Here is a 288,358-nt window from a genome sequence, read left to right as displayed (position 1 = left end):
CTCTGCTATGACATGCAGACTGATTCTCTGCTGACATGAAGCCAGATTGTCTGTTACGGGACCTCTCTGCTCTGCCTGTGTGCTAGGCCTAAATATATGCCAATGGACTGTTGCAGTGGTGGGTGACGTGAAGCCTCATTCTCTGCTATGACATGCAGACTGATTCTCTGCTGACATGAAGACAGATTCTCTGTTACGGGACCTCCCTCCTCTGCCTGGGTGCTGGGCCTAAATATATGCCAATGGACTGTTGCAGTGGTGGCTGACATGAAGCCTGATTCTCTGCTATGACATGCAGACTAATTCTCTGCTGACATGAAGCCAGATTGTCTGTTACGGGACCTCTCTCCTCTGCCTGGGTGCTGGGCCTAAATTTATGACAATGGACTGTTGCAGTGGTGGCTGACGTGAAGCCTGATTCTCTGCTATGACATGCAGACTGATTCTCTGCTGACATGAAGCCAGATTGTCTGTTACGGGACCTCTCTGCTCTGCCTGTGTGCTAGGCCTAAATATATGCCAATGGACTGTTGCAGTGGTGGCTGACGTGAAGCCTCATTCTCTGCTATGACATGCAGACTGATTCTCTGCTGACATGAAGCCAGATTGTCTGTTACGGGACCTCTCTGCTCTGCCTGTGTGCTAGGCCTAAATATATGCCAATGGACTGTTGCAGTGGTGGCTGACGTGAAGCCTCATTCTCTGCTATGACATGCAGACTGATTCTCTGCTGACATGAAGCCAGATTCTCTGTTACGGGACCTCTCTCCTCTGCCTGTGTGTGTGCTGGGCCTAAATATATGCCAATGGACTGTTGCAGTGGTGGCTGACGTGAAGCCTGATTCTCTGCTATGACATGCAGACTGATTCTCTGCTGACATGAAGCCAGATTGTCTGTTACGGGACCTCTCTCCTCTGCCTGTGTGTGTGCTGGGCCTAAATATATGCCAATGGACTGTTGCAGTGGTGGCTGACGTGAAGCCTCATTCTCTGCTATGACATGCAGACTAATTCTCTGCTGACATGAAGACAGATTCTCTGTTACGGGACCTCTCTCCTCTGCCTGGGTGCCGGGGCCTAAATATCTGAGAATGGACTGTTCCAGTGGTGGGTGACGGGAAGTCAGATTCTCTGCTATGGAACCTCTCTCCAATTGATTTTGGTTAATTTTTATTTATTTAATTTTTATTTTAATTCATTTCCCTATCCACATTTGTTTGCAGGGGATTTACCTACATGTTGCTGCCTTTTGCAGCCCTCTAGCTCTTTCCTGGGCTGTTTTACAGCCTTTTTAGTGCCGAAAAGTTCGGGTCCCCATTGACTTCAATGGGGTTCGGGTTCGGGACGAAGTTCGGATCGGGTTCGGATCCCGAACCCGAACATTTCCGGGATGTTCGGCCGAACTTCTCGAACCCGAACATCCAGGTGTTCGCTCAACTCTAATTAGAACATAACATATAACTGCACCACACAACAGCAAATAAGACCGATAAATATTTCCTTGCAAAAAAAACATGTTAATGGCTGTATCAAACAGCACTTGCACCCCAATAACAAGAAATGTTTGCTAGAATTACAGAGCTATATAACGGCAATTTGGGTCCACAGTCAGTGCAGCAAGGTGTAATAGGATTGTTCCTATTACCCAGGCTGTAACATCCCCTACTGAACCCTGTTCAACATAAATGCTGTGTGAATATGTGGAAATTTTATTTTTGCTATTTTTTCCATTGAAAAGCATTCTTTCAACAGAAAAAAAGGTGTATTTTCTTGATTAGAATATTTTTATTTATTTAATAACTTTATTTTAAACTTTTTTTAACCCCCACAAGGACACTGTAACAGGCGATCTTTTTATCACTTCTAAAACAACATTGCACTATTCCTTTAGTGGATGTCAATGATGGACGAACATCGGCCGGGACGATTTGCGAATGCGAACAAGCGTTCCTGATCAAATGTTTGTGAACCGCGCATTCGCAGCGGGCCCCATTTACTTTAATGGCAGGCGAACCTGAAAAACCTTCAGGCTATATTTGCAGCCAGCAAACTTACTAGAAGTACACAAATAGTCTCACAGCATGGACAGTGATATACCAGAGGGGGATCATTGTCAAAAAATACCACTAAAAATATTTATTTTAATTAGGGGTCATTTTTATGTGTCTTACAGGGAAACTCTCAAAAATGTGCCCTGCTGGAGCCTAGAATGTATATCAGGTGATCACAGGATATTTCTATCTTCTGGAAAGAGCCCCAAAGCAGCTGCTTCCCCTGCTTCCCCTATAGCTACGCCCCTGGTAAGGAGCTAGATACCAGCCAGTTTAACTCTCACTAACATAACTGAACTTTAACCCCTTCAACCCCGGGCCTGTTTTCACCTTCCTGCCCAGGCTATTTTTGGAAAATCTGATACTGTATGTGGTAATAACTTTAAAACACTTTTACTTATACAGGCCATTCTGAGAATGTTTTCTCTTCACATATCGTACTTCATGACAGTAAAAAAAATGGAGTAAAAAAATAATAATTTTTATTCATAAAAAATACCCAATTTACCAAAAATTTGGAAAAATTAGCAAATTTCCAAATTTCAATTTCTCTACTTATAGATATAAACTTATAATAGTTAGTAATACCTCAAAAAATAGTAATTACTTTACATTTCCCATATGTTTACTTCACGTTTGGATAATTTTGAAAATTACATTTTATTTTTTGGGGACGTTAGAAGGCTTAGAAGTTTAGAAGCAAATCTTAATATTTTTAACAAAATTTCAAAAATCCAAATTTTTCAGGACCAGGTCAGTTATGAAGTCACTTTCTGGGGCTTACATATTTGAAACCACCCATAAATCACCCCATTTTAGAAACTACACCCCTCAATGTATTCCAAACTGATTTTACAAACTTTGTTAACCCTTTAGGTTCCACATGAGAATTAAAGGAAAATGGGAATTAATTCACTTTTTGTAGCAGATTCTAAATTTGTATCTATTTTTTCTTCAACAAATTTAGGGTTAACAGCCAAACAAAACTCAAAATCTATTACCCTGAATTTGGGGTTTACAGAAACACCAAATGTGTGCTCAAAAACTGATGTATGGGCGCACAGCAGGCTTCAGAGTGGAAGGAGCACTATATGGCTTTTGGAGAGCGGATTTGGTTGTAATGGTAATTGGGAGCTATGTCGCATGTAAAGACACCCTGAGGTAACCCTAGAGTGGAAACCCCCAAAAAGCGACCCCATTCTGGAAATAACACCCCTTCAAGGAATATTCCAAGGTGTATAGTGAGCCCTTTGACCCATTAAAGGGCTTCTGTCACCCCACTAAACTCATATTTTTTGGGGGGATACTTATAATCCCTATCATGCGATATAGCTATACATTATGTTATTAATCATTTTCGTTCTATAGATATGTCAAAAAAACGTACTTTTATAATATGCTAATTACCTGTCTACCAGCAAGTAGGGCGTCTACTTGCTGGTAGCAGCCGCAAAAAAAGCCCCCTCCTCCTGTTGATTGACAGGGCCAGCTGCAATCTCCTCCTCCGGCTGGCCCTGTCACCATTTCAAAAATTGCGCGCCTGTGTTGATTCGGTGCATGCGCTCTGAGATAAGGAGGCTTGTCTCCTCAGCACTCCCTCAGTGCGCCTGCGCCGATGACGTCTTCTCTTTCGGTGCTCATAAAATGGTGTAGGGGCGCATGGCAGTGCTCTAGATACTAACATCTAGATATGGATTTTGCTGACCTGAATTGGCAGACATGGATTTTAGCTGCCATGTCGCATTAAAATTTTTTCCAGAGGTCCCCAGAAATGAAAAAAAGAAGTGACCCCCATTTCGGAAGGAGCACCCCTGTATGAAAATTTTAAGTGGTGAAAAGGTACTTTTCACCAAAAGGGTGTCTCACAGAAAGCAGAAATACTAGAGAGAGGATTTCAAAGCACACATTGGTAAAAATGAAAAATTACTAGCAGACCCCAATTTTTTTCACTTTCACAAGGGGTTAAAGGAAAAAATGCACCCCAGTATATGTTCCCCATTTTCTCCCCATTTTGCAAACACACCATATGTGCTCATAGCCTGCTGTATTGGCACACAGCAGGCTGCTACAGGCAAAGTGCAAAATATGGTTTTTGCAGGCCTGAATTGGCAGACATGGATTTTAGCTGCCATGTTGCATTAAAAAAAAGCAACATTTTAAGTGGTGGAAAGGGTACTTTTTCCAAACAAGTGTCTCACAGAAAAGATTTTGTATTGGTTGTTGGAAAGTGGGTATGCAAGTGAGGTGGACTAAATCAGAGACATGGAAATATTACAGGGCGCATAAAGGAGGAAATTAAAAATCCATGGATGAGTGGTAGGTTCAGAAGCATTCTTTCATGCAGAGGCCTGGTTTATCAGGGCAGGTGTCACACTGATAAATGGTGTCCTTTCGTATTCCCCTTTTGTAACAAACCCAACATCTTTTTTATGTCTTTCCCCTTTTTGCTGTTTGTGGCACTTCACCAGGGAAATGTTGTCCTGGTACAACACGGCACCATGACCTCCTGAAGTACTCGGGCCCTCCCCTTCCTGACTTTGGAAAATGAGGGCCTTGATAACCGCCTCTTGGAACTGAAGAAAGTTCCAGTGTGGCCTGCAGTTCGATGTAAAATGTACGCATTGCACATTGTAATCTGTACAATGTATACGGCAAGCTTTTTGTACCACACCTTATTTTTACGCATTTCACTGTAGAGCTTCAGAACTTGATCGGACAGATCAACCCCTCCCACGTGCCTGTCGTAATCAAGGATGCAGTCTGGCTTGTTGATAGGGGTAGTGGTACCTCACACTTGGGCAGGAGAACTGGTGTTTGTGTGAAATTGTGGTTAGTACAAGGACATCCCTCTTTTCCTTGTACTTAACTGCCAGCATTTTCTCATGTCGGAGAGTCTTACTGTTGCCTTTTCGGAGTAGTTGCCCTACCAGGGATCTAGGGTGCCCTCTCTGATTTTTTCACACTGTGCCGCAAGCCACAGTACCTCTGGAGTTTAGGGACATAAATAGGGGGATGCTGGTATAATCGTTATCTACATAGAGGTGATAACCATTATCCAGCAGTGGGTGCAGTAAGTCCCACACAATCTTGCCAGTAACTCCTAGGACAGGGGGCATTCAGGGGGTTGTATCTGGGAATTTTTCCACTCATAAACCCAGAACCTGTTGGTGTACCAGGAGGTACTTTCGCACAGCGTGTACATTTTTATTCTGTACTGGGCATGTACTGGTGAAATTGAACCCTTCCTTTAAAATGTACAAGGGACTCGTCTATGCTAATTTCATTTTTTGGGGTGAACACCTCTGTAAATTTTGAGTTGAGGTGCCCCAGGAGGGGTCTTATTTTGAATAGACAGTCAAAATTTTGTTCATTTTTTTTTTTTTTTTGGGGGGGGGGGGGGGGGGGCACTGTGCGTAACCATTATAATGTAGGAATTTCAAAATGGATTCAAATCTTGAGCAGGACATGGCCATATTGTAAATTGGAGTGTGGTACAAGACATCTGAACTCCAATATTGTTGCTTTTTTTTTTTTTTTTTTTTTACCAGGCCATATGCAGCAACAGCCCCCAAAACGTTATAATGTCTGTTGCATTTACAGGGGTCCAACCTAGGGGGTCTAGCATATGAGGATGTCTAGCAAATTTGTTTGGGTCACCATCAAATTTGTGAGATTGTCAGAGAAATAGATTTAGAAAAAATCTATTTGAGTGAAGCCCATGCAGTCAATCTGGATTCCAGAGTTTCCCACAAACTCTGGAATTTGGGGCTCATAATCCTCAGGCGGTGTGGACCATAGGGGATAACTGGGGGGGGGGGACCTTCATCTCTTCTGGGGCGTCTCCTTGAGGGTCCCTCATCACCGGATGACGATGATGATGAAGGAGTAGTGGAGTAGAGGAATGTGGCATCCTCTTCTCCCTCACTTGCAGACTCCGTTTCAGAGGCAAGGATGGCATATGCCTCTTCAGCGGAGTACATTCTTTGGGATGAACTGGACATTTTTATTTTTATTGGTGTATGTAAAGTGAAAAGTGTCAGGGGGTGTATGTAGTGATTTAACACATGAGGGGCCTTGTAATGAATTAATTAAAATTAAATTTATGATAAATAAAAAAAGAAAGAAAAGAGAAAAAGATAAGTGAAAGAATAAATAAAAAAAAATAAAAAAAATAAGGCACTAAACCTGAGCAGATGCAGACAGTAATTGCTCAGCAGGTGCAGGACCCATGCAGGCAGACAACACGTGTGTGGGTTCAAAAATCTAAACTAGTACTAACTAAAATTGACTTATATATACATCTATATGTGTGTTATATGTGTGTAAATATATATACATACTGTATATATATATATATATATATATATATATATATAAAACTAGCTAGCATTAACTGAATTCTTAAAAAAAAAAAAAAAGGCACTAAACCTGAGCAAATGCAGTCAGTAATTCACAGTATTGACCAGAGCTCAGCAGGTGCGGGACCCACGCACGCAGACGTGTGTGGGTTCAAAAATATTTTTTTTTGCCAAAGATCACTACAGCTGTTCCAGATGTTGTTCTTTTTTTTTTTTCTTCTTCTTCTTCTTCTGAAAAGCTATGAATGAAAAGCAGTGATTTATGTGGTAGTACCACAAGTCCCAGCCGACAACGAACAGCACAGAGGGGCACAGGTCCTCTCTGCAAGCAGTCACCGAGCTAGAATGGCTTCCCTGCAAAGAGGCACCAATGGTTCTTTCTGCTGCATAGCGCTGCCATTGGCTGGAGCATTGTTCCAGCCAATCACAGCGCTGGGAGGAGACATCAGTGTCTGATGTCCCCTCCCTGACCTAGGAGGTGACATGGGCTGATGTAATAAGCCCCAATTGCCTCCATCCCAGCCACCAGCAGCACCAGAGATAGGGCAATAGAAGTATAGCGCTGCCACAGGCTGGAGGGTTGCTCCAGCCAATCGCAGCGCTGGGAAGGGACACCTGTGTCTGGTGTCCCCTCCCTGACCTAGGAGGAGACATGGGCTAATGTCATCAGCTCCCTTCCACCTCTAGACGAGCAACCCTGCAGGTCCATACATTTCCGGCGCTGCGATGGGCTATTCTTTGCTAGCCAGCCAATCGCAGCGATCGGGGCTGCAGGGGGGACGGAAAAACTTCTTGTCTCCCTCAGCCAAGATGGCTGACTGCCGATTAGTGCAAATGGATAACAGAAGATATCACAGCAGCATATCCAGTGTGATTTTTATTGGGGACCAGAGTGCACACACAATTATGACATTTTGGCTACACAGTAGCCTTTCTCAAGTATACTTGAGAAAGGCTGCTGTGTAGCCGAAACATCGTACTTGTGTGTGCACTCTGGTCCCCAATAAAAATCACACTGGATATGCTGCTGTGATATCTTCTGTTATCCATTTATGCTTATGGGACGGCGTTGGATTGGCTGCTCCACCATGGCTGGTGCATTCCAGACAGGTCAGAAGGTCCATTTTGTGCTGCTCTACAACTACATCTTATTGCCGATTAGTGCAGTCAGCTTACTCTGGTCACCGCACGATTCGGCGAAGTGATCGGAGTTATCCATGACATACTATTAAGTCAAGATGCGGTAAGTCATCAACTTTCATGACATAGTAGTACGTCATGTGTCGGGAAGGGGTTAATCTGAAGTTTTTATCTACAAAAAGCCTGGGATTACAAGTCATTAACTCTGCATACAAGAGAGACTGTTATCTGTGAATGGCATTGCTACTGAGAACCAGCAAAACAGTAAAAGTTGTGAGTTGGATTCAACTGCTGTCTTACTCCATAATTCAACTACTACTCTCACCATTGTTGTACCACAACGGTACTTGCGTCACGAATAACGGGACCTAGCCATAAGCACATAAAGCCAAGTTACTACCAAGGGCACCTCAGCCACCATCTGGCCTGTGCCCCGGAGAATTCCTGTGCTGTTCTCCCATTCACTGCACTGCTGGCCCAGGGAGGCATCTGCTAACCGTGAGTATCCGATGAACTGTTGTACCCTTTCGGCCCATCGTGAACCTCACGTGCGATCCCCTGCGAACCGGCATGTTGCACCAGTTCCGACAACAGCAGAATGCAGTATCTCTCGCAACAAGGCCTGGAAATGCTGCATTCTGACAGCTCTCTGTGATGCTTGTAACATGTCTGCAATTTTGTATTTGTCCCGGGGGTCTGAGTAAGTTGCCACCCAGTACAGGTCCTTGACCTCTACACTTTTTATACGGGGGTCCCTCTTAAAACACTGGAGCATGATAGGCCCCCATTTGAACTAAATCAGAAGCGGTGGAGCACCCTGGCTCCTGCTCATTGCCCAGGAGAATGTCGTCTTTGGTCTCCAACCACGGACAACAACAGGGATCCCCGAAAAGTTTAAAGCCTGATCTTCTTGCCCCTCCTCTTTCTTTCAGCCACCATGCTACTCTGACTCCTCTTCAGACTCCAGCTGATTTGTCTCATATGGAGTAGCCCCCCCTGGGAATTCATTCAGCATTTCGACTTCCTCATCTTCCAGCTCCTGCTCCTCGATGACTTGATCAATGACACGATGCAATGCACAGCTCCAGAAAGAAGGAGTAAGGTATGATGTCACTGATTGCACCCTGGCTGCGACTGACCAGTTTGGTGATCTCATGAAATGGCTGCAGAAGTGTGCATGCATAGTGCATGAGCAGCCACTGGAGCGGTGAAAATAAACCAAGTTCCCCAGAACCTGTCCTGCTGCAGAGTTTGTACAGGTAGTCGTTAACGGCATGTATCTGCTGGAGCAGCCTATCAAGCATATACAAGGTGGAGTTCCAGCGAATAGGGCAGTCACAAATCAGACATCTGACTGGCAAGTGGTGTCGCCTCTGAAAGTCAGTAAGGCAAGCCATGGCCTCTAAGATCTTTTAAAATGGCCAGAGGTTTTCCTAGCCTCCCGCAAGACGTCCTGGACCCTGGGGTATTTGGCAACAAATCACTGCACGACTAAGTGCAGGATGTGTGTAATTTTGCCCTGTTTCAGCGTGCTCAGCAGATTGGCACCGTTGTCGCACACCTCTTTACCAACTGTCAAATTGAGCTAGGTTAGCCACTGATCAGTCTGTGACCGCAGAGCTCAAAGCAATGCAGGACCATTGTGGCTCTTGGCTTTCAGGCACAACAGCTGAAACACAGCTTGGCAGCGTCTCACTATGGCACGTCAAATAGGTTCTGGGGAGCTTGGGGGTCCAGCGAAAGAGACAGTAGCAGTGGAAAAGGAGGAGTAAGCCGAGGAAGAGAAGGAGGATGGAGTAGGAGGGGGAGAAGAAGAGGCCAACCTGCATGCAATCCATGGCAGTAACACCAAATCCACACGAGTGCCACGGGTTACATGCTTGATGGCCATCAGAAGGTTTACCCAGTGGGCAGTAAAAGTTATGTACCTACCCTGCCCGTGTTTGCTAGACCACGTGTCTGTGGTCAGATGTATCTTGGCACCGACACTGTGTGCCAGAAATATATTAACTTGTCGCTGAACGTAGCTATTTAGTTTAGGGATGCCCATGTCGGAGAAATATGTCCTTCCGTGGACCTTCCATTGTGGTGTGCTAATGGCCACATATTTTCTAAAGGCCTCCGAGTCCACCAATTTATATGGCAGTAGCTGGTGGGCTAGCAGTTCCGACAAGCCAGCGGTCAGGTGTTGGGCAAGAGGATTATCCGGCGTCATCATTTTTTTACGCTCAAACATTTGGGCCACGGAAGCCTGCCTTGTGCCAGATGAATGAAGGCACGGTGGAAGGTGGAGTAGAGGACAAGTGGGAAGAGAGAAGAGAAGGAGAAGAGGCAGGCTGTGGACTGTGACTTTGTGGGTTCTGACTGGCGTTTCTCCCACTGGGCTCGGTAATGGGAGGCCAGGTGCCTTCTTAATGCGGTCGTCCCTAAGTGAATTTTGGACTTACCGCAGCTTATGCATTGACAGCACAGGCTGCTGATGACAACACTATTGTCAGCAGCTGAACAGTTAAAAAAAAGTCCACACTGCAGAGCCCTGTGACGGCGCCCTGGGAGCGCAAGATGTGACCGTGCATGGTGGATGGCTCGCTCCAGATACATTTGCAGTCTGCTTTTTGCCTCCTGTGCACTGCGAGTTCTGCCTGCTTCACATCCTTCTCCTGCCTATATGCTATACCTTCTCTCCCTTTGAACTCCCCTCCTCTTCCTCTCTTGTGGGCACCCACGTGACATCCATCGACACGTCATCATCGTCACCTTCACCAACACTGACATTAGAGATCTTGGAGTAGGCAGCAACAGCGGGGTCCACCCTCCTTGTGCTTATCTGGGTACTGTCGTCAGACCGCGGCCATTGCTACCTCCTCTTCCTCATCTGATGCCAAGAATGGCTGCGCATCGGTAAGGTCTGGGAAAAATAATTCCTATAGTGGTGATGTCCTTGGGGGTGCACATAGCAGAGAGTGAGGAGGGTGCAGATACAGAGGATGAGGAGGCTGCAGAAGTGGAAGGCTGAGTAAGCCACTCAACCAACTCTGTTGCGCACTTTGACATAATCGCACACCTTCTCCAACTTCCCACTTAGGCTCCGACCTGGTGCACCTGACTGACCCCTACCACCCCTGCAGAATGGCCTGCCTCTTCCTCTGCCAGTTATTTTCAAAATGACCCTGTGCCAAAGTCCCTAGAGAAGAGCAGTATTTGTGGAAGCTGATATATGGCAGGCCTCAATCAGTTGTTAGTTGAAGCAGGTATATCAAAACCCGCAATCTGTATTTTGTGGACGTAGGTATATGGAAAACCTCTATCACTATTTTGTGGAAGCTTATATATGGCAGGCCTCAATAGTTAGTTGAAGCTGGTTTATCAAAACCCGCAAGTCCGGACCTATCAATGAGGCAAGAGACTTGGAGGGCGGGCAAAGGCAGAGGCTGGGGAGGAGTAAAGTGAAAAGAAGGGAGAGCAGCCTGGGCACTTACACACTGAAATCCTCCCCTGGTAACTTGCGAGTGCTCATTTGCAGATAAATTATACTTAGTTTTTCCTGCTGGTGCAAGTCTAAAGCCAAAGGTACCATTACAATCCTATATAGGTGTGCTACAGAGCCATGTAAGCACTGTATATGGCCATATGGAGGTGACAGACTCCCTTTAATTGGAGTGAGGTATCATCCAACTGGAGTCCAATCAATGAGATGCGATTGAAGGTGTTTGTTACAGCTGCCCTGCCCTATAAAAAACACACACCAGTTAAGAATTGTTGACTTTAAATAAAGCTCAGAAGGGTTATAAAAGTATATCCAAAAGCACACCAACATCAAAACCTCATTCCAACTGTGAAGTATGGTGGTGGGGGCATCATGGTTTGGGGCTGCTTTGCTGCATCAGGACCTGAAGGATTACTATCATAGAAGGAAAAATGGATTCCCAAGTTTATCAAGACATTTTGCAAGAGAACTTAAGGCCATTTGTCCACCAGCTGAAGCTCAATAGAAGATGGGTGTTGCAACAGGACAACGACCCAAAGCATGGAAGTAAATCAACAAACAGAATGGCTTAAACAGAAGTAAATATGCCTTCTGGAGTGACCCAGTCAGAGTCCTGACCTCAACCCGATTGAGATGCTGTGGCATGACCTCAAGAAAGCGATTTACACCAGACATCCCAAGAATATTGCTGAACTGAAACAGTTCTGTAAAGAGGAATGGTCAAGAATTACTCCTTGAACGTTGTTCACATCTGATCTGCAACTACAGGAAACATTTGGTTGAAGTTATTGCTGCCAAAGGAGGTTCAACCAGTTATTAAATCCGAACTTGACCTCGAACCCCATTGAAGTCAATTGGGACCCGAACTTTTGTACACTAAAATGGCTGTAAATATGTTGTGGAAAGGGCTAGAGGGCTGCAAATGCCAGCAAAATGTGGTTAAGAGCATGGCAAGTGCTCTGCCAACAAAAGTGGATAGGGAAATGAATTTAAATAACATAAAATACGTAAAAATAAAAAATAATAATTGTGATCTAGGAGGACGAGGTCCATATGGAGTAGGAGGTTGAGGAGGCGGTGGATGTGGCGGTGAAGGTGGAAGCGGCAGAGGAGGAGGTAGCCTACACTGTTTTTTGGTTTTAAATATTATTATTATTTTTTTAAATTAGGGTACACCCCAAAACATTGGGAAACATAACCTGTGATAACACCCTCCAGTTGTGCTAAACACACGTTCAGACAATACACTGGCTGTAGGGTAGGCCAGCACCTCCAAGGGGTAAAGGGCAAGCTCAGGACATGTGCCCAATTTGGAAACCCAGTCAGTTCATGTAGGCGTGTGCTCACATACTGTCCCACCATGTTGAATGTCCCTGTGATGTTCACGATCCAATAGGATATCTGCTCTATCAACTTTCGATGTTCTTTTCTGCACCTACCATGTTGATCACGGTTAGGGATCCGGAGAGGGAGCGTGAGAAAGAGAGACCACATCTAAGGGAGATCAATGGATGAAATTTAATTGTGATTGAGCAGAATTTTGGGAGAAGCCATTAAAACGGAAACATTTTCAGGAAAGTAGGGGGCGCGCGGCAATTACCCACTCCCGACTCGGGAAGGTAGTGACGATAAATAACAATACAGGACTCTTAAGATGCCCTGTTATTGGAGTGATTAAAAAAAATTATAGGGAATGTCACTGTGGTATTTTGGATTTGAAAACGTTAGCCAGGAGAGGCCCTGCTGATGCTTTGTTGACTCTAGATAACTTCTGCCTGATCGCATGTCCCTGTGACGTCCACCATCCATTAGGATATCTTTTCTATCAATTTTCCATGTTCTTTTCTGAGCCTACCATGTTGATCACGGTTATCGGTGAATCAGGGTTCCATGCCGGAGAGGGAGCGTGAGAAAGAGAGACCACATCCAAGGGAGATGAATGGATTACAATTTTTTGGGATCGAGCGGAAATATAGGAAAAGTTATTGAGGCAAAAATGTGACAAATTATTGAAGGGCAAATGTGGACACATTATTAAAGTGCAAATGTGTGACAAATTATTGAAGCACAAATGTGGGACAACTTGTTAAAGTTTAAGCATTGAATAAAAGGGGGTGGCGCACATCAATTAAAGAAGAATTTCTTAAATTTTATTTGCAGAGAATTTCTTAAATTTTTTATGCAGAGCAGGGGTTTATATCTGCCAAAATTTGAAAAATGTAACCTGACAATGTAACAGACGATTTTTTTAAATTTATGTTCCTGTCATCTATGCAGAGGTGTCCCAGTGACATCCACCATCCATTTGGATATCTTCTCTATCAACTTTCGATGTTCTTTTCTGAGCCTACCATGTTGATCACGGTTATCCGCGAATCAGGGTTCCACGCCGGAGAGGGAGCCTCGAGAAAGAGAGGCCACATCCAAGGTAGATGAATGGATTAATTTTTTGGGGATCGAGCGGAAATATGGGAAAAGTTATTGAGGCAAAAATGTGAGACAAATTATTGAAGCGCAAATGTGTGACAAATTATTGAAGCGCAAATGTGGGACAACTTGTTAAAGTTTAAGCATTGAATGAAAGGAGGTGGCGTGCATCAATTAAAGAAGAATTTCTGAAATTGTATTCCTTGTCACCTATACAGAGCAGGGTTTTATTCACGTCCAAAATTGTAAAATGTCAACCCAAGAATGTAACAGAAAAAAATTGTGAAATGTATTAACCTGTCTACTTGGTAGAGCAGGGGTCTTTGACAAAAAAAAATAAAAATTGGTGCATGTCACCCAAAAATGTAAAATAAAAATTTGTAAAATTTATTAAGCTGTCAACTAGGTAGAGGAGGAGTATATTACACCCAAAAATTGGTGAATTTCACCTGAAAACGTAACAGACAAATTTGTGATTTTTTTTAACCTGTCTACTAGGTATAGCAGTGGTACATCACACCCAAAAAATGGTGAATTTCACCTGAAAATGTAACAGACAAATGTGTGCATTGTTTAAACCTGTCTACTAGGTATAGCAGTAGTACGTCACACCCAAAAATTTGTGAATTTCACCCAAAAATGTAACAGATAAATTGTGAATTTTTTTAACCTGTCTACTAGGTATAGCAGTGGTACATCACACCCAAAAAATGGTGAATTTCACCTGAAAATGTAACAGACAAATGTGTGCATTGTTTAAACCTGTCTACTAGGTATAGCAGTAGTACGTCACACCCAAAAATGTGTGAATTTCACCCAAAAATGTAACAGATAAATTGTGAATTTTTTTAACCTGTCTACTAGGTATAGCAGTGGTACATCACACCCAAAAATTGGTGAATTTCACCCAAAAACGTAACAGATACATTTGTGAATTTTTTAACCTGTCTATTAGGTATAGCAGTGGTACATCACACCCAAAAAATGGTGAATTTCACCTGAAAATGTAACAGACAAATGTGTGCATTGTTTAAACCTGTCTACTAGGTATAGCAGTGGTACATCATGCCCAAAAATTGGTGAATTTCACCCAAAAATGTAACAGACAAATTAGTAATTTTTTTTTAACCTGTCTGCTAAGTATAGCAGTGGTAAATCACACCCAAAAATTGGTGAATTTCCCCCAAAAATGTCACAGACACATTTGTATTTTTTTTTAAATCTGTATACTAGGTATAGCAGTGGTACATCACACCCAAAAATTGGTGAATTTCACCCAAAAAGTAGTGAAATGACCTAAAGTAGTGAAATGACCTAAATTAAAATAAAATACGTACAAATAAAAAAAATATATATATTTTGGTTTTAATTTCAATTTTTTTTTTTTTTATTGTGTACACTGCAAAAGATTGTGAAATATCCAAAATACAAGAATGAGCAATTGCGCTGCAGTTTAACAATGGCTGGTTAAGGCCGGTATACATATCTATTCTGCACAAGGTACGGACAAGTCCTGTGGGATCCATGCCTGGTTCATTTCAATGAACGTGAGCTTGTCCACTTTGGCTGTGGTTCAGATAATACATTGGCTGCAGGGCAAGCCAGCACCTCCAAGGCGTAAAGGGCAAGCTCAGGCCATGTGCCCAGTCTGGCCAGCATGTGCAAGGTGGAGTTCCACCTTGTGGGCATGTCGCATATGAGGCGGTAAGCGGGAAGGCCGAAGTTACGCTGCATCGCTGACAAGCGAGCAGCAGCAGGGTGAAAACACCGAAAGTGCGCACAGACGACCCACATTTTAAGCAGCAGCTCTGACATATCAGGTTAATGTTTAAGGAATCTTGGCACCACCAAATTCAGCACATGCGCCAGGCAAGGGATGTGCGTCAAACCGGCTAGTTCCAGAGCTGCTACAAAATTTCGCCTGATATCACACACCACCAGGCCGGGCTTGAGGCTCACTGGCACCAACCACTCATCGGTCTGTTGTTCAAGGCCCGTCCACAGCTCCTGTGCGGTGTGGGGTTTGTTCCCCAAACAGATAAGTTTTAAAACTGCCTGCTGTCGTTTAGCCCTGGCTGTGCTGAAGTTGGTGGTAAAGGTGTTACGCTGACCGGATAAGGAGCCGGTAGAGGATGATGAAGCGGAGTAGGAAGAGGAAGCAACAGGAGGCAAACTGAAGCGCCCTGCAATCCTTGGTGGTGGAAGGACATGCGCCAAAATGCTATCCGCCTCAGGCCCAGTCGCCACTGCATTTACCTAAAAAATCAGGTATGCTGTTATGAAGATATAATGTCCCTGACCGTGCTTACTGGTTCACGTATCCGTAGTGAGGTGCACATTGCCACAGATGGTGTTGCGCAGTGCACACCTGATTTTTTCCCCCCACTTGGTTGTGCAGGGAAGGGATGGCTCTCCTGGAAAAGTAGTGGCGGCTGGGCACGACATACTGTGGGACAGCCACCGCCATAAGGCCTTTTAAGCTATCCGTTTACACCATAAGGAATTACAACATTTCAAAGGCGTAGTAATTTAGAAATGATGGCATTCAGGGCTATGGATAGAACCGCAGTATCTATAAGGTGTATCTCACAATGACATATGCAGCAAAGGCTGCACAATGAATTTTTTGGCCCAAAATGGGTGTTATTTTAATAACAGAATATGACAGCAGTATATAACAATTGAATTGCACACGTTTGGATGCAGTAAGGGCTGTAAAATTGTATATTTTGCCCAAAAAGGGTGTTTTATTAATAGAAGAAAATTACCACAGTATCTAAAGGGTATATCTCACTTGTACAGATGTAGACTAGGCCACAATTAAAGATTTTTGCCCAAAATGGGTGTTTTTCAAATAACTGAATATAACCACAGTATCTAAAGGGTGTATCTCAATCGCCCTGATCCAGACTAAGCCGCAATAAAAAAAATTTGGTCTAAAATAGCTGTTTTTCAAATTATTGAATAGAACCACAGTATCTAAAGAGTGTATCTCACACGTATCGATCCAGACTAGGCCGGAATGTAAGTTTTTTGTAAAAAATTGCTGTTTTGCAAATATCTGTATAGAACCAAAGTATCTAAAGGGTGTATCTCACAATGACATATGCAGCAAAGGCTGCAAATTGAAGTTTTTGGCCCAAAATGGGTGTTTGTTTAATAACAGAATATGACAGCAGTTTATAAACCTTGAATTTCACACGTTCGGATGCAGCAAGGGCTGCAAAATTTTGTTTTTTGCCCCAAATTTTTGTTTGATTAATAGAAGAATATAACCACAGTATCTAAAGGGTGTATCTCACAATGACACATGCAGCAAAGGCTGCAAAATTAACTTTTTTGCCCAAAACGGGTTTTTACTTAATAACTGAATATGACAGCAGTATATAACCCTTGAATTTCACACGTGCTGATACTGCAAGGGCGGTAAAATTGTGTATTTTGCCCGAAAAGGGTGTTTTATTAATAGAAGAATATAACCAAAGTAGCTAAAGGGTGTATGTCACACATACAGATGCAGACTAGGCCACAATTAAAGATTTTTGCCCAAAATATAGTTTTTATTTTAAAAAAACTGATTATAACCACAGTATCTAAAGGGTGTATCTCACACGCCCTGATCCAGACTAGGCCACAATTCAAGTTTTTGGCCAAAAATTGCTGTTTTTCTAATTATTGAATAGAACCACAGTATCTAAAGGGTGTATCTCACAAGACCTGATCCAGACTAGGCCGCAATTAAGGTTTTTGGCCAAAAATGGCTGTTTTTCAAATTATTGAATAGAACCACAGTATCTAAAGGGTGTATCTCACATGTACTGATCCAGAATAGACCTGAAATTAAATTTTGTGCACAAAATGGCAGTTTTTCTAATAACTGAATATAACCACATTATCTAAAGTGTGTATCTCATAATGGCATATGCACCAAAGGCTGCAAAATTAAATTATGGCTGTATTTCTAGCTGAAATTGCACACTGAATAATCATGCAAAGGCACCAGATGTTGGATATTGCCAACAATTAGTGTTTTTTCAAAGCTAAAATATTATTTACATTTTTTAAACTTGTTTTTAACAATCACAGATACAGCAAGGGCTGGAATATTAAGTATTTAGCAAAAAAGTTTTGTTTTATTTCATAACAGAATATGAAAGCTGTATATATAACGATTGAATTTCACACCTGCAGATGCAGCTAGGGCTGTAAAATAGTGTATTTTGTACAAAAAGGGTGTTTTTAAAAACCCAGCAAATTATGGCTGTATTTCTAGCTTAAATTACACACTGACTAATCCAGCAAATGCACCAGATGTTGTATATTGCCCAAAAAAAGGGTGTTTAAAAAAAAAAGAGATTATTAGTGCAGTATTTAAAGCTTGGAGTTGAATGTCACAAAAGTTGAGGCAGGGTAAAAAAGATTGTGCACTGCACCCACACAACTAAATGTATGTAGATCGCTGAGTTATATTGGAGTTCTGATCACAGATTTAGTCCTATTCTCTCCCTGAAATCACCAGCAGCATCCTCTCCCTACACTAGTAACAGCAGAGTTGACGTGCAGCGCTACGTGACTCCAGCTTCTATAGAGGCTGGGTCACATGCTGCACTGGCCAATCACAGCCATGCCATTAGTAGGCATGGCTGTGATGGCTTCTAAGGGCACAGAGTTAAACGCTTGTTAATTGGCTGCTCTACAGCCTTTCAAAAAGCGCCAAGAAATCGCCAAACCCGAACTTTTACTGAAATGTTCGGGTTCGGGTCCGGGGTCCAAAAATCCTAAAGTTTGGTACGAACCCGAACTTTACAGTTCGGGTTCGCTCAACCCTAGTCTGGAACAGTTCCATTTTGTATACGGTAGTTTGTGTAAGAATTCTGGAGCATTTGCAATAGTAATCTATACCATTATCTTATATGTCATATAGCTGAAAATGATAAATAATAAAATATATGATTGTCTCTGATGGAAGAAATAAAATGACAATAAGCCATCATTGTATTTATTCACCATACTAATAGTATATTGAAGGAAACATACACAGTTATGCATAAAAGTGGTTTGTTTAGTTTCATATCTTTATATAATAACAAGTCAACCTTTGGTGGGGCTAAATGCTTTTCTGCCTGAGTTGTGGCCATTCTATTAAACTTGTGCATCCAGCCTGAGGATGATCTCAGATAAGAAAACGGCACCTTTGTGAAAGGATTATAGAGAGCTTTTGTTCTGATGCTTATCTATTTGCATATATAGAGAGAATGCTGACTTCTTTCACTTTCATGGCTCTTTCCTTTCTTCATCTCCTCAGGCCCCTGTTTCACCTTTTCTGTAAAACTGATTTTATTTGGATTTTTCTCAGATACTATATGGAAAATAACACACTGAATATTTATATTACCCAATGATTCAAATAAATCAAAAGCTGTCATCAGTCTCAGAATGTCAGCATGCATTATCAAATGTTTACTTGGTCAAAATTTGCCATAAAAATGTGGTGGTATAAAAGTGAATTCTCACTATTATTCTCATATCAATGTTACTAATTATATTAGAAGCAAATAAACAACAAATGTAAAATAAAACTCTAAATTTATTTGATTCTTTATGAAAAATATATATATTGAAATGCTATACTAAAGAAACATTTACATCTTAAAGAGGACCTTTCATGGGTCAGACATTATAAACTAAGTATCAGGATACGTAGGGCATAGTGCAGGGATCTAACTGCACTTAATATTTTTTCTGGGCGCCGCTCAGTTCGCCCGCTGTGGCCCCCGTTGTATTCTCCTGCCTGGTATGCTAATTTTAGCATTGGCGCAATGGGGAGGAGATTAAGTCTTCTTCCATGGGCGTCTCCTTCTCCCTGTCTGTAGCGCTGTCCAATACCAGTGGAGAGCATCACAGCCAGGGAGAAGGAGACGCCCATGGAGAAAGACTCAGTCTCCTCCTCATTGCTCCAAAGCTAAAATTAGCATACCAGGCATTAGAATACATAGAATACAATGGGGCCCACAGTTGGCGAATGGAGAGGTGCCCAGAAAAAAGTTAGATCCCTGCACTATGCCCTACGTATTCTGATACTTAGTTTATAATATTTGGACCAATGAAAGTTCCTGTCACAGGTTAAGGGGAAGGGAAAACACCAAATTCACACCACAACGAATAGACAACATTCTATGTCTCAAATGCTAAGGAAGAGGGGATGACGACCTCCTACTAATATCTAGACCATTCTCTAACTCCTGTCAGTATGAGCAGATCCTGATGGTAGAAATACTCATACACCGGATACTTAAAGCCCTGTTAAAACTGACAAGCCCTAGGATAGGTACCTAGAATAGATAGTGGATGAGACAGCTGGTTCCTTGCAGAATGAAGGAACCTGTGTCTCCCTGAGGCCTAGAAACAACACACACCAGATAATAAGAAACAGTGAAGGCAATAAGTACTTAGCTTGATGTATGGAGAAGCAGGAGATCCAAGACAAACCAGCACTAGCAACTCCAAGCAGAAACTATCAACCACATGGTCAGCAGTGTGAGGCAGATCTAAATAGAGCCTCATCATTGATAACAAGCTGCACCTGAGGAAAGATGTGATCCTGTCCAAACAACAACATACATAGAGGAAAACAATGAGAACAGTCAGATAGCCTCACATGCAGCAAGTCTATCCGATCTTCTCACTTCTCTCACAGGAGGGACCTTGACAGTACCCTCTCTCTACTAGTGGCCTCTGGACACCCAGGACCGACGTTATCAGGATGCGCTCTGTGAAAGGCCCTCACAAGGCAACTGGTGGTCGCAGGAACCCACATTCTATCCTCTGGACCGTAAACCCTTCCAGTGCACAGGGTACTGAAGAGATCCACGAAGAATACGTGAGTTCACTATCCTGGCAATCTGAAACTCAAGATTACCATCCACCATGACAGGAGGTGGTAGTAGGGAGGACAGTTCAGCAGGTTCAACATATTTTTTCAGCAATGACTTGTGAAACACATTATGAATCTTCAAAGCCTGCGAAGGCTCGAGAAGAAAAGAAACCGGATTAATAATGGCAGAGATCTTGTATTGGCCCATAAACCAACTTCCAGGAGGTTACCTTCAACTTAATGTTTCTTGTGTACAGCCACACAGAATCACCCACTCACACGTCTCTTGTCATCCATACGTTTATACTTTTGCCCTCTTTATTTAAATTGTTTTGAATCTTCCACCAAATAGATGACAACGAAGAGGAGAATTTTTCCTCTTCAGGTATACCAGACGTCTCAGTACCAGAAAATGTGCCAAACTGCGGATGGAACCCTTATGCACCAAAAACGGAGACTTATCAGTGGACTCCTGTCTACGGTTATTTATGGCAAACTCGGCCAACAACAAAAATGAAGACCACTCTTCTTGATTCTCAGAGACAAAACTCTGCCCGTACGACTGAGGATGAAAGGCCAAAGAGAAGGACAATTGGACCCCCAGACGAGTACAGAACGCCTTCCAGAATCTGGAAACAAAACTTCCCTGGAGGACAAGAATGGGGTGTCTCTCACTGGGCCTCCAACACCTCTGCCTCAAGTTCAGGATAAAGGGCGGATACAACCACCCCATCAGACAATATCGGAGAATGATCCTCCGATTCCCCCTCATCCCGGGAAAGCTACGCTACAAGGCATCAGACTTGATGTTTTTAATCCCAGGACAATAAGTGACAATGAAATTGAATCTAGTAAAGAAAAAACGACCATCTGGCCTGCCTTGGGTTCAAATGTTTAGCCGACTGCATGTAGGCCAGATTTTTGTGATCAGTAAGTACCATAACGGGATGAATCGCTCCTTCCAACCAATGACGCCACTCTTCAAAAGCCAATGTAATGGCCAACAACTCTCTATTACCTACATAATTTATTTTGGCAAAGGAGAGTTTTTTTAGAGAAAAAAGTACAAGGGCGCCATTTGCTAGGAAAAGAACCATGCAACAAGACTGCTCCAACCCTACCTCTGATGCGTCAACTTCCACAATAAATGGTTGTGAAAAAGCATGCAATGCTTCTTCAGACCAGACTGAGAAATCTGTGCCTTTCTTAGTCATATCAGCTAATGGTTTAACAGCAGTTGAGTAATTCAAGATAAATTTACGGTAGTAGTTGGTGAACCCCAAAAATCGCATGAGTGCTTTCAGATCTTCGGGTCGATACCCAGTCCAACACAGCACGGACTTTTTCCGGATCCATACGAAAACCCGAAGATGAGAGTAGGTACCCCAGGAATTGCACTTCAGAGACCACAAATACACACTTCTCCATTTTGGCATACAATTTATTATTTTTTAGGCTCTGTAAGACCTGTCTCATGTGATCCTTATGCGTCTCCATATCAGGGGAATAAATTAAAATATCATCCAGATAAACCACCACAAACCTGCCTACCAGATGATGAAAGATATCATTGATGAAGTGTTGAAAAGCTGAAGGAGCATTGGACAAACCAAAAGGCATTACCAGATTCTCAAAATGATCCTCAGGAGTATTAAAGGCCGTTTTCCTTTGTCCCCTTCCTTGACTCTTATCAGATTATATGCCCCTCAAATGGTCCCTATTTTGCATCATAATTGGCTTATGATTTGGTAGCCAAAATCAGGAGTGTACAAAACACAGAAGACATGCAAATATTCCATTCATGTGTCATCTCTGTTTTGGATCTACTCCTGTTTATTTTTATTTTTTTTAGCAATACTGATGGATTACTAACCAAATGCTGACCGAGTGAAGGTGGATGCTTAACAAACAGGATCCGTTTTTTGGGGGTTATTGTTCTGATGGATCAGAGGAAGGGCAAAATAATCAGTGACGTCAACACAAACTAACTGCTTACACCCTCTCCACTCTGCCATGGGGGCTCTACTTATATAAGTGTTTAATTGAAGAGGTTCTGTAGAAATCTATGTGGAATCAGCTGATGACGGTGTAAAAGGAGTTCGCTCTTTTACGCTATAGTAGGATCTTGGGCCTCTACACGGTTCTTTATAGCTGGTGCTAACAATGACCTGTAAGGCTGAAATCACACAAGTTATTTGGTCAGTTTTGACCCCATAACTGCCCAAATGCAGTTGCAAAAAGAAGTATGCGAACCCTTTGGAACGATATGGATTTCTGCACAAATTGGTCATAAAATGTGATCTGATCTTCATCTAAGTCACAGCAAACGACAATCACAGTCTGCTTAAACTAATAACACACAAAGAATTTAATGTTACCATGTTTTTATTGAACACACCATGTAAATATTCACAGTGCAGGTGGAAAAAGTATGTGAACCCTTGGATTTAATAACTGGTTGAACCTCCTTTGGCAGCAATAACTTCAACCAAACGTTTCCTGCAGTTGCAGATCAGACGTGCACAACGGTCAGGAGTAATCCTTGAACATTCCTCTTTACAGAACTGTTTCAGTTCAGCAATATTCTTGGGATGTCTGGTGTGAATTGCTTTCTTGAGGTCATGCCACAGCATCTCAATCGGGTTGAGGTCCAAAGGGTTCACATACTTTTTCTTGTAACTGTAAGTGAAGTGTGCAGTGATTCTAAGAGCGATGCCTGTCATCTGAATGTCATACTGACTCACAGTATTGTTTCACTACCAAAGCAGACTCCCTATGCGTGTTCTGCAAGGCACAGTGTTCTACACCACTATACAGTTCTCTGCAACCACAAAATAACAGTTTTTTTACGCAATTCGCCACAAATAAATTTGGATCGAATCAAATCTTTTTGGAAAATTTGGGGACCCGACTAAATAAAATTTTTGAGAAATTTGCTAATTTCCACTCTTGAGTGTTGTGACCTCCGCTGGTTCTGCAATTTATTTTTTGCATGTCATGCCATGTCTTGCTTTGATTCATTTTGAGTCTATTTGTGCACTCTGTTTGGAGTTTATATATCAAGTTTGTGTCTGAATCCTTCTGTTTATGCCAGTGTCTGCATTCTGACCTACAAGTAGTATTCTAAGCCATTTTATGTGCTTTTCAAAAGTCTGTATGGAGCTTTCCGTCTGTATATGCCTGCTTTTTTTCTTATTCTTATAACCACTGTGTTTGAACTGTGCTCTAGTGTTTGATACAGGTTCTTTCTTGTTAAGGCTTTACTCTTGTTTCCGCTTTGCTTGAACAGTGTCCAAGTTCCTGAAGTCCATCTTGCCTAGGTACTGCACATATATTTAGTTTGTAGTGGTTCCTGTAGTCCATTCGTGAAGGCCATATGTCCAAGTTCCTATTGTCTATATTTTTAGCTTTTGTAGTCAGTCTGTATGATGGATTCTTGATCTGTTCGTCTGCCCGTACTTTGTGCTTTCTCTCATGCCTGTAATATGTGTTTACCTTTGATTCACCTCTATTCTGTTTGGTTTTGAATTGTACCATGCCTTTGTCTCTGGTGTTCTCATCAGTGTCTGTGACCTCACTAGGTCAGTTGCCAAGTACAGGGAGCACCCCCGGAGGTAGCAGTCTGGTCTCTGATCCACAGCAAAGTCCACATCCCTGTACAATGGTTAAAGGGTGAATAACAGGGAGATGACATAATAACGCCCTTAGGAAAAATTGTTGTTGTTTGGCTTCTGGAATGTGAGCCCCTGTAGGAATCAGTTCATTCAATAGAGAAAAAAAAAAAAAAACACAAGAAGTATACAAACCAAAAGTCACTGTTAACCACTTGAGGATGACTTGCACACAGGCTTAGCCTGTACATGCTTAGGTAAGCCCATTATTTTAATATTACACTTGTCCTCCATATCCATCACCTTAGCTGCCAGATTTGTTTTATAGAAGCATTTCTTATCCTGCTTTCTGCAGCGTCTAGCCTCTCCCTAAATTTTGTCATATCAACTTTAATTAATGATATAAAATCTTAACTTCTGAAATCTGGGACAACAGTGTGCCAAGAGCCACACTGAATGTATTTACTGCCGCTAGATTCTCATTAACAATTGAATTACATACTTATGCATTTTTTATCTCATCAAATGAGGGTGGACTTCCACCAGCACACGATCAAGATGATAGCAGAAACTGCTACTAAGTTGTAAATATTTTCTAATCTTAGACTGATCTACTGCTTAAACAACATTTTTAAGTGGAAAGTCAGCCTTTGGAATTGCAGTTGACCTCTTTATTGCGCCTACAGGCTCCTCCTCAGTGGCACCGTCCATACTTACAGTGCTTGAAAAAGTATTCATAACGCTTGAACTTTTCCAAATTTTTTCACATGACACCAAACTTAAATGTATTTTAGCGGGATTTTATGTGATAGACCAACAAAAAGTTGTAAGTATTTTTCAAATGAAAAGAAAGTGATACGTGGTTTTCTAAATTTTTAATAAATAAAAAACTGAAAAATGTGGCATAAATTAGCATTTAGCACCCTTTAAGCCTCATTCACATGTCCGTGCTCAAATCCGTGGGCATATGGTCAGTGATGCATCCATGAAGCTGTCTGTGAAGGATCCGTGTGTTCGCTTTTTGCTGTCCGTGTTGTGTCCGTGTTTCACTTATACTTAACAGCTGAAAAATAATTTTCTCTTCTTAATGATCCGTGAAACATGGATGCAACACAGATGGCATCCGTGATTTTCACGGACCCCTAGACTATAATGGGTGTGATGGATCCGTGAACATGGACAAAATAAAGCATGCATTTGTGCTAAAAACACAAATCCACGGACCATGCTAAAACACTGATGTGTGAATACACACATTAAAATGAATGGGGACGAGTGCTGTTCGTGGAGAACACGTACAGCACATGTCCATGAAACACTGACGTGTGAATGAAGCTTTACTCTGTTACCCCTAAATAAAAGCCAGTGTGACCACTAGCCTTCAGAAGTCAGCTAATTAGTAAATAGAGTCCACCTGTGTGTACTTTGTTCTCAGTATAACAACAGCTGTTCTTTGAAGGCCTCAGAGGTTTGTTAACCCCTTAAGGACATAGGGCGTACCGGTATGCCCTATTTCCCAAGTCCTTAAAGACTCAGGGCGTACCGGTACGTCCTAACTTAAAATCGCAATTCCGGCGCCACGGGGGTTAATCGGAACGGGATGCCGGCTGAAATCATTCAGCCGGCATCCTGTAACAACGCCAGGGGGGTATCCCCGTATCGGCGATCGAATTGACCTGCGGTTTTCTGCGTTTCCGGTCCATTCGGGTCTCCGGTGACTCGATGAACCTGAAAAAGACTGTGATCGGTGGCTTGATTACACACCACCAATCACAGTCCGTGCATTTGGAGAGGCAGTGCTGGCCCTGGTGCTGAATGCCGCTGTCCAGGGTGCTGATTGGTGCAGGGGAGAGAGGTGCGAGATTCAAACTTCCTGCGCTCCTTTCCCCCCCCTCTTCCTGTTCTGCACGAGCACCCTGCAGCACCGTTCAGCACCAGCTCCTGAGTCCCCCCTAATCGGCATCCAGCACCCTCCTGCACCCATCGCCATCCAGGTAGGTTAGGGTCAGTGAGAGAGAGGCACCATTAGGCAGGGATAGAAGGGAAAAGTTAGTTAGGAAAAAAAACAAAAAAAACTTTTATCTAAACTTTCTTTTTTCCATCTTTCAGACCCCAGCCCCCCCCTCCAGTTCTATGAGGCAGTCCTCAAGGCCCTGATCTTTTCGGACCGGGAAAGAGCAGGCCGGAGTACCTCGGGAACTGGAGGCGCCCGGATCGTCCCTGGCTAACACTTTGCAGGTGTGATCCCCATACTGGAAAGAAGGGACGAACCCCAAAAAAGTGCAGAGTGTGTCGATTATCCGGGCCTCTGCGTTATCGATTGCTTCAGGGAGTATCACACTTTAATGGAGTACTACATTTTTATAATCACCAACAGTCCCCTAGAGAACATAAAAAACTATGGCTCTCAGACTTTGGAGACACGGAATCAATTTTTTTTCCCCCAAAAAAATATTAGTTTTAGTGCAGGCATCCTCAAACTGCGGCCCTCCAGATGCTGTAAAACTATAACTCCCAGCATGCCCAGACAACCTACAGCCATCAGCAGGGCATGGTGGGAATTGTAGTTTTAAGATGCCTGCTTAGTGTCTCCAAAGTCTGAGAGCCATAGATATTGGGCATCGTCGCGTGCGTAAAATTCGTCGCTATAAAACTTTTGACCAAACCCCTCGGATGAACAGCGTTAAAAATATAAAATAAAAATGGTGCCAAAACACCAATTTTTGGTCAAAATTTTCATTTGAATCCTTTTTTTGCGGTAATAAAGCAAGGGTTAACAGACAAACATAACTAAATATTTATTGCCCTGATTCTGTAGTTTGCAGAAACAACCCATATGTGGTCGTAAATGGCTATATAGCCACACGGCAGGGCATAGAACGAAGGGAACTTCATATGGTTTCTGGAAGGTAGATTTTGATGGACTGTTTTTTTTTTTTACACCATGTCCCATTAGAAGCCCCCCCTGATGTAGCCTAGACTAGAAACTCCAAAAAGTGACCCAATCTAAGAAACTACACCCCTTAAGGTATTCAAAAGTTACTTTACAAACTATGGTAACCCTTTAGGTGTTCCACAAAACTAAATAGCGAATGTAGAAACAATTTTAGAATTTACATTTTTTGTTACCTTGCCTCAAAAAATAGTCCCAAAACAACAACCACCTTATCCCGTAGTTTACTAGATGGGGTCACTTTTATGGAGTTTCTACTCTAGGGGTGCATCAGGGGGCTTGAAAGGTTACATGGTGTAAATAAACCAGTCCAGCAAAATCTGCCTTCCAAAAACCATATGACGTTTCCCTTCTTCTATGTCCTGCCGTTTAGCCAAATAGTAGTTTACGACCACATATGGGGTGTTTCTGCAAACTACAGAATCAGGGCAACCCATTTTGAGTTTTGTTTGGCTGTTAATCCATTTTTTCCAGTAATAAAGTAAGGGTTAAAATTGAAAACTTTCCAAAAAATAGAAATTTCTAAATTTTTTCTCCATCTGCCATTAACTCTTGTGGAACACCTAAAGGGTTAACAAAGTTTGTAAACCCAGTTTTGAATACCTTGAGGGGAGTACTTTCTTAGATGGAGTCACTTTTTTGAAATTTCTATTCTAGGGGTGCAACGGGGGCTTCAAATGAGCATGGTATAAACAAAACCAGTCCTGCAAAATCTGCCTTGCAAAACCCATATGGTGTTCCCCTCCTTCTATGTCCTCCCGTTTGGCCAAACAGTAGTTTACGACCACATATAGGGTGTTTCTGCAAACTACAGAATCAGGGCAACCCATTTGAGTTTTGTTTGGCAGTTAACCCTTGTTTTTTTCCAGGAAAAAAATTATTATATTGGAAAAAAATTTAAAAAATCTAAATTCTTAAAATTTATGTCCATTTGCCATGAAGTCTTGTGGAAGACCTAAAGGGTTAACAAAGTTTGTAAAAACAGTTTTGAAAACCCTGAGGGGTGTAGTTTCTAAAATGGGGTTCTAGTGGTTTCTATTATGTAAGCCTCACCAAGTGACTTCAAACCTGAACTGGTCCATAAAAAGTGGGATTTTGAAGATTTCAGATAAATTGCAAAATTTGCTTCTAAACTTCTAAGCCTTGTAACATCCCCAAAAAATAAAATATCATTCCCAAAATGCTACAAACATGAAGTAGACATGTGGGAAATGTAAAGTCATCACAATTGGGGGTATTACTATGTATTACAGAAGTAGAGAAACTGAAACTTTGAAATTTGCTAATTTTTCCAAATTTTTGGTAAATATGGTATTTTATTATGTAAAAAAAGTTACTTTTTTGACCCAATTTTAGCAGTGTCATAAAGTATAATATGTGATGAAAAAATAATCTCAGAACGGCCTGGGTAAGTCAAATCGTTTTAAAGTTATCAGCACTTAAAGTGACACTGGTCAGATTTGCAAAAAATGGCCAAGTCCTTAAGGTGAAATAGGGTTGAGTCCTTAAGCGGTTAAAGAACATTAGAGATCAAACAGTATCATGAAAATCAAGGAAAACACCAGACAGGTCAGGGATAAAGTTCTGGAGAAGTGTTAAGGAGGGTTCAGTTATAAAAATATATATATATATATATATATATATATATATATATTTATGTATATATATATATAATATATATATAATATATATTACAGGCCTTAAACATCTCGTGGAGAACTGTTAAAATCTTCATCCAAAAATGGAAGGAATATATCACAACTGTGAACCTACCAAAACATGGCCGTTCACCTAAACTGACAGCCCAAGCACATTTCACAAAATATTGATTAAAGGGATTGATATACCTGCTTCCACCAAAAGTTAATTGAAGCCTGCCAGATACCTGCTTCCAAAAAATACTGAGTAAGGGGTTTCATATACCTTATTTCACAAAATATTGATTGAGGTCTGCGAGATACCTGCTTCCACAAAATACTGAATAAGTGGATTGATATACCTGCTTCCACCAAAAGTTGATTGAAGCCTGCGAGATACCCGCTTCCAAAAAATACTGATTAAGGAGTTTGATATACCTGCTTCCACAAAATACTGATTGAGGTCTGCAATATTCCTGCTTCCACAAAATACTGATTAAGGGGATTGATATACCTGCTCCACAAAATATTGATTGAGGCTTGCAAGATACCTGCTTCCCAAAAATTCTAAATAAGGGTATTGATATACCTGCTTCCACAAAATACTGATTGAGGTCTGTAATATTCCTGCTTCTACAAAATACTGATTAAGGGGATTGATATACATGCTTCCACAAAATATTGATTAAGCCCTGCGAGATACCTGCTTCCATAAAATACTGATTAAGGGGTTTGATATACAAGCTTCCACAAAATATTGATTGAGGCCTGCGATATGCCTGCTTCCACAAAATACTGATTATGGGGTTTGATATACCTGCTTCCACAAAATATTGATTGAGGCCTGTGATATACCTGTTTCCACAAAATACTGATTAAGGGGATTGATATACCTGTAGCTACAAAATACACATTAAGGTCTGCAATATACTTGCTTCCACAAAATACTGATTAAGGGGATTAATATACTTGCTTCCACAAAATACTGATTATGGGGTTTGATATACCTGTTTCCACCAGATATTGATTAAGGCCTACGAGATACCGGCTTCCACAAAATATTGATTGAGGCCTGCAATATACCTGCTTCCACAGAATACTGCTTATCTCTAGGGACTTAGGCACAGGGTCATTTTGAAAATGACAGACAGAGGAAGAGGCAGGCAGTTCCGCAGGGGTGGTAGGGGTCGGGCAGGTGCACCAGGCCGGAGCCTAAGTGGGAAGTTGGAGGTGTGTGCCATTACTTCAAAGGATGCACCAGAGTTGGTTGAGCGGCTCATTCAGCCTTCCTGCTTCTGTACCCTTCTCATCCTCTGTATCTGCACAGTCTTCACTCTCTACTGTGTGCACCCTCAAAGACACCACCACCACCACCATAGCCCCTCCAATCAAGTCAGAGGAATTATTTTCCCATCCATTCCCAGACCTTTCTGATTTGCAGCCATTCTTGACATCAGATGAGGAAGAGGAGGGAGGTAGCAGCGGTCGTCACCCAGCGGTCGTCACCCAGCGGTACCCAGATCAGCCCAAGGAGGGAGGTCCACGCTGTTGCTTCCTACTTCGAGATCTCAAATATCAGTGGTGGTGAAGGCTATGATGATGATGTGTCGATGGACGTCACATGGGTGCACACAAGAGAGGAAGAGGAGGTGAGTTCAGAGGAAGAGATGAAGCAGCAGAGAGGGAGGAGAAGAAGGAGAAGCAGGCATAGCTCACAGAGCACAGGAGGTAAAAAGCAGACTGCAAATTTATCTGGAGCGAGCCATCCACCATGCACAGTCACTTGTGGCACTCCCAGGACGCCGGCACATGGCTCCGCAGTGTGGGCTTTTATCTTAACATGTCAACTGATGACAATAGTTTTGCCATCTGCAGCATTTGCAGTCAACGCATAAGTCGCGGTAAGCCCAACACTCGCCTAGGGACGAACGCCTTTAGAAGGCACCTGGCCTCACATCACCGAGCCCAGTAGGAGCAACGCCGACAGAACCCACAAAGCCACACTCACGGCACTCCACGTCCTGCCTCTTCTCCATCTCCTCTCTCCTCCGATTTGTCCTCCACTCTACCTTCCTCTGTGCTGTCGTCGCCTTTATCTGGCAGAAGGCAGGCTTCCATGGCCCAAATGTTCGAGCGTAAAAAGTTGATGACGCCAGCTAACCCTCTTGAGCAACGGCTGACCGCTGGCTTGTCGGAACTGCAAGCCCACCAACTTCTGCCATATAAACTTGTGGACTCGGAGTCCTTTAGAAAATTTGAGCCATTGGCACACCACAATAGAAGGTCCCTGGAAGGAAATATATTTCCCAGAAGGGCATCCCAGAGCTATATGGCCATGTTCAGTGGCAAGTGAATGTATCTCTGGCACACAGTGTCGGTGCCAAGATACATCTGAACACAGACACGTGGTCTAGCAAACACGGGCAGGGAAGGTACATATCTTTTACTGCCCACTGGGTGAACCTTCTGATGGCTGTCTAGCATGTAACCCGTGGCTCCTGTGTGGATTTGGTGTTACCGCCACGGATTGCATGCAGGTCTGCCTCTTCTTTCTCCTCCTCCATCCTCCATCTCCTCCTCGGCTGACTCTCCCATTTCCACTGCTACTGCCTCTTCCGCTGCGCCTCTCAATCTCCCCAGAACTGCCGTGCTGTGCTGTGGCTGTTGTGCCTGGAAGCAAAGAGCCACACCGGTCCTGCACTGGTTTCAGCTCTGCGTTCATAGGCCGATCAGTGGCTAACCACGCTCAATTTAACAGTTGTTTAAAGTGATGTGCGACAACGGTGCCAATCGGCTGAGCATGCTAAAACAGGTGAAAATGACACACGTGCCCTGCATGGCACACATCCTGAACTTAGTGATGCAGAGATTCGTAGCCAAATTCCCCGGGGTCCTGGACGTCTTGCTGCAGCCCATGAAAAACTATGGCCATTTTAGAAGATCTTAAACGGACATGGCTCGCCTTGACGTTCAGCGGCTCAACTGCCACCCACCAGACGTCTAATTTGTGACAGCCCGACGTGCTGGAACTCCATCTTGTGTATGCTTGATATTCTGCTCCAGCAGCAATGTGCCGTTAATGACTACCTGTACAAACTCTGGAGCAGGACAGGTTCTGGGGAGCTTGGATTCTTTACACCACGCCAGTGGCTGCTCATGCGCAACGCATGCAGACTTCTGTGGTCATTTGATGAGATCACCAAACTGGTCAGCCGCAGCCAGGGCACCATCAGTGACATTGTACCTTACGCCTTCTTTCTGGAGCGTGCATTTCAGCGTGTCATTGATCAAGTCGTCGAGGAGCGGGAGGAAGTTGCAATGCTGAATGAATTCACAGGTGGGGCTACTCCATCTGAGATAGGTCAGCAGGAGTCTGAAGAGCAGTCAGAGGTGGATGGTGGCTGGGGGGAGGAGGAGGAGCAAGAAGAGCAGGCTATGAGGGGGACTTTAAACTTTTTGGGATCCCTGTTTTTGTCCATGGATGGGGGGAGGAGACCGAGGACGACATTCTCCTGAGCGATGAGTATGAGCCAGGGTGCTCCATCACTTCCAATTTAGTGCACTTGGGGGCCTTTATGCTCCAGTGTTTGAAGAGGGACCTCCGTAAAAAAGCATAAAGGGCAAGGACCAATACTGGGTGGCAACGTACTTAGACCCCCCGGTACAAATACAAAATGGCAGACATGTTACCAGCATCACAGAGGGCTAACAGAATGCAGCATTTCCAGGCCTTGCTGTGAGAGATGCTGCATTCTTCTTGTACAGGCGCTGGGAGAGGAATTTTCACCCACAGCAAAACAGATGCGGATACCAATCCTACCACAACTGCAAGAAGAGGGCGGTTTGAAGATGTGTTGATCACTTCAGATATGAGATCATTCTTACAGCCAACCCATCTACAGCTGCCCTCCGGATCCAGACTTAGGGAACACCTAGACCGACGTGTGTCCGACTACATCGGGTTAACGGCTGATGTTGACGCTCTGAGAAGCGAGGAACCTCAGGACTACTGGGTGTGCAGGCTTTACCTGTGGCCATAGCTGGCCCAATTTGCCATGGAACTCTTGGCTTGACCGTCGTCGAGTGTCCTGTCCGAAAGGACGTTCTGCACAGGTGACGGATAAGCGCACTCACCTAACTCATGACAGTGTGGTCCTCACATTTCTAAAAATGAATGAGGCATGGATCTCTGAGGAATTCAACACCTGTGATGACCACGTGTAATTGAATTTCCTCATGCCAGCCCACACATATCCGCCAGAACAAAGAATGGTTCTTGTCTTATGTATATATAGCGGTATAAAATACCTTTTCTATCAGGTCAATGCCTAATTTTTGGGGCCTATACTGGCCGGCAGTAAAATTTGTATCCAGTGACTGCCTAATGTACCTCCAGCTACATCATCACAAGTTATTTTCTGTCAGATGAATGTCCTAATTTTTAGGGCCTGTACTTGCTGACAGTAAAATCTGTATCCAGTGACCGCCTAATGTACCTCCAGCCACATCATCGCAAGTTCTTTTCTGTCAGGTGCCATTTTTGGGGGCCTCTACTCCTGTGGCCTAAAATAAAAGTTTTCTAGGCTCCAGCAGGGCACATTTTTGAGAATTTCTCTTTAAGACGCATAAAAATGGCTCCTGATTAAAATACATATTTTTGTGGGAATTTTTGTCATTGATTACCTTCTGTACTGGCCTACAGTAAAAGTTGTATCCAGTGACCACCTAATATACAGTCCTGATCAAAAGTTTAAGACCACTTGAAAAATGGCAAACATCATATTAACAAGGTTCCAAGTAGAGCTTCAACATGCAACAAGAAGAAATGGGAGCGAGACAAAACATTTTTTGAGCATTCAATTTAATGAAAACAACAAATAAACTGAAGCAGGCTGTTTTCAGCTTATCATAAGTTTAGGACCACACCTCCAAAAAAAAACTAAACCCCCCCAAAACAGAAATCCAACTTCCAAACATGAACTCAGTAATGAGTAGCTCCGCCGTTATTGTTGATCACTTCAAAACTTTGTTTCGGCATGCTTGATGCAAGTGTTTCCATGAGGTGACTGGGAACATTTCTCCAAGTGGCGAAGACGGCTGCATGAAGGCCATTTACTGTCTGGAACTGTTGTCCATTTTTGTAAACTTCCCTTGCCATCCATCCCCAAAGGTTCTCAATTGGATTTAGATCAGGGGAACACGAGGGATGGGCCAAAAGAGTGTGTTATTCTCCTGGAAGAAGTCCCTTGTCCTGTGGGCATTGTGTACTGTAGAGTTGTCCTGTTGAAAAACCCAGCTGTTACCACACAGACGAGGGCCCTCGTCAAGAGGGATGCTCTCTGCAACATCTGGATAGCCAGCGGCCGTTTGACGCCCCTGCACTTCCTGAAGCTCCATTGTTCTACTGAAGGAAAAAGCACCCCAGACCATTATGGCGCCCCCTCCACTGTGGCACGTAGAAAACATCTCAGGTGGGATCTGCTTGTCATGCCAGTAACGTTGGAAACCATCAGGACCATCAAGATTCCATTTTTTCTCATCAGAGAATAAATCTTTCTTCCACCTTGGAATGTCCCATGTTTGGTACTCTCTTGCAAAGTCCAAACGAGCAGTTCTGTGACGTTCAAGGAGACGAAGTCTTTGAAGACGTATTTTGTTTTTGAAGCCCTTCAGTTTCAGATGCCAACTGATGGTTATGGGGTTGCAGTCAGCACCAGTAAGGGCCTTACTCAGCACCAGTAAGGGCCTGGGTCACGGATTGTTCAGTGTCTTGACGGACAGCCAATTGGATCCTCCGGCTCAGTGCTGGTGACATTTTTTGGGGTCTTCCGCTTGACTTTTTCGTTCCATAACCCTCAGGATCATTTAAGAAATTCCAAATTACTGTCTGACTGCGTCTCACCTCAGCAGCGATGGCGCCCTGTGAGAGACCCTGCTTATGCAGTTCAACAACCCAACAACGTTCAAAAAGGGAGAGTTTTTTTGCCTTTGCCATCACAACTAGTGTTGAGCGCGAATATTCGAATATCGAATTTTTTTCGCGAATATCGGCACTTCGCTAATTCGCGAATATTTCGAATATAGTGATATAAATTCGATATTTCGAATATTCGTTTTTTTTTTTTTTTTTTTTAGTGTTATATTTTTTTCTTTCCCACTTCCCTAAAGTTGTTCTTACCTGTCCTTTGGATTCCTGGCTTCCTGGCTGCTCCAGTCAGTGCCCGTTGCCGCTTCTGCCGACTTCCATGCTCATGGAGCGTCCCCATCACCATGGGAACATCTCCATATACTAGAATGTACTGTCGGATTTGAGAATTACGTTGAAATCGCAATTCGATTTTTTCAAGTTATAATAATCGAATTTCGATTTTCACTTAGCACTGCTATATGCCATATTAGTTAGCCTAATATGGCATATAGCAGTGCTAAGTTAAAATCGAAATTCGATTATTATAACTTGAAAAAATCGAATTGCGATTTCAACGTAATTCTCAAATCCGACAGTACATTCTAGTATATGGAGTCGTTCCCATGGTGATGGGGACGCTCCATAACTAAGCATGGAATATGGCTTCAATGGCTTGGTAGAATTAGCGAATTGACGAATATATTCGTTATATTCCACAAAACGAATATAACGAATGTATTCGTCATATTCCACAAAACGAAGATAACGAATGTATTCGTCATATATCACAAAACGAAGATAACGAAGTATTCTGCATCTTCATTTTAGCTACCTATTCATCAATTTCGCTAATTCTAGCAATGATATAGGAAAGTTGACTATAGAGACAGCTAAGTTTAATTCGCTATGCGATTATATGACTGCTTTTTTTTATAAATAGTATAATTATAATAATTATCAGGTATTATAATTATTCTATTTATTTAAAAAAAAAGCAGTAATATAATCGCATAGCGAATTAAACTTAGCTGTCTCTATAGTCAACTTTCCTATATCATTGCTAGAATTAGCGAAGTTGATGAATAGGTAGCTAAAACGAAGATGCAGAATACTTCGTTATCTTCGTTTTGTGGAATATGACGAATACATTCGTTATATTCGTTTTGTGGAATATAACGAATATATTCGTCAATTCGCTAATTCTACCAAGCCATTGAAGCCAACCATATAGTAAACCAGGTCCAAGTTGGAATCGCAATTCGATTATGTCAAGTTATAATAATCGAATTTCGATTTTAACTTAGCACTGCTATATGCCATATTAGGCTAACTAATATGGCATATAGCAGTGCTAAGTTAAAAATCGAAATTCGATTATTATAACTTGAAAAAATCGAATTGCGATTTCAACGTAATTCTCAAATCCGACAGTACATTCTAGTATATGGAGATGTTCCCATGGCGATGGGGACGCTCCATGAGCATGGAAGTCGGCAGAAGCGGCAACGGGCACTGACTGGACAGCTAAGTTTAATTCGCTATGCGATTATATTACTGCTTTTTTTTTAAATAAATAGAATAATTATAATACCTGATAATTATTATAATTATACTATTTATAAAAAAAGCAGTAATATAATCGCATAGCGAATTATACTTAGCTGTCTCTATAGTCAACTTTCCTATATCATTGCTAGAATTAGCGAAATTGATGAATAGGTAGCTAAAATGAAGATGCAGAATACTTCGTTATCTTCGTTTTGTGATATATGACGAATACATTCGTTATCTTCGTTTTGTGGAATATGACGAATACATTCGTTATATTCGTTTTGTGGAATATAACGAATATATTCGTCAATTCGCTAATTCTACCAAGCCATTGAAGCCATATTCCATGCTTATGGAGCGTCCCCATCACCATGGGAACGACTCCATATACTAGAATGTACTGGCGGATTTGAGAATTACGTTGAAATCGCAATTCGATTTTTTCAAGTTATAATAATCGAATTTCGATTTTAACTTAGCACTGCTATATGCCATATTAGTTAGCCTAATATGGCATATAGCAGTGCTAAGTTAAAATCGAAATTCGATTATTATAACTTGAAAAAATCGAATTGCAATTTCAATAGGAGAGTAGCCTTTAAGTTAAAATCGAAATTCGATTATTTAAATCGCATATTAATCGCGATAACAAGAATAATGACGAATTTTCGATTTCGACGAATATAAAACGAATATTCTATCGAATATTCGCGAATTTCGTCGAAATCGAATATGGCACCTGCCGCTCATCACTAATCACAACGTGTGACTACCTGACAGAAAATGACAATGAATCCACATCTTTATAAAAAATGGATTGAGAAGGGCACTCCCTATATGGGAATACACAGAAATGTAAGAAAAATCCAATTTGGATAATAGAATAATGAATACAGGATTAAACTCAATGGTAAAATTGTAATGACACAGCTGTAAAACCAATTGTAATGGCACAAAACACAATGCTAAAATAAACTGCCTAACATAGTCAACCTGCTGACTAGAATTAATTAAAATCTATAGGTCCACACTTAAAGGGGTTGTCCCACTTCATAAAATAGGTTTTATCTAATCTATTTACCCCCACACAACATATCTTCCTATCCATGTTATTATCCAAAAGCTACCTTTCATTCAAAAAATCATGTAAAGCGATTCCTTTGTTGTTTTCTGTATCCCATGGATACGGCCTCTTTCGTCCGGCCGCATCGCTGTGCCGCGCCTGCGCACAACAGCTGAACCAGTACTCGGGCCGCCTCTCCATTCCTACAAGTACGCGCACGCCCGCGCATGCGCAAATACAGCAGGCGGGTGCCGGAATCAAATAGCCGGCACCCGACCTCTATGACAGGGAGCGGGACCTTAGGGGTTAACTGCCGCTGATCGCAGCCCCCTATCATAGAGGTCGGGTGCCGGCTATTTCACTCCGGCACCCACCTCCTGCATTTGTATTAACATTGGTGGCGCAGTGCGCCCCCCCCCCCCAGTATAATATACATTCAGTGCGGCCACCCCCCCCCAGTATAATATACATTCAGTGCGCCCCCCCCCCCAGTATAATATACATTCAGTGCGGCCACCCCCCCCCCCAGTATAATATACATTCAGTGCGGCCACCCCCCCCCCCCCCAGTATAATATACATTCAGTGCGCCCCCCCCCCCCAGTATAATATACATTGGTGGCGCAGTGGGAAGTGCCAATGAGGGTTAAAAAAATAAATAAGAAATTAACTCACCTCCACCAATTGATCGCACAGCTGCCGGTCTCCTGTTCTATCTTCAGGACCTGTGGTGACGTCACTGAGCTAATCACATGGTCCATTACCATGGTGATGGATCATATGATGTACCATGTGATGACCACAGTGATGTCACCAAAGGTCCTTTCACAGGTCCTAAAGATAGAACAGGAGACCGGCAGCTGCGCAATCAATTGGAGGAGGTGAGTTAATTTTTTATTTATTTTTTTAACCCTCATTGGCACTTCCCACTGCGCCACCAATGTTTATTATACTGGGGGGGTCCGCACTAAATGTATATTATACTGGGGGGGGTGGCCGCACTGAATGTATATTATACTGGGGGGGGGGTGGCCGCACTGAATGTATATTATACTGGGGGGGGGGGGGGGGTGGCCGCACTGAATGTATATTATACTGGGGGGGGGTGGCCGCACTGAATGTATATTATACTGGGGGGGGGGGGTGGCCGCACTGAATGTATATTATACTGGGGGGGCGCACTAAATGTATATTATACTGGGGGGGGCCGCACTCAATGTTTATTATACTGGGGGGGGGGCGGGACCTCACATACGGCTCCATGTGGATGACTCATACACATGAACGAGCACGCAGGGTGAGTCATGAGGAGGCGTGGCCTTCACTCAACTGCCTGAGAACCAGGAAGTTATCAGGACATCTACTGCTGATAAGATTAAAAAAGCAAAGTGGGACAACCCCTTTAATATGCAGAATAAATCGCCAATATGTCCACACTTGTAGGGTACCGGTGGTGGGGTATCCCTCACAATTCACACAAGCCTGCTGTATCCCACAGGCTCCAGGTTTTTGTGGGCAGACAACACAGATGGTTAATAGCAGGATTAGTATAGTGGGTTATGGATAAACTTCAATACACAATGTTAATTATATATAGTCAGTAAGTCCACACTTGTAGAATATCAGATGGTGAGGGATCCCTCATGAATTACTCATGCCTGCTGTGTCCCCAAGGCTCTAGGTTATTGTAAGCGGACAACACAAATAGTTTATAGCAGGATTAGTATGGTAAGTTGCGGATAACTTTCGCTCAATACACAATGTTATTTGTACTGAGTTTGTACATTACCGCTCCTGGGATCTTCGGCTGTGTCCTATGAGGGTTTCCTCTATCTGCCCGACACGGCGTTCGATGTGGCTATTACTAACGCGGCATCCTGCGTGGTTCCCAAGTCAAACGTAGCATCCCACGTGACTCTACAGCCGCTTCCTGGAGAGTGTCTCCGGTCTCCTGGGTCCTGCTTTCCCTCCGCTGCTACTCACATTAGCTTAAAGAGATGCAGGTATCTTTGGAAATGTGGCATCAAATTTCCAGTAATATTTTCATTAGTAAAAGTCCAGTATGGCACCAAATGCATTTCAGGGTATACACCCCTTCATCTGTGGCTATCCTGATAGAAGCTTTTGACTCAGGAACCACGTGGGACTCCGCGTTAGGTAATAGCCACATCGAATGCCGTGCTGGGCAGATAGAGGAAACCCTCATAGGACACAGCCGAAGAACCCAGGAGCGGTAATGTACAAACTCAGTACAAATAACATTGTGTATTGAGCGAAAGTTATCCGCAACTTACCATACTAATCCTGCTATAAACTATTTGTGTTGTCCGCTTACAATAACCTAGAGCCTTGGGGACACAGCAGGCATGAGTAATTCATGAGGGATCCCTCACCATCTGATATTCTACAAGTGTGGACTTACTGACTATATATAATTAACATTGTGTATTGAAGTTTATCCATAACCCACTATACTAATCCTGCTATTAACCATCTGTGTTGTCTGCCCACAAAAACCTGGAGCCTGTGGGATACAGCAGGCTTGTGTGAATTGTGAGGGATACCTCACCACCGGTACCCTACAAGTGTGGACATATTGGCGATTTATTCTGCATATTAAGTGTGGACCTATAGATTTTATATAATTCTAGTCAGCAGGTTGGCTATATTAGGCAGTTTATTTTAGCTGAGTTTTGTGCCATTACGATTGGTTTTACAGCTGTGTCATTACAATTTTACCATTGAGTTTATTCCTTTATTCATTATTCTATTATCCAAATTGGAGTTTTATAAAATTTCTGTGTGTTCCCATATAGTGAGTGCTCTTCTCCAATCCATTTTCTATTTAGCTCTTTTTTGGGACGGGCGAGTCCATTGAAGTGTGCACCCATTTTATTGTGTCCAACTGGTGAACCACCAAATACATATTATTTACCACATCTTTGCACAGATTTGGCCTTTTAAAGGCATGTGGTCCTAAACTTTTGATTAGCTGAAAAACAGCCTGTTTCAGTTTACTTGTTGTTTTCATTAAATTGAATAATAAAAAAATGCTTTGTCTCACTCTCATTTCTTCTTGTTGCATCTTTCAAGTGGTCTTAAACTTTTGATCAGGACTGTACCTCCAGCCACATCATCACAAGTTATTTTCTGTCAGGTGAATGCCAAATATTTGGGGCCTGTACTGGACTACAGTAAAATTTGTATCCAGTGACCGACTAACATACCTCCAGCCACATAATCACAAGTTCTTTTCTGTCAGGTTAATGCCTAATTTTTGGGGCCTGTTCTGGCCTACAGTAAAATTTTTATCCAGTGACCGACTATTATACCTCCAGCCACACCATCATAAGTTCTTTTCTGTCAGGTTAATGCCTAATTTTTGGGGCCTATACTGGCCAAAAGTAAAATTTGCATCCAGTGAACGCCTAATGTACCTCTGGCCACATAATTACAAGTTATTTTCTGTTAGGTGAATGCCTAATTTTTGGGGCCTATACTGGCCTACATAAAAATTTGTGTCCAGTGACTGTCTAATGTACCTCTATTCACATCATGACAAGTTCTTTCTGTCAGGTGAATGCCTAATTTTTTGGGCCTGTAATCCCGTGGCCTACAGTAAAATTTGTATTCTGTGACCACCTAATGTACCTCCAGCCACATCATCACAAGTTCTTTTCTGTCAGATGAATGCCAAATTTTTTTGGACCTGTACTCCCGTGGCCTAAAGTAAAATTTGTATCCAGTGACCGCCTAATGTACCTCCAGCCACATCATCACAAGTTCTTTTCTGTCAGATGAATGCCAAATTTTTTTGGACCTGTACTCCCGTGGCCTAAAGTAAAATTTGTATCCAGTGACCGCCTAATGTACCTCCAGCCACATCATCACAAGTTCTTTTCTGTCAGGCGAATGCCAAATTTTTTGGACCTGTACTTCCGTGGCCTACAGTAAAATTTGCATCCAGTGACTGACTAATGTACCTCCAGCCACATCATTACAAGTTCTTTTCTGTCAGGTGAACGCTTAATTTTTGGGGCCTGTACTCCAGTGGCCTACAGCAAAATTTTTATCCAATGACTGCCTAATGTACCTCCAGCCACATCATCATATGTTCTTTTCTGTAAGGTGAATGCCAAATTTTTGGGGCCTCTACTCCCGTTGCCTAAAATAAAAATTGTCTAGGCTTCAACAGGGCACATTTTTGAGAATTTCTCTTTAAAGGGAAAATGTCACCGGGATTTTGTGTATAGAGCTGAGGACATGGGTTGCTAGATGGCCGCTAGCACATCCGCAATACCCAGTCCCCATAGCTTTGTGTGCTTTTATTGTGCAAAAAAAAAACGATTTGATACATATGCAAATGAACCTGAGATGAGTTCTGTCCCTTAGATGAGTCAGGGACAAGACTCATCACAGGTTAATTTGCATATTTATTAAATTGTTTTTTATACACAATAAAAGCACACAGAGCTATGGGGACTGAGTATTGTGGATGTGCTAGCGGCCATCTAGCAACTCATGTCCTCAGCTCTATACACAAAATCCCGGTGACAGGTTCCCTTTAAGATGCATAAAAATGGCCCCTGATTAAAATACATATTTTTGTAGGAATTTCTGTCATTGATTCCCTTCTGGTATGTCACTGTCCATGTTGTGGGACTATATGTGCGCTTCTAGTAAGTTTGTCCATCACTACCAGGCAAGGAGAGCACTAATTAGAGAAGCAGGCTAGAGGCCAATGGTCACTCTGGAGGAGATCCACAGCTCAGGTGTGAGAATCTACAAATGGCCTTTATGGAAGAAATCTATACTTGAAAGTAAGCTATTAAAAGTCCCATTAGCAGTTTGCCATATGCCATGCAGGGGGCACAACATATACGTGGAAGAAGTTGCTCTGGTCAAATGAGACCAAAGTTGAACTTTTGTGCTAAATGCAAAATGCTATGTGCGGCAGAAAGCTAACACTGCACATCACCCTGAACACACCATACCCACCATGAAACATGGTGGTGGCAGCATAATGCTGTGAGGGTGCTTTTCTTCAGAAGGGACAGGGAAGCTTTTTAGAATTGATGGGAAGATGGATGGAGCTAAATACAGGGCAGTTCTGGAGGAAAACCTTTTAGAGGCTGGAAAAGACAAGACCTGGTAAAGGTTCACCGACCCTAAACATACAGCCATAGCTACATTGGAATTGTTTTGATCAAACATATACATGTGTGAGACTGTCCCAGTGAAAATCCAGACCTAATTCTTGAAAATTGCTGTTTACACACACTCCTTCCAATCTGACTGAGCTGGAGCTACAAAAGATATAATAAAATATTTAATTTCACTTTTGTGAGATACTGTATATACAGTACAGTATGTTGGTGAAAAAAAACAATCAAAGCCTTCTTGCAGTTCTATCCAGATCGTAACTGAAATATCACTGCTGTATTTGACCTAGACAGCAGTTGAACACAGCCCACATGAGCATGTTCAGTAAGACAGTTAGGCACAGTTCACACAAGGTTTTTCAATTAGTCGACAACAGATAGAAAACACTCAAAAGAACTGGCAGCAGTGTCAAGGCTATAACTAAGAACAGATGACACAAATTGAATCAGTTCCCCTCCATCCACTATGTTGGAGCATGAACACAGGGCTGGCTCCCAGATAATATATGGAAAAAATAAGTTTGTTTAGCACTCAAATAAAATCCATCATATTTTATTTGAGTCTTAAAACATATAGAAATATTTTAAATCAATTTCTCTCACAAATTTCTGGTGGATAACCACCCTTAGCCTTGACTATAGGCTATCACTGAGCAAACTATGCTCAAGTGAAGGCTTGGAGGTATACCATGACATAGACATTGAGTGGGTCATGGAAGATGTTATTAACAAGTTCCTGGAAGATAGCAGGAGCATTGCATAGGTCAAAGGGCATAACACAATATTTAATTGCCATCACAGGAAGGTGATTGATTATGGGGATTCCAGCTGCAATTTCAAGAAGGTGGATCCCTAATAAATGAGGATAATGACTGGTCAGCGTCTCTGTTTAGAAGTAATCTCAGCCATTGGAAATAATTTGTCTTTGTCCAGGGCCATCTCTTCAATTGACTCCAGGCACTGACGCCTGACTGCCTTGACGGGACAGGTTCACACATATGGGGTAATTTTTTAAGACTAGCGTTTTAGACACTGGTCTTAATACCCCTTGATGTGTCAAAGTTATGTAGAGGATCCAACACCTAACAGCCCAAAAACTTCCGTAAAAAATGATAAATGAGACGGTCCTGCGACCCGCCTTCTTCCCTGCTCACATCACACCCCCTTTTTAGAACTGCTGTACATGGCATGGAAGAGGAAAAAGTCACATATTCAGCTACAAGTCACCTTTGCAACCAATTCCCATTCATTTATATGGGATCACTGCTACTCATCGATGCTGGCTGTGACAGGTGTCAAGTGACCAATGTCATCATGTAGTCCTTGACTTTGTCTTTATTTAGTGTCTTTATTTAAATCTATGGAGAAAACATTGTAATTGTCAAACAGGGCATATGACCCTTGTTCTCCCAATGAGTGAGGGTCCTAGATGTGGTATCTACACCTATAAATATACCATAAATGCTTAAGATAGGGATAGCCCTTCAATGATTTGTCCATGCAGCATTTTCAACTATAATGTTGGGCATTATAAGCAGAAACAATCCCAATTATTGCCCTGTTGTGCTGCTGGGAATTCAGATTTCTACCATCCAGCCAAAATACCAAGGCCATTTATATTAGTACTTATTCTGTCAATGGTGTCTTCAGCGCAACTGCAGTTTTATTCTTATGACCAGCTACTAGGGATGAGCGAACTCGAACTGTATAGTTCGGGTTCGTACCGAATTTTGGGGTGTCCGTGACACGGACCCGAACCCGGACATTTTCGTAAAAGTCCGGGTTCAGGTTCGGTGTTCGTCGCTTTCTTGGCGCTTTTGTGACGCTTTCTTGGCGCTTTTTGAAAGGCTGCAAAGCAGCCAATCAACAAGCGTCATACTACTTGCCCCAAGAGGCCGTCACAGCCATGCTTACTATTGGCATGGCTGTGATTGGCCAGAGCACCATGTGACCCAGCCTCTATTTAAGCTGGAGTCACATAGCGCCGCCCGTCACTCTGCTCTGATCAGCATAGGGAGAGGTTGCGGCTGCGACAGTAGGGCGAGATTAGGCAGATTAACTCCTCCAAAGGACTTGATTAATTGATCGATCTGCAGCTGTGGATCATTGAGCTGCTGATACTCAATTGCTCACTGTTTTTAGGCTGCCCAGACCGTTTGTCAGTCACTTTTTTCTGGGGTGATCGGCGGCCATTTTGTGTCCTGTGGTGCGCCAGCACAAGCTGCGACCAAGTGCATTTAACCCTCAATGGTGTGGTTGTTTTTTGGCTAAAGCCTACATCAGGGTGAAGCTGTCACACCAAGTGCATTTAACCAGCAATAGTCTGTTCATTTTTTGGCCATATCCTACATCAGGGGCAAGCTGTGCCTGTCACCAAGTGCATTTAACCCTCAATGGTGTGGTTGTTTTTTGGCTAAAGCCTACATCAGGGTGAAGCTGTTACACCAAGTGCATTTAACCAGCAATAGTCTGTTTATTTTTTGGCCATATACTACATCAGGGGCAAGCTGCGCCCATCACCAAGTGCATTTAACCCTCAATGGTGTGGTTGTTTTTTGGCTAAAGCCTACATCAGGGTGAAGCTGTCACACCAAGTGCATTTAACCAGCAATAGTCTGTTTATTTTTTGGCCATATACTACATCAGGGGCAAGCTGCGGCCGTCACCAAGTGCATTTAACCCTCAGTAGTGTGGTTGGTCAAGCTATCACACCAAGTGCATTTAACCAGCAATAGTCTGTTCATTTTTTGGCCATATACTAAATCAGGGGCAAGCTGCGCCCGTCACCAAGTGCATTTAAGCAGCAATAGTCTGTTCATTTTTTGGCCATATACTACATCAGGGGCAAGCTGCGCCCGTCACCAAGTGCATTTAACCCTCAGTAGTGTGATTGGTCAAGCTGTCACACCAAGTGCATTTAACCAGCAATAGTCTGCTCATTTTTTGGCCATATACTACATCAGGGGCAAGCTGCGCCTGTCACCAAGTGCATTTAACCCTGAATGGTGTGGTTGTTTTTGGCTAAAGCCTACATCAGGGTGAAGCTGTCACACCAAGTGCATTTAACCAGCAATAGTCTGTTTATTTTTTGGCCATATACTAAATCAGGGTCAAGCTGCGCCCGTCACCAAGTGCATTTAACCAGCAATAGTCTGTTCATTTTTTGGCCATATACTACATCAGGGGCAAGCTGCGCCCGTCACCAAGTGCATTTAACCCTCAGTAGTGTGGTTGGTCAAGCTGTCACACCAAGTGCATTTAACCAGCAATAGTCTGTTCATTTTTTGGCCATATACTACATCAGGGGCAAGCTGTGCCTGTCACCAAGTGCATTTAACTCTCAATGGTGTGGTTGTTTTTTGGCTAAAGCCTACATCAGGGTGAAGCTGTCACACCAAGTGCATTTAACCAGCAATAGTCTGTTTATTTTTTGGCCATATACTACATCAGGGGCAAGCTGCGACCGTCACCAAGTGCATTTAACCCTCAGTAGTGTGGTTGGTCAAGCTTTCACACCAAGTGCATTTAACCAGCAATAGTCTGTTCATTTTTTGGCCATATACTAAATCAGGGGCAAGCTGCGCCCGTCACCAAGTGCATTTAAGCAGCAATAGTCTGTTCATTTTTTGGCCATATACTACATCAGGGGCAAGCTGCGCCCGTCACCAAGTGCATTTAACCCTCAGTAGTGTGGTTGGTCAAGCTGTCACACCAAGTGCATTTAACCAGCAATAGTCTGCTCATTTTTTGGCCATATACTACATCAGGGGCAAGCTGCGCCTGTCACCAAGTGCATTTAACCCTGAATGGTGTGGTTGTTTTTTGGCTAAAGCCTACATCAGGGTGAAGCTGTCACACCAAGTGCATTTAACCAGCAATAGTCTGTTCATTTTTTGGCCATATACTAAATCAGGGTCAAGCTGCGCCCGTCACCAAGTGCATTTAACCAGCAATAGTCTGTTCATTTTTTGGCCATATACTACATCAGGGGCAAGCTGCGCCCGTCACCAAGTGCATTTAACCCTCAGTAGTGTGGTTGGTCAAGCTGTGACACCAAGTGCATTTAACCAGCAATAGTCTGTTCATTTTTTGGCCATATACTACATCAGGGGCAAGCTGCGCCCGTCACCAAGTGCATTTAACCCTCAGTAGTGTGGTTGGTCAAGCCGTCACACCAAGTGCATTTAACCAGCAATAGTCTGTTCATTTTTTGGCCATATACTACATCAGGGGCAAGCTGCGCCTGTCACCAAGTGCATTTAACTCTCAATGGTGTGGTTGTTTTTTGGCTAAAGCCTACATCAGGGTGAAGCTGTCACACCAAGTGCATTTAACCAGCAATAGTCTGTTCATTTTTTGGCCATATACTAAATCAGGGGCAAGCTGCGCCCGTCACCAAGTGCATTTAACCAGCAATAGTCTGTTCATTTTTTGGCCATATACTACATCAGGGCAAGCTGCGCCTGTCACCAAGTGCATTTAACCCTCAATGGTGTGGTTGTTTTTTGGCTAAAGCCTACATCAGGGTGAAGCTGTCACACCAAGTGCTTTTGACCAGCAATAGTCTGTTCATTTTTTGGCCATATACTAAATCAGGGGCAAGCTGCGCCCGTCACCAAGTGCATTTAACCAGCAATAGTCTGTTCATTTTTTGGCCATATACTACATCAGGGGCAAGCTGCGCCTGTCACCAAGTGCATTTAACCCTCAATGGTGTGGTTGTTTTTTGGCTAAAGCCTACATCAGGGTGAAGCTGTCACACCAAGTGCATTTAACCAGCAATAGTCTGTTAATTTTTTGGCCATATATATATATACTACATCAGGGGCAAGCTGCGCCCGTCACCAAGTGCATTTAACCCTCAGTAGTGTGGTTGGTCAAGCTGTCACACCAAGTGCATTTAACCAGCAATAGTGTGGTTATTTTTTGGCCATATCCCAGTCTAATTCTGTCACTAAATCCATACCGGTCACCCAGCGCCTAAATACTAGGCCTCAAATTTATATCCCGCTAAATCTGTCGTTACCGCTGTACTGTTGTGGCTGGGCAAGTTATTTAGTGTCCGTCAAAGCACATTTTTTGTTCAGGGTTGAAATACAATTCCCAATTTAGCAATTTCATAATTTAGTGGTTTCTGCTATATCAGAGCTATTTGAAATCTATCCCTAAAAGGGTATATAATATTCAAGGTGCACATAGGGTCATTCAGAATAACTTCACACACACGCTACTGTGCATTTCCAAGTCTAATTCTGTTAGTAAATCCATACCGGTCACCCAGCGCCTAAATACTAGGCCTCAAATTTATATCCCGCTAAATCTCTCGTTACCGCTGTCCTGTTGTGGATGGGAAAGTTATTTAGTGTCCGTCAAAGCACATTTTTTGTTCTGGGTTGAAATACAATTCCCAATTTAGCAATTTCATAATTTAGTGGTTTCTGCTATATCAGAGCTATTTGAAATCTATCCCTAAAAGGGTATATAATATTCAAGGTGCACATAGGGTCATTCAGAATAACTTCACACACACGCTACTGTGCATTTCCAAGTCTAATTCTGTCACTAAATCCATACCGGTCACCCAGCGCCTAAATACTAGGCCTCAAATTTATATCCCGCTAAATCTCTCGTTACCGCTGTCCTGTTGTGGATGGGCAAGTTATTTAGTGTCCGTCAAAGCACATTTTTTGTTCTGGGTTGAAATACAATTCCCAATTTAGCAATTTCATAATTTAGTGGTTTCTGCTATATCAGAGCTATTTGAAATCTATCCCTAAAAGGGTATATAATATTCAAGGTGCACATAGGGTCATTCAGAATAACTTCACACACACGCTACTGTGCATTTCCAAGTCTAATTCTGTTAGTAAATCCATACCGGTCACCCAGCGCCTAAATACTAGGCCTCAAATTTATATCCCGCTAAATCTCTCGTTACCGCTGTACTGTTGTGGCTGGGAAAGTTATTTAGTGTCCGTCAAAGCACATTTTTTGTTCTGGGTTGAAATACAATCCCAATTTAGCAATTTCATAATTTAGTGGTTTCTGCTATATCAGAGCTATTTGAAATCTATCCCTAAAAGGGTATATAATATTCAAGGTGCACATAGGGTCATTCAGAATAACTTCACACACACGCTACTGTGCATTTCCAAGTCTAATTCTGTCACTAAATCCATACCGGTCACCCAGCGCCTAAATACTAGGCCTCAAATTTATATCCCGCTGAATTTGAATACAATACATTGGGCCAAATAATATTTTTGTTGTGGTGGTGAACCATAACAATGAGGAAAACATCTAGTAAGGGACGCGGACGTGGACATGGTCGTGGTGGTGTTAGTGGACCCTCTGGTGCTGGGAGAGGACGTGGCCGTTCTGCCACATCCACACGTCCTAGTGTACCAACTACCTCAGGTCCCAGTAGCCGCCAGAATTTACAGCGATATATGGTGGGGCCCAATGCCGTTCTAAGGATGGTAAGGCCTGAGCAGGTACAGGCATTAGTCAATTGGGTGGCCGACAGTGGATCCAGCACGTTCACATTATCTCCCACCCAGTCTTCTGCAGAAAGCGCACAGATGGCGCCTGAAAACCAACCCCATCAGTCTGTCACATCACCCCCATGCATACCAGGGAAACTGTCTCAGCCTCAAGTTATGCAGCAGTCTCTAATGCTGTTTGAAGACTCCGCTGGCAGGGTTTCCCAAGGGCATCCACCTAGCCGTTCCCCAGCGGTGAAAGACCCGCCGCCAAGAGACTCCGCTGCTACTGGACCGCCGCCATCTGGGACCGAGCACCCCAAAAGCAGCTTGCAAGGAGTTCCCTGGCATGCACTTCTTCAAACATGTGGCGACGACAAGACCCGAGTGGTTTGCACGCTGTGCCATCAGAGCCTGAAGCGAGGCATAACGTCTGAACCTGAGCACAAGCCTGCATGACCAGGCACCTGCATGAAAGCATGAACTGCAGTGGAGTAAACACCTTAAAACCAAGGAAGTCACTCAGGCTCCCCCTGCTACCTCTTCTGCTGCCTGCCGCCTCGGCCTCTTCCTCTGCCTCTGGAGGAACGATTGGCACCTGCCGCCCAGCAAACAGGGGATGTACCACCAACAGCCATCCCCAACACCACCTCCGTCACCAAGCGAACCTCCATCAACATGTCACACGGCAGCGTTCAGCCCTCTCCATCTCACAAACATTTGAGAGAAAGCGTAAATTCCCACCTAGCCACCCTCGATCCCTGGCCCTGAATGCCAGCATTTCTAAACTACTGGCCTATGAAATGCTGTCATTTAGGCTGGTGGACACAGACAGCTTCAAACAGCTCATGTCGCTTGCTGTCCCACAGTATGTTGTTCCCAGCCGCCACTACTTCTCCAAGAGAGCCGTGCCTTCCCTGCACAACCAAGTATCCGATAAAATCAAGTGTGCACTGCGCAACGCCATCTGTAGCAAGGTCCACCTAACCACAGATACGTGGACCAGTAAGCACGGCCAGGGACGCTATATCTCCCTAACTGCACACTGGGTAAATGTAGTGGCAGCTGGGCCCCAGGCGGAGAGCTGTTTGGCGCACGTCCTTCCGCCGCCAAGGATCGCAGGGCAACATTCTTTGCCTCCTGTTGCCACCTCCTCCTTCTCGGCTTCCTCCTCCTCTTCTTCCACCTGCTCATCCAGTCAGCCACACACCTTCACCACCAACTTCAGCACAGCCCGGGGTAAACGTCAGCAGGCCATTCTGAAACTCATATGTTTGGGGGACAGGCCCCACACCGCACAGGAGTTGTGGCGGGGTATAGAACAACAGACCGACGAGTGGTTGCTGCCGGTGAGCCTCAAGCCCGGCCTGGTGGTGTGCGATAATGGGCGAAATCTCGTTGCAGCTCTGGGACTAGCCAATTTGACGCACATCCCTTGCTTGGCGCATGTGCTGAATTTGGTGGTGCAGAAGTTCATTCACAACTACCCCGACATGTCAGAGCTGCTGCATAAAGTGCGGGCCGTCTGTTCGCGCTTCCGGCGTTCACATCCTGCTGCTGCTCGCCTGTCTGCTCTACAGCGTAACTTCGGCCTTCCCGCTCACCGCCTCATATGCGACGTGCCCACCAGGTGGAACTCCACCTTGCACATGCTGGACAGACTGTGCGAGCAGCAGCAGGCCATAGTGGAGTTTCAGCTGCAGCACGCACGGGTCAGTCGCACTACAGAACAGCACCACTTCACCACCAATGACTGGGCCTCCATGCGAGACCTGTGTGCCCTGTTGCGCTGTTTCGAGTACTCCACCAACATGGCCAGTGGCGATGACGCCGTTATCAGCGTTACAATACCACTTCTATGTCTCCTTGAGAAAACACTTAGGGCGATGATGGAAGAGGAGGTGGCCCAGGAGGAGGAGGAGGAGGAGGAGGAAGAGGGGTCATTTTTAGCACTTTCAGGCCAGTCTCTTCGAAGTGACTCAGAGGGAGGTTTTTGGCAACAGCAGAGGCCAGGTACAAATGTGGCCAGCCAGGGCCCACTACTGGAGGACGAGGAGGACGAGGATGAGGAGGAGGTGGAGGAGGATGAGGATGAAGCATGGTCACAGCGGGGTGGCACCCAACGCAGCTCGGGTCCATCACTGGTGCGTGGCTGGGGGGAAAGGCAGGACGATGACGATACGCCTCCCACAGAGGACAGCTTGTCCTTACCCCTGGGCAGCCTGGCACACATGAGCGACTACATTGCTGCAGTGCCTGCGCAACGACAGCAGAGTTGCCCACATTTTAACCTGTGCGGACTACTGGGTTGCCACCCTGCTGGATCCACGCTACAAAGACAATGTGCCCACCTTACTTCCTGCACTGGAGAGTGATAGGAAGATGCGCGAGTACAAGCGCACGTTGGTAGACGCGCTACTGAGAGCATTCCTAAATGTCACAGGGGAACAAGTGGAAGCCCAAGGCCAAGGCAGAGGAGGAGCAAGAGGTCGCCAAGGCAGCTGTGTCACGGCCAGCTCCTCTGAGGGCAGGGTTAGCATGGCAGAGATGTGGAAAACTTTTGTCAACACGCCACAGCTAACTGCACCACCACCTGATACGCAACGTGTTAGCAGGAGGCAACATTTCACTAACATGGTGGAACAGTACGTGTGCACACCCCTCCACGTACTGACTGATGGTTCGGCCCCATTCAACTTCTGGGTCTCTAAATTGTCCACGTGGCCAGAGCTAGCCTTTTATGCCTTGGAGGTGCTGGCCTGCCCGGCGGCCAGCGTTTTGTCTGAACGTGTATTCAGCACGGCAGGGGGCGTCATTACAGACAAACGCAGCCGCCTGTCTACAGCCAATGTGGACAAGCTGACGTTCATAAAAATGAACCAGGCATGGATCCCACAGGATCTGTCCGTCCCTTGTCCAGATTAGACATTAACTACCTCCCCTTAACCATATATTATTGGACTCCAGGGCACTTCCTTATTCAATCCTATTTTTATTTTCATTTTACCATTATATTGCGAGGCTACCCAAAGTTGAATGAACCTCTCCTCTGTCTGGGTGCCGGGGCCTAAATATATGCCAATGGACTGTTCCAATGTTGGGTGACGTGAAGCCTGATTCTCTGCTATGACATGCAGACTAATTCTCTGCTGACATGAAGACAAATTCTCTGTTACGGGACCTCTCTCCTCTGCCTGGGTGCTGGGCCTAAATATCTGACAATGGACTGTTGCAGTGGTGGCTGACGTGAAGCCTCATTCTCTGCTATGACATGCAGACTAATTCTCTGCTGACATGAAGCCAGATTGTCTGTTACGGGACTTCTCTCCTCTGCCTGGGTGCTGGGCTTAAATTTATGAAAATGGACTCTTACAGTGGTGGGTGACGTGAAGCCTGATTCTCTGCTATGACATGCAGACTGATTCTCTGCTGACATGAAGCCAGATTGTCTGTTACGGGACCTCTCTCCTCTGCCTGGGTGCTGGGCCTAACTATCTGACAATGGACTGTTGCAGTGGTGGCTGACGTGAAGCCTCATTCTCTGCTATGACATGCAGACTAATTCTCTGCTGACATGAAGCCAGATTGTCTGTTACGGGACCTCTCTCCTCTGCCTGGGTGCTGGGCCTAAATTTATGAAAATGGACTCTTACAGTGGTGGGTGACGTGAAGCCTGATTCTCTGCTATGACATGCAGACTGATTCTCTGCTGACATGAAGCCAGATTGTCTGTTACGGGACCTCTCTCCTCTGCCTGGGTGCTGGGCCTAAATATATGCCAATGGACTGTTGCAGTGGTGGCTGACGTGAAGCCTCATTCTCTGCTATGACATGCAGACTAATTCTCTGCTGACATGAAGCCAGATTGTCTGTTACGGGACCTCTCTCCTCTGCCTGGGTGCTGGGCCTAAATTTATGACAATGGTCTGTTGCAGTGGTGGGTGACGTGAAGCCTGATTCTCTGCTATGACATGCAGACTGATTCTCTGCTGACATGAAGCCAGATCCTCTGTTACGGGACCTCTCTCCTCTGCCTGGGTGCTGGGCCTAAATTTATGAAAATGGACTCTTACAGTGGTGGGTGACGTGAAGCCTTATTCTCTGCTATGACATGAAGACTGATTCTCTGCTGACATGAAGCCAGATTGTCTGTTACGGGACCTCTCTCCTCTGCCTGGGTGCTGGGCCTAAATATATGCCAATGGACTGTTGCAGTGGTGGCTGACGTGAAGCCTCATTCTCTGCTATGACATGCAGACTAATTCTCTGCTGACATGAAACCAGATTGTCTGTTACGGGACCTCTCTCCTCTGCCTGGGTGCTGGGCCTAAATTTATGACAATGGACTGTTGCAGTGGTGGGTGACGTGTAGCCTGATTCTCTGCTATGACATGCAGACTGATTCTCTGCTGACATGAAGCCAGATTCTCTGTTATGGGACCTCTCTCCTCTGCCTGGGTGCTGGGCCTAAATTTATGACAATGGACTGTTGCAGTGGTGACTGACGTGAAGCCTCATTCTCTGCTATGACATGCAGACTAATTCTCTGCTGACATGAAGCCAGATTGTCTGTTACGGGACCTCTCTCCTCTGCCTGGGTGCTGGGCCTAAATTTATGACAATGGACTGTTGCAGTGGTGGGTGACGTGAAGCCTGATTCTCTGCTATGACATGCAGACTGATTCTCTGCTGACATGAAGCCAGATTCTCTGTTATGGGACCTCTCTCCTCTGCCTGGGTGCTGGGCCTAAATTTATGACAATGGACTGTTGCAGTGGTGGCTGACGTGAAGCCTCATTCTCTGCTATGACATGCAGACTAATTCTCTGCTGACATGGAGCCAGATTGTCTGTTACGGGACCTCTCTCCTCTGCCTGGGTGCTGGGCCTAAATTTATGACAATGGACTGTTGCAGTGGTGGGTGACGTGAAGCCTGATTCTCTGCTATGACATGCAGACTGATTCTCTGCTGACATGAAGCCAGATCCTCTGTTACGGGACCTCTCTCCTCTGCCTGGGTGCTGGGCCTAAATTTATGAAAATGGACTCTTACAGTGGTGGGTGACGTGAAGCCTGATTCTCTGCTATGACATGAAGACTGATTCTCTGCTGACATGAAACCAGATTTTCTGTTACGGGACCTCTCTCCTCTGCCTGGGTGCTGGGCCTAAATATATGCCAATGGACTGTTGCAGTGGTGGCTGACGTGAAGCCTGATTCTCTGCTATGACATGCAGACTAATTCTCTGCTGACATTAAGCCAGATTCTCTTTTACGGGACCTCTCTCCTCTGCCTGGGTGCTGGGCCTAAATTTATGAAAATGGACTGTTGCAGTGGTGGGTGACGTGAAGCCTGATTCTCTGCTATGACATGCAGACTGATTCTCTGCTGACATGAAGCCAGATCCTCTTTTACGGGACCTCTCTCCTCTGCCTGGGTGCTGGGCCTAAATTTATGAAAATGGACTCTTACAGTGGTGGGTGACGTGAAGCCTGATTCTCTGCTATGACATGAAGACTGATTCTCTGCTGACATGAAGCCAGATTGTCTGTTACGGGACCTCTCTCCTCTGCCTGGGTGCTGGGCCTAAATATATGCCAATGGACTGTTGCAGTGGTGGCTGACGTGAAGCCTCATTCTCTGCTATGACATGCAGACTAATTCTCTGCTGACATGAAGCCAGATTGTCTGTTACGGGACCTCTCTCCTCTGCCTGGGTGCTGGGCCTAAATTTATGACAATGGACTGTTGCAGTGGTGGGTGACGTGAAGCCTGATTCTCTGCTATGACATGAAGACTGATTCTCTGCTGACATGAAGCTAGATTGTCTGTTACGGGACCTCTCTCCTCTGCCTGGGTGCTGGGCCTAAATATATGCCAATGGACTGTTCCAGTGGTGGCTGACGTGAAGCCTGATTCTCTGCTATGACATGCAGACTGATTCTCTGCTGACATGAAGCCAGATTCTCTGTTATGGGACCTCTCTCCTCTGCCTGGGTGCTGGGCCTAAATTTATGACAATGGACTGTTGCAGTGGTGGCTGACCTGAAGCCTCATTCTCTGCTATGACATGCAGACTAATTCTCTGCTGACATGAAGCCAGATTGTCTGTTACGGGACCTCTCTCCTCTGCCTGGGTGCTGGGCCTAAATTTATGACAATGGACTGTAGCAGTGGTGGCTGACGTGAAGCCTGATTCTCTGCTATGACATGCAGACTGATTCTCTGCTGACATGAAGCCAGATCCTCTGTTACGGGACCTCTCTCCTCTGCCTGGTGCTGGGCCTAAATTTATGAAAATGGACTCTTACAGTGGTGGGTGACGTGAAGCCTGATTCTCTGCTATGATATGAAGACTGATTCTCTGCTGACATGAAGCCAGATTCTCTGTTACGGGACCTCTCTCCTCTGCCTGGGTGCCGGGGCCTAAATATCTGAGAATGGACTGTTCCAGTGGTGGGTGACGGGAAGCCAGATTCTCTGCTATGGGACCTCTCTCCAATTGATTTTGGTTAATTTTTATTTATTTAATTTTTATTTTAATTCATTTCCCTATCCACATTTGTTTGCAGGGGATTTACCTACATGTTGCTGCCTTTTGCAGCCCTCTAGCCCTTTCTTGGGCTGTTTTACAGCCGTTTTAGTACCGAAAAGTTCGGGTCCCCATTGACTTCAATGGGGTTCGGGTTCGGGACGAAGTTCGGATCGGGTTCGGATCCCGAACCCGAACATTTCCGGGAAGTTCGGCCGAACTTCTCGAACCCGAACATCCAGGTGTTCGCTCAACTCTACCAGCTACATGTTTTTTATTCTCTGCAGTACATGGTTATTATCTTTAAATGTTTCAGCTGGTAACAGGACAACATAGTACCGATAGAAGCATTGCCCTTTATTTTATGTTATCTACTTATTGGTTGTGCCCTACTTTGTAATAAAACTCTGTTAAAGGGTTTTCCGGGCTCCTGATATTGATGATCTGATCGGCAGGATAGGTCATTAATATCCAAACAGTGATGGTCTGACACCCTCCTCCCCTCTGCACAGCCTTATCTTACTGTCATATGTCACTACTCTCCACATCTTCTTGTGTAAGGCTACTTTTACACTAGCAGCAGGACGGCTCAGACAGGCTGTTCACCCTGTCGGATCCGTCCTGACGCTATTTCGCAAAGCCTGGCAATGCATGGGAAAAGGCCGCTGGACTAAAAGTACTGCATGTCCGACTTTTTAGTCCAGTGGCCTCTCACAGCGAACTGCCGTGCTGTGCCGGAGCTCCGCCCCATCCCCATTATAGTCAATGGGGACGGAGCGGCGGTCTGGCGGCATGGCAAAATAGCGGCAGGACGGTTCCGACAGGGTGAACAGCCTGTCAGATCCGTCCTGCCGCTAGTGTGAAAGTACCCTTGCTCCTTTTTTTTCAGGGCATCAGGAGTAAATAATATGTAACAGTAAAAAAAAAAAAAATGCAAAAATAAAATACATGGGACTGCATAGTAACTGTATACAGGGAAATAGTAGAATACAGTTGCAAGAAAAAGTATGTGAACCCGTTGGAATGATATGGATTTCTGCACACATTGATCATAAAATGTCTGCTTAAACTAATAACACACAAAGAATTAAATGTTACTATGTTTTTATTGAACACACCATGCAAACATTCACAGTGCAGGTGGAAAAAGTATGTGAACCCCTAGACTAATGACATCTCCAAGAGCTAATTGGAGTGAGGTGTCAGTCAGTTGGAGTCCAATCAATGAGATGAGATTGGAGGTGTTCATTACAGCTGCCCTGCCCTATAAAAAACACACACTAGTTTTGGGTTTGCTTTTCACAAGAAGCATTGCCTGATGTAAATGATGCCTTGCACAAAATAGCTCTCAGAAGACCTACGATTAAGAATTGTTGACTTGCATAAAGCTGGAAAAGGTTATAAAAGTATCTCCAAAAGCCTTGCTGTTCATCAGTCCATGCTAAGACACATTTCTATAGATGGAGAAAGTTCAGCACTGCTGCTACTCTCCCTAGGAGTGGCCATCCTGTAAAGATGACTGCAGGAGTACAGCGTGTACTGCTCAATGAGGTGAAGAAGAATCCTAGAGTGTCAGCTAAAGACTTACAAAAGTCTCTGACATATGCTAGCATCCTTGTTAGCGAATCTACGATACATAAAATGCTAAACAAGAGGAATACAGATACCACAGAGGAAGCCACTGCTGTCCAAAAAAACATTGCTGCACATTTACAGTTTTCACAAGAGCACCTGGATGTTCCACAGCAGTACTGGCAAAATATTCTGTGGACAGATTAAACCAAAGTTGAGTTGTTTGGAAGAAACACACAATACTATGTGTGGAGAAAAAGAGGCACAACGCACCAGCATCAAAACCTCATCCCAACTGTGAAGTATGGTGGTGGGGCATCATAGTTTGGGGCTGCTTTGCTGCGTCAGGGCTTGGACGAATTGCTATCATCAAAGAAAATACAAATTCCCAAGATTATCAATTCATTTTGCAGGAGATCTTAAGGCCATCTGTCCACCAGCTGAAGCTAAACAGAAGATGGGTGTTGCAACAGGACAACGACCCAAAGCATAGAAGTAAATCAACAACAGAATGGCTTAAACAGAAGAAAATACGCCTTCTGGAGTGGCCCAGTCAGAGTCCTGAACTCAACCCAATTGAGATGCTGTGGCATGACCTCAAGAAAGCGATTCACACCAGACATCCCAAGAATATTGCTGAACTGAAACAGTTTTGTTAAGAGGAATGGTCAAGACTGTTGTGCACGTCTGACTGCAACCACAGAAAACGTTTGGTTGAAGTTATAGCTACAAAGAAGGTTCAACCAGTTATTAAATCCAAGGGTTCACATACTTTTTCCACCTGCACTGTGAGTGCTTACATGGTTTGTTCAATAAAAACATGGTAACATTTAATTATTTGTGTGTTATTAGTTTAAGCAGACTGTGATTGTCTATTGTTGTGACTTAGATGAAGATCAGATCACATTTTATTACCAATTTGTGCAGAACTCCATATCATTCCAAAGGGTTCATATACTTTTTCTTGCAACTGGTATGTATCATAAAGACCATGATGGGTCACTGAACTTAATAAAATCTATGTCACTTTTCCAATCAATAATGGATATATACATGAACACATACATAGAATAATAAACAAATCAATTTCGAATCTCTGAATCCTAATTTTTGGTGATTCGACCATAAAAAACAAACAAAAAAAAAACATAAAAACTCCAAAATTGCAGTTTGTTTTAAAAAGGCTGTTTTTAACCACCAGCAGCCAAAAAATTACTCATAGTATTATATGTCGCTGTCACTTTAAGATTACTAATGTTCATTCCCCAGTTGCGAGAATTAGGGCAAATGGGTTGCTATCTGGATATTTTCCTCTACATAGAGGTACTCAGCTGTCACTCTTGCTATTCACAATAGCCATTGAACCCCTTGCTTGTTTGTTGCGTACATCGACACACTGGTAGGGTTTTCAGTTGGATCATAGGGAAGAGAGAGTCTCCCTGTATGCAGACAATCTGTTTCTATATGTGGGAGCCCTGCAGAATTCCATAGACTCCATAATGCGGGAAATTGTTGGATTTGGGACTTATTCCGGACTCATCATTAACTGGGATAAGTCCACGATCCTTCCACTTGATCCACTTCCAGCCTCATTAGATATTAGAAATCTACCCTTACAAGTGGCTGACAGATTTAAATACCTAGAGGTGATGGTGACCTCATCTCCGACCGACTACATTAAGTTGTACATAGAACCATTGATTGTCAAATTTGTCACTAAATCTAATATTTGGTGCAAACTACCTTTATCAGTTATTGGTCGCAGTAATCTCATAAAAATGGTACTTATGCCTCAGTTGCTGAATCTTCTCCATAATTCTCCAGTCTGAATTGCACAAAGGCTGTTTTTTAAAATACAGGGGGTTTTTAGGTCCCTAATTAAGAGGAAAAAGCAGCCAAGGATAAGTATTACAACTCTTCAAAAAAGTAAAGAGAGGGGTGGCCTATCTTTATCAAATCCATGGTTTTATTTCATAGCTGCACAGCTGCAACATTTTAAAGGGTGGCTCCAGACTGACGAGTTGGATTCTTCGGCTGCTATTATCTCATCTATAACAAAACAAAGGTCTCCGTTTGCCATGGTAGAATTAGGTTCCCCCCACTCGATCACACTCCCTACTTTGTCCCTAGCGACCAAAGTAAGGTCTAAATTTAAAAGTATGATAGTTATTAATGGCTTTTGTGATGTTACCCCTCTGTGGCGTAACCCTCAGGTGCCTGAGATATTTAGTCTGGAAGGTTTTTCTCCATGGGAGAAGAGGGCTCTATTGTTCCTGGGACAACTTCAATCAGATAGTTTTTAAATCCTTTACACAGTTGCAGGAGGAGTTTAGTTTACCCAACAAGTTTTTTTTTAACCAATATTTACAATTTAGGCATGTGTTTCAGAAGCAATTTCCCAAGGGAGTGCAAATTTTATACTCTCCCCCTGTGGTTAAACATTTATTAAAGGGCTCCTCCACTAAAGGCCTTATATCTTTGCTATATAGACATATTACTGATACTCCCCCCTCTTCTACTACCATTAAGGCAAAGGGCCAATGGGAAAGGGATCTTGGAGCGTTGTCCCAGGAACAATGGACAGATATTCTAGCCCTTACTCCTTCTTTGACGGTTAGCGAATCCCATCGACTATCACAACTATACCTTATACATCGAGTATATAGAACCCCACAATTTATCTTCCGGATTGGTGTGCGTTCAGATTCAAAATGCCCTAGATGTGGGGAAGAGGATGAAACATTGCTCCATATGATTTGGAACTGCCCAAGATTGCGATCTTATTGGGAGGATGTCTGAAGTATTATAATGATGGCAACTCAGATACGTTTACCTGATGACCCTAGAGTTTGTATACTGGGGATACTGGATTCTCCGGGACAGGGAGACAAGAACTCCCTATGTATTCATAGACTCCTGTTCCAGGCTAGGGTACTGATAACTAAACACTGGATACAAGAGTCTCCCCCCACAAGACAAGAGTTTGTTAATAGGATGAATGTAATTCTGAGACTAGAAAAGGGAGTGTATGCTAAACAAAATTGTCCAAATAAGTTCCCATCGTTATGGCAGGGGTGGATTAAGTCAGCGCAACTAGCTTCTCAGGCATTAGTTCAAGATTGCATACGGGGACAAATGTCCTTCTAACACTCCCTCTCCAGGGGAACCACATAGTTAAAGTGTAATGTGTGAACAGCTGAGATATTATAGATAGATAGCAGAACTGTCTTGGTGCCCAAACGTATGAATACCCTTAAATGTACAGATATTGAGGTCTCTCTGCTCAAGTTGGGATTGGGTGGGGGGAGAGTGTTATAGTGTTATTGAATACAATGTTATAATACTTCAATCATTTCAATGCTGTATTGTTCATATAAACCTTGATTTACCATAATTGCCTTAGGTGTCTGCGTACACCAATATCGTTGTATACAGAAAACTATGAACTCCTTTCTGATGTTCATGTGATTATGTTTATTTCAATAAAAATAAATAAACTGAAAAAAGATTATTAATGTTGGCTTGCTGTCATATTGCTGTATATGAGTTTAATGACACTCCTTGGAGACCCCAGAATATTATTCACAACCTTTGGCCTCTTTCACACGGGCGAGATTTCCGCGCGGGTGCAATGCGTGAGGTGAACGTATTGCACCCGCATTAAATCCGGACCCATTAATTTGTATGGGGCTGTGCACATGAGAGGTGATTTTCACTAGGGATCGACCGATTATCGGATTTACCGATATTATCGGCCGATATTCAGGATTTTGAACGCTATCGGTATCGGCATTTATTTTGCCGATATTCCGATAGCGTATGGGGAACACAGATCGCGCTGCTGACAGCGCTCTCCGTGTTCCCTCAGCAGCAGCACAGGGGAGAAGGAGCAGTGTCTCCTCCCCCTGTGCTGCTGCCACCAATGAAAGGACAGGGGACAAGAGGAGGGGAGGAGCTATGGCCACTGCGCCACCAATGAAGCTTAATCTCTCATTTATTCATATACAGGAGGCGGGAGCTGGCTGCACAGTATCACATAGCCGGCTCCCGGCCTCTATGAGCTGTAGCTGCGATCTGCGGTAGTTAACTCCTCAGGTGCCGCGGATCGCAGTTACTGCTCATAGAGGTCGGGAGCCGGCTATGTGATCCTGCAGCCAGCTCCCGCCTCCTGTATATGAATAAATTAGAGATTACGCTTCATTGGTGGTGCAGTGTGCCCCCCCAAGCCCCCCAGTATTAGACATTGGTGGCGCAGTGCGCCCCCCCTCCCCCCAGTATTAAGCATTGGTGGCACAGTGCACCTCCCCCCGAAGCCCCCCCAGTATTAAGCATTGGTGGCGCACTGCGCCCCCCCTCCCCCCCAGTATTAAGCATTGGTGGCGCAGTGCGCCCCCCCTCCCCCCAGTATTAAGCAGTGGTGGCGCATAGGGCCCCCCCACCCCAGTATTAAAAACATTGGTGGCACAGTGTGCCCCTCCACAGGATCCCCTCTCCCCTGCTTCTCCGATCGGAGCCCCAGCAGTGTAATGCTGGGGCTCCGATCGGTTACCATGGCAGCCAGGATGCTATTGAAGCCCTGGATGCCATGGTAAGCTCCATGCTGCTGTGTAGACAAAGCACACAGCAGCAGGGACAGTGAATAGGACAAGGGTTCTAGTCCCTAAGGGGGCTAAAAGTTAGTAAAAAAAAAAAAAAGTTGTAAAAATAAAAACACCAAAATATTAAGTATAAATAAAAAAGAAAGATTTACAAAAAAAAATATACACATTAACAATAAACATTAATTTTCAGCAGATTTGTGGGAATTTTTTTTTTTTTTTCAAAAATGAAAATTCCCAGAATATCGGTATAAATTATTGGCTATCGGCCTGAAAGTTCACAAATTATCGGTATCGGCCCTAAAAAATCAATATCGGTCGATCCCTAATTTTCACACATGACATGTGCGTTATGTGAAAATTGCAGCATGCTCTATTTTGTGCGCTTTTCACACAACACAGGCCCCATAGAAGTGAATGGGGCTGCGTGAAAATCGCAAGCATCCGCAAGCAAGTGTGGATGCGGTGCGATTTTCACGCACAGTTGCTAGGAGACGATCGGGATGGGGACCCGATCATTATTATTTTCCCTATAACATGGTTATAAGGGAAATTAATAGCATTCTTAATAGATTAGGGTTAGAGGGGTTAAAAATAATAAAAAATAATTTAACTCACCTTAATCCACTTGTTCGTGCAGCCCGGCTTCTCTTCTGTCTTCATCTGTTAGGAAAAGGACAATTGTGATGGATCATGTGATGGCCCATGTGATGAGCGTAGTGACGTCACCACAGGTCCTTTTCCTCACAGATGAAGACAGAAGAGAAGCCGGGCTGCAGGAACAAGTGGATTAAGGTGAGTTAAATTATTATTATTTTTTTAACCCCTCCAGCCCTATTTTACTAATCATTCTGTTTTAAGAATGCTACTATTTTCCCTTATAACCATATTATAAGGGAAAATAATACAATCTACACTACACCTATCTCAAACCTGAACTTCAGTGAAGAAGTTCGGGTCTGGGTACCACATTCAGTTTTTTATCACGCGTGTGCAAAACACATTGCACCCGTGTGATAAAAACTGAACAACGGATTGCAATTGCAGTCAAAACTTACTGAAATTGCGTACCTACACGCGCGGGTTTGCCAAAATGCACCCGGGGCGTATCCTGAGCCAAAATGAGAGGCCTGTGTGAAAGAGGCCTTTTAGGGCAATTGGAGCATTTTCGATTTGGGTCAAATTTACATGGAAAAAAATCACAGAAAATAATGCACTAACACAATAGATGCAAATATTATATATGGACTAAGGCCTCACTCTGATATGATAAAATTTGAGACTCACAGACAATATATTTTGATCAAAACACATCTGTGCCCACCTATCTGCTCCAATATAGTCTCAGTCAGGCAGGTCCTACCGTAAACCTACCTACTGTATGCCATTGAGCATCTATTTTCAGCAGAGCAGACCCTGCACATATAGTGTGCTGCTTCTATTTACCTAGTAACCTCTCCTAGTTACCAACATTTAAAAGGCAAAAATCACAGAAAATAATGCACTAAGATAATAGATGCAAACTTTATATATGGACTAAGCCCTCATTCTGGTATGATAAAAATCTGAGACTCAATCATATCGTGCAGAATGTTTTGCATCTTATACTGTGATTTTTTTCAAATTTTCATGAACCCTGAACCAAATGGTCCATATTGAATTTTAAGAAATTTGCGCATCTCTATTAATGATGGGAAAAAAAATACAGATTCATTAAATCAATGATAATGATGATAAAAATTAATATTAGCATAAACCAGTATTGTCTAACTTGTGCTATTAAGAATTTTGTCAAAGTGTTAATAACATTTCTGTGTGCTTTATTTCCAGGTGTAAATTAGAGCAGAGTTCTGAAGACATTGTCCCTCGAAATTAAAATATGAACATTAATACAGTATTTTTAATTACTGGGAAAAACCTTTCTGACTATAGTACATTTAATCGCCAATTAATTTAATTTAAACAATAATTTATGTACTGCTGTTTTACCATTAATAACTAACAGTGATTTATGTTACAGTAATACTAGCAAAAATGTTATAGTATAAGTATAAAACTACAATAATGCTGTTTCAGAATATTTGCTCTTGTCTAAATCTTCCATGTCCAATAGCCCTCTAATAATGTACAGAGTCTTAATTCTCTGGGATATGATCAAATGCTGTATATATATATATATATATATATATATATATATATAGTTTTAGTTTTTTTAGTTTTTAATTGGTAAAAAGTTGCATTTATAAAAATAGCACAAAATGCCAAATCTCCCAGAAAACTTGCAGACTTCTTTCTTTGTAGTAATACAGTACTTTTTAAAGGAAACCTGCCACCATGTAATGCAGTACATTCTGCAAGCAGCAAGTTATATGGCAAGAGTTGCTCAACAGATTGATATATCATTTGATGGTAAATGATTCTGTAAAACTTGTAATTTATTTATTAACATTTCTGCTCTTTTTTAATTCAAAATTGAGATGAGCGAATGGAAGCTGACAAAGTCGAATTCGTTCAGAATTTTTTAATTTTTTTTTATTCTGAACAAATGGAAATTTCCTCTAGCTTCATGGTAACGAATCACAATTTTTCCTAACATGACGGCTAGCCGCCTACAATTGCGGCTAAAATGGCGGCTACACGTATGAGGACATGGTGCAAGGAATTCTGGGAAGGCGGGATGACCCATAATGCCATGCATGCAGCCAATAAGCAGCCAGCCCAGTGATGTCACAGCCCTATAAATACGGCGGCCATTTTACAGTCTGCCATTCACTATCATACTTTGTTCAGGGACAGACGTGTATGCAGGCACTAGGGAGAGTGAAAGAAAAACTAATTGTTAAAAAAAAAGGAAAGAAGTGATTTACTAGTGCAGGGAATTATTTCACAGGCAGGGAGATGCTACGGAGAGTCATAGGAAAATCGTCATTGTGACAGGGAAACATTACTTGGGGATACAGATAGTCTCATAATACAGCTCTGTCATTCCAGCAATTAGTTATTGGGGTGCAAGTGCTTTGTTTAAAAGCCTTTAGTGGCTTTTATCTGTGGAAAAAGATAAATATATACGCAGGTGGCTTTTGCTGTTAACTGTGCTGATCTCATTTAGTGGCCAATTTCAATACAATACAAGAAATATTTACGCAGATCACTTTTATTATTATTTGCCATATTTCTAGAGAAAAATAGACTAGGTTCATATTTGGTATTATTTGCGCTAAAAGCGTTTATTGTCATATTTCACTACAATAGGAGAAAAATAGACGCAGTTCACATTTGGTGTTATTCGCGCTAAAAGCGTTTATTGCCATATTTATAGAGAAAAAGAGAAAAATAGACTTAGTTCATATTTGGTGTTATTTGCGCTAAAAGTGTTTCTTTTCATATTTCACTACAATATGAGAAAAATAGATGCAGTTCACTTGTGGTGTTATTTACGCTAAAAGCGTTTATTGCCATATTTCTAGAGAAAAATAGACTTAGCTCTGTGGTGTCTCACAGGGTGAAGTAGTTGAGGGTGTATATGTATGTCCCAGGTTCCTAACATACGCTGAGGAGTGCTATTTAGGAAGGGGTTAAAAACCTAAGCCTAGGTCCAGATGAGCTCCACATGGCGAGTTTCTAGATAACTAGGCTGGCAGGACACTTGCTCATAACTTTCCTGGGAGTGAGAGAAGACACATCTCATTGAGAAACCCTGAAGGTCCAGAGCAAGGATAACTGCAAGTATCACAAGTTTCTGTTCAGACTGTGTGTCTATTTTCGGTGGACTGAGGTTAGCTCAGCCCCGTCCTAGTGAGGGACCTACTGTTTAGTTAGAGCCTGGACAAGGCTAGGTGTTTTGTTTATGTTTTGGTTTATGCAACGTGTGGAAATAAAACTGGCAGGATGCCAGTTTAAATACACTTCTGTCTCCTGAGTTCTTCTTGTGCGTAAAAGCCTGACAATTCCCCCCTACCTTTCACCCCTGGCAAGGTGATCTTGCAAGACAGACTGTCACAATTGGTGGAGGACATGGGCCGTCACAGCCAGTCGCTAGCGGCAATGTCAAGCAAAAGTGTGCGGTGAATTAAAGGGCCAGTAGCCCAGCAAAGGTGGACTTGTTGCAGAACAATTTTCTTGCTGCCCAGAGAGACTCCAGGCATGGAGGATATGTTAAAAGCTTTGCTGCAAACTACTGCAGCCCAGCAACATGCAAACAAAGCAAGAAACTAATCAGCAGACGGAGGATCTGGCGCGGTTTATGGAAATGTAACTTGCCGCTCTAACCGAGATGCAAAACAAAGATCATGCTGTTTTGACTGAGGTGGTGCATTGCTTTGCAGATTGGACTCCTGGGTCGACTGAAAGTGGCCCAATGGGGTAAAAGGACATACCTACAAAATATGGCCGCCGTGGATGATGTGGAAGTTTATTTGATTACCTTTGAGCGCACAGCTGAGCGTGAAAAATGGCCACCAGACTAGTGGGCAGGGTTGATAGCCCCCTTTCTGAGTGGAGAGGCTCAGAAGTCTTATTATGATTTGGATCCTACAGATGCTCAGGATTACCGTAAGCTGAAAGCGGAGATTTCGGCCCGGTTGGGAATCACTTCGGTTCAGGCCCAAAGAGTGCACCATTGGGTTCTTCAGGTGGACAAACCACCTGGCTCCCAAATGTATGACCTGATACATTTAACCAAGAAGTGGTTACAGCCAAATGTTCTGTCGGCTCCAGAGGTCGTCGAGCATGTGGTAGTGGACAGATATCTTAGAGCCCTTCCACCCTAACTATGCAAGTGGGTTATTCATGGTGACTCTAACAATGCAGATGCATTGAAAAGATATGCAGCAGCAGAGGACCTGATACAGAAGTCCCACCAAGCACAAGAAAATGCCCAGCAGTAGGGTACTCCTGCTAGGAGGGGGACCCCTAAAAGGGAAGCAAGGTTCCAGTCTGAACTCAGACAGGAACGGTGGCCTTCTCCTAATGCTGCTGCCGCCACCTACAGACTCATTGTGCCACTCGGTGGCCTCCTCATAAAAGAAGTGCATTTCTTCTTGATGCTAACATCTACCTGTAAGGCTGAGTTGATACTTGAGTTATTTGGTCAGTTTTGGCCCCGTGACTGCCCAAATAATTGAAGTATACAGTGATTCTAAGAACGACACTTGTCATGTTGACTCACAGTATTGTATCACTACCATAGCAGACTCCCTATGCGTGTTACTTCAAGGCACAGTGTTCTACACCCCTATAAAGGCTCTCTGCAGCCCGGAAATAGCAATTTTTTTAATGCAATTCGCCGCAAATAAATTTGGATCGAAGCAAATTTTTTCTGAAAGAACCGGCCGAATCACATTTTTGAAAAATGTGCTCATCTCTACTCCCTAGTTTTCACCCTTTTACTTCTATATAGGGATTTGGTCTTGCAGGGAATGCACAAAGCAGTAAACTCCTTTTGAACAATACTGTGGGATAGTGCTCAAGTCCTTCTAATAAACATACATTAAACTTGGAGGAAATAGGACCCTTAAAATATAACTTTTAATATTTATCAAGCTAAAAAATGTGCCCCAAGCACAAAGCAGCTCCCTCTTGGAGTTGTCTACATGTTTTTTTTTTTTTGTTTTTTTTGCTGACCCACAGGGGGTCAAAAGACACCGGTGCATAGCAACGAAGGGACAGACAAACTCATCGTTAGTAACAGGCCAAGGTCAGGGCAGGCAGGCTCCAGAGGTCGTCGAGCATGTGGTAGTGGACAGATATCTTAGAGCCCTTCCACCCGAACAATGCAAGTGGATATCCAATATTTGCAGATGCGTTGGTCTCTCTGGTGGAAAGATATGCAGCAGCAGAGGACCTGATACAGACGTCCCACCTAGCACAAGAAAGTGCCCAGCAGTGGGGTACTCCTGCTAGGAGGGGGACCCCTAAAATGGAAGCAAGGTCCCAGTCTGAACTCAGACAGGAATGGTGGCCTTCTCCTAATGCTGCTGCTGCCACCTACAGACTCTATCATTGTACCACTCCGTGGCATCCTCATACTGCTTTCACCTTCAGACCCTGTCATTGTGCCACTCAGTGGCCTACTCATGCTGCTGCCACCTCCAGACTCGTTATTGTGCCACTCGGTGGCCTCCTCATTGTGCTTCCACCTCCAGACCCTGTCATTGGTCCACTCTGTGGACTTCTCATGCTATTTCCACCCTTCCCCACTTCATGACTGGTCCACTACTTTGGCTTTTGGCCTGGCTGACATCATAATTTATTTAACAAGTATCTCGATCGACACTCTTTCATTGTGACACCCTGTGGCCTACTCATGCTGTTGCCACCTCCAGACTCGTTCATTGTGCCGCTCTGTGACCTACTCATGCTGCTGTCTCCTCCTGACTCGGTCATTGTGCCCCTTTGTGGCTTCCTCCTGATGCTGTTGCTGCCACCTCCAGACTCTGTCATTGTACCTTTTGTGGCCTACTCATGCTGCTGTCACCTCCAGACTCGGTCATTGTGCCACTCTGTGGCCTCCTCCTTATGCTGTCACCTCTAGACTCTGTCATTGTGCCATAATGTGGCCTACTCATGCTTCTGCCACCTCCACACTTGGTCATTGTGCCACTCTGTGCCCTACTCATGCTGTTGCCACCTCCAGACTCGGTCATTGTGCCACTCTGTGGCCTCCTCCTGATGCTGCTGCCACCTCCAGACTGTCATTGTGCCACTCTGAGGCCTACTGATGCTGCTGCCACCTCCAGACTCTGTCATTGTGCCACTCTGTGGCCTACTCATGCTGCTGCCACCTCCAGACTCTGTCATTGTGCCACTCTGTGGCCTACTCATGCTACTGCCACCTCCAGACTCTGTCATTTTGCCACTCTGTGGCCTCCTCCTGATGCTGCTGTTGCCGCCTCCAGACTCTGTCATTGTGCCACTCGGTGGCCTCCTCTTAATGCTGCTTCCACCTCCAGACCCTGTCATTGGGCCACTCTTTGGTCTCCTCATGCTGCTTCCACCTCACCACTATGTGTCATGGAACCATGAACCAGACGTACAACAAGAGATAAGTGGAAATAAGAAGGCTTTATTATAAATCAAGCTGTGAGGCAAAAGTCCAAACGGATGGCTAAACCGAAGCAGGGTCTTGCGAAGCCAGAGGTCAGGAACCAGAAGGGTAGTCAGACGAAGCCTGGATCAGGAACCAGCAGGGTAGTCAGACGAAGCCTGGATCAGGAACCAGCAGGGTAGTCAGACGAAGCCAGGATCAGGAACCAGAAGCAGCAGCAGTCTTAGAAGCATGTGAACACAGGAGGACCAAGCAAGGAACTGAAGCCACAGACCTCCTATATATATGAGCTAGGCATCCAGCTCCTCCCAGTGGGAAGGAGAAGCCGCAGGGTGGGAGGCTACAAGAAACCCAGAAACCAAGATGGCCGCCAGCACATGTCAAACGAAGGAGAACAGCAAGAAGGTAAGACCATGACAGTACCTCCCCCTCAAGGGCCCCTCCTCCGCGGAGTAAAGAACGGTTTCTGAGGGAAGCGTGCGTGGAAGGCTCGGAGCAAGGCAGGAGCATGGACATCTGCGGAGGGAACCCAGGAACGCTCCTCTGGACCATAACCACGCCAATGGACCAAAAACTGCACCCGACCGCGGACCAGGCGTGAGTCCAGGATATTGCTCACCTCATACTCCTCACGATTGCCCACTTGGACCGGACGAGGCCGAGGAACCGAGGAAGTGAAACGATTACACACCAGTGGCTTCAACAGGGAGACATGAAACACGTTGGAGATCCGCATGCCAGGAGGAAGCGCAAGGGCATAGGCTACCGGGTTTACCCTGCGAAGCACTCGGAAGGGACCAACAAAGCGAGGCGCCAGCTTGGGAGTGGGCACTCGAAGGTTGAGGTTGCGGGTGGACAACCATACGCGGTCTCCGACCTGGTAGGAAGGAGCGGGCGCTCGTCTGCGATCAGCCTGGAGTCTCTGGCGCTGCGCAGAGACCTCAAGGGACCTCTGGATCTGTACCCAAGAAGCACGTAGGACGGAAAGGTGATCCTCCACAGCCGGAATATCCTGGGGAGAGAATACCTCCGGTAACACGGCAGGTTGGAACCCATAATTGGCCATGAAGGGAGACGTCCCAGAGGAAGAGTTCACCGCCGTGTTCCTGGCAAACTCAGCCCAAGGCAGGAGGTCAACCCAATTGTCTTGGTGATCGGAGACATAGCAACGAAGGAATTGCTCCAAGGCCTGATTGGATCGTTCTGCGGCCCCATTGGACTGAGGGTGGTAGGCCGAGGAGAAAGAGAGATGAATCCCCAACTGGGAGCAAAAGGAGCGCCAGAACCTGGACACAAACTGACTCCCCCGATCCGACACAATCTCCTTGGGCAAACCGTGCAACCGGAAGACCTCCCTGGCAAAAATCGTGGCCAACTCTCGTGCAGAGGGTAACTTCTTGAGAGGAACACAGTGGCACATTTTGGAAAACCGATCCACAATCATGAGAATGACCGTATGGCCTCGGGATGCAGGGAGGTCCACAATGAAATCCATCCCCAGGTGTGACCATGGACGCTCCCCGGTGGCTATGGGTTGCAAAAGGCCCAACGGACGGTGCCGAGGGGATTTACTCTGGGCACAAACGGAGCATGCCGCTACATATGCGGCGATGTCGGAACGTAGAGAAGGCCACCAGAACAGACGTGAAACAGCCCATGACAGCTGATTCTTTCCAGGATGCCCCGCGGCCTTGGAGTTATGGTAGGTTCGCAACAACCGAGTGCGCAACTCCTCAGGCACAAAACATCTGCCGTTGGGTCTCCCAGAGGGAGCACCAGATTGAGCCGCCAAAATCTGCTCACCCAGGGGAGAGGTCAGGCTGGTGCGAATGGCGGCCAGGATCTGATTCGGAGGTATGACCGAAGTCGGAATCGACTCCTCCCCGGACAGCTCGGAGTACTGCCGTGATAAGGCATCCGCTCTGATGTTCTTGGAACCGGGTAGGTAGGAGACCACGTAATTAAAACGTGACAAGAACAGAGCCCATCTGGCCTGACGTGGTGTCAATCTCTTGGCCTCAGAGAGGTAGGTCAGATTCTTGTGGTCCGTCAGGATGAGAACCGGAACCACCGAGCCCTCGAGCAAGTGCCTCCATTCTTTAAGGGCCTGCACGATGGCCAATAACTCCCTGTCACCAATCTGATAGTTGCACTCCGCGGAAGACAGTTTCCGGGAGTAAAACCCACAAGGAAGCAGAGGACCCTCTGGTGTTCTACGCTGAGACAGAAGGGCGCCTACTCCCGTCTCAGACGCGTCCACCTCGAGGACAAAAGGCAACCCAGGGTTGGGATGCGACAGAATCGGAGCCGACACAAAGGCGGACTTTAGAGCCTCAAAAGCTCGGATGGCCTCGAGCGGCCAGACCTGGGGATTACTGCCCTTCCTGGTCAGATCCGTGAGAGGCTTGGCTAGCATGGAAAAGTCCCTGATGAACTTCCGATAATAATTGGCGAAGCCCAAAAAGCGCTGCAGGGCACGAAGACCACTGGGCTGGGGCCACTGTAAGACAGCCGAAACCTTCTCAGGATCCATGGAGAACCCCTCAGCGGAAATGATGTAACCTAAGAAGGTTACCTGGGATCGGTGAAATTCGCATTTCTCAAGCTTACCGAACAGCTTGTTCTCTCGTAACCGTTGCAACACTCGTCTGACATCCAGAATGTGGGCCTCCATGGATTCAGAATATACCAAGATGTCATCCAAATAGACCACCACACACTGCTGCAACAGGTCACGGAAAACATCGTTGATGAATTCCTGGAAGACTGCGGGCGCATTGCACAACCCAAAGGGCATAACCAAGGATTCATAATGACCGGTCCTGGTGTTAAACGCGGTCTTCCACTCATCGCCCGCCTTGATCCTTACCAGGTTATATGCCGCCCTCAGGTCGAGTTTGGTAAAGACCGTGGCCCCTTTGAGGCGATCGAACAGCTCGGAAATCAAGGGTATCGGGTAAGCGTTCTTGATCGTGATGCGATTGAGACCCCTGTAATCGATGCAAGGCCTCAACTCACCGCCCTTCTTTTTCACAAAGAAAAATCCAGCCCCTGCCGGGGACGAGGATTTGCGAATGTGTCCGCGTGAAAGCGCCTCCCTCACGTACTCCTCCATGGCCTCATTCTCCGCTACCGACAGTGGATAGACTTTGCCACGAGGAGGAACGGCACCAGATTGTAACTCTATGGCACAATCGTATGGGCGGTGCGGAGGTAGGGCAACCGCACGCACCTTATCGAATACATCCCGGTACTCCTCGTATTCAGGAGGCAACAGAGAGTCCGAGGAAGTACACAGCAACTTGACAGACCCATGGATGCAACTAGCCCCACACTGCGGTGACCACGAGAGGATCTCGGCCGATCTCCAATCGAAAGTCGGATTATGCTTCTGGAGCCAGGGGTACCCCAAGACCACCGAGTAGTGTGGAGACGAAATAACCTGGAGACAGACCGACTCTCTGTGAACGGCACCAATGGCCATCCCCACTGGAAGGGTCTCATGAGTCACGTGTGGCGGCAGAAGGGGTCTGCCGTCTATCGCCTCAAGAGCCAGTGGGGAACCTCGAGGCTGCAGAGGAATGGAATTGGCGGCAGCGAACACACTATCAATGAACAAACCACCAGCACCAGAGTCCACCAACGCCTGGGTCGTCACCGAGCCCCCGACCCAGGAGAGGACAACAGTAATCAGTGGTTTGTCAACACGGGAAACCGGGGACGAGGAGACTCCACCCAAGATCTGCCCCCGACAGGATCTCAGGTGCGAGCGTTTCCCGGACGGTTCGGGCATGCCAACCGAAAATGCCCACCGAGACCACAGTACATGCATCGGCCCTCGCGTCTCCGGAGTGCCCTCTCCCCCTCGGACAGGCGAGCAAACCCCAGCTGCATGGGTTCACCCCCAGACAAGTCATCCCCAGGAGGCGTGGGAGGAGAGGGAGGCACGGGTGGGACAGCAAACGTAGGCGCCAATCTGTTAGAAGACCTCCGCAGGCTCTCCTTAAAGGAAGGTCTCTCCCTGAGTCTGGTGTCAATCAAAATCAGGAAAGAAATAAGAGACTCGAGCTCCACTGGTAGGTCCTTAGCTGCAACCTCATCCTTCAAGGCATCCGAGAGACCATGAGAGAAAGCAGCGACCAGAGCCTCATTATTCCAGCCCACCTCTGCTGCCAGGGTACGAAACTCAATGGCGTATTCAGCTACGGATCGTGAACCCTGTCTGATGGACATAAGGAGCTTCGCAGCAGAGGCAGCACGAGCCGGCACATCGAATACCTTCCGAAGAGAAGCAACAAAACCGGAAAACTCGGCAACCACCGGATTGTTGTTCTCCCATAAAGGGCTGGCCCAGGCCAAGGCCTTGTCCGAGAGCAGCGAGATCAAGAAGCCCACCTTTGATCTCTCAGTAGGAAAGGCATGTGGCAGCAACTCGAAATAAATGCCCACCTGGTTAAGGAAACCTCGGCACTGAGTTGGCTCTCCCCCAAAGCGCTGTGGAAGGGGGGCAGAACCGGTCATACCCCGAAACACCGCAGGCGCAGCAACAGGTGTCGGGGTAGACTCTGGCGCAACAACCGGAGCGGCAGTAGGAGCGGGCCCAGGAGCGACAACCGACCCATCGGCAACGGAAGCTAAATGAGCCGTGCGTTCAAGCAGGGTTTGCAACGCCACAGCGAACCGACCCAACAGGTGATCCTGCTGATCAAGTCTGGCAACCAGCGTAGGTAGCGAGGATGGCCCTGTACCGTCAGAATTCATGGCTTGGTCCTAATGTCATGGAACCATGAACCAGACGTACAACAAGAGATAAGTGGAAATAAGAAGGCTTTATTGAAAATCAAGCTGTGAGGCAAAAGTCCAAACGGATGGCTAAACCGAAGCAGGGTCTTGCGAAGCCAGAGGTCAGGAACCAGAAGGGTAGTCAGACGAAGCCTGGATCAGGAACCAGCAGGGTAGTCAGACGAAGCCTGGATCAGGAACCAGCAGGGTAGTCAGACGAAGCCAGGATCAGGAACCAGAAGCAGCAGCAGTCTTAGAAGCATGTGAACACAGGAGGACCAAGCAAGGAACTGAAGCCACAGACCTCCTATATATATGAGCTAGGCATCCAGCTCCTCCCAGTGGGAAGGAGAAGCCGCAGGGTGGGAGGCTACAAGAAACCCAGAAACCAAGATGGCCGCCAGCACATGTCAAACGAAGGAGAACAGCAAGAAGGTAAGACCATGACACTATGTCATTGGTCAACTTTGTAGACTTCTCATGCTGTTCCCACCCTTCCCCACTTCATGACTGGTCCACCATTTTGGCTTTCAGCCTGGCTGACGTCATCATTTATTTGACACTTCTTCTAAACTGTCAGAAGAAAGGAAAAATTAAATGCACAACGGATCCTGTCTGTGTAGCATCTTTAAGGCCTGTATGGTCCCATCAGAATTGGTTTATGAATTGGAAGCCAAAAGCAGGAGTGGGTAGAAAACCTAGAAGACATGCAAATATTTGGTTATCATGTCATCTCTGTTTTGGATCCACTCCTGTTTTTTTTGGGCATAGCATTGGGATTACTGACCAAATGCTGACCGAGTGAAGGCAAGTGCTCAACAGACAGGATCAGTTTTTTGAGGGGTTATTGTTATGTCAGATCAGAGGAAGGGCAAAATAATCAGTGACGTCAACACAAACTTACTGCTGATATTCTCTCCACTCTGTCCGGGGGAGCTCTACTTTTTAAGCGTTTAATAGAATAGGTTCTGTAGACATCTATGTGGAATCAGCTGACGATGGTGTAAAAGTTCATTTTTTCTTCATGCTAACATCTACCTGTAAGGCTGAGTTGATACTTGAGTTATTTGGTCAGTTTTGGCCCCGTGACTGCCCAAATAAGTGAAGTATACAGTGATTCTAAGAACGACACTTGTCATGTGCTTGTCATACTGACTCACAGTATTGTTTCACTACCATAGCAGACTCCCTATGCGTGTTACTGTAAGGCACACCCCTATAAAGGCTCTCTGCAGCCTGGAAATAGACGTTTTTTAACGCAATTTGCTGCAAATAAATTCGGATCTAAGCAAATTTTTCTGAAAAATTTGCTCATCTCTACTCCCTAGTTTTCACCCTTTTACTTCTATATAGGGATTTGGTCTTGCAGGGAATGCACAAAGCAGTAAACTCATTTTGAACAATACTGTGGGATAGTGCTCAAGTCCTTCTAATAAACATACATTAAACTTGGAGGTAATAGGACCCTTAAAATATAACTTTTAATATTGATCAAGCTAAAAAATGTGCCCCAAGCACAAAGCAGCTGCCTCTTGGAGTTGTCTCCATGTGGGTTTTTTTTTTTGCTGACCCACAGGTGGTCAAAAGACACCGGTGCATAGTAATGAAGGGACAAACAAACTCATCGTTAGTAACAGGTCAAGGCAGGCAGAGTATATGCAAATCTGAGAAACAGGTCCATGGTCAGGGTAGGCAAAAAAGAGTCAATATGGTAAACAGGCATAGGTTGAGTAAGGCAGTTGTTCTGTCTTCTTACACATTAACACAGTGTGCAGTCTGACATACAGCATAAACCATTCCTGTCTTCCAAATAAGAGGACTGTAATTTGTAGTCTAACTTGCTTATTGGTCAACAGGTTGAACTCTCTGTGCGGTGCGCGTGAGTGAGAGATTGTATATGTGCGATTGGTAAAACTACAAGAATACAAATAGCATGTATAAGTATTAAGCATGGAATAGCATATACTATCACATTACATTAACAGTGAAGGCACATGGTAAAATGGCTGCCTATACATAGGATTACATACCTATCTAACAGTCATAACAACTCCCTTTGTAACAATTACAACTAACTGAACAGCTCTGCATAACATGGTGCCCTTGAAACAAAGGTTGACCTCTCACCAGATATGCATTTACAAGGATGGTAGAGTTTGAGAATGAGTCGTTAATAGGACATCTCTGATGTGTCCTGGAGACTGGTGCTTTCTCTTTTCCACTGATGCCTTGCAATAACCCACAATGCAATGTACTACCCACAATGCAGTAGTCTTGTAACAGGAGAACAAAGTGTAATACAATTTAACACTGCTAGATGGTGCTATAACCACACTAAACACTCTGAAATACCCTGACTGTGATAGAACAGTAGTGAAGGGTCAGAATCCAGGAAATCAGAAGAACTTGGTACACAAATAGACAATCAGTATAGCATGCTTTAGTAGGAACTAGCAGACTAGTGAATCTATTGCTTAGGCAGAGTATGAGAAAAACAGCACAGCATGTATATCAGAATCTGATTAATATGTCATAACCAGCCTAGCGGCTGTACACAGACACAAAGGAGGGTCTATCCTTTGAAGTACTGCAGAATAAGGTGAGTTTCATCATGACAAATGGTCATATAGTTCAAGGGGATCTGGTCACAACAGTCAGTGATTGGTTGCAGAGATGTCAAACCAGATGTTTACCGTGAGGGAGCCCAATAGAGCATTGCAGGCTTGGAGAAAAAGGAGTGGGGAGAAAGTGCTGGGATGCAGATAAGTAAGCTTTCCTTTATAAGTCTGTCTGTGTGCATGTGTGGGTTGGGGAAGAAGGGTGGCCAAACTATCCCCCTCCATTCTTGTGCAGTCCCTTTAAGGAGCATTGGGGGGATACTAGGAAACTTTCAACAGAGAGCAAGAAGGGCGGGTAGAAAGCATCAGCAACCTGATGAGCGAAAGTTCAAACATTTGAAAGCATTCATGAGGACAGAAGCAGCCAGGAGTGAAGGAGAGGAAGCAATGCAGCTTGCAACAATCAGGCTAGATTTGAGTGGGGAATGGTACAAAATATTAAAAAAAAGGAAAACTGCAGATATGCCTAAACATCCACTATGGGACTGGGCCAGAAAGTACAAACTTCCTGCCCAACCATCCCCTGACTGTATGCGTGGTCATACATATGTTTTCAATCTGAGTAACAATTGTTGCCCAATTGAATGCTCAGCTGACAGCTTTTACTGGTATGGTATAACAAAGCATTGACTTACAGCCTAAAATGTGTATTCTAGTCTGTATGTAGACTCTAAGTGGACATAATAAAGCCTAATTTATACAATGGGATGCTGGATTTGTTGCTTCTAAAGTATTTACCAGTTTTGACATTGTACTACACCCTCTGGGCGTCTGGACCTACTGGGGTTGATCTGCATAAAACATTTGGATTATCTTAATTTTTTTTATAAAGCTCAACTAACCTCTAGAGTCATAGTAAGTTAGTACTGTATTTAATTAAAAAGGTTTATGGAATTAGAAAAAAGGGATCTACTTTTTCAAGAAACAGAACCATCATTTTCTAAGGGTTTAACTTTAGTCTAGTACTGAAGCTCAGTCACATTCACTTCTATAAGGAATATTGATCCATTCTTATGGTATCTGTATTGATTTGGACAATCATTACTAAAGGTCAAAGATGCCCAAAGAAAGAGGCATTCTAACTGAAAAATGACAGAGGAAGCAGTATAGGACTCATAGGATGATATTTCTGCTGCTAAATCGAGGTTATATCACATTTGGATTTTAGATCTGAGTAAACAAGCTATTATATGTATCAATTAATTGCACAAATTCTCCAGTGACAGAGATTATTGCCACAGCAACAAAGAGCCACATAGATTCCATTTGCAACTCTAAAGTGTATTAGGTGTCTATGTACAGTATATAGTTATTACATTATATCACTGAAAAGATTTATTTGCATCGGAGCCATTGGGACTAACTCTTGGGCTTTATTGCTACACTAATTTACTCAACGATACATCCTGTCTGACAAAGTTTATCTTCTGAGGTGCTCTTTCATTCCACTGATCAAGAAGCTTACTTAACCATTGCTCCAATGATTTCCCAGTGTGCCTTTGAATTGCTGCGCACTGCAGTCATCACTTTACCTCATCCATCATGAAATTAAGAAGACATTCTTTCACTTCTTCTTAAAACGGGCTATTTCTTTGTGAGAATATGGATGTATTTTAGTTAGTCAGTGTGGAGATTTGAAAATCAATGTACCAAGAGGTTATTTAATTTGTAATCCTAAAGTTATAATTTTAGAACACAGACATAGATTATTACTTTGTTACCGAAATACAGAAAAATATAAGTGATGATAGTTGTTGTGTCACAGATGTGAAATATAGTCTCGGAGTCTTTTTCTATTAATTTCCACAGAATAGGTTGAGAAAACAGCTTGTTCGCGCCTGCAGAATTTATGATATGATTTGTAATTTAATGAAGCAAATCAATGTACTGTAGAATCTTTTTCTTTTTAATTGTGTTTGAGAACTAAAGTCGCTATGAAAAATAAATATCTTGCTTCAAGTGACAAGATCTATAAACTCTGTCCTCCTAACCATAATTATCTGTGCCCTGTTCACTATCCTTGGGGATACCTGAATGGAATATATGTTTGTAAAATATGGTTTTTAGTGCCCGTAATGGTTTCATTGATCTTATTAGCATGGGTAGATTTTCAGGTGCCTTTCCTATAATTAGGTAAGGTTCTTATATTACTTTCAGTGGCAAGTAATTTGTAAAAAGCAGTGTAGCAATAAAATCCATCCTGTTATCACACAGTATGAAATACATCTTGTTCTTGTACTACTTGGTGGAGGGCATGTGTGTTTTTTTTTTTGTTGTTGTTTTTTTTTCATTAATCACAAGTTCAGATGCAACTAAATTGCAAAAGTTTCTAGTCCAAGATAATTTATGTAAATTCTAATTAAAAGGATACTTACATTCATATATTGATATTAAACAAGTATATAATTGTATTAAAGTGGCTTTGGTGATTTACTTATAGTTTATTAATGTCATTTAGAGATGAGCGAATTTAAAAAAAAAAATTGATTCGGCTGGTTTGCTGAATGTTTAAAAAAAATTTGGTTTGATCCTAATTTATTCACGGCAAATCACGTTAAAAACTGCTATTTCCTGGCTGCACCTTTACAGTGGTGTAGAACACTGTGCCTTGCAGTAACACGCATAGGGAGTCTGCTCTGGTAGCGAAATAATACTGTAAGTCAGTATGACATGCAGATGACAGGAGTCGCTCTTAAGGCCCATTCACACGTCCGTAACATATTTTGAGGATCCACGGATCCGCAAAACATGGACAGCGCCAATTTCCTGACAACTGCTATTTCCTGGCTGCACCTTTACAGTGGTATAGAACACTGTGCCTTGCAGTAACACGCATAGGGAGTCTGCTCTGGTAGTGAAATAATACTGTAAGTCAGTATGACAGGAGTCGCTCTTAAAGCCCATTCACACGTCCGTAACATATTTTGAGGATCCACGGATCCGCAAAACATGGACAGCGCCAATGTGCGTTCCCCATTTTGCGGACCGCACATTGCCAGCACTAATAGAATATGCCTATTCTTTTCCACAATTGCGGACAAGAATAGGACTATTTTTTTCAGTCCGCAATTCCGTATCCGGGCAGCAAATTGTACTGCCCCATAGAAATGAATGGGTCCGCAATTCCGTTCCACAAAATGCAGAACAAAATTGCGGACGTGTGACTGGACCCTTAGAATCACTGCACACTTCACTTATTTGGGCAGTCACGAGGCCAAAACTGACCAAATAACTCAAGTATCAACTCACCCTTACAGGTTGATGTTAGCGCCAAAAAGAAGCACACTCCTTTTACACCGTCGTCAGCTGATTCCACATAGATGTCTACAGAACCTGTTCTATCAAATGCTTATACAAGTAGAGCCCCCCTGACAGAGTGGAGAGGGTGTCAGCAGTAATTTTGTGTTGACGTCACTGATTATTTTGCCCTTCCTCTGATCCATCAGAACCCCCAAAATATGGATATTGTCTGTTGAGCACCCGCCTTCACTCAGTCAGCATTTGGTCAGTAATCCATCAGTATTTCTAATGGCAAAAAAAAAAAAAAAAAACAGGAGTGAATCCAAAACAGAGATGACTGACCCAACCATTCTAGAACCGCTGGGTTGCTGGTCAAGACATGACCGCTAGCTGACACTGGGTGCTCAGGCCTCTCGAAGTGACCCCTGCTGCCACGGCCCCTCACTCTGCTCCAACCTCTGCCTACACCAGAAACATTTAGGCCTCTGCCATTCCCCTGTGCAGGGCCTGGCACTTCTCTGTCTGACATACTGTTAGATCAAATAAATAAATAATAAAAAATTAAAAAATTACACAAAAAGTCAGCCCTTCTTTCCCCCCACTAATACAAACAAAAATGGGCTTCGGAACATATAACTGCACCGCTAAACGGCAAATAGGCCCTTATATTTTTACACTTATAAACGCCATAGAAGGCTTTAGAACAGGCATGTCCAAACTGCAGCCCTCCAGCTGTTGCAAAACTACAACTCCCAGCATGCCCTAATAGCTGTAAGCTACCCAGGCATGCTGGGAGTTGTAGTTTTGCAACAGCTGGAGGGCCGCAGTTTGGACATGCCTGCTTTCGAACATACTGTATAACTGCATTGCTGAATGGCAAATAATTATTTTTTGGTCCCTCTAATACACACCAAAAAGGGTTTTACAACAAATAACTTCACAGCTGAACATAAAATATATATTTTTTTGGTGCCACTAATTCACGGCAAAAAGGCCTGTACATTTTCTCACTTCACCACACAAAGGCTAATAAGCCCTTTTTTCCCACTAATACAAACAAAAAAATGCTTTAGAACATATAATTGCACAGCACAAAGGCAAATAAGATGTAGAAATATTTCCTTGTAATAAACCCTGTTAATGCCTTGCACTTGCACCCTAATAAGAACGGTTTGCTGGAATTACAGAGCTGTATAATGACAATTTGGATCCCCAGTCAGTGCAGCAAGGTGTAATAGGACTGTTCCTATTACCCAGGCAGTCACCTCCCCTTCTGAACCCTGTTCAACATAAATGCTGTGGAATGATTCCTCCCTATCCTTTCCCTACACCTTGACTAATCTTTCCTTGGTACTTGTAAATCGTTGTCCTAGCACAATTAAGTTTTTTCTAACACTGTCCCTAGCGTCTGCTGACGTCTCTCCCTGCACTAAGTACACTTGTAAATGACAGAATCCAAGATGGCTGAGGCAATTTATATGGCTGTGACATAACAGGGCTGTCTGGCTGATTGGCTGCATGCACGGCATTATGGGTGATCCCGCCTTCCCAGAGTTCTTTTCTCCATGTCCTCACACATGCAGCAGCCATTTTAGGAAAAAATTCTAATTCGTTACCACGAAGCGTGAGGAAATTCAGCTTCGGTGTGAATCTAATTTTTCCTAAATTCTAATCGAATTCCACTTTATCAGCTTCGATTCGCTCATCTCTAATGTCATTGAATTACAATGCATTGCAGAAGTGAAGCTCAAACTAAATGTTAGACTATATCCATTACAGAATGATAGCTACTCAGTGATAAAACCTCAAATCAATTAAAAGATATATGTAAAACATAAGGCACAATAACCCATCTATTAGATTTCAACCAGAGTATTTATGTAATTTATGTACATGCCATGACATAGGGGTTATTTAAAAAAAATAACAATTTGAGTTTCTCAATATAGTCTCCTATTACACCTATATTGCATAGTTTTCAAGTTTGGATTCACGTTCAGGCTGTGGCTGAATTCTGTTATGGATGCCGTTCACGGAATATAATAGAATTCTATGACTGAATATACCACAGACTGCCTTTAAGCGGCATTCCATTTTGCATTCTGTCATAATAGAAGTCTATAGGCAGCATAACGGATCCGGGCGGTTTCCATTATCCTAGGACAGGATATATTTTACAAACATAATAGATAAATGGAATTCAGCCACAACCTGAACCCGAGCCTGAGCTTGAAAACTTCAAGTTCACTCATCCCTACATGCCAACCCCTATGCACCCAATTGTTTTAGGGATTACATCACTCAATAAAAGGTTGGGGGAGTGTTTAGATTTGTTCCTCCAGCCACTTGAGAAACAAGTTCCTGGCTTCAATCAAATACTAACGAGCTGTTGATGGTTTTGTTTAATAAACCTTGGTGCACCAATTTTACATAGTTTACTTGTGATGTTGTGTCATTATACACATCACTCCATCATGATATGGCACTATTTGCTCTGGAACATACAGTACAGACCAAAAGTTTGGACACACCTTCTCATTCAAAGAGTTTTCTTTATTTTCATGACTATGAAAATTGTAGATTCACACTGAAGCCATCAAAACTATGAATTAACACATGTGGAATTATATACATAACAAAAAAGTGTGAAACAACTGAAAATATGTCATATTCTAGGTTCTTCAAAGTAGCCACCTTTTGCTTTTATTACTGCTTTGCACACTCTTGGCATTCTCTTGATGAGCTTCAAGAGGTAGTCACCTGAAAAGTTCTTCCAACAGTCTTGAAGGAGTAACCAGAGATGCTTAGCACTTGTTGGCCCTTTTGCCTTCACTCTGCGGTCCAGCTCAGCCAAACCATCTTGATTCAGGTCCGGTGACTGTGAAGGCCAGGTCATCTGGCGCAGCACCCCATCACTCTCCCTCATGGTCAAATAGCCCTTACACAGCCTGGAGGTGTGTTTGGGGTCATTTTCCTGTTGAAAAATAAATGATAGTCCAACTAAACGCAAACCGGATGGAATAGCATGCCGCTGCAAGATGCTGTGGTAGCCATGCTGGTTCAGTATGCCTTCAATTTTGAATAAATCCCCAACAGTGTCACCAGCAAAGCACCCCCACACCATCACACCTCCTCCTCCATGTTTCACGGTGGGAACCAGGCATGTAGAGTCCATTCATTCACCTTTTCTGCGTCGCACAAAGAACGGTGGTTGGAACCAAAGATCTCAAATTTGGACTCATCAGACCAAAGCACAGATTTCCACTGGTCTAATGTCCATTCCTTGTGTTCTTTAGCCCAAACATGTCTCTTCTGCTTGTTGCCTGTCCTTAGCAGTGGTTTCCTAGCAGATATTCTACCATGAAGGCCTGATTCACACAGTCTCCTCTTAACAGTTGTTCTAGAGATGTGTCTGCTGCTAGATCTCTGTGTGGCATTGACCTGGTCTCTAATCTGAGCTGCTGTTAACCTGCGATTTCTGAGGCTGGTGACTCAGATGAACTTATCCTCTGCAGCAGAGGTGACTCTTGGTCTTCCTTTCCTGGGGCGGTCCGCATGTGAGCCAGTTTCTTTGTAGCGCTTGATGGTTTTTGTGACTGCACTTGGGGACACTTTCAAAGTTTTCCCAATTTTTCGGACTGACTGACCTTCATTTCTTAAAGTAATGATGGCCACTTGTTTCTTGCTATAATACAAATTCTAACAGTCTATTCAGTAGTACTATCAGCTGTGTATCCACCTCCACAATGCAACTGATGGTCCCAACCCCATTTATAAGGCAAGAAATCCCACTTATTAAACCTGACAGGGCACACCTATGAAGTGAAAACCATTTCAGGTGACTACCTCTTGAAGCTCATCAAGAGAATGCCAAAGAGTGTGCAAAGCAGTAATCAAAGCAAAAGGTGGCTACTTTGAAGAACCTAGAATATGACATATTTTCAGTTGTTTCACATTTTCTTGTTATGTATATAATTCCACATGTGTTAATTCATAGTTTTGATGCCTTCAGTGTGAATCTACAACTTTCATAGTCATGAAAATAAAGAAAACTCTTTGAATGAGAAGGTGTGTCCAAACTTTTGGTCTGTACTGTATATTTATACTATTTATAGTAGCTATTCTTTAGACCTAATAGACTATATTTTGCAGGTTATGTCCTTTTTAATGGCATACAATTATTTTTAGTTTAATAACATCTACTAATTACAGATAAATGGTGTTTCAATTAGGGGGAATTTCTGGAAGACGTATCTATTTACCCCTAATAATCCCTTTGTTGAGTCAATAAATTGTTATGGCAGATATATTGATGGCCTCCTATTTATTTGGGAGGGATCTGTGTCTTCCATGGCATTTTTTGTTGACTACATTAATTGCAATCCGTTTAATTTAAAGTTCACCTATTTTTCTAATCATTCCTCAGTGTGTTTTGGGGATCTGAGACGGAAACCTGTACCAGTTCACATGATGTCTACTACAACTTACCTAAAAGAAACAGTGGGTAACACAATACTGCCTGCCAATAGCCATCATTCCCCCACCCCCACCCCACACACGATTAAAGTTATTCTGGTAGGAGAGATGATTCAAGCAAACAGGAACTGTAGCACTTGTGAGATTGTGGATAAACGCTGCCTGTATAATGTTCATGTTTAATTTGTATTGGAGCTGTCATTTGGCATTCCGGGCACTAGAGGCCACTGTTTTGCAGCACAGGCAGCACACTCTGGGATCTGCATATGTAAAGCAGATGATGACTCATGCTTGCTGTTTCTAAAACCAGGAAGTGCTGATCTGACATGGTGAAAGCACTGTTCTTTGAGAGACTGAATCCGATTCCATCCTGGCTTGCAGAAGTCCGTGAGTGAATGGACACGCAGAGGAAGGAGATTAGCTGTTGTCCCCTTACTGGATCCGGCTCTTTGAAATAAATATTGTTCCAGGAAGACAGTGTACAGTGTGTGGCAGTTTTATTATCAAGCAAGGCCGCACGGTTGCTGAGAGGTTGGTGGCCATCCCGGGTAAGCGGCATCCTCTGGCCCAGAACGGACACAGGTCAGTACACCTGGTAACTGATTGTATTCTACTGTGTGGCACCTGAAGTAACAGAGACTAGCCTAGGCCTTATAGTAGTTAGATAGTTAGGGTTATATGTTTTGCTAGGCCTTACTGTACTGGACTGCAGCGCAGTATTTGACCTGCAGGCTCTGCTGCGTCCGCCACCGGCTAGGTGTGTCCTCTTTAGCGGCACAGCACGACTTGCAGGCTCTGCTGTGTGCGCCATCGGGCTAGGCCTGTCCCTCGGACAGGGATGGTGATTGTGGGCCTAGGGTATAACTTAATCGGTGTATACTTATATTTTTGTGTTTTCACTATTGTTAAAGTAAAGTTTCTGTTCTTGCATATAAAGCTGATGTCAGTGTCGCTTTTCTTGTCTGTGACTTCGCTGCGTCCACCCGGGTTCACGGCTTACACACACTGATAAAGCTTTTATTGTAGAATGTAATATTATATCATATTAAAATAAGCCTATTGGATCTTTAGTTTGGGCACCAAATGTCCTCCCTAATAGATTAAATCTACAGAAAAGTAAAAGTATACTAGAAAACAGGGTGTAAAGAGTCTTAGAAAAGCTCTAACTAAGCACTGAAGACGCTTTTGAGTAACATACAAATGTTTCTTGTCTGCCTTTTGTTACTACCCCAGTTCTTGATTATGTACAGTATATGTGCCCTATCAGTGCCCATCATACTGCGCTCCCTAAAACACTGAATACAGCCTCTCCTTAGCAACACACACTTTGCTAAGAAGCCTCTTTGCACCAAAATAACAGTTACACTTTAAAGAGGACCTTTCACCGGTCCAAATGTTACAATATAAGAACCTATTAGTGTAGGGCATTATTAGTAGATTTAATCTCTGTAATTATTTTTCAGCTTGGCTACTCTGTTGCTCTGCCTTGACCTCCATTCTGGTTTTGTGCCCTGTATTCTAATAGTTTGCATCGTTACAGGGAAAAGGAGATGCCAGCTTTTCTCAGGGAACATCTCCTTTAGCACAGTACTGCAATCTGTACTGTGTATTTCAGTGCAGCTTTTAGAGCTGATAGTGGGGTAACATGAGCAATAGGAAAATAAAAAAGTTGATCTGGACTCCTTATATTAAATCACCTATGGTCTCAATGTAAACGGTACACTCCCGCAGCTTACAAAATAACACAACAAAAAAGGAGTGCATGACACACCAATGTAGAAAAGATGCAAATCAATTTTATTTTATTATAATATCCATAAAAGACATACATGATGCATAATATATATAGGTAAATGAGCAGGGACTACTACAATCCTACATCACCCTAATGTCCGCCCAGCATGATGGATGGAAATGCTGGAATCTCTAAACAAAGTGCAAATGAATGGCCAAATATCCAGATGGATGTAGTGCCATAACAACAAGAGATCTATTAAGATAATGTGCCAGCCTCACGAACTAATAAGCAATATAACCTAAGTCACAGACAACAAGTCAGAAATGCCAGGTAGTGCATAAAGAAGTGGGGCTACATACCAACAATACTGGGACAGACACCAGGGCAATGGCGCTCCTCGACGTGCGTTTCGCGTGTAGTTCGTTTCCTCAGGAGGAGTTCCAGTCTTTTATGGATATTATAATAAAATAAAATTGATTTGCATCTTTTCTACATTGGTGTGTCATGCACTCCTTTTTTGTTGTGTTATTCTGGACTCCTTATATGCAGTACTACATGTGAATTGCTGCATATAATAGTCGAGAATGGTGGTAACAGATTCCCTTTAAAGAGCCTCTGTCAGCATGATCAACCTTATTAAACAAGACATATTGACAGGGCAAGACGAGATAGCCATGTCTTCTCGTGCCTGCCACTGTGCCACCAATATGATTCATAGTATGGTACTGTTATTTGCAATTTATTGCTTATGTTTTATACGGCTTTTCTATTAGTGCTGTATATGATTTTTTTTATTTTATTTATTTATGTGCTATATGGCCCTATAATTTAAGGAACTCACTTGTGTATGTTCAATTTCTGTCATAATTGTCGTACCATCAAAGCACTGCAGTGAGAGCTATAGGGCCCTCTCACCACTTTTTATCTTTGCAGTACCAATGCAACCAGTTACACTGCTTGTGAAGCTTAGCACAGGTTTATACTAATGATAATCTTTATTTATATAGTGCCACCATATTCTGTAGTACGTTACAATTCAAAGGGTACGTGTACAAATCAAAATAGCTATCACAGAAATACAGGCTAATATATACAAACATTAGGGCTGGTGTCACTCACAATTAATGGTGCTAGCAACCACCCTGATAAGGGCAACTCCTGATCTGGCACTGGAACTTAATCCCTGGCTCTCTCTGTCTCTGTCGTCTTCCACCAATGTGTTTCATCCATATAATTTAATAGGCTCATCAGGGAGAACTGAAGCAATGTGGCAGCTGAAAGGCTATTTGCACTGCGACTTTTCCTCACTCATGGCAGGTCTAAAAAGGGGGGGGTGGCTGGGCGGTAAAGGGGACGGACCAGTAGGCCCGTTTCAGTTATCATTTTCTACGCCTGTTTTAGGCATAGAAAATTGTCTAAATTTAAGCCAGCAAGGGAGCTAGCTAACATTTAGATTGGTGGTGGATGCGCCGAAGTTATGCAGCGGCCTGCCCTTTTTCATAATTGTGCAGATCCAACCCCTTGCAAACACTGGGAAATGTCCCCTTTTTTCTAGAAACCAGTTTCTAGTTACAATTTGTAATTGTGCAGCTTAGTGCATTAGAGCCATGTTACTGAACACATACATTGTCGTAAGATAACAGGTAGATACAGCAAATACATTTCACATTAGTGACAATTGAAAACAGTTATTTAATGTAATATTGCATCACAGCATTAAGTTTAAGAGTGTTGAGATGTATCTCATCACTGCAAACTAATTGCATTATCACACCTCAGTTTAATAGAACATGTTTTATTCTTTGAAAAAAGTTTTCAATAACTTTACTACAATAATAATATTGCAATCGTAACGCCATTTTCATAGTCATGTTGCTGAACACATTGTGCATTGCTTCAAGATAACGGGTAGATACAACAGCAAACCCAATTCACATAAGTAATGCAAATTATAACAATTTTAGTGAAGACATTACTGTGTCACAGCATCTAGTTAAAAAAAAAAAATTCTAACTGCAAAAAAATTGCATTGTTATATTCAAGTTTTAGTGAATGCTTCTTATCATTATTATTTTACCACAATAATACCAATACAGCAATCATAAAGCCAGTATCATAGCCCTGTTACTGAATACATTGTATATTGCTGCAAGATAATGGATGGATAGGATACAGCAGCAAACATATCCCAGATCGGTAAAGCCAATTTACTGTGTTACACTTGATGCCGGCTGGACTTTTTTCAGGTCAGTGTAGGAACCAGCTACATAAGTAGTCTGCTCAGAAGTCCAAGGTATTTGGGCGTTGTTCAGTCTAAAAGAGGCGCTACTCTCAATTAATACTACAATAAAATTTAGACTAAAACATTCAGAATCACAGGTGCATATCCATAAAGCAAACATGATTGATAAAAAAGAAAATGGCTGCACACCATTATACATACCAACAATAGAGCTAAGAAATGGGGATTATTCTAAATAAAAGTGGTATCATACCTACTATAAATGAGTCAATGGAAGCTCTTAGCGCACATATTTGATCAAATGTGTGTCGGGCCCATCAAGGATGACAGAAGTGGGAGGTTGGGAGCTAAACGGGAATGGGGTAGACCACCCACTTTGCAGAGGAAAGGAGTGGTGAATGGGTTCACGGAAGCTGCTGCGGTAGCAGTCAGCCAATGAGTAGTGTTGGAGGGAAAATCTGGTACTCGGCGGTGTGGCAGCTTTTTGTGAAGCCGCCAGAGGAGGTCAACATGGTCATATGTAGAATATGTGGGCAAAAGGTGAAGGGTGGGCAGGGTGCCAATGTTAGCACAATGGCCCTGCGTCAAAATATGCAGCATCACCATAAAGTGGCCTGGGAGAACCGTGGCTCTGATGTGATGGTCCAGCCTGCCACAGCTACTGCTACATCACCCAGTTTCAGCCAGTCAAGGCTCCACCACCTCAGCCAAAGGGAGCTGTCTGTCAATCCCATCTTCTGCTGGTCCAGATGCTCCTGTTCGTACTACTTCTCGTCAGTAATTCCGTCAGAAATCAATCACTGAAGCGATTGCCAAGAGAAAACAGTATGCATGCACGCATCCAACGGTGCAGAAGATGACCGTGCTCCTGTCTAAGTTGCTGGTGCTGCAGTACCTCTCTTTCCAAGTGGTGGACTCTGCACCTTTCAGATAATTGATGGCTTGTGCCGAGCCAAGGTGGAGAGTCCCAAGCAGTCATTCATTTGCAAAAAAGTCAGTAGCAGCCCTGCACACACATATAGAACAGAAGGTTGGCCAGTCCTGGAACCTGTCGGTGTCTGCCAAAGTGCACGGCAGCGCCGACGTGTGGAGCTGTAAATACTGTTAGGGACAATACATGTCCTTTACGGCCCACTGGGTGAATGTGGTTCCTGCACAGCCACACCAGCAACTTATCCAAAATTGTGTACATACAGACTATTATCTATATCATATTTTATAAACTACTTTATATAGGTGTGTACACAATTTTATCAACCACCTGTTTTATTAGGAATTAGTTGTTATACTGGGATTGTATTTACTAATAAATTGATTATATTTTAAGAAGTTTTTGGTGTGAATCCAGAGAGAGTGCCAATAATTTTCTGAACTATACTAAACCTTATGTGTGGGTGAACCATACTGATTTGAGCACCTGCATCCTGCTGGTGAACAGGTGAGCCATCCTATTCACCCCTTCATATCATATTGTTATTCACCCAATTGGGTAGTGCTCCCTGCTCACCAAATATGGATATATGGAGTCACATCGAAAATAAACGACTAAGAGTGGAAACATTTAACTTTGATGTAGAGTTCCATGGATAAATACTGGAAGAACAATCATCAGCATAAATATTTAGAGTTTTGGAATCCTTATTAATTAAGCTGTTAAAGCAAAGGTGTGAAATTCGGTCCCTCAAACAATATATAGAATATAGAGAGGCCCCGAAGGGACTCTGCCTAAATAAGATCCTAGTACAAGATTTATGCAATGATGAGTTTAATGGCATGACCTATTACACACACACAGTCATCAGTCAAAAGAAGGTCACAACTTTTGGAACAGGTCACTATTAGAGTTGAGCGAACACCTGGATGTTCGGGTTCGAGAAGTTCGGCCGAACATCCCGGAAATGTTCGGGTTCGGGATCCGAACCCGATCCGAACTTCGTCCCGAACCCGAACCCCATTGAAGTCAATGGGGACCCGAACTTTTCGGCACTAAAAAGGCTGTAAAACAGCCCAGGAAAGAGCTAGAGGGCTGCAAAAGGCAGCAACATGTAGGTAAATCCCCTGCAAACAAATGTGGATAGGGAAATGAATTAAAATAAAAATTAAATAAATAAAAATTAACCAAAATCAATTGGAGAGAGGTTCCATAGCAGAGAATCTGGCTTCCCGTCACCCACCACTGGAACAGTCCATTCTCAGATATTTAGGCCCCGGCACCCAGGCAGAGGAGAGAGGTCCCGTAACAGAGAATCTGTCTTCATGTCAGCAGAGAATTAGTCTGCATGTCATAGCAGAGAATGAGGCTTCACGTCAGCCACCACTGCAACAGTCCATTGGCATATATTTAGGCCCAGCACCCAGGCAGAGGAGGGAGGTCCCGTAACAGAGAATCTGTCTTCATGTCAGCAGAGAATTAGTCTGCATGTCATAGCAGAGAATGAGGCTTCACGTCAGCCACCACTGCAACAGTCCATTGGCATATATTTAGGCCCAGCACACACACAGGCAGAGGAGAGAGGTCCCGTAACAGAGAATCTGGCTTCATGTCAGCAGAGAATCAGTCTGCATGTCATAGCAGAGAATGAGGCTTCACGTCAGCCACCACTGCAACAGTCCATTGGCATATATTTAGGCCCAGCACACACACAGGCAGAGGAGAGAGGTCCCGTAACAGAGAATCTGGCTTCATGTCAGCAGAGAATCAGTCTGCATGTCATAGCAGAGAATGAGGCTTCACGTCAGCCACCACTGCAACAGTCCATTGGCATATATTTAGGCCCAGCACCCAGGCAGAGGAGGGAGGTCCCGTAACAGAGAATCTGTCTTCATGTCAGCAGAGAATTAGTCTGCATGTCATAGCAGAGAATGAGGCTTCACGTCAGCCACCACTGCAACAGTCCATTGGCATATATTTAGGCCCAGCACCCAGGCAGAGGAGGGAGGTCCCGTAACAGAGAATCTGTCTTCATGTCAGCAGAGAATTAGTCTGCATGTCATAGCAGAGAATGAGGCTTCACGTCAGCCACCACTGGAACAGTCCATTCTCAGATATTTAGGCCCCGGCACCCAGGCAGAGGAGAGAGGTCCCGTAACAGAGAATCTGTCTTCATGTCAGCAGAGAATTAGTCTGCATGTCATAGCAGAGAATGAGGCTTCACGTCAGCCACCACTGCAACAGTCCATTGGCATATATTTAGGCCCAGCACCCAGGCAGAGGAGAGAGGTCCCGTAACAGACAATCTGGCTTCATGTCAGCAGAGAATCAGTCTGCATGTCATAGCAGAGAATCAGGCTTCACGTCACCCACCACTGCAACAGTCCATTGTCATAAATTTAGGCCCAGCACTAGTGTTGAGCGGCATGTCCCATATTCGAATTCGCGAAATTTTGTGAATATTCGAAAGAATATTCGTAAAATATTCGCGATTATTCAAATTCGTTATTATTTCGCATATGCGATAATTCGAATTATCGCATAATACATATGCTATGCAAAATTCACATGTGCGCTAATGAAATCGCCTTACGAAGATTCGCAACTCAATTCAATCACTAATGTATGAATGCAATGCCCTTTGCCTCTGTTCTGGGACAAGTGTAGATATTCGCATGTGCGCTAATAAAATCGCCTTACGAAGATTCGCACCTCAATCACTTTCTAGGGAATGTGAGACTTTTGGGAATCAATCGAGATACAGTGGGGGGTGATGACAGTAGTTGACAGAGTACAGATCAATGTAATCTGTAAGGTGGAAAGTAAAATAAAAAATACGAATATTCGTAAATCGACTTTTACGAAGTTCTACGTATTCGCGAATATGGTGCTATACTATATGAATGCACAGGCCTTTGCCTCTCTGTTCTGGGGACAAGTGTAGATATTTGCATTTGCGTTAATAAAATCGCCTTACGAAGATTCGCAGCTCAATTCAATCACTAATGTATGAATGCAAAGCCCTTTGCCTCTGTTCTGGGACAAGTGTAGATATTCGCATGTGCGCTAATAAAATCGCCTTACGAAGATTCGCAACTCAATTCACTAATGTATGAATGCAAAGCCCTTTGCCTCTGTTCTGGGACGTGCCGATATTCGCATGTGCGCTAATAAAATCGCCTTACGAAGATTCGCGCCTCAATCACTTTCTAGGCAATGTGAGTAAGATCTGAGCTGTTGGACCTTTGGGAAACAATCAATTATATGTGTACTGTAATTTTGTGGGGGGGGGGGGGAAACAAAAAACGAATATTCGTTTTTACGAATATATAGCACTATATTCGAAATATTCGCGAAATCGCGAAGTTGCGATATTCGCGAAAAAAATTTGCTTTTCGAATATTCGCGCTCAACACTACCCAGCACCCAGGCAGAGGAGAGAGGTCCCGTAACAGAGAATCTGGCTTCATGTCAGCAGAGAATCAGTCTTCATATCATAGCAGAGAATCAGGCTTCACGTCACCCACCACTGTAAGAGTCAATTTTCATAAATTTAGGCCCAGAACCCAGGCAGAGGAGAAAGGTCCCGTAACAGACAATCTGGCTTCATGTCAGCAGAGAATCAGTCTTCATATCATAGCAGAGAATCAGGCTTCACGTCACCCACCACTGCAACAGTCAATTGTCATAAATTTAGGCCCAGCACCCAGGCAGAGGAGAGAGCTCCCGTAACAGAGGATCTGGCTTCATGTCAGCAGAGAATCAGTCTGCATGTCATAGCAGAGAATGAGGCTTCACGTCACCCACCACTGCAACAGTCCATTGGCATATATTTAGGCCTAGCACACAGGCAGAGCAGAGAGGTCCCGTAACAGACAATCTGGCTTCATGTCAGCAGAGAATCAGTCTGCATGTCATAGCAGAGAATGAGGCTTCACGTCACCCACCACTGCAACAGTCCATTGGCATATATTTAGGCCTAGCACACAGGCAGAGCAGAGAGGTCCCGTAACAGACAATCTGGCTTCATGTCAGCAGAGAATCAGTCTGCATGTCATAGCAGAGAATGAGGCTTCACGTCACCCACCACTGCAACAGTCCATTGGCATATATTTAGGCCTAGCACACAGGCAGAGCAGAGAGGTCCCGTAACAGACAATCTGGCTTCATGTCAGCAGAGAATCAGTCTGCATGTCATAGCAGAGAATGAGGCTTCACGTCACCCACCACTGCAACAGTCCATTGGCATATATTTAGGCCTAGCACACAGGCAGAGCAGAGAGGTCCCGTAACAGACAATCTGGCTTCATGTCAGCAGAGAATCAGTCTGCATGTCATAGCAGAGAATGAGGCTTCACGTCACCCACCACTGCAACAGTCCATTGGCATATATTTAGGCCTAGCACACAGGCAGAGCAGAGAGGTCCCGTAACAGACAATCTGGCTTCATGACAGCAGAGAATCAGTCTGCATGTCATAGCAGAGAATGAGGCTTCACGTCAGCCACCACTGCAACAGTCCATTGGCATATATTTAGGCCTAGCACACAGGCAGAGCAGAGAGGTCCCGTAACAGACAATCTGGCTTCATGTCAGCAGAGAATCAGTCTTCATATCATAGCAGAGAATCAGGCTTCACGTCACCCACCACTGTAAGAGTCAATTTTCATAAATTTAGGCCCAGAACCCAGGCAGAGGAGAAAGGTCCCGTAACAGACAATCTGGCTTCATGTCAGCAGAGAATCAGTCTTCATATCATAGCAGAGAATCAGGCTTCACGTCACCCACCACTGCAACAGTCAATTGTCATAAATTTAGGCCCAGCACCCAGGCAGAGGAGAGAGCTCCCGTAACAGAGGATCTGGCTTCATGTCAGCAGAGAATCAGTCTGCATGTCATAGCAGAGAATGAGGCTTCACGTCACCCACCACTGCAACAGTCCATTGGCATATATTTAGGCCTAGCACACAGGCAGAGCAGAGAGGTCCCGTAACAGACAATCTGGCTTCATGTCAGCAGAGAATCAGTCTGCATGTCATAGCAGAGAATGAGGCTTCACGTCACCCACCACTGCAACAGTCCATTGGCATATATTTAGGCCTAGCACACAGGCAGAGCAGAGAGGTCCCGTAACAGACAATCTGGCTTCATGTCAGCAGAGAATCAGTCTGCATGTCATAGCAGAGAATGAGGCTTCACGTCACCCACCACTGCAACAGTCCATTGGCATATATTTAGGCCTAGCACACAGGCAGAGCAGAGAGGTCCCGTAACAGACAATCTGGCTTCATGTCAGCAGAGAATCAGTCTGCATGTCATAGCAGAGAATGAGGCTTCACGTCACCCACCACTGCAACAGTCCATTGGCATATATTTAGGCCTAGCACACAGGCAGAGCAGAGAGGTCCCGTAACAGACAATCTGGCTTCATGACAGCAGAGAATCAGTCTGCATGTCATAGCAGAGAATGAGGCTTCACGTCAGCCACCACTGCAACAGTCCATTGGCATATATTTAGGCCTAGCACACAGGCAGAGCAGAGAGGTCCCGTAACAGACAATCTGGCTTCATGACAGCAGAGAATCAGTCTGCATGTCATAGCAGAGAATCAGGCTTCACGTCAGCCACCACTGCAACAGTCCATTGTCATAAATTTAGGCCCAGCACCCAGGCAGAGGAGAGAGGTCCCGTAACAGAGAATCTGGCTTCATGTCAGCAGAGAATCAGTCTTCATATCATAGCAGAGAATCAGGCTTCACGTCACCCACCACTGTAAGAGTCAATTTTCATAAATTTAGGCCCAGAACCCAGGCAGAGGAGAAAGGTCCCGTAACAGACAATCTGGCTTCATGTCAGCAGAGAATCAGTCTTCATATCATAGCAGAGAATCAGGCTTCACGTCACCCACCACTGCAACAGTCAATTGTCATAAATTTAGGCCCAGCACCCAGGCAGAGGAGAGAGCTCCCGTAACAGAGGATCTGGCTTCATGTCAGCAGAGAATCAGTCTGCATGTCATAGCAGAGAATGAGGCTTCACGTCACCCACCACTGCAACAGTCCATTGGCATATATTTAGGCCTAGCACACAGGCAGAGCAGAGAGGTCCCGTAACAGACAATCTGGCTTCATGTCAGCAGAGAATCAGTCTGCATGTCATAGCAGAGAATGAGGCTTCACGTCACCCACCACTGCAACAGTCCATTGGCATATATTTAGGCCTAGCACACAGGCAGAGCAGAGAGGTCCCGTAACAGACGATCTGGCTTCATGTCAGCAGAGAATCAGTCTGCATGTCATAGCAGAGAATCAGGCTTCACGTCAGCCACCACTGCAACAGTCCATGGTCATAAATTTAGGCCCAGCACCCAGGCAGAGGAGAGAGGTCCCGTAACAGACAATCTGGCTTCATGTCAGCAGAGAATTAGTCTGCATGTCATAGCAGAGAATCAGGCTTCATGTCAGCCACCACTGCAACAGTCCATTGGCATATATTTAGGCCTAGCACACAGGCAGAGGAGAGGTTTATTCAACTTTGGGTAGCATCGCAATATAATGGTAAAATGAAAATAAAAATAGGATTGAATGAGGAAGTGCCCTGGAGTCCAATAATATATGGTTATGGGGAGGTAGTTAATGTCTAATCTGGACAAGGGACGGACAGGTCCTGTGGGATCCATGCCTGGTTCATTTTTATGAACGTCAGCTTGTCCACATTGGCTGTAGACAGGCGGCTGCGTTTGTCTGTAATGACGCCCCCTGCCGTGCTGAATACACGTTCAGACAAAACGCTGGCTGCCGGGCAGGCCAGCACCTCCAAGGCATAAAAGGCTAGCTCTGGCCACGTGGACAATTTAGAGACCCAGAAGTTGAATGGGGCCGAACCATCAGTCAGTACGTGGAGGGGTGTGCACACGTACTGTTCCACCATGTTAGTGAAATGTTGCCTCCTGCTAACACGTTGCGTATCAGGTGGTGGTGCAGTTAGCTGTGGCGTGTTGACAAAAGTTTTCCACATCTCTGCCATGCTAACCCTGCCCTCAGAGGAGCTGGCCGTGACACAGCTGCCTTGGCGACCTCTTGCTCCTCCTCTGCCTTGGCCTTGGGCTTCCACTTGTTCCCCTGTGACATTTGGGAATGCTCTCAGTAGCGCGTCTACCAACGTGCGCTTGTACTCGCGCATCTTCCTATCACGCTCCAGTGCAGGAAGTAAGGTGGGCACATTGTCTTTGTAGCGTGGATCCAGCAGGGTGGCAACCCAGTAGTCCGCACAGGTTAAAATGTGGGCAACTCTGCTGTCGTTGCGCAGGCACTGCAGCATGTAGTCGCTCATGTGTGCCAGGCTGCCCAGGGGTAAGGACAAGCTGTCCTCTGTGGGAGGCGTATCGTCATCGTCCTGCCTTTCCCCCCAGCCACGCACCAGTGATGGACCCGAGCTGCGTTGGGTGCCACCCCGCTGTGACCATGCTTCATCCTCATCCTCCTCCACCTCCTCCTCATCCTCGTCCTCCTCGTCCTCCAGTAGTGGGCCCTGGCTGGCCACATTTGTACCTGGCCTCTGCTGTTGCAAAAAACCTCCCTCTGAGTCACTTCGAAGAGACTGGCCTGAAAGTGCTAAAAATGACCCCTCTTCCTCATCCTCCTCCTCCTCCTCCTGGGCCACCTCCTGTTCCATCATCGCCCTAAGTGTTTTCTCAAGGAGACATAGAAGTGGTATTGTAACGCTGATAACGGTGTCATCGCCACTGGCCATGTTGGTGGAGTACTCGAAACAGCGCAACAGGGCACACAGGTCTCGCATGGAGGCCCAGTCATTGGTGGTGAAGTGGTGCTGTTCTGTAGTGCGACTGACCCGTGCGTGCTGCAGCTGAAACTCCACTATGGCCTGCTGCTGCTCGCACAGTCTGTCCAGCATGTGCAAGGTGGAGTTCCACCTGGTGGGCACGTCGCATATGAGGCGGTGAGCGGGAAGGCCGAAGTTACGCTGTAGCGCAGACAGGCGAGCAGCGGCAGGATGTGAACGCCGGAAGCGCGAACAGACGGCCCGCACTTTATGCAGCAGCTCTGACATGTCGGGGTAGTTGTGAATGAACTTCTGCACCACCAAATTCAGCACATGCGCCAAGCAAGGGATGTGCGTCAAATTGGCTAGTCCCAGAGCTGCAACGAGATTTCGCCCATTATCACACACCACCAGGCCGGGCTTGAGGCTCACCGGCAGCAACCACTCGTCGGTCTGTTGTTCAATACCCCGCCACAACTCCTGTGCGGTGTGGGGCCTGTCCCCCAAACATATGAGTTTCAGAATGGCCTGCTGACGTTTACCCCGGGCTGTGCTGAAGTTGGTGGTGAAGGTGTGTGGCTGACTGGATGAGCAGGTGGAAGAAGAGGAGGAGGAAGCCGAGAAGGAGGAGGTGGCAACAGGAGGCAAAGAATGTTGCCCTGCGATCCTTGGCGGCGGCAGGACGTGCGCCAAACAGCTCTCCGCCTGGGGCCCAGCTGCCACTACATTTACCCAGTGTGCAGTTAGGGAGATATAGCGTCCCTGGCCGTGCTTACTGGTCCACGTATCTGTGGTTAGGTGGACCTTGCTACAGATGGCGTTGCGCAGTGCACACTTGATTTTATCGGATACTTGGTTGTGCAGGGAAGGCACGGCTCTCTTGGAGAAGTAGTGCCGGCTGGGAACAACATACTGTGGGACAGCAAGCGACATGAGCTGTTTGAAGCTGTCTGTGTCCACCAGCCTAAATGACAGCATTTCATAGGCCAGTAGTTTAGAAATGCTGGCATTCAGGGCCAGGGATCGAGGGTGGCTAGGTGGGAATTTACGCTTTCTATCAAATGTTTGTGAGATGGAGAGCTGAACGCTGGCGTGTGACATGGTTGAGACGCTTGGTGACGGAGGTGGTGGTGGTGGTGTTGGTGGTACATCCCCTGTTTGCTGGGCGGCAGGTGCCAACGTTCCTCCAGAGGCGGAGGAAGAGGCCGAGGCGGCAGCAGCAGAATAGGCCGAGGCGGCAGCAGCAGAAGAGGTAGCAGGGGGAGCCTGAGTGACTTCCTTGGTTTTAAGGTGTTTACTCCACTGCAGTTCATGCTTTGCATGCAGGTGCCTGGTCATGCAGGTTGTGCTCAGGTTCAGAACGTTAATGCCTCGCTTCAGGCTCTGATGGCACAGCGTGCAAACCACTCGGGTCTTGTCGTCAGCACATTGTTTGAAGAAGTGCCATGCCAGGGAACTCCTTGAAGCTGCCTTTGGGGTGCTCGGTCCCAGATGGCGGCGGTCAGTAGCAGGCGGAGTCTCTTGGCGGCGGGTGTTCTGCTTTTGCCCACTGCTCCCTCTTTTGCTACGCTGTTGGCTCGGTCTCACCACTGCCTCTTCCTCCGAACTGTGAAAGTCAGTGGCACGACCTTCATTCCATGTGGGGTCTAGGACCTCATCGTCCCCTGCATCGTCTTCCACCCAGTCTTGATCCCTGACCTCCTGTTCAGTCTGCACACTGCAGAAAGACGCAGCAGTTGGCACCTGTGTTTCGTCATCATCAGAGACATGCTGAGGTGGTATTCCCATGTCCTCATCATCAGGAAACATAAGTGGTTGTGCGTCAGTGCATTCTATGTCTTTCACCGCTGGGGAAGGGCTAGGTGGATGCCCTTGGGAAACCCTGCCAGCGGAGTCTTCAAACAGCATAAGAGACTGCTGCATAACTTGAGGCTGAGACAGTTTCCCTGGTATGCATGGGGGTGATGTGACAGACTGATGGGGTTGGTTTTCAGGCGCCATCTGTGCGCTTTCTGCAGAAGACTGGGTGGGAGATAATGTGAACGTGCTGGATCCACTGTCGGCCACCCAATTGACTAATGCCTGTACCTGCTCAGGCCTTACCATCCTTAGAACGGCATTGGGCCCCACCATATATCGCTGTAAATTCTGGCGGCTACTGGGACCTGAGGTAGTTGGTACACTAGGACGTGTGGATGTGGCAGAACGGCCACGTCCTCTCCCAGCACCAGAGGGTCCACTAACACCACCACGACCATGTCCACGTCCGCGTCCCTTACTAGATGTTTTTCTCATTGTTATGGTTCACCACAACAACAAATATATTATTTGGCCCAATGTATTGTATTCAAATTCAGCGGGATATAAATTTGAGGCCTAGTATTTAGGCGCTGGGTGACCGGTATGGATTTAGTGACAGAATTAGACTTGGAAATGCACAGAAGCGTGTGTGTGAAGTTATTCTGAATGACCCTATGTGCACCTTCAATATTATATACCCTTTTAGGGATAGATTTCAAATAGCTCTGATATAGCAGAAACCACTAAATTATGAAATTGCTAAATTGGGAATTGTACTTCAACCCAGAACAAAAAATGTGCTTTGACGGACACTAAATATCTTGCCCAGCAACAACAGTACAGCGGTGGGTAACGAGAGATTTAGAGGGATTTAAATTTGAGGCCTAGTATTTAGGCGCTGGGTCACCGGTATGGATTTAGTGACAGAATTAGACTTGGAAATGCACAGAAGCGTGTGTGTGAAGTTATTCTGAATGACCCTATGTGCACCTTCAATATTATATACCCTTTTAGGGATAGATTTCAAATAGCTCTGATATAGCAGAAACCACTAAATTATGAAATTGCTAAATTGGGAATTGTACTTCAACCCAGAACAAAAAATGTGCTTTGACGGACACTAAATATCTTGCCCAGCAACAACAGTACAGTGGTGGGTAACGAGAGATTTAGAGGGATTTAAATTTGAGGCCTAGTATTTAGGCGCTGGGTCACCGGTATGGATTTAGTGACAGAATTAGACTTGGAAATGCACAGAAGCGTGTGTGTGAAGTTATTCTGAATGACCCTATGTGCACCTTCAATATTATATACCCTTTTAGGGATAGATTTCAAATAGCTCTGATATAGCAGAAACCACTAAATTATGAAATTGCTAAATTGGGAATTGTACTTCAACCCAGAACAAAAAATGTGCTTTGACGGACACTAAATATCTTGCCCAGCAACAACAGTACACCGGTGGGTAACGAGAGATTTAGAGGGAATTAAATTTGAGGCCTAGTATTTAGGCGCTGGGTCACCGGTATGGATTTAGTGACAGAATTAGACTTGGAAATACACAGTAGCGGGTGTGTGTGAAGTTATTCTGAATGACCCTATGTGCACCTTCAATATTATATACCCTTTTAGGGATAGATTTCAAATAGCTCTGATATAGCAGAAACCACTAAATTATGAAATTGCTAAATTGGGAATTGTACTTCAACCCAGAACAAAAAATGTGCTTTGACGGACACTAAATATCTTGCCCAGCAACAACAGTACAGCGGTGGGTAACGAGAGATTTAGAGGGAATTAAATTTGAGGCCTAGTATTTAGGCGCTGGGTCACCGGTATGGATTTAGTGACAGAATTAGACTTGGAAATGCACAGAAGCGTGTGTGTGAAGTTATTCTGAATGACCCTATGTGCACCTTCAATATTATATACCCTTTTAGGGATAGATTTCAAATAGCTCTGATATAGCAGAAACCACTAAATTATGAAATTGCTAAATTGGGAATTGTACTTCAACCCAGAACAAAAAATGTGCTTTGACGGACACTAAATATCTTGCCCAGCAACAACAGTACAGCGGTGGGTAACGAGAGATTTAGAGGGATTTAAATTTGAGGCCTAGTATTTAGGCGCTGGGTCACCGGTATGGATTTAGTGACAGAATTAGACTTGGAAATGCACAGAAGCGTGTGTGTGAAGTTATTCTGAATGACCCTATGTGCACCTTCAATATTATATACCCTTTTAGGGATAGATTTCAAATAGCTCTGATATAGCAGAAACCACTAAATTATGAAATTGCTAAATTGGGAATTGTACTTCAACCCAGAACAAAAAATGTGCTTTGACGGACACTAAATATCTTGCCCAGCAACAACAGTACAGCGGTGGGTAACGAGAGATTTAGAGGGATTTAAATTTGAGGCCTAGTATTTAGGCGCTGGGTCACCGGTATGGATTTAGTGACAGAATTAGACTTGGAAATACACAGTAGCGGTGTGTGTGAAGTTATTCTGAATGACCCTATGTGCACCTTCAATATTATATACCCTTTTAGGGATAGATTTCAAATAGCTCTGATATAGCAGAACCACTAAATTATGAAATTGCTAAATTGGGAATTGTACTTCAACCCAGAACAAAAAATGTGCTTTGACGGACACTAAATATCTTGCCCAGCAACAACAGTACACCGGTGGGTAACGAGAGATTTAGAGGGAATTAAATTTGAGGCCTAGTATTTAGGCGCTGGGTCACCGGTATGGATTTAGTGACAGAATTAGACTTGGAAATACACAGTAGCGGGTGTGTGTGAAGTTATTCTGAATGACCCTATGTGCACCTTCAATATTATATACCCTTTTAGGGATAGATTTCAAATAGCTCTGATATAGCAGAAACCACTAAATTATGAAATTGCTAAATTGGGAATTGTACTTCAACCCAGAACAAAAAATGTGCTTTGACGGACACTAAATATCTTGCCCAGCAACAACAGTACAGCGGTGGGTAACGAGAGATTTAGAGGGAATTAAATTTGAGGCCTAGTATTTAGGCGCTGGGTCACCGGTATGGATTTAGTGACAGAATTAGACTTGGAAATACACAGTAGCGGGTGTGTGTGAAGTTATTCTGAATGACCCTATGTGCACCTTCAATATTATATACCCTTTTTGGGATAGATTTCAAATAGCTCTGATATAGCAGGAACCACTAAATTATGAAATTGCTAAATTGGGAATTGTACTTCAACCCAGAACAAAAAATGTGCTTTGACGGGCACTAAATAACTTTCCCAGCTACAACAGGACAACGGTAACGAGAGATTTAGAGGGATTTAAATTTGAGGCCTAGTATTTAGGCGCTGGGTGACAGGTATGGGTTTAGTGACAGAATTAGACTTGGAAATACACAGTAGCGGGTGTGTGTGAAGTTATTCTGAATGACCCTATGTGCACCTTCAATATTATATACCCTTTTTGGGATAGATTTCAAATAGCTCTGATATAGCAGAAACCACTAAATTATGAAATTGCTAAATTGGGAATTGTACTTCAACCCAGAACAAAAAATGTGCTTTGACGGACACTAAATATCTTGCCCAGCAACAACAGTACAGCGGTGGGTAACGAGAGATTTAGAGGGAATTAAATTTGAGGCCTAGTATTTAGGCGCTGGGTCACCGGTATGGATTTAGTGACAGAATTAGACTTGGAAATACACAGTAGCGGGTGTGTGTGAAGTTACTCTGAATGACCCTATGTGCACCTTCAATATTATATACCCTTTTTGGGATAGATTTCAAAGAGCTCTGATATAGCAGGAACCACTAAATTATGAAATTGCTAAATTGAGAATTGTATTTCAACCCAGAACAAGAAATGTGCTTGAACGGACACTAAATAACTCGCCCAGCTACAGCACTAGGGACAGATTTAGCTGGATATAAATTTGAGGCCTAGTATTTAGGCGCTGGGTGACCGGTATGGATTTAGTGACAGAATTAGACTGGGATATGGCCAAAAAATGAACAGACTATTGCTGGTTAAATGCACTTGGTGTGACAGCTTCACCCTGATGTAGGCTTTAGCCAAAAAACAACCACACCATTGAGGGTTAAATGCACTTGGTGACAGGCGCAGCTTGCCCCTGATTTTGTATATGGCCAAAAAATGAACAGACTATTGCTGGTTAAATGCACTTGGTGTGACAGCTTCACCCTGATGTAGGCTTTAGCCAAAAAACAACCACACCATTGAGGGTTAAATGCACTTGGTGACAGGCGCAGCTTGCCCCTGATTTTGTATATGGCCAAAAAATGAACAGACTATTGCTGGTTAAATGCACTTGGTGTGACAGCTTCACCCTGATGTAGGCTTTAGCCAAAAAACAACCACACCATTGAGGGTTAAATGCACTTGGTGACAGGCGCAGCTTGCCCCTGATTTTGTATATGGCCAAAAAATGAACAGACTATTGCTGGTTAAATGCACTTGGTGTGACAGCTTCACCCTGATGTAGGCTTTAGCCAAAAAACAACCACACCATTGAGGGTTAAATGCACTTGGTCGCAGCTTGTGCTGGCGCACCACAAGACACAAAATGGCCGCCGATCACCCCAGAAAAATGAGACTGACAAACGGTCTGTGCAGCCTAAAAACAGTGAGCAATTGAGGATCAGCAGCTCAATGATCCACAGCTGCAGATCGATCAGTTAATCAAGTCCTTTGGAGGAGTTAATCTGCCTAATCTCGCCCTACTGTCGCAGCCGCAACCTCTCCCTACGCTAATCAGAGCAGAGTGACGGGCGGCGCTATGTGACTCCAGCTTAAATAGAGGCTGGGTCACATGGTGCTCTGGCCAATCACAGCCATGCCAATAGTAGGCATGGCTGTGATGGCCTCTTGGGGCAAGTAGTATGACGCTTGTTGATTGGCTGCTTTGCAGCCTTTCAAAAAGCGCCAAGAAAGCGTCACAAAAGCGCGAAGAAAGCGACGAACACCGAACCCGAACCCGGACTTTTACGAAAATGTCCGGGTTCGGGTCCGTGTCACGGACACCCCAAAATTCGGTACGAACCCGAACTATACAGTTCGAGTTCGCTCATCCCTAGTCACTATCAAATCAACATAATAAAAGACAAAATTGAGAAAATGCCAATAAATGGGGATGTTGAGATTTGGCAACAAAGGATCTTCAAGAGTTTGGATAAAACGGAACAGGAAATCAAAAAAAAAAAAATATTTTTTAGAATTAATGGTAAAGGAAAAGGGAGCCTAGGAACAGAAGAGGAACTTGATCAAAGCACAAATGAAGATACAAGGGAATATAGAAATCAATATAAAGATGAAGAACAGGGGAACAATACAAGAACGAAATACAAATACACAATACCAACATCTAATAGATTTGAAACTTTGATGAATCAACCTTTTTTAGACAAAGCTCCACCACATCACAGAGCAACGTACCCATCGAAGGACACCCCACTCACCTGGGAGGACACGTCAGATAGAACCACAGACAACTCAACATTACAACCTGAGACACAAGCATGTGTCTCAGGAGAGACATCACAGAACGCATCAGAAACACAAAATATCACATACAATGAAACGTACATATCAAACACCGAACGATCATTCACAGAGACACCAATATGCAGCTCACAGACACGAAAGGGGAATAGAAAGATACGGAGAGGAGGAAGAAATAGGAAGAAATTACAACAGATAGAAAACACGAGTCAGGATAATAATCAAATAGTCAATCTGAGCACAATCACACTCACTTTAGCACAAACAAACCTATTGAATAAGGGTCTGAAATTTTACCCTATGCAAAAATTTAACAAATTTGACACCTATATAGGTGGGGAGAAATTCCTGATCAAAATTTGTCTTAAAAAATATTTCATAAAAAAAAACCCATCACATTAGGGGAACAAATGAAAAAGTGACTATTTCCAACATACTGACCTGGAGAGTAGATCCAAGAAATATCCTAGGCAGGAAATCAGCCAAGAACTGGTGTGGAACATGATATTAGAAAATTGAGGGACACACCGAGATATAGTAGAAACTAGCTGAAATTAAAGCAATTAGAGAACTGCAGGAACAGGGGGGAATCACCATTCGCCCTGCCGACAAATGCGGAGCAGTGGTGATCCTCGATACAGAAAAATACAACACTGAGTGTAGATGACAGTTAATGGATACCATAACTTATGTGAAATTAACTAGTGACCCAACGAAAAAATACTATCTAGAATTAGTTCAATACTGTAAAAGAGGTGTTGATAAGGGGATTTTTTCTAAGGAGGAAAGTGCATTGATGTTAGATACACAACAAAGACTTCCGGTATTTTACTATTTACGAAAATTACACAAAGATCCGTTGAACCCACCAGTCCATCCAATAATATCTGGCATTAGCTCCCTAACCTCAAATTTATCACAGCATATTGATAAACTTTTACAGCCAGCAGTTAAGAAAATGAAATCGTACATCAAAGATACAACACATATAATCAAAATGGTTCAGAATATTCAAGTGGAACCACATTGGTTAATTGGGACAATTGTATATCAAATGCGGACGATTGCGGAAGCGCCAGGATAGATACATGTGCACAAAATAATATGTCTCAATATATCCGTAGCTCCAGTGCACCAGCTGCCCCCACGCACTGAAGCTGCGGATATATTGAGACATATTATTTTGTGCACATGTATCTATCCTGGCGCTTCCGCGATCGTCCGCATTTGATATACATCGCACATCTCCATGGACACCGAACACGCCCCCTGATGATGTGTGACTGCTGCCGTGTCACATGACCTGGCCCTCCTCCCCTCTCTGCCGCTGTGCCTGCAATGCGCTCCATTGGATGACGCTGCTGTCCATGGAGTGTATACGTAGGTGCGCGGCGACGTCGGGGGCGGGGCTAGAGACGTCTGGCCTGGCGCATGCGCACCGCAGACGGAGGGACGCCAACGCTGGCTGGTTCTATGGGTCCATGGGTGGTGAGCTCCATCTTGTTGTTTTTAACTTTAGATATGATGCAGCTGCATCATGAATAGTGGATTTTAACTCTTTATGCACTGAGCACGTATGCACAGCATTCACCTTTTGGAGTTATGTACGGAAGGGACATAAATTCCGTGCAAACTAAATGGAGGTACATATATTAATTGGAATGCACAGTTTATAATAATGATATATTATCACTTTTGTAACTTTTGTACGCTTTTATATTAATTCATCTGTATTGTTTATCACACACAAAAGTCATGTGATGACGTGGTTAGAGATCATGTGACCTGATTGACGACATGTGTAATCACTGATTGTAATTGGCGTGTATTGAATTGTGGGTATATATACCTGGTTATATGCACTGTTATGTAGCTTGATAAAGGCCTCATTGAGCAGGCCGAAACGTTGCTTGGATTAAAGTTTGGGGTCTTCACCCTGTCACCTAAAGCTGGAAGTGCTGCCTCGTCATTTGTTAAATATATATATATATATATATATATATATATATGTGTACATATTGCTCTGCTGTAATATGACAACACAGATGAGCTGATAGGCAGCATGATTCCACTGTATATCTATGAGATATTTAATATATTTTATGGACTGATGACATTGGATTTTAGCCTATTTGTTTATGAATGTCGTCTGAATAGAGGATATATCTGAACTGACTACAGTCCATAGTTCTTAGGCAACTTCGAAACACATGTGACCAAAGGTATTTAAATCCTGCATGGATAATAAGGGGGCTTGACCACTGAAGAAGTGACCAGAGAAAGTCCAGATACACATCTGGTATAGGAGGACACCCAAACTTTTATGTGACTGTAGACCAGGAATGAACAGTACAACGGAGCGCTCCATAATTTCTAAGAAAAATATGTACCTGCTATTAGCACTGCTGCACGGCTTACGAATGACCACGGTACCCAGCTAATGCCATCCCCCAGCCTTCGAGAGCAAACAGAAACTCTGCACTCAGGTAAGATCGCTTCAAGCTTCGTGACACGTGGGACGCCATGGCCGGCTTGCAATTGAGATTCCTCAGCAACTAACTGTGTTAGTGCGCATATAGGGTGAATATAAAGGTAAAATTGCCGTAACATGAGAAGGATTGCATCTTGTTTTAAAAGGTACCTAGGCTAAGTAATCGAAAGTACAAATGATCGTGAACTTTTACTAACGAGTTGTGAATCATCTATATTGTATATATCCATTGCTATACAAACAAGTGGCATTTAAACGGACACGTAAAAAATAGTTATTGCTATGGACCTTCCTAGATTAACAGAGGCTGGACTTCAATGTGGAAGCATTGTTGCATTAATCGCATGGTGCAAAAGATATAAGATTATTATTGCAAATATATTATTTTGAATATACAAGGAATGTTTTACATGCCTATTGTTGCAGATATTTTATTCTGAATATATAACGATTGCTTTGCATGCTTTTTATTCCTTTTTCATTTTAGTACAGATTTATCCAAAATTGTGTACATACAGACTATTATCTACAGTCGTGGCCAAAAGTTTTGAGAATTACATTAATATTGGAAATTGGAAAAGTTGCTGCTTAAGTTTTTATAATAGCAATTTGCATATACTCCAGAATGTTTTGAAGAGTAACCAGATGAATTACATAGTCCTTCTTTGCCATGAAAATTAACTTAATCCCCCAAAAAACTTTCCACTGCATTTCACTGCTGTCATTAAAGGACCTGCTGAGATAATTTCAGTAATTGTCTTGTTAACTCAGGTGAGATTGTTGACGAGCTCAAGGCTGGAGATCATTATGTCAGGCTGATTGGGTTAAAATGGCAGACTTGACCTGTTAAAAGGAGGGTGATGCTTGGGGGGCGGAGCTAGTGCCGGTCTGTGATGGCCGCTTGTTTCTGAGCTCTGCACTGCAAACCGTCTACTGCACAAGCTATCTTAAGCATACCGCTTGAAAAATGGTCAAGATCGGGAACCCGAAAGCCGGGGAGCACCCCAGTACCAACAAAAGTCAAGTGGCAGGAGGAGATATGGATAAATTCCTGAAGAAAGCGGCCGCTTCATATGTGGCCCGCGATTCTAAAATGGCGCCCGCTCAGTCCCAGAAAGTAAGATGGGAGGAAGAGAGCGATGGCGAAGAACCGCAAAGTAAGGGAGCCCTCCCGATTACCAGACATTACCTAAAGAACACGCTGGGTAAAGCCCTCGAACCCCTCCTGAGCGAGTTTGCCGCCATGCGCCAGGATATGCGCCATATAGGGGACAGAGTTGAGGCCCTGGAGAATCAGCAGGCCCAGGTAATGGATCACCAGAGGGCCACCTCAAATTCATTCCAGAAGTGCGGGTCTTACCTTAACCAGATGCAGAGTGCTCTTGAAGACCAAGAGAATAGAGGCCGCAGAAACAACTTGCGCATCAGAGGGATCCCTGAGGCTGTGCTTCCTGGTGACATTCCGGCTGCAGTCATCTCCCTCTGCTCTTCACTCCTGGGCCCTGAGTTCGCTCTGGAGATTGTGCTGGAAAGGGCACACAGGGCACTGCGTCCTAAACCCAAAGCAGAAGATCCCCCAAGAGACGTTATTTGTAAGTTCCTAAACTTTCAAGTGAAATCTGCTGTTCAAGATGCTGCTAGAAACAGACAAGATATACTATTTGAAGGCTCACAAATCTCAATCTATCAGGATCTGGCTCCCTCCACCTTGAGGAAACGCAAATTTCTTAAGCCGCTGACGGAATGGCTAAGGGCGAACAGGATCCTTTATAAATGGAACTTTCCCTTTGGACTTTCCTTTCTTCAAGGAGGTCGTCGCATGAATATTACCACTTTTGCAGACTTAGAGGCGGTTTATGATCACCTACAAATTCCGCCCATGCAGATCGAAAACTGGGACTTATTCCAAGATCTTGGTGCTCTGCCTGAAGTTCCTGCGGTGGAGGCCTTCACCTTACAACACACTCCAAAGAATCACAAAGCGGGGAAGAGAAGTCGGCAGTTAACACCGAAGAGACTGTCTCAAGATTAATCCTATGATCCATCCTGTCACAAGTCTCCTACTCAGAGGCATTACACTTTCTTTTTCTTTTTCCTTTTCTGGACTCACTGAGATCTATCCAGATAATTTGCTTCTTCCTTATATGGGACTTTTGCAATAATATGCATAGTTAACTCTAATTTCTGCTCGTAGATCCAGGAATGAGTCCAGCCCAATAGCATATTGCCTCTGTAACTAATAAGTCATATTTCTTATGCCTGAATCCCTCTCCCCCCCCCCCTTAACCTTTACTTCCCCTTCTTAATTTTCCTGGGAGGTTGGGGCCAGTTCCTCCTGTCTGTTGAATTCCCGATGATAGCTTAGTCTAACATAAGTATAAAATAATGTCGCACTAGAATGAGGTAGGAATCCAAACAGAGGTGCTCCCACTAACAGACAGCACCCAGTCTGAAAATGTAGAAAATAAATAAAATTAAAGTGGGGCACACTCTTTGAAGTAAAGGGATCTTTAATGGTCTATACAATAATATACAGTAGGTTAATAATACAATGATGGATGAAAAAGGAGATAATGACCTTATAAGACTAAAATAAAATCAGATTAAATTACAATATAAGACATAAATCCCATTAAATGTACTATAAGTGTACTTATAGTACATTTAATGGGATTTATGTCTTATATTGTAATTTAATCTGATTTTATTTTAGTCTTATAAGGTCATTATCTCCTTTTTCATCCATCATTGTATTATTAACCTACTGTATATTATTGTATAGACCATTAAAGATCCCTTTACTTCAAAGAGTGTGCCCCACTTTAATTTTATTTAGTCTAACATAAGATCACTTCCAAGCTGCAATTTTATGTGCAGAACGGTTTGTTAACCGGTCTTTGACCAATTATTCCCCCATGCTTTACACTAGTGGGTCACCCCACAGACCTGTTTTTTTTTTCATGGTTTTATGTTTTGTTTTTCCCTTTTCCCCTTTCCCTTTGTTCAGTTCTAGGTACCTGACACACAATTATCTGAATCCCCTGAGGGATAATTAAGATCTGACGGTTCCGGCTTCTCTCCTGGACGGGGTAGCATCACCTAAAATCGTGAGTGTCCTCTCCTGGAGGACTAGCACACCTTGCACCTTCCCGATCACAGCAACCTTTGCCCATGGCTGACATTCATGTAGCTTCTTACAATGTAAAGGGCTTCAATTCACCCTCCAAAAGAAGTCAGATCTTTACTATCCTACGTAAAGAGGGCTCGGATGTGCTGCTTCTCCAGGAGACGCATTTCAGGTTTAATCATTATCCCAATTTGGAATTTTCTCACTATCCACTATGGTTCCATTGCGGGGGGTGTTCTGCTTCGTCTGGGGGAGTGAGTATAGGATTCAAGAGGAAAGTGCCTTTCAAATACATTAACCATATACAGGACCCTGAGGGTAGGTTTATTATGCTTAAAGGGAATATAGGGATCCAAAAGTATACCTTTATAAACTTATACGCCCCTAACACCAAACAAGCTGGTTGGCTGTCATCCATATCCCCAATTATTAAGTCTTTCAAGGAGGGTATTGTGATACTGGGTGGGGATCTCAATATAGCTTTGATGCCCCAAATAGATTCGTCAGCAAGGAAAACCTCCCACTCAAAAAGCTCCTTAAAGCTTATTAAAAACACTCTCTGGGATCTCCACTTATTAGACGTATGGCGCACTCATAACCCTAACACTCTAGACTATACCTTCTATTCCCATGTTCACAATAATTATCACCGCATAGACTACCTTTTTATTTCAAAAGAACACCTTCAGCTATGTCCAATGGCCAAAATTGGGTCCATACATCTGTCTGACCATGCCCCAATTTTTATAAAGGTTTCCTCCCCTACTCGCAAACCGAAGAACTTTAATTGGAGACTAAATGAATTTATCCTTGGGAACCCAGATTCCATAAAGAAAATTGCGTCACTACTGGACGAATACTTTAAACTAAACTCTCTGCCAGAAATCTCGCCCCAAACCATCTGGGATGCTCATAAACCTTTTATCAGACGTGAGTTCATCAGCCTAGGTTCACATCTAAAGATGTGGACGGTCTGATACTGTATATTTAATGTGTTTTGTATAACAATAAAGAAATATAAAAAAAAAAAAAAAAAAAAAAAAAAAAGATAATGTCAGGTTATGAGTAAGGACTAACAAGTCCGAAACATGTCAACCTAGCGGTGGAGGGAGAAGCTGTCTATGTACAGTATGTGAATTGTGACAATTATGAATAAAGAAAACATCTAGGTTTTATCCTTAAAAAAAAAAAAAAAAAATCAGGGAAAGTAATATTAATAATCTCCTCTCCAAGGTTAACAAATTAGAATCTACTCATAAGAGTACCTCCTCTGAATCCCAACTTCAAGAGCTCTCCAAAGAAAGAGCTGAATTAAAAGCTCTGTTAAACAACAATTCAGCTAAATACTACCTCAATTCCCAATACAAGTTTTTTGCTCACAGGGATAAGGCCACTAAATTTCTTATGAATAGAATTAAATCTAGAAGAGCAGACAATTACATTCACCAATTGTCTTCTTCTAAGGGCGACCCAATATTTGATTCCTTCAGGATTGCCAAACAATTTAGGGCCTTCTATGAAGCTCTGTACAACCTCCCTTCCACCGTACTCCCAACATCTCACTCCACATTAGTGGATGCGTATCTTAAGTCAACTACCTGCCCAACACTATCGGTAGACCAAAAGCAATCGCTTGAAGCCCCATTTACCATGGATGAGATTTCTCTTGCTCTGGCCCAAATGCCCCAGGGGAAAAGTCCGGGCCCAGATGGCCTGCCGGCATTCTATTACAAAGCATTCAAAAAAACAGCTCCTGCCGCATCTACATACGGTCTGCAACCAGTCCCTACAGGGTGTCCCCTTATCTAGGGACATGGCATCTGCTCATATAGCCTTGATTCCAAAGGAGGGGAAGGACTCCAAGCAATGTGCAAACTATAGGCCAATATCTCTCCTGAATATTGATCTTAAAATACTCGCGAAATTACTGGCCAATCGCCTTGCAGTCCTTCTCCCTCTGCTGGTACATATGGATCAGGTGGGCTTTGTGCGTAATAGGGAAGGTAGAGATAATACCACTAGAGTCATCAACGCTCTCTGCTATGCCAGACATACTTCTACTCCTCTTTTACTTCTTAGCACTGACGCTGAAAAAGCGTTTGACCGCATAAATTGGAATTATCTACGACATGTTCTAACCTTCTTCGGCCTACCTTATCCATATATCAAGGCTGTATTTGCTATGTATAACCAGGCTACCGCCCGAGTGATGGTCAACGGTGACCTATCATCTCCCTTTCAAATCCAAAACGGAACTCGTCAGGGTTGCCCCCTATCCCCCCTATTATTCATCCTAGCCATGGAGCCCCTTCTATCTAGGCTTAGAATGGATACTGAGATTAAAGGTAGGACCCACAAGATTGCGGCATTTGAAGACGATGTCATGATTATGACATCAAACCCTAAAACCTCCCTCCCCCTAATTCAGGAACATTTAAAGAACTACAGTGTAGTTTCAGATTTTAAGATCAACGAGAGCAAATCCACCATCATTTGCACAGGAATTTCACCACAACTCAAGCTCTCTTTAATGAAAGATTCTCATTTCAATTGGTCCTCTCCAACTATTACCTACCTAGGAGTGAAAATTAGCCCTACCATTTCAGACCTATTCACACTCAATTACGTCCCTTTAAAGGCCGCTTTATTCTTAGCCCTTGAAAAACTCACTAAAACAGCACCAACCCTATCTTGGTTTGGAAGGAAAAACATCCTCTCTGCTCCTATTATCCCCCGTCTCACATACCTCCAACAAGTGCTCCCAATTCCCGTCCCAAAGTCTTACTACTCCGCCCTGAAACAAAGGTTCAGAATGTTCGTATGGAATGGCAGGAGAGCGAGAATATCCTACTCATTCTTATATAGGTCACGTTTATCGGGTGGTATAGGACTCCCAGACCCCGAACTATATGGGAAGGCTATCCTTATGTCCCGAGTCATTGATTGGCTGAGAAACACTGGTAGCAAGTCCTGGGTGGCCATGAAACAGAGCATTATGGGTCTACCAACTCGAGCCCTATGTTTGGGTCATCACATACCTCCCCAAATTAACTTGCAACCCTTCCCAATCATCAAGGCCACAGTGGAAGCATGGAAATGGTGGAATCTTTCTCATTGCTCAATTCCCTTCCCATCCCCTCTGGTTACAATTAGTGATATTCTAGGGCCATCCACGGGCGGGCCTAGAAGTTCCTCCTCTAAATTAATTGGTTCCTCCTCTATGCCATTATCCCTCCTTCTGGAACCCCAGGGCTTAGTCCCAACAAATGATACCATTAAAACTCTTCTCAACCCACAACCATGTGATTTTAACCTCATCCCACTTATCAAATCATTTGTTAATAAAAACAACATGAATGGTGAACTCCTTCGCCCCCTTACATGGTTTGAGGCTTTAATAACTAACCCCAATCCCCCTAAAAAACCTATCTCGCTTATATATAACAAACTAAGATCTCCCCCCCTAATTATTAAGCCAGCTTTCATTCGATCCTGGGAACTGGAAACGGGTGTGGATCTCCCTCTTCAAACTTTACCTACACTATTTGAGACCCCGCATAAGTCTTCTAGATGTGTTAGAGCATGGATACAAAATTCTCTCACAATGGTACATCACCCCGGTTAAATCCTCACATTTCACCAGATCTACGTCTACAGTATGTTGGAGATGCCAAAGGGAGAAAGGTACCTTCTTACATATTTGGTGGTTGTGCTCTGGTATCAACAAATGGTGGGCGGAAATCTTCCAGATCAGTAAGCTAATCTGCTCCTCAAATATAGCTCTGTCCCCTTATGGTGCCTTGCTCTCTTTTTTTAATGACAAAACGTCACCTACCCCCACGTTCCTCTTCAAGCAACTCTTATTGGCAGCCCGTCTCCTGGTTCCTAAACATTGGCTACAAGCTAGCTTACCCTCAATGGAGCAATGGAGACTTAAAGTAGATCAAGTCTACCGTTTTGAGGAAATGGCCTCCTGGGAGTCACGGTCACACCCAATTTTCTTGAAAAAGTGGGCCCCCTGGACAAAATACAGATTTCTTCAGCATTAGTCTACCCAACGCCAACCTATAGCCACCTTTCGACCTTGTTCCATATGTTAGGCGAGTATTGCCAGCAATTTAGATCATGGCCAATCTGCTTAATAATTTACTGGTAGTTGGTGATGCTTGTCATCTCCCGGGTGCACACCGTATATAACACATACAAATTTAGAGTGGGTATGAGGTCACTAAGTTGTGTGTGATCATATTGTGTTTCTCTTCAGCTACATTGACACTTCTTCTGAGCAGCAATACCTGGATACTGTCCCGTATGACCTAACCTACAGTATACAAGTCATATTTATGGAGTACCTCTTTCATATTCTGTAAGGATTTCTATCTTAATTCCGTTATGTACGACATTGTGCTTCTGTGATAATGTGTATGGTACCGATTTACACCAGTGTTGGTGTACTGTTACAATGTATGTTTTCCTGAAAGTAAAATAAAAACTTTTAAAAATGAAAAAATAAAAATAAAAAAAAAGGAGGGTGATGCTTAAAATCATTGTTCTTCCATTGTTAACCATGGTGACCTGCAAAAAATTGCGTGTAGCCATCATTGCGTTGCATCTAAATGGCTTCACAGGCAAGGATATTGTGGCTACTAAGATTGCACTTCAATCAACAATTTATAGGATCATCAAGAACTTCAAGGAAAGAGGTTCAATTCTTGTTAAGTCTTCAGGGCTTCCAAGAAAGTCCAGCAAGCACCAGGATCGTCTCCTAAAGAGGATTCAGCTGCGGGATCGGAGTGCCACCAATGCAGAGCTTGCTCAGGAATGGCAGCAGGCAGGTGTGAGCGCATCTGCACGCACAGAGAGGCGAAGACTTTTGGAAGATGGCCTGGTGTCAAGAAGGGCAGCAAAGAAGCCACTTCTCTCCCAAAAAAATATCAGGGACAGATTGATCTGCAGAAAATATGGTGAATGGACTGCTGAGGACTGGGGCAAAGTCATATTCTCCGATGAAGCCTCTTTCCGATTGTTTGGGGCATCAGGAAAAAGTCTTGTCCGGAGAAGAAAAGGTGAATGCTACCATCAGTCCTGTGTCATACCAACAGTAAAGCATCCTGAGACCATTCATGTGTGGGGTTGCTTCTCATCCAAGGAAGTGGGCTCACTCACAATTTTGCCCAAAAACACAGCCATGGATAAATTATGGTACCAAAACACCCTCCAACAGCAACTTCTTCCAAAAATCCAACAACAGTTTGGTGAAGAACAATGCATTTTTCAGCACAATGGAGCACTGTGCCATAAGGCAAAAGTGATAACTAAGTGGCTCGGGGACCAAAACGTTGACATTTTGGGTCCATGGCGTGAAAACTCCCCAGATCTTAATCCCATTGAGAACTTGTGGTCAATCCTCAAGAGGCAGGTGGACAAACAAAAACCCACTAATTCTGACAAACTCCAAGAAGTGATTATGAAAGAATGGGTTGCTATCAGTCAGGAATTGGCCCAGAAGCTGATTGAGAGCATGTCGAATTGCAGAGGTCCTGAAAAAGAAGGGCCAACACTGCAAATACTGACTCTTTGCATAAATGTCATGTAATTGTCGATAAAAGCCTTTGAAACGTATGAAGTGTGTGTAATTATATTTCACTACATCACAGAAACAACTGAAACAAAGATCTAAAAGCAGTTTAGCAGCAAACTTTGTGAAAACTAATATTTGTGTAATTCTCAAAACTTTTGGCCACGACTGTATATCACAATGACATCTGCATCAAAGGCTGCCAATAAAAATTGTTGTGCCCAAAGAGTGTTTGTTTAACAACTGTATTTTACAGCATTATATAAGCCTGTAATTTCACATATGCTTATGCTGCAAGACCTGAAAATAGTGTTTTTTGTCACAAAAGTGTGTTTTTAAAACCACAGAAAATGATGGGTGTATTTCTAGCTTAAATTGCACACTGACTAATCAAGATATTGTAGATTGCCCAAAAAGTATTTTTTTTTGTTACAGAATATGAAAGCTGTATATACTAAACTTGAATTTAACACTTGAAGATCAGGAAATACATTTTTTTTTTACAAAAAAGTGTGTTTTTCAAACCCCAGAAAATAATGGGTGTATTTGTAGCTTAAATTGCACACTGACTAATCTAGATGTTGTAGATTGCCAAAAAATGGTGATTTGCAATGTCCCAAAAGCTCAGATGCAGTGCTGGTGCACTGAGCTTGCATAAAATGTCCACCGCCACCCACCAAACTAACAGAATTATAAAAGTTAGTTTTTTTTGTTCAATGAGCTTAGGGCAGGGTAAAACGATTGTGCCCTGCACCCATGCAACTATTTCTCTGCAGATCACTGAGTTTGATTCTCTCCTATTCTCTCCCTGAAATCACAAGTCTAGCAGCATCCTCTCCCTACACTTGTAACAGCAGAGTGATGTGCAGCGCTATGTGACTCAAGCTTATATAGAGCCTGGGTCACATGCTGCTCTGGCCAATCACAGCCATGCCATTAGTAGGCATGGCTGTGATGGTTTCTAAGGTCAGACAATTGTTTGCTTGTTGATTGGCTGCTCTGCCACCCTTCAAAAAGCGCCAAGAAAGCGCCGAACACCGAACCTGACCCCAAACTTTTACTGAAATGTTCAGGTTCGGGTCCGGGGTCCAAAAATCCTAAAGTTCAGTACGAACCCGAACTTTGCCGTTCGGGTTCACTCAATCCAAATGGTAACTCTGTAGTATTAAGGACTCCAAATTTCTAGACTCAACTACGCAGGATCATTACAGAGCCAAGTAGGTAAATGTTAATGCTGTAGTATAAGGTCTAAACATAGATAGGACTAACTACGCTGATTAAGGACAGGCAACAGCATCAGCACCTAGTAAAGGTAATAGTGTACTATAAGGTATAAAACATAAATCAACATGATCATGACATGCAGCTGCAGAATTTTGGTAATGCTCGAGTATAATAGTGTTGATCACGAATATTCGAATTTCAATTTTTTATCGCGAATATAGGTACTTCGAAAATTTGCGAATATTTCAAATATAGTGATATATATTTGCAATTTCGAATATTCAATTTATTTATTTTTTGTCAGTACACATGATCCCTCCCTGCTTCTAGCTTGTGGGCCAATGAGAAGGCTGCAGTATATTTAACTTTAGGAGTAGTGTTGTTTGCGAATTTTCGTAATGCAAATTTTTATTGCAAATTTTTCAGCTTACAACTCTTAGATAGAGTTGAGCGGACACCTGGATGTTCGGGTTCGAGAAGTTCGGCCGAACTTCCCGGAAATGTTCGGGTTCGGGATCCGAACCCGATCCGAACTTCGTCCCGAACCCGAATCCCATTGAAGTCAATGGGGACCCGAACTTTTCGGCACTAAAAAGGCTGTAAAACCCAGGAAAGAGCTAGAAGGCTGCAAAAGGCAGCAACATGTAGGTAAATCCCCTGCAAACAAATGTGGATAGGGAAATGAATAAAAATAAAATAAATAAAAATTAACCAATATCAATTGGAGAGAGGTCCCATAGCAGAGAATCAGGCTTCACGTCAGCCACCACTGCAACAGTCCATTGGCATATATTTAGGTCCAGGCACCCAGGCAGAGGAGAGAGGTCCCGTAACAAAGAATCTGGCTTCATGTCAGCAGAGAATCAGTCTGCATGTCATAGCAGAGAATCAGGCTTCACGTCAGCCACCACTGTAACAGTCCATTGTCATATATTTAGGTCCAGCACCCAGGCAGAGGAGAGATGTCCCGTAACAGAGAATCTGGCTTCATGTCAGCAGAGAATCAGTCTGCATGTCATAGCAGAGAATCAGGCTTCACGTCACCCAACATTGGAACAGTCTATTGGCATATATTTAGGCCCAGGCACCCAGGCAGAGGAGAGAGGTCCCGTAACAGAGAATCTGGCTTCATGTCGGCAGATAATCAGTCTGCATGTCATAGCAGAGAATCAGGCTTCACGTCAGCCACCACTGTAACAGTCCATTGGCATATATTTAGGCCCAGGCAGAGGAGAGAGGTCCCGTAACAGAGAATCTGGCTTCATGTCAGCAGAGAATCAGTCTGCATGTCATAGCAGAGAATCAGGCTTCACGTCACCCAACATTGGAACAGTCCATTTGCATATATTTAGGCCCAGGCACCCAGGCAGAGGAGAGCGGTCCCGTAACAGAGAATCTGGCTTCATGTCAGCAGAGAATCAGTCTGCATGTCATAGCAGAGAATCAGGCTTCACGTCAGCCACCACTGTAACAGTCCATTGTCATATATTTAGGCCCAGCACCCAGGCAGAGGAGAGAGGTCCCGTAACAGAGAATCTGGCTTCATGTCAGCAGAGAATCAGTCTGCATGTCATAGCAGAGAATCAGGCTTCACGTCAGCCACCACTTGGAACAGTCCATTTGCATATATTTAGGCCCAGGCACCCAGGCAGAGGAGAGCGGTCCCGTAACAGAGAATCTGGCTTCATGTCAGCAGAGAATCAGTCTGCAAATCAGCTCACGTCACCCACTGTAACAGTCCATTGTCATATATTTAGGCCCAGCACCCAGGTAGAGGAGAGAGGTCCCGTAACAGAGAATCTGGCTTCATGTCAGCAGAGAATCAGTCTGCATGTCATAGCAGAGAATCAGGCGTCACGTCACCTAACATTGGAACAGTCCATTGGCATATATTTAGGCCCAGGCACCCAGGCAGAGGAGAGAGGTCCCGTAACAGAGATTCTGGCTTCATGTCAGCAGAGAATCAGTCTGCATGTCATAGCAGAGAATCAGGCTTCACGTCAGCCACCACTGTAACAGTCCATTGTCATATATTTAGGCCCAGCACCCAGGCAGAGGAGAGAGGTCCCGTAACAGAGAATCTGGCTTCATGTCAGCAGAGAATCAGTCTGCATGTCATAGCAGAGAATCAGGCTTCACGTCAGCCACCACTGTAACAGTCCATTGTCATATATTTAGGCCCAGCACCCAGGCAGAGGAGAGAGGTCCCGTAACAGAGAATCTGGCTTCATGTCAGCAGAGAATCAGTCTGCATGTCATAGCAGAGAATCAGGCTTCACGTCACCCAACATTGGAACAGTCCATTGGCATATATTTAGGCCCCGGCACCCAGACAGAGGAGAGGTTTATTCAACTTTGGGTAGCCTCGCAATATAATGGTAAAATGAAAATAAAAATAGGATTGAATGAGGAAGTGCCCTGGAGTACAATAATATATGGTTAAGGGGAGGTAGTTAATGTCTAATCTGCACAAGGGATGGACAGGTCCTGTGGGATCCATGCCTGGTTCATTTTTATGAACGATAGCTTGTCCACATTGGCTGTAGACAGGCGGCTGCGTTTGTCTGTAATGACGCCCCCTGCCGTGCTGAATACACGTTCAGACAAAACGCTGGCCACCGGGCAGGCCAGCACCTCCAAGGCATAAAAGGCTAGCTCTGGCCACGTGGACAATTTAGAGACCCAGAAGTTGAATGGGGCCGAACCATCAGTCAGTACGTGGAGGGGTGTGCACACGTACTGTTCCACCATGTTAGTGAAATGTTGCCTCCTGCTAACACGTTGCGTATCAGGTGGTGGTGCAGTTAGCTGTGGCGTGTTGACAAAACTTTTCCACATCTCTGCCATGCTAACCCTGCCCTCAGAGGAGCTGGCCGTGACACAGCTGCCTTGGCGACCTCTTGCTCCTCCTCTGCCTTGGCCTTGGGCTTCCACTTGTTCCCCTGTGACATTTGGGAATGCTCTCAGTAGCGCGTCTACCAACGTGTGCTTGTACTCGCGCATCTTCCTATCATGCTCCAGTGCAGGAAGTAAGGTGGGCACATTGTCTTTGTACCGTGGATTCAGCAGGGTGGCAACCCAGTAGTACGCACATGTTAAAATGTGGGCAACTCTGCTGTTGTTGCGCAGGCACTGCAGCATGTAGTCGCTCATGTGTGCCAGGCTGCCCAGGGGTAAGGACAAGCTGTCCTCTGTGGGAGGCGTATCGTCATCGTCCTGCCTTTCCCCCCAGCCACGCACCAGTGATGGGCCCGAGCTGCGTTGGGTGCCACCCCGCTGTGACCATGCTTCATCCTCATCCTCGTCCTCCTCGTCCTCCAGTAGTGGGCCCTGGCTGGCCACATTTGTACCTGGCCTCTGCTGTTGCAAAAAACCTCCCTCTGAGTCACTTTGAAGAGACTGGCCTGAAAGTGCTAAAAATGACCCCTCTTCCTCCTCCTCCTCCTCCTCCTCCTGGGCCACCTCCTCTTCCATCATCGCCCTAAGTGTTTTCTCAAGGAGACATAGAAGTGGTATTGTAACGCTGATAACGGCGTCATCGCCACTGGCCATGTTGGTGGAGTACTCGAAACAGCGCAACAGGGCACACAGGTTTCGCATGGAGGCCCAGTCATTGGTGGTGAAGTGGTGCTGTTCCGTAGTGCGACTGACCCGTGCGTGCTGCAGCTGAAACTCCACTATGGCCTGCTGCTGCTCGCACAGTCTGTCCAGCATGTGCAAGGTGGAGTTCCACCTGGTGGGCACGTCGCATATGAGGCGGTGAGCGGGAAGGCCGAAGTTACGCTGTAGCGCAGACAGGCGAGCAGCGGCAGGATGTGAGCGCCGGAAGCGCGAACAGACGGCCCGCACTTTATGCAGCAGCTCTGACATGTCGGGGTAGTTGTGAATGAACTTCTGCACCACCAAATTCAGCACATGCGCCAAGCAAGGGATGTGCGTCAAACCGGCTAGTCCCAGAGCTGCAACGAGATTTCGCCCATTATCGCACACCACCAGGCCGGGCTTGAGGCTCACCGGCAGCAACCACTCGTCGGTCTGTTGTTCTATACCCCGCCACAACTCCTGTGCAGTGTGGGGCCTGTCCCCCAAACATATGAGTTTCAGAATGGCCTGCTGACGTTTACCCCGGGCTGTGCTGAAGTTGGTGGTGAAGGTGTGTGGCTGACTGGATGAGCAGGTGGAAGAAGAGGAGGAGGAAGCTGAGTAGGAGGAGGTGGCAACAGGAGGCAAAGAATGTTGCCCTGCGATCCTTGGCGGCGGAAGGACGTGCGCCAAACAGCTCTCCGCCTGGGGCCCAGCTGCCACTACATTTACCCAGTGTGCAGTTAGGGAGATATAGCATCCCTGGCCGTGCTTACTGGTCCACGTATCTGTGGGTAGGTGGACCTTGCCACAAATGGCGTTGCGCAGTGCACACTTGATTTTATCGGATACTTGGTTGTGCAGGGAAGGCACGGCTTTCTTGGAGAAGTAGTGCCGGCTAGGAACAACATACTGTGGGACAGCAAGCGACATGAGCTGTTTGAAGTGTCTGTGTCCACCAGCCTAAATGACAGCATTTCATAGGCCAGTAGTTTAGAAATGCTGGCATTCAGGGCCAGGGATCGAGGGTGGCTAGGTGGGAATTTACGCTTTCTCTCAAATGTTTGTGAGATGGAGAGCTGAACACTGCCGTGTGACATGGTTGAGATGCTTGGTGACGGAGGTGGTGGTGTTGGTGGTAAATCCTCTGTTTGCTGGGCGGCAGGTGCCAACGTTCCTCCAGAGGCGGAGGAAGAGGCCGAGGCGGCAGCAGCAGAAGAGGCCGAGGCGGCAGCAGCAGCAGAAGAGGTAGCAGGGGGAGCCTGAGTGATTTCCTTGTTTTTAAGGTGTTTACTCCACTGCAGTTCATGCTTTGCATGCAGGTGCCTGGTCATGCAGGTTGTACTAAGGTTCAGAACGTTAATGCCTCACTTCAGGCCCTGATGCACAGCGTGCAAACCACTCGGGTCTTGTCGTCAGCACATTGTTTGAAGAAGTGCCATGCCTGGGAACTCTTGAAGCGGCCTTTGGGGTGCTCGGTCCCAGATGGCGGCGGTCAGTAGCAGGCGGAGTCTCTTGGTGGCGGGTGTTCTGCTTTTGCCCACTGCTCCCTCTTTTGCTACGCTGTTGGCTCTGTCTCACCACTGCCTCTTCCTCGGAACTGTGAAAGTCAGTGGCACGACCTTCATTCCATGTGGGGTCTAGGACCTCATCGTCCCCTGCATCGTCTTCCACCCAGTCTTGATCCCTGACCTCCTGTTCAGTCTGCACACTGCAGAAAGACGCAGAAGTTGGCACCTGTGTTTCGTCATCATCAGAGACATGCTCAGGTGGTATTCCCATGTCCTCATCATCAGGAAACATAAGTGGTTGTGCGTCAGTGCATTCTATGTCTTCCACCGCTGGGGAAGGGCTAGGTGGATGCTCTTGGGAAACCCTGCCAGCGGAGTCTTCAAACAGCATAAGAGACTGCTGCATAACTTGCGGCTCAGACAGTTTCCCTGGTATGCATGGGGGTGATGTGACAGACTGATGGGCTTGGTTTTCAGGCGCCATCTGTGCGCTTTCTGCAGAAGACTGGGTGGGAGATAATGTGAACGTGCTGGATCCACTGTCGGCCACCCAATTGACTAATGCCTGTACCTGCTCAGGCCTTACCATCCTTAGAACGGCATTGGGCCCCACCAAATATCGCTGTAAATTATGGCGGCTACTGGGACCTGAGGTAGTTGGTACACTAGGACGTGTGGCTGTGGCAGAACGGCCACGTCCTCTCCCAGCACCAGAGGGTCCACTAACACCACCACGACCATGTCCGCATCCGCGTCCCTTACTAGATGTTTTACTCATTGTTACCGTTCACCACAATAAGAAAAATATTATTTGGCCCAATGTATTGAATTCAAATTCAGGCCTTTTTTTAACAGACAACTAACACTATCTGGCTATCGATTTAGGTACTGTATTAGACTAATACAGGCACAGCAGTAACGACAGATTTAGCTGGATATAAATTTGAGGCCTATTATTTAGGCGCTGGGTGACAGGTATAGGTTTACTGACAGAATTAGACTTGGAAATGCACAGTAGCGTGTGTGTGAATCTATTCAGAATGACCCTATGTGCACCTTGAATCTTATATACCCTTTTAGGGATAGATTGAAAATAGCTCTGATACAGCAGAAACCACTAAATTAGGAAATTGCTAAATTGGGAATTGTATTTCAACCCAGAACAAAAAAAGGGCTTTGACGGACACTAAATAACTTGACCAGCCACAGCTGTACAGCAGTAACGACAGATTTAGCTGGATATAAATTTGAGGCCTAGTATTTAGGCGCTGGGTGACAGGTATAGGTTTACTGACAGAGTTAGACTTGGAAATGCACAGTAGCGTGTGTGTGAAGTTATTCAGAATAACCCTATGTGCACCTTGAATCTTATATCCCCTTTTAGGGATAGATTTAAAATAGCTCTGATACAGCAGAAACCACTAAATTAGGAAATTGCTAAATTGGGAATTGTATTTCAACCCAGAACAAAAAAAGGGCTTTGACGGATACTAAATAACGTGACCAGCCACAGCAGTAACGACAGATTTAGCTGGATATAAATTTGAGGCCTATTATTTAGGCGCTGGGTGACAGGTATACGCTTACTGACAGAATTAGACTGGGATATGGCCAAAAAATAACCACACTATTGATGGTTAAATGCACTTGGTGTGACAGCTTGACTAACCACACTATTGAGGGTTAAATGCACTTGGTGACAGGCTCAGCTTGCCCCTGATGTAGTATATGGCCAAAAAAAAAACTGACTATTGACGGTTAAATGCACTTGGTGTGACAGCTTGACCCTGATGTAGGATTTAGTCAAAAAACAACCACACCATTGAGGGTTAAATGCACTTGGTGACAGGCTCAGCTTGCCCCTTATGTAGTATATGGCCAAAAAATAACCACACTATTGCTGGTTAAATGCACTTGGTGTGACAGCTTGACCCTGATGTTGGATTTAGCCAAAAAACAACCATACCATTGAGGGTTAAATGCACTTGGTGACAGGCTCAGCTTGCCCCTTATGTAGTATATGGCCAAAAAATAACCACACTATTGCTGGTTAAATGCACTTGGTGTGACAGCTTGACCCTGATGTAGGATTTAGCCCAAAAACAACCACACCATTGAGGGTTAAATGCATTTGGTGGCAGCTTGTGCTGGCACACCACAAGACTCAAAATGGCTGCCGATCACCCCAGAAAAAAGTGACTGAAAAACGCTCTGGGCAGCCTATAAACAGTGAGCAATTCAATAGCAGCAGTTCAATCATCCACAGCTGCAGATCGATCTCTGAATGAAGTCTTTTGGAGGAGTTAATCACTTCCTAATCTCGCCCTAACGTCGCAGCTGCAACCTCTCCCTATGCTGATCAGAGCAGAGTGACGGGTGGCGCTATGTGACTCCAGCTTAAATAGAGGCTGGGTCACATGGTGCTCTGGCCAATCACAGCCATGCCAATAGTAGGCATGGCTGTGACGGCCTCTTGGGACAAGTAGTATGACGCTTGTTGATTGGCTGCTTTGCAGCCTTTCAAAAAGCGCCAAGAAAGCGACAAACACCGAACCCGGACTTTTACGAAAATGTCCGGGTTCGGGTCCGTGTCACGGACACCCCAAAATTCGGTACGAACCCGAACTATACAGTTTGGGTGTGCTCATCCCTACTCTTAGACAAAGAAGATTATAGCACTATATTAGCTAAATTGCTCTTATTCGTTTTTTTTTTGAATATTCGTAATATTCTAAAACAAGAATATATAGCAATATAGTGAATATTCAAAAAAAAAAAGTATATCGAGCAATTTAGCTAATATAGAGCTATAATCTTCATTGTCTAATAGTTGTAATTTTTTCCTCATCTGAAGTCCAGATTGGAAAAAAATTACAAATATAAAAAAAAAGATTATAGCACTATATTAGCTAAATTGCTCTATATTCGTTTTTTCGAATATTCACTATATTGCTATATATTCTTGTTTTAGAATATAGCGAATATTCAAAAAAAACTAAGTTATAGCAATATAGTGAATATTCGAAAAAAAAGCGAATATAGAGCAATTTAGCTAATATAGTGCTATAATCTTTTTTTTTAATAGTTGTATCTTTTTCCAATCTGAACTTTAGATGAGAAAAAAATTACAACTAATAGACAAAGAAGATTATAGCACTATATTAGTTAAATTGCTCTATATTTGTTTTTTATCGAATATTCGCTATATTGCTATATATTCTTGTTTTAGAATATTACGAATATTCAAAAATACTAAGTTATGGCAATATAGCGAATATTCGAGGAAAAGAATTACGGAAATTAGCATTATGAAAATTTGCATATTACACAATCATTACCTTGCCGATTTTTCGAGTAAAAAAATCGTAGACTATAACGAATATTCGAATTTGCGAATATTCAACGAATATTCTACAAAATATTTGTGTAATATCACAAATTCGAATATGACTCCTGCCGCTCATCACTAGAGTATAAGGCCTACACATGTCACAATGGTGTTGGTAAATGGCCCATAGATAACTCAGCATGATCATGACAGTCATCAGCAGCAACAGCAGGCTTTTGGTAGCGCTCGAGTATAGGGCATACACATGTCTCGGCCCAACTCAGCAGGACAGGCAGCAGCAGGTAATGGTGTGGCAAAAGGTCCATAAACTCAGCATGATCATGACATGCAGCAGCAGCAGGCTTTTGGTAACGTTCAAGTATAAGGCCTACACGTGTCTCGGCCCAACTCAGCAGGACAGGCAGCAGCAGCAGCTTCTAAATTTGCAGCAGTAATCTTTCTCCAGAAATATACCCTCAACAGACCTGGGCAACAACAAAACTAAACAAAAACACCTCCAACCGCAGCAGGTTCTATGTTTGCAGCAGGAATGTGTTCCTAGGAATCGACCCCCCACCAGACCTGGGCAACAACAAAACCAAACGAAGACTCCTCTAACCGCGGCAGATTATACGTTTGCAGTAGGAATGTGTTCCCAGGAATGGAACCCCCACCAAACCTGGGCAACACCAAAATTAGAATAAAATACATGTGACAGTAGTAGGTTGTAAGAACAGTAATGTAATCACATGGATAGTGAATGCAAAATTTTTAGTTTAAATTATTGAAGGTAAATCTGTGAGGAGGCATGTGTACTGCCGGTCGCCTTGGGCTGAAGTCTTATTTAGCAGGATGAACTGCGATAGATGAACCAGGCTACGTACTGGAGGCAGCCGCCGAGGACCCCATCAGTAGCTGGGAACAGTGACAGAGTCATGACCGAGGGGAATAACCCCCGGCATCAGAGCAGGGGACGCTTCCATACCCGGCCCAAGGCAAGCAAGTTCTTCACTGGCTTCTGGGCTCTGACGGGCAGAGGACGGCGGGGTCGTGGCAATGTCCTTACCCAGAGTGTGTGCAGCGCCGTCGTGTATGGGTGGGGCGAGCGTCGGCAAACATGCCTCCTCACAGACAAAAGGAGGAGGACAGAGCGGCTGGTAAACCCCTCCAGTCATACTGCTGTAAGGCTCGGAGAAATCAGCACATGGTGAGGCAGGCTGCATTAACGCAGTGTTCTGCTAGAGACTAGATGTGCCTGATAAAGAAACCGATAGCACACTGGTGCGGGTGGCGTGTGGAGTGCTGTGTGTGTGACAATTGTTATGTCAGAGATCTATTTACAAGTATAGTTAACGCATCGAGCACAGTGTACATCACACTAAAAGGTAGAATGTAATATGGCTAAAATATTGAATCACTTGCTTCTTGTTAGCTCAGCGAATGAACTGAAGATTCGATTCATGAATTAATCTAAATATACATGATTAAATAAAAATTAAATACATATATTACTCATTTTTACACTCCATAAATCAATTAGTAATGAAATACATGATTGAAATAAATTAATAAATATTAAAATATATAACTACATTACAACATATCTAAATATAAAAATTAATCATTAAATAAAAAACTAATAATTACATACATCACTAAAAACACTCAAATTCATAATTAAATAAATATATAAAAAAATAAGTAAATAAATAAATAATTAAAAACATGAATAAATATGATTAAAAAAAACAACAACAGATTTTTGGAGGGAGAGCCAAGGAGAGGGATGGACAAGGGACCCTTCAGCTTCCTGAACTGACAGTGGAGGCCAAGAAGTCACTGCCGATCCAGGACTCATTGATTTTGGTGAATGCCAGTCTGTCCACTGAGTACGTGGACAGACGGGTCCCCTTGTTGGTGACCATCCTACCTGCCACGCTGAAAGTGCACTCAGAAAGTACGCTGGAGGGGGGAAAGACAGTAACTCCAGCGCATACTGAGCGAGCTCACGGCAGGTGTCCAGCCTGGCAACCCAGTACTCCATGGGGTCATCAGTGCACATGATGTCGACAGCACCAATGGACCCCATGTAGTCTGCCACCATGCGGTCCATCCGCTGGTGCTGATTGATGGTGCGGCTGGTACTGGGTCGCACAGACTGGTAGAACAGCCTCATCTCACCCATAAGGTCACCTGCTCGGCTGGTGCTGCTAGGGCCAGCCACCTGCTGGGTGAGATGGGCGGGGAGAACTGGAGCATGAGTCTGAGGGTTTGCCTGCTCCAGCCAGTTGATCAGACAGGCCTGCAGTTGATCCATCCGGGCCTGTCTCCGGCTGGCTGGGATGAACTGCTCCAGTTTCCCCTTGCAACAAGGGTCTAAAAGGGTGGCCAACCAATTATCATCCCTCCCCTTCATTTTCCTGATTCGGGGTCCCTCCTGAGGCATCTCAGCATATGAGCAGCTATGGGGAAGAGGACAGCCTTCTGTGAATCTTCATGGCTGCCCGGGACTATGACCTCTTGTTCCTCCTGCTTCTCTTGCTGCTGCTCCCGGTCGGAGCTGCCCCTCCCCCGGACTAATGGCCCCCAGCACCGGCTCTACCTCCCGACCAGGTCCAGACTCCTGGACATCAACCGTTTCTTCCTCCTCCTCTTCATCCTCATACTGGGCCTGGTCCTGGTGAAGCATTGCTGCCTCTTCTTGCTCCACCAAGGCACTCTCCCCAGCCTTGAGCAGGCGATCTAGTGTCCTGTCCAGCAGGAACACTATGGAGAGCACGTCATTGAGGCCAACATGCTCCCTGCTGACCATCTTGGTCGCCTGCTCAAATGGAGCCAACATGTGGCAGACCTGATGTATCTGCCTCCACGCTGCATTAGTGATGTAGGCGAGTGGGTGTAATGGCCCCGGAGTGCCTAGGTCCAGCAGGAAATCCCTCAACACCCATCGCTGCTCCCAGCATGTGGAGAGTGGAGTTCCACCGCGTCACGCTGTCCACAATCAGCCTGTTAGGGGGAAGGCTGTTGTCCCACTGCAGTTTGGACAGGAACACGGCGATGGGGGGGCGAGCGTCGGAAATGGCTGGCAATCCTCAGTACCCTTTGTACAATTTTACTCAATCTTGGGTATATGCTGAGGAACTTCTGTACCACAAGGTTGAGGACATGTGCCATGCAGGGTACATGGGTAAGACTGCCAGCATGGAGGGCAGCGAGTAGGTTGCTGCCATTATCGCAGACAACCATACCTGCCTCTAATCTGCAGGGTGTCAGCCACTTCTGGACCTGAGCCATAACATCAGGTCCAGTGTGTCTCTGTTCCCCTAAGCTCACAAGCTGGAGAACGGCCTTGCAGCGGACGTGCCCCACACTTGCCTAGCAACGGGGATGCTTGCTGTGGAGTCAGTGGCTTGCGGGAGAGCAGCAGTTCTGATGCCGCTGATCCCTCCCCGGCGCCTCGGAGGGACACCCAATGGGCAGTAAAGCTGATGTATCATCCATGCCCATGTTTGCTGGTCCAAGCATCCATTGTAAGATTCACCCTGTCGCTGACAGCATAATCCAGTGACAGGGATACATTTGCCGATTTGCGCAATCACAAATATACAACTATTTTCTCCAGTCTCAGGAAACTTTTAGCAGCTTGAAAAATGTAGCAACAGTGAGCCACGCCTGTATTGCGTGTCCAATATGCGCATATTAATTTGCTGATTTTCGCAATCAATAAAATCATTTGAGAATTCGCGATTATATGACTAATATTCGGCCAAATATTTGCAAAATATTGTGAATTTGAATATTGGCCCTGCCGCTCATGACTACCAGAAAACACATTGAAGAATAGGGACAATTCGATCTTATAATTGGCGGCAGTCCTTGGAATGAATTATCTGTGGTTAACCCACACGGAAAGGCCTTTATGGGGGCAGTGGACAGCTTTCACTGGACAGTGAAATGCATATATATACACTCACCTAAAGAATTATTAGGAACAGCCCCTTTTGCCTTCAGAACTGCCTTAATTCTACGTGGCATTGATTCAACAAGGTGCTGATAGCATTCTTTAGAAATGTTGGCCCATATTGATAGGATAGCATCTTGCAGTTGATGGAGATTTGAGGGCTGCACATCCAGGGCACGAAGCTCCCGTTCCACCACATCCCAAAGATGCTCTATTGGGTTGAGATCTGGTTACTGTGGGGGCCATTTTAGTACAGTGAACTCATTGTCATGTTCAAGAAACCAATTTTAAATGATTCAAGCTTTGTGACATGGTACATTATCCTGCTGGAAGTAGCCATCAGAGGATGGGTACATGGTGGTCATGAAGGGATGGACATGGTCAGAAACAATGCTCAGGTTGCCGTGGCATTTAAACGATGGCCAATTGGCACTAAGGGGCCTAAAGTGTGCCCAGAAAACATCCCCCACACCATTACACCACCACCACCAGTCTGCACAGTGGTAACAAGGTATGATGGATACATGTTCTCATTCTGTTTACGCCAAATTCAGACTCTACCATTTGAATGTCTCAACAGAAATCGAGACTCATCAGATCAGGCAACATTTTTCCAGTCTTCAACAGTCCAATTTTGGTGAGCTCGTGCAAATTGTAGCCTCTTTTTCCTATTTGTAGTGGAGATGAGTGGTACCCGGTGGGATCTTCTGCTGTTGTAGCCCACCTTTCTTTCCCATTCTGACATTCAGTTTGGAGTTCAGGAGAATGTCTTGACCAGGACCACAACCCTACATGCATTGAAGCAACTGCCATGTGATTGGTTGTCTAGATCAGGGATGTCAAACTCGTGGCCCTCCAGCTGTTGCAAAACTACAACTCCCATCATGCCTGGGCATACTATAGCTATCAGGGAATGATGGGAGTTGTAGTTTTGCAACATCTGGAGGGCCATGAGTTTGACATCCATGGTATAGATAATCACAATAATAAGAAATAGAACAGGTGTTCCTAATAATTCTTTAGGTGAGTGTATATATATACAGTACAGACTATGACTATGATAATTGTAGATTCACACTGAAGGCATCAAAACTATGAATTAGCACATGTGGAATTATATACATAACAAAAAAGTGTTAAAAAACTGAAAATATGTCATATTCTAGGTTCTTCAAAGTAGCCACCTTTTGCTTTGATTACTGCTTTGTACACTCTTGGCATTCTCTTGATGAGCTTCAAGAGGTAGTCACCTGAAATGGTTTTCACTTCACAGGTGTGCCCAGGTGTGTCAGGTTTAATAAGTGGGATTTATTGCCTTATAAATGGGGTTGGGACCATCAGTTGCGTTGTGGAGAAGTTAGGTGGATACACAGCTGATAGTCTTACTGAATAGACTGTTTTTTGCATTGTAGAATTTGTATTATAGCAAGAAAAAAGCAGCCAAGTAAATAAAAACGAGTGTCCATCATTACTTTAAGAAATTAAGGTCAGTCAGTCCGAAAAATTGGGAAAACTTTGAAAGTGTCCCCAAGTGCAGTCACAAAAACCATCAAGCGCTACAAAGAAACTGGCTCACATGCGGACAGCCCCAGGAAAGGAAGACCAAGAGTCACTTCTGCTGCGGAGGATAAGTTCATCCGAGTCACCAGCCTCCGAAATCGCAGGTTAACAGCAGCTCAGATTAGAGACCAGGTCAATGCCACACAGAGTTTTAGCAGCAGACACATCTCTAGAACAACTGTTAAGAGGAGACTGTGTGAATCAGGCCTTCATGGTAGAATATCTGCTAGGAAACCACTGCTAAGGACAGGCAACAAGCAGAAGAGACTTGTCTGGGCTAAAGAACACAAGGAATGGACATTAGACCAGTGGAAATCTGTGCTTTGGTCTGATGAGTCCAAATTTGAGATCTTTGGTTCCAACCACCGTGTCTTTGTGCGACGCAGAAAAGGTGAACGGATGGACTCTACATGCCTGGTTCCCACCGTGAAGCATGGAGGAGCAGGTGTGATGGTGTGATGGTGTGGGGGTGCTTTTCTGGTGACACTGTTGGGGATTTATTCAAAATTGAAGGCATACTGAACCAGCATGGCTATCACAGCATCTTGCAGCGGCATGCTATTCCATCCGGTTTGCGTCTAGTTGGACCATCATTTATTTTTCAACAGCACAATGACCCCAAACACACCTCCAGGCTGTGTAAGGGCTATTTGAGAGTGATGGGGTGCTTCGCCAGATGACCTGGCCTCCACAGTCACCGGACCTGAACCCAATCGAGATGGTTTGGGGTAGGCTGGACCGCAGAGTGAAGGCAAAAGGGACAACAAGTGCTAAGCATCTCCAGGAACTCCTTCAAGACTGTTGGAAGACCATTTCAGGTGACTACCTCTTGAAGCTCATCAAGAGAATGCCAAGAATGTGCAAATCAGTAATCAAAGCAAAAAGTTCAGTTGTTTCACACTTTTTTGTTATGTATATAATTCCACATGTGTTAATTCATAGTTTTGATGCCTTCAGTGTGAATCTACAATTATCATAGTCATGAAAATAAAGAAAACTTTTTGAATGAGGTGTGTCCAAACTTTTGGTCTGTACTGTATATATATATATATATATATTTTATTTTATTTTTTATACTGAAATTGGTCACTAAACACATTCACCACATAAAAATGCACAGGTGAACTGAGAATATATATTTTTTTTGCAAGGAAATAGGCCACTAAACGCTTTTGCGACAAATAACTGCAACAGTGAAGTGCGTATATATTTTTCTATCTGTACTGAAATAGGCCACTAAACGCTTTCAACACATATAACTGCAGAAGTGAGCTGAGAATATATCTTTAATTTTGTACTGAAATAAGCCACTAAACGCTTTTACCACAAATAACTGCAACAATTAAGTGAGTATATATTTTTCTTTTTGCATTGAAATTTGCCAATAAACACTTTCACCACAAATAACTGCAACAGTGAAGTGCGTATATATATTTTTTTCTGTACTGAAATAGGCCACTAAATGCTTTCACCACAAATAACTGCAACAGTGAAATGCATATATATTTTATTTTTTATACTGAAATAGGCCACTAAACACACTCACCACAAATAACTGCAGAAGTGAACTGAGAATATATTTTTAATTTTGAAGTCAAATAGGCCACTAAATGCTTACACCACAAATAACTGCAACAGTGAAGTGAGTTTATATTTTCCTATCTGTACTGAAATAGGCAACTAAACATTTTCAAAACAAATAACTGAAGAAGTGAACTGAGATTTTTTTTCTTTTTGTAATATTTTTTTTTGTACTGAAATAGGCCACTAAATGGTTTTAACACAAATAACTGCAACAGTGAAATGTGTATATTTTTTTCTATTTGTACTGAAATAGGCCACTAAACTCTTTCACCACAAATAACTGCAGAAGTGAATTTAGAACATATTTTTATTTTTGTCTTGAAAAAGGCCAGTAAACGCTTTTGCAACAAATAACTGCAACAGTGAAGTGCATATATATTTTTATATCTGTACTGAAATATGTCACTAAACGCTTTTAACACATACAACAGCAGAAGTGAACTGAGAAGATATTTTTTCTTTTTATACTTAAATAGACCACTAAACGCTTTTGCCACAATTAACTGCAACAGTAAAGTGCGCATATATTTTTCTTTTTATACTGAAATAGGCCACTAAACGCTTTCAACACAAGAAGTAAACTGAGAATATATTTTTATTTATGTACTGAAATAGGCCACTAAACTCATTCACCACAAATAACTGCAAAAGTGAACTGAGAATATATTTTTATTTTTGTACTGAAATAGGCCACTAAGCGCTTTCACCACAAATAACGGCAACAGTGAAGTGCGTATATATTTTTCTATCTCTACTGAAATAAGCCACTAAACGCTTTTAACACATATAACTGCAGAAGTGAACTGAGAATATATTTTTCTATGTGTACTGAAATAGGCCACTAGACGCTTTAACAACAAATAACTGCAAAAGCGAAGTGCGTATATATATTTCATTTTGTACTGAAATAGGCCACTAACGCTTTCTCCACAAATAACTGCAGAAGTGAACTGAGAATATATTTTTGTTAAACAATATCACATATTATTTAACATTTACCAAAGAAGATCTAGTATTTTATTGCATAGGAATCTATTAAAAAAAGATTACATTTATAATATTTCATTCTAAATTTTCAATTTTTTTATTACATTATATTTTTTTATGACATAGAACATAAAACCTAATTACCAACTAACATAAACACATCATTTCAATGTAGAACAAAATATGGCTTGGTGTCAAAGCAAGTTCAAAAGATACAAATTACTGACATTGAGGAGCATGTCTGAGAATGTTGTTCCAAAACACTGCTAGTTTCTTCTGACCTTGGTCAGGGCGCTTAATTTCTCTTTTGTCCTGGACACAAAAATTAGTTTGCAAGCTTCATTGGGTATGGTCACTGTGCCAGAAAAAAAATGTGTGCACTGTGTCCCTGTATATCAGAATACACAATGCTTCATAAAAATGTCAGCAGTATATAAACCTCAAAATGCAACAGCTATAAACATTACCAAATGAAGCACATAAAACTGTTCTTATAAATATATTCAAGTGTCAAACAAGCAAGAAACAAATGTGTACAAGAGTAAGGGAAATAAGGGAAAATAATTTGCCTTTGCCTAAATTTCCACATAAACATGTCCTAAGGCCTGTTTAAGAAAGCCACATATTTCATATAAAATAATCCAATCGTTTTTTTTTCCACCTTATAATTCTCTATTGAAGTTTAGTGATGAGCGGCATAGGCAATATTAGTTTTCACAATATTTGGTGAATTTTTCACATAATACTGGCAATAAATTTGCGAATTCGTGATCTCCAGGCATTATTTTTGCGATTGCACACACCGGCACTAACGATGCGCATATTTTTGCACAATACATGCAACTTCACATTTTATCAGGTCTGAGTAGATATTACTGATTGGTGCACTAAGTATTGTTGTGACATCACAGAACTATGTATGTATGTAGCATGTATGTATGGACAGCAGAGAAACAGTAATTCCTATCACACTACCTAACACCCTGCACTGGAACCTATCAGCTACAATATATCACTATCTAACCTACACTGAATATCTCCTACTAACTATCTGTATTATATATATGAGCTAACGAACTATATAATGTAATTGGATAAGTAATAGGATTCAGATGAAAGCACAGAGCACGGCAATGTCACTTCTCTCTCTCTCTCTCTCACAACTGCAAAAAAACAGCAGTAAATGGCGGAGTTTGGGGAGTTTCTTATATAGTAAAGGGGTAGGGAACTTTCTAATTGGTTGCTAGGGATGTTACTTAAGCTTTGACAAAGATATTGCAGCCTTCTCCTTGGCCCACAAGCATGAAGGGTGGTTACTGATGAAAAAAAAATCTAGAATATATTCATGATTACGAATATATAGCACTATATTCTACATCTTCGCAAATTCTTGAAGTCCTGATATTTGCAATACAAATTTGCGATTAGAATATTCACTATCAACACTATTGAAGCTTACTACTTTGTTCATTGAATTTTTTTATTTTTATTTGTTACTTGTCTATGTGTGAAGTATGTGTACATGTGTGAACATAAAATAAAAACTAAATACTAAATTGTACATTACTGGAAAGATTTGTGTCTCAGAGGTCATTGGCCTTTATGGGAAACTTATTTCTTTTACACAGAAAATGCTTTGAGTTCATTGCGCTTTCTCACGGCTATTGAGTCATGATGAAAGAAGACAATTTGATGACCACCACAAACTATTGTCTGTCTATGTCATAGCTATTCTCAGTAGAGGTCAATGTATACAATTTATAATGCAAGATTATCTGTGATTTTCCTAGGTTTTATGCTACTAAACCATAGAATGCTATTTATTTGCTCTTGAGTATAGCATAATTCAATAAAGGGGTTGGCCACTTTCTGATTACTGTTGACCAATCTGTAAGATGTCTATTTGACATGTTATCAATATATATATAATCAAGGGTAAGCTGCTTGTACTATCCAATACAAAATTTTAATAAAAACAAACAAATTACATATACCGTATTTTTCGCCCTATAAGACGCACCGGCCCATAAGACGCACCTAGGTTTTTGGGGAGGAAAATAAGAAAAAAAATGTTTTTAACCAAAAGGTGTGCTTTTGGTGGGTTTGGAACTAATGGTGGTCTGTGGGTGGCACTATTACTGGGGATCTGTGAAGGACACTGTTATGGGGGGATCTGTGGATGACGGACACTGTTATGGGGGGATCTGTGGATGACGGACACTGTTATGGGGGGATCTGTGGATGACAGACACTGTTATGGGGGGATCTGTGGATGACAGACACTGTTATGGGGGGATCTGTGGATGACGGACACTGTTATGGGGGGGATCTGTGGATGACAGACACTGTTATGGGGGGGATCTGTGGATGACGGACACTGTTATGGGGGGATCTGTGTATGACGGACACTGTTATGGGGGAATCTGTGGATGACGGACACTGTTATGGGGGGGATCTGTGGATGACGGACACTGTTATGGGGGGATCTGTGGATGACGGACACTGTTATGGGGGGATCTGTGAATGACGGACACTGTTATGGGGGGGATCTGTGGATGACGGACACACTGTTACAGGGGGGATCTGTGGATGGCACTGTTACAGGGGGGATCTGTGGATGGCACTGTTACAGGGGGGATCTGTGGATGGCACTGTTATATATGTGCCATCCACAGACACCCCCACCCCATAACAGTGCCATCCACAGCCCCCCAGCCCATAACAGTGGCATCCACAGACCCCCCCCCTTAACTGTGCCATCCACGGATCAGCCCCCGCTGCCGCCGCCCCCCCAGTATACAAATATGAAATGTCTTATTCAATTAAAATGTATTAGATATGCCCCCTCACTCCTAAACTCCTAATAGTACCTTGCATCCTATTCCTAGGTTCTGTACAATTGCGGCAGTCACTCACTGACGTCACTTGCCTGCGCCGCCTGCTTTATTCATAAAATAGGCGGCGCAGGCACGTGACATCAAGGAATTACGCTGCCGCCCGCCCGGCCTGCCGGCATTACAGAACCTAGGAATAGGATGTAAGGTACTATTAGGAATTTAGGAGTGAGGGGGCATATCTAATACATTTTAATTGAATAAGACATTTCATATTAGTATACCGGAGCGGTGGGGCGGGGCTATAGTACACTGACTGCACCGCCCCGCCGCTATTCCCGGCTCCTCCTCCCAGTCCCTCCCCCGGCCCCCGCTCGCTCTACATCGCATCCAGCGATGTTAAATTGTCAGCATTCACCCCATAAGATGCAGGGGCATTTCCCCCCCCATTTTTTGGGGGGGGAAAGTGCGTCTTATGGGGCGAAAAATACGGTAAATCTGGCTATTATTGCATATATACAGTCACAGAAAAGAATGCGCTAGGTGCAAGCATAACATATGGACTAAGCCTTTGCTCTATTGATAAAATCTGAGACACTTGGTCAATAAATTTTGATCAAAACACATCTAAGCCCACCTACCAAGCGGCAAGGTATTCTCAGTTCAGGCGGTCCTACGCTAAACCTGCCTATGCCATTATGCATTTATGTTCAGGAGCTCCTGAACATAAATGCATAACAGCATAGGCAGGTTTAGCATAGGACCCGCCTGAACTGAAAATACCTTGCCGCTTGGTAGGTGGGCTTAGATTAGTCATGGACGAACATCTGATGGGATGGTTCGTGAACGCTATTGCTCAAACTCACTCAAATGTTTGCAAACAGCAGGTTCGCGGCGGGTCCCATTCATTTTAATGGCATGCAAAAATGAGAAACCTCCAGGTCATATTTGCAGCCACAAAAGTAAATGCACACATATAGTCCCACAACATGGACACTGACGTACCAGAAGTATTAAGCGATTTTACGATCGCTTTATATGCATGAAAGGTGTTATAAAAAAAATCGCCAGTGCGACCTTCTGCGATTCTAATTTTTACAAGTGCACCAAACTTCACATTTTATAAGGTCTCACTAGATATTATTGATTTTTGCACTAAGAATTTATTTGACATTACACCCACTATGTATTAGATTACCCTGAAGAGTGGCCGAGCGCACAGCATCATTGGTTGCTAATGCTAACTTGCTATGACGCCGTGCACTTCTTGCCGCCACCACTGTACAGTAATACACTTGTATACATCATACAAGTGTATCACAGTACAGCGGTGGTGGCCTCGAAGTTCACGTTGTCATAGCAACCAATGACGCCGTGCACTTGTCCACTATGCAGGACGGCAGGACGGGTTTGTATGGTCTGTAGTTTTGAAAAAACACGCCCGTGTGCATGCAGCCTTACTGTTATGGTTAGAAGATGGGATTGTATTACGACTGTATGTGGGTGGGGTCTGAGCTATCAGATACTGTCCAGCTAAGCAGAAATGTACCTGTCTAGTGAAGTGACGGTACGGTACGGGGTGTACAGCTGGTTCGTCTAACTGGGATGCACCCTGGGTAACTCTAAATGAACCAGCAAATACTGGCGGTGCAGGCAGCCTAAATCTAATATTTCCACCTCAAAGCATTAAATACTTTCTAGAAGTTTACTTGAGTAAATTATTTTCAATACTATTATTGTTAAAAATTGGGATTATATGCTTGTATTTTTCTCTTGCAGCGGATGTTGGGTCGGTGCTACGACCGCACCTGGTCCCACGCCGAGAAACAGAGGATAGTGCGGGAGTTGGCCTATGAAATGTGGCGCCAAATGGGTCACAAACACCACCGTCTGGCCATTATAAAGAAATGGTCAGACATGAAGTGAAGACAGCCACGTTTCATAAAAAGAATATTGAACGAAAATTTCCCAGGTACATACGAAAATAACTTTTGTATGTTTTGCCAACACTCTGTAATGTATACAGCGCTAAGCAAAAGTATGCACCCCCTTGACTTTGTTCTTTTTTTTGTTGCCTCACCCCCTGAAATTAACATGGGTTGTTTGAGGTTTTCCATCATGTAATTTGTAGAACAGGCCCACAACTTAGACCTTCTTTTAAATTGATTGAGTCAATACTTAGTAGAGCCACCTTTTGCGGCAATCACAGCTCCAAGTCACTTTGGATAAGTCTCTATGAGCAGTTGCCACATCTTACCACAGGCATTTTTGCCCATTCCTCCTTGCAATACTGATTCTGCTCCTTCCAATTTGATGGTTTGCGCTTGTGAACAGTAATCTTTAAGTATGACACAGATTTTCTATTGGATTGAGATCTGGGCTTTGACTAGGCCATTCCAGCACATTTACATGTTTCCCCTTAAACCACTTAAGTGTTGCTGTAACAGTGTGTTTGGGGTCATTGTGCTGCTGGAAGGTGAACCTCCGTCCTAGCCTCAGATCACGCATAGAGTGGTACAGGATTTGCTCAAGAATATCCCTGTCCATCTTTCCCTCAGCTATGACCAGAATTTTTGGTTGAGTTTATAGGACACATCTTTCCTATTCCCCATTAAAGTAGCATTGTGTGAATCCATAAACGCAATAAGGGTTAACTCTGCCCTGAGACTCCCAATATATGTGTTGGTTTATTTTTCCCTTTGTTCTATTGTGTTAGTGATGGTATTAAGAAGTAGCCGACTCTGAGGAGTCAACACTGAGGAGATATTCCCACATGGGTCTCCTCTCGCCCTATTGTTCCATCAAGACACTGTGGAGGGATGTCTTTTTTCATACTGTTAATTTTTTATTGAGTTATGCGTCATAAAGCTGGCAGCCACTGCAATTATATATAGATCCCTCCATATTGGAATTTCTTTATATGTTCTTAAGATTTTGGAGTTGTTTATCTAAAATCTGAACATTCTGTGATCACAGAAGTTCCTATTCCCTCCATTCGGAGAAGGCGATCAGAGGAGGCCGTGGAGGTAGTTGAGGTAGAGGCGGAAGAGGAGGAGGAGGCCGTACCCTCTCAGTCTATTGAGCAACCCCCACCAGATGTGGGAGAAGTGAAGGAAGTGTTAAGTGCTGTACCCTCCAGCACCACCCCATCTCAGGTCTTGGAGGAAGAGGAGGTGATCACCAGCCCCCTGGCAGGAGGGTAAATATGCGCACATAGCAATATGATTATGTATCCATATTTATGTATATATATATTAAAAGGGCCAACAATGAGGCAACAACATACACTATAGTAATGCAAAAAAGAGAACACTGGTCAATAATTCTTTAATCTACATTAACACCATTAACTTAACAAATAAATAATATTGAACTCAATAGAAATATCACTAACTAACAAATAAAAAAAATATATACTGTACTGAAATATCACTAACTAATAAACTATATAAAGATCATAAATATCACTAACTAACGTATTGAGATTTAAATTGTTAATGTGTATAAAGACTTTAAATAAAAAAAAGGTAAACAATACACAAACAAACATACACTCACCTAAAGAATTATTAGGAACACCTGTTCTATTTCTCATTAATGCGATTATCTAGTCAACCAATCACATGGCAGTTGCTTCAATGCATGTAGGGTTGTGGTCCTGGTCAAGACAATCTCCTGAACTCCAAACTGAATGTCAGAATGGGAAAGAAAGGTGGGCTACAACAGCAGAAGATCCCACCGGGTACCACTCACCTCCACTACAAATAGGAAAAAGAGGCTACAATTTGCACAAGCTCACCAAAATTGGACTGTTGAAGACTGGAAAAATGTTGCCTGATCTGATGAGTCTCTATTTCTGTTGAGACATTCAAATGGTAGAGTCCGAATTTGGCGTAAACAGAATGAGAACATGTATCCATCATGCCTTGTTACCACTGTGCAGGCTGGTGCTGGTGGTGTAATGGTGTGGGGGATGTTTTCTGGGCACACTTTAGGTCCCTTAGTGCCAATTGGCCATCATTTAAATGCCACGGGCTACCTGAGCATTGTTTCTGACCATGTCCATCCCTTCATGACCACCATGTACCCATCCTCTGATGGCTACTTCCAGCAGGATAATGTACCATGTCACAAAGCTCGAATCATTTCAAATTGGTTTCTTGAACATGACAATGAGTTCACTGTACTAAAATGGCCCCCAGTCACCAGATCTCAACCCAATATAGCATCTTTGGGATGTGGTGGAACGGGAGCTTCGTGCCCTGGATGTGCATCCCTCAAATCTCCATCAACTGCAAGATGCTATCCTATTAATATGGGCCAACATTTCTAAAGAATGCTATCAGCACCTTGTTAAATCAATGCCACGTAGAATTAAGACAGTTCTGAAGGCAAAATGGGGTCCAACACCATATTAGTATGGTGTCCCTAATAATTCTTTAGGTGAGTATATTTTGTACCGCAGTGTACATATCGACCGTCTCTCTAAAAATATCCGATGATCTAACCCCTCTGGTGAACACTTTAAACATACAAAAATAAACAATTTAAAGAAAATATTAATTTATTCAACCTAACATAACTAAATGTGCAACACTAAGCTATCAAAAAGGCATATGCCCCCCAAAATAGTAATAATCGGTCAGTTCATTCTGCAAAAAAAGAGACCCTACCATTAGACAATAGTCAAATAAAAATAATAATATGACTCTCAAAATATGGAGACAGTAAAACATGAATTGTTTTTGGTTCAACAATGCTTTTATTGTCTACAATAGAAATAACAACAAAATAAGGAAAAATATTCGGTCTGGCCACATCTGTAACAACCAGCTGTGTAAAATTATCATACCAAATAACCCCTCAGGTGGACACTAGAGTTGAGCGAACACCTGGATGTTCGGGTTCGAGAAGTTCGGCCGAACATCCCGGAAATGTTCGGGTTCGGGATCCGAACCCGATCCGAACTTCGTCCCGAACCCGAACCCCATTGAAGTCAATGGGGACCCGAACTTTTCGGCACTAAAAAGGCTGTAAAACAGCCCAGGAAAGAGCTAGAGGGCTGCAAAAGGCAGCAACATGTAGGTAAATCCCCTGCAAACAAATGTGGATAGGGAAATGAATTAAAATAAAAATTAAATAAATAAAAATTAACCAAAATCAATTGGAGAGAGGTTCCATAGCAGAGAATCTGGCTTCCCGTCACCCACCACTGGAACAGTCCATTCTCAGATATTTAGGCCCCGGCACCCAGGCAGAGGAGAGAGGTCCCGTAACAGAGAATCTGTCTTCATGTCAGCAGAGAATTAGTCTGCATGTCATAGCAGAGAATGAGGCTTCACGTCAGCCACCACTGCAACAGTCCATTGGCATATATTTAGGCCCAGCACACACACAGGCAGAGGAGAGAGGTCCCGTAACAGAGAATCTGGCTTCATGTCAGCAGAGAATCAGTCTGCATGTCATAGCAGAGAATCAGGCTTCACGTCAGCCACCACTGCAACAGTCCATTGTCATAAATTTAGGCCCAGCACCCAGGCAGAGGAGAGAGGTCCCGTAACAGAGAATCTGGCTTCATGTCAGCAGAGAATCAGTCTTCATATCATAGCAGAGAATCAGGCTTCACGTCACCCACCACTGTAAGAGTCAATTTTCATAAATTTAGGCCCAGAACCCAGGCAGAGGAGAAAGGTCCCGTAACAGACAATCTGGCTTCATGTCAGCAGAGAATCAGTCTTCATATCATAGCAGAGAATCAGGCTTCACGTCACCCACCACTGTAAGAGTCAATTTTCATAAATTTAGGCCCAGAACCCAGGCAGAGGAGAAAGGTCCCGTAACAGACAATCTGGCTTCATGTCAGCAGAGAATCAGTCTTCATATCATAGCAGAGAATCAGGCTTCACGTCACCCACCACTGTAAGAGTCAATTTTCATAAATTTAGGCCCAGAACCCAGGCAGAGGAGAAAGGTCCCGTAACAGACAATCTGGCTTCATGTCAGCAGAGAATCAGTCTTCATATCATAGCAGAGAATCAGGCTTCACGTCACCCACCACTGTAAGAGTCAATTTTCATAAATTTAGGCCCAGAACCCAGGCAGAGGAGAAAGGTCCCGTAACAGACAATCTGGCTTCATGTCAGCAGAGAATCAGTCTTCATATCATAGCAGAGAATCAGGCTTCACGTCACCCACCACTGTAAGAGTCAATTTTCATAAATTTAGGCCCAGAACCCAGGCAGAGGAGAAAGGTCCCGTAACAGACAATCTGGCTTCATGTCAGCAGAGAATCAGTCTTCATATCATAGCAGAGAATCAGGCTTCACGTCACCCACCACTGTAAGAGTCAATTTTCATAAATTTAGGCCCAGAACCCAGGCAGAGGAGAAAGGTCCCGTAACAGACAATCTGGCTTCATGTCAGCAGAGAATCAGTCTTCATATCATAGCAGAGAATCAGGCTTCACGTCACCCACCACTGTAAGAGTCAATTTTCATAAATTTAGGCCCAGAACCCAGGTAGAGGAGAAAGGTCCCGTAACAGACAATCTGGCTTCATGACAGCAGAGAATCAGTCTGCATGTCATAGCAGAGAATCAGGCTTCACGTCAGCCACCACTGCAACAGTCCATTGTCATAAATTTAGGCCCAGCACCCAGGCAGAGGAGAGAGGTCCCGTAACAGACAATCTGGCTTCATGTCAGCAGAGAATTAGTCTGCATGTCATAGCAGAGAATCAGGCTTCATGTCAGCCACCACTGCAACAGTCCATTGGCATATATTTAGGCCTAGCACACAGGCAGAGGAGAGGTTCATTCAACTTTGGGTAGCATCGCAATATAATGGTAAAATGAAAATAAAAATAGGATTGAATGAGGAAGTGCCCTGGAGTCCAATAATATATGGTTATGGGGAGGTAGTTAATGTCTAATCTGGACAAGGGACGGACAGGTCCTGTGGGATCCATGCCTGGTTCATTTTTATGAACGTCAGCTTGTCCACATTGGCTGTAGACAGGCGGCTGCGTTTGTCTGTAATGACGCCCCCTGCCGTGCTGAATACACGTTCAGACAAAACGCTGGCTGCCGGGCAGGCCAGCACCTCCAAGGCATAAAAGGCTAGCTCTGGCCACGTGGACAATTTAGAGACCCAGAAGTTGAATGGGGCCGAACCATCAGTCAGTACGTGGAGGGGTGTGCACACGTACTGTTCCACCATGTTAGTGAAATGTTGCCTCCTGCTAACACGTTGCGTATCAGGTGGTGGTGCAGTTAGCTGTGGCGTGTTGACAAAAGTTTTCCACATCTCTGCCATGCTAACCCTGCCCTCAGAGGAGCTGGCCGTGACACAGCTGCCTTGGCGACCTCTTGCTCCTCCTCTGCCTTGGCCTTGGGCTTCCACTTGTTCCCCTGTGACATTTGGGAATGCTCTCAGTAGCGCGTCTACCAACGTGCGCTTGTACTCGCGCATCTTCCTATCACGCTCCAGTGCAGGAAGTAAGGTGGGCACATTGTCTTTGTAGCGTGGATCCAGCAGGGTGGCAACCCAGTAGTCCGCACAGGTTAAAATGTGGGCAACTCTGCTGTCGTTGCGCAGGCACTGCAGCATGTAGTCGCTCATGTGTGCCAGGCTGCCCAGGGGTAAGGACAAGCTGTCCTCTGTGGGAGGCGTATCGTCATCGTCCTGCCTTTCCCCCCAGCCACGCACCAGTGATGGACCCGAGCTGCGTTGGGTGCCACCCCGCTGTGACCATGCTTCATCCTCATCCTCCTCCACCTCCTCCTCATCCTCGTCCTCCTCGTCCTCCAGTAGTGGGCCCTGGCTGGCCACATTTGTACCTGGCCTCTGCTGTTGCAAAAAACCTCCCTCTGAGTCACTTCGAAGAGACTGGCCTGAAAGTGCTAAAAATGACCCCTCTTCCTCATCCTCCTCCTCCTCCTCCTGGGCCACCTCCTGTTCCATCATCGCCCTAAGTGTTTTCTCAAGGAGACATAGAAGTGGTATTGTAACGCTGATAACGGTGTCATCGCCACTGGCCATGTTGGTGGAGTACTCGAAACAGCGCAACAGGGCACACAGGTCTCGCATGGAGGCCCAGTCATTGGTGGTGAAGTGGTGCTGTTCTGTAGTGCGACTGACCCGTGCGTGCTGCAGCTGAAACTCCACTATGGCCTGCTGCTGCTCGCACAGTCTGTCCAGCATGTGCAAGGTGGAGTTCCACCTGGTGGGCACGTCGCATATGAGGCGGTGAGCGGGAAGGCCGAAGTTACGCTGTAGCGCAGACAGGCGAGCAGCGGCAGGATGTGAACGCCGGAAGCGCGAACAGACGGCCCGCACTTTATGCAGCAGCTCTGACATGTCGGGGTAGTTGTGAATGAACTTCTGCACCACCAAATTCAGCACATGCGCCAAGCAAGGGATGTGCGTCAAATTGGCTAGTCCCAGAGCTGCAACGAGATTTCGCCCATTATCACACACCACCAGGCCGGGCTTGAGGCTCACCGGCAGCAACCACTCGTCGGTCTGTTGTTCAATACCCCGCCACAACTCCTGTGCGGTGTGGGGCCTGTCCCCCAAACATATGAGTTTCAGAATGGCCTGCTGACGTTTACCCCGGGCTGTGCTGAAGTTGGTGGTGAAGGTGTGTGGCTGACTGGATGAGCAGGTGGAAGAAGAGGAGGAGGAAGCCGAGAAGGAGGAGGTGGCAACAGGAGGCAAAGAATGTTGCCCTGCGATCCTTGGCGGCGGCAGGACGTGCGCCAAACAGCTCTCCGCCTGGGGCCCAGCTGCCACTACATTTACCCAGTGTGCAGTTAGGGAGATATAGCGTCCCTGGCCGTGCTTACTGGTCCACGTATCTGTGGTTAGGTGGACCTTGCTACAGATGGCGTTGCGCAGTGCACACTTGATTTTATCGGATACTTGGTTGTGCAGGGAAGGCACGGCTCTCTTGGAGAAGTAGTGCCGGCTGGGAACAACATACTGTGGGACAGCAAGCGACATGAGCTGTTTGAAGCTGTCTGTGTCCACCAGCCTAAATGACAGCATTTCATAGGCCAGTAGTTTAGAAATGCTGGCATTCAGGGCCAGGGATCGAGGGTGGCTAGGTGGGAATTTACGCTTTCTATCAAATGTTTGTGAGATGGAGAGCTGAACGCTGGCGTGTGACATGGTTGAGACGCTTGGTGACGGAGGTGGTGGTGGTGGTGTTGGTGGTACATCCCCTGTTTGCTGGGCGGCAGGTGCCAACGTTCCTCCAGAGGCGGAGGAAGAGGCCGAGGCGGCAGCAGCAGAATAGGCCGAGGCGGCAGCAGCAGAAGAGGTAGCAGGGGGAGCCTGAGTGACTTCCTTGGTTTTAAGGTGTTTACTCCACTGCAGTTCATGCTTTGCATGCAGGTGCCTGGTCATGCAGGTTGTGCTCAGGTTCAGAACGTTAATGCCTCGCTTCAGGCTCTGATGGCACAGCGTGCAAACCACTCGGGTCTTGTCGTCAGCACATTGTTTGAAGAAGTGCCATGCCAGGGAACTCCTTGAAGCTGCCTTTGGGGTGCTCGGTCCCAGATGGCGGCGGTCAGTAGCAGGCGGAGTCTCTTGGCGGCGGGTGTTCTGCTTTTGCCCACTGCTCCCTCTTTTGCTACGCTGTTGGCTCGGTCTCACCACTGCCTCTTCCTCCGAACTGTGAAAGTCAGTGGCACGACCTTCATTCCATGTGGGGTCTAGGACCTCATCGTCCCCTGCATCGTCTTCCACCCAGTCTTGATCCCTGACCTCCTGTTCAGTCTGCACACTGCAGAAAGACGCAGCAGTTGGCACCTGTGTTTCGTCATCATCAGAGACATGCTGAGGTGGTATTCCCATGTCCTCATCATCAGGAAACATAAGTGGTTGTGCGTCAGTGCATTCTATGTCTTTCACCGCTGGGGAAGGGCTAGGTGGATGCCCTTGGGAAACCCTGCCAGCGGAGTCTTCAAACAGCATAAGAGACTGCTGCATAACTTGAGGCTGAGACAGTTTCCCTGGTATGCATGGGGGTGATGTGACAGACTGATGGGGTTGGTTTTCAGGCGCCATCTGTGCGCTTTCTGCAGAAGACTGGGTGGGAGATAATGTGAACGTGCTGGATCCACTGTCGGCCACCCAATTGACTAATGCCTGTACCTGCTCAGGCCTTACCATCCTTAGAACGGCATTGGGCCCCACCATATATCGCTGTAAATTCTGGCGGCTACTGGGACCTGAGGTAGTTGGTACACTAGGACGTGTGGATGTGGCAGAACGGCCACGTCCTCTCCCAGCACCAGAGGGTCCACTAACACCACCACGACCATGTCCACGTCCACGTCCCTTACTAGATGTTTTTCTCATTGTTATGGTTCACCACAACAACAAATATATTATTTGGCCCAATGTATTGTATTCAAATTCAGCGGGATATAAATTTGAGGCCTAGTATTTAGGCGCTGGGTGACCGGTATGGATTTAGTGACAGAATTAGACTTGGAAATGCACAGAAGCGTGTGTGTGAAGTTATTCTGAATGACCCAATGTGCACCTTGAATATTATATACCCTTTTTGGGATAGATTTCAAATAGCTCTGATATAGCAGGAACCACTAAATTATGAAATTGCTAAATTGGGAATTGTACTTCAACCCAGAACAAAAAATGTGCTTTGACGGGCACTAAATAACTTTCCCAGCTACAACAGGACAGCGGTAACGAGAGATTTAGAGGGATTTAAATTTGAGGCCTAGTATTTAGGCGCTGGGTCACCGGTATGGATTTAGTGACAGAATTAGACTTGGAAATGCACAGAAGCGTGTGTGTGAAGTTATTCTGAATGACCCTATGTGCACCTTCAATATTATATACCCTTTTAGGGATAGATTTCAAATAGCTCTGATATAGCAGAAACCACTAAATTATGAAATTGCTAAATTGGGAATTGTACTTCAACCCAGAACAAAAAATGTGCTTTGACGGACACTAAATATCTTGCCCAGCAACAACAGTACAGCGGTGGGTAACGAGAGATTTAGAGGGATTTAAATTTGAGGCCTAGTATTTAGGCGCTGGGTCACCGGTATGGATTTAGTGACAGAATTAGACTTGGAAATGCACAGAAGCGTGTGTGTGAAGTTATTCTGAATGACCCAATGTGCACCTTCAATATTATATACCCTTTTAGGGATAGATTTCAAATAGCTCTGATATAGCAGAAACCACTAAATTATGAAATTGCTAAATTGGGAATTGTACTTCAACCCAGAACAAAAAATGTGCTTTGACGGACACTAAATATCTTGCCCAGCAACAACAGTACAGCGGTAACGAGAGATTTAGAGGGATTTAAATTTGAGGCCTAGTATTTAGGCGCTGGGTGACAGGTATGGGTTTAGTGACAGAATTAGACTTGGAAATGCACAGAAGCGTGTGTGTGAAGTTATTCTGAATGACCCAATGTGCACCTTCAATATTATATACCCTTTTAGGGATAGATTTCAAATAGCTCTGATATAGCAGAAACCACTAAATTATGAAATTGCTAAATTGGGAATTGTACTTCAACCCAGAACAAAAAATGTGCTTTGACGGACACTAAATATCTTGCCCAGCAACAACAGTACAGCGGTGGGTAACGAGAGATTTAGAGGGATTTAAATTTGAGGCCTAGTATTTAGGCGCTGGGTCACCGGTATGGATTTAGTGACAGAATTAGACTTGGAAATGCACAGAAGCGTGTGTGTGAAGTTATTCTGAATGACCCTATGTGCACCTTCAATATTATATACCCTTTTAGGGATAGATTTCAAATAGCTCTGATATAGCAGAAACCACTAAATTATGAAATTGCTAAATTGGGAATTGTACTTCAACCCAGAACAAAAAATGTGCTTTGACGGACACTAAATATCTTGCCCAGCAACAACAGTACAGCGGTGGGTAACGAGAGATTTAGAGGGATTTAAATTTGAGGCCTAGTATTTAGGCGCTGGGTCACCGGTATGGATTTAGTGACAGAATTAGACTTGGAAATGCACAGAAGCGTGTGTGTGAAGTTATTCTGAATGACCCAATGTGCACCTTCAATATTATATACCCTTTTAGGGATAGATTTCAAATAGCTCTGATATAGCAGAAACCACTAAATTATGAAATTGCTAAATTGGGAATTGTACTTCAACCCAGAACAAAAAATGTGCTTTGACGGACACTAAATATCTTGCCCAGCAACAACAGTACAGCGGTAACGAGAGATTTAGAGGGATTTAAATTTGAGGCCTAGTATTTAGGCGCTGGGTGACAGGTATGGGTTTAGTGACAGAATTAGACTTGGAAATACACAGTAGCGGGTGTGTGTGAAGTTATTCTGAATGACCCAATGTGCACCTTCAATATTATATACCCTTTTAGGGATAGATTCCAAATAGCTCTGATATAGCAGGAACCACTAAATTATGAAATTGCTAAATTGGGAATTGTACTTCAACCCAGAACAAAAAATGTGCTTTGACGGACACTAAATATCTTGCCCAGCAACAACAGTACAGCGGTAACGAGAGATTTAGAGGGATTTAAATTTGAGGCCTAGTATTTAGGCGCTGGGTGACAGGTATGGGTTTAGTGACAGAATTAGACTTGGAAATACACAGTAGCGGGTGTGTGTGAAGTTATTCTGAATGACCCAATGTGCACCTTCAATATTATATACCCTTTTTGGGATAGATTTCAAATAGCTCTGATATAGCAGGAACCACTAAATTATGAAATTGCTAAATTGGGAATTGTATTTCAACCCAGAACAAGAAATGTGCTTGAACGGACACTAAATAACTCGCCCAGCTACAGCACTAGGGACAGATTTAGCTGGATATAAATTTGAGGCCTAGTATTTAGGCGCTGGGTGACCGGTATGGATTTAGTGACAGAATTAGACTGGGATATGGCCAAAAAATGAACAGACTATTGCTGGTTAAATGCACTTGGTGTGACAGCTTCACCCTGATGTAGGCTTTAGCCAAAAAACAACCACACCATTGAGGGTTAAATGCACTTGGTGACAGGCGCAGCTTGCCCCTGATTTTGTATATGGCCAAAAAATGAACAGACTATTGCTGGTTAAATGCACTTGGTGTCACAGCTTCACCCTGATGTAGGCTTTAGCCAAAAAACAACCACACCATTGAGGGTTAAATGCACTTGGTGACAGGCGCAGCTTGCCCCTGATTTTGTATATGGCCAAAAAATGAACAGACTATTGCTGGTTAAATGCACTTGGTGTGACAGCTTCACCCTGATGTAGGCTTTAGCCAAAAAACAACCACACCATTGAGGGTTAAATGCACTTGGTCGCAGCTTGTGCTGGCGCACCACAAGACACAAAATGGCCGCCGATCACCCCAGAAAAATGAGACTGACAAACGGTCTGTGCAGCCTAAAAACAGTGAGCAATTGAGGATCAGCAGCTCAATGATCCACAGCTGCAGATCGATCAGTTAATCAAGTCCTTTGGAGGAGTTAATCTGCCTAATCTCGCCCTACTGTCGCAGCCGCAACCTCTCCCTACGCTAATCAGAGCAGAGTGACGGGCGGCGCTATGTGACTCCAGCTTAAATAGAGGCTGGGTCACATGGTGCTCTGGCCAATCACAGCCATGCCAATAGTAGGCATGGCTGTGATGGCCTCTTGGGGCAAGTAGTATGACGCTTGTTGATTGGCTGCTTTGCAGCCTTTCAAAAAGCGCCAAGAAAGCGTCACAAAAGCGCCAAGAAAGCGACGAACACCGAACCCGAACCCGGACTTTTACGAAAATGTCCGGGTTCGGGTCCGTGTCACGGACACCCCAAAATTCGGTACGAACCCGAACTATACAGTTCGAGTTCGCTCATCCCTAGTGGACACCTTTTTAAACTAAAATGTAAAACTCAAAAGTCAATTTTTTGGACAACTTTTATCACAAAAAGGTGTAATAGCAAGCATTCATAAAGTCAGATGCACCACAATATAAATGTTTAAAGGTTTAATAAGAGTTGCAAATAATGTTCATATATATATTTTTTCAAACAGGAGTGAAGACATTGAAGGCCAAATTGGCCAAAATGCAAAAGAAGCAGCGCAATGATATGTGGGCCATTCAAGAGTGCTTGAAGGCCATGGAGGAGAGGCAACCCCACGCCATGAAGGGAGATGATCATCCTTTTGGAAAAGTTGCCACAATTATTATAATTTTTTTCTAATAAGTTATATAAATCATTTATACAGTTATAATGTCTATTTTTTTTTGTAATATTGCTCGGTTTTAGTGTAATAGATCAGCCTAAATGAGCTAGAACTGACAGCAGTCGGTAAATACATGTCAAATACATATAGGGTCCATTCACACGTCTGTAAAATGTGTCTCCACATCTGTTACAGAATTCAGAGGAACGTTTACACACCCATTCATTTTTAATTCCAGTCTGAAAAATTAGGCATTCACAGGATACTGAAGTAAGTGTGGGCCTTTACAGGCCCCAAAAATTAGCCGACAGGCGTTCACCTGTCAGCAAAATACAGTTGTATTCTGTGGCTGGTGGAACATTAGGCATTCACCGGATACTGAAGTAAGTGTCGGCCTTTTCAGGCCCCAATAAATTGTTATAGATGGTGGCGGATATGGGCTGTCATGAGGAATTTGAATCAAACATGGTCTACTGGTCACATGTGTTGAATTCCTTCGCGATCCATGCCTCATTAATTTTTAGAAATGTCAGGTAGTCAACACTGTCGTGAGCTAGGTGAGTGTGCTTATCAGTCACGATCCCCCCTGCTGCACTGAACGTCCTTTCGAACAGAACACTTGACGAGGGGCAAGCCAACAGTTCCATTGCAAATTGTGCAAGCTCTGGCCAGAGGTCAAGCCTTCCCACCCAGTAGTCTAGGGGTTCATCACTTCTCAGAGCGTCCAAATCGGCCGGTAACCCGATGTAGGCGGACACCTATTGGTCCAGACATTCCCTGAGGCTGGATCCGGAGGACAGCTGTCGATGGGTCAGCTGAAAGAATGTTCTCATATCAGAAGTGACCAACACATCTTCAAACTGCCCTCTTCCTGCAGGCGCAGTTGGATTGGTAGCAGCAACTGTTTCTCTGTGGGTGGAAATTCCTCTGCCAGCACCCAAAAAAGCTTAATGCAGCATTTTTCTAAGCAAGGCCTGGAAGTGCTGCATTCTGACAGCCCTCTGTGATGGTGGTAACATTTCTGCCATTTTTTGTTTGTACCGGGGGTCTAAGTACATTGCCACCCAGTACTGGTCCTTGCCCTTGATGCTTTTTATACGGGGGTCCCTCTTAAAACACTGGAGCATTTGCACTAAACTGGAAGTGGTGTAGTGGCCTGGATCCTGCTCATCATCCAGGATAATGTTGTACTCGTTTTCCTCCCCCCATCCACGGACAACACCAGGGATCCCAGAAAGGTTTAAAGCATGCTCTTCTTGCTCCTCCTCCCCGGCACCATCCTCCTCTGACTTCTTTTCAGACTTCTGTTGTTGAGACTTGTCTTAGATGGAGTAGCCCCCCCGGGAAATCATCCAGCATTGCGACTTCCTCATCTTCCTGCTCCTGCTCCTCAACGGCTTGATCAATGACACGACGCAATGCACGCTCCAGAAAGAAGGTAAAATGTACGATGTCACTGATGGTGCCCTGGCTGCGACTGACCAGTTTGGTGATCTCATCAAATGGCCACAGAAGTCTGCATACATCGCGCATGAGCAGCCACTGGCGTGGTGAAAAAAAAAGCAAGGTCTCCAGAACCTGTCCTGCCGCAGAATTTGTACAGGTATCATTAACTGCATGTTTATGCTGGAGCAGACTATCAAGCATATGCAAGGTTCAGTTCCATCGCGCCGGGCAGTCACAAATAAGACGTCTGACGGGCAGGTTGTGTCGCCGCTGAATGTCAGCAAGGCGAACCATGGCCGTGTAAGATCTTCTGAAATGGCCCGAAATTTTCCTGGCCTGCTACAAGACATCTTGGACCGCATTTAACAACGAATCAACGCACAACCAAATTTAGGATGTGTGCCATGCATGGCACGTTTGTCATTTTGCCCTGTTTCAGCGCGCTCAGCAGATTGGCACCATTATCGCAAACCACTTTACCAACTTTCAAATTGAGCGGTGTTAGCCACTGATCTGCCTGTTAACGCAAAGCTGAAAGGAGTGCAGGACCGGTGTGGCTCTTGGCTTCCAGGCACAACAGACACAGCACAGCATGGCAATGTCTCACCTGGCATGTGGTGATCTGGGATCTTGGCCAGTGCAGTGGAAGAGACGGTAGCAGTGGAAAAAGAGGAGTCAGTCGAGGAGGAGAGGGAGGATGGAGTAGGAGGAGGAGAAGAAGAGGCAGGTCTGCATGCAATCCGTAGCAGTAAAACCAAATCTACATGGGTGCCACGGGTTACATGCTTGACGGCCGTCAGAAGGTTCACCCAGTGGGCAGTAAAAGTTATATACCTTCCCTGCCCGTGTTTGCTAGACCACGTGTCTGTGATCAGATGTATCTTGGCACTGACACTGTGTGCCAGAGATACATTCACTTGCCGCTGAATGTGGCCATACAGCTCTGGGATGCCCTTCTGCGAGAAATATTTCCTTCCTGGAACCTTCCATTGTGGTGTTCCAATGGCCATAAATTTTTAAAAGACTTCCGAGTTCACAAGTTTATATGGCAGTAGTTGGCGGGCTTTCAGTTCCGACAAGCCAGCGGTCAGCCGTTGCTCAAGAGGGTTAGCTGGCGTCATCAACTTTTTACGCTCGAACATTTGGGCCATGGAAGCCTGCCTTCTGCCAGATAAACGCGACAACAGCACAGAGGAAGGTAGAGTGGAGGACAAATCGGAGGAGAGAGGAGATGGAGAAGAGGCAGGACGTGGAGTGCCGTGAGTGTGGCTTTGTGGGTTCTGACGGCGTTGCTCCTACTGGGCTCGGTGATGTGAGGCCAGGTGCCTTCTTAAGGCGGTCGTCCCTAGATGGGTGTTGGGCTTACCGCGACTTATGCGTTGACTGCAAAGGCAGCAGATGGCAACACTATTGTCAGCAGCTGACACATTAAAAAAAGCCCACACTGCGGATCCATGTGCCGGCGTCTTGGGAGCACAAGATGTTACCGTACATGGTTGATGGCTCACTCCTGATACATTAGCAGTCTGGTTTGTCCCTCCTGTGCAATGTAAGTTTGGCCTGATTCTCCTCCCTATCTGCTGGTCCATCTCTCCCTCTGAACTCCCCTCCTCTTCCTCTCTTGTGGGCACCCATGTTAAGTCCATATACACGTCATCATCGACGTCACCTTCCCCACCACTAGGCAGCAATAGCAGGGAACAACCTCCTTGGGCTGATCTGGGTACTGTCGTCAGACTGCTGAGGGGTGGCCATTGCTACCTCCTCTTCCTGATCCGATGCCAAGAATGGCTATGCATCGGAAATGTCTTGTGATGGATCGGAAAATAATTCCTGTGACTCAAGTGGAGGGTATATGGTGGTGGTGGCGGCATTGTTGGTGGTGGTGTCTTTGGAGGTGCACACAGCAGAGAGTGAAGAGGGTGCAGATAGAGAGGATGAGGAGAGTACAGAAGCGGAAGGCTGAGAGAGCCACTCAACCAAGTCTGGAGCGTCCTTTGACGTAATTGAAAGCACATTCTGCAACTTCCCACTTTGGCTGCGGCCTGGTGCTCCTGCCCTACCTCTACCACCCCTGCGGAAGGGCTTGCCTCTTCCTCTGCCTGTCATTTTTTAAATGACCCAGTGACAAAAGTCTCTAGAGAAGCGCAGTGTATGTGGAAGAAGGTATATAATACCCTGCTTCAATATGTCATTTTGGTGGCAACTAGTCTATAATCACACCAGTTTAAAAAATAAAAATAAAAAGTTTAAATTTTATCACTGAGTGTAGCAGAGGTAACACACTGAAAGCGGATAAATTTCTTCATGGTGTCATATTCAAAAATAAAACAGACCATATCATAAATAACCTATAAATAATGACAAAATTCATTGTGGATGAAATGGCTGCTGTCTTTATTAAATTTTGGGGGTAACATAGACCAAAAGCAAATAAACCATTCTGAATTTAAAATACCCATAAATAATAAAGTCCGTTACCACTTATCATTTGTCCACCCAGAAGGCTGGGCGACTAACCCTCCCCCAAAATTCAAAGACCACGACAAATCTTCGGGAGGGAGGGCGGGCGGGACGAACTTCCAGCTTGAATCTTGACACGCTGACTGAGTCCTCACTGTAAGTACTGCTCCATAAATAGCTGAAATTCCCACCACAAAGGGCCCATAACCAATCAATGTTCAATTTCAAAATAGAAAATATGCCCAGCAACCGATTTAACCAATAGCAACGCTGGTCAAACTTGCCCAGCAACCATCCAGCAACCAAATTGACCAATCCAGAAACTGTCTGACTTGTCACCGGCTTACTGACAACCTGAGGAGAAATAGAAAATAGGGGGGAGGGGGGGGGGGGGAGAAAAATACAGCAAAAGCATACTCTGTTTACAATGACACCATGAGGGGCAAAACCCATTCTGGCCCTTCCCCAACAGTAGTGTATTCTTAGATAACACCATGCTTCAATATGTCGTTTTGGTGGCAACTGGTCTATAATCACACCAGTGTGTAGCAGAGAAAATGCAGTGAAAGCGAATACATTTCTGTAGCACCCAAATACACTATTTGAGTAGTATATTCTTATATAACACCCCACTTCAATATGTGGTTTTGGGGGCCACTGGTCTTTCACACCAGTTATAAAAATGTTTCCCTTTAAATTTTCTCACTGTGTGTAGCAGAGGTAACGCAGTGAAAGTGGATACATTTCTGCAGCACCCAAATACACTATTTGAGTAGTATATTCTTAGATAACACCCCACTTCAATATGTGGTTTTGGGGGCCGCTGGTCTAGAATCACACCAGTTATAAAAATGTTTTCCTTTAAATTTAGTCACTGTGTGTAGCAGAGGTAATCCAGTGAAAGCGGATAAATTTCTGGAGCACGGAAATACACTATTTGAGTAGTATATTCTTAGATAACACCCCGCTTCAATATGTGGTTTTGGGGGCCGCTGGTTTATCACACCAGTTATAATATTTTTTTCTAATTGCATTTCTCACTCTTTGTAGTTGTAGTATCGCTGCAGAACCGATCACCAGTCACAATGCTGCACTTTACAAATCCACTATAATATGCTTTTTATATTAGAAAGTATATTATAAGTGTATTACACCCCTATATACTGCACACCAATCAATAGCACACCTATACCAGTCCTTAAAAGGACTTTTGTGGCCCTATTAGCTAGTGATTTGTGTCACTGTTAACACTCTAACAGTCTGTCCCTGCTCCACACAGCAACCTCTCCTTACACTGACAAAAGGCAGAATGGAAAATGGCGGCCAGATCAGATCTATTTATAAGGTAGGGGGTATGTCCATGTGCTGAAACGTCTTAATTGGCTGTCCTGTACCACCTGATGGATGTGTCATGGGTCAAAGTTCTCACAATGTAAAAAAATAAAAAAATATGGCACCGACGAATATCGCCATATGTTTGCATGTTCGGCGAACCGCAAATGTGTAAAGTCCGCCGCGAACCGACCGCCGGGCGAACCGCAAGGCCATCTCCTGCTTAGATGTGTTTTGATCAAAATGTATCGACCAAGTGTCTCAGATTTAATCAATAGAGGGAGGGCTTAGTCCATACGTTATGCTGGGATCTATTATTGTAGTGCATTATTTTCTGTAACTATATAAATGTAGCCATGTTCATGCGCAACATTCATTATCAGATCATGCAGAATGTTTTATATATTTTTTTCTGTGATTTGTTTACCTTGTCTTGAAGGAGTGGCACCATCATTTGTGAATATGCTCCTATCTTGGGAGTAGTATTCATGTGCACTTCTAATAGGCGACCTTTATCAAGGTGGTACATATAGTTGTGTGTGCTCCTCCTCCCACCGGTTGCTGCTGCACATGGAGGTAGCTAGGAGCAACACACTATATGTGTGGGGTCTGCCCTCCTGAACATAAATGCATAACGGCATAGTCAGGTTTAGCGTAGGACCCGCCTGAACTGAGACCACCTTGATGCTTGGTAGGTGGGCTTAGATGTGTTTTGATCAAAATGTATTGACCTCAGATTTTATCATTAGAGTGAAGGCTTAGTCTATTCATTATCATATCGTGCAAGATGTTTTATTTATATTTTTCTGTGATTATTACATATACGTACAATGATATTGCCTTAACTTCTAATCATTGTTCATAAATTCCATATAGTCACAGTCCCTCCATATGTGTGGACCTCTCGCACAGTTGTGTAGTATTAGCAAAGTTCCACAGCATGCTTGTATGTGCTGAATATAGTTTAAATAAATGTATTTGTATCAAACTACGTCAGACTTACAAGGAGTAATTAATTTGCACTGCTGTCCTATCAGCTCATAGTCTCGTTAGAATATATCACTAGTTCGCATCAGACACAGAAGCAACCGATCATATGGTTTGTATGTCTACTGCTTACCAGCGTCTCCGATGGGCCCAGATTATCGATCATTATTAAAGCAGTTTATACATACGTAGTGTTTCACCATACACTTCTTACGTCTGCTGGTATCTGTAGCTATCTCCGCGCTAGTGCCGGCACTCAGATTTTTTGAGCATGCAAGCTAAGAGTCCAGGGACGCCAAGTCGGTATCGTGGCTGTGTGCGATAAACTCCAATGCAGATGGTAGTTGCTTCGAATAACCTGTATGGTCAGCTATGCAAGTAACGCTGTGGTAATATACCGTCACGGTTTCTTCCTCAGTGGTATATAATCAGAATGAGGGACCGGATCACTTTTTATAGCATCATGATCCTCACAAAACATGTACCGGACTCTGCTCCTCCGGTTTCTTTGCTAAAAAAACAGGACTGTACTATGTGGTGATTACATGTGTCAATTCATATATTGCGTTTTTTGTATCATTATCTAATCTACTATCTTACTAATTAAACCACTTTATCTTCCTAAGTGCTGTAATATATGATGATAATACTAACCACAACCGTATTTATACTAATGCCTGACATAAAATAAAATCATGAATATGAAACCATATAAAATGTTATAAAACACACAACAAAACATGTATATACAGCGCATATATACAGAAAACATGTGTATGATGAAAAAAGCTGACATTGTATGAGGGCTAGTGGGATGTCAGCTTTTTTCATCATATACATGTTTTCTGTATATATGCGCTGTATAAGGGGAACTGTGACTATGAGCAATTTATGAACAGTGATTAGAAGTTAAGGCAATATCATTGTATACGTAATAATAGCCAGATTTATGTCATTTGTTTGTCTTTATTAAAATTTTGTATTGGATAGTACAAGCCGCTAGCCCTTGATTATCTATTCAGATTTTGTAGCTAAGTGGTATAGCAGGCCAAGCGATACTCCTGTAGAGCAGTGTTTCCCAACCAGAGTGCCTCCAGCTGTTGCAAAACTACAAATCCCAAAGGCTGTCCGGGCATGCTGGGAGTTGTAGTTTTGCAACAGCTGGAGGCACGCTGGTTGGGAAACACTGCTGTAGAGCGCTCTCACGTATTGTATATTTTGTTAATATAGCCTTTGGTGAAATTCTCTGCCGTTTTCTATATTTCATAAGGTCTGCCCCTTTGTTTTACAAGTCTTTTGTGCTGTTCACACAGAGGTCTTGTCCATATAATGGCTGCTGATGGAGGGTCATGTGAAGTGTCACGTGTAGCCTCCATTTTAGGAAAAAAAAATATTCATTACCACAAAGTGAGAGGGAATTCGGATTTGTTTCAAAATGAATATTTCCTAAACTTCGAACTTTAAATTCTACTTTGGATGCTTCGATTCGCTCAACACTACTCATTGGCAATCAGTTGGGGAAAGGAACTGGCAAACTATGAATGAGGTGAAGCAGTGCTCTGAGGTGCAAGGTTGCCTGTTGGTGCTCAAGCACCTCATTAGTATAAAAATATGAATTTCTCTAAAATTACACACCAATTTACTGAAAGAAAGGAACCTTGTACTCAGCATAATCTACCCTACCAGGCAGTAGTGATAAGCGGCAGGGGTCATATTCAAATTTGCGATATTTCGCAATAATTTTGTAGAATATTAGTTGAATATTCGCAAATTTGAATATTCGTTATATTCTAGAAAAATTTTACTCGAAAAAGCGGTAGGTTAATGATTTTTATCGCACATTTTTCAATTGCCGATTAAAAACATGATTCCTCCCTGCTTCTTGCTTGTATATATGTATACACTCACCTAAAGAATTATTAGGAACACCATACTAATACTGGTGTTGGACCCCATTTTGCCTTCAGAACTGCCTTAATTCTACGTGGCATTGATTCAACAAGGTGCTGATAGCATTCTTTAGAAATGTTGGCCCATATTGATAGGATAGCATCTTGCAGTTGATGGAGATTTGAGGGATGCACATCCAGGGCACGAAGCTCCCATTCCACCACATCCCAAAGATGCTCTATTGGGTTGAGATCTGGTGACTGTGGGAGTCATTTTAGTACAGTGAACTCATTGTCATGTTCAAGAAACCAATTTGAAATGATTCGAGCTTTGTGACATGGTACATTATCATGCTGGAAGTAGCCATCAGAGGATGGGTACATGGTGGTCATGAAGGGATGGACATGGTCAGAAACAATGCTCAGGTAGCCCGTGGCATTTAAATGATGGCCAATTGGCACTAAGGGGCCTAAAGTGTGCCCAGAAAACATCCTCCACACCATTACACCACCACCACCAGCCTGCACAATGGTAACAAGGCATGATGGATACATGTTCTCATTCTGTTTACGCCAAATTCAGACTCTACCATTTGAATGTCTCAACAGAAATCGAGACTCATCAGACCAGGCAACATTTTTCCAGTCTTCAACAGTCCAATTTTAGTGAGCTTGTGCAAATTGTAGCCTCTTTTTCCTATTTGTAGTGGAGATGAGAGGTACCCGGTGGGGTCTTCTGCTGTTGTAGCTCATCCGCCTCAAGTTTGTCCGTGTTGTGGCTTCACAAATGCTTTGCTGCATACCTCGGTTGTAACCAGTGGTTATTTCAGTCAACATTGCTCTTCTATCAGCTTGAATCAGTTGGCCCATTCTCCTCTGACCTCTAGCATCAGCAAGGCATTTTCGCCCACAGGACTGCCGCATACTGGATGTTTTTCCCTTTTCACACCATTCTTTGTAAACCCTAGAAATGGTTGTGCGTGAAAATCCCAGTAACTGAGCAGATTGTGAAATACTCAGACCGGCCCATCTGGCACCAACAACCATGCCACGCTCAAAATTGCTTAAATCACCTTTCTTTCCCATTCTGACATTCAGTTTGGAGTTCAGGAGATTGTCTTGACCAGGACCACAACTCTACATGCATTGAAGCAACTGCCATGTGATTGGTTGACTAGATAATCGCATTAATGAGAAATAGAACAGGTGTTCCTAATAATTCTTTAGGTGAGTGTATATGTTTATATTAGCTAAATTGCTCTATATTATTTTTTTTCGAATATTCGCTATATTGCTATATATTCTTGTTTTAGAATATTACAAATATATGAAAACCAAATATATTCGATATAGTGCTATATATTAGTTTTTTAGAATATTCGTAATTTTTCTAAAGTCATGATTCCTCCCTGCTTAATTTGCTTGTGGGCCAATGACTCATTAGCCCACAAGCAAGAAGCAGGGAGGAATCATGTTTTTGCTTGGCAATTGAAAATTTGCATTACGAAAATTCGCAATCAAGACTACTCCTAAAGTCAAAGATACTGCAGCCTTCTCATTGGCCCACAAGCTAGAAGCAGGGATGGATTATGTGTACTGATTAAACAAAATCTCGAATATTCGAAATTATGAATATATATCACTAAATTCTAAATATTCTCGAATTCTCAAAGTGCCTATATTCGCGATAAAAATTTGCAATTCAAATATTCGTGATCAACACTACCATACAGTATAGTTTACTAGAGTTGATCATGCTGACAGATGTTAATATAAACACAAGACCAATGCTGGCCCACATGCCAAAACTATAGTTAGTATATGCAATATATATTGCGGCAAATTCTGGTGGCCAACAACTTGAAAAAATATAAGAGTACCAGCTCCTACAACAAAACACAGAATCTACAAAAATTTAAGTCACAACAATAGACAATCACAGTCTGCTAAAACTAATAACACACAAAGAATTAAATGTTACCATGTTTTTATTCTGCCTGCACTGCATATTTGTCCTAGATAGTACATTTGCGGCCTGTGCTGCATTTCTGACAGTCCAATACAACCGTTAAATACTGCTGTTATTTTTTGTTTGAAAAAAAACACACCCTTTTTGTGCTAGATTGTACATTTGCAGCCTGCAATGCATTTCTGACAGTCCAATACAATTGTTAAATACTGTTGTTATATTGTGGTTTAAAAAAACAACAACTTTTGTCCTAGATAGTACATTTGCAGCCTGTGCTGCATTTCTGACAGTCCAATACAACCGTTAAATACTGCTGTTAATTTTTGTTTGAAAAAAAAACACACCCTTTTGTGCTAGATAGTACATTTGCTGCTTGTGCTGCATTTCTGACTGTCTAATACAACCGTTAAATACTGCTGTTATATTGTGGTTTTAAAAAAAAAAAACACTTTTTGTGCTAGATTGTACATTTGCTGCTTGTGCTGCATTTCTGACTGTCTAATACAACCGTTAACTACTGCTGTTACATTGTCCCCAGATCTCAATTTAATATAACATTTTTTAGGAAGTGTTGGAAAACAAATATGATTTTATAGGAATAACTTACAGTAATTAAAATATCTACTGGCAATGTTTTGGGCCCAGATAGCAGGACACCTTTAGAGATGTTAGGGAGTCCATGCCTCTATTTGTCAAAGCTGCTGTGGTGGCATAAAGGGAACCTACCCAATACTAGGTGAGTACAAATATTTATATTTTTCTTATTATATCATATCATACACACTGACACACTTTTACATAATGATTACTGGATAAACTAACAAAATATTTAAAGTAAATAGTTCTACTATTGTTCATTGTTATACATGTGCCTGACCTAGTTCGCTTATCCTGTGATTGTGTCCCTGGGAAAGATGATTGTTAACAATATAGGAAAACATATGCATTAGCGTTGGGCCAAATATCCTGTGTGCTTGAGTCAGTGTATTCAAATCTAATTTCACATCCAGCAGGATTTGAACTCACAACCTTCGACATTACAGCCAAGAATGTTAACCACTACACTATAGAGCTGCATGGCCAAGTACTTGGAAAAAAAAAATAAAAAAAATATAGACTTCTGCTCTATAGGAATACTTACTAGTAGTAAGTATTCCTATACAGCAGAAGTCTCATATACATTTTTTTATTTTTTTATAAGTAACTGGCCATGTAGCTCTATAGTGTAGTAGTTAACATGCTGGGCTGTAATGTAGAAGGTTGTGCATTTGAAATGTTTTAGAAATAGAGGCCAAATTAAATGTATATATTTTATATTATTTTTAGTAATTGTAAAAAATGTGTACCACATTTTTTTCCACACTATAAGGTGTGTCTTATGCTGCCCATTAGACACATCTAGGTTTTTGAGGAGGTACATAAAAAAAAAAAATTAACCAAAAGGTGTGCTTTTGGTGGGGTTTGAACTAATGGTGGTCTGTGGATGACATTATTATGGGGGATCTGTGGATGGCACTGTTATGGAGGGGATCTGTGGATGATGCACTGTTATGGGGGATCTGTGGATAGCACTGTTATGGGGTATCTGTGGATGACACTGTTATGGGGGGGATCTGTGGATGACACTGTTATGGGGAAATCAGGAAAAATAGAAGCAGCACACTACGGTATCTTAGAGCAATTGAGGAATGCAGCAGCTGTATTAAACACCACGGATCCCACGTGGTCATAGAACTGTTTTGGGGGGATCTGTGGATGACACTGTTATGGGGGATCTGTGGATGACACTGTTATGGGGGATTTGTGGATGACACTGTTATGGGGGGAATTTGTGGATGACACTGCTATGGGGGGATCTGTGGATGACACATATATAGCATCTTATTCTATATATATATATATATGTGTCATTCACAGATCCCCCCCCCCCCCCATAAAACTATCCTTGTGTAAAAAGTGAGCCCCCCGATATAGGGGGGGAGGCCGGCAACTTGTGATGGAATTGCAGCGGGGCCTCATGCAGTCACTGTTCTCTATTACACCAGGCCCCGCTCACAGCAGTATTTATTAAGTGAAGTCATGGGTAAAGTTTTGTTAAGGTATAGCAATCCTCTGCTGCAGTAGCGCAGGTAGTACTCCGTATGAAACTCCCGTAGCAGGCAAGGCGGCCGGCAGCGTAACGTCACTCACTCCATCATGTGCCTGCTTCATTCATAAAGTGGGAGGAGCATGCATGTTAGGAAGTGAGTGACTGGCCAGCCTGCCTGCTACTCTACTGCTGCAGAGGATTGCTATACCTTAAAGGGCTTCTGTCACCCCACTAAACTCATATTTTTTTTGTGTACTTATAATCCCTATCCTGCGATATTGCTATACATTATGTTATTAATAATTTTCGTTCAGTAGATTTGGCAAAAAACTTACTTTTATAATATGCTAATTACCTGTACACCAGCAAGTAGGGCGTCTACTTGATGGTAGCAGCCACAGAAAACCGCCCCCTCCTCCTGTTGATTGACAGGGCCAGCCGCGATCTCCTCCTCCGGCTGGCCCTGTCAGCATTTAAAAAATCGCGCACCTGTGTTGATTCGGCGCAGGCGCTCTGAGATAAGGATGATGTCTTCTCTTTTGGTGACGTCATCGGCGCAGGCGCACTGACGGAGTGCTGAGGAGGCGAGCCTCCTTATCTCAGAGCGCCTGCGCCAAATCAACATAGGCGCGCAATTTTTGAAATGCTGACAGGGCCAGCTGAAGGAGGAGATCGCGGCTGGCCCTGTCAATCAACAGGAGGAGGGGGCGGTTTTCTGCAGCTGCTACCAGCAAGTAGACGCCCTACTTGCTGGTAGACAGGTGATTAGCATATCATAAAAGTACGTTTTTGCCAAATCTACTGAACGAAAATTATTAATAACATAATGTATAGCAATATCGCAGGATAGGGATTATAAGTACACAAAAAAAAAAAAAGAGTTTAGTGGGGTGACAGAAGCCCTTTAAGAAAGCTTTACCCATGACTTCACTTAATAAATACTGCTGTGTAATTGAGAACAGTAACTGCATCGGGCCCAGCTGAGATTCCAACACAAGTTGCTAGCCTCCAGCCCTTCATCCCTCCCCGCTGATACATCTCAGGGCGCGTTATGCAGCATCGCGGCCGGCAATGTATCAGTGCAAATAAAAAATGCTTTAGCCATAATATATTTACATATAATATATTATATATTATAAATATATAATAGTATATGTAAATATATTATGGCTAAAAACGTGTACATATGTTTAAATATATCAAGGAACCCTCACTAGGGCCAAAAAAAGAAGTTTAAGCTAAAATATAACTTTTAATATGATCGTTAAAAAAATTCTGGGAGTACCAGCTATCAAAGGACAAACAAACAAAAAGAATTAAAATACTCAAGTCCGTGGGGGGACAATATTGTACCAGAGGTTGGGCTTCCCGGACAAGACTCCCCATGCTGATTATGCGGTCTATTATTTACTCTTGATCAGCCAATAAAATAGTCCCGTACCACTGATGGGCTATCTGCAAGTAGGGGATTTCAATTGCCCCCCCGGCTTTACCCTTAGTCTATCAATTACAAGGATTGGTTATCCTTTGTACTCCAAGCCCTTGGTTTGTTTCTCCTGATGAGTATTGTATGAAATGTGGCACATCGGGAACTATCCTGTAGGGATTTTCAGGGATTCCGCCAGGATTAGGGACAGGTATCCAGACTGGGTCGCCCCTTTTAGGGCGGGTGCTCTGTGTAGATAGGTAGGGTCAACTTAGCCCCCTTCCCGCTATATAGGAGTGTCTAGTTACAGTGTCCTTGATCACTGCCTATGCACAGCATCCTCTTTAACATCATTTTGGAAGTATGATTACTTTTACTTTCACAGTCCCCATGTGACCTGTAAACAAGGTCATAGGGTATTGTTGAGGGATTTTGCACCCAATAGGGTTAGACATCCAGATAGTGTCTCCCTGTTTGGCGCATTTTGTTGTGCAGTAAGGCAGGGCCCTTGCAGTATCCCTCCCCTGGTCCTTGGTCAGGGTCTACTCTAGGGATAAATACTTGCCACAGCTGCCCTGCACAGAGTGACTTACTATCAATTGTCAGTCATCCCTCGGACTGTACAGATACTGGATGGTCCCCAAGCGATAAAACGGTTCCTTTTTTCTAGAATTGTTTATAGTCTTATCTGTTCTTGATTGGAACCTCTCGTACAATATTGTCCCCCCAGGGACTTAAGTATTTTAGTTGTTTTTGTTTGTCCCTTGAGAGCTGGTACTCCCAGATTTTTTTATTTTTTTTTACAATTATATTAAAAGTTATATCTTAGCTTAAACTTCATTTTTGGCCATGGCAAGGTTTTTTTGATTTATTTAGCTAGACTTTTGGAAGTAAATTTCCCTATCTTGAATTTTTCATTTGGTGTTATTGTTTTGTTTAATTTTAAATTAGCCTCCATTTCTGATGGGATTTGAACTCACAACCTTCTACATTACAGCCCAGAATGTTAAACACTATAATATAGACCTGCATGGGCAGTTACTTAAAATAATAAAAAATAGACTTCTGCTCTTTAGGAATACTTACTACTAAGTAGTGTAGTGGTTAACATTCTTGGCTGTAATGTAGAATGTTGCAAGTTCGAATCCTGCCAGAAATAGAGGCTAAATTAGATTTAAATACACTGAGTGTTCCTAAGCACTGACTCTATATATGGAGTCAGAGCAGGGACTACTAAGTTGAACTAGAGTCCTGACACCCTCTCCTCTTCAGAACAAGGGGTGCCTGGTTTAATGCTTGGGTTATCCCATTGACTTCCATTGTGCTCGGGTGCTCGAGCTTTGGCCTTTGTATGGTTTGTCTTTTGTTGCATATATTTCTTACAAAAAAAAAAAGCTCTTAAGAACTTTAGTTGCAGAGTTTTCATAGGAATCAATAATCCCTATTTTGTTGAAAAGGAAAAACATTTACAGTATGTGTCTACTAGAATGCTAAATCTTGAAACTGACTGACCTAGACAATCTCTTTGTTTTTGGAGCTGTAATGTCATTCCAATGATTTCCAGCAGGAAATATATTTATCCATTCTTTAGGACTGCATTCTGGTAGTTTCAAGTGCATTACTAATCACTTTTGTCACAGACACTACTTATCAGTCTGGTTTTCTTTAGTGAGAGACTGGAGCAGGCAGGCATTCAGTCATAAAGGAGCAAAGGTATTGTATACTGTTAAGTATGTCACCACCAGAAATGGATTTTTCTTTGCTTGGGAGAATCAATAAGTGGCTATTAAATATAAATGTCATGCTTATGCAAATGTAACTATTTTTATTTACTGCTCAAGCTATATGTTGCAATAAATTTACTTGACATACCAAATAAAACAAAATCTAAATTATATAGCGACTTATCACAACTGAATTCTCATCAGGGGCTTGACAACATCACACAATGTTTCCCAGACATCTAACAATTATGTCTGAAAAGTATAGACAGTTCCAAGTAGACAACCATACTGTTAAGTAATTTATATGCACCTTTTTTATTTTTATATTTTTTTATTTTTTAATAAGAAGACTGCTGTTTCTAAAACTACTCCACTTTGTTTTTTGTACATTTTGTTTCTGAACTACATTAAGAAAACATTTTGTAAAAAAAAAACCAACAACACATAACTTAGTGACCAGCCTGTTTCGGGCCTTATTGACCAAGCTTTTTTTCCTTCCTTTTTTCATTGTCACATTCCAAGATCTATAACTTTTTTATTTTTCCGTCTATGCAGCTGTATGAGGGCTTGTTTTTTTGTGGGATAAGTTGTAGTTTTTATTGGAATTATTTTTGGATACACATAACTTTCTGATTAACTTTTAACTCTTTCTGGGAGGGAGATGGGAAAGACTTTATAAATTTTACCTCTTCTATTTTTCAGTATAACTATCATAATATCTTTATTCTCTGGATTAGTACAATTACAGTGATACCAAATACATATAATTTTTTTCTGTTTTACTACTTTTGTTCAATAAAATCAGAAAATAATTTTGCATCGCCGCTTCCCAAGACCCATAACTTTTTATATTTTTTTTTATGGAGTTGTATGAGCGCTTGATTTTTGTGGAACAACTTGTAGTTTTCATTGGTATCATTTTGGATGTGGCAATATCAAACATATGGGGGAGATATTTATTTTTGCTCATTTTTTTCATTTAAATACCTAATGTGTTTGTTTTTTTCTTGTTTTACCGCCTAATAGTGGGGACTAAAACAGGCAACATTTTGATTGATTTTAAAATACAATACATTATCCCTATAGTGCATTGCATTTTAATATCAGTGCTATACTGCCATTGACGAACAGGGTGCTCCAGAGAGGCAGAGCCTCCTGGAAACTACTCAAGGTTGGTTTTGGGCCTACATCAGAACACAACCACACATCGGCACCCGGCAATCACATTTTCTGGGTGCCGATGGGAGGCAGAGGGAGTACGCTGTCTGTCAGTGCTTTACATGAGGCCGCATGTAAAGCGTTAAACAACCCGGATTAGCACTTCTGCTGGTCTGGGCAGTTAGAGCATGAGCACGGATCTCATATGAAAGCTGGGCCCCCGCTCCCCGCTGCACGGGTAACCTACAAATGTAGTAGAGTTAACACTAATGCTTTATGAGATGTATCTAAACTACAGTCATGGCCAAATGTTTTGAGAATTATACAAATATTCGTTTTCACAAAAGTTTCAGTTGTTTCTGTGATGTAGTGAAATATAATTACACGCACTTCATACATTTCAAAGGCTTTTATCGACAATTACATGACATTTATGCAAAGAGTCAGTATTTGCAGTGTTGGCCCTTCTTTTTCAGGACCTCTGCAATTCGACTGGGCATGCTCTCAATCAACTTCTGGGCCAATTCCTGACTGATAGCAACCCATTCTTTCATAATTACTTCTTGGAGTTTGTCAGAATTAGTGGGTTTTTATTTGTACACCCGCCTCTTGAGGATTGACCACAAGTTCTCAATGGGATTAAGATCTGGGGAGTTTCTAGGCCATGGACCAAAAATGTCAACGTTTTGGTCCCCGAGCCACTTAGTTATCACTTTTGCCTTATGGCACGGTGCTCCATCGTGCTGGAAAAATGCATTGTTCTTCACCAAACTGTTGTTGGATTGTTGAAAGAAGTTGCTGTTGGAGGGTGTTTTGGTACCATTCTTTATTCATGGCTGTGTTTTTGGGCAAAATTGTGAGTGAGCCCACTCCCTTGGATGAGAAGCAACCCCACACATGAATGGTCTCAGGATGCTTTACTGTTGACATGACACAGGACTGATGGTAGCACTCACCTTTTCTTTTTTGGACAAACCTTTTTCCTGATGCCCAAAACAATCGGAAGGAGGCTTCATCGGAGAATATGACTTTGCCCCAGTCCTCAGCAGTCCATTCACCATATTTTCTGCAGAAGATCAATCTGTCCCTGATGTTTTTTTTGGAGAGAAGTGGCTTCTTTGCTGCCCTTCTTGACACCAGGCCATCTTCCAAAAGTCTTCGCCTCACTGTGCGTGCAGATGCACTTACACCTGCCTGCTGCCATTCCTGAGCAAGCTCTGCACTGGTGGCACTCTGATCCTGCAGCTAAATCCTCTTTAGGAGACGATCCTGGTACTTGCTGGACTTTCTTGGACACCCTGAAGCCTTCTTAACAAGAATTGAACCTCTTTCCTTGAAGTTCTTGATGATCCTATAAATTGTTGATTGAGGTGCACTCTTAGTAGCCACAATATCCTTGCCTGTGAAGCCATTTTTATGCAATGCAATGATGGCTGCACGCGTTTCTTTGCAGGTCACCATGGTTAACAATGGAAGAACAATGATTTCAAGCATCACCCTCACCTTTAACAGGTCAAGTCTGCCATTTTAACCCAATCAGCCTGACATAATGATCTCCAGCCTTGTGCTCGTCAACATTCTCACCTGAGTTAACAAGACAATTACTGACTTGATCTCAGCAGGTCCTTTAATGACAGCAATGAAATGCAGTGGAAAGTTTTTTTGGGGATTAAGTGCATTTTCATGGCAAAGAAGGACTATGCAATTCATCTGATCACTCTTCATAACATTATGGAGTATATGCAAATTGCTATTATAAAAACTTAAGCAGCAACTTTTCCAATTTCCAATATTTATGTAATATTCAAAACTTTTGGCCACAACTGTAAATGTGTTAAGCAAACACCTTCATTTGCTTTTCAATGGCTTTTGTTTCAAGATAACACAATGAGTTAAGAAATTTGAGTTAAGAGTTTGAGTGTTAACTCTGCTACATCTGTAGGCAGCATTTAGACTGGGCCACCGTAAAAAAGCGGTGGCCAAACCTAAGGTCCCTTAGTGTCCGCCATAAAAAGGTGTATAGGTGGTCACTAAGGGGTTAAATGTAGAGATGTCGCAAACATAAAATTTTCCACTCGTGAACGGTGAACTCGAATGTTCGCGAATGGGCGAATCGCCATAGACTTCAATAGGCAGGCGAATTTTAAAATCCACAGGGACTCTTTCCTGGCCACAATAGTGATGGAAAAGTTGTTTCAAGGGGACTAACACCTGGACTGTGGCATGCCGGAGGGGGATCCATGGCAAAACTCCCATGGAAAATTACGTAGTTGACGCAGAGTCAGGTTTTAATCCATAAAGGGCATAAATCCCCTAACATTCCTAAATTGTTTAGAATAACGTCCTTTAAAACATCAGGTATGATGTTGTATCGATCAGGTAGTTTAAGGGTTACGCCCGCTTCACAGTGACAGACCAAACTATGACAGACCAAACTCCCCGTTTAACGTACCGCAAACAACCGCAAACAGTCCATTTGCACAACCGCAAACTCCCCATTTGCACAACCGCAAACTCGTCATTTGCACAAGATTGGATACCAAGCTAGCCATGTCCCGTTCCTTGTCCTCACTGACGTCATTGAAGGTCTCTTCCTCCACCCAGCCACGTACAACACCAAGAGTCCCCGAAAGGTGACAACAAGCCCCCTGGGATGCCTTCTGTGGTTGGTCTTCCACCTCCTCAAAGCCACCTTCCTCCTCTGACTCCTCTTCTTCAGACTCCTCTCTCTGCGTTGCCGCAGGTCCAGCAATCGATGACGACAAGGCTGCTTCTGCTGGTGATGGTGACCACAACTCTTCCTCTTCATGCTCATCTACGGCCTGATCCAGCACTCTTCGCAGGGCACGCTCTAGAAAAAACACATATGGGATGAGGCCGATGATGTTGCCTTGGGTTTGACTGACCAGGTTTGTCACCTCCGCAAAAGGACGCATGAGCATACAGCCATTGTGCATGAGCCTTCAGTAACGCGGCCAAAAAATACAGCAGAGGCTGTCCTCTATTTTTTTTAATTAAAAAAAAATCTGTTCTTACCAGTTTAATCTCTGTTTTGTCCCCTATCAGGGGCCGGTGTATGGAATAGATTTTAGGAATCGGGAGATGGAAAAAGATGCTTGGTCGGTCCTCATACTTCCAATTTGGGGCACTGTGCGTGTGCGCCGTGCAATGTACTGTGCCACCCAATACGAGTGGTATGTTAAGAAGTACTATTCCTATCAGTTTAATCCCTGTTATGTCGCCTATCAGGGGCCGGTGGATGGAATAGATTTTAGTAAACAGGAGATGGAAAAAGATGCTTGGTTGGTCCTGCTACTTTCAATTTGGGCCACTGCACAAGCCCTGTGCAATGTACTGTGCTACCCTATATGAGTGGTATGTTAAGTAGTACTATTTCTATCAGTTTAAATCCTGTTACGTCCCCTATCAGGGGCTGGTGTATGGAATAGATTTTAGGAACCAGGGAGATGGGAAAAGATGCTTGGTTGGTCCTCTTACTTCCAATTTGGGTCACTGCGTGTGTGCCGTGCAATCGTGCAATGTACTGTGCCATCCTATATGAGTGGTGTGTTAAGTAGTACTATTCTTATCAGTCTAATCCCTGTTACGTCCCCTATATGGGGATGTGTATCGAATAGATTTTAGACAACCGCAAAGTGTTGTCAATAGTTGACACACTCATGACATAAATTTTATTCCTCTATGCGTCAATCTTGGTGTAGTGATGACTGTGCTCGTGCGCACGTTTAGGAGATTGCAGGCGATGGTGGTTTTTCAAAGCCTATGGTCATGCTGAGGTAGTTCAGTGACAGTTAAGTGACCCAGAAAACAATGATTCTGCAGTGTGGGCCCATTGTTGGCCTCGAGGGATTTATTGATCACCTTAGATGATCACAAAGAAAATTAATGTTTTTTCTATGCAAAATTATCCAGCCGATCGCTTTTGGTCTGTTCACAATGAAGCAACAACCTTATCATCTGGGGTGTGCCAACATTGCAAACACACTCATAGAGGTAATTGCTTCATTGTGATGCGCAAGCCCCTTCACCACAACAAAGGTAACGGTTTTGTTTCATTTTTGCAGCCACAGTGCAGCACCAGAGGCCAGAAAAATTAGGCATGTACACATGCCTGAAAAATTAGGTATTGTTGTAGCCGCTGCTGTAGCAGCAGCCAGAAAAATTGATGTTTTCCAGGCAGAAAGTGCACTAAAACATTGAGGCTTGAACCCTAGTTGGTGGCGGAGAAGTAGCGCAAGTCACTCGGCATGCAGAGATTAAATACAGCAGCGTGTGGACCATTTTTAGCCCAAGGCATCTCATCATGTCTTTTTTAGTCAAATGTATCCCCCACTGTCAGTCACTTCGGGACCCATGCCTCATTCATCTTAATAAAGGTGAGGCAATTTAGACTTTTTTACCTAGGCAACTTCTCTTCTCATTGACAATACCTCCTGCTGCACTAAAGGTCCTTTCTGACAGGACACTTGAAGCGGGGCAGGCCAGAAGTTCTATCGCAAATTGTGATAGCTCAGGCCACAGGTCAAGCCTGCACACCCAGTAGTCAAGGGGTTCATCTCTCCTCAGAGTGTCTATATCTGCTGTTAAGGCGAGGTAGTCTGCTACATGTTGGTCGAGTCGTTCTCTGAGGGAGGTTTGGATGCCGAGCTACTCATGTCCCGTTCCTCGTCCTCACTGAATCTTATTGAAGGTCTGTTCTTCCCCCCAGCCACGTACAACACGACGGGTACCAGATGGGTGACAATGAGCACCCTGGGATGCCTTCTGTGGTTGGTCTTCCTCCTCCTCAAAGCCACATTCCTCCTCTGACTCCTCTTCCTCAGAATCCTCTTCCAGCGTTGCCGCAGGTCCAGCAAGCAATACTGATAAGGCTGTTTCTGGTGGTGATGGTGACCACAACTCTTCCTCTTCACGCTCATCTACGGCCTGATCCAGCACTCTTCGCAGGGTACACTCGAGGAAGAAAACAAATGGGATGATGTTGCTGATGGTTCCTTTGGTGCGACTGACTAGGTTTGTCACCTCCTCAAAAGGACGCATGGGCCTACAGGCATTGCGCATGAGCACCCAGTAATGTGGCAAAAAAATATTCAGCTCTGCAGAGTCTGTCCTAGCACCCCGGTCATACAAATACTCGTTGACGGCTTTTTCTTGTTGGAGCAGGGTGGTCGAACATTAGGAGTGCTGAATTCCAACATGTCGGGCTGTCGCAAATCAAGTGCCTCACTGGCATGTTGTTTCGCCGCTAAATATCTGAAAAGTGCACCATGGCCGTGTAGGAACGTCTGAAATGGCCACACACCTTCCTGGCCTGCTTGAGGATGTCCTGTAAGCCTGGGTACTTATGCACAAAGCAGTTGTACGATCAGATTCAACACATGTGCCATGCACAGCACATGTGTCAACTTGCCCAAATTTAATGCCGGCCAACAAATTGCTTCCGTTGTCACACACCACTTTGCCGATCTCTAGTTGGTGCGAAGTCAGCCACTGATCCACCTGTGCGTTCAGGGCGGACAGGAGTGCTGGTCCGGTGTGACTCTCTGCTTTCAGGCAAGTCACAGGATGTGGAATAGCCCCTGAGAAGATTGGGGGGGAGGGTGCAGTTGAGTGAAGCAAGACGCAGCAGCAGAAGAGGACTCAGCCGAGGAGGTTAGCGAAGAGGATGGAGTAGAAGGAGTAGAGGAGGTGGCAGCAGGCCTACCTGCAAGTCGTGGCGGTGTCAACAACTCCTCTGCAGAGCCACACATTCCATGCTTGGCAGCCGTCAGCAGGTTTACCCAATGCACAGTGTATGTGATATACCTGCCCTGCCCTGACCGTGCTTTGCAGACCAGGTATCAGTGGTCAGTTGGACAGTTGCCCCAACACTGTGTGCCAGACATGCCATGACTTCCTTTTCCACAATACAGTACAGGTTGGGGATTGCCTTTTGTGCAAAGAAATTTTGGTCGGGTACCTTCCACTGCGGTGTCCGAATATCTACAAATTTTTTGAAGGCATCAGACTCCACCAGCTTGTATGGTAAAAGCTGGCAGGCTAAGAGTTCCGACAAGCCAGCTGTCAGACACCGGGCAAGGGAGTGACTCTGTGACATTGGCTTGACAGCCACCTGACTGTGGGCAGATGAGCAGGAACTGCTGAAGGTGAGAGGAGGAGTGGCGGATGGTTGAGAGGGGGCAAGGAGGACAGCAGTGGTTGACGTGGCTGAAGATGCTGGACCAGGAGGAGGATGGTGGCTTTGAGTTTGTGTGCTGCTTGTACTCGTCATCATGTGTTGATCCCATAGGCGTTTGTGATGTCATATCATGTGCCTTCGCAAAACAGTTGTACCTAGGTGGGTGTTTCTGTTGGCACAGGTTGCAAATGGCATCACTGTTATCAGAGGCAGACACACAAATAAATGCTGCACTGCTGAGTTTTGCAATGACGGCATTTTAGGTGGTGGCAACAGCATGCGTTGATTGGCGTGCTGTCTGGCTGACCCCGGGTGCCGAAACATGCTGTCTGACTGAGCCACTAGCTCATTGATACGACCTCCCCCCTGCTTCCAACTCGTCTTCTCCTCCTCTCTGTCTTCCTCCTGTGCTTCTTCTCTTCGAGCGGGAACCTACTTGACATCCACGGACACATCGTCATCATCAACGGCTTCACTTGTATCTGACAACTCAGCGAAGGAAGCAGCAGCGGGTACAACATCATCATCATCACACCGTACGTCCATGTGTGTAATGCTGCCTGACTGAGACATATCCCTGTTATCTACATCCTCTGGCAATAATGGTTGCGCATCACTAATTTCTTCCAACCGATGTGTAAATAACTCCTCTGACAGATCAAGTGAAGCAGCTGTGGTGCTAGTGTTGGTGGTGGCGGCAGGCAGGCGAGTGGTAACTTGAGAGTTGCCCGAAGCTGAGCTGGAGGAGGATGGTGCGTCAAGGTTCCGAGCGGAAGATGTAGATGATTAGGTGTCCTGTGTTAGCCAGTCAACTATGTCCTCAGAACTTTTCGAGTTCAGGGTATGTGGCCTCTGAACACTGGGCATTATTCTAGGGCCAAAGGAAATCACAGCACCACGACCACGACGGCCCCTGCGGGGTGGCCTGCCTCTGCCTGTCATTTTTTCCCCCCGATTAGTTGTACTATGCGTGCAAGCTACTGTGACACCAGATATGAGTGGTGGCATGGGCACTGCCATTAGTGGGCACAGTACACGCTGTAGGCCTGACACACCCACGCTTGAAGGCAACTGCAATTATATTACAGTCAAAAATATATTTTTTTTTTATTCATTGCAAACTACTGTGACACCAGATATGAGTGGTGGCACTGGGCACTGGCAGTAGTGGGAACAGTACACGCTGTAGGCCTAACACACACGCTTGCAGGTAACTGCAATTATATTACAGTGAAAAAAGTTTTTCTTTAAATTCAATGCAAGCTACTGTGACACCAGATATGAGTGGTGGCACTGGGCACTGGCAGTAGTGGGAACAGTACACGCTGTAGGCCTGACACACACGCTTGCAGGTAACTGCAATTATATTACAGTGAAAAAAGTTTTTCTTTAAATTCAATGCAAGCTACTGTGACACCAGATATGAGTGGTGGCACTGGGCACTGGCAGTAGTGGGCACAGTACACACTGTAGGCCTGACACACGCACTTGCAGGCAACTGCAATAACATTACAGTAAAAAAATGTTATTTTTTTTATTAAATGCAAGCTACTGTGACACCAGATATGAGTGGTGGCACTGGGCACTGGCAGTAGTGGGCACAGTACACATTGTAGGCCTGACACACACGCTTGCAGGCAACTGCAATTATATTAGTCAAAAAATAGTTTTAATTTTAATGTAATCTACTGTGACACCAGATATGAGTGGCGGCACTGGGCACTGGCAGTAGTGAGCACAGTACACAGCAACCACTAACTTTTAGCTCATGAGTGACATTCAGCATTTCTGTCACTATTTTATGCTGCCCTCAATGAGGTCAGCATAAAGTTGATGACAGGTTGCCTTAAACAATCTTTGTATTCTACTGACAGAAGGGTAGATGGACTAGGCTCATACTGCAGACATAGGATTGTGGAAAATCCTTTATTTAATTATTTTAATTGAGATAAGAGCTTTGTCACAGTTTGGAGTAGACCATAAAAGGAGGAGAAAGTAGAAGTTAAAATGAAAGAAAGAAGGAAATGTCATTGAAAGGGAACCTGTCAACTGGATTTTAGGTATTGAGCTGAGGACATGGGCTACTAGATCGCAGCTAGCACATCTGCAATATACATTCCCCATAGCTCTGTGTGCTTTTATTGTGTAAAAAAAAAACAATTTTATATACAGTTATATACTTTCTCTACATGATATATGCAATTTTCTGAAGTGAGACAACCCCTTTAAAGAGATTAAATGAGTGAGACAACCCTTTTAAAGAAATAAAATCAGAAAGGTCAATAAGGATTAAGGAAATTTTGTGTTTGCAAATAAAGTTCTCATAGTTCTTAAAAGTAAAATATTGACATACTTTTGGACATTTTATGCCTGAAACATTATATATATATATATATATATATATATATATATATATATATATACACACTACGTGCAAAATTATTAGACAAATGAGTATTTTGACCACATCATCCTCTTTATGCATGTTGTCTTACTCCAAGCTGTATAGGCTCGAAAGCCTACTACCAATTAAGCATATTAGGTGATGTGCATCTCTGTAATGAGAAGGGGTGTGGTCTAATGACATCAACACCCTATATCAGGTGTGCATAATTATTAAGCAACTTCCTTTCCTTTGGCAAAATGGCTCAAAAGAAGGACTTGACAGGCTCAGAAAACTCACAAATAGTGAGATATCTTGCAGAGGGATGCAGCACTCTTAAAATTGCAAAGCTTCTGAAGCGTGATCATCGAACAATCAAGCGTTTCATTCAAAATAGTCAACAGGGTCGCAAGAAGCGTGTGGAAAAACCAAGGCGCAAAATAACTGCCCATGAACTGAGAAAAGTCAAGCGTGCAGCTGCCAAGATGCCACTTGCCACCAGTTTGGCCATATTTCAGAGCTGCAACATCACTGGAGTGCCCAAAAGCACAAGGTGTGCAATACTCAGAGACATGGCCAAGGTAAGAAAGGCTGAAAGACGACCACCACTGAACAAGACACACAAGCTGAAACGTCAAGACTGGGCCAAGAAATATCTCAAGACTGATTTTTCTAAGGTTTTATGGACTGATGAAATGAGAGTGAGTCTTGATGGGCCAGATGGCTGGATTGGTAAAGGGCAGAGAGCTCCAGTCCGACTCAGACGCCAGCAAGGTGGAGGTGGAGTACTGGTTTGGGCTGGTATCATCAAAGATGAGCTTGTGGGGCCTTTTTGGGTTGAGGATGGAGTCAAGCTCAACTCCCAGTACCTACTGCCAGTTTCTGGAAGACACCTTCTTCAAGCAGTGGTACAGGAAGAAGTCTGCAAGGTAAGAAAAACATGATTTTCATGCAGGACAATGCTCCATCACACGCGTCCAAGTACTCCACAACGTGGCTGGCAAGAAAGGGTATAAAAGAAGAAAATCTAATGACATGGCCTCCTTGTTCACCTGATCTGAACCCCATTGAGAACCTGTGGTCCATCATCAAATAGTGAGATTTACAAGGAGGGAAAACAGTACACCTCTCTGAACAGTGTCTGGGAGGCTGTGGTTGCTGCTGCACGCAATGTTGATGGTGAACAGATCAAAACACTGACAGAATCCATGGATGGCAGGCTTTTGAGTGTCCTTGCAAAGAAAGGTGGCTATATTGGTCACTGATTTGTTTTGTTTGTTTTTGAATGTCAGAAATGTATATTTGTGAATGTTGAGATGTTATATTGGTTTCACTGGTAAAAATAAATAATTGAAATGAGTATATATTTGTTTTTTGTTAAGTTGCCTAATAATTATGTACAGTAATAGTCACCTGCACACACAGATATCCCCCTAAAATAGCTAAAACTAAAAACAAACTAAAAACTACTTCCAAAAATATTCAGCTTTGATATTAATGAGTTTTTTGGGTTCATTGAGAACATGGTTGTTGTTCAATAATAAAATTAATCCTCAAAAATACAACTTGCCTAATAATTCTGCACTCCCTGTATATATATATATATATATATATATATATACAGAACAGACCAAAAGTTTGGACACACCTTCTCAGTCAAAGAAGTTTTCTTTATTTTCATGACTACCTCTTGAAGCTCATCAAGAGAATGCCAAGAGTGTGCAAAGCAGTAATCAAAGCAAAAGGTGGCTACTTTGAAGAACCTAGAATATGACATATTTTCAGTTGTTTCACACTTTTTTGTTATGTATATAATTCCACATGTGTTAATTCATAGTTTTGATGCCTTCAGTGTGAATCTACAATTTCCATAGTCATGAAAATAAAGAAAACTCTTTGAATGAGAAGGTGTGTCCAAACTTTTGGTCTGTACTGTATATATATATATATATATATATATATATATATATACAGTTGTGTTCAAAATTATTCAACCCCCACTGAAATTGAGTGTTTTGGCCAGTTTGACATTGATTTTGATAATTTCAGTCATCTTGTTTACAATTAAATCAAAGAGGCACTTATAAGTCAGCCAAATATAACATAACATTTATAATGACATAACCACAAATGTCTTTTCTGTGCTCACATCATTATCAGTTTTATTCAACCCCCAAGTGACATTCAATCTTAGTACTTAGTACAACATCCTTTTCCAGTTATAACAGCTTTTAAACGTGAAGCATAGCTTGACCCAAGTGTCTTGCAGCGATCTACGGGTATCTTCGCCCATTCTTCATGGGCAAAAGCCTCCAGTTCAGTCACATTCTTAGGCTTGCGAGCTGCAACTGCTTTCTTTAAGTTCCACTAGAGGTTCTCAATCGGATTTAAGTCTGGTGACTGTGATGGCCACTTCAAAATGTTCCAGCCTTTAATCTGCAACCATGCTCTAGTGGACTTGGAGGTATGTTTGGGATCATTGCCCTGTTGAAAGGTCCAACGTCTCCTAAGCCTCAGGTTTGTGACGGACTGCATCACATTTTCATCCAATATCTCCTGGTACTGAAGAGAATTCATGGTACCTTGCATACGCTGAAGCTTCCCTGTACCTGTAGAAGCAAAACAGCCCCAAAGCATGATTGACCCCCCGCCATGCTTCACAGTAGGCAAGGTGTTATTTTCTTCATAGGCCTTGTTCTTCCTCCTTCAAACATAGCAGTTGATCCATGGGCCCAAACAGTTGTAATTTTGTTTCATCAGTCCACAGAACACTATCCCAAAACTTTTGTGGTTTTTCCACATGACTTTTGGCATACTGCTTTGGAGACAGCAAGGGGATGCGCCTGGGAGTTCTGGCATGGAGGCCTTCATTACGCAGTGTGCGCCTTATTGTTTGAGCTGAAACTTCAGTACCCACATCTGACAAATCTTTTTTCAGTTCCTCAGCAGTCACACGGGGACTTTTCTCCACTTTGCGCTTCAGGTAGCGCACAGCAGTCGAAGTCAGCATCTTCTTTCTGCCACGACCAGGTAGTGTTTCAACAGTGCCCTTTGCCTTGAATTTGCGAATGATGCTTCCTATGGTGTCTCTTGATATGTTTAACATCTTTTCAATCTTCTTATAGCCATTGCCCTCCCTGTGAAGAGAAATCACCTCTTGTCTTCCTGGACCATTCTCTTGAATTCACCATGTTTGTAAACACACCAGTAAATGTCTAGAAGGAGCTGAGTATCACAATCCTTTTAAATCTGCCTAATTGGTGCTTATTATGCTTGATTGCTGCTCCTTGACATCCACAGGTGTTTTCAATACCTGATCGAAAACACTTGAATGAACCTCTGTTCTTAAGAGTGGTAGTCTTTAAGGGGTTGAATAATTGTGTCAATGAAGAAATCACAAAAAAAAAACATTTAATACTGTATTACAAAAACAATTGATGTCATTTTAGTTGCATTTGGTTCTTTAAAAAGTCCTTGTAAGATTTCATTCTGAACACAATTATAAATGTACACTAAATTCCCTAAAACCCTTTACAGCATTGGGGGTTGAATAATTTTGAACACAACTGTATATATATATATATATATATATATATATATATATATATAAAAATGAGGCTACTAACGTTTCCAGAGCCCATCCACGCCCACTGTGAAGGTGCCCAGCACTGCACCTCATACTCCAAAACTCCTTCTTGCTCCCCGATGTCACAAAGCTAAAGCCCTGTAATCTAGGGATGCGCGAGCTCGCACATGCACAGTGTCGGCATAGTGTTACTTCCCTGTGCTGTCATCAGCCTCAGGGAACAAACTGCACATGCGCTAGCTTGCGCATTGCGAGATTTCGGCACTCTAGCTTTGTGACTTCGGAGAGCAAGGAGGAGATACAGAGGATGCAGGGTGTGGCTGGGCTCAGAGTCAGAGAACGCTGGACTCATCTAAGGTTAATTAACACATCTATAAAAATCTTTTTTTTGACACAATAAAAGCACAGAGAGCTATGGGGACTGGATATTGCGGATGCGCTAGCGACCATTTGGCAGCCAATGTCCTCAGCTCTATACCCCAAATCCAGGTGACAGGTTCCCTTCAACCCCTTTAGAACACAGCCATATTTCACCTTAAGGACCAGGCTATTTTTTGCAAATCTGTCCAGTGTCACTTTAAGTGGTGATAACTTTAAAACGCTTTGACTTATCCAGGCCATTCTGAGATTTACTTATTTTTTGTCACATATTGTACTTCACGACACTGGTAAAAATTAAGTAATAAAAAAAATCATTTTTATTTATAATAAAAATACTAAATTTACCCAAAATTTTGAAAAAATAGAAAATTTTCAGTTTCAATTTCTCTACTTCTATAATACATAGTAATACCTCCAACAATAGTTATTACTTTACATTCCCCATATGTCTACTTCATGTTTGGATCATTTTGGGAATGACATTTTAGTTTTTGGGGACGTTGCAAGAATTAGAAGTTTAGAAGCAAATATTTTTCATACACTTTCAAAAACCCAATTTTTAGGGACCAGTTCAGGTCTGAAGTCACTTTGTGAGGGTTACATAATAGAAACCACCCCAAAATGACCCCATTCTAGAAACTACACCCCTCAAGGTATTCAAAACTGATTTTACAAATGTCGTTAACCCTTTAGGTGTTCCACAAGAGTTAATGGCAAATGGAGATAAAATTTCAGAATTTTTTTTGTGGGGCAGATTTTCAATTTTAATACATTTTTTCCAGCAACAAAGCAAGGGTTAACAGCTAAACAAAATGCTATATTTATTGCCCCGATTATGTAGTTTACAGAAACACCCCATATGTGGTCATAAACTACTGTACGGGCACACGATAGGGCGTAGATTGAAAGGGATGCTGTATGGTTTTTGGAGGACAGATTTTGCTGGACTGGTTTATTTACACTATGTCCCATTTGAAGCCCCCCGATGCACCCCTAGAGTAGAAACTCCATAAAATTGACACCATCTAAGAAACTACACCCCTGAAGGTATTTAAAACTGACTTTACAAACTTTGTTAACCCTTTAGGTGCTGCACAAGAGTTATTGGCAAATGGAGATTGAATTTGAGTATTTCAAATTTTTGGCAAATTTTCAATTTTAATCATTTTTTTCCAGTAACAAAGCAAGGGTTAACAGCCAAACAAAATGCTATATTTATTGCCCTGATTCTGTAGTTTGCAGAAACATCCCATTTCTTGCCGTAAACTACTGTACGGCCATACAGTAGGGCGTAGAGGGAAAGGTGTGCCGTATGGTTTTTGGAAGGAAGATTTTGCTGGACTGGTTTATTTACACCATGTCCCATTTGAAGCCCCCCTGATGCATCCCTAGAGTAGAAACTCCATAAAAGTAACCCCATCTAAGAAACTACACCCCTCAAGGTATTCAAAACGGACTTTACAAACTTTGCTAACCCTTTAGGTGTTCCACAAGAATTAATGGAAAATAGAGATACAATTTCAAAATTTCACTTTTTTGGCAGATTTTCCATTTTAATATTTTTTTTTCCAGTTACAAAGCAAGGGTTAACAGCCAAACAAAACTCAATGGCTCTGATTCTGTAGTTTACAGAAACACCCCATATGTGGTTGTAAACCACTGTACGGATACACGACAGGGCACAGAAGGAAAGGAATGCCATACAGTGTTTGGAAGGCAGATTTTGCTGGACTGGTTTTTTGACACCATGTCCCATTTGAAACCCCGCTGATGCACCCCTAGAGCAGAAACTCCAAAAGAGTGAACACATTTTAAAAACTACAGGATAGGGTGGCAGTTCTTTTGGTACTAGTTTAAGGTACATATGATTTTTGGTTGCTCTATATTACACTTTTTGTGAGGCAAGCTAACAAGAAATAGCTGTTTTGGCTCAGTTTTTTGTTGTTTTTTGTTGTTGTTATTTGCAACATTTAACTGACAGGTTAGATCATGTGGTATTTTTATAGAGCAGGTTGCCACGGACGTGGCAATACCTAATATGTATACTATTTTTTTATATATATATATATATATATATATATATATATATATTTTTTTACACAATAATATCATTTTTGAAAAAAAATAAAAATAAATCATGTTTTTTTTTGTGTCTCCATAGTCTGAGAGCCATAGTTATTTTCAGTTTTTGAGTGATTGTCTTAGGTAGGGTATCATTTTTGTGGAATAATATGACGGTTAGATTGGCACTTTTTGGGGGGAATTCGACTTTTTGATCGCTTGCTATTATACTTTTTGTGATGTAAGGTGACAAAGAATGGCTTTTTTGACACTGTTTATATATATATATGGTTTTAGGTCATGAGGTATTTTTATAGAGCAGATTCTTATGGACGCGGAGATACCTAATAAAAAATGTTTTAGTCTGAGAGCCATAGTTGTTTTATTTTTTGTGCCATTGTCTCATGTAGGGGCTCACTTTTTGCGGGATGAGGTGACGGTTTGATTGGTACTATTTTGGCATACATACAACTTTTTTTTTTATCACTTTCATTACCTTTTTAAGGAAGTAAGGTGGCCAAAATTTCAATTTCATCATAGTTTTTATTTTTTATGGCGTTCACCGTGCGGGGAAAGTAACATGACCGTTTTATAGTTCAGGTTGTTACGGACGCTGTGATATCAAACATGTGTAGGGAATTTCATTTTTCTTCATTTTTAATTAGTGATAAATGTGTTTTTTTTATTTTACTTCACTTTTTTTAAACTTTTTATTTTACCCAGACTCACTTGGTTCATGAAGATCCAGTGGGTCTGATGTCTGTAGAATACAGTACAGTACACTATATAGTGTACTGTACTGTATTTTTACTTTATAAAGTCTGTTTAGAACTTCTGCCTTTAGCAGGTCTGATCAGCACCATGTACAGCCTCTGATCAGCCGGACGCCTGTGAAGCCATGGTAACCATCACTCGCTGCCACAGCAGTGCAGTGGGTGATGGGGATGAGGGTGGCCCCCTCCCTCTCCCATCACGGGCTGAAAATGCACAGCAGCCCCTGATGTGAGAGGGAGGGAGCTCCCTCCCTATTAACCTCTTCCATACAGCGGTTCCTACAGACTGCAGCATGGAAGGGGTTAAACTCCTGACATCTGTGCCAGCACGGATGTCAGGCATATCAAGCAGAGTGTCAGCAATGTGCTGACACTCTGCAAACCGCTCGGCCATCCTGAGAGAGGGGGCAGGCGGATGATCGCGCACCTGCCCGTCCCCCCAGCACCGCCCTGATGATTGCAGCCCTCCCGTCCGCACTGCTGCACTGCCATCACCCCCCCCCCCCGCTGCGCCCGCCGGCACATAACAGAAAGGGCTGCAGGGGAATAAATATAAAATAACGGCATTTTGATGTTTATGATCCCCCGGTCACGGACCGCCGGGATCAGAAACCTCACAAAAGCGCTGAAAACTGCAGGTCTGAATTGACCTGCGGTTTACAGCGATCACCTATACGGGGGGTCACAGGACCCCCCTGGGCATTGACCCTGGGTGGCTGCTGATTGATTTAAGCAGGCACTGGGTTCCGATCACCACCCACCGAGCGGCAGTGATCGGAAAATACATAGAACCTACCGGTACGTCCTGTGTCCTTAAGGATCTGGACATCAGGGCGTACCGGTACGCCCTATGTCCTAAACAGGTTAAATGAGTTTTATGTGCATGAAAAAACTGTACTGTGTGAATTTATCCTTTAGCAGTTTATTGCCTATTGATTTATTAAGTCTTTCATGTGTATGAATCTGGCTATTTTATGTAAATATACAATGAAAATATACATGTACCTCAAAGGAAGCTTTGCATTTTAATTACAGTAAGCAGATCACTCAAAATTTGGTTTGGTTCAGGTTCACCACATTTTTGAAAAAGTTTGGTTTGGACCCGAATCACTGAACCAAAGTTGCTCCAATTGCCCTGAAAATTGGTACATGACAACCTTTAATACCATATGAATTTTCAGGAAAACATCTCCTTTTCCCCCTCCCCCTCATTACTGCCCAAGCTTTTGAATGCCATAACAGCAATAGTAAATGATATCTGAGTGATACTGACATACATAGCTATGGGTAAACACACATTTGATGAAGTTAACATACAGCATGTTGAAAAAACACTTTTTCATATTCCAAAGCTTTAAAAAATTGTCCCTTATCAGGTGCAGATAGTAACATAGTACATAAGGCCGAAAAAAGACAGTTTGTCCATCCAGTTCGGCCTGTCATCCTGCAAGTTGATCCAGAGGAAGGCAGAAAACCCCTGTGAGGTAGAAGCCAATTTTCCTCACTTTAGGGGAATACAAATTCCTTCCCGACTACAATCAGGCAATCAGAATAAATCCCTGGATCAACGATCTCTCTCTAGTAGCTATGATGTTTAAAAACACACTTACAGTGCTATGGGGTAAAAAGCGCCCAAAAATTATGTCTTGACAGGGTCAGAATGCCTGCCCATATGTCATGTACAAGTGTTAATTGTCATAAGAAACAGTGGCTCATTGTGAACAAGCATAACACAAATTCTCCTTTTAATTGGGAACAATAGCAGTGCAGATGTGGAAAGGGTATGGATATAGTGGCAGGTGTCCGCAATTGTAGCAGCAGTAGAAGCACCATAGCATGATACATACAAGGCAGTAGGTTGGCTTTCTTTAGTAGTAGTAGTAGTAATAGTTGTAGTTGTGGTGGTAGTAGTACTAGTGACAGATGTTTTGTGTAAATAGTAGTGTAGGTAAAGGATTATCAATGAGGAACAGCAGTAGCTGAAGCACAGGTGGCAGTAGTATCAATATGGTCAATGTTGTCGGGCAGGCAGGAGCATGATGGAGGCAGAAGCAACATTATGGGAGGTGATGGTCGCCAGGCCGCAGTAGTGGCATGATGACTGCTTGATAAAGACCAGAGATGGTCGAAACGTCGCTGTCAGTATGCTGCTGATTTAAATAAAAATACAGCATTTTTCACGAACAGAAGAGTGCTGTGGATTTCTAAATATTGTTGGTACATGTCGGGACCCCCAGCCAGGATATCTACCCGCAAGCATCACCTTTCCAATTAATGGTAGATACTTTTTCCAATTGTTGGAATGATGAAGGCAGTGGCATGATGGAGGCAACAGCAGCAGCCATACAGAACAAGAGGGTGGACAGGCTGCAGCAGTTGCAAGATGATGGTGGTTGCATGATGGAGGCAGACAGGTACCAACAGTGAAACTCTAGGATTTTTGGACCCCGGACCTGAACTCAAACTTTTCAGTAAAAGTTTGGGTTCGAGTTCGGTGTTCAGCGATTTATTGCTGCTTTTTGAAAGGCTGCAGAGCAGCCAATCAACAAGCCTTTTACTCTTGTGCCCTTAGAAGCCATCACAGCCATGCCTACTAATGCCTTTGATTGGCCAGTGCAGCATATGACCCAGCCTCCATATAAGCTGGAGTCACGTAGCGCTGCACAGCACTCTGCTGTGCTTAATTTAGGGATAGGATACTGCTGCTGTGAGGGAGAGAATAGGAAAGAATATTTAATCTGAAATGCTTGTTAACTCAGCAATCTACATAGATTTAGTTTTGCGGGTGCAGTGAACAATCTTTTTACAATGTCCTGAGCCCAGTGACACAGAAAAATAACTTTTATCCGTCTGTTAGGTGTGCAGCGGAGGCCATTTTATGCAAGCTAAGTGCACCAGCACAGCATATGTGCTTTTGTGACATTCAAATCCAAGCTTGAAATACTGCAATAATATCCTGGGTTTAAAAAAACACACATTTTTGGTCAATATCCTACATCTGGTGTCTTTGCAGCATTTGTCAGTGTGAAATAGAAGCTAGCAATACTTCAATAATTTTCTGGGTTAAAAAAATTATAATAATTTTTGGCAATGCCCTACATCTGGGGCCTATGCTACATTTGTTAGTGTGACATACAAGCTTGAAATAATGCAATAATATTCTGGGTTTAATAAAACACCCATTTTTGGTAATACCCTACATCAGGGGCCTATGCTTCATCTGTCAGTGTGAGATACATGCATTAGATTCTGGTGTTCTATTCTGTTCTTAAAAAAACCCCACCCATTTTGGACAAAAAAATTAATTTGCAGCCTTTGCTGCATCTCTCAGTGTGAGATACACGCGTTAGATACTGGTATTCCATTCTGTTATAAAAATAAAAAAAACATTTTGGGCAAAATAATAAATCTGCAGCCTTTGCTGCATCTGTCAGTGTGAAATACACGCGTTAGATACTGGTGTTCTATTCTGCTATTAAAAAAACACCCATTTTGGGCAAAATACAAAATTTTCAGACTTTGCTGCATCTGTCAGTGTGAGATACACGCGTAAGATACTGGTGTTCTATTTTGTTATAAAAAAAAACCATTTTGGGCAAAAAAATTAATCTGTGGCCTTTGCTGCATCTGTCAATGTGAAATACACAGATTAGATACTGGTGTTCTATTCTGTAATTAAAAAAAACACCCATTTTGAGCAAAAAACTAAATTTGCAGCCTTTGCTGCATCTGTCAGTGTGAGATACACGCATTATATACTGGTGTTCTATTTTGTTATTTAAAAAACACCCATTTTGGGCAAAATAGTTTATTTTGCAGCCTATGCTGCATCTGTCAGTGTCGGATACAAGCTTGAAATACTGCAATAATATTCGGTGTTTAAAAAAAAACACCAATTTTTGGCAATCCCATACATCTGGGGCCTATTCTGCATTTGTTAGTGTGGCATACAAGCTTGAAATACTGCAAAAATATTCTGTGTTTAATAAAACACCCTTTTTTAGCAATACCCTAGATCAGGGGCCTATGCTTCATCTGTCAATGTGAGACACATGCATTAGATATTGATGTTCTATTCTGTTTATAATAAAAAAAATACCCATTTTGGTCAAAAAATGAAATTTGCAGCCTTTGCTGCATCTCTCAGTCTGAGATACACATGTTAAATACTGGTGTTCCATTCTGTTATTAAAAAAACACCCATTTAGGGCAAAAAAAATCAATTTGCAGTCTTTGCTGCATCTGTCAGTGTGAGATACACCCATTAGATACTGGTGTTCTGTTCTGTTCTTAAAAAAAACACCCATTTTGGGTGAAAAACTAAATTTGCAGCCTTTGCTGCATCGGTCAGTGTGAGATACACACTGAGTGTGAGATAAACACATTAGATACTGGTGTTCTATTCTGTTATTTAAAAAAAAAAAAAAACACCCATTTTGGACAAAAAACTTAATTTTGCAGCCTTTGCTGCATCGGTCAGTGTGAGATACAAGCATTAGATACTGGTGTTGTATTCTGTTATAAAAAAGAAAAAAAAAACACCCATTTTGGACAAGATCCTACATTTGAGAAATATGAGGAGAGCGTCAAATAAGGGACGTGGCCCCGTTCGTGGTGCTGCTGATGGAGCTCCTGTTGCAGGGAGAGGACGTGGTCGATCTGTGCCAGCTACACGCACAAGTGAAACACCTTCCTCAGGTGCAAGTAGGCGACAGAACTAGACTTGAGCGAACCTGAACTGTACTGTTTTTGGACCCCGGATACGAACCCGAACATTTCAGTAAAAGTTTGGGTTCAGCTTCTGTGTTCGGCGATTTAATGGCGCATTTTGAAAGGCTGCCGAGCAGCCAACAGAACTAGAGTTGAGCGAACCTGAACTGTACTGTTTTTGGACCCCGGATCCGAACCCGAACATTTCAGTAAAAGTTTGGGTTCGGCTTCTGTGTTCGGCGATTTAATGGCGCATTGCCAAGCAGCCAATCAACAAGCGTTTAACTCTGTGCCCTTAGAAACCATCACAGCCATGCCTACTAATGGCATGGCTGTGATTGACCAGTGCAGGGCTGTGATTGGCCAGTGCAGCATGTGACCCAGCCTCTATATAAGGCTAAGTCACATAGCGCCACACGTTACATCAGCTCTTACTAGCCTAGGGAAAGGATGCTGCTAGTGCTGTTAGGGACGGAGTAGGAAAGATTCTCTATTCTGAATTCAGAACAGTGCTTGTTGAACTCAGCGATCTCCAGCGATTTTCTTTTGTGGGTGCAGTGCACAATTATTTTTACCCTGCCCTGAGACCAGTGACAAAGAATAATCCATTCACTTGCGTCAGCGTCCATTTTATTTTTGACAATCCACTAAATATTGTCCTTTTTCAGCATATTACAGTGTGATAGAAAGGCCGTAGATACTCCAGTTATATTGTCTGAGTAACATTACAGCTTTTTTTTCCAAAATATTTTTTTTTTTGCATTTTTCAGCATATTACAGTGTGACAGAAAGGCAGTAGATATTCCAGTTACATTGTCTGAGTAAAATTACAGCTTTTTTGTCAAAACACACAATTTTGGCATTTATCAGCATATTAAAGTGTGACAAAAATGCCGTAGATACTCCAGTTACATTGTCTGAGTAAAATGATATATTTTTTTGCCAAAACACTAAAATTTAGCTTCTTTCAGCATATTACAGTGTGACAGAAAGGCCGTTTATACTGCAGTTCTATAGTCTTAGAAAAATTACATATTATTTAGCAAAAACACAAAAGTTTGGCATTTATCAGCATATGACAGTGTGAGAAAAAGGAGTTAGATACTCCAGTTACATTGTCTGAGTAAAAGTGCAGCTTTTTTTGCCAAAACACTCAAATTGGCATTTTTCAGCATATTACAGTGTGACAGAAATGCCGTAGATACTCCAGTTACATTGTCTGAGTAAAATTAGATATTTTTTTGCCAAAACACTAAAATTTAGCTTCTCTCAGCATATTACAGTGTGACAGAAAGCCCATAGATAATCCAGTTCTATTTTTATTTTTTTTATTTCAGCTTTTTTTGCCAAAACACTCAATTTTGGTATTTATCAGCATATTACAGTGTCACAGAAAGGCAGTAGATACTCCAGTTCTATTTTATTAGCAAACTTAAAGCTTTTATTGCAAAAACACTAAATTGTGGCTTTTTTCAGCATATTACAGTGTGATATAAAGTTCTATTTTCTTAGTAAAATTACAGCTTTTTTACCAAAACACTCAATTTTGGCATTTATCAGCATATTACACTGTGACAGAAAGGCGCTAGATACTCCAGTTACATTGTCTGAGTAAAATTACAGCTTTTTTGGCAAAACACTCAAATTTGGCTTTTTTCAGTATATTACTGTGTGACAGATAGGCCGTAGATACTCCAATTTTATTTTCTTACTAAAATTACAGCTTAGTAAAATAAAAATAAATTTTTTTTAGGGTGAAATAGAAGCTTTGCGTTCCACTCTTATATTCTGTTAGTAACAAAAATGATTAGGGATGAGCGAACTCGAACTGTATAGTTCGGGTTCGTACCGAATTTTGGGGTGTCCGTGACACGGACCCGAACCCGGACATTTTCGTAAAAGTCCGGGTTCGGGTTCGGTGTTCGTCGCTTTCTTGGCGCTTTTGTGACGCTTTCTTGGCGCTTTTTGAAAGGCTGCAAAGCAGCCAATCAACAAGCGTCATACTACTTGCCCCAAGAGGCCGTCACAGCCATGCCTACTATTGGCATGGCTGTGATTGGCCAGAGCACCATGTGACCCAGCCTCTATTTAAGCTGGAGTCACATAGCGCCGCCCGTCACTCTGCTCTGATTAGCGTAGGGAGAGGTTGCGGATGCGACAGTAGGGCGAGATTAGGCAGATTAACTCCTCCAAAGGACTTCACTTGATTAATCGATCGATCTGCAGCTGTGCATCATTGAGCTGCTGAAATTCAAATGCTCACTCACTGTTTTTAGGCTGCCCAGACCGTTTGTCAGTCACTTTTTTCTGGGGTGATCGGCGGCCATTTTGTGTCTTGTGCGGTGCTGCGACCAAGTGCATCCAAGCTGCGACCAAGTGCATTTAACCCTCAATGGTGTGGTTGTTTTTTGGCTAAAGCCTACATCAGGGTGAAGCTGTCACACCAAGTGCATTTAACCAGCAATAGTCTGTTCATTTTTTTGGCCATATACTAAATCAGGGGCAAGCTGCGCCTGTCACCAAGTGCATTTAACCCTCAATGGTGTGGTTGTTTTTTGGCTAAAGCCTACATCAGGGTGAAGCTGTCACACCAAGTGCATTTAACCAGCAATAGTCTGTTCATTTTTTGGCCATATACTACATCAGGGGCAAGCTGCGCCCGTCACCAAGTGCATTTAACCCTCAATAGTGTGGTGCGTCAAGCTGTGACACCAAGTGCATTTAACCAGCAATAGTCTGTTCATTTTTTGGCCATATACTAAATCAGGGGCAAGCTGCGCCCGTCACCAAGTGCATTTAACCAGCAATAGTGTGGTTATTTTTTGGCCATATCCCAGTCTAATTCTGTCACTAAATCCATACCGGTCACCCAGCGCCTAAATACTAGGCCTCAAATTTATATCCCGCTAAATCTCTCGTTACCGCTGTCCTGTTGTGGCTGGGAAAGTTATTTAGTGTCCGTCAAAGCACATTTTTTGTTCTGGGTTGAAGTACAATTCCCAATTTAGCAATTTCATAATTTAGTGGTTCCTGCTATATCAGAGCTATTTGAAATCTATCCCTAAAAGGGTATATAATATTCAAGGTGCACATTGGGTCATTCAGAATAACTTCACACACACCCGCTACTGTGTATTTCCAAGTCTAATTCTGTCACTAAACCCATACCTGTCACCCAGCGCCTAAATACTAGGCCTCAAATTTATATCCTGCTAAATCTCTCGTTACCGCTGTCCTGTTGTGGCTGGGAAAGTTATTTAGTGTCCGTCAAAGCACATTTTTTGTTCTGGGTTGAAATACAATTCCCAATTTAGCAATTTCATAATTTAGTGGTTTCTGCTATATCAGAGCTATTTGAAATCTATCCCTAAAAGGGTATATAATATTCAAGGTGCACATTGGGTCATTCAGAATAACTTCACACACACCCGCTACTGTGTATTTCTAAGTCTAATTCTGTCACTAAACCCATACCTGTCACCCAGCGCCTAAATACTAGGCCTCAAATTTATATCCTGCTAAATCTCTCGTTAACGCTGTCCTGTTGTGGCTGGGAAAGTTATTTAGTGTCCGTCAAAGCACATTTTTTGTTCTGGGTTTAAATACAATTCCCAATTTAACAATTTCATAATTTAGTGGTTTCTGCTATATCAGAGCTATTTGAAATCTATCCCTAAAAGGGTATATAATATTCAAGGTGCACATTGGGTCATTCAGAATAACTTCACACACACCCGCTACTGTGTATTTCTAAGTCTAATTCTGTCACTAAACCCATACCTGTCACCCAGCGCCTAAATACTAGGCCTCAAATTTATATCCTGCTAAATCTCTCGTTAACGCTGTCCTGTTGTGGCTGGGAAAGTTATTTAGTGTCCGTCAAAGCACATTTTTTGTTCTGGGTTTAAATACAATTCCCAATTTAACAATTTCATAATTTAGTGGTTTCTGCTATATCAGAGCTATTTGAAATCTATCCCTAAAAGGGTATATAATATTCAAGGTGCACATTGGGTCATTCAGAATAACTTCACACACACCCGCTACTGTGTATTTCCAAGTCTAATTCTGTCACTAAACCCATACCTGTCACCCAGCGCCTAAATACTAGGCCTCAAATTTATATCCTGCTAAATCTCTCGTTACCGCTGTCCTGTTGTGGCTGGGAAAGTTATTTAGTGTCCGTCAAAGCACATTTTTTGTTCTGGGTTGAAATACAATTCCCAATTTAGCAATTTCATAATTTAGTGGTTTCTGCTATATCAGAGCTATTTGAAATCTATCCCTAAAAGGGTATATAATATTCAAGGTGCACATTGGGTCATTCAGAATAACTTCACACACACCCGCTACTGTGTATTTCTAAGTCTAATTCTGTCACTAAACCCATACCTGTCACCCAGCGCCTAAATACTAGGCCTCAAATTTATATCCTGCTAAATCTCTCGTTAACGCTGTCCTGTTGTGGCTGGGAAAGTTATTTAGTGTCCGTCAAAGCACATTTTTTGTTCTGGGTTGAAATACAATTCCCAATTTAGCAATTTCATAATTTAGTGGTTTCTGCTATATCAGAGCTATTTGAAATCTATCCCTAAAAGGGTATATAATATTCAAGGTGCACATTGGGTCATTCAGAATAACTTCACACACACACGCTTCTGTGCATTTCCAAGTCTAATTCTGTCACTAAATCCATACCGGTCACCCAGCGCCTAAATACTAGGCCTCAAATTTATATCCCGCTGAATTTGAATACAATACATTGGGCCAAATAATATATTTGTTGTTGTGGTGAACCATAACAATGAGAAAAACATCTAGTAAGGGACGCGGACGTGGACATGGTCGTGGTGGTGTTAGTGGACCCTCTGGTGCTGGGAGAGGACGTGGCCGTTCTGCCACATCCACACGTCCTAGTGTACCAACTACCTCAGGTCCCAGTAGCCGCCAGAATTTACAGCGATATATGGTGGGGCCCAATGCCGTTCTAAGGATGGTAAGGCCTGAGCAGGTACAGGCATTAGTCAATTGGGTGGCCGACAGTGGATCCAGCACGTTCACATTATCTCCCACCCAGTCTTCTGCAGAAAGCGCACAGATGGCGCCTGAAAACCAACCCCATCAGTCTGTCACATCACCCCCATGCATACCAGGGAAACTGTCTCAGCCTCAAGTTATGCAGCAGTCTCTTATGCTGTTTGAAGACTCCGCTGGCAGGGTTTCCCAAGGGCATCCACCTAGCCCTTCCCCAGCGGTGAAAGACATAGAATGCACTGACGCACAACCACTTATGTTTCCTGATGATGAGGACATGGGAATATCACCTCAGCATGTCTCTGATGATGACGAAACACAGGTGCCAACTGCTGCGTCTTTCTGCAGTGTGCAGACTGAACAGGAGGTCAGGGATCAAGACTGGGTGGAAGACGATGCAGGGGACGATGAGGTCCTAGACCCCACATGGAATGAAGGTCGTGCCACTGACTTTCACAGTTCGGAGGAAGAGGCAGTGGTGAGACCGAGCCAACAGCGTAGCAAAAGAGGGAGCAGTGGGCAAAAGCAGAACACCCGCCGCCAAAAGACTCCGCCTGCTACTGACCGCCGCCATCTGGGACCGAGCACCCCAAAGGCAGCTTCAAGGAGTTCCCTGGCATGGCACTTCTTCAAACAATGTGCTGACGACAAGACCCGAGTGGTTTGCACGCTGTGCCATCAGAGCCTGAAGCGAGGCATTAACGTTCTGAACCTGAGCACAACCTGCATGACCAGGCACCTGCATGCAAAGCATGAACTGCAGTGGAGTAAACACCTTAAAACCAAGGAAGTCACTCAGGCTCCCCCTGCTACCTCTTCTGCTGCTGCCGCCTCGGCCTATTCTGCTGCTGCCGCCTCGGCCTCTTCCTCCGCCTCTGGAGGAACGTTGGCACCTGCCGCCCAGCAAACAGGGGATGTACCACCAACACCACCACCACCACCTCCGTCACCAAGCGTCTCAACCATGTCACACGCCAGCGTTCAGCTCTCCATCTCACAAACATTTGATAGAAAGCGTAAATTCCCACCTAGCCACCCTCGATCCCTGGCCCTGAATGCCAGCATTTCTAAACTACTGGCCTATGAAATGCTGTCATTTAGGCTGGTGGACACAGACAGCTTCAAACAGCTCATGTCGCTTGCTGTCCCACAGTATGTTGTTCCCAGCCGGCACTACTTCTCCAAGAGAGCCGTGCCTTCCCTGCACAACCAAGTATCCGATAAAATCAAGTGTGCACTGCGCAACGCCATCTGTAGCAAGGTCCACCTAACCACAGATACGTGGACCAGTAAGCACGGCCAGGGACGCTATATCTCCCTAACTGCACACTGGGTAAATGTAGTGGCAGCTGGGCCCCAGGTGGAGAGCTGTTTGGCGCACGTCCTTCCGCCGCCAAGGATCGCAGGGCAACATTCTTTGCCTCCTGTTGCCACCTCCTCCTTCTCGGCTTCCTCCTCCTCTTCTTCCACCTGCTCATCCAGTCAGCCACACACCTTCACCACCAACTTCAGCACAGCCCGGGGTAAACGTCAGCAGGCCATTCTGAAACTCATATGTTTGGGGGACAGGCCCCACACCGCACAGGAGTTGTGGCGGGGTATTGAACAACAGACCGACGAGTGGTTGCTGCCGGTGAGCCTCAAGCCCGGCCTGGTGGTGTGTGATAATGGGCGAAATCTCGTTGCAGCTCTGGGACTAGCCAATTTGACGCACATCCCTTGCTTGGCGCATGTGCTGAATTTGGTGGTGCAGAAGTTCATTCACAACTACCCCGACATGTCAGAGCTGCTGCATAAAGTGCGGGCCGTCTGTTCGCGCTTCCGGCGTTCACATCCTGCTGCTGCTCGCCTGTCTGCGCTACAGCGTAACTTCGGCCTTCCCGCTCACCGCCTCATATGCGACGTGCCCACCAGGTGGAACTCCACCTTGCACATGCTGGACAGACTGTGCGAGCAGCAGCAGGCCATAGTGGAGTTTCAGCTGCAGCACGCACGGGTCAGTCGCACTACAGAACAGCACCACTTCACCACCAATGACTGGGCCTCCATGCGAGACCTGTGTGCCCTGTTGCGCTGTTTCGAGTACTCCACCAACATGGCCAGTGGCGATGACACCGTTATCAGCGTTACAATACCACTTCTATGTCTCCTTGAGAAAACACTTAGGGCGATGATGGAAGAGGAGGTGGCCCAGGAGGAGGAGGAGGAGGAGGAGGAAGAGGGGTCATTTTTAGCACTTTCAGGCCAGTCTCTTCGAAGTGACTCAGAGGGAGGTTTTTGGCAACAGCAGAGGCCAGGTACAAATGTGGCCAGCCAGGGCCCACTACTGGAGGACGAGGAGGACGAGGATGAGGAGGAGGTGGAGGAGGATGAGGATGAAGCATGGTCACAGCGGGGTGGCACCCAACGCAGCTCGGGTCCATCACTGGTGCGTGGCTGGGGGGAAAGGCAGGACGATGACGATACGCCTCCCACAGAGGACAGCTTGTCCTTACCCCTGGGCAGCCTGGCACACATGAGCGACTACATGCTGCAGTGCCTGCGCAACGACAGCAGAGTTGCCCACATTTTAACCTGTGCGGACTACTGGGTTGCCACCCTGCTGGATCCACGCTACAAAGACAATGTGCCCACCTTACTTCCTGCACTGGAGCGTGATAGGAAGATGCGCGAGTACAAGCGCACGTTGGTAGACGCGCTACTGAGAGCATTCCCAAATGTCACAGGGGAACAAGTGGAAGCCCAAGGCCAAGGCAGAGGAGGAGCAAGAGGTCGCCAAGGCAGCTGTGTCACGGCCAGCTCCTCTGAGGGCAGGGTTAGCATGGCAGAGATGTGGAAAACTTTTGTCAACACGCCACAGCTAACTGCACCACCACCTGATACGCAACGTGTTAGCAGGAGGCAACATTTCACTAACATGGTGGAACAGTACGTGTGCACACCCCTCCACGTACTGACTGATGGTTCGGCCCCATTCAACTTCTGGGTCTCTAAATTGTCCACGTGGCCAGAGCTAGCCTTTTATGCCTTGGAGGTGCTGGCCTGCCCGGCAGCCAGCGTTTTGTCTGAACGTGTATTCAGCACGGCAGGGGGCGTCATTACAGACAAACGCAGCCGCCTGTCTACAGCCAATGTGGACAAGCTGACGTTCATAAAAATGAACCAGGCATGGATCCCACAGGACCTATCCGTCCCTTGTCCAGATTAGACATTAACTACCTCCCCATAACCATATATTATTGGACTCCAGGGCACTTCCTCATTCAATCTATAAGCAAAAAAATTCAAGTGGAAGGGGTATATATATCAAAATATCACTTTATTCTCAAATAATAATTACGGGAAAAGACAGGATGGAAAACAGTATTCAGAGAGCCATAGGGACGTACACAAAATGGAATCATGTACAATCATGCAATTAAGCATGGATAATCTACAGGTGCAGATAATATTGGCACATGGATGATCGGAATCCTGTGTACTAGCATATGGGAAGCAGCACCTAAGTGAGTAAGCAGCCCACCATAAGACTGCATCCCATATTACAATAACAAGGGGACTACCGATCATACATGAACCTCACATCAGCAAGGAAAACATAATAATATATACACTTGCAAGGATTCAGTATGGGTAATATAATAAATAGGATCACTATGTATCACTATAAAACCCCCCCACAACTAGTATTGTGAATCTAGTGTGGATGCCAGCTGGAACCAAAACGTGAGTACGCCCAGTGATATACTACTAAGCGAAAACTGTACCTGAGGACATGGTGACCATGATTGTGAGCCCCTAGAGCGCAAACCTCGACGCGCGTTTCGCCTGAGCGGCTTCGTCAGGAGGTGTCAAGAAACAAATTAGCAGGGTATATATAGTCTATGTGACTGTCCAATTAGGGTACCTGGATTGTGTGCACCTGCGGTCCAGTATAGTGGGCGCGGAAACATCATGATGCGCGGCGCCATCTTTCAGCGCGTCACCGTCCACCCGCCGCGCATGCGCGGCGCGTGTGGACGTCACGGAGCGCGTTCAGACGACGTCGCACGGCGCATGTATGGACCGCGACCCGTTGGAACGCAGGTGAACCGCAAATAGGCGGGAGGCGGATCCTTTAACTACAGAATAGCTATGGTCGATAGATAGCCTATACGACTATGTTAATCTAAAGGAAGGTAATAGCACGTGATCCAGCTTCCATCCACACCAGATCCACAAACCACCATGGTATGACAGTGAAATGACAATTACAAAACATCTAAGAAGACATTGCGTCGTAATAAGTAAAACGCAATGATAATGGCATGAGCCCATAAGTCATTGTAGTCATACATAGGACAAGCTTAATATATAACATTTATAAATAAGTGAAAAAAAGTGAAAAAAGCACCACACTAAAACAGTGTAGTGTAAAATTACATTGATCTTGTGGCAGCACCCACATCATGTACAATGCATCAATTATATATAACCACACGTTAGAAATAGTGAAGGTAAGAAGTAATACCTGAATAAAAAATTAATTAATCATCTGTGTTATTCATATAATAATATCATGGTAAAATTATCACCAAGTGAATGATCGAAGACAAAGGGGAGAATTACACCCCTATGGCCCGAATTGCGATATCATCTGCACCCTAAACGGGTGCTGATATATATGTAAAATCGTGACCTATGTGAGTCACCAACATATGTGGGGGTGGGATATCGAGGATGACCATGTAGGCAACAAAGAAAAGCCCAAAGGGTCACGCGGGATATCCCCACCCCACTCGAAATAACCTCAAAGGGTCGTATATATGAGAAACTAACAAGTGCGATAGGGTATGATGCCGGAGCTCGGTATACCATATTGTTTGAATTATGATGTTACATAATATAGTAGTGTGTATAATACTGTGGTCAAAATGTACATCACAGCATCAACACACTCGAGATGGCCATAATTAATGATGTTCTATAATATGGTAATACGGTCAAAACCTGCATCACAGCATCAAAGAGTCACCTCAACCACCTCTCATTGTGGAAAGGAGGGATCAAAACAAGGGACACACAAGAAATGGGTAAACATTTATCCTAGATGGATGAATAAAAAAGGGGAGGGGGGGGGGGGGGAGGAGGGAAAGGGAAAGAAAACAAGACAGAAAAAAGAAAAAAAGGGAGAAGCAAGGGACTGTGCACATCACATCCATCTAAAATAATTATATCGGATGTCACATTAAAAATATATATGCAATGTGAATGTGCTAAAAGTGTACATGAGGAGTATAACATGGAGGTTTGCTTTCTCAAAGATGCGTCCTAGGATATCCATCTGTTGTACACCTTTCGTCTCAGAAGTAACTTCTCCCATGGACCCGCCAACAAATCCAAGGCACACCACAACAGGACAATCTCAAAGAAAGAGAAAGGGAAGTATTATGATATAAATAATAAAATTTACTATACCCTGGTGATTAAAATTCGCGCAACTTATAAAAAGGAGGAGAAGCTATTCGATTCGTTCAAGCCGTAAGGGGTGACCGTGTCCAAGATGACGATCCATCTCGTTTCTTTCCGGAGCAACGCTAATTTCACATTTCCTCCCCTGGATCCTAAATGGACTCGGTCTATACCCCTTACTGTGAGGCCCCGCGGGTCAGACCCGTGAAACCTACGAAAATGCCGTGGAACTGCTTGTAATGTATCATAGTCCCTTTCAGGTATTGTTGCAGCTGCTTTGATCTTATTCACATGTTCCAAAATGCGAACCCCAGCAAAGAAACGAAAATACTGGAACGGCAATGGCCGCGGGAAGAAAGTAAAGAATTAAAGGTAATTAATCTCTCCACAATTCAGCTGACTATATCACAACAACAGGTTTTACAAAAGGGATTGTCGTTTTCCCCAGTAAGTAAGTTTGATTACTTTGAGGTGGTTAAGGACCTTGAATTATTTGCTCGCAGGTTGCTTTATAAAAAATATTTTAATCGTGGTCATGGGATGACGGCTACCATGTCACCTGCCGAGAGGCAAGCCATCAGAGATTTAGAATCTCTACTGGAAGAGCAGATAGATCCTGGGACCCATTCTCTTCCCATACATCTGCACCGCCATTCACGTACTTTTCCCCCCAAGACCTTGTGTCCTGCGGTGGATGTCTTTGTAAAACTGGTCAAACGAGACCTGAATATCGAGGACATCCATATCAGGGGAGACAATCTGACCAGATTGCAGAGGCAGGCACTGAGGGAATTACAGGATCTCAGCGATATAGTTATCAAACCCGCCGATAAGGGGGGCAATGTCGTGATATGGCCGGTGCAGATGTATGAGAAGGAGGCCTTTAAGCAACTTAATAATAAGCAATGTTACAGGAAGATTGATAGAGACCCCACATCTATGTATAAAAGAGAATTAGATGATATTTTGAGGGATGCCCATGATCAAGGCATCATCAGCCTCAATATGATGCAGGGTCTACAGGTCGACTTTCCTATCAAACCGACTCTGTACTTACTCCCCAAAGTCCATAAGAATCAGACCCACCCCCCCGGACGTCCTATCGTTTCCGGGATAGGGGGTCTATGTACTCATGTGGGTAGATTCATTGATTTTTTCCTTCAAAAGAGTGTGGAGACATTGCCATCCTTTGTGAAGGACACTACCGACATGTTAAGACGTCTCAATGGGATCCATGTCGACGCTGATGTGGTGCTTGTCACCTGCGACATTGAGTCCTTATACACGTCTATATGCCACGACCAGGGAGTGCGGGCGTCGAGATTTTTTCTATCCATGACAGATTATGATAACAACATGGTCGAGTTTATTTTGGTGTTGTTGGAATTTATGTTGACACATAATTACTTTTTATTCAAGGACCGCCTCTTCCTACAGCTCCAGGGAACAGCAATGGGAGCATCTTGTGCACCCTCTTATGCCAACCTGTTCCTGGGGCTGTGGGAAAGAGAGGTTATACACAACACCTCTGGATATGACGCCGCACTTCTATGGTCTAGGTATATAGACGATGTATTCTTCCTGTGGCAGGATTCGGTTCCTGCACTTGAGGAATTTTTGAGCCGCCTCAACATCAACGAGTTTAATATCAAGCTTACTTGGAAATACAGCCTCACCAAGGTTGAATTCTTGGATATAATGATCAGTAAGGGGTCTGATGGGTTCTTGTCTACTGACCTTTTTAGGAAGACCACAGCTGTCAATGCCCTTCTGCACGCCTCCTCTGCACACCATCCAAAAACAATCCAGGCAATACCCATGGGGCAATTTTTACGGACACGCAGGATCTGCTCCACTGAAGAACATTTTGAACAGCAGGCATCTGTACTATCGCGGCGATTCTCCGATCGAGGGTATCACGCGCATATGATCCAGCAGGGTTACAAAAGAGCCAGAAATACCACAAGAGATTCTTTACTGGTAAGTAAAATCAAAAAGAAAAAGAATAAGGACTCTGAGGTTCGTTTTGTCACCCCCTTTAATCACAAATGGCGGTTCATTCAGTATGTCCTGCGCAAACATTGGCCAGTTCTACAAACGGACGGAGACTTGGCAGTAGGTTTGACACCATATCCCCAGATTACATGGAGAAGATCCCGTAATCTACGGGACATTCTGACCAAAAGCCATTATGTCCCCAAAGTGTTGGGTGGCATATTTGGCAGCAAAGGCTCCAAATGGGGATCCTTTTCATGTGGGTCATGCACAGCATGCAAATATATGGTCCGCTCCTCCTCCTTCAGCAACTCATCAGGTAGCAGGAACTTTAAGATCCTGCACAACGTTAACTGCAACACTGAAGCAGTCATATACCTGATTACTTGCCCATGCCAATTGATTTATATTGGCATGACGACTAGGGCCCTTAAGGTTCGCATTTTGGAACATGTGAATAAGATCAAAGCAGCTGCAACAATACCTGAAAGGGACTATGATACATTACAAGCAGTTCCACGGCATTTTCGTAGGTTTCACGGGTCTGACCCGCGGGGCCTCACAGTAAGGGGTATAGACCGAGTCCATTTAGGATCCAGGGGAGGAAATGTGAAATTAGCGTTGCTCCGGAAAGAAACGAGATGGATCGTCATCTTGGACACGGTCACCCCTTACGGCTTGAACGAATCGAATAGCTTCTCCTCCTTTTTATAAGTTGCGCGAATTTTAATCACCAGGGTATAGTAAATTTTATTATTTATATCATAATACTTCCCTTTCTCTTTCTTTGAGATTGTCCTGTTGTGGTGTGCCTTGGATTTGTTGGCGGGTCCATGGGAGAAGTTACTTCTGAGACGAAAGGTGTACAACAGATGGATATCCTAGGACGCATCTTTGAGAAAGCAAACCTCCATGTTATACTCCTCATGTACACTTTTAGCACATTCACATTGCATATATATTTTTAATGTGACATCCGATATAATTATTTTAGATGGATGTGATGTGCACAGTCCCTTGCTTCTCCCTTTTTTTCTTTTTTCTGTCTTGTTTTCTTTCCCTTTCCCTCCTCCCCCCCCCCCTCCCCTTTTTTATTCATCCATCTAGGATAAATGTTTACCCATTTCTTGTGTGTCCCTTGTTTTGATCCCTCCTTTCCACAATGAGAGGTGGTTGAGGTGACTCTTTGATGCTGTGATGCAGGTTTTGACCGTATTACCATATTATAGAACATCATTAATTATGGCCATCTCGAGTGTGTTGATGCTGTGATGTACATTTTGACCACAGTATTATACACTACTATATTATGTAACATCATAATTCAAACAATATGGTATACCGAGCTCCGGCATCATACCCTATCGCACTTGTTAGTTTCTCATATATACGACCCTTTGAGGTTATTTCGAGTGGGGTGGGGATATCCCGCGTGACCCTTTGGGCTTTTCTTTGTTGCCTACATGGTCATCCTCGATATCCCACCCCCACATATGTTGGTGACTCACATAGGTCACGATTTTACATATATATCAGCACCCGTTTAGGGTGCAGATGATATCGCAATTCGGGCCATAGGGGTGTAATTCTCCCCTTTGTCTTCGATCATTCACTTGGTGATAATTTTACCATGATATTATTATATGAATAACACAGATGATTAATTAATTTTTTATTCAGGTATTACTTCTTACCTTCACTATTTCTAACGTGTGGTTATATATAATTGATGCATTGTACATGATGTGGGTGCTGCCACAAGATCAATGTAATTTTACACTACACTGTTTTAGTGTGGTGCTTTTTTCACTTTTTTCACTTATTTATAAATGTTATATATTAAGCTTGTCCTATGTATGACTACAATGACTTATGGTCTCATGCCATTATCATTGCGTTTTACTTATTACGACGCAATGTCTTCTTAGATGTTTTGTAATTGTCATTTCACTGTCATACCATGGTGGTTTGTGGATCTGGTGTGGATGGAAGCTGGATCACGTGCTATTACCTTCCTTTAGATTAACATAGTCGTATAGGCTATCTATCGACCATAGCTATTCTGTAGTTAAAGGATCCGCCTCCCGCCTATTTGCGGTTCACCTGCGTTCCAACGGGTCGCGGTCCATACATGCGCCGTGCGACGTCGTCTGAACGCGCTCCGTGACGTCCACACGCGCCGCGCATGCGCGGCGGGTGGACGGTGACGCGCTGAAAGATGGCGCCGCGCATCATGATGTTTCCGCGCCCACTATACTGGACCGCAGGTGCACACAATCCAGGTACCCTAATTGGACAGTCACATAGACTATATATACCCTGCTAATTTGTTTCTTGACACCTCCTGACGAAGCCGCTCAGGCGAAACGCGCGTCGAGGTTTGCGCTCTAGGGGCTCACAATCATGGTCACCATGTCCTCAGGTACAGTTTTCGCTTAGTAGTATATCACTGGGCGTACTCACGTTTTGGTTCCAGCTGGCATCCACACTAGATTCACAATACTAGTTGTGGGGGGGTTTTATAGTGATACATAGTGATCCTATTTATTATATTACCCATACTGAATCCTTGCAAGTGTATATATTATTATGTTTTCCTTGCTGATGTGAGGTTCATGTATGATCGGTAGTCCCCTTGTTATTGTAATATGGGATGCAGTCTTATGGTGGGCTGCTTACTCACTTAGGTGCTGCTTCCCATATGCTAGTACACAGGATTCCGATCATCCATGTGCCAATATTATCTGCACCTGTAGATTATCCATGCTTAATTGCATGATTGTACATGATTCCATTTTGTGTACGTCCCTATGGCTCTCTGAATACTGTTTTCCATCCTGTCTTTTCCCGTAATTATTATTTGAGAATAAAGTGATATTTTGATATATATACCCCTTCCACTTGAATTTTTTTGCTTATAGATTGGATGATATCAAGTGATGTGTTCTGTTTAGACTAGACAGAGAGGTTTTTCTTTGTAGGTTTAACACTTCCTCATTCAATCCTATTTTTATTTTCATTTTACCATTATATTGCGAGGCTACCCAAAGTTGAATGAACCTCTCCTCTGCCTGTGTGCTAGGCCTAAATATATGCCAATGGACTGTTGCAGTGGTGGCTGACATGAAGCCTGATTCTCTGCTATGACATGCAGACTAATTCTCTGCTGACATGAAGCCAGATTGTCTGTTACGGGACCTCTCTCCTCTGCCTGGGTGCTGGGCCTAAATTTATGACAATGGACTGTTGCAGTGGTGGCTGACGTGAAGCCTGATTCTCTGCTATGACATGCAGACTGATTCTCTGCTGACATGAAGCCAGATTGTCTGTTACGGGACCTCTCTCCTCTGCCTGTGTGCTAGGCCTAAATATATGCCAATGGACTGTTGCAGTGGTGGCTGACGTGAAGCCTCATTCTCTGCTATGACATGCAGACTAATTCTCTGCTGACATGAAGCCAGATTGTCTGTTACGGGACCTCTCTCCTCTGCCTGGGTGCTGGGCCTAAATTTATGACAATGGACTGTTGCAGTGGTGGCTGACGTGAAGCCTGATTCTCTGCTATGACATGCAGACTGATTCTCTGCTGACATGAAGCCAGATCCTCTGTTACGGGACCTCTCTCCTCTGCCTGGGTGCTGGGCCTAAATTTATGACAATGGACTGTTGCAGTGGTGGCTGACGTGAAGCCTGATTCTCTGCTATGACATGCAGACTGATTCTCTGCTGACATGAAGCCAGATCCTCTGTTACGGGACCTCTCTCCTCTGCCTGGGTGCTGGGCCTAAATTTATGAAAATGGACTCTTACAGTGGTGGGTGACGTGAAGCCTGATTCTCTGCTATGACATGAAGACTGATTCTCTGCTGACATGAAGCCAGATTGTCTGTTACGGGACCTCTCTCCTCTGCCTGGGTGCCGGGGCCTAAATATCTGAGAATGGACTGTTCCAGTGGTGGGTGACGGGAAGCCAGATTCTCTGCTATGGAACCTCTCTCCAATTGATTTTGGTTAATTTTTATTTTAATTAATTTCCCTATCCACATTTGTTTGCAGGGGATTTACCTACATGTTGCTGCCTTTTGCAGCCCTCTAGCCCTTTCCTGGGCTGTTTTACAGCCGTTTTAGTGCCGAAAAGTTCGGGTCCCCATTGACTTCAATGGGGTTCGGGTTCGGGACGAAGTTCGGATCGGGTTCGGATCCCGAACCCGAACATTTCCGGGATGTTCGGCCGAACTTCTCGAACCCGAACATCCAGGTGTTCGCTCAACTCTAAAAATGATCCTAAATTTGCAGAAAAAAGGGGGGACGTAAAATAAGGGACCTGGCCCTGGTTGTGGTGCTGTTGGTGGAGCTCCTGTTGCAGTGAGAGGACGTGGTCGATCTGTGCCAGCTACACACACAAGTGAAACACCTTCCTCAGGTGCGAGTAGATGACAGAACCTTTAGCGTTATTTGGTTGGGCCTAATTCCGCTCTACGAATGGTGAGGCCAGAACAAGTATAGGTGATAGTAGAGACAATACCTCCAGTTCCTTCACATTGTCTCCCACCCAGTCTCTTGCTGAAAGTTCAGAGTTGGCACCTGCAGCCGATGTCCATCAGTCTTTCACCTCACCCCCTTGCAAATCAGCCAAGCAGTCTGAACCCCAAGTCATGCAGCAGTCTCTTCTGCTTTTTCATGACTCTGCTAGCAGGGTTTAGCAGGGCCATCCACATAGCTCTGCCACAGAAGTGGAAGAGATTGAGTTCACCTATGCCCAACCACTTATTTTTCAAGATAAGTACATGGGAGGACCACCCCAGCACATCTCGGATGATGAGAAAACACAGGAGCCAACTGCTCTGGCTCTCTGCAGTGTGCAGACTGACAAGGAGGGCAGGGGTGAAGACTGGGTGAAAGATGATGTGGAGGACGATAAGGTCCTCGACTCCACATGGAATCAAGGTTATTCAAGTGAGCTGTTTAGTTCGGAGGAAGAGGCGGTGGTCGCACAGTGCCACCAGGCCAGCAGAAGAGGGAGCAGGGTGCAAAAGCGGAGCGGCCGTCCCCTAGACAGTACACCTGCTACTACCCATCGCAGCAATGGACACCAAAGCCAGCTCCAAGGAGTTCCCTGGCATGGCAGTTCTTCAGAGAATGTGCTGACAACAAGACACAAGTGTTTTGCACGCTGTGCAATCAGAGCCTGAAGCGAGGCATAAATGTTCTCAACCTGAGCGCAACCCGCATGACCAGGCATCTAAATGCAAAGCATGAGCTGCAGTGGGGTAGACACCTCAAAAACCAAGAAGGGTCTCTGGCTCCTTCTGCTTCCTCTTCTGCTGCAGTCTCGGCCTCTTCATCCACCTCTGGAGTGACACTGCCACCCCGCAAACAGAGGATCTGCCAGCAACACCACCATCTGGGTCACCAAGTATCTCCACAATGTCCCACGGAAGTGTTCAGCTCTCCATCTCCCAAACACTGGAGCGGAAGAGGAATTATCTCTCTACCCAACCGCGATCCCTGGCCCTGAATGCTAGCATTTCAAAATGACTGTCCTTTAAAGTGCTGTCATTCCATCTGGTGGAGAAGGAGAGTTTTAAAAGCCTTATGGAGTTTCAGCTGCAGCATGCACGGGTGAGTCGCTCGACGAAACAGCACTACTTCACCACCAATGACTGGGCCTCCATGCTAGACCTGTGCTCCTTGTTGCTCTGTTTCGTGTACTCCACCAACATGGACAGTGCCGATAACGCCATTCTCAGCATTACTATTCCACTTCTATGCCTCCTTGAATAAACGCTACTGTGATGATGGAAGAGGATGTGGCACAGGAGGAGGAGGATGAAGAGGGATCATTTCATAGGGTTTCCGCCAGTCATTCATAAGTGGCTCTGAGGGTGGGTTCCTGCACCTACAAACACCAGGTACACAATTGTCCAGCCAGTGCACAGTTCTGGAGGATGACGAGGTGGATAATGGGGAGATGGAGGAAGAGGAACTGTGTTCACAGCAGGGTAGCACCCAAACCAGCTCATGGCCATTACTGGTGCATGGCTGGGGGGGATACAGACGATACATCTCCCACAGAGGACAGTTTGTCGTTGTCTCTAGGCAGCCTGGCACACATGAACGATTATATGCTGCAGTGTCTCCGCAACGACCGCTGAGTTGCCCACATTCTAACTTGTGCTGATTACTGAGTGGCCACGCTGCTGGATCCCCATTACAAGGACAACGTACTGTCCTTAATTCAGTCACTGGAGCGTGATCGAAAGATGCACGAGTGCAAGCGAACGCTGCTAGACGCGCTGCTGGTGGCATTCCCACCTGACAGCGAGGGCACAGTGTAAGCACAAGGCAAAGGCAGAGGCGGAGGTCGCCTCAGTAGGCAGAGTTAGCATGGCCGAAATGTGGAAAAGCTTTGTCAGCACGCCACAACAACCAGCACCACCAGCTGATATGGAACATCTTAGCAGGAGGCAGCATTTCAGCAACATGGTGGAGCAGTATGTGTGCACACGCCTACATGTACTGAATCACGGGTCTACCCCCTTCAACTTCTGAGTCTCCAAATATGGCCTGAGCTTGACCTTTACGCCTTGGAGGTGCTGGCCTGACTTGCAGCGAGTGTATTGTCTGAACGTGTGTTTAGCACTTCAGGGGGTGTTATCACAGGCAAGTGCAGCCGCCTGTCCACAGCCAATGTGGACAAGCTCACATTCTTTAAAATGAACCAGGCATGGAACCCACAGGACTTGTCCATACCTTGTGCAGAATAGACATGTATACCGGCCTTACCCAGCCATTGTTATACTACAGCGCAATTGCTCATTGTTGTATTTTGGATATTTCCCACTCTTTGTAGTGTACCCTAATAATAAAATAAAAAAATGTAAACCAAAAATTAGTGTTGGCTACTAGAGTTGAGCGAACACCTGGATGTTCGGGTTCGAGAAGTTCGGCCGAACATCCCGGAAATGTTCGGGTTCGGGATCCGAACCCGATCCGAACTTCGTCCCGAACCCGAACCCCATTGAAGTCAATGGGGACCCGAACTTTTCGGCACTAAAAAGGCTGTAAAACAGCCCAGGAAAGAGCTAGAGGGCTGCAAAAGGCAGCAACATGTAGGTAAATCCCCTGCAAACAAATGTGGATAGGGAAATGAATTAAAATAAAAATTAAATAAATAAAAATTAACCAAAATCAATTGGAGAGAGGTTCCATAGCAGAGAATCTGGCTTCCCGTCACCCACCACTGGAACAGTCCATTCTCAGATATTTAGGCCCCGGCACCCAGGCAGAGGAGAGAGGTCCCGTAACAGAGAATCTGTCTTCATGTCAGCAGAGAATTAGTCTGCATGTCATAGCAGAGAATGAGGCTTCACGTCAGCCACCACTGCAACAGTCCATTGGCATATATTTAGGCCCAGCACCCAGGCAGAGGAGGGAGGTCCCGTAACAGAGAATCTGTCTTCATGTCAGCAGAGAATTAGTCTGCATGTCATAGCAGAGAATTAGGCTTCACGTCAGCCACCACTGCAACAGTCCATTGGCATATATTTAGGCCCAGCACACACACAGGCAGAGGAGAGAGGTCCCGTAACAGAGAATCTGTCTTCATGTCAGCAGAGAATTAGTCTGCATGTCATAGCAGAGAATGAGGCTTCACGTCAGCCACCACTGCAACAGTCCATTGGCATATATTTAGGCCCAGCACACACACAGGCAGAGGAGAGAGGTCCCGTAACAGAGAATCTGGCTTCATGTCAGCAGAGAATCAGTCTGCATGTCATAGCAGAGAATGAGGCTTCACGTCAGCCACCACTGCAACAGTCCATTGGCATATATTTAGGCCCAGCACACACACAGGCAGAGGAGAGAGGTCCCGTAACAGAGGATCTGGCTTCATGTCAGCAGAGAATCAGTCTGCATGTCATAGCAGAGAATCAGGCTTCACGTCAGCCACCACTGCAACAGTCCATTGTCATAAATTTAGGCCCAGCACCCAGGCAGAGGAGAGAGGTCCCGTAACAGACAATCTGGCTTCATGTCAGCAGAGAATTAGTCTGCATGTCATAGCAGAGAATCAGGCTTCACGTCAGCCACCACTGCAACAGTCCATTGGCATATATTTAGGCCTAGCACACACACAGGCAGAGGAGAGAGGTCCCGTAACAGACAATCTGGCTTCATGTCAGCAGAGAATCAGTCTGCATGTCATAGCAGAGAATGAGGCTTCACGTCACCCACCACTGCAACAGTCCATTGGCATATATTTAGGCCTAGCACACAGGCAGAGCAGAGAGGTCCCGTAACAGACAATCTGGCTTCATGACAGCAGAGCATCAGTCTGCATGTCATAGCAGAGAATGAGGCTTCACGTCACCCACCACTGCAACAGTCCATTGGCATATATTTAGGCCTAGCACACAGGCAGAGCAGAGAGGTCCCGTAACAGACGATCTGGCTTCATGTCAGCAGAGAATCAGTCTGCATGTCATAGCAGAGAATGAGGCTTCACGTCAGCCACCACTGCAACAGTCCATTGGCATATATTTAGGCCCAGCACCCAGGCAGAGGAGGGAGGTCCCGTAACAGAGAATCTGTCTTCATGTCAGCAGAGAATTAGTCTGCATGTCATAGCAGAGAATGAGGCTTCACGTCAGCCACCACTGCAACAGTCCATTGGCATATATTTAGGCCCAGCACACACACAGGCAGAGGAGAGAGGTCCCGTAACAGAGGATCTGGCTTCATGTCAGCAGAGAATCAGTCTGCATGTCATAGCAGAGAATCAGGCTTCACGTCAGCCACCACTGCAACAGTCCATTGTCATAAATTTAGGCCCAGCACCCAGGCAGAGGAGAGAGGTCCCGTAACAGAGAATCTGGCTTCATGTCAGCAGAGAATCAGTCTTCATATCATAGCAGAGAATCAGGCTTCACGTCACCCACCACTGTAAGAGTCAATTTTCATAAATTTAGGCCCAGAACCCAGGCAGAGGAGAAAGGTCCCGTAACAGACAATCTGGCTTCATGTCAGCAGAGAATCAGTCTTCATATCATAGCAGAGAATCAGGCTTCACGTCACCCACCACTGTAAGAGTCAATTTTCATAAATTTAGGCCCAGAACCCAGGCAGAGGAGAAAGGTCCCGTAACAGACAATCTGGCTTCATGTCAGCAGAGAATCAGTCTTCATATCATAGCAGAGAATCAGGCTTCACGTCACCCACCACTGCAACAGTCCATTGGCATATATTTAGGCCTAGCACACAGGCAGAGCAGAGAGGTCCCGTAACAGACAATCTGGCTTCATGACAGCAGAGAATCAGTCTGCATGTCATAGCAGAGAATCAGGCTTCACGTCAGCCACCACTGCAACAGTCCATTGTCATAAATTTAGGCCCAGCACCCAGGCAGAGGAGAGAGGTCCCGTAACAGACAATCTGGCTTCATGTCAGCAGAGAATTAGTCTGCATGTCATAGCAGAGAATCAGGCTTCATGTCAGCCACCACTGCAACAGTCCATTGGCATATATTTAGGCCTAGCACACAGGCAGAGGAGAGGTTCATTCAACTTTGGGTAGCCTTGCAATATAATGGTAAAATGAAAATAAAAATAGGATTGAATGAGGAAGTGCCCTGGAGTCCAATAATATATGGTTATGGGGAGGTAGTTAATGTCTAATCTGGACAAGGGACGGACAGGTCCTGTGGGATCCATGCCTGGTTCATTTTTATGAACGTCAGCTTGTCCACATTGGCTGTAGACAGGCGGCTGCGTTTGTCTGTAATGACGCCCCCTGCCGTGCTGAATACACGTTCAGACAAAACGCTGGCTGCCGGGCAGGCCAGCACCTCCAAGGCATAAAAGGCTAGCTCTGGCCACGTGGACAATTTAGAGACCCAGAAGTTGAATGGGGCCGAACCATCAGTCAGTACGTGGAGGGGTGTGCACACGTACTGTTCCACCATGTTAGTGAAATGTTGCCTCCTGCTAACACGTTGCGTATCAGGTGGTGGTGCAGTTAGCTGTGGCGTGTTGACAAAAGTTTTCCACATCTCTGCCATGCTAACCCTGCCCTCAGAGGAGCTGGCCGTGACACAGCTGCCTTGGCGACCTCTTGCTCCTCCTCTGCCTTGGCCTTGGGCTTCCACTTGTTCCCCTGTGACATTTGGGAATGCTCTCAGTAGCGCGTCTACCAACGTGCGCTTGTACTCGCGCATCTTCCTATCACGCTCCAGTGCAGGAAGTAAGGTGGGCACATTGTCTTTGTAGCGTGGATCCAGCAGGGTGGCAACCCAGTAGTCCGCACAGGTTAAAATGTGGGCAACTCTGCTGTCGTTGCGCAGGCACTGCAGCATGTAGTCGCTCATGTGTGCCAGGCTGCCCAGGGATAAGGACAAGCTGTCCTCTGTGGGAGGCGTATCGTCATCGTCCTGCCTTTCCCCCCAGCCACGCACCAGTGATGGACCCGAGCTGCGTTGGGTGCCACCCCGCTGTGACCATGCTTCATCCTCATCCTCCTCCACCTCCTCCTCATCCTCGTCCTCCTCGTCCTCCAGTAGTGGGCCCTGGCTGGCCACATTTGTACCTGGCCTCTGCTGTTGCCAAAAACCTCCCTCTGAGTCACTTCGAAGAGACTGGCCTGAAAGTGCTAAAAATGACCCCTCTTCCTCCTCCTCCTCCTCCTCCTCCTGGGCCACCTCCTCTTCCATCATCGCCCTAAGTGTTTTCTCAAGGAGACATAGAAGTGGTATTGTAACGCTGATAACGGTGTCATCGCCACTGGCCATGTTGGTGGAGTACTCGAAACAGCGCAACAGGGCACACAGGTCTCGCATGGAGGCCCAGTCATTGGTGGTGAAGTGGTGCTGTTCTGTAGTGCGACTGACCCGTGCGTGCTGCAGCTGAAACTCCACTATGGCCTGCTGCTGCTCGCACAGTCTGTCCAGCATGTGCAAGGTGGAGTTCCACCTGGTGGGCACGTCGCATATGAGGCGGTGAGCGGGAAGGCCGAAGTTACGCTGTAGCGCAGACAGGCGAGCAGCAGCAGGATGTGAACGCCGGAAGCGCGAACAGACGGCCCGCACTTTATGCAGCAGCTCTGACATGTCGGGGTAGTTGTGAATGAACTTCTGCACCACCAAATTCAGCACATGCGCCAAGCAAGGGATGTGCGTCAAATTGGCTAGTCCCAGAGCTGCAACGAGATTTCGCCCATTATCACACACCACCAGGCCGGGCTTGAGGCTCACCGGCAGCAACCACTCGTCGGTCTGTTGTTCTATACCCCGCCACAACTCCTGTGCGGTGTGGGGCCTGTCCCCCAAACATATGAGTTTCAGAATGGCCTGCTGACGTTTACCCCGGGCTGTGCTGAAGTTGGTGGTGAAGGTGTGTGGCTGACTGGATGAGCAGGTGGAAGAAGAGGAGGAGGAAGCCGAGAAGGAGGAGGTGGCAACAGGAGGCAAAGAATGTTGCCCTGCGATCCTTGGCGGCGGAAGGACGTGCGCCAAACAGCTCTCCGCCTGGGGCCCAGCTGCCACTACATTTACCCAGTGTGCAGTTAGGGAGATATAGCGTCCCTGGCCGTGCTTACTGGTCCACGTATCTGTGGTTAGGTGGACCTTGCCACAGATGGCGTTGCGCAGTGCACACTTGATTTTATCGGATACTTGGTTGTGCAGGGAAGGCACGGCTCTCTTGGAGAAGTAGTGCCGGCTGGGAACAACATACTGTGGGACAGCAAGCGACATGAGCTGTTTGAAGCTGTCTGTGTCCACCAGCCTAAATGACAGCATTTCATAGGCCAGTAGTTTAGAAATGCTGGCATTCAGGGCCAGGGATCGAGGGTGGCTAGGTGGGAATTTACGCTTTCTATCAAATGTTTGTGAGATGGAGAGCTGAACGCTGGCGTGTGACATGGTTGAGACGCTTGGTGACGGAGGTGGTGGTGGTGGTGTTGGTGGTACATCCCCTGTTTGCTGGGCGGCAGGTGCCAACGTTCCTCCAGAGGCGGAGGAAGAGGCCGAGGCGGCAGCAGCAGAATAGGCCGAGGCGGCAGCAGCAGAAGAGGTAGCAGGGGGAGCCTGAGTGACTTCCTTGGTTTTAAGGTGTTTACTCCACTGCAGTTCATGCTTTGCATGCAGGTGCCTGGTCATGCAGGTTGTGCTCAGGTTCAGAACGTTAATGCCTCGCTTCAGGCTCTGATGGCACAGCGTGCAAACCACTCGGGTCTTGTCGTCAGCACATTGTTTGAAGAAGTGCCATGCCAGGGAACTCCTTGAAGCTGCCTTTGGGGTGCTCGGTCCCAGATGGCGGCGGTCAGTAGCAGGCGGAGTCTCTTGGCGGCGGGTGTTCTGCTTTTGCCCACTGCTCCCTCTTTTGCTACGCTGTTGGCTCGGTCTCACCACTGCCTCTTCCTCCGAACTGTGAAAGTCAGTGGCACGACCTTCATTCCATGTGGGGTCTAGGACCTCATCGTCCCCTGCATCGTCTTCCACCCAGTCTTGATCCCTGACCTCCTGTTCAGTCTGCACACTGCAGAAAGACGCAGCAGTTGGCACCTGTGTTTCGTCATCATCAGAGACATGCTGAGGTGGTATTCCCATGTCCTCATCATCAGGAAACATAAGTGGTTGTGCGTCAGTGCATTCTATGTCTTTCACCGCTGGGGAAGGGCTAGGTGGATGCCCTTGGGAAACCCTGCCAGCGGAGTCTTCAAACAGCATAAGAGACTGCTGCATAACTTGAGGCTGAGACAGTTTCCCTGGTATGCATGGGGGTGATGTGACAGACTGATGGGGTTGGTTTTCAGGCGCCATCTGTGCGCTTTCTGCAGAAGACTGGGTGGGAGATAATGTGAACGTGCTGGATCCACTGTCGGCCACCCAATTGACTAATGCCTGTACCTGCTCAGGCCTTACCATCCTTAGAACGGCATTGGGCCCCACCATATATCGCTGTAAATTCTGGCGGCTACTGGGACCTGAGGTAGTTGGTACACTAGGACGTGTGGATGTGGCAGAACGGCCACGTCCTCTCCCAGCACCAGAGGGTCCACTAACACCACCACGACCATGTCCACGTCCGCGTCCCTTACTAGATGTTTTTCTCATTGTTATGGTTCACCACAACAACAAATATATTATTTGGCCCAATGTATTGTATTCAAATTCAGCGGGATATAAATTTGAGGCCTAGTATTTAGGCGCTGGGTGACCGGTATGGATTTAGTGACAGAATTAGACTTGGAAATGCACAGAAGCGTGTGTGTGAAGTTATTCTGAATGACCCTATGTGCACCTTCAATATGATCTACCCTTTTAGGGATAGATTTCAAATAGCTCTGATATAGCAGAAACGACTAAATTATGAAATTGCTAAATTGGGAATTGTATTTCAACCCAGAACAAGAAATGTGCTTGAACGGACACTAAATAACTCGCCCAGCTACAGCACTAGGGACAGATTTAGCGGGATATAAATTTGAGGCCTAGTATTTAGGCGCTGGGTGACAGGTATGGGTTTAGTGCCAGAATTAGACTTGGAAATACACAGTAGCGGGTGTGTGTGAAGTTATTCTGAATGACCCAATGTGCACCTTGAATATTATATACCCTTTTAGGGATAGATTTCAAATAGCTCTGATATAGCAGAAACCACTAAATTATGAAATTGCTAAATTGGGAATTGTATTTCAACCCAGAACAAGAAATGTGCTTGAACGGACACTAAATAACTCGCCCAGCTACAGCACTAGGGACAGATTTAGCGGGATATAAATTTGAGGCCTAGTATTTAGGCGCTGGGTGACAGGTATGGGTTTAGTGCCAGAATTAGACTTGGAAATACACAGTAGCGGGTGTGTGTGAAGTTATTCTGAATGACCCAATGTGCACCTTGAATATTATATACCCTTTTAGGGATAGATTTCAAATAGCTCTGATATAGCAGAAACCACTAAATTATGAAATTGCTAAATTGGGAATTGTATTTCAACCCAGAACAAGAAATGTGCTTGAACGGACACTAAATAACTCGCCCAGCTACAGCACTAGGGACAGATTTAGCGGGATATAAATTTGAGGCCTAGTATTTAGGCGCTGGGTGACAGGTATGGGTTTAGTGCCAGAATTAGACTTGGAAATACACAGTAGCGGGTGTGTGTGAAGTTATTCTGAATGACCCAATGTGCACCTTGAATATTATATACCCTTTTAGGGATAGATTTCAAATAGCTCTGATATAGCAGAAACCACTAAATTATGAAATTGCTAAATTGGGAATTGTATTTCAACCCAGAACAAGAAATGTGCTTGAACGGACACTAAATAACTCGCCCAGCTACAGCACTAGGGACAGATTTAGCGGGATATAAATTTGAGGCCTAGTATTTAGGCGCTGGGTGACAGGTATGGGTTTAGTGACAGAATTAGACTTGGAAATACACAGTAGCGGGTGTGTGTGAAGTTATTCTGAATGACCCAATGTGCACCTTGAATATTATATACCCTTTTAGGGATAGATTTCAAATAGCTCTGATATAGCAGAAACCACTAAATTATGAAATTGCTAAATTGGGAATTGTATTTCAACCCAGAAAAAGAAATGTGCTTGAACGGACACTAAATAACTCGCCCAGCTACAGCACTAGGGACAGATTTAGCGGGATATAAATTTGAGGCCTAGTATTTAGGCGCTGGGTGACAGGTATGGGTTTAGTGACAGAATTAGACTTGGAAATACACAGTAGCGGGTGTGTGTGAAGTTATTCTGAATGACCCAATGTGCACCTTGAATATTATATACCCTTTTAGGGATAGATTTCAAATAGCTCTGATATAGCAGAAACCACTAAATTATGAAATTGCTAAATTGGGAATTGTATTTCAACCCAGAACAAGAAATGTGCTTGAACGGACACTAAATAACTCGCCCAGCTACAGCACTAGGGACAGATTTAGCGGGATATAAATTTGAGGCCTAGTATTTAGGCGCTGGGTGACAGGTATGGGTTTAGTGACAGAATTAGACTTGGAAATACACAGTAGCGGGTGTGTGTGAAGTTATTCTGAATGACCCAATGTGCACCTTGAATATTATATACCCTTTTAGGGATAGATTTCAAATAGCTCTGATATAGCAGAAACCACTAAATTATGAAATTGCTAAATTGGGAATTGTATTTCAACCCAGAACAAGAAATGTGCTTGAACGGACACTAAATAACTCGCCCAGCTACAGCACTAGGGACAGATTTAGCTGGATATAAATTTGAGGCCTAGTATTTAGGCGCTGGGTGACCGGTATGGATTTAGTGACAGAATTAGACTGGGATATGGCCAAAAAATAAACAGACTATTGCTGGTTAAATGCACTTGGTGTGACAGCTTCACCCTGATGTAGGCTTTAGCCAAAAAACAACCACACCATTGAGGGTTAAATGCACTTGGTGACAGGCGCAGCTTGCCCCTGATTTAGTATATGGCCAAAAAATGAACAGACTATTGCTGGTTAAATGCACTTGGTGTGACAGCTTCACCCTGATGTAGGCTTTAGCCAAAAAACAACCACACCATTGAGGGTTAAATGCACTTGGTGACAGGCGCAGCTTGCCCCTGATTTAGTATATGGCCAAAAAATGAACAGACTATTGCTGGTTAAATGCACTTGGTGTGACAGCTTCACCCTGATGTAGGCTTTAGCCAAAAAACAACCACACCATTGAGGGTTAAATGCACTTGGTGACAGGCGCAGCTTGCCCCTGATTTTGTATATGGCCAAAAAATGAACAGACTATTGCTGGTTAAATGCACTTGGTGTGACAGCTTCACCCTGATGTAGGCTTTAGCCAAAAAACAACCACACCATTGAGGGTTAAATGCACTTGGTCGCAGCTTGTGCTGGCGCACCACAAGACACAAAATGGCCGCCGATCACCCCAGAAAAATGTGACTGACAAACGGTCTGTGCAGCCTAAAAACAGTGAGCAATTGAGGATCAGCAGCTCAATGATCCACAGCTGCAGATCGATCAGTTAATCAAGTCCTTTGGAGGAGTTAATCTGCCTAATCTCGCCCTACTGTCGCAGCCGCAACCTCTCCCTACGCTAATCAGAGCAGAGTGACGGGCGGCGCTATGTGACTCCAGCTTAAATAGAGGCTGGGTCACATGGTGCTCTGGCCAATCACAGCCATGCCAATAGTAGGCATGGCTGTGATGGCCTCTTGGGGCAAGTAGTATGACGCTTGTTGATTGGCTGCTTTGCAGCCTTTCAAAAAGCGCCAAGAAAGCGTCACAAAAGCGCGAAGAAAGCGACGAACACCGAACCCGAACCCGGACTTTTAGGAAAATGTCCGGGTTCGGGTCCGTGTCACGGACACCCCAAAATTCGGTACGAACCCGAACTATACAGTTCGAGTTCGCTCATCCCTATTGGCTACCTCATCCTCCTCCACCGTTGCTTCCACCTACACAGCTGCGTCCACCGCCTCATCAAACTCCTACTCCATATGGACCTCCACCTCATAAATCACAATTTTATTTTTGAATTTGTACATATTTTATTTTATGTAATTTCACTAATTTGTATGTTACATTTTTGGGTGAAATTCACAAATTTTTGGGTGTGATATACCACTGCTCTACCTAGTAGACAGGAAAAAAAAAAAAATCACTAATTTGTCTGTTACATTTTCGGGTGAAATTTACCAATTTTTGCCTGTGATATAACACTGCTATATCTAGTAGACAGGTAAAAAAAAAAAAAAACATTCATTTGTCTGTTACATATTCTCGTGAAATTAACCCATTTTTGGCTGTGATATACTCTACCTAGTGGACAGGTTAATATATTTTACTAATTTTTCTGTTACATTGTCGGGTGACATTCACCAATTTTTGGCTGTGATATACCATTGCTCTGACATTTGTCCATTTTTGCCGATATTAATCCCCTGCTCTGCATAGGTTACATGGACATAAATTTTTAAAAATCGTCTGTTACCTTGTCAGGTGACATTTTGCCATATACAAACCCCTACTCTGCATAGGTGACAGGGAATTAAATGTAAAAAATTCTTCTTTAATTGACGCACTCCCCCTCTTTTCATTCAATGCTTAAACTTTAACAACTTGTCCCACATTTGCGCTTCAATAATTTGTCCCACTTTTCCGCTCAATCATATTTAATTTCAAACAATTAACCTCCCTTGGATGTGGTATCCCTTTCTCATGCTCCCTCTCCGGCGTGGAACCCTGATTCGCCGCTCACCGTGATCAACCTGGTAAGGGCAGAAAAGAAAATCGAAAGTTGATAGCGAAGGGCTCCAATTGGATCGTGAACATCACAGGGATGTGTGACATGGTGGGGCAGTATGTGTGCACACACCTACATGTACTGACTGATGGGTCTGCCCCCTTCAACTTCTGGGTCTCTAAATTGGGCACATGGCCTGAGCTTGCCCTTTATGCCTTGAAGGTGCTGGCCTGCCCTGCAGCCAGTGTATTGTCTGAATGTTTGTTTAGCACGGCTGGAGGGGGTTATCACAGGTTATATTTCCCAATGTTTTGGGGTGTACCCTAATAAAAAAAAATATATATATATATATTAAAACCAAAAAGCAGTTTAGGCTACCTCAGCCTCCTTCACCACCGCTTCCACCTACATCACCACATCCACTGCCTCCTTCTAGGTCAAAATTATATATTTTTTTATTTTCACGTATTTTATGTTATTTGAAGCCATTTCCCTATCCACATTTGTTTCCAGAGGACTTCCCATGCTTCTAACCACATTTTGCTGGCATTTGCAGCCCTCTAGTTATTACCCAAAATCTCACAAGACTTTGCAAAGTAATAACTTCGGCTCATCAGAGCCAATACATTTTAATACTGTGATGAGTGCTCGCTCCGTACAGTATTCTAACAAAGTTTTATGCAAATCAACTTCGGATGTTTCATCTGAAATCGATTTGCTCATCCCTAAACAATACTGTCACTGGGTAAGAAAACAATCATACAAGTCACAATTCTGAACAGGTTGCTTGAGGAGGAAGCTCTTTACAGCTCCACCACCCACTGAGATGATTGGGTGTGGTGGCCGGTTTCATCATCATCCTCTTATTCTTCCAACTCTGACTTCTCTTCCTCCTCCTCCTGTGGCAGCACCTCCTCCTCCTCCTCCCCCTTGGGAGTTCTCATTGCGGGTTCCAAAAAGCTACAAGGCAAACAGCGAGATCTGTTAGCTGTTCTTCCTCCTCCTTCATCACCACTTATTGTATGAGCTTCAGTGTCTCTTCAGAAATACATATAAGGGGGATGAGGACCAATTGCAGCATGAACAGCATGTGCTGCCACTGCCCAACCTGGAAACAACACACCCTTCCTGCTGAGGTGGTCTGGAGCATGACAAAATTGTTCACAGCTTTCCGCTACTCATATAGATGATACAGCATGTGAAATGTTGAATTCCAGCGAGTTTGCAAGTCATGGATTAAGCAGTGTAGAGGCAGGCAGTTCTGTCGCTGGAGGTCCAAGAAAGCATTCCTTGCCACAGAACAGTGGCTGAAGTGCTTGGACAGTCTCCTTGACTTTGCAGGCATCTTGTGCAAGCCAGTGTACTCCTATCCTGCATATTTTATGCAGTTTTTAAAAGTTAAACAAAAAAAAATTATAAAAAGTTACTATGTGAGATTTACTGACATGGAGACATCAGACTAGTATTTCAGGTGTTTTCACAGAGATTTTTAATTCTATATCAATGGTAAAAAACGTTGTGTAGTCTTGCGCTGAAACCCCCCCAAAAAATAAAAATAAAAAAGGATTACTGTTAAAATGGGAAAAAAATGGAAGTAATGTCCTTGCAGTTAGCTGCTTTTGAGAGGTCTGCAGCAGTTTCAGTTCTGCTAGGAGGGAGGCACACTTAGCCTCAGCTCCTAACTTCTCCCTCCCTTCCTGACAGCTTTCCCTGCCTGTCCCTGTTCTACACACAATTCTTCTTCTTTCTAATTCTAGCCTTTCCCTTCAAGGTTCCTGGCAGTAGGATCACTTTTCTAGCAGACAATGTAAGATCCATCCACCCTCATTCACAGACCAGCACAGAATGACGTTCAGCTTTTTCTGCCTCCTGCAACACTGATTGGCTCATCTAGTCTGTCTGTTCTCCTGGGAGCCAATCAGGGCAAGCCCTCCCCCAGTTCCTCTCAGGGTCATGTTTTTCTGGACAAACGATCTCAAAATCACAAACAACCAACATTTGTTTACGGACAAATTGGAAAAACATATTGAATGATAAAGATTATAAGTAATAAATGTCTACAGATCAATATACTGATATGAACTCAATGCCAGCATTGACTGTGAGCTGTAAAATATCACAGACACATCTATATTTTTTCCCAGACATACAGTAGGAAAAAAGTTGCCTATTTCTGGATGGTTGGCGACCCTGCTTGGTAGGTGTTTTTACTGTTATGTCTAATTTCAGTATACTATTATATTAAATCTTCTAATCATTGTCTTTGTTTCTTTCTTTATTAATTTTACTTACTTATATAGCACTGCTATATTCCACAGCACTTTACAGACATTAGCATCAAGCTGTCCCCAATGGGGCTCACAATCTAAGTTCCCTATCAGTATGTCTTTGGAGTGTGGGAGGAAACCGGAGTACCCTGAAGAAACCCAAACAAACACGGGGTAATATATATATTTTTTTTTTTCATCAAAGCACGGAGTGGTCTCTAAAGAAAGTCGAAAATAGAAGTTGGAAAGGAAATACTTTAAAAAATGATTTTCATTTCAATGCCTTAAACACTTTTCAGTGTGAACTTAGCCTTTCATACATATGGGTCTAGCTATTTTATATAAATATACAATGAAAATATACATGTACCTCAAAGAAACCTTCATACTTTAATGTATTGTATTTGCCTAGTTTTCTTACACACAAGCATTATTCTGGAAATTATATTGAAATCTATTAAGAAGAGTTGTAAAGTTCTGTTCACACTTCCTTCAAATCCTTCAAGTTTTTTTTTTATATCAAAGTAGCCTAGCATACTGTACTATTTTATTCAAGAAAAAATAAATAAAAAAATGGACTTAATGGACTCCAAATATGTCATTGTGGACAAGACCATTCTAGTGGTACATAATAATTATCATAACAATAAAGTAAAAGAAAGAAGAAATTCTGCTTTTGGCGCTCCAAACCCCGATCAAGGCAACTTGAGTTTTAAAACTTATTTTTATTCAATGAGATAGATTTTCAATAAAAACAACGCATTTCGGGGAATTAAGATCCCCTTGCTCAGGTTAAACAAATAGATGTACACATAAATTACATGTGGACATATATAGTGAAAAAAAAAAAAACACCAGAAAAGTGCATCTGGGGGTGGGGTTACTTGTCTGGACACACCCATAGTTTTTTCATGAACAGAAAAGCTTACAGATTAAAATACATTAACTTTATTAAAAATGTTTTTATATGTATAGATGTCTAGGTTTTATTAAAATGAATATAAACAATCTTGTTCTCATGTTTTTTTTGTACTGGAATGTTTATTTTCGGGGCATTCTCTGTAAATTACAAAGGACCTTTGAGGTGGGCAAAGGAACTTGGTCATGTGATCCTTTGATCTGGTCACGTGTCTTGTATTGAGTCAGGGGACCGCTATTATGCAAAGGAGGGGAGGTGAATAGGCCGGGAGGGAGGTGATTGTGAGCTTTCAACTCTAACGGAGTGCACATGGGATGGCTCTAGGGAGGCCCGTGACTTCTATCCTGTTGCACCTCCGCACAGGCCAAAGAGGAATTTACTGCATTTATAAAACCAGTATCTCACCTACTGGGGGAAAAAGAAAAAGAATATATCCTGGTGAAAGATTCCACCCTTTCTACATTTTACCATCTTCCTAAAATACATAAGGATCAAACCCCCCCCCCCCCCCCCCAAGCCGGCCAATAATCTCGGGAGTGCACTTACCCGCAACTTGTCCCACTGCATAGTTACATTTCTACAAAAATACGTGATTGACCTTACATCTTACCTAAGGGACTCCACAGCCCTTATTACACAACTAAAATACATCAAATGGGATGAGGAATACAGGTAGTTAACCTTAGATGTCTCTGCATTGTATGCCAATATTTCCCATGAGTTGGGATTAAATATACATCCAAATTTTTTAATGAAGACCAAACTATTCCTGGCAAGCAAAATAACTTTATCCTTGGCAGTATACACTTCATTTTTACCCATAACGTGTTCAGATTCCAACAAATCATCAACAAACAAATACAAGGGATCACTATGGGGACAAGATTTGCACCAAGCTTTGAAAATCTGTTCATGGGAGGATTCGAGGAACTATACATATATATAAATCACATTTCTGGAAGGACAACATAATATTTTACAGGTGATATATAGATGATTTGATTTTCATCTGAAAGGGGACCAAATGAGTGCAGAAAATGTCATTTCCAGTCTAAACTCCAACAATTGGGGATTATCGTTTACGGGCATCCAAGATTCCTTACAAATCAAATTCTTGGACCTTGCTATTTCATTAAGAATGAGAACATAATAACGAAAACATTCAAAAAAGGAAACAGCAACAGTTATCTGAACTACACTAGCACCCACTAAGGCTACTTTCACACTAGCGCTTGAACGGATCTGATCATATTAATGCAGACGGAGGCTCCGTTCAGTACGGATCCGTCTGCATTAATAACTTAGAAAAATTTCTAAGTGCAAAAGTAGCCTGAGCGGATCCGTTCAGACTTTCAATGTAAAGTCAATGGCGGACGGATCCGCTTGAAGATTGAGCCATATGGTGTCATCTTCAAGCGGATCCGTTCCCATTGACTTACATTGTAAGTCTGGACGGATCCGCACGCCTCCGCACGGCCAGGCGGACAGCTGAACATGGCAAGCAGCATTCAGGTGTCCGCCTGGCCGTGCGGAGGCGAGCGGAGCGGAGGCTGAACGCCGCCAGACTGATGCAGTCTGAGCGGATCCGCATCCATTCAGACTGCATCAGGGCTGGACGGAAGCGTTCTGCTCCGCTCGTGAGCTCCTTCAAACGGAGCTCACGAGCGGACAGCAGAACGCTCGTGTGAAAGTAGCCTAAAAGAAATGGAAACAGAATATCCCCTATAGTCAATTCCAACAGATTAGACGGAACTGCACGCTGGAAAGTGATTTTGAACAGCATAGTACAATCTTGTCCACCAGATTCAGAGAGAAAAGGTACCCCATGAGCATTGTCAAGGCAAAGAATAATGGAATATGTATAAAACCTACTATCCAAGTATCCTCCATTCTCTAACATTATATATAAACCATATATATGATACCCGTTATCTAATTTGCAACCCTGAATTGCCCAATGGGTGGCGACATCCAGGCATCTGCCCTTTTCCAGTGTTTGCTGGTATATATATTTGTTTGCGGGTATATATGTACGTATAGTATTTTTAATTCTGATATATGAGTACATATTTATTTTCATTATTTATTATTATTTATAACTTTTTATACATTTTTATACGGTGGTTTTTAATATTATAAATCAAACATCCTTTTATAAATTATGCTTCATGGTGATTACCATCATTTTTAGCCTCCAGGCCACCATTTGAATACTTTCCCTTCCCCTTTATTATTATTATTATTATCATTATTTAATTCTCCCCTTTTCATTTCTATAAATACAAGTATACATATGTTCACCTACTTCTGACATGTACCTTTGTGTCTATAATTTCCATGGCAATCCTGCCTGGACGTAGACAATTTTGGTAATAGCTCCACCCCTCCCCCCTCTCCGTACTAGAAGTGTAGCGCAGTGAGAGCTAGGGATTTCATCCTGAGCTCAACATATTCCACATAGGTAGAGCGCCCCCTACCTCCATGATCACACCATCAGTGCGGTCACGTGGTCGCATGTACTGCGATCATGTGACACTAAGCCAACAGGATAGAAGTCACGGGCCTCCCTAGAGTCGTCCCATGTACTATCCTTTAAGCCTCATGCACACGTCCGTGGAACATGGACCGTGAGATACCGGCCTTGATTCCTGCTGAGTGCAGGAGCGCACGGCGTCATTGGCTGCTATGACGCTGTGTGCCTGCTGCTGTACAGTAATACACTTGTATTATCTATACGAGTGTATTACTGTATAGCAGCGGTGGCACGAAGCGCACGCGTAATAGCAACCAATGACGCCGTGCGCTTCTGCACTCAGCAGGAATCCAGGCTGGTATCTCACGGTCCGTGTTGCCCAAACAATAAAAAAATATAGCTTTCACAAAATAGAGACACTAAAACATGATTTTTTTGGTAAAACAGAAATAAATAAAACAAAAGTACACTTATTAGATATCGCCGCATCCATAATGACCTGCTCTATAAAAATATTATATGGCTTACCCCCTTAGGTTAACATCATGAAACAATTATAGCTTTTAGAAAATGGAGACACTAAAACATGATATTTTGGGCAAAACAGAAATAAATAAAACAAAAGTACACATATTAGGTATCACCGCATCCATAATGACCTGCTCTATAAAAATATTATATGGCTTACCCCCTAAGGTTAACACCTTGGCCCCAAATGGGGGTCACCTTGCCCCCAAAAATGTGTCATATTAAATGATCAAATGTACCCAAAAATGATACCAATTAAAATGTGAAACACATTGACTCAAATTTTCCAACTAAAATGAAGTACAATATGTCATGAGAAAACAACCTCAGAATCACTTGGATAAGGCTCCATTTACACCTCAGTAGTGTGTTTTGCGGATCCACAGATCCGCAAAACATTGACATAGGCGATGAGTGTTCTGCATTTTGCGGACCGCACATCGCCAGCACTAATAGAATATGTCTATTCTTGTCCGCAATTGCGGACAAGAATAGGACATGTTCTATTTTTTTCAGGAACTGAATTGCGGACCCGGAAGTGCGGGTCCGCAATTCCGTATCCAGGCTGCACATCGTGCGACCGCATAGAAATGAATGGGTCCGCAATTCCGTTCCGCAAGTGGTGGAACGGAATTGTGGACGTGTGAATGGGCCTTAGTAGAAGTTATTGAGTTATTGCCACAAAAAGTGAATGTCAGATTTGCAAAACGTGGCTTGGTCCTTATAGTGAAAACGGAATTGGTTGTGAAGGGTTTAATATCCAAATCGTGTCTCAAGGCCAATCCTGAGAGGAGAGCTGTGTCTCTGACTCTATGTAGGCACTGTTGCCAAAATGTAGTCACAGGTCACAGCTATGCCCTAATGGAGTCAAACCCAAAATCAGCCATGAGTCAGTAATGACTTAGATATCACGTATGAGTTCATATTCTTAGCATTGTGAAGAACTTTGACCTATGACACATCCATCAGGTCAGACAGGACAGCCAATTGAGACGTTTTAGCACATGGACACACTCCCTACCCTATATATAAACCCGATCTGGCCACCATTTTACATTCTGTTTTTTGCCAATGTAGGGAGAGGTTGGTATGTGGAGCAGGGACAGACTGTTAGAGAGTATAGAGACAACAAACGTTAGCTACTAGGGCCACAAAACTCCTTTTAAGGACTGGTATAGGTGTGACATACTGAGGGGTGTAATATACTTATAATATACTTCCTGACATAGAAAGTATATTATAGTACATTTGTATTGTGCAGCAGTTGTTTGCGTTCTGCTGAGATACCACAGCTATACAGAGGGACAAACACCATTGGAACAACTAATTGCAACTGGTGTGATATACCAGTTGCCCCCCAAAAAAATTGATTAAAGGGTTCAATATTCCTATTTCCACAAATGATGCTCTTCTCTAGGGTCTTTGGCACAGGTTTATTTTGAAAATGACAGGCAGAGGAAGAGGCAGGACGTTCCGCAGGGGTAGTAGGGGTCGGGCAGGTGCACCAGGCCGGAGCCTAAGTGGGAAGTTGGAGAAGGTGCGTGCTATTACATGAAAAGACGCACTAGAGTTGGTTGAGTGGCTCACCCAGCCTTCCGCTTCTGCACCCTCCTCATTCTCTGTATCAGCAACCTCCTCACTTTCTCCAGTGTGCACCCCCAAAGATACCACCACCACCATCACTCCTCCACTCGAGTCAGAGGAATTATTTTCCAATCAATTTGAAGTTCATACCAATGTGCAGCCATTCTTGGCAGCGGATGAGGAAGAGGAGGTAGAGTTGGTGAAGGTGACGATTATGACGTGTCGATGGACATCATGTGGGTGCCCACAAGAGAGTTAGAGGAGGGGAGTTCAGAGGGAGAGATGGAGCAGCAGATAGGGAGGAGAAGGAAGAGAAGCAGGCAGAACTTGCATTGCACAGGAGGCAAAAAGCAGACTGCAAATTTATCTGGAGCGAGCCATCCACCATGTACAGTCACATCTAGCGCACCGCAGTGTGGACTTTTTTTTAACGTGACAGCTGCTGATAATAGTGTTGCCATCTGCAGCCTGTGCTGTCAACGCAAAAGTCGTGGTAAGCCCAACACTCACCTAGGGATGATTGCCTTAAGAAGGCACTTGGCCTCCCATCACCGAGCCCAGTGGGAGCAACGCCGTCAGAACTCACAAAGCCACACTCCTGGCGCTCCACGTCCTTCCTTCTCTCCTTCTCCTCTCTCCTCCTATTTGTCCTCCACCTTCCACCGTGCTGTCGTTACGTTCATCTGGCACAAGGCAGGCTTCCGGGGCCCAAATGTTCAAGCGTAATTCAATGACGACGCCAGATAATCCTTTTGCCCAACTACTGCCATATAAATTTGTGGACTTGGATGCCTTTAGAAAATTTGTGGCCATTGGCATACTGCAATGGAATGTCCCCGGAAGGAAATATTTCTCCCAGAAGGGCATCACTGAACTATATAGCCACGTTCAGCGGCAAGTGAATGTATCTCTGGCACACAGTGTCGTTGCCAAGATACAGCTGACCAGATAAACGTAGTCTAACAAACACAGGCACGGAAGGTAAATAACTTTTACCGCCCACTGGGTAAACCTTCTGATGACCATCAAGCATGTAGCCCGTGGCACCCATGTGGATATGGTGTTACCGCCATGGATTACATGCAGGCCTGCCTCTTCTTCTCCTCCTCCTATACCATCCTCTGTCTCCAACTCGGCTGACTCCTCCTTTTCCACTGCTACCGCCTCTTCTACTGCACCCTCCAAGCACCCCTGAACCTATTTGATGTGCCAGGTGAGATGTTGCCATGCTGTGCTGTGGCTTTTGTGCCTGGAAGCCAAGAGCCACACTGTTCCTGCACTGCTTTATGCTCTGCAGTCACAGGCCGATCAGTGGCTAACCCCGCTTAATTTGACAGTTGGTAAAGTGTTGTGCGACAACAGTGCCAATCTGCTGAGTGCGCTGAAACAGGGCAAAATGACACATGTGCCGTGCATGGCACATGTCCTGAACTTAGTCTTGCATCGATTCATTGCAAAATACCCCAGGGTCCAGGACGTCCTGCGGCAGGCCAGGAAAATCTCTGTCCATTTTAGAAGATCATACACGGCCAGGGCTCGCCTTGCTGACATTCACCGGCGACACCACTGGCCCCTCAGATGTCTGATTTGTGACTGCCCGACGCGCTGGAATTCCACCTTGTATGTGCTTGATAGGCTGCTCCAGCAGCAACGTGCCGTTAACGACAACCTGTACGAACTATGCAGCAGGACAGGTTTTGTGGAGCTTGTTTTTTTTTTCACCACGCCAGTGGCTGCTCATGCGCGACAAATGCAGACTTCTGCGGCCATTTGATGAGATAACCAAAACTGGTCATTCACAGCCAGGGCGCCATCAGTGACATCATACCTTACGCCTTCTTTCTGGAGCGTGCATTGCGTTGTGTCATTATTCAAGCTGTCGAGGAGCAAGAGCTGGAAGATGAGGAAGTTGCAACACTGAATGAATTCGCAGGGGGGGCTACTCCATCTGAGACAAGTCAGCAGGAGTATGAAGAGGAGTCAGAGGAGGATGGTGGCTGGAGGAAGGATGAGGAGGCAGAGCAAGAAGAGCAGGCTTTAAACTTTTCTGGGATCTCTGGTGTTGTCCGTGGATGGGGGGAGGAGACCGAGGATGAGATTCTCCTGGGCGATGAGCAGGAGCCAGGCCGCTCCACCACTTCCAATTTAATGCAAATGGGGGCCTTCATGCTCCAGTGTTTGAAGAGGGACCCCCGTATAAAAAGCATAAAGGGCAAGGACCAGTACTGGGTGGCAACATACTTTGACCACCGATACAAATACAAAATGGCGGACATGTTACCAGCATCACAGAGGGCTGTCAGAATACAGAATTTCCAGACCTTGTTGCAAGAGATGCTGCATTCTGCTGTTGTGGACGCGGACAGAGGAATTTCCACCCACAGAGAAACAGTGGTGAGTACCAATCCTAAAGTGCATGCAAGAAGAGGGCGGTTTGAAGATGTGTTAATTACTTAGATTATGAGATCATTCTTGCAGCCAACCAATCGACAGCCACCCTCCGGATCCAGCCTCAGGAAATGCCTTGACCAACAGGTGTCCGACTACATTGTGTTAACAGCCAATGTGGACGCTCTTAGAAGTGAGGAACCCCTTGACTACTGGGTGTGCAGGCTTGAACTTTGGCCAGAGTTGGCTAATTTGCCATGGAACTCTTGTCTTGCCCCTTATCCAGTGTCATTTCCGAAAACACTTTCAGCGCAGCAGGGGAAATCGTGACCGATAAGCGCACTTCCTTAGTTCACGACAGAGTGGACTACCTCACATTTCAAAAAATTAATGAGGCATGGAAAAATGGGGCACGTTTAATAGAATTTCCTCATGACAGCCCACAAATATCCGCCACCACCCAGAACAAATAATGGTCCATGTCTTAGGTAAATATAGCGGCATAAAAGGCCTTTTCTGTCCAGTAAATGCTTAATGTTTGGGACCTCCGAGGAATTCAACACATGTGACAACCATGTGTTAACGAATTTCAACTATTATCATTTGGGTTTTTTTCAAGAGGGGGGGATTTCGTTAGCCATGTTTTTAATCCAATTTTTATTTTTTGTTCTTTTAAACATATGTATTTGACATCTATTTGTACTGGTCTGTGGTAAAATTTATATCCAATGACCGTCTAATATACAGTACCTCTAGCCACATAATTACTTGTTCTTTCTGTCTGTTGAATGCCTAATGCTTGGGGTCTGTACTCAACTGGCCTGAAGTAAAATTGATATTCATTGACCGCATAATGTACCTCGAGCCACATAATCACAATTTCTTTGCGGTTCACGAACATTTGATCGATTTCGTGAATCGTCCTGTCCGATGTTCGTCCATCATTATTCGTGACTGTACAATAACTTTATTCTTTGTGAAAATCAGAAACTTTATAATTATAAAAAAATATTTACAATTAAATTAATCACTAAGACTAATATTAACTGTTATGGTCTTTATTTTCCCATGACAAAAATGAGTAATGAGCTTGTGCAATTAATAGAATGGTTGTAGCTTCATTACTTCTTACATCTATAATCAATAATACATTTGTAAAGTTATTTCTAGCAGAAACTTTGTGCTTTGAACTTGAAAATCATAGAAAACTATGAAGGATTTGCAATCACACTACTTAAAACTATACTTGACAACTAACAGACTTTATTATAATTAGTTAGACTCATATCATTTCACTCTTAAAATCATGCATTTCTTCACTATTGTTCTTAAGAACTTGGTATGTGATTTGCAGTACAGCACTTTGTAATCATGTAGTAGCTTGCTTGGTATCTGCTGATAAATATGCTAACCTTGTACAAGAGGAAGCAAAGCTTTGCTACTTTTAGTTTCTACTGTAAGACCTTGCTGTAATTATACTATGGTTTAACCCCTTAATGACCCTTGCCTTGCTAGTACATCATGACCGCAAGTGACTTGATGACCTATGAAGTACTAGTATTTCATGCTGCTTAGGCTGGCACCGGAGCTATGAACGCCTAATTAGTGCAGAGGCCTGGCTATGACTGACAGCCAGGCCCCTGCTATATCCACCGGAATCGCTGGTAAAGCCAATGATGGCAAATTAACCCCTTATATGCCACTATCAACATTGACCTCTGCCTTTCTATTGGCTCCACACTCTGAGGTGACAGGGGGCAGATTGCTGCTGTGGCAACCCCAGGCCTCGTAAAGGCCTTCGGGTCTGCCATGTACGGATGCCTGTGAGACCCAGCCCCCAGGTTTGCTAACGGGCAAACTGACAGTTTCAACGTAGTACAATAAAACATGTATTATAACAGGGATCAGACCTTAAAAATGTTTAATTCCCTGTACCGGGACAAAAAAAAAAAGGGGTTTATAAAAATACAAAAATTAAAACTTTATAGTAAAATAAAAAGTGTCACTTTCCCTTCATCAATGGTATTTTTAATTAAAAAAATAATTGGCAGGAAAAAAATGGCTTTAAGAAAATGGAGCCACAAAAACATGACTATAAAAGCTCTATAAAAATATCACATAATCTACCCCCTTGGGTGAACACCATGAAAAAAATTCAAACTGTGCCAAAAAAGTGTAATATTGAATGCAAAAGATGATTTGCAGAAAAAAAACAAATGTCTTTGGCTTTCAGAAAATTAAAACATAAAAACACGATTTTTTTTTTTAAATACTGTGAGAGCTGTGATTCTCTAGGACCTTAGATGACATCATCACCATGTGACCAGTAACCTAGCAATATTACTGGTCACATGGCTATGAGTTCATCAAGTTCCTTTCTACCAGGAGTGTTGCTGTAGAAGTTTGCGTTAACTGTGGAGTTTTTTTTGTGAAGATTACATCAGAAAAAGGTGACAGGGGCTGTTATGCTAATACACTATAAACTACTGTATAGTGGGGTGCTGTATAGTGTGGGGCCTGTATACTGTGGGGGCCTATATAGTGTGGGGGATTGTATACTGTATACTGTGGGTGCTGTATATTGTGGAGTGCTATACTGCTGTACTGTATAGTGTGGGGAGCTGTATACTGTATACTGTGGGTGCTGTATATTGTAGAGTGCTATACTGCTGTACTGTATACTGTGGGTGCTATATATTGTGGAGTGCTATACTGCTGTAGTGTATACTGTGGGGGCCTGTATACTGTGGGTGCTGTATATTGTGGAGTGCTATACTGCTGTACTGTATAGTGTGGGGGGCTGTATACTGTGGGTGCTGTATATTGTGGAGTGCTATACTGCTGTACTGTATAGTGTGGGGGGCTGTATAGTGTGGGGTGCTGTATCGTGTATAGTTTGGGGTGCTGTATATGGATGAGGTGCTATACTGCTCTACTGTATGCTGTGAGGTGTTGTATACTGTGGGCTGCTATAATGCTCTACTATATACTGTGGGGTACTATATAGTGTGGAGTGCTATACTGCATACTGTGTGGTGCTGTATACTATAGGGTGCTATACTGTATACTGTGGGTTGCTGTATACTATAGGGTGCTATACTGCATACTGTGGGGTGCTGGGATGCACTGTAACACTAGGGTAAGCCGAGCCCTGGTCTCCTTCCTGCAGAGTGGTACCCACTTCCAGCCTGAGCCCAGCTGCCCAGAGCACTGATCCTGAGCTGCTGGAGTCTTCAGAACTAGAAGTATTTACAGTCATTCACTGTACTCTACCAGATGTGTGGATTTTTTGGCGTGTATGTTGTGGTGGAGGGTGTTATTGCCTACTAAGGTGTGGGAAGGTGGAATCCAGGGGGCCCAAGTAAATTTTTGACCAGGGTCCAATCAATATTAAAGATGGCCCTGTTTATGGGTGGTTTCTATTATGTAAGCCCCACAAAGTGACTTGGTCCTTTAAAAAGCAGGTCTTGGAAAAGGTTTAAAAATTGCAACTAAAGTTACACTCCATCTAACATCCCCCAAAAAATAAAATAACATTTAGAAAATGATGCCAACATAAAGTAGACATATGCAAATTGTAAAGTAATAGTTATATTTAAAATGTCTTAAAAGCAGAGAAATTAAAATTAGAAAAATTGCTAATCTTCAAAAAAAATTTGTAAATTTTTAAATATCTCAACTCAAATTTGCCATGAAATACAATGTATAACTAGAAAACATCCTCAGAATGGATTGGATCCAAACGTATTACCGCATCAAATGACACGTGTCAGATTTCCAAAATTAGACCGGGTCCTTAAACCTTTCGCTACGAGCGCTGTATGTGTAAGGCGCTGGTGTGATGGGTAAACATGGTGACAGCTCGTACATGAAGTGGCTGTCATGACCAACAGGTCTCCACTGTTTCAAACAGCAGAGACCCGCGGCTAATGACCGCGACTGGCAATAATGCCAATAACAGTCATTAAAGCCTTTAGATGTCGTGATCAAGTGAGATCACAGCTAGGGTTGAGCGAACCCAAACTGTAAAGTTCGGGTTCGTATCGAACTTTAGGATTTTTGGACCACGAACCCGAACATTTCAGTAAAAGTTCAGGTTCGAGTTTGGTGTTCGGCGATTTAATGACACTTTTTGAAAGGCTGCAGGGCAGTCAATCAACAAGCATTTAACTCGTGTTCCCTTAGAAGCCATTACAGCCATACTTACTAATGGCATGGCTGTGATTGGCCAGTGCAGCATGTGACCCAGCCTCTATATAAGCTGGAGTCACGTAGCGCTGCACGTCACTCTGCTCTTACTAGTGTAGGGATAGGATGCTGCTGCTGTGAGGTAGAGAATAGGAAAAAATCTGATATCACATCATAACTTGTTGTTAGTAACTCTGCAATTTTTTTTGTGGGTGCAGTGCAACATTTTTGTACCCTGCGCTGAGCCCAGTGACACAGAAAAATATGTTTTATCCGTCTGTTAGTTAGGAGTGCGTCGGCGGCCATTTTGTGCAAGTTCAGTGCACCAGCACTGCATATGTGCCAGGGAGAATAATTTAACGCTGTTCTTTTAGTTCAGTGGGCAACATATACCCATTTTTTAAGTGCACCTGCACTGCATATGTGCCAGGGGAAGGGAAAATAATATAGGGAATCCGTCTGTGAGTTCAGGGACCCAGGGGGTGACATATTCACTTTTTTTTTTCCTGTAAAATACAATCCAAGGAAATCCATCTGTTAGATTCTGTGGGGACAAATTGTTATTTTTTTGCTAAAAAGTACATTTGCAAGAAAATCTGTTAAATCCATCTGTTTAATTGTGGGTGAAAAAATCATATTTTTTTCCCATAAAATATCTTTGCGGCCTTGGCTGCATTTGTGACAGTCCAATACAAACGTTAAATACTACTGCTATATTCTGGTTTGAAAAAAAAACACCCATTTTGTCCTAGATACTACATTTGGGGCCTTTGCTGTATGTGTGACAGTCCAATGCAAGCGTTAATACTGCTGTTATATTCTGGTTAAAAAAAAAAACACCCATTTTGTGCAAGACACTACTGTACATTTGCGGCCTTTGCTGCATTTCTGACACTCTAATACAAGCGTTAAATACTTCAGTTGTATTATGGTATAAAAAAAACACCTATTTTGTGCTAGATACTACATTTGCGGCCTTTGCTGCATTTGTGACAGTCCAATACAAGCGTTAAATACTGCTGTTATATTCTGGTTTAAAAAAAAAAAAAAACACCTATTTTGTGCTAGATACTACATTTGGGGCCTTTGCTGCATTTGTGACAGTCCAATACAACCAGTCAATACTGCTGTTACAACCTTTTTGTGCTAGATTGCACATTTGCTGCCTGCGCTGCATTTCTGACAGTCCAATAAAACAGTTGAATACTGCTGTTACATTGTCATTTGAAAAAAACTCACTTTTTATGTGAGATAGTACATTTGCGGCCTGCGCTGCATTTCTGACAGTCCAATACAACCGTTAAATACTGCTGTTATATTTTTGTTTGAAAAAAAACACCCTTTTTGTGCTAGATAGTACATTTGCGGCCTGCGCTGCATTTCTGACAGTCCAATAAAACCAGTCAATACTGCTGTTACATTGTTGGTTGACAAATTAACCTTTTTTGTGACCATCAAGTAATTGTATAAAATTCACCTGTCACACTATTGTGTGACCTCAAGAAATTTTTCATCTTTATGACACCGGCACTGCCTTACTGTCAGTGAACTTAATTGTTGACTATTGGTGGTTACATTGTCGCCTGACATAAATCATCTATTAGTTTGGTGGGTGAACGCAAAGCATGAGGAGAGCGTCAAAAAAGGGATGTGACCCTGGTCGTGGTGCTGCTGGTGTTGGTGGAGCTCCTGTTGCAGGGAGAGGACGTGGTCGATCTGTGCCAGCTACACGCACAAGTGAAACACCTTCCTCAGGTGCGAGTAGGCAAGAAAACATTCAGCGTTATTTGGTTGGGTCGAATGCGGCTCTACGAATGGTGAGGCCAGAACAAGTACAGACAATAGTAGATTGGGTGGCTGACAGTGCCTCCAGTTCCTTCACATTGTATCCCACCCAGTCCCTTGCTGAAAGATCAGAGTTGGCACCTGCAGCCCAAGGCCATCAGTCTTTCACCTCACCCCCTTGCAAATCAGCCAAGCAGTCTGAGCCCCAAGTCATGCAGCAGTCTCTTCTGCTCTTTGATGACTCTGCTAGCAGGGTTTCCCAGTGCCATCCACATAGCCCTGCCCCAGAAGTGGAAAAGATTGAGTGCACCGATGCCAAACACTTATGTTTTAGGATGAGTACATGGGAGGACCACCGCAGCACGTCTCGGATGATGACGAACCACAGGTGTCAACTGCTGTTGCTTTCTGCAGTGTGCAGACAGACAAGGAGGGCAGGGGTGAAGATGGGTGGAAGATGATGTGGAGGACAATAAGGTCCTCGACCTCACATGGAATCAAGGTCATGCGAGTGACCTGTCTAGTTTGGAGGAAGAGGCGGTGGTTGCACAGAGGCACCAAAACAGCAAAAGAGGGAGCAGGGTGCAAAAGTGTATGTTACATTCTTGGGTGAAATTTTACATTTTTTGCCGTATACAAACCCCTGCTCTGCATAGGTGACAGGGAACTCATTTTTGTAAAATTGTCTGTTCAATTGGTGGGTGACATGAACCCAGTTTTGCCGTGACTAAACCCCTGCCCTGCATAGTTGACAGGGACCAAAATTTTAAAAAATAGTCTGCTCCATTGGTGGGTGACATTAACCAATTTTTGCAGTTGAAAAACCCTATGCTCCGCATAGGTGACAGGGACTTAAATTTGTAAGATTTGTCTTTAATTGATGCGCGCCCCCTCCTTTCATTAGATCCTTTTGCTTTAACAACTTGTCCCACATTTATGCTCATTCACATTTCAGCCATTGACCTCCCTTGGATGTGGTATCCTTTCTCAGGCTCCCTCTCCGGCATGGAACCCTGATTCCTTGTTACCCGTGATCACCATGTTAGGTGCATAAAAGAACATCGAAAGTTGATAGGGAAGATATCTAATTGGATCGTGGACATCACGGCGACCTGCAACATGGTGGAGCAGTATGTGTGCAGACGCCTACACGTATTGACTGATGGGTCTGCCCCCTTCAACTTCTGGGTCTCCAAATTGGGCACATGGCCTGAGCTTGCCCTTTTTGCCCTTTATGCCTTGGAGGTGGGACAGGACATCCAATGGAGACGTTTCAGAACATGGACACCCCCCACCCTATAACAGAACCTGATCTAGCAGCCATTTTACATTATGTGCTTTGCCAGGGGGGGGGGGGGGGTCATATTTTGGAGCAGGGACAGTTAGGGACACAAAACGCTAGCTAATAGGCCCACAAAATTCCTTTCAAAGACTGGTATAGGTGTGCTATCGATAGGTGTGATATAGAGGGGTGTGATAAACTTATAAAATACTTTCTAACATAGAAATTATATTATAGTGTATTTGTATTGTGCAGCAGTTGTGTGCGGTTCTACTGCAATACCGTAGCTAGGTAGGGGGACAAATGCTATTAAAGTAACTAATTGCAACAGGTGTGATATACCTGTTGCCCCCCCAAAAACAGCTTGAGTGCTGCAATATAACGTCTTCCACAAAATCCTGATTGAGGGGTGCTATAAACCTGTTTCCACCAAATACTGATTGAGATGTGCTATATAGCTGTCTCCGTTAAATACTGATTGAGGGGTGCCATATACCTTCTTCCACAAAATACTGATGAGAGGTGCTATTGCTATATACCTTCTTCCACCAAATACTGATTGAGGGCTGTGATACACCTGCTGCCAGAAAATATTTATTTGTGAAAGAAGGTATATGGCACCCCTCAATCAGTATTTGGCAGAAACAGATATATGGCACCCCTCAAATACTGATTAAGGGGTGCTATTGCTATACAGGTGAAAAATATCGTGCAAAAGTCCATTTAATTTAGTAATGCAAATTAACCACTGCAGCCCCCCCAGCTTAAACCCCCTTAATGACCAGACCACTTTTTACAATTCTTCACTACACTACCTTCACGGTTTATTGCTCGGTCATACAACTTACCACCCAAATGAATTTTACCTCCTTTTCTTCTCACTAATAGAGCTTTCATTTGGTGGTATTTCATTGCTGCTTTTCATTTTTCAAATAAAACTAAATTTATTGTTCTACATGTCTTTGATAAAAAAAAATGCAATAAGTGTATATTTCTTGGTTTGGGTAAAAGTTATAGTGTTTACAAACTATGGTTTTGACTTTCTGAGCACCTGTCATGTTTCCTGAGGTTCTACAATGCCCAGACAGTAGAAACACCCCACAAATGACCCCATTTCAGAAAGTAGACACCCTAAGGTATTCGCTAATGGGCATAGTGAGTTCATGGAAGTTTTTATTTTTTGTCACAAGTTAGCGGAATTTTTTTTATTTTTTTTCTTACAAAGTCTCATATTCCACTAACCTGTGACAAAAAGTTCAATCTTTCATGGACTCAATATGCCCCTCAGCGAATACCTTGGGGTGTCTACTTTCTGAAATGGGGTCATTTGTGGGGTGTGTTTACTGTTCTGGCATTTTGGGTGGGGCTAAATTGTGAGCAACCCTGTAAAGCCTAAAGGTACTCGTTGGACTTTCGGCCCCTTTACGCACCTAGGCTGCAAAAAAGTGTCACACATGTGGTATCGCCGTACTCAGGAGAAGTAGGGCAATGTGTTTTGGGGTGTATTTTTACATATACCCATGTTAGGTGAGAGAAATATCTCTGTCAAATGACAACTTTGTATACATTTTTTTTGTAAAAGTTGTCTTTTAGAGAGATATTTCTTTCACCCAGCATGGGTATATGTAAAAAGACACCCCAAAACACATTGCCCTGCTTCTTCTGAGTATGTCAATACCACATGTGTGACACTTTTTTGCAGGCAAGATGCGCAAAGGGGCACAAATTCCAATGAGTACCTTTTAGGAGGGCATAAATACCCCACAAGTGACCCCATTTTGGAAAGAAGACACCCCAAGGTATTCCGTGAGGGGCATGGCGAGTTCCTAGAATATACTTTTTTGCACAAGTTACCGGAAAATGATTTTGTAAGAAAAAAATATATTCTAGGAACTCGCATTGCCCCTCACGGAATATCTTGGGGTGTCTTCTTTCCAAAATGGGGTCACTTATGGGGTATTTATACTGCCCTGGCATTTTAGGGGCCCTAAAGCGTGAGAAGAAGTCTGGAATATAAATGTCTAAAAATGTTTACGCATTTGGATTCCATGAGGGGTATGGTGAGTTGATGTGAGATTTTATTTTTTGTCACAAGTTAGTGGAATATGAGACTTTGTAAGAAAAACAAAAACAAACAAAAAATTTCCGCTAACTTGTGCCCAAAAAAATAAAATCGCCATGCCCCTCAAAAGTGATCTTTATAGGGCTGCAGCGATTTTACGTCACTGCGGTGGGGCGGACTGAACGCAAGTGTGCGCACAAGATCAGGTCTGATCGGGCGAACACTGCGTTTTTTGTAGAGCCTATAGAACATGTCCTATTCTTGTCCGCAATTGCGGACAAGAAAAGGCATTTTCTATATAGTTCTGGCAATGAGCGGATCCGCAAAATGCAGAAAGCACATTGCCGGTGTCCGTGTTTTGTAGATCCACGGTGTCCGTGTTTTGCGGATCCGCGAATCTACGGATCCGCAAAACACATACGGACGTCTGAATGGAGCCTTACAGGGGGGTGATCAATGACAATAGTGTTGCCATCTGCAGCCTGTGCTGTCAACGCATAAGTCACGGTAAGACCAACACTCACCTGGGGATGACCGCCTTAAGGCACCTGGCCTCCCATCACCGAATCCAGTGGGAGCAATGCCATCAAAATCCGCAAAGCCACACTCCTGGTGCTCCACATCCTGCCTCTGCTCCTTCTCTCCTCCCATTTTTCCTCCATTCCACCTTCCACCGTGCCGTCGTCACGTTCATCTGGCACAATGCAGGCTTTCGTGGCCCAAATGTTCGAGCATAAAAAATTGATGATGCCGGATAACCCACTTGCCCAACAGCTGATAGCTGGCTTGTCGGAACTGCTAACCTGCCAACTACTGCCATATAAACTGGTGGACTCGGAGACCGTTAGAAAATTTTTGGCCATTGGCACACCACAACCCAAACCCGAACTTTTACTGAAATGCTCGGGTTCAGGTCCAAAAATTGTAAAGTTCGTTATGAACCCGAACTGTAAGTTCGGGTTCGCTCAACCCTACTCATAAGCAGTGGATTATGTTGGAGGAGGAGATAGTGCAAGCCCCCCTGAGATACCTTATTTTTTCAGATCCAAAGGAAGGTACATGTGTGAAGGGCAATTCTCTTGCCTTAAACACTCTTAAAAACTGGCAGGATAAACAGATTAAGAGATGTTGTGTAGATTATCCCTCCCGTCTAATGCTAATAACGGATTCCCTCCACCGAAGTAAGGAGGCCCTGCAAACCTTACCGGAACAAATAAAAGAGAGCAACATAAAACCAGGAGACTTACTAGACACAAACGGTTTGTTTTTAAGTCTAACGGGACTTACATCTAAATTTGCCCTACCTAACCTGAACCGGTTACAATATAAATACATTAAATCTTGTATAAAAGATGTCTACTCTTGTCAAAGATCCTCAGCTGAGCTTTCGTGGTTCAAAAAAGCTCCTTACCGAGGTAAAGCATCCCACAATGGCTATTGGTAAAATTACACAACACCTGTGTTAACTGGAAATGCCCAGTTCTCTATATTTTATACGGGAATAGGAAAATGATCTAAACCTGAAATTCTCAGACACTGACATCCAATGTTTACTACTGTTCCCTAAATTGACATCCAGATGTGTCACTATCCAAGACAATGCTTATAAGATCCTTATCAGGTGGCACTTGACAACCCATAGACTCAGCAAAATGTACAGTCAATAATCTGATAAATGCTGGAGGTGTCACAATCAGTTTGGGAGTTTCCTGCATATTTGGTGGTCCTGTTCCAAATTAGTAGACTTCTGGAATGACATATTCTGCCAGATTAGATTGGTTTTAAATCTGAGTGAAATTAAATTCCCTCGGGATCCAGAGGTGGCTCTTCTTTCCCTTCTACCATCCGTTCTAACCCAGAAGGACATGGATGTCAAACTCATGGCCCTCCAGATGTTGCAAAACTACAACTCCCAGCATTCCCTGATAGCTGCAGTATGCCCAGGCATGATGGGAGCTGTAGTTTTGCAACAGCTGGAGGGCCACGAGTTTGACATCCCTGCAGAAGGAGAAGAATCTGATCAGGATTTTATTGGCAGCAGCCAGATTGCTGATCGCCGCATTCTGGATATCAGAGGTTTTATCCTGTAAGTCCCAGTGGGTTAGTAAAGTTAATGATATAGACAGACTGGAGGAACTCTCACATTGTGAACTTAGAAGTCATCATAAGTTCATAATGGTTTGGGAACCCTGGAAGAAGAAGAATATGGGATCTCCCACTGATAGCAGCACTTAATTGCAGACCTAGATATTGTTAAAATAACTTTCTTACTGTTTAACAATACATCCAGCAAAGGAGTTGCCTATACCCACACGGAGCTCTGACTATTGAAGCATGAAGCTGGTGAACTATGTCAAGCTGAGTTATCCCTTTAGAGTATTTTGAGGTAATTGAGTAATAAACACCCCCCACCCTTTCCCATGCCTACCCTTCCCCATACCTCCCTCTACCTACTCCCCATCTCTTCACTACTTCCTTCCAGCCCCCTCAACCCTCTTCCTTCCCCATATTTTCCCTTTGTTAATCTCACCTTATGCCGTTATTTTCATCTTTATCAACTATACTATTGTTCGGTCATTTACTTATTTATGATACTGTCGCATTTAGATTGCATTGTGCGTGCTGAGCATCGATATGAAGGGTTCTGGCGACTGTTGCTAATGCTAATATCCACTGCCATGCAGTATCATGCAACATGTGTTTCACCCACATATATTGCCGGACACAATGTAACGCTATATGTCATCATATATGTAATGGTATTGTACGTTTACTACACCCTCGTGCAATGATAATATTGTTCATACATGCCCTTACAGTTCCCCTGTTTGATAATAATAAAAATAATTTTGAAAAGAAAAGAAAAGGATCTGCGTTTTCACGATCTCAGTGAGATCATGAAAACTCAGATCCGATGGTATATTCTAACCCCCAGGTGTTCCCATGGTGACGGGGACACTTGTCAGGGAGGAGTATGCCGAAGTGGAAAAACTGTACAGATTGAAAAAACAAAAAGACAAATATTCTAAAAAACGAATATATTCGATATAGTGCTATATATTTGTTTTGTAGAATATTTGTAATGTTCTAAAACAAGAATATATAGCAATATAGCGAATATTCGAAAAAACAAATGTAGAGCAATTTAGCTAATATAGCGCTATAATCTCCTTTTCTAATAGTTGTAATTTTTTTCTCATCTGAAGTTCAGATTTGAAAAAAAAATATGACCATAAAAAAAAATTCTAGCACTATATTAGCTAAATTGCTCTATATTTTTATTTTTTTTTTATATTTGCTATATTTCTATATGTATATTCTTATTTCAGAATATTACGAATATTCTTAAAAACTATATTAACTATATTGCTCTATATAATCATTTTTTAGAAGTAACTTAAGCAGGGAGGAATCATGACTTCAGATAGAAAAAAAATTATGAATATTCTAAAAACGAATATATAGCACAATATTCTATAGTGCTATATATTCGTATTTGACCCCTGCCTGTATTGATCGCATAATATTCTCATCTTACACAATCATTACCTTGCAGAGTAAAAAAAAAAATTGCAATATAATAAATATTCAAATTTGTGAATATTCAACAAGTATTCTACAAAATATTTGCAAAATATTGCGAATTTGAATATGACCCCTGCCGCTCATCACTAGTAAGTAACTGGCTCAATGATAGAAAATAGTGGTTATTAACGGTACACACTCAGATTGGGTCACTGTCACTAGTGGGGTACCTCAAGGGTCAGTGTTGGGCCCTATTATCTTCAATATATTTATTAATCATTTTGTAGAAGGCTTGCACAGTGAAATATACATTTTTGCAGATGACACTACACTGTGTAAAGTAATTAACATGGAAGAGGACAGTATACTGCTACAGATGTATTTGGATAGATTAGAGGCTTGGGCAGATAAGTGGCAGATGAAGTTTAACACTGACAAAGTTTATGCACATGGTAAGGAATAATGCAAGTCGCCGTACATACTAAATGGTAAAACACTGGGTAACACTGACATGGAACAGAAAACAAAGCTGTAGAAACCAGTGTCAGGCAGCTGCTGTCAAGGCCAATAAGATAATGGGTTGCATCAACAGGGGCAAAGATGCCCGTGATGAGAAAATAGTCCTACCACTTTAGAAATCACTAGTCAGACCACACATGAAGTATTGTGTACAGTTCTGGGCTCTTGTGAACAAGGCAGACATAGCAGAGCTGGAGAGTATTCAGAGGAGGGTTTTGGTAAGACCAGTAAAACTATGGAACTCTCTGCCTGAGGAGGTGTTGATGGTGAGTTCACTAAAAGAGTTCAACAGGGGCCTGGATGTATTTCTGGAGTGAAATAATATTACAGGCTATAGCTACTAAAGATGGGTCGTTGATCCAGGGAGTTATTCTAACTACCCAATTGGAGTCAGGAAGGATTTTTTTCCCCTTAAGTGGGGAAAATTGGCTTCTACCTCACAGAGGTTTTTTTTTTTTTCTGCCTTCCTCTGGATCAAGTGTCAGGATAACAGGCTGAACTGGATGGACAGATGTCTTTTTTTGAAAAATGATGACTTCAGGCAGCATTGGAATGGTCCAGAAGAGTATCAAAGGATCTTTGGTGGGGCCAGGCTCTGATACCATAGTGGGCCCAGGAGAAAAAAAATAGCCAATAACTAGCCACTAGGGCTTATCTATTTATTTTAATCAAAATATATTAGACTTTATTGATTATATGAGGTTTGACCCCCAAGAATTTCCTCTGGTGGGACCCAGGAACCACATTGCTGCAGTGGTTCCTAATAGAGACGAGCAAATCAATTCTAAATAAATACATTCATCTTGAATTTGCCAAAAATTCATATTCCATCAGAGTACAAATGTTAATTTTGATAAATCTCTCAATCTGGCGGCCATTATTTTACAGGTTAGAAGACAGAGAAGGAGGCATCTGTCACCACAAAGGGATAATTTTTGAACAATACAGTGCAGCATGTTCTTAAACCATCAGCTTCCATCTGTTTATTCATAGCCACATACTGTATGTCACTATCAATTTGACATTACTAATTAATTCTTCACGTTAAAGAGCTTGAAATGGGTTGTATACAGTCTAAGGAGATCTCAGAGTTCTATGCACAAATTTCCAGGGTAAAAAAAAAAAAATACACCAAATGGTATAATGGAACAAAATCAAAGTGGTCAATCACTTTTTTTTTTTTTCAATTCCACACCATTTGGACTTTTTTCTCCAGCTTCTCACTGCATGGTATGCAACAGTAAATGGTGTCATTAGAAAGTACAATTCTCACAAAAAAAAACAAGCCCCATACCGTTATGTGAATGGAAATGTTAAGGCTTCAGGAAGCCCAGGAGTAAAAAACAGAAATGCAAAAAATGAAAATTGCATGGAGCTGACAGGAATAATTAAGCTGACCTCTACTATTTTCTATGCATAATGCAGGAATCTGGGGGAAAAAAAAATCTGCTACCCAGATTATTCAGTGAAAAGTCAGTGTGATGAAAAACAGTACAAATATATTTATTCTGAGATTTAAACTATCATTAAAAGGACTTCTGTTGAAAGCTAAATTTTTGTTCTTAAAATTTCTAATATCTAAAGACTTTTGCAAGAGAAATAAGATAGTAGAGTTAGATAGTCACAAGATTTTTTTTCCCAGATCTGTACTTGGAATTAAAGACTCATATTTTCTATTTTTGCACATTACATTTGTAGATACACAAAATAATGAGCAAACTGAACCCAGTTTCTCTGTTTCTTTCTGCCAAGGCCATTAAAATTCCTTTTCTACATCAGGCCGCATTGGTTTGGATAGTTTTTCACTTATTTCTGGCATTTTCTTTTTCATAAATTTATCACACATGGTAGGTTCAGTCTGGCAAAAGCTGACAAAGAAAAATATCATTACTGGCTGTGGGTATGCACAAAAAAAATCATTCATTCAAATACAAATCAGAAATATCTGTTTATGTAAATGGTTTTATTTTCATATGCCGGTTGCACAAGGGATGCTAATGATCATAAATCAAAGTGATTCAAATTCTTTGAATACATTTTGGCTTTAAAGTCCATTGACAAGTAGTGGTTCTAAACATCTTTATGTTGGATGTAATTTAGGCAATAGACTACATGTAATATTGTAATAAAAAGATTTGTGATAATTATAATTAATACATTTTGTATTTTATTTAATAAATGTTTTCTTTTAAAACAGATAAATATATCTAAATAATTATACGTACTACCCATTCCATAATATAATATCCTTTATTCAAGCTTTATTTGGATTTATCAGAAGGAAAAAATGAGCTGGAAGCTATTCTCTTTTTACCCATTGAACACTATTCATTTTCTGTTTTTCATTGGTTTACAAACAGCTTAACAAAACTAGTCAAAGGACAGGAATTGGCATGTTTGGTGAATGATGGATATTTTCTTGTAATTTCTGTGAACCAGTTAGCTACCAAAACTAATTTATAATACATCTTTTAGTGTGCATTAAAATGTTTATATATTATTAAGTTTTGATAGATACAGGTCCAAATATTGAGGATCCACTACAAAAAGAGTTTGTCTACAAATTGTCTTATTATAATTTCTATAATTGGCAGAGTTACCGTGGAAAATGTATGGAGTTTGAAATAGTCAATGACAATGTTCAAATACATATGTACATGTACAGTATATGCATGTATGTATTGATGTAGATAGTGATCTAGTTCTTCATGTCAACACCTAAGAAAAGGAAACTATTTAAAAACCTATTATTACTGCAACTTCACTAATGTATTTGTTTTTAGCATACCTGTAGCAATGGCAGACATTAAAGCCCCCCACCACTACCACCACCACCACACACACACAGTAGGCTATTACCTGCCAAACCCACCTAAGTTAATGTGTATGAGTATAGTTCCCTGGAGTGAGGCCACTTTTGAGTCTGGATGTTTGTGGAAATTTGCTGCTACGCAAAGCCATCAACTCACTACTTTATTTCTATTTGAAGGGATTATTTTCATTATTATTAATGCTGTTGTTTGCGCCTACAATGTTTTATACTGTTGAATTGCATTTTATATGATATATCCTGTTCATTTGCACTGTGTTTGTACTGAACTGTGAAAAGGGTTAATGCACAGCCAGTTCACACTAAGAGACTTTGGGAATTTCCATCCTGTGCATTGAGAAGCTAGTAACTTTGAACTGCTGTCATAAGGAACTATGCAGAGTTTCGGAGGGAAAAGTCAGACACATGTGAACATTTGACCATCTGGTTTTAGGTCTGTCAGACTATTCTTTACAATTGAAAACTACTTAGTCATTCCCATTGACTTGTATTGAGTTCCAACACAACTCTATGGCATTCTTAAACAGCAAAATTGCTTATGTAAGGTCATGATTTTCCCAGTTTTTCATTCTCCCATTAGAAGTTTCTAAATCAGTTAGAAACTTTACAAAAGTAGAGCAGTCAGAACACCTAGTTGCTTAGTAGGACCGATGTTTAGTAGGAGAGACTGTACGCATGACCAGACAAAAATACTGAGATGGGGATGCTCTTCATCAGACCCTGGGCCACCAGCCCTTTGCTAGGGTACCAGCCTTTTAAGAAAGAGAGGGACACCTAGCTCAGGCTACCAGAAGGGAGACTGAAGAAGCTAGATAAGTGCATTTACTGTATTGTTTTACACTTGAGTGTCTAAAGTAAAGAGGCCCATTGGTTTTCAGCAAACGCTTTGGACCATTAGGACCACTACCATTAGGGTGCATTATGCTTTACTAAACTTCTGGAGAGTAGCAACATATAATGACACCTCAAATGTGTCCAGGGAACCCAGTGCAGAGTTGGGGGCCACTTCAAAGCTACCACTGCATTAGGAACTCCCAACTCTTCTCCAACATATTATTATAAGGGAGAGAGGATCTAGTATGTTGATAAGCTGCCTCCAAAGGAGTTTTGCTCTCTCCATTAAAAACATATATATGCTGGGGGGCGGAGCTAGCGCCGGAGCTGAATGGCTGTGCCTCGCTGAGCTCCGTTCACAGACCTGCTGGGATTTTAGCTATCGTAAGCCCCAGAGACCCGAATCATGGTCAAAATAGGTGGGCAGAAACCCCTTGATGCGGGTGCCATCCCTAAAGCCGTAAACCCGAACTCGGGAATGGCTAAATACCTGAAAAAACAGACTACAGGCGCGGAAGCTAAGGAATCCAAGATGGCGCTGACGAGTGACCGCGCTCCAGACGGCGGAGATGAAGGTCAGTCAGAGGGAGAAAGCGAGACCGGAGAAGTGAACACATCCCGGGACCTACCGGTGTCCAGGAGATTCATAAAGCAAGCTCTGGCAGAAGCGTTACTTCCTCTGAAGCAGGAATTGGCAGGCCTGACGCAGGAGATTCTCCATGTAGGCCACAGAGTAGAAGCTTTGGAAACCACACAAGCGGCCGCACTAGAGCATAGTGCAGCGGTGGCGCACTCCCTTTCCACATGTCAGAATCATATTAATGCCCTCTATGTAAGTCTGGAGGATCAAGAAAACCGTAGTCGCAGAAATAATGTTCGATTCAGAGGGATCCCTGAAACTGTCACTACTGAAGATATCATTCCGGCTATCAAAACCATAGCTTCCTCGATTCTGGGCAGTGAGGACCTCTCACAAATGATTATTGAAAGAGCCCACCGAGCCTTGAGGCCCAAGCCTAAAAGTAATGAGCCTCCCAGAGACATCATTTGCCGTCTCCTAAACTTTGGAGACAAAGAAAAAATCCTTTCAGCGGCTAGATCCTCAAATAATATTACGTTTGAAAATAATCCGGTTTCTATTTATCAAGATTTAGCGCCGGTCACCTTACAGAAGCGAAAATTTTTGAAGCCGCTCACTGACCTGCTCCGGAATAAGCGTATTCCATATAGATGGACTTTCCCCTTTGGGATCTCCTTCAACTTCTCAGGGAAATTCTTTAGGATCTCCTCTTTTGACGACCTTCAAGATTTCCTATCCTCCACAGATACCCCTCCTCTGGATATCGCCTGCTGGGACTCCGTTTCAGATATTGCAGCTCTCCCAGACCTCCCAAAGATGACTCCTTGGGAGAAAACCGGCACCCCGAAGCAGCAAAGAGTTAGGAAAAGAAGCAGTCTCCTGACCCCTAAAAGGATTGCATGGTCTTTTCAGTAGTATTGAGTTCATGTCTTAAGCTTAATGTTCTCTGATGCCATACAAACTGCTCTACCTCTTATTTTCTTATCTTCTATCCTCTCTCCCTTTCCTTCCCCCCTCCTGCTTTCTTACCCCATTTTCCCCCTTCCCTTTCTCTAAATCTCCGTCCCCCTTTTCTCCCCTATCCTCTTTGATTCTTAATTCTTAAGGGTCTCTTCAATTACTCTCACTGTTTTCCCTAAGCAGGTTATTATATATGAGGTCTACACCTCTCTCCCCCTTTGATACAACGGTTATAATATATATAATTGCGCTAATGTTTATTAGACGATATATCATTCAGCGACTCTGTTTTTGGTGTTATTGTTTGTTTACACCTTGTTATTCTCTACCACAGTACATTCTGAAGGCTTGGAACATCTCTCTTTTGGTCCGTAAAGTAGCGATTTTGGGACCCCTGACTTCCCTGGAGGCTGCCGCTATCTTCCCTAGTCCCCATATACCTGACAATCCATGACTGATTTTAAAATATCTTCCTTTAATGTGAAGGGTTTGAGATCACCGTCTAAAAGGTCCCAGGTCCTTTCCCTGTTAGGGAAGGAGAATTGCTCAATCATTTTCCTTCAAGAAACTCACTACAAACAAGGGAAATTTCCAGATCTCTCTCATTCTAGATTCCCCACCTGGTTCCACAGTGGTTCTGATGGGGCGGCCTCTAGGGGAGTCAGCATTGGTTTCAAGAAAAATGTCCCTTTCCAATACTCCTCACATACTGCGGACTCTGAGGGGAGATATCTTATAGTTAAGGGACTTATAGGCCATAAAATGTTTACTTTGATGAATATATATGCTCCCAATTACAATCAGGTCCCTTGGCTCCTAGGAGTCCTCGACATTTTGGAAAATACCAGAGAAGGTATAGTCATCTTGGCAGGTGACTTTAATTTAGCTTTGCACCCTCCCTCTGACTCTTCCTCTAAGAAATCCTCTGTCTCTCTCAAACTTCTTAGGAAACTGAAAAACTGTTTACACTTATTAGGCTTCTTGGATGTTTGGAGATGCATGAACCCTACCACTAATGATTACACTTTCTATTCCGCTCCAGGTCATTCATACAGCAGGATTGACTACATCTTTGTTACAAAAGATTCCTTACATCTATCTTCTGACCCCCGGATTGGAAACATCACCATATCCGATCATGCTCCAGTCTTCTGTTCCTTCCATCTTCAACCGGGCTCTGGTAAGCCTTCTAATTGGAGACTAAATGAATCCATATTGAGCGACGATAGACACATAGCCCACTTCACTTCCCTTCTAGAACAATATTTTAGGGAGAACGATTCCCCCGAAATTTCCTCTCAAACCTTATGGGATGCTCACAAGGCATACATTCATGGCCATTTCATAAGCAAATGTTCCCACTTGAAGAAATTGGCAGACAAACAGATCTCCTCCTTAATAGACCGTATACACTCATTAGAAATTCTTCATAAACACTCCCTGGATCCCCTTCATCTTTCCGAGCTTTCTTCCCTTAGGTCAGAGTTTAAAAATCTTCTTAATAAAAGATCAGCTAAATTTTATCTCTCTTCCCAACAAAAATTCTATGCCCATGGCAATAAGGCCTCCAAATTCATGATGAATCGCTTAAAAAGAAGAAAAAACGCCAGATACGTTACGTCAATTAAATCATCCCAAGGACAACAACTTTTCTCCCCAGACTCCATAGCTGAACAATTCAGACTCTTCTATAAAGATCTTTATAATCTTCCCCCACCTACTGGTTCCCCTCTTCAAGCTAAATCCTTTTTAGATACCCTGAAACTGCCATCCCTATCTGACTCTCAAAGACTAGATATCTCAAAACCTTTTGACCTCATAGAATTTACGAAAGCTTTAAAATCTTCCCCAAAAAACAAATGCCCAGGCCCTGACGGACTCCCAACGACCTATTACTCCGCTTTCTGTAATACACTAGCTCCTTATCTTATTCGAGTACTTAATCAGGCCCTTTTAAACCTCCCCCTTTCCTCAGATATGACAAGAGCTGTAATAACGATTATCCCTAAAGAGGGAAAAGACCCAACTATCTGCGCTAACTACAGACCTATCTCCCTTTTGAACATTGACCTGAAAATTCTAGCTACAATGCTTGCATCTAGAATCCAGTCTATTCTTCCAGGTCTGATACATCCTGATCAAGTGGGATTTATTAAAGGGAGAGAAGGAAAGGACAACACCACTAAAATATTAGACGCCCTTTACTTTGCATCTAACAAAAAATTACCTCTAGTACTCTTGGGTACTGACGCTGAAAAAGCGTTCAATAGGATTGACTGGCCCTATATCAAGCTCACCCTAGAAAAATTTAACTTCCCCGACCCTTATATCCACGCCATTTTTGCCATGTATAATAATGCTTCCGCCTCTGTCTTAGTAAATAATCACTCCTCCAACTACTTTCAAATTAATAATGGAACTCGTCAGGGTTGCCCTCTCTCCCCCCTTATTTTCGTTTTAGTCATGGAAACCCTCTTACAGGCTCTAAGACAAGAAAACTCCATCCATGGATTAAGAATAGGTCCCCATGAATGCAAACTAGCTGCTTTCGCAGACGATCTCCTAGTGCTAACAACTAACCCTATCTCTTCCATGCCCAAGATTCTCCAAACACTCGACACCTTTAGTTCTTTCTCCAACTTTAAAATCAACCCCCACAAGTCACAGATTCTACATACAGGTTTATCGTCCTCGGCTATCAAACATCTCCAAACAGACTCGCCTTTTAATTGGTCCACCCAATCTATCACATATTTAGGAATCAGAATTAATGCTCATCTTCCAGACCTGTTTCATTTAAATTATACCCCCCTTTTGACCTCTATTGCCGCTCAATTGGATTCACTGGACGGACACTTTCTCTCTTGGTTTGGGAGAAAAAATATGGTGATGTCTCTAGTAATCCCTAGACTTACATATCTTCTCCAGGTTCTTCCTATAGGGGTCCCCCGTACCTTCTTCAGGAAACTCAACTCACTTATAAGCCGTTTCTTATGGGAAAAGAAAAGACCCAGAATCTCAATATCCACCCTTACTAAATCTAAACGTCATGGGGGTATAGGCCTTCCTAATCCGGAGCTTTATATGAAAGCCATTCACCTAAATAGAGTTATTGATTGGATTCGCCTTCCTCCCAACAAATTATGGATCACCACAGAAAACGCTAACTTCAATTCCACCCTTAGATCTCTCATTTTGTCTGGGAAACCCCTTACTCCTCTTCCTAGGATGTCTAATCCCGTGATTAGCACCACCATAAAAATTTGGAATTGGTTCTCCTCCAAATATAGCGACGTGCTTTCCTTATCCCCCTTCCTTCAAATTAAAGATATATGCTCATTAGCCCCTTCAGATCTCAGATCTTCCTTTCCTCTTCACTTAAGAAATTCTACAGCCCTCATAACAGAAATCTTAGACAAAGATGGGTGCGTCCCCCCAGAGGCAGATTTAACCTCCATCTTAGAACCCGCCCCCTCTGGCTTTCTCACCATTAACTATCTTAAATCAGAGTTACTTACTCACGCTCGATCTTTACCCGAGAAACGCCCAGCCGGTTGGTTTGAAAATTTGATATCTATTGACAAATACCCCCCCAAATTGATTTCTTTTCTCTACAAAAAGCTTATTGACCCCAGCATCAAAGCTAAGCCCGCGTTCATAGGTTACTGGGAAAGGGACCTGGATAAAAAAAATTCTGAAAAAGAAATTGACTCCATGCTCATCGCTCCGCATAAATTATCAAGGTGTGTTCGGGTTCAGGAGAACGGGTACAAAATCTTGACAAGGTGGTACAAAACGCCTGATAAAATAGCCTCTATATATCCAGACGCCACAGACCGGTGTTGGAGATGTGGCTCAGAAAAAGGTACCTTCATGCATGTTTGGTGGAACTGCCCCCCTCTTCTAGTATGGTGGGATCAGATCTTCCAACTTAGTAACTCCATCTGCGATACGAGGGCTCCCTGTTCACCAGATCTCGCTCTACTATCTTTAGGGATAACTAGACTCGACAACCGTGTTGGCTTACTTAATTTCCTACTATCTGCCGCACGTCTTTTGATCCCCACCAAATGGCGTTCACCTGACATACCCTCCTTAGACCAATGGATTAATAGAGTTGATCAATTGTACCGCTTAGAGGAGTTGTCACACTGGGAATTGGGTACTAGGAAAAAATTCTTAACCACTTGGTCAGCTTGGAGGAAATATAGAAACTTCTCCTAATAGGTTTCTCTTTAAACATGACCACGCTCCCAACATCCAGAAGTATTCCTATTCCTATCTCTCTATGCATTGAAATGTAATGATGTTGTTGTAGCGTCTTACTGTATCACTCTACACAGGACTCATGGATTGTGATTAGGGATGAGCGAACTCGAACTGTATAGTTCGGGTTCGTACCGAATTTTGGGGTGTCCGTGACACGGACCCGAACCCGGACATTTTCGTAAAAGTCCGGGTTCGGGTTCGGTGTTCGTCGCTTTCTTCGCGCTTTTGTGACGCTTTCTTGGCGCTTTTTGAAAGGCTGCAAAGCAGCCAATCAACAAGCGTCATACTACTTGCCCCAAGAGGCCATCACAGCCATGCCTACTATTGGCATGGCTGTGATTGGCCAGAGCACCATGTGACCCAGCCTCTATTTAAGCTGGAGTCACATAGCGCCGCCCGTCACTCTGCTCTGATTAGCGTAGGGAGAGGTTGCGGCTGCGACAGTAGGGCGAGATTAGGCAGATTAACTCCTCCAAAGGACTTGATTAACTGATCGATCTGCAGCTGTGGATCATTGAGCTGCTGATCCTCAATTGCTCACTGTTTTTAGGCTGCACAGACCGTTTGTCAGTCACATTTTTCTGGGGTGATCGGCGGCCATTTTGTGTCTTGTGGTGCGCCAGCACAAGCTGCGACCAAGTGCATTTAACCCTCAATGGTGTGGTTGTTTTTTGGCTAAAGCCTACATCAGGGTGAAGCTGTCACACCAAGTGCATTTAACCAGCAATAGTCTGTTCATTTTTTGGCCATATACAAAATCAGGGGCAAGCTGCGCCTGTCACCAAGTGCATTTAACCCTCAATGGTGTGGTTGTTTTTTGGCTAAAGCCTACATCAGGGTGAAGCTGTCACACCAAGTGCATTTAACCAGCAATAGTCTGTTCATTTTTTGGCCATATACAAAATCAGGGGCAAGCTGCGCCTGTCACCAAGTGCATTTAACCCTCAATGGTGTGGTTGTTTTTTGGCTAAAGCCTACATCAGGGTGAAGCTGTCACACCAAGTGCATTTAACCAGCAATAGTCTGTTCATTTTTTGGCCATATACTAAATCAGGGGCAAGCTGCGCCTGTCACCAAGTGCATTTAACCCTCAATGGTGTGGTTGTTTTTTGGCTAAAGCCTACATCAGGGTGAAGCTGTCACACCAAGTGCATTTAACCAGCAATAGTCTGTTCATTTTTTGGCCATATACTAAATCAGGGGCAAGCTGCGCCTGTCACCAAGTGCATTTAACCCTCAATGGTGTGGTTGTTTTTTGGCTAAAGCCTACATCAGGGTGAAGCTGTCACACCAAGTGCATTTAACCAGCAATAGTCTGTTTATTTTTTGGCCATATCCCAGTCTAATTCTGTCACTAAATCCATACCGGTCACCCAGCGCCTAAATACTAGGCCTCAAATTTATATCCAGCTAAATCTGTCCCTAGTGCTGTAGCTGGGCGAGTTATTTAGTGTCCGTTCAAGCACATTTCTTGTTCTGGGTTGAAATACAATTCCCAATTTAGCAATTTCATAATTTAGTGGTTTCTGCTATATCAGAGCTATTTGAAATCTATCCCTAAAAGGGTATATAATATTCAAGGTGCACATTGGGTCATTCAGAATAACTTCACACACACCCGCTACTGTGTATTTCCAAGTCTAATTCTGTCACTAAACCCATACCTGTCACGCAGCGCCTAAATACTAGGCCTCAAATTTATATCCAGCTAAATCTGTCCCTAGTGCTGTAGCTGGGCGAGTTATTTAGTGTCCGTTCAAGCACATTTCTTGTTCTGGGTTGAAATACAATTCCCAATTTAGCAATTTCATAATTTAGTGGTTTCTGCTATATCAGAGCTATTTGAAATCTATCCCTAAAAGGGTATATAATATTCAAGGTGCACATTGGGTCATTCAGAATAACTTCACACACACCCGCTACTGTGTATTTCCAAGTCTAATTCTGGCACTAAACCCATACCTGTCACCCAGCGCCTAAATACTAGGCCTCAAATTTATATCCCGCTAAATCTGTCCTTAGTGCTGTAGCTGGGCGAGTTATTTAGTGTCCGTTCAAGCACATTTCTTGTTCTGGGTTGAAATACAATTCCCAATTTAGCAATTTCATAATTTAGTGGTTTCTGCTATATCAGAGCTATTTGAAATCTATCCCTAAAAGGGTATATAATATTCAAGGTGCACATTGGGTCATTCAGAATAACTTCACACACACCCGCTACTGTGTATTTCCAAGTCTAATTCTGGCACTAAACCCATACCTGTCACCCAGCGCCTAAATACTAGGCCTCAAATTTATATCCCGCTAAATCTCTCGTTACCGCTGTCCTGTTGTGGCTGGGAAAGTTATTTAGTGTCCGTCAAAGCACATTTCTTGTTCTGGGTTGAAATACAATTCCCAATTTAGCAATTTCATAATTTAGTGGTTTCTGCTATATCAGAGCTATTTGAAATCTATCCCTAAAAGGGTATATAATATTCAAGGTGCACATTGGGTCATTCAGAATAACTTCACACACACCCGCTACTGTGTATTTCCAAGTCTAATTCTGGCACTAAACCCATACCTGTCACCCAGCGCCTAAATACTAGGCCTCAAATTTATATCCCGCTAAATCTGTCCTTAGTGCTGTAGCTGGGCGAGTTATTTAGTGTCCGTTCAAGCACATTTCTTGTTCTGGGTTGAAATACAATTCCCAATTTAGCAATTTCATAATTTAGTGGTTTCTGCTATATCAGAGCTATTTGAAATCTATCCCTAAAAGGGTATATAATATTCAAGGTGCACATAGGGTCATTCAGAATAACTTCACACACACGCTTCTGTGCATTTCCAAGTCTAATTCTGTCACTAAATCCATACCGGTCACCCAGCGCCTAAATACTAGGCCTCAAATTTATATCCCGCTAAATCTCTCGTTACCGCTGTCCTGTTGTAGCTGGGAAAGTTATTTAGTGTCCGTCAAAGCACATTTTTTGTTCTGGGTTGAAGTACAATTCCCAATTTAGCAATTTCATAATTTAGTGGTTTCTGCTATATCAGAGCTATTTGAAATCTATCCCTAAAAGGGTATATAATATTCAAGGTGCACATAGGGTCATTCAGAATAACTTCACACACACCCGCTACTGTGTATTTCCAAGTCTAATTCTGTCACTAAACCCATACCTGTCACCCAGCGCCTAAATACTAGGCCTCAAATTTATATCCTGCTAAATCTCTCGTTACCGCTGTCCTGTTGTAGCTGGGAAAGTTATTTAGTGTCCGTCAAAGCACATTTTTTGTTCTGGGTTGAAGTACAATTCCCAATTTAGCAATTTCATAATTTAGTGGTTCCTGCTATATCAGAGCTATTTGAAATCTATCCCTAAAAAGGGTATATAATATTCAAGGTGCACATAGGGTCATTCAGAATAACTTCACACACACCGCTTCTGTGCATTTCCAAGTCTAATTCTGTCACTAAATCCATACCGGTCACCCAGCGCCTAAATACTAGGCCTCAAATTTATATCCCGCTAAATCTCTCGTTACCGCTGTCCTGTTGTAGCTGGGAAAGTTATTTAGTGTCCGTCAAAGCACATTTTTTGTTCTGGGTTGAAGTACAATTCCCAATTTAGCAATTTCATAATTTAGTGGTTCTGCTATATCAGAGCTATTTGAAATCTATCCCTAAAAGGGTATATAATATTCAAGGTGCACATAGGGTCATTCAGAATAACTTCACACACACCGCTTACTGTGCATTTCCAAGTCTAATTCTGTCACTAAATCCATACCGGTCACCCAGCGCCTAAATACTAGGCCTCAAATTTATATCCCGCTAAATCTCTCGTTACCGCTGTCCTGTTGTAGCTGGGAAAGTTATTTAGTGTCCGTCAAAGCACATTTTTTGTTCTGGGTTGAAGTACAATTCCCAATTTAGCAATTTCATAATTTAGTGGTTTCTGCTATATCAGAGCTATTTGAAATCTATCCCTAAAAGGGTATATAATATTCAAGGTGCACATTGGGTCATTCAGAATAACTTCACACACACCCGCTACTGTGTATTTCCAAGTCTAATTCTGTCACTAAACCCATACCTGTCACCCAGCGCCTAAATACTAGGCCTCAAATTTATATCCCGCTAAATCTCTCGTTACCGCTGTCCTGTTGTAGCTGGGAAAGTTATTTAGTGTCCGTCAAAGCACATTTTTTGTTCTGGGTTGAAGTACAATTCCCAATTTAGCAATTTCATAATTTAGTGGTTTCTGCTATATCAGAGCTATTTGAAATCTATCCCTAAAAGGGTATATAATATTCAAGGTGCACATAGGGTCATTCAGAATAACTTCACACACACCCGCTACTGTGTATTTCCAAGTCTAATTCTGTCACTAAACCCATACCTGTCACCCAGCGCCTAAATACTAGGCCTCAAATTTATATCCCGCTAAATCTCTCGTTACCGCTGTACTGTTGTTGCTGGGCAAGATATTTAGTGTCCGTCAAAGCACATTTTTTGTTCTGGGTTGAAATACAATTCCCAATTTAGCAATTTCATAATTTAGTGGTTTCTGCTATATCAGAGCTATTTGAAATCTATCCCTAAAAGGGTATATAATATTCAAGGTGCACATAGGGTCATTCAGAATAACTTCACACACACGCTTCTGTGCATTTCCAAGTCTAATTCTGTCACTAAATCCATACCGGTCACCCAGCGCCTAAATACTAGGCCTCAAATTTATATCCCGCTGAATTTGAATACAATACATTGGGCCAAATAATATATTTGTTGTTGTGGTGAACCATAACAATGAGAAAAACATCTAGTAAGGGACGCGGACGTGGACATGGTCGTGGTGGTGTTAGTGGACCCTCTGGTGCTGGGAGAGGACGTGGCCGTTCTGCCACATCCACACGTCCTAGTGTACCAACTACCTCAGGTCCCAGTAGCCGCCAGAATTTACAGCGATATATGGTGGGGCCCAATGCCGTTCTAAGGATGGTAAGGCCTGAGCAGGTACAGGCATTAGTCAATTGGGTGGCCGACAGTGGATCCAGCACGTTCACATTATCTCCCACCCAGTCTTCTGCAGAAAGCGCACAGATGGCGCCTGAAAACCAACCCCATCAGTCTGTCACATCACCCCCATGCATACCAGGGAAACTGTCTCAGCCTCAAGTTATGCAGCAGTCTCTTATGCTGTTTGAAGACTCCGCTGGCAGGGTTTCCCAAGGGCATCCACCTAGCCCTTCCCCAGCGGTGAAAGACATAGAATGCACTGACGCACAACCACTTATGTTTCCTGATGATGAGGACATGGGAATACCACCTCAGCATGTCTCTGATGATGACGAAACACAGGTGCCAACTGCTGCGTCTTTCTGCAGTGTGCAGACTGAACAGGAGGTCAGGGATCAAGACTGGGTGGAAGACGATGCAGGGGACGATGAGGTCCTAGACCCCACATGGAATGAAGGTCGTGCCACTGACTTTCACAGTTCGGAGGAAGAGGCAGTGGTGAGACCGAGCCAACAGCGTAGCAAAAGAGGGAGCAGTGGGCAAAAGCAGAACACCCGCCGCCAAGAGACTCCGCCTGCTACTGACCGCCGCCATCTGGGACCGAGCACCCCAAAGGCAGCTTCAAGGAGTTCCCTGGCATGGCACTTCTTCAAACAATGTGCTGACGACAAGACCCGAGTGGTTTGCACGCTGTGCCATCAGAGCCTGAAGCGAGGCATTAACGTTCTGAACCTGAGCACAACCTGCATGACCAGGCACCTGCATGCAAAGCATGAACTGCAGTGGAGTAAACACCTTAAAACCAAGGAAGTCACTCAGGCTCCCCCTGCTACCTCTTCTGCTGCTGCCGCCTCGGCCTATTCTGCTGCTGCCGCCTCGGCCTCTTCCTCCGCCTCTGGAGGAACGTTGGCACCTGCCGCCCAGCAAACAGGGGATGTACCACCAACACCACCACCACCACCTCCGTCACCAAGCGTCTCAACCATGTCACACGCCAGCGTTCAGCTCTCCATCTCACAAACATTTGATAGAAAGCGTAAATTCCCACCTAGCCACCCTCGATCCCTGGCCCTGAATGCCAGCATTTCTAAACTACTGGCCTATGAAATGCTGTCATTTAGGCTGGTGGACACAGACAGCTTCAAACAGCTCATGTCGCTTGCTGTCCCACAGTATGTTGTTCCCAGCCGGCACTACTTCTCCAAGAGAGCCGTGCCTTCCCTGCACAACCAAGTATCCGATAAAATCAAGTGTGCACTGCGCAACGCCATCTGTAGCAAGGTCCACCTAACCACAGATACGTGGACCAGTAAGCACGGCCAGGGACGCTATATCTCCCTAACTGCACACTGGGTAAATGTAGTGGCAGCTGGGCCCCAGGCGGAGAGCTGTTTGGCGCACGTCCTTCCGCCGCCAAGGATCGCAGGGCAACATTCTTTGCCTCCTGTTGCCACCTCCTCCTTCTCGGCTTCCTCCTCCTCTTCTTCCACCTGCTCATCCAGTCAGCCACACACCTTCACCACCAACTTCAGCACAGCCCGGGGTAAACGTCAGCAGGCCATTCTGAAACTCATATGTTTGGGGGACAGGCCCCACACCGCACAGGAGTTGTGGCGGGGTATAGAACAACAGACCGACGAGTGGTTGCTGCCGGTGAGCCTCAAGCCCGGCCTGGTGGTGTGTGATAATGGGCGAAATCTCGTTGCAGCTCTGGGACTAGCCAATTTGACGCACATCCCTTGCTTGGCGCATGTGCTGAATTTGGTGGTGCAGAAGTTCATTCACAACTACCCCGACATGTCAGAGCTGCTGCATAAAGTGCGGGCCGTCTGTTCGCGCTTCCGGCGTTCACATCCTGCTGCTGCTCGCCTGTCTGCGCTACAGCGTAACTTCGGCCTTCCCGCTCACCGCCTCATATGCGACGTGCCCACCAGGTGGAACTCCACCTTGCACATGCTGGACAGACTGTGCGAGCAGCAGCAGGCCATAGTGGAGTTTCAGCTGCAGCACGCACGGGTCAGTCGCACTACAGAACAGCACCACTTCACCACCAATGACTGGGCCTCCATGCGAGACCTGTGTGCCCTGTTGCGCTGTTTCGAGTACTCCACCAACATGGCCAGTGGCGATGACACCGTTATCAGCGTTACAATACCACTTCTATGTCTCCTTGAGAAAACACTTAGGGCGATGATGGAAGAGGAGGTGGCCCAGGAGGAGGAGGAGGAGGAGGAGGAAGAGGGGTCATTTTTAGCACTTTCAGGCCAGTCTCTTCGAAGTGACTCAGAGGGAGGTTTTTGGCAACAGCAGAGGCCAGGTACAAATGTGGCCAGCCAGGGCCCACTACTGGAGGACGAGGAGGACGAGGATGAGGAGGAGGTGGAGGAGGATGAGGATGAAGCATGGTCACAGCGGGGTGGCACCCAACGCAGCTCGGGTCCATCACTGGTGCGTGGCTGGGGGGAAAGGCAGGACGATGACGATACGCCTCCCACAGAGGACAGCTTGTCCTTACCCCTGGGCAGCCTGGCACACATGAGCGACTACATGCTGCAGTGCCTGCGCAACGACAGCAGAGTTGCCCACATTTTAACCTGTGCGGACTACTGGGTTGCCACCCTGCTGGATCCACGCTACAAAGACAATGTGCCCACCTTACTTCCTGCACTGGAGCGTGATAGGAAGATGCGCGAGTACAAGCGCACGTTGGTAGACGCGCTACTGAGAGCATTCCCAAATGTCACAGGGGAACAAGTGGAAGCCCAAGGCCAAGGCAGAGGAGGAGCAAGAGGTCGCCAAGGCAGCTGTGTCACGGCCAGCTCCTCTGAGGGCAGGGTTAGCATGGCAGAGATGTGGAAAACTTTTGTCAACACGCCACAGCTAACTGCACCACCACCTGATACGCAACGTGTTAGCAGGAGGCAACATTTCACTAACATGGTGGAACAGTACGTGTGCACACCCCTCCACGTACTGACTGATGGTTCGGCCCCATTCAACTTCTGGGTCTCTAAATTGTCCACGTGGCCAGAGCTAGCCTTTTATGCCTTGGAGGTGCTGGCCTGCCCGGCAGCCAGCGTTTTGTCTGAACGTGTATTCAGCACGGCAGGGGGCGTCATTACAGACAAACGCAGCCGCCTGTCTACAGCCAATGTGGACAAGCTGACGTTCATAAAAATGAACCAGGCATGGATCCCACAGGACCTGTCCGTCCCTTGTCCAGATTAGACATTAACTACCTCCCCATAACCATATATTATTGGACTCCAGGGCACTTCCTCATTCAATCCTATTTTTATTTTCATTTTACCATTATATTGCGATGCTACCCAAAGTTGAATGAACCTCTCCTCTGCCTGTGTGCTAGGCCTAAATATATGCCAATGGACTGTTGCAGTGGTGGCTGACAGTGAAGCCTGATTCTCTGCTATGACATGCAGACTAATTCTCTGCTGACATGAAGCCAGATTGTCTGTTACGGGACCTCTCTCCTCTGCCTGGGTGCTGGGCCTAAATTTATGACAATGGACTGTTGCAGTGGTGGCTGACGTGAAGCCTGATTCTCTGCTATGACATGCAGACTGATTCTCTGCTGACATGAAGCCAGATTCTCTGTTACGGGACCTCTCTCCTCTGCCTGGTGTGCTGGGCCTAAATATATGCCAATGGACTGTTGCAGTGGTGGGTGACGTGAAGCCTGATTCTCTGCTATGACATGCAGACTGATTCTCTGCTGACATGAAGCCAGATTGCTCTGTTACGGGACCTCTCTCCTCTGCCTGGGTGCTGGGCCTAAATATATGCCAATGGACTGTTGCAGTGGTGGCTGACGTGAAGCCTCATTCTCTGCTATGACATGCAGACTGATTCTCTGCTGACATGAAGCCAGATTCTCTGTTACGGGACCTCTCTCCTCTGCCTGTGTGTGCTGGGCCTAAATATATGCCAATGGACTGTTGCAGTGGTGGCTGACGTGAAGCCTCATTCTCTGCTATGACATGCAGACTGAATTCTCTGCTGACATGAAGACAGATTCTCTGTTACGGGACCTCTCTCCTCTGCCTGGGTGCTGGGCCTAAATATATGCCAATGGACTGTTGCAGTGGTGGGTGACGTGAAGCCTCATTCTCTGCTATGACATGCAGACTAATTCTCTGCTGACATGAAGACAGATTCTCTGTTACGGGACCTCTCTCCTCTGCCTGGGTGCTGGGCCTAAATATATGCCAATGGACTGTTGCAGTGGTGGGTGACGTGAAGCCTGATTCTCTGCTATGACATGCAGACTAATTCTCTGCTGACATGAAGCCAGATTGTCTGTTACGGGACCTCTCTCCTCTGCCTGGTGTGCTGGGCCTAAATATATGCCAATGGACTGTTGCAGTGGTGGCTGACGTGAAGCCTCATTCTCTGCTATGACATGCAGACTAATTCTCTGCTGACATGAAGCCAGATTGTCTGTTACGGGACCTCTCTCCTCTGCCTGTGTGTGCTGGGCCTAAATATATGCCAATGGACTGTTGCAGTGGTGGCTGACGTGAAGCCTCATTCTCTGCTATGACATGCAGACTAATTCTCTGCTGACATGAAGCCAGATTGTCTGTTACGGGACCTCTCTCCTCTGCCTGTGTGTGCTGGGCCTAAATATATGCCAATGGACTGTTGCAGTGGTGGCTGACGTGAAGCCTCATTCTCTGCTATGACATGCAGACTGATTCTCTGCTGACATGAAGCCAGATTCTCTGTTACGGGACCTCTCTCCTCTGCCTGGGTGCTGGGCCTAAATATATGCCAATGGACTGTTGCAGTGGTGGCTGACGTGAAGCCTCATTCTCTGCTATGACATGCAGACTGATTCTCTGCTGACATGAAGCCAGATTCGTCTGTTACGGGACCTCTCTGCTCTGCCTGTGTGCTAGGCCTAAATATATGCCAATGGACTGTTGCAGTGGTGGGCTGACGTGAAGCCTCATTCTCTGCTATGACATGCAGACTGATTCTCTGCTGACATGAAGACAGATTCTCTGTTACGGGACCTCCCTCCTCTGCCTGGGTGCTGGGCCTAAATATATGCCAATGGACTGTTGCAGTGGTGGCTGACGTGAAGCCTCATTCTCTGCTATGACATGCAGACTAATTCTCTGCTGACATGAAGACAGATTCTCTGTTACGGGACCTCTCTCCTCTGCCTGGGTGCCGGGGCCTAAATATCTGAGAATGGACTGTTCCAGTGGTGGGTGACGGGAAGCCAGATTCTCTGCTATGGAACCTCTCTCCAATTGATTTTGGTTAATTTTTATTTATTTAATTTTTATTTTAATTCATTTCCCTATCCACATTTGTTTGCAGGGGATTTACCTACATGTTGCTGCCTTTTGCAGCCCTCTAGCTCTTTCCTGGGCTGTTTTACAGCCTTTTTAGTGCCGAAAAGTTCGGGTCCCCATTGACTTCAATGGGGTTCGGGTTCGGGACGAAGTTCGGATCGGGTTCGGATCCCGAACCCGAACATTTCCGGGATGTTCGGCCAAACTTCTCGAACCCGAACATCCAGGTGTTCGCTCAACTCTAATTGTGATCTCTGATGTAACGAGTCATAGTTGCCTTTCCTCATGTTCTCTCCTGCTGCGTCAGGAAGTCTCATGCCTACTCAGTAATGTACTGTAAAAGTTTCTTTTTGTTTCTTTCTTTTATTTCTTTTTTCAAAAATCAATAAAAATTGTTTATAAAAAAAAAAAAAAAAACATATATATGCTGAGCTTGTGATTGTGAATGGGGGAAGAGTAGAAATAAAGCATTTGGCCAACAGATTTTGAAGGTGTTTGAGCCCAGTTTCTTTACTTAAGAAGACTAGTAAGCTTACATGTTTTAGCACATTAACTATGTTTTTGTACTTTTTAAATAAGTCTATCACCAGCAAATTTGGTTTAATCTGGCACAATGCCTTGTAGGGCTAACTCAAAGAAATGCAATAGTACTAGAGATGAACAAGCCTTTTGGTTTGCTTCAGGTTTCCCACATTTTTGAAGAAGTTCTGTTGGGACCCAAATCAAATCCACCTAAACTAAAGTAGCTCTAGTTGCCCTGAAAATTGGAATATAAACCCCTTTACTTTTCTAAGACTTTTTAGGTAAAGGCATAATCTCTTTTCTAGTGTGGATCGAGAACCAAAGTGCTCGGGTGCTCGGGCGCTCTGGACGATGGTCTACAGAGCATACAAGTATAATGGAAGTCAATGGGAGAACCTGAGCATTAAACCAGGCACCCCCTGCTATGAAGAGGGGAGGGTGCCTGGTTCATAGGAAAAGGTCAGAAATTACTGGAAACACCACCGAAATGGTTTGGAAACAACAAGGGTAGGATGTTCCGATGCATCTTGAACTCCCAGGACTGCTGCTGGGAACCATGTTGTCCGAGTAGTACGCCACTTTTACAGACTGACAATAATACACACAACACCGAAAAAATTATCAATTTTTGAGGAAAAATTGTTAAGAAACATTCTTCCCTGTATATTTACTTGTATATAAAGTAGCAAATGCTGCCAAAAATTACAAGAAAGAGGTACTCTGATACAACCTATATATTACATAATGGAGGGCCTCATTCACATTGTGGTACAATAGTTCAGGTAGTGTGACTCCTACACTCATAAAGCATATGCACTAAGTGAAAGGGCTGCCAAAAATTTCAAGGACCGGCACTCCAAAACACCCTTTGTTACACATAAAGGAGGGCATCATACACACCCTTGAAAAATTATTATTGATGGCCTGCTGGTGACCCTGAAAAACATTTGGAGCAAGGCCTGCAGATCTGACCATCTAAAACATTAGGGGGGGGGGGGGGCTGCTGTCACATTGGTGACTGTAGATAACCTTTGGGTGATTGCACGTCCCTGTGATGGCGACGATCCATTCGGATGTCTGCCCTATCAATTTACAATGTTCTTTTCTGCACCTACCATGGTGATCACGGGTAATGGGGAATCAGGGTTTGATGCCGGATAGGGAGCCTGAGAAACAGCTACCAGATCCAAGGGAGGTCAATGGCTGAAATCTGATTGGCTGTTGTTGCCTTCCCCCTTTTTTTTCCTAATTGTGAACCACCCAGAGAGGGTGGGTCAAGTTATTAAAGCACAAGCATCCAAGGAAGGCAACACGCACACAGCAATTACACACTCCCGATTCAGGGAGGTAGCGATGATAAATAACAAGAGGCCCTGTTATTGGAATGAGTACACTTTCCTCTAACAAGGATTTATTGGAGGGGAAGTCTGGTGCCAGCAGCCGACTTGTTTCCAGCCTCCACAATGTTCACCCAGTGTGCCGTCATGGTGAGGATTGTGTTGACTAGACTCTTGGCTATTGAGACTGGACTTGTAGGTGAGGGCCTGCTGCCTCTTTGATGACTCTAGAAAAGTTCTTGGTGATCGCATGTCCCTGTGATGGCGAAGATCCATTTGGATGTCTGCCCTATCAACTTTGGAGCAATTTTTCGACAAGGACCTTCTGGTATAGCACGGTTTTGCTCATCCTCTCCACCAGAGGAATGAGAGATGAGAAGTTCTCTTTGTAGTGGGGGTCAGGAAGGGGGTAAATGCGTATAATGCGAGGGTCATGGGAAAGGCAGCCTAACATGAAGTCAGCCATTTGTGCCAAAGTACCAAAAGGCAAGACTTTGCTGTCGTCATCAGAAGGTGAGCTGACCCTGTAAAACATTTTATGTGAGGGTCTTGAGGTGATCTGACCCTGTAAAACATTATATGCGAGGGCCTGCAGGTGAGCTGACCCTGTAAAACATTATATGTGAAGGCCTGCAGGTGAGCTGACCCCGTAAAACATTATATGTGAGGTGTTCAGTCCATTTATATTAATCCTCTTACTATTCAGTGCTTTTTATTTTCTAGTCCACCCACTTTAAAATCGATGAGGTAGTTCAAGACAAATTGTTTTTTTAGAACAGTTCCCCTTAGTTATATTATTTTGATTAATGTGACATTTTGCTTTCTCTCTCGAAATTATAGTATTAAATCTTTAGATGGTTAGGGAACGTATCGATCTAGCGGTATATGTATATTCAATATCACACGATTATATTCAAGAGCTACTCACTGTTTAGTCGGTCTCTGCGAGGTATGTGTAAAAAGAGCGTTGCCACACTTAATCTTCAGTGTGGGTCTTTCTTACTTACCTCCTCTTCCAACCTTATGTTGAGTGAGGAAGTCGAGATTAAGTCAGGAGTAAGACAAGGATGCCCAATGTCACCGATGTTGTTTATTTGTGTAATTGAAGTGCTGTTATGTTTGCTGAGAAAGGATAAAGTTATGAGTGGATTGCTGATTCCTGGAAGTATGGGTAAAACTGTGAATGTGCTGAGTTATATGGATGATATTGTAATTATAAATGACAATATGGCTGCAATGAGCAGAGGAAGATGGTGTTTGGACTTATTTTGTGGAGCATCAGTATTTAGGTCTGTAAAGAATAAATCAAGGCAACTGGACGTACTGTAGATTTCTTGAAAACGTCCTTTCAAATCTACAGTACGTCCAGTTGCCTTGATTTATTCTTTACAGATATATACCATGACCTGGATAAATGAGAACCTTCACAGACATCAGTATTTAGGGTAAATTGGGGAAAGTGTATTTTTAAGTGTTTTGGTGACAAGGATACTAGATTAGAAGATGTGAGGAATGAGGAAGGTGCAGTTAAAGTGTCGGGTGTATGGTTTAATGACAATTTAAGAGGGAATGAAAGTTGGGATGAGTGTGGTAAAAAAAAAAATTGAAAATAGATAACATTTTTGGAGATTGAGAGAACTGTCGTTAGTGGGTAAGGTTTTGATCATCAAGGCAGTAATTTTACCAATTATTTTGTTTGTGTTTTCAATATATCCTGCAAATAAAGTGAAGGTGATGAAAGTTGAGAAAATTATGTTTACCTTTTTGTGGGGTAGTCGGATGGAAAAACTAAAAAGAGAGCATGTGTACAGATTGTGTGAAAATGGTGGTTTAGGACTGGTGAAACTCCAAATTTTCTTAAATATAAACTATATTAAGATGTTTGTGTGTTTGTTAGGTACGGTTAATAAGAGTTCATGCATGGTAAGGTATACGTCAGGATGGATGTTATATGGTTTGAATTGGTTTGTACGTGATGCAAGAATTTCTGTTGCTTTTAAGTGTCCTGTGTTGTATATGATAATTGAAAACTTTATTAAGGTGAATGATTTGATGTCTTTTGGTATGAATGATTTCAAAATTAAGGGTATGGTTATGAGAAGAGTGCGACAAAATGAGTTTGCTTGCAGCATTTTAGGGTTGAGATTGGATGAAACAATAGGAGTGTGGAAGAAATTGTCTATGAAAGGTGTGACGAATAGACAAAAGGATAGTGCGTGGATGGCTTGTCATAATATTTTGCCTGTACGTGAAGTGCAAAAGAAAGGGAATTAGTTAAGTCTGAATGTGATTATGATGTGAGTGATGGAAAGCGTATGGGATGTACGGAATTTGATTGTTTTTAAGAGAAAGGATGTACCACCTTTTGAATGTGTAAAATTAGTCTTATCTAGACTATATGTAATTTATATTTGGGATAGGCAGAAAGGTGATATGGATGCAGAAGGTGTGTGGAAACACAAAAAGTGGAGGTTTTTGGTAGAGTGAGTTTTCATAAAGAAATTAAGAAATAAAAGAGAAAAAAAAAGGAAAACCTATGATGTAACAATAAAAGCAACTTTGATGAGATACTGATGTGTCAGATTATGTTGCTGATATTGAACTGAAAGGTTTAAAAAAAAAAAAAAAAAAAAAAAGCACCTCTATTCTTGTGTGAGCAATATTTTCCGTCAGAATTCAGCGTCCCTTGTGTTATCGACTCCTCCTCCATTCGGTCATGTGATGGGAATCGGCCAATTAAGAGACTCTTTTTTCTTGCTTGCCGGCTAAGTGGGGATTTAAATTGTATATTAATCGTTCAAACTACTAAATCAGCAGATTTTATATTAATTCTGTATCATTTCTTCCCGCGCATGCAAAGTGCAGGTGTCATGAAGCCAAAGTTCTCCCCAGTCGCGTTTCGAAGTCTTGCTAATTGTCTGACTTCTTCCTCAGTGATATCTTGGCTTCTAAATAAGACATCCTTTTATACCTCACTTCCCTTTTCCTACTAAATAATCACAAAGCAAGGCATTGGAGTTTTTCCAGGATTTCCTTATTGAGTACATTAATTCCATCTTTCGCCCTCTCAAAAGGGATGTCATAAACAATTAGAGGATAGCACGACATATGCTAGACTAGAGAGTGATCCAACAAAAAGATACTATGAACAACTACAAAATCTATGTGGAAAAGGTTTAACTCTAAATAATAATAATAATTATAATTATATTTATTGAAACAGGAATATGATTTTATTTGTGATAGCCAACAGAAATTACCAGTGGTTTATTGTTTGCCAAAGTTGCACAAAAACCCAATATGTCCGCCAGGACGACCAATAATATCGGGAATAGGTTTGATTACGTCCAACCTATGCCAATACATCAATAGACTTTTGCAACCGACAGTAAAAAATATGGCAACATACATCAGGGATACAACTCAAATTATCCAAATTTTAGAGGGATTAAAATTTGATTCTGAATGGACAATAGGGTCTGTAAATGTTCAATCTCTATATACTATAATCAACCATGAAAGGGCATCAAAGCAATGAGGGATCAATTGATAAAAGAAGGACGATTGAAATTGGAACAAATAATATTTTTAGAGGAGGAAGTAAGGTTTATATTATCACACAATTATTTTTATTTTGACTCCAGTTAATATGTGAAACATCGCTGTACTGCCATGGGCACTAGGTTCGCCCCAGTGCCAATTTGTTTATGGCTCAATGGGAATCTAACACCATCATTCCCAAACTGGGGACGGACCTGGTGCTGTAGTGTAGGTACAAAGACAATGTAATTTTTATCTGGCGTGAGAATATCGAGTCCCTGAATCAATTTTTGAAGGATATAAATAGAAATGACAGGAACATACGTTTCTCATCAAATCTATACAATGAAGGCATAGAGTTTTTGGATTTAAATATTATAATAGAGGGAGAAAACCTAATATGCAACACCTTCCACATAAATAGTTGAAAAAAATTGATTTCTATTTTACCATAGCTGTCATTTGCCAAGATGATTGCTGAACATTCCATATGGCCAATTTAGACAAATTAAGCGCAATTGCACTAGGAATGAAAAATTTGAGGAGGAGGCATTAAAAATGCAAGAACAGTTTTTAGAGAAAAAATATCCATCTACTCTGGTAAATGCAGCACTTGATAAAGTACCTAAATTAGAAAGACAATCCTTTTTTGAAAACCATATCGACAAACAATCCATAAAAGAAGAAGTGCTTAGAATAATCTTACCCTATAGTGTTCAACATCGCAAAGTACAACAAATAATAAAAAATTAAAAAATTGCCACTATTTACAAAAAGACAAACTAATAGGCCCTATGATTCAGACAACTCCACAAATCAGTTATAAAAAGGCAGCTAATTTGGGATTGAAGATAGCTCCCTCAATTCAAAAGAAACAATCAACCAAAACATTGGTACATAAGATTAGTTATCTGTGGATTTTACAGATGTGAAACCTGCATGGGTTGTAGATCTACCTCCTTTGAGGAAAAAAAAAAACAACCGAAGTAATGTCCCCTGCAAGTTCCTACATACATAGAATAAAGGACTGAATATGCACAAAGAAAAGTCCAGCTCACCCAATTGTTCAAACACCTGCGTGCACGGAAAAGGCTGGCAAGCCCATATATTCTTGATATGAAAGCACAATGAAATTCCAGCACTCACGATTTTGGTAGCTAAAATCTTCGTCTTTTATTCAGGCAGTAGACATATAAACAGGACATCCACCCACAAGTGCAGGAACCTTGAAGCGTTTCGAACAGTAGTTCTTAGTCGTAACAATGAGCAGTGTCTCACTTGTAACACTATGAATGTGATTTATGTTATAAGATGTCCATGTAGGAAAATATATGTGGGGAGAACCGAAAGAATGTTTAAGAAAAGAATCACAGAACATCTGAATAATATTAAAAAGGGGTATGCTAATCATTCATTGTCTAAACATTTTAAGGAACACCATAACCAACAAATAAAAGGTCTGAGCTTTTCAGCAATAGAAAGGATGAAGAAAGATTGGAGAGGAGGAGATCATATTGGAAAAATGTCTCATATAGAATCCAGACGAATCTTTGAAATGAATACCCTCATTCCACAGGGTTTGAATGCGTAAATAGAATGATTTGGGTTACCTTGGAAATAATCGGGAGGGGTGCCTTCTGCCGATGCAGGGTCAGATGGTATAGTTTTACATACATCTGACCTTGCCTTGGCAGTCAGCACCCATCTCTATGCTACAAAACAAGATGATAAAGAAGATCAAATCCCTAAATCGATGACTAAAAGAGGCCGATAGATCGATCTATGAATTAATTGCATCCCACTGTCACTATTATATACACCATATTATAAATATATTAGTCAACAAATAGACTAGAGGAAATCCTTTATCTAGACTATATAATAGAAGTTTTTAGTATTTTTTAATATTGCAACTCATAAAAAATACTGCTTTGGAACCGTATAGGAACCACATGACACTTAGTGTGGTGATTTTATTATGTATTTTAATATTTACTATTTATTTTATCAATAAGAGGAAGATATTATGTGAAATAATACTTCAAACCCATGTATACCAGTTTATAAATAAATTAGAGAAAATCCCTTTATCCAAATTATATAGTAGAGGATTTTAGCAGTTGTTAGACAAAAAACGCAATTTGCAAAAAAAAAAAGCATGAAACCGCATTAAAAAACACATGCAATTTTAATGTTTATTTTATTATATTGCTGAATTTATTTTTAACATTTTTTTTTCTGTTACAATGAGAAGAGAATTCAATGTTAATTGAGAGGGCAAAAGATGGAATAAATGTACTGAATAAGTAAATCCTGGAAAAACACCAATGCCTTGTGGTTTTTAGTAGAAAAAAGGAAGTGAGGTATAAAAGGATGTCTTATTTAGAAGCCAAGTTACCACCGAGGAAGAAGTCAGACAAGTAACAAGACTTTGAAATGTGTTTGGTAGGAACTTTGGCTTTTATGACACCTGCACCTGCTGGAAGAAATGATACAGAATTTATATAAAATCAGCTGATTTAGTAGTAAGAATGATTAATATACAATTTGAAATCCCCGCTTAGCCGGCAAGCAGGGGAAATGTGACTCTCAATTGGCGATTCCCATCACGTGACCGACTGGAGGAGGAGTCGATAACACGAGAGACGCCAAATTTTGACGGAAAATATCGCTCACACAAGAATAGAGGTGATACTCAACTAAATAAAGTTGGGAGCGGAGGTAAGCAAGAAAGACCCACACTAAAGATTAAGTGTGGTAACGCTCTTTTACACATACCTCGCAGAGACAGACTAAACAGTGAGTACCTCTGGAATATAATCGTGTGATATCGAATATATACGTATACCGCTAGATCGATACGATCCCTAACCGTCTAAAGAGTTAATACTATAATTTCGAGAGAGAAAGCAAAATGTCACATTAATCAAAATAATATAACTAAGGGGAACTGTTCTAAAGAACTATTAGTCTTGAACTACCTCATCGATTTTAAAGTGGATGGACTAGATAATGAAAAGCACTGAATAGTAAGAGGATTGATATCAATGGACTGAACATCTTCCATACCAAGTTGGATTTAATTCTATATCCATTGAGTTTATGGAGTAATCACTTATTATTTATTATTCATTTATGTATTAATATAAATATATATATATATATATATATATATATATATTTGTATCTCATTTCATCATTTTAATTGTTCTAAGAGACTGTTGTTTTATTATTGTGAATAAAAATGTGTATGCTGCATGTACTCTAAATGTCCGAGTGCCTATCTATGAAGTAGTATTGTTGTTTAAGTTAATAGTGACTGAGAGGGTAACAAGTCACGATACAAGCACCGGTACCATTCACTTGGAGTTAGAGCCACCCTAAGATTACAATTATATGCGAGGGCCTGCAGATGAGCTGACCCTGTAAAACATTATATGCGAGGGCCGGCAGGTAAGCTGACCCTGTAAAACAATATATGCGAGGCCCTGCAGTTGAGCTGATCCTGTAAAACATTGTATGCGAGGGCCTGTAGGTGAGATGACACTGTAAAACATTATATGCGAGGGCCTGCAGGTGAGCTGCCCCTGTAAAAAATTATATTCTAGGGCATATATGCGAGGGCATGATATGCGACAAATAAGCATGTTGATATGATGGAAGAGGAGGAGGAGGAGGAGAAAAGGAAAATTTAACCATATACCCTTTTTTGTGGTAGAAGGGGTGCATGGAAATTCATTGTATTGAGTACATTAAACAACACATTTAAAGTGCCATTGTGCATCCGCTTTTCTCTGGTCGAGTCAAGAAGTCTGGGACAATCCAGTGCTTGTTCATTGTTCATTTTTATAAGTCAACCTGTCAGCATTTTCAGTTCACAGGCGGATAAGCTTATATGTTATAGTGCCACCAGCAGCACTAAATACCCGCTGACGGCAGGGCAGGCCAGCACCTCCAAGGTGTAGAGCGCCAGTTCGTGCCACGTGTCCAGCTTGGACACCCAACAGTTGTAAGGCACTAAAGGAATCACAGAGGATGCTGACACTGTCTGCTACGTACTCCTTCACCATCTTCCAAAACATTTCCCTCCTTGTGACACTAGGCCGTGCATCAGGGTGAGGGTGCTGTCGGTGTGTCACAAAACTGTCCGAGGCCTTGGAGAGTGTTGCCCTTATCTCCCCTCCTCGGTTGCCCAAAGAAGTACGGACTCTGCCACCAGCGTTGTCAAATGGAAGTTTTAAGAGCAATATTCCAACAAGAACCTTCTGGTATTGCACTGTTTTCCTCGTTCTCTCCACCTGAGGAATGAAAGATGAGAAGTTCTCTTTGTAGCGGGGGTCAAGAAGGGTGAACACTTAGTAATCCGTGTTGTCCAAAATGCGTTTAATGTGCGGCTCGCAGAAAAAGCAGCCTAACATGAAGTCAGCTATGTGTGCCAGAGTACCAACAGGCAAGACTTTGCTGTCGTCATCAGGAGGATGACTGTCAATCTCCTCATCCTCTTCTGCCTCTGTACTACCCTCTGTAGCGGAGGCAACCGTCTCCTGCTCCTCATCTTTAGCTTCCTATTTGCGCTGAAAAGACAAATGGAGGGTGGTCTGGCTATCATCCTGTGTAATGTCTTCTTCCCCCATTTCCACCTCTTCCACATGCTAAGCGTCGGTCTTAATTGTGAGCAGCGAGCGTTTGAGTAGACACAGAAGTGAGATGGTTACGCTAATAATAGCATTATCACCGCTCACCATCTGTGTTGATTCCTCAAAGTTTCTTAAAACCTCACAGAGGTCAGACATCCATGCCCACTCCTCGCTTATGATTAGCGGAAGCTGACTGGAAAGGCGACAACCATGTTGCAGCTGGTATTCCACTACTGCCCTCTGCTGCTTACAAAGCCAGGCCAACATGTGAAACGTCGAGTTCCAGCATGTGCTCACGTCACGCAAAAGCCATTGAGCTGGCAAGTTAAAGCACCGCTGCAGCATTGACAGACGAGCTGAAGCTGTCGATGACATTCAGAAATGTGCACGCACATGGCACACCTTCACCAGTAGGTCAGGCAAATTGGGGTAGATTTTGGGAAACTGCTGAACCACTAAGTTTAAGATCTGGGCTAAGCATGGGATGTGTCTAAGCTTGCCGAGCTCCAAAGCCACCACCAAGTTACGGCCATTATCATGCCTGGTTGTAGGTTGAGTGGCAAGAGTCACAGCTCAGTCTTGGTCTCTTATCCCCTGCAACAGCTCTGTGGCCGTGTGCTGTTTGTCCCCTAAGCATATCAGCTTCTGCTCGACATGTTGCCGCTTCCCCACTGCAGTGCTACACTGCTTTAAGCTACTGGCTGATGGCTGACTGGTGCTGCAAGCGGACAACTTGGAGGTGGAAGTGTAGGAGGAGGCGGAGGAGGAGAAGTCGGGGTTGGAGCCACTAACATAGGTGCTGGTGGAAAACATGATGTAATTAGTTCCCGCAATCCTCGGTGTCACTAGCACCTGTGCCATCCCAATGTAAGACTCACTCCCAAATGCACTTGTCCATGTGTCCGTGGTTAAGTGGACCTTTCCAGTAACTGCATTGGTCAGGGTAGGTGTTGCGGGACACATGTTAGTGTAAGGTAGGCACGGCACACCTTGAAAAATAGTGGCAGCTGGGGACAGAGTAACGAGTGACAGCCACAGACATCAGGCTGCGGAAGGCCTAAGTGTCCACAAGCCCAAATGGCAACATTTCCAGGGCCAGTAATTTTGAAAGGTGCGCATTTAGTGCTATAGCCTGTGGGTGGGTGGCTGCCTATTTGACCTTGCATTTAAATACCTGGGGTAATGACATTTGGATGCTGTGCTGGGACAGGGAAGTGGATGTGGTCGCTGATGGTGCTTGCGAAGGTCCAGGTGCAGGGCAGGAGGCATCCTTGCCTGCGCTTTCGACAGTCGATTGGTCAGCATGTACCATAGGGGAATAGGAGGCAGTGGTGTGATCCACAGATTGTGGACCCAGGTGTTCATCCCACTTATTATTGTGCTTGGATGCCATGTGGCGGATCATGCTGTTGGTGGTGAGGTTGCTAGTAGGATTGAGTGAACACGAACTGTAAAGTTCGGGTTTGTACAGAACTTTAGGATTTTTGGACCCCAGACCCAAACCCGAACATTTCAGTAAAAGTTTGGGTTTGGTGTTCGGCGATTTCTTAGCGCTTTTTGAAAGGCTGCAGAGCAGCCAATCAACAAGCGTTTAACTGTCTGACCTTAAAAGCCATCACAGCCATGTCTACTAATGGCATGGCTGTGATTGGCCAGTGCAGCATGTGACCCAGCCTCTATAAGCTTGAGTCACATAGCGCTGCACGTCACTCTGCTGTTGCTAGTGTAGGGAGAGGATGCTGCTGGTGATTTCAGGGAGAGAATAAGAGAGAATCTTTGTTCAGAACTGGAACTGGAAACTCAGCGATCTACATACATTTATTTGGGTGGGTGAAGGGGAAAATCTTTTTACCCTGCCCTGAGCCGAGTGACAGAAAAAAATTACTTTTATCCGTTTGTTAGTTAGGTGGGCGGCAGCCATTTTATGCAAGCTCAGTGCACCAGCACTGCATCTGAGCTTTCGTGACATTCAAATCCAAGCTTGAAATACAGCACTAATAATATGGTTTTGAAAAAAATCACCCTTTTTTGGCAATATACAACATCTGGTGCATTTTCAGGATTAGTCAGTGTGCAATTTAATCTAGAAATGCAGCCATAATTTTCTGGGTTTTTGAAAACACACTTTTTTGGCAAAATCCACTATTTTACAGATCTGCACGTGTGAAATTCAAGTTTAATATATACAGCTTTCATATTCTGTTACTAAAAAAAAACACTTTTTTGGCAATATACAACATCTGGATTAGTCAGTGTGCAATTTAAGCTAGAAATACAGCCATAATTTTCAGGGTTTTTAAAAACACACTTTTTTTGCCAAAATACCCAATTTTACAGCCTTTGCAGCATCAGCATGTGTGAAATTCATATTCAGTTATTAAGCAAACACCCAATTTGAGCAAAAAACTTAAATTGCGACCTAGTCTGGATCAGTACATGTGAGATACACCTTTTACATACTGTAGTTCTATTTAGTTATTTGAAATACAGCCATTTTGGGCAAAAAATAATAATTGCGGACTAGTCTGGATCAGTCGTGTGAGATACACCATTTAGATACTTTGGTTATATTCTTCTATTAATAAAAACACCCTTTTTTGGGCAAAATACAACATTTTTCTGGCCTTGCAGCATCAGCACATGTGAAATTCAAGGGTTATATACTGCTGTCATATTCAGTTATTAAACAAACACCCGTTTTGGGCAAAAAAGTTTATTTTGCAGCCTTTGCTGCATATGTCAATGTGAAATACAACCTTTACATACTATGCTTCTGTTCACTTATTTGAAATACAGCCATTTTGGGCAAACAAATTTAATTGCGGCCTAGTCTGGATCCGTCGGTTTGAGATACACCATTTAGATACAGTTATTAAACAAAGACCCGTTTTGGGCAAAAAATATTATTTTGCAGCCTTTGCTGCATATGTCATTGTGAGATACACCCTTTACATACTGTTGTTCTATTCAGTTATTTGAAATACAGCCATTTGTAGCAAAAATCTTTAATTGCAGCCTAGTCTGGATTAGGGAGTGCAAGATACACCCTTTACATACTGTGGTTCTATTCAGTTATTAAACAAACACCCATTTTGGGCACAAATATTTAATTGAGGCCTAGTCTGGATCAGGGTGTGTGAGATACACCCTTTACATACTGTGGTTCTATTCTGATTTTTAAAAAACACCCATTTAGGGCAAGATCCTAAATTAGAAAAATATGAGGAGAGCCTCAAATTAGGGACGTGGCCCAGGTTGTGGTGCTGCTGGTGGAGCTCCTGTTGCAGGGGGAGGACGTGGTCGATCTGTGCCAGCTACATGCACAAGTTAAACCCCTTCCTCAGGAGAGAGTAGGCGACAGAACCTGCAGCTATATATGGTCGGGCATAATGCGGCTCTAGGAATGGTGGGGCCTGAACAAGTACAGGCGATAGTAGATTGGGTTGCTGACAGTGTCTACAGTTCCTTCACATTGTTTCCCACCAAGTCTCCTGATGAAATATCAGAGTTGGCACCTGCAGCCGATGTCCATCAGTCTTTTGCCTCACCCTCTTGCAAATCAGCCAAGCAGTCTGAGCCCCCAGTCATGCAGCAGTCTCTTCTGCTTTTTGATGACTCTGCTAGCAGGGTTTCCCAGGGCCATCCACCTAGCCCTGCCCCAGAAGTGGAAAAGATTGAGTGCATCGATGCCCAACCACTTATGTTTCAAGATGAGTACATGGAAGGACCATCGCAGCACATCTCGGATGATGACGAAACACAGGTGCCAACTGCTGGGGCTTTCGAAAATGTGCAGACCAACAAGGAGGGCAGGGGTGAAGACTGGGTGGAAGATGATATGGAGGACGATGAGGTCCTCGACCCCACATGGAATCAAGGTCATGCGAGTGACCTATGTAGTTCGGAGGAAAGGGTGGTGGTCGTACAGAGCCACCAGCACAGCAGAAGAGGGAGCAGGGTGCAAAAGTGGAGCGGCTGTCCTCTAGACAGTACGCCTGCTACTGCCCACTAGTGTTGAGCGCGAATATTCGAATATCACTTTTTTTTAGTAAATATCGGCACTTCGCTAATTCGCGAATATTTCAAATATAGTGCTATAAATTCGATATTTCTAATATTTTTTTATTTTTTATTGTTATATTTTTTCCTTTCCCACTTCCCTAAAGTTGTTACCTGTTACCTTACTTGTCCTTTGGAATCCTGGCTGCTCCAGTCAGTGCCCGTTGCCGCTTCTGCCGACTTCCGTGCTCATGGAGCGTCCCCATCACCATGGGAACGTCTCCATATACTAGAATGTACTGTCGGATTTGAGCATTACGTTGAAATCGCAATTCGATTATTTCAAGTTATAATAATCGAATTTCTATTTCAACTTAACACTGCTATATTCCATATTCGTTAATTCTATCCTAATATGGAATATAGCAGTGCTAAGTTGAAATCGCAATTCGATTATTATAACTTGAAATAATCGAATTGCGATTTCTACGTAATTCTCAAATCCGACAGTACATTCTAGTATATGGAGTCATTCCCATGGTGATGGGGACGCTCCATGAGCATAGAATATAGCATTACTAAGTTGAAATCGCCATGCGATTCCATTGAGTTATATTAATCGCATGGCGATTTCAACTTGGACCTGGTTTACTATATGGTTGGCTTCAATGGCTTCATAGAATTAGCGAATATGACGAATATATTCGTTATATTCCACAAAACGAAGATAACAAAGTATTCTGCATCTTCGTTTTAGCTACCTAGTCATCAACTTTGCTAATTCTAGCAATGATATAGGAAAGTTTACTATAGAGACAGCTAAGTTTAATTCGCTATGCGATTATATTACTTTGCTTTTTTTTTATAAATAGAATAATTATAATAATTATCAGGTATTATAATTATTCTATTTATAAAAAAAAGCAAAGTGATATAATCGCATAGCGAATTAAACTTAGCTGTCTCTATAGTAAACTTTCCTATATCATTGCTAAAATTAGCGAAGTTGACGCCAACCATATAGTAAACCAGGTCCAAGTTGAAATCGCCATGCGATTAATATAACTCAATGGAATCGCATGGCGATTTCAACTTAGCACAGCTATATTCCATATTTGTTAATTCTAGCCTAATATGGAATATAGCAGTGCTAAGTTGAAATCGCAATTCGATTAATTCAAGTTATAATAATCGAATTGCGATTTCAACTTTGACCTGCTATATTCCATACTAGGCTGGAATTAACAAATATGGAATATAGCAGTGCTAAGTTGAAATCAAAAGTCGATTATTATAACTTGAATTAATCGCATTGCTATTACAATAGCAGAGTAGCCTTAAGTTAAAATCGCAATACGTGATTATTTAAATCGCATATTAATCGCGATAACTAGAATAATGACGAATATTCGATTTCGACGAATATAAAATGAATATTCTATCGAATATTCGTGAATTTCGTCGAAATCGAATATGGCACCTGCAGCTCATCACTACCACTACCTAGTTGTTACAGAGCGAGTGCTGATTTCTGTAGGTCAGAGGATACGGATTACAGTTAAGAAGAAATGTACACTCCTGTGAGCGGTCCAGTGACAGATCCAGAACCTGGTCTGGATTATTTTCTGTCTGCCGCCACAGAACAAGGGTGCTTATAGGACAGACTACACAATGTAGCGGTATACTGCATATTGTGTGGCACTGTGTAGAGGTATACTGTATATTGTGTGGCACAGTGTAGAGGTATACTGTAAATTGTGTGGCACAGTGTAGAGGTATACTGTAAATTGTGTGGCACAGTGTAGAGGTATACTGTATATTGTGTGTCACAGTGTAGAGGTATACTGTATATTGTGTGGCACAGTGTAGAGGTATACTGTATATTGTGTGGCACAGTGTAGAGGTATACTGTATATTGTGGGGCACAGTGTAGAGGTATACTGTATATTGTGGGGCACAGTGTAGCGGTATAATGTATATTGTGTGGCACAGTGTAGAGGTATACTGCACATTGTGTGGCACAGTGTAGAGGCATACTGTATATTGTGGGGTACAGTGTATGCTATATGTGTATAACAAACATATTTCACATGAAAACTTACAATTACTTGGCCCTTGGGGATCTCGGACATCACTTCAACACTTGGCTGGGGAACTCGGTGGAGCTGATGTTGTGTTTTATTCTAATGAGAAAGATTTCATAATAAGGATTTGGAGAAGGGGCAGAGGAATAGCAGAGCAGGGAGAGGCTGGTGCTGCTACTAGGGGGTCATACCATGGGGGAGTAATAAAGCCCACCATAATGCCCCCCCCCCAGTAGAAATAATTCTCCTTATAATGTGACAGTGCAAAAAATACCCCCCTGTAATGCCTCCAGTTGAGCTAATGTCCCCATAATGTGCCAGTATATAATACCCCTATATAGTGCCCCCAGTAAATGCCCCCATAGTACTCCTCTCCCCCCTTCCTCCTAGTGCCCCCCATAATGTACCAGTATAAAATGCCCCATATATCGTGCCCCAGTATATGCCCTCAGTGTTCAGTGTCCCCCATAATTTGCAAGTATAAAATACCCCTTCTTATTGGCCCCGTAGATGACTCCATAGTACTCCTCTCCCCCTTCCCCATAGTACCCACCATAATGTGTCCCAGTATAAAATGCTACTGTACAGAGCCCCCATATAAAATACCCATTCTTTGTGGCCTCAGTAGATGCCCCTATAGTGCCCATCAATAACATGCCAGTAATAAGTGCCCCCAATCACATGCCAGTAATAAGCCCCCCATCATGTGCCAGTAATAAGCCCCCCATCATGTGCCAGTAATAAGCCCCCCATCATGTGCCAGTAATAAGCCCCCCATCATGTGCCAGTAATTAGCCACCCATCATATGCCAGTAATAAGCCCCCCATCATGTGCCAGTAATAATCCCCCCTTCCCAATGTGCCAGTAACAAGAGACCCCCTAATGTGCCTGTAAAACTATTGTAAAAACAAACAAAAACACTTATACTTACCTCCATGTCAGCGATGCGATGCAGGCCTCTTCCGGCCTGTGTCCCGCGCTGTATGGCTCAGCCGGCACTATGACGTCTTTGCGCCGCCTGCACCGGCCTAGTGCCTGCAGCCTATCAGAGGAAGGGGAAGGGACACGCCTCTCCCTCCCCTGCCCCGCAGCAGCACAGGCAGATGACTATGGAGATGATCACAATGAAAGCGCTCATCTCCCTGTGCCCGGCTGCAGCCGCTCAGTTGAGGGGGCATTTTAGTTGAGGGGGCACATGGGGGGCACAGCGTGATGTAGGGGGGGCGTGGCCCTCTTTGACCTCCCCCCCGGCGACGCCACTGGTTCCGGCCAGCCAATCACTGTAAAGCCAGTAACCAACATGGCTACGGCATTACAGTGAGTGGCAGTACTTACCTGAATGTTAATTGGCGGTGTAGCAGCCAACAAACGTGCGGGGAGGAGACTCGAGCATCGCGCTAGAGCACATCGTGGTATTTGGCCGAACACCACGATGTACCGAGCATCGCGATGCTGGAGCCAAACTGGTGTTTGGCCAAGCATGCTCGATCAACACTAATAGTGACATCCAAATGGACCAAGTTGTCCTCCACCAGTATCTAAAACATCTCCTTTGTCAAAGCCTGTATTCATGCTGTATCCAGGAGGATTTTCACACTCCTGGCTGATTCTGTCTGCTTATTATCACACTCTGTACGGCTGCTGCTGTGGCCTGCAGCATGCTACTAATGACTCTCTATCATCAGATAATTTGGATTCACTTTTTGGGGGGATTAAAATGGTTGAAATTTATAAATTTTTATACATTTGTATTGCCCTCTCCGTAAAAATAAAAATTAAGGCACACTGGTGGATTACTACATCAATTCCGCCCGCCAATTTCTCACACTACAGGCAACTCCGGAGCCTGTAGTGCATCATGTCACTGCTACTATTGCCTGAGGGTCAGTTCCGTGTACTCACTTTCCACATGGTTGAAATTTTTCAATTTCTTGGGGGGAGGGGGGGAGGTTGTTAAATTAGTTTGAGGTGTAGCAGAAATGTACATTAGTACTGCATCAATACATAAATTGTCTCATAGTCCAGACAGGCTAAATGCAATAAATAGACCTCTCCTAGCTGCCAGTGCCCCATCTTGCCACTCTCACTGTCTGTCTGCTAGTTAACTTCATGATCTGCACTGCTGATGCTGCTGCAGCCTGCATCATGCCACTAATGCCATTTGACAACCATAATTTTCCCTTAAGTTCATAACACCATGTGTGTTTAAGGCTACTTTCACACTAGCGGCAGTTCGGATCCTATAGGCTGTTCACCCTGGCGGATCCGTTCTGCCGCTATTTTTCCATGCTGCCGGACCGCCGCTCCATACCCATTGACTACAATTACCAGATGAGTATTGACTTGACGATAATCCTAAATCATGCATTAATGCATATTCAAAAGGTTGATATTGAGTTATAGGATAGCTACCTTCCAACTGGTGGCACCAGAAGTGCTGCTTTATTTTATTTTTTTGAGCAATTGTGCACACATCTAAACACCAACTTAATGTCTTTTTATAGGCATCCAAACATGTCAGTCCTAGGGGTCATTGTTTGACCCCTAGCTGCCAGAACAACCCATCTGCACTCTATGGTTATATTGTGGAGGGGAGCAATGAGTGAGAGAGGGAAACCTGAAGCTAAAATATAAAACTTTGTCAGTATTTTGGAAACATTTCTATGGACCCTTTCGTCTTATCACGTGGACTAGTAGTATTTTTTACTTCAATAATTTAATTTGAACATACTGGTGAAAAAGTGAAACCTTAAATATTTGTTAAATCTCCCCCATGTTGTTTATTTATAAAAGACCACAATTTTAAGGCATTCTTTGAAATATCCTGCACTGCCAGAAGATACAATATGACTAATTTATGAGGAGAAACATTTCTTATCATAAATTTGGTGCAATCTCTGACAGTCCGTGCGCCAGAATGAAATCTACGGCTAAAAATAGCAGAGCACTGGCTCAGTTTATTCTGGCTGTCCCGTCCAAGCGAATGGAGAAGTGGTCATGCATGTGTGGTGCAAGCTGGGCATTTGCGATGCGCTCTCGTTCACTTTCGGGGCTCATTCTAGGAACAAGTATAGGTCCCAGAGGTGACACAACGCCTTTAAACCATATCCAAACAATTGGGCCATACAGAAAGAAAATTACAATGATAATATCTAAATATTAGTTCCATACACTATGCAAATAATAATAAAAAAATAATAACAAAATTCACATTATGAGCAATACAGTGTGTAGTACCCCAGAGCGGGCACTACCATCTTTATACCCAGCTACTGTCTCTACTGGTTAACAATGCATGGCATCTTTTTTTTCTTTTACAGGTCCTCTCATACTGTCGCTTAATAATGTATTTATGCAACGTTATGTGATGTAATGTGCCAGTTTTTTTTAGCAGCTGGCATATGATCTGGCAGATTATTTTAGATAGGATGGAACTAACCATTCCATTCTTATAGCCCTTGGGGTAGACGTGGGCTAGTCCTGCTTTTCACCCCAAGGGAAGAGTTGCTGAGAAAGGAGTTAGTTGGAGTTAGACCATGAAAGAGACCAAACAACATGGCGCAGCAGGGGAGCGTTTTCCTCTCCTGCAGCAGGAGTCATCCAGGGGAAGCAGCTTGGAGAGCACCAAAACTTGTTGACTTTAATAGACTGAGAATTACGAGGGGGTCAACGGCCAAATGTCAACATTGCCAGAACCTCTAGAAAGTCCAGTAACCAGCCTAAAGCCGGCGATTAGCACAGCAGGGAGAGAGAACAGCTTTTAAAAGACCTGCCACCATTTTGCATCCTGCTGAAACCAAATAAAGGAGAATTGCACTAAACCCTTTGAAACCGATTGTATTGTCAAGTTTAAGTTAACACAATTGAAATGTCCCCAAGTCAGGACTTCACTTTATTCTCCATCTCAATCTTTGCGACGGAGACAGACCCCCATAAAGCAACAGCCTGAAGGTAGGAGCACCGTGACACAATCATTAGGCTACAGTATACCACTTGGCATACATATCCTATACACCGGGTCTACTCCAACTCAGGGGGCAGCTCACTTCTCAGTGTATAAATATTAGTGCCAAAAATGGAGCCATAGTGTGCCCATATAATGACAAATTGCCATCTACTCATCTGCTCTGACCCTTAGAACAAGGCTCTCATCTTCTCATTTAATAAACGTATAATTCCATGCAAAATATCACCCACACATATAAATATATATACTAGTGTTGATCGAGCACCAAAGTGCTCCGGAGCTCTGGTGCTCTAGTAGAGCACTTTGGGATGCTCCGGTGCTCTACAGAGCACCCGAGCACAATGGAAGTCCATGGGAGAACCAGAGCATTAAGCCAGGCACCCCCTGCTCTGAAGAGGGGAGGGTGTCTTGTTCACATGAAAAGGTCAGAAATTGACGGAAACACCATTGAAATGGTTTGGTAACAGCATGGAGAGGATGTCTGGATGCATCTTGGACTCCCAGGTCGCTGCTGGGAACGATGATACAGACTGACAATAATACGCACAAAACCGAAGATAAAATCAATTTTAGAGGAAAAATTGTTAGGAAACATTCTTTCCTGTATATTTACTTGTATATAAAGTGCAAGTGCTGCCAAAAATTACAAGGAAGAGGCACTCCGATACAACCTGGTTGTCACATAAAGGAGGGACTCATTCACATTGTGGTACAATTTTTCAGGTAGTGGAACACCTACACTCATAAAGCCTATGGACTAAGTGAAAGCTTCCAAAAATTACAAGGAATCGGCACTCCAATGCACCCTTTATTACACATAAAGAAGGGCATCATACGTATTCTTGAAAAATTATGATTATAGACCTGCTGGTGACCCTCAAAAACATTAGGAGCAAGGGCCTGCTGGTGACCCTCTAAAACATTAGGGGTGAGGGCCTGCTGGTGACCCTTTTAATAATTAGGGGTGAGGGTGTGCTGCTGACCTGACCCTCTAAAACATTAGGAGCGAGGGCAGCCTAATAAGCATGTTGGTATGATGGAGGAAAAAAAGGAAAAGGGAAAGGAGCAGGATGAGAAAAGGAAGATTAAACCATATACCCTTTTTTGTGGTGGAAGGGAGGCATGGGAATACAGTGTATTACACATTTAAAGTGCCTTTATGTTCAGCTGCTTTCCTCTCATGAAGTAGAGAAGTCAGGGGCAGTACAGGCCTTGTTTATTTTGATAAGAGTCAACCTGTCAGCATTTCCAGTTGACAGGCGGATGCGCTTATCAGTTATTATGCCCACAGCAGCACTAAATACCCTCTCTGACAAAACGCTGGCGGCAGAGCAGGCCAGCACCTCCAAGGCGTAAAGCGCCAGTTTATGCCATGTGCCCAGCTTGGACACCCAATAGTTGTAAGGCACAGAGTGATCACCAAGGACGCTGACGCGGTCTGCTACGTACTCCTTCACCATCTTCCAAAACGTTTCCCTCCTTGTGACACTAGGCCACGCATCAGGGTGAGGGTGCTGGTGAGGTTTCATGAAACTGTCCCAGGCCTTGGAGAGTGTTGCCCTGCCTCTCTTGGAACTGATGTGTATTCCCCTCGTCTTCCTTATTCGGTTGCCCAAGGGACTAAGTCGTCTGCCGCAAGCATAGACAGCTGGAATTCTTTGGAGCAATTTTTTCACAAGGACCTTCTGGTATTGCACCATTTTGCTAGTCCTCTCCACCACAGGAATAAGAAATGAGAAGTTATTTTTGTAGCGGGGATCGAGAAGGGTGAACAACCAGTAATCGGTGTTGGCCAAAATGCATATAACACGAGGGTCACGGGTAAGGCAGCATAACATAAAGTCAGCCATGTGTGCCAGAGTCCCAACAGACAAGACTTCGCTGTCCTCATCAGGAGGATGACTCTCAATCTCCTCGTCCTTCTCTTCGGCCCATCCACACTGAACAGATGGAATAAACCTGCTATGGGTACTACCCTCTGTAGCGGAGGCAATCGTCTTCTGCTCCTCCTCTTCATCATCATCCAATTTGCGCTGAGAAGATGAACCAAGGGTGATCTGGCTATCAATGGACATTCAGTATATGTATTGAGATATGTAATATAATAAAATATTTAAGTAACTGTTATACCGAAGGGTTAATTCTATAGCTGGACTTGATCTGGCTATCACCCTGTGTACTGTCTTCTCCCACTTCCACCTCTTCCACGTGCAAAGCGCCTGCCTTCATTGTGAGCAGAAAGCGTTTCAGTAGACAGAGAAGTGGGATGGTTACGCTCACCATCTGTGTTGATTCCTCAAAGTTGCATAAAACCTCACAGAGGTCAGACATTCATGCCCACTCGTTGCTTGTAAAAAGCGGGAGCTGACTGGAAAGGTGACGACCATGTTGCAGCTGGTATTCCACTATTGCCCTCTGCTGCTCACAAAGCCTGGCCAACATGTGGAACGTGGATGTCTATAGCGTGCTCACGGTGCACAACAGTCGTGAGCTGGCAATTGCAAGCACTGCTGCAGCGTTTCCAGACCGGTGGCAGCTGTAGATTACTTGTGGAAATGGGCACACAAGCGGCGCACCTTCACCAGTAGATCAGGCAAATTGGGGGTAGGTTTTGAGAAACTGCTGAACCGCTAAGTTGAACACGTGGGCTAGGTAGGCATGGTATGTGTGTGAGCTTGCCGAGCTCCAATGCCGCCACCAAGTTACGGCCATTATCAGACACAACCATGCCTGGTTGTAGGTTGAGTGGTGAGAGTCACAGCTCAGTCTAGTCCCTTATACCCTGCCACAGGTCTGCGGCGGTGTGCTGTTTGTCACCTAAGCAAATTAGTTTCAGCACAGCCTATTGCCACTTCCCCACTGCAATGTTGCACTGCTTCCAGCTACTAACTGATGGCTGACTGGTGCTGCAAGATGACAATTCAGAGGTGGAAGTGGAGGAGGAGGCGGAGGAGGAGAAGGGGGGGTTGCAGCCTCTAACCTAGGTGGTGGCGGACATCCCAGGGTACGACTCACTCCCGGCCTCCACAACGTTCACCCAGTGTGCCAACAGGGAAATGTAGTGGCCCTGGCCACAAGCACTTGTCCATGTGTCCTTTGGTCAGGTTGGGCACGGCACAATGTTAAAAATAGTGGCGGCTGGGGACTGCATAACGAGGGACGTTAAAGTGTCCACAAGCCTAAATGCCAACATTCCCAGGCCCAGCAATTTGGAAAGGTGCACATTTAGTGCTATGGCCTTTGGGTGGGTGGCTGGGTATTTGCGCCTTTGTTCAAAAGGCCTGGGGTATGGACAACTGTACGCTGCGCTCGGACAGAGAAGTGGATGTGCTAGATGATGGTGCTTGCAAAGGTCTAGGTGCATGGCGGGAGGCATCCGGGCCTGCGTCTTCAACAGAGGATTGGCCAGCATGTAACACGGGGGAAGAGGAGGCAGTGGTATGACCCGCAGACAATAATTGTAAACATATGCATTCAGACCACCTACTATGGTGCTTTGATGCCATGTGGCGGATCATGCTGGTGGTGGTGAGGTTACTAGTGTTCACACCCCTGCTCATTTTGATACGGCACGGGTTGAAAATGACAATTCTTTTATCATCAGCACTTTCCTCGAAAAAGCGTCAAACTGCGGAAAACCTACACCTTGGCAAGGTAGAGTGCTGCAAGGGGGTGCTCCGGGGAACAGTTGTGGGCCTGTTTGGTGTGACCCGCCTTCTCCTTTTTTCCACCCCACTGCCTTTTCCAGCTTGTTGCGGTGCTGCGGATCCCTTTCCCCATCTGTACTGATGTCCTTTCTCGGCTTGCCACCTTCCCAAGTTGGGTCAGTGATTTCATTGTCCACCACTTCCTCTTCCACTTCCTCACTCTGGTCATACTTCTGACTTGTTGACCGAAAAAGAACCTCAGTTATTGACAACTGTGTTTCATCCTCATCATGAACCTCTTCAGACACTAATTGCCATTGACTTATTGACAACTGTTTCTCATCATCATCATCCACCTCGTGAAACACTAATTGCCATTCCCCACCATCATGTTTTTCTAACTGTGGATGCTCAAGAGTTTGGGAATCAGTGCACAAGATCTCCTCATGTCCCTTTTCAAGCAGGCTTGGCGAGAGGGACAAATCAAGGAATAGCGATGAAAAGAGCTCCTTGGAATATCCGAGTGTGGGATCACTTGTTTTCCAAGGCTTTCCATGGTGGGAGTAAGGAGGATCAGGGTGAGGATTCTGTTGACCAGACTCTTGGCTACTGAAACTGGAGTTTGTGGAAGACAGGGTGGTGCTTAACTGACTGGAAGCATTATCTACTGAAATCCAACCGACCACCTGGTCGCACTGGTCTGACTTCGAGAGTGGTGTCCTGCGCCAACCTGCAAACTGGGACATAAAGCTAGGTATCTTGGATGAGTGTGTTTCTTGTGCTCTGGCAGCAGGCACAGTTTCACTGTACCCAGGGCCACGGCCTCTCCGTGCACCATCAGCAGCACAGTCAGTTCCCCATCCCTTACTGCTCGCCTTCTGCATATTAAATGGTATATATGCTTGCAAGTATGTCACACATACACTAGCGCAGGTTTTATAAGTGTATGCACAAATACATTAAACTGAATGTCACTGATATTTAGGATGTGCAAAAGTTATACAGGAGAAGTAGCACAGGTAATTTCTCTGCCACCAGCAGCGAAAAAATTAGACTAAATATCACTGATATTAAGGATGCACAAACGTTATACAGGAGATGAAGCGCTTGAATGTCGCTGCAGTCACCAGTGGCTAATAAAAAATTACAGGAAATGTCACTGATATTTATGATACGCAAACGTTATACAGGTGATATAGCACAGGTAATGTCGCTGTCACCAGCGGCAAAGAAATGAAACTGAATGTCACAGATGTTTAGGATGCGCAAACGTTATACAGGAAAAGTAGCGCAGGTAATGTCGCTGTCACCAGCGGCGAAAAAATTACAGTTAATGTCATAGATATTTAGCATGCACAAACGTTACACAGGAGATGTAGCGCAGGTAATGTTGATGTCACCAGCGGCGAAAAGATTTTATGGAATGTCACAGATATTTAGGATGCACAAATGTTATACAGGAGATGTAGCGCAGGTAATGTCGCTGTCAGCAGCGGCCAAACAATTGCGCTGAATGTAACAGATATTTAGGATGCACAATTGTAACACAACAGATGTAGTAGAGGTTGTGTCTCTGTCAGCAGCGGCCAAACAATTGCACACAATTTAGCACAGGTTGTGCTAATAATATATATATTGCAGCCAGATAAAACAATAGTCCTAAAAAGGACTTTTGGGTCTCTAACACCTTTCAAGACTAAACCCTGCCTAACAAAAATATATATATATTCCTGTCCCTACACTATCTGTCCCTTCTGCTGCAGCTCGCCATGACTAAGACTGAGCCAAACTACGTGTCTTCGGGTGCAATATAACACCCGATGACGCGTTCTGGCCAGCCAATCACTTTAATGCCACGGCTAAAGCATTACAGTAAGTGCCAGTACTTCGCCGCACGTTTATTGGCTATGTAGCAGTCAACAAACGTGAGGGGAGGAGACTCGAGCATCGTGCTAGAGCACACAAGGTGTTCGGCCGAACACCGCGATGTGCCGAGCATTGCGATGCTCAAGTCAAAATGGTATTCGGCCGAGCATGGTCGCCCAATACTAATGTATACAATTTGTGCAGCATGATATAAAAGAAACTCTGTGGCATCTTATTCCATCACAAATCATATATAACATAATGCATTGTTTTTTTTATCCAGTACTGTAGATTTCTACTGTACAAGCCTGACAATGAAATGTTCTTTTTAAATTGTATCAGTATTCTGTTCTATACTAAAAGTGTAATTAGCTTTGCACAATATATAAATTAATTACAATAAAAAAAGTTTAATATTTTACAACAGATACTGAAAAATATGATTTATATAGCAAATAGTGTGATGTACAAAGTTTCAAGAATGTATCCTACAACAGATGACTGCAGTTTTGATGAAATATAACTTCATATACCAATTTTAAATAATGAAATCACAAATTAATGGCTGTGTGTCACAAATTACCCCATTACTCATCGGTCTCTGAAAGCATTTAAACTGATTATAATAATACAGTATTTTTATAATTATAAATTTGTTAATATAGAGTGTACAAGAAAATGAAAAGTTCAATGCTAGTTTTGGTATTAAAGGGGGTGTTTAGTCATTCTAATTTATCAATAATCTTTCTGTGACAAATTGTAACTTGGGAGATGCATACCTGTACGTAAATATATTCTTTAAATGTCTCATGACATTTACATTTCTTATATACTAATGCCTTTTAGAAACTGGAAATGTGTAGAAGGTTGTGGAACTGTACTATATGAGACTAGAGATGTCGCAAACATAAATTTTTTTGTTTGCGAACGGGCGAACTGGGCAAACCACCATTGACTTCAATAGGCAGGCGAATTTTAAAACCCACAGGGACTCTTCCTGGCCACAATAGTGATGGAAAGGTTGTTTTAAGGGGACTAACACCTGGACTGTGGCATGACGAAGGGGGATCCATGGCAAAACTCCCATGGAAAATTACGTAGTTGACGCAGAGTTGGATTTTAATCCATAAAGGGCATAAATCACCTAACATTCCTAAATTGTTTGGAATAACATGCTTTAAAACATCAGGTATGATGTTGTATCGATCAGGTAGTGTAACAGTTACGCCCGCTTCACAGTGACAGACCAAACTATGACAGACCATACTCCCCGTTTAACGCACCACAAACAACCGCAAACAGTCTATTTGCACAACCGCAAACTCCCCATTTGCACAAGGTTGGATACCAAGCTAGCCATGTCCCGTTCCTTGTCCTCACTGATGTCATTGAAGGTCTCTTCCTCCACATAGCCACGTACAACACCAAGGGTCCCCTAAAGGTGACAACAAGCCCCCTGGGACTCCTGCTGTGTTTGGTCTTCCACCTCATCAAAGCCACCTTCCTCCTCTGACTCCTCTTCTTCAGACTCCTCTCTCTGCGTTATTATAAGGTGTGTTAAGTAGTACTATTCCTATCAGTTTAATCCCTGTTACATCCCCTATCAGGGGACGTGTATATGGAATTGATTTTAGGAACCGGGAGATGGAAAAAGATGCTTGGTTGGTCCTCCTACTTCTAATTTGAGGCACTGCGGTGCAATCAAATGTGCCACCAGATAAGAGTGGTGTGTTAAGTAGTACTACTCCTATCAGTTTAATCCCTGTTATGTCCCCTATCAGGGTCATTCTCAATAACCTCACACGCTACTGTGCATTTCGAAGTTACTTCTGTCCGCAAACGTATACCTGTCATCCAGCACCTAAATAATAGGCCTACAATTTATATTCAGTTAAGGCCTCTTTCACACTACCAATGGTTCCGCAAAAAAACCAGAATGTGTTCCGTATGCATTCCGTTTCTGTATTTCCGTTTTTCCGTTCCATTGAAAGATAGAACATGTCCTATTATTGCCCTCAAATCACGGTCCGTGGCTCCATTCAAGTCAATGGGTCCGCCAAAAAAACGGAACACATACGGAAATGCATCCGTATGTCTTCCGTTTCTGTTCTGTTTTTTCTGAACCATCTATTGAAAATGTTATGCCCAGCCCAATTTTTTCTATGTAATTACTGTATACTTTATATGCCATACGGAAAAACGGAACGGAAACGGAACCACAATGGAAGCAAAAAATCCTCAATAACTTCACACGCTACCGTGCATTTCCAAGTCTAATTCTGTCCGTAAACGTATACCTGTCATCCAGAGCCTAAATAATAGGCCTACAATTTAAATTCAGCTAAATCTGTGGTTATTGCTGTAGCTGGTCAAGTTATTTGGTGTCCGTCAAAGCACAGTTTTTGTTCTGGGTTGAAATACAATTCCCAACTTAGCAATTCCCTAAATTACTGGTTTCTGCTGTATCAGGCCTACTTTAAATCTATCCATAAAAGGGTATATTAGATTGAAGGTGCTGATAGGGTCATCCACAATAACTTCACATGCTACCGTGCATTTCCAAGTCTAATTCTGTCCGTAAACGTATATCTGTCATCCAGAGCCTAAATACTAGGCCTGCAATTTATATTCAGCTAAATCTGTCATTATTGCTGGTGCTGGCCTATGAAATGCTGTCATTCAGGCTGGTGGACACAGACAGCTTCAAACAGCTCATGTCGCTTGCTGTCCCACAGTATGTTGTTCCCAGCCGCCACTACTTCTCCAAGAGAGCCGTGCCTTCCCTGCACAACCAAGTATCCGATAAAATCAAGTGTGCACTGCGCAACGCCATCTGTGGCAAGGACCACCTAACCACAGATACGTGGACCAGTAAGCACGGCCAGGGACGCTATATCTCCCTAACTGCACACTGGGTAAATGTAGTGGCGGCTGGGCCCCAGGCGGAGAGCTGTTTGGCGCACGTCCTTCCGCCGCCAAGGATTGCAGGGCAACATTCTTTGCCTCCTGTTGCCTCCTCCTCCTACTCGGCTTCCTCCTCCTCTTCTTCCACCTGCTCATCCAGTCAGCCACACACCTTCACCACCAACTTCAGTACAGCCAGGGGTAAACGTCAGCAGACCATTCTGAAACTCATATGTTTTGGGGACAGGCCCCACACCGAGTTGTGGCGGGGTATAGAACAACAGACCGACGAGTGGTTGCTGCCGGTGAGCCTCAAGCGATAATAGGCGAAATCTCGTTGCAGCTCTGGGACTAGCCGGTTTGACGCACATCCCTTGCCTGGCGCATGTGCTGAATTTGGTGGTGCAGAAGTTAATTCACAACTACCCCGACATGTCAGAGCTGCTGCATAAAGTGCGGGCCGTCTGTTCGCGCTTCCGGCGTTCACATCCTGCCGCTGCTCACCTGTCTGCACTACAGCGTAACTTCGGCCTTCCCGCTCACCGTCTCATATGCGACGTGCCCACCAGGTGGAACTCCACCTTGCACATGCTGGACAGACTGTGCGAGCAGCAGCAGGCCATAGTGGAGTTTCA

The sequence above is a fragment of the Bufo gargarizans genome, chromosome 3 (genome assembly GCF_014858855.1).
Source record: "Bufo gargarizans isolate SCDJY-AF-19 chromosome 3, ASM1485885v1, whole genome shotgun sequence".
NCBI lineage: Eukaryota > Metazoa > Chordata > Amphibia > Anura > Bufonidae > Bufo > Bufo gargarizans.
Note: the sequence above shows the minus strand (reverse complement) of the source record.